This window comes from Leptinotarsa decemlineata, unplaced genomic scaffold, assembly GCF_025532065.1.
Source record: "Leptinotarsa decemlineata unplaced genomic scaffold, Ldec_3_MD MMD2_tig00000010_RagTag_RagTag, whole genome shotgun sequence".
Classification (NCBI taxonomy): Eukaryota; Metazoa; Arthropoda; class Insecta; order Coleoptera; family Chrysomelidae; genus Leptinotarsa; species Leptinotarsa decemlineata.
The window spans coordinates 13,624,668-13,913,025 of record NW_027412538.1 but is presented as its reverse complement, the minus strand read 5'-3'; the positions used below and the strand labels follow the sequence as shown (position 1 = coordinate 13,913,025).

The 288,358-nt window shown below is 34.4% G+C and overlaps 24 protein-coding genes and 3 long non-coding RNA genes across 48 annotated transcripts in view; 15 read left to right on the top strand and 12 right to left on the bottom strand.

Annotated features, from left to right (window-relative positions):
• The window catches only part of LOC111511362 (uncharacterized), an 8,920-nt gene extending 7,379 nt beyond the window's left edge, over positions 1-1,541 (bottom strand). Inside the window, exon 1 of the mRNA XM_023167372.2 lies at positions 1,019-1,541. Coding sequence (XP_023023140.2) covers positions 1,019-1,535 — 517 coding nt within the window. The 5' untranslated portion in view covers positions 1,536-1,541. The remainder of the gene's footprint in view (positions 1-1,018) is intronic.
• Positions 1,542-7,290: 5,749 nt separating this feature from the next.
• On the top strand, positions 7,291-11,485 carry LOC111511363 (26S proteasome regulatory subunit Rpt1). The gene is made up of 6 exons (XM_023167373.2): positions 7,291-7,487; positions 7,542-7,579; positions 7,639-7,952; positions 8,249-8,417; positions 9,719-10,009; positions 11,005-11,485. The coding sequence occupies exons 1-6, from the start codon at positions 7,415-7,417 to the stop codon at positions 11,422-11,424; spliced, it is 1,305 nt and encodes a 434-aa protein (XP_023023141.1). The 5' UTR covers positions 7,291-7,414; the 3' UTR covers positions 11,425-11,485.
• A 4,019-nt stretch (positions 11,486-15,504) lies between these two features.
• Positions 15,505-30,843, bottom strand: net (atonal bHLH transcription factor 8-like protein net). 4 transcript variants are annotated; one of them, XM_023167376.2, is made up of 3 exons: positions 30,527-30,843; positions 26,840-27,053; positions 15,505-16,620 (listed from the first exon to the last, which is right to left on the bottom strand). In XM_023167376.2, the coding sequence occupies exon 3, from the start codon at positions 16,610-16,612 to the stop codon at positions 15,662-15,664; it is 951 nt and encodes a 316-aa protein (XP_023023144.2). In that variant the 5' UTR covers positions 16,613-16,620; positions 26,840-27,053; positions 30,527-30,843; the 3' UTR covers positions 15,505-15,661. The 4 variants fall into 4 exon arrangements, with proteins under 4 accessions (XP_023023144.2, XP_023023142.2, XP_023023145.2 ...); XM_023167374.2 differs by lacking the exons at positions 26,840-27,053; positions 30,527-30,843 and adding an exon at positions 19,458-19,754; XM_023167377.2 differs by lacking the exons at positions 26,840-27,053; positions 30,527-30,843 and adding an exon at positions 18,979-19,235.
• On the top strand, positions 28,692-50,167 carry LOC111511366 (uncharacterized). Of its 2 annotated transcripts, none has more exons than XR_012464594.1 (3): positions 28,692-29,169; positions 43,694-44,629; positions 44,689-50,167. It is a non-coding gene; the product is annotated as an uncharacterized lncRNA (long non-coding RNA). The 2 variants fall into 2 exon arrangements; XR_012464593.1 differs by lacking the exon at positions 28,692-29,169 and adding an exon at positions 41,174-42,717.
• Positions 50,168-61,844: 11,677 nt separating this feature from the next.
• Positions 61,845-72,425, top strand: LOC111515759 (lymphocyte-specific helicase). 3 transcript variants are annotated; one of them, XM_074171539.1, is made up of 11 exons: positions 61,845-62,002; positions 63,035-63,613; positions 63,810-63,925; positions 63,981-64,066; positions 64,598-65,001; positions 65,890-66,049; positions 66,143-66,385; positions 66,522-66,878; positions 67,779-68,015; positions 68,157-68,316; positions 69,362-72,425. In XM_074171539.1, the coding sequence occupies exons 1-11, from the start codon at positions 61,998-62,000 to the stop codon at positions 69,544-69,546; spliced, it is 2,532 nt and encodes an 843-aa protein (XP_074027640.1). In that variant the 5' UTR covers positions 61,845-61,997; the 3' UTR covers positions 69,547-72,425. The 3 variants fall into 3 exon arrangements, with proteins under 3 accessions (XP_074027640.1, XP_074027641.1, XP_074027642.1); XM_074171540.1 differs by lacking the exon at positions 61,845-62,002 and adding an exon at positions 62,335-62,493; XM_074171541.1 differs by lacking the exon at positions 61,845-62,002 and adding an exon at positions 62,487-62,628.
• On the bottom strand, positions 68,151-74,340 carry LOC141480841 (uncharacterized). The gene is made up of 2 exons (XR_012464592.1): positions 74,120-74,340; positions 68,151-69,146 (listed from the first exon to the last, which is right to left on the bottom strand). It is a non-coding gene; the product is annotated as an uncharacterized lncRNA (long non-coding RNA).
• On the top strand, positions 73,943-83,581 carry LOC111515758 (glyoxylate reductase/hydroxypyruvate reductase). Of its 8 annotated transcripts, none has more exons than XM_023171956.2 (7): positions 73,943-74,098; positions 77,770-77,883; positions 78,237-78,358; positions 79,531-79,720; positions 80,189-80,352; positions 81,493-81,783; positions 83,339-83,581. In XM_023171956.2, exons 2-7 carry the CDS (start codon positions 77,810-77,812, stop codon positions 83,455-83,457), a joined length of 960 nt encoding a protein of 319 aa, XP_023027724.2. In that variant the 5' UTR covers positions 73,943-74,098; positions 77,770-77,809; the 3' UTR covers positions 83,458-83,581. The 8 variants fall into 8 exon arrangements, with proteins under 8 accessions (XP_023027724.2, XP_023027725.2, XP_023027727.2 ...); XM_023171957.2 differs by having other exon boundaries at positions 73,956-74,098; positions 77,745-77,883; XM_023171959.2 differs by lacking the exon at positions 73,943-74,098 and adding an exon at positions 74,533-74,718.
• Positions 83,582-83,584: 3 nt separating this feature from the next.
• On the bottom strand, positions 83,585-134,853 carry LOC111510050 (uncharacterized). 2 transcript variants are annotated; one of them, XM_074171537.1, is made up of 9 exons: positions 134,631-134,853; positions 130,001-130,173; positions 115,710-115,846; positions 100,365-100,565; positions 94,426-94,526; positions 91,765-92,001; positions 88,945-89,164; positions 86,219-87,693; positions 83,585-85,532 (listed from the first exon to the last, which is right to left on the bottom strand). In XM_074171537.1, coding segments are annotated over exons 1-9 (2,829 nt in total). In that variant the 5' UTR covers positions 134,633-134,853; the 3' UTR covers positions 83,585-85,249. The 2 variants fall into 2 exon arrangements, with proteins under 2 accessions (XP_074027638.1, XP_074027639.1); XM_074171538.1 differs by having other exon boundaries at positions 94,426-94,523.
• A 3,092-nt stretch (positions 134,854-137,945) lies between these two features.
• On the bottom strand, positions 137,946-172,087 carry LOC111510056 (uncharacterized). Its single transcript, XM_023165912.2, has 19 exons — positions 171,877-172,087; positions 169,952-170,172; positions 168,986-169,228; positions 168,803-168,905; positions 168,609-168,754; positions 165,304-165,499; positions 163,073-163,343; positions 161,487-161,546; positions 161,256-161,430; positions 159,831-160,056; positions 147,215-147,435; positions 146,467-146,712; positions 146,286-146,397; positions 145,589-145,731; positions 145,180-145,378; positions 144,064-144,334; positions 140,003-140,062; positions 139,102-139,291; positions 137,946-138,276 (listed from the first exon to the last, which is right to left on the bottom strand). The coding sequence occupies exons 2-19, from the start codon at positions 170,098-170,100 to the stop codon at positions 138,039-138,041; spliced, it is 3,249 nt and encodes a 1,082-aa protein (XP_023021680.2). The 5' UTR covers positions 170,101-170,172; positions 171,877-172,087; the 3' UTR covers positions 137,946-138,038.
• Positions 148,388-159,704, top strand: LOC141480840 (pickpocket protein 28-like). Its single transcript, XM_074171534.1, has 10 exons — positions 148,388-148,837; positions 150,628-150,981; positions 153,278-153,520; positions 154,752-154,857; positions 154,922-155,064; positions 155,311-155,515; positions 155,574-155,627; positions 156,157-156,373; positions 156,490-156,781; positions 159,282-159,704. Exons 2-10 carry the CDS (start codon positions 150,848-150,850, stop codon positions 159,508-159,510), a joined length of 1,623 nt encoding a protein of 540 aa, XP_074027635.1. The 5' UTR covers positions 148,388-148,837; positions 150,628-150,847; the 3' UTR covers positions 159,511-159,704.
• Positions 172,088-172,811: 724 nt separating the features above from the next.
• On the top strand, positions 172,812-173,704 carry LOC111510054 (cecropin-C-like). The gene is made up of 2 exons (XM_074171536.1): positions 172,812-172,971; positions 173,437-173,704. The coding sequence occupies exons 1-2, from the start codon at positions 172,879-172,881 to the stop codon at positions 173,530-173,532; spliced, it is 189 nt and encodes a 62-aa protein (XP_074027637.1). The 5' UTR covers positions 172,812-172,878; the 3' UTR covers positions 173,533-173,704.
• A 2,919-nt stretch (positions 173,705-176,623) lies between these two features.
• On the top strand, positions 176,624-180,846 carry LOC141480839 (uncharacterized). The gene is made up of 2 exons (XM_074171533.1): positions 176,624-176,766; positions 179,152-180,846. The coding sequence occupies exons 1-2, from the start codon at positions 176,758-176,760 to the stop codon at positions 179,365-179,367; spliced, it is 225 nt and encodes a 74-aa protein (XP_074027634.1). The 5' UTR covers positions 176,624-176,757; the 3' UTR covers positions 179,368-180,846.
• Positions 180,847-183,590: 2,744 nt separating this feature from the next.
• On the bottom strand, positions 183,591-185,486 carry RpS26 (Ribosomal protein S26). Its single transcript, XM_023165913.2, has 3 exons — positions 185,328-185,486; positions 184,963-185,140; positions 183,591-183,803 (listed from the first exon to the last, which is right to left on the bottom strand). Exons 1-3 carry the CDS (start codon positions 185,328-185,330, stop codon positions 183,634-183,636), a joined length of 351 nt encoding a protein of 116 aa, XP_023021681.1. The 5' UTR covers positions 185,331-185,486; the 3' UTR covers positions 183,591-183,633.
• Positions 185,487-186,513: 1,027 nt separating this feature from the next.
• On the top strand, positions 186,514-188,315 carry l(2)10685 (5-methylcytosine rRNA methyltransferase l(2)10685). The gene is made up of 4 exons (XM_023165910.2): positions 186,514-186,704; positions 186,760-187,728; positions 187,842-188,098; positions 188,151-188,315. Exons 1-4 carry the CDS (start codon positions 186,624-186,626, stop codon positions 188,293-188,295), a joined length of 1,452 nt encoding a protein of 483 aa, XP_023021678.2. The 5' UTR covers positions 186,514-186,623; the 3' UTR covers positions 188,296-188,315.
• A 2,009-nt stretch (positions 188,316-190,324) lies between these two features.
• LOC111510051 (uncharacterized) lies at positions 190,325-191,884 on the top strand. Its single transcript, XM_023165907.2, has 3 exons — positions 190,325-190,570; positions 190,627-190,815; positions 190,873-191,884. Exons 1-3 carry the CDS (start codon positions 190,455-190,457, stop codon positions 191,534-191,536), a joined length of 969 nt encoding a protein of 322 aa, XP_023021675.2. The 5' UTR covers positions 190,325-190,454; the 3' UTR covers positions 191,537-191,884.
• Positions 191,885-192,353: 469 nt separating this feature from the next.
• MFS3 (Major Facilitator Superfamily Transporter 3) lies at positions 192,354-225,193 on the bottom strand. Of its 2 annotated transcripts, none has more exons than XM_074171528.1 (7): positions 225,032-225,193; positions 221,843-221,890; positions 220,206-220,417; positions 198,695-199,036; positions 196,781-196,987; positions 193,286-193,813; positions 192,354-192,857 (listed from the first exon to the last, which is right to left on the bottom strand). In XM_074171528.1, the coding sequence occupies exons 2-7, from the start codon at positions 221,880-221,882 to the stop codon at positions 192,651-192,653; spliced, it is 1,536 nt and encodes a 511-aa protein (XP_074027629.1). In that variant the 5' UTR covers positions 221,883-221,890; positions 225,032-225,193; the 3' UTR covers positions 192,354-192,650. The 2 variants fall into 2 exon arrangements, with proteins under 2 accessions (XP_074027629.1, XP_074027630.1); XM_074171529.1 differs by lacking the exon at positions 225,032-225,193 and adding an exon at positions 223,436-223,502.
• Positions 209,136-212,037, bottom strand: LOC141480837 (uncharacterized). Its single transcript, XM_074171530.1, has 2 exons — positions 210,941-212,037; positions 209,136-210,877 (listed from the first exon to the last, which is right to left on the bottom strand). The coding sequence occupies exon 2, from the start codon at positions 210,871-210,873 to the stop codon at positions 209,752-209,754; it is 1,122 nt and encodes a 373-aa protein (XP_074027631.1). The 5' UTR covers positions 210,874-210,877; positions 210,941-212,037; the 3' UTR covers positions 209,136-209,751.
• LOC141480838 (uncharacterized) lies at positions 223,273-227,494 on the top strand. Of its 2 annotated transcripts, none has more exons than XR_012464591.1 (2): positions 223,273-223,619; positions 225,718-227,494. It is a non-coding gene; the product is annotated as an uncharacterized lncRNA (long non-coding RNA). The 2 variants fall into 2 exon arrangements; XR_012464590.1 differs by lacking the exon at positions 223,273-223,619 and adding an exon at positions 225,244-225,377.
• Positions 227,495-227,580: 86 nt separating this feature from the next.
• On the bottom strand, positions 227,581-232,654 carry LOC111504150 (solute carrier family 25 member 16). Of its 2 annotated transcripts, none has more exons than XM_074171531.1 (6): positions 232,522-232,654; positions 232,087-232,188; positions 230,883-231,035; positions 229,963-230,162; positions 229,291-229,604; positions 227,581-228,113 (listed from the first exon to the last, which is right to left on the bottom strand). In XM_074171531.1, exons 2-6 carry the CDS (start codon positions 232,154-232,156, stop codon positions 227,888-227,890), a joined length of 963 nt encoding a protein of 320 aa, XP_074027632.1. In that variant the 5' UTR covers positions 232,157-232,188; positions 232,522-232,654; the 3' UTR covers positions 227,581-227,887. The 2 variants fall into 2 exon arrangements, with proteins under 2 accessions (XP_074027632.1, XP_074027633.1); XM_074171532.1 differs by having other exon boundaries at positions 232,527-232,654.
• A 507-nt stretch (positions 232,655-233,161) lies between these two features.
• On the top strand, positions 233,162-236,165 carry TFAM (mitochondrial transcription factor A). Its single transcript, XM_023158652.2, has 4 exons — positions 233,162-233,322; positions 233,380-233,770; positions 235,044-235,310; positions 235,453-236,165. Exons 1-4 carry the CDS (start codon positions 233,267-233,269, stop codon positions 235,525-235,527), a joined length of 789 nt encoding a protein of 262 aa, XP_023014420.2. The 5' UTR covers positions 233,162-233,266; the 3' UTR covers positions 235,528-236,165.
• Positions 236,166-236,844: 679 nt separating this feature from the next.
• Positions 236,845-246,849, bottom strand: LOC111504149 (uncharacterized). 4 transcript variants are annotated; one of them, XM_023158649.2, is made up of 8 exons: positions 246,624-246,849; positions 246,157-246,563; positions 243,361-244,310; positions 240,135-240,285; positions 239,533-239,781; positions 237,959-238,284; positions 237,539-237,820; positions 236,845-237,477 (listed from the first exon to the last, which is right to left on the bottom strand). In XM_023158649.2, the coding sequence occupies exons 2-8, from the start codon at positions 246,448-246,450 to the stop codon at positions 237,417-237,419; spliced, it is 2,313 nt and encodes a 770-aa protein (XP_023014417.2). In that variant the 5' UTR covers positions 246,451-246,563; positions 246,624-246,849; the 3' UTR covers positions 236,845-237,416. The 4 variants fall into 4 exon arrangements, with proteins under 4 accessions (XP_023014417.2, XP_023014416.2, XP_023014415.2 ...); XM_023158648.2 differs by having other exon boundaries at positions 243,361-244,312; positions 246,150-246,563; positions 246,620-246,848; XM_023158647.2 differs by having other exon boundaries at positions 243,361-244,312; positions 246,150-246,563; positions 246,624-246,848.
• Positions 246,850-247,882: 1,033 nt separating this feature from the next.
• Positions 247,883-249,509, top strand: LOC111504148 (PEST proteolytic signal-containing nuclear protein). The gene is made up of 3 exons (XM_023158645.2): positions 247,883-248,042; positions 248,152-248,455; positions 249,112-249,509. Exons 1-3 carry the CDS (start codon positions 248,006-248,008, stop codon positions 249,233-249,235), a joined length of 465 nt encoding a protein of 154 aa, XP_023014413.1. The 5' UTR covers positions 247,883-248,005; the 3' UTR covers positions 249,236-249,509.
• Positions 249,510-251,456: 1,947 nt separating this feature from the next.
• On the bottom strand, positions 251,457-266,070 carry LOC111504147 (nuclear cap-binding protein subunit 1-like). The gene is given in 5 exon segments (XM_074171527.1): positions 251,457-252,046; positions 252,100-252,753; positions 261,084-261,234; positions 261,467-264,859; positions 264,861-266,070. Coding segments are annotated over 2 exon segments (2,124 nt in total). The 5' UTR covers positions 265,263-266,070; the 3' UTR covers positions 251,457-252,046; positions 252,100-252,753; positions 261,084-261,234; positions 261,467-263,137.
• Positions 253,855-273,950, top strand: Sting (transmembrane protein sting). The gene is made up of 8 exons (XM_023158644.2): positions 253,855-254,502; positions 254,563-254,674; positions 255,993-256,034; positions 256,087-256,379; positions 269,641-269,919; positions 270,717-270,885; positions 271,399-271,509; positions 271,831-273,950. The coding sequence occupies exons 1-8, from the start codon at positions 254,485-254,487 to the stop codon at positions 271,920-271,922; spliced, it is 1,116 nt and encodes a 371-aa protein (XP_023014412.2). The 5' UTR covers positions 253,855-254,484; the 3' UTR covers positions 271,923-273,950.
• LOC111504145 (nuclear cap-binding protein subunit 1-like) lies at positions 257,443-261,072 on the bottom strand. The gene has a single exon (XM_023158643.2). It carries the CDS (start codon positions 260,227-260,229, stop codon positions 257,857-257,859), a length of 2,373 nt encoding a protein of 790 aa, XP_023014411.2. The 5' UTR covers positions 260,230-261,072; the 3' UTR covers positions 257,443-257,856.
• A 2,324-nt stretch (positions 273,951-276,274) lies between the features above and the next one.
• On the top strand, positions 276,275-283,940 carry LOC111504144 (glyceraldehyde-3-phosphate dehydrogenase). Of its 2 annotated transcripts, none has more exons than XM_023158642.2 (5): positions 276,275-276,410; positions 279,389-279,641; positions 279,890-280,075; positions 280,136-280,376; positions 283,505-283,940. In XM_023158642.2, exons 2-5 carry the CDS (start codon positions 279,402-279,404, stop codon positions 283,837-283,839), a joined length of 1,002 nt encoding a protein of 333 aa, XP_023014410.1. In that variant the 5' UTR covers positions 276,275-276,410; positions 279,389-279,401; the 3' UTR covers positions 283,840-283,940. The 2 variants fall into 2 exon arrangements, with proteins under 2 accessions (XP_023014410.1, XP_023014409.1); XM_023158641.2 differs by lacking the exon at positions 283,505-283,940 and adding an exon at positions 280,571-281,047.
• A 1,144-nt stretch (positions 283,941-285,084) lies between these two features.
• Positions 285,085-285,802, top strand: LSm3 (U6 snRNA-associated Sm-like protein LSm3). Its single transcript, XM_074171525.1, has 3 exons — positions 285,085-285,245; positions 285,295-285,402; positions 285,455-285,802. Exons 1-3 carry the CDS (start codon positions 285,225-285,227, stop codon positions 285,629-285,631), a joined length of 306 nt encoding a protein of 101 aa, XP_074027626.1. The 5' UTR covers positions 285,085-285,224; the 3' UTR covers positions 285,632-285,802.
• Positions 285,803-288,358: the final 2,556 nt, after the last annotated feature.

Sequence of the window (288,358 nt, the reverse complement as noted above, 5' to 3'; positions counted from 1 at the left end):
CACATTTTCTTTGTCGTCTTTATTTTCGAGATTTCTTATGTCGTGCACTTCAGCAAAAAAGGAAATCGGGAGGAAAAGATGAAAATTAAGAAAAAAACGATACTTCGAAAAAAAAGTCAATATTGAAATATCGCATGTTTAAAAGTCTATTTTCTCATCATTTCCGGTTTACAATTACAAATGTCTAATTTAAAATAATCTCCCAAATGGATATATAAGATATAAGTATATGGGTAAAAACATATTGGAAAACAAAACATTTTTTTCATCTTCAATTTCCAAATTGTTCATTATGGCGTTTACATATTTCCAATCTGACGTTTCATTTCAAAAGACAATCATTAATTTCAACGTGATCGTTGTCAATCGTTGTCAACGTGATCGTTGTCAATAAAACTAAAGTAGGATTGATTTTTTTTTGAAACACAGCTAATGATATTCTTGAAGGTAAATATTATATTATTCGGATTTTCACAGTATTAGGGTTTTTCAGAAAACCATTTTGGACTATTTCCTTTCTTACTGTAGAAAGTTTGCTCTATCAAATTTAATTTTGCGTTTTGTTTCGAAATGATGTGTCTTTGCAAAGTAATTTTTATTTAATCGAATATAAGTTTTGTGTGGAGTTTTTCTAATCGATAGTACTCTGGAAATTGTTCAAACACAAATAGTGTGTGAATATTGATTTATTGTGTCCTTTGTTCTTTTTTTTATTATTTTATCCTCTAAATAATTTTTTTGTATACACCGATTGTCAAGAAATTTATATTGGTCCTATAAACAAAAAGCTATACTTTTTTATATAAATAGAATTAAAATGATTTGAATAGAATGAAAAAAATAATAAAGTTGGCACCATTGCATAATGAGTTTCATGACGACTTACGCAGTTTACCCGATCTGTTGCAGTATGAAGAATATTATCTACGTCAGAGTATTTTGAATAAAAACCTGAGTTATTTCAGTTTTTTAATGGGAGTAAAAATTTACAAAGCCTAAACATGTCAATCCTCTCTTCACCAAGCGTGAACAGCTGGAACGTGAGCAGCGTATGCCAGATGGCTAGAAACCACAGCTGGAGCTGAGTAGGCAGCTACCAAAGGTTTGCTGATAACATCACTTCTGAAGCTGTGACTCACTGCAGCCGGTACTGCTACTGGAGCAACGATTTTTTCAACAATGGGGGCAGCGTATGCAGCAACCACTGGTTTGCTGATGACGTCACTTCTGTAGCTGTGGCTAACTGCGGCTGGAACGGCTAATACTTTTTGTACAACAGGAGCAGCAACGACTGCTGGGGCAGCGTAGGCGGCAACAACTGGTTTGCTGATCACATCACTTCTGTAGCTGTGGCTCACGGCACCAGGTACTACTTCCACTAATGGAGAGGAGTAAGCCAAGGCGGAGTGTGCCAAGCCACTGGGTTTAGCTACGGCTACGGCTACGAGAGCAGACAACACCACCAATTTGAACATTTTTGCAAAAAAGGTCTGTGTTGCGAGTCTAGGGACTGACTGACAGAAACTGATACTCATTCAAATTTCATGTACGCTTTTATATATTTAAAATTGGGCCGGAACTGGTTGTGAAAAACTTAACCATGACGTTTACAAGGAAAAAATCTAATTTCGACAGTACTTTCATTCTCGTTTCGATTCGGGAATCAGACCTTGAGGAAAGCCAATTAATCTCGCACATGTGAACGCCTTCAAGAAGGTCCGCCGATCGAAACAATGTTCATAATGGTGACTGGTTTACATTTCTTATTCATTCATTTCATTTAGTCAACCGCTATTTACATTCTTCAAACGTATCACCTGAGATACACGCAACTGTTGTGAACCAAGAATTGTTGTGGAGTAATATTGATAAAAAAACGTTGATAAACCATTTTTGTCGAATTTCAATCATTTCACAAGGTTTTTGTAGACAACGCATAATTTTATAAGTATATCTCTTAAATGAAACAAAAATGGTGTAATATGATGTCCTTATAAATTGTTATTAAGTATATCAAAACTTGATGGTTCAATTATTAAATGTTTGTAAAAAAGATAAAAGGTAAAGTCAAAATTTCATTCTTTTTTCTGGATTTGTTTTAATGATTTTTTAGAAAATTTAATAAAAGCGTTTAATCGAACTGAAAATGTGTATCAGGATTTTTTTACTAAATATTTGAATGTTTTTTTTCATATCATTACTATCTGTAAAAAATATTTCACAAACGTTTGAATCAAAATATAGGTATTACTGGAGTTTTAATCCCAATCTCGATAAGTGTTTCAATCCCCAAGTGATCATCTTCAAGAGGAAGATGAAACTAGTTTAATCTTCCTGAATAGTTAATTTTCCTCTTGAAGATGATTATAGAAATTATTTGGTAAAAGTGGTGGGCAAATATATCTTGAAGGTATTTTATATCTCCAAAGACGGTTTGATTCGTAATTCATTCCCAAATTATTCAAAAATCATTCAAAACTCAAGTTGTATAATATAAAGATGATTCAATTTGAATATTTAAAATGTATTATTTGAATATTCAAGAAATATTGTTTTGAATGTTCGGTTGCTACTTGCAACAAATTCAAAAAACCACAAATCATCTAATTCGGAAAATGATAAGCTACAAAATGAAATTCTGTTCCACCCCTAATCTCTATTTCTCACCAACTGAAGTATGGACAGGGCAGGACAAATTTTGATAATATCCTTCGTTCCAAACTGAAAATAAGTTAAATTTCTTCACAAAAAAAGAGTTCAGCAAATGTACCTGTATTTTTGTGAGTACACAAAATTTGGAGAAGAGACTGTAGGAGAGTTTCCAGTTCTTAGTTCTACAGTGCGAAAAAAATTCAAAACTGTAGGACCCTTGAAGGGCATCCAAGGGGGCTTGGAGGCAGAGAACGTCGTGAATTTGGGGAAGATGAAGTAGGCCGAAAAACTCATTTCAACTATATATGCATATCGATGAGATTGAACAGATTTCGGCTGCCCCATGTCAAAATACAATAACTGACATTCACTGATTCCGGAAATATATCGTAGCACAGATTCCGGAGGTGTACCGTAATAGAAAAATAGTATATACTCCTTTTTTGCACGTTCTACAAATTGTCTATTTTTATATTTTGTTTTGACATAGAGCAGCCGATTTGTCCAATTATGTAAAGAAGATCTGAAATTCTACTTCAAAAACTGTATGCAACCCTCAAAGCAAGTTATTTTCTTTTTGTTTCTAATCGAAATATAGAGACTGATTAAATTTCCAAGTATCATAAAAAAACCTAAATAGATCTGCAGATATTGAATGATTTTCGTCTTTACTGAAACAAATGAATTCGCAAACATATCGACGCCCAATTTTTCACACCTATTGGAATGTGTTCTGTTCTTGTTATTTCCATACTTGCTTTTATAACCGATTAGTCATTTTGAAGAACCTGATATTATTTAGGTCACCTTGAAAAAAATATGGTACTTTAAAGAAATCTTAATTTATATTCATTCTTGGTTCAGTAGATAGTTTGATCGAAATTTGGAAACACATTGGCGTAAATATAATTGGATTTAAGGAGGTCCATTGCTTCAACTTTTTGAAGGGTTCGCCTTGATTGTATATGCAAACACATCTTGTTAATATATATAAGGAAATATTTTGATCAATTCATTCCATACAGTCACCTATACGCCAAACCACAAAAATATTCAATAAAAAAATGTTTATCTTGCTCAAAAAATTATTTTTATTATTCTTATTTTTATTATCAGGATTGTATATATAAAAAAGTGCTGCTTTTACAATAATATAAATACTGAAATATATTTTTCATCAAAAGATTTCTTTGGAGGCGATTTGTATTTCAATAATTGCACACAATGCATTCACACAATGAATGTTGTGAACTGTCATGCATACAAAATCTCGATGTAGCACGAAGTATTGGGAAATGACTCCAACCAATAATGCAATTACGAAAGGTGGCGATACCAATCAAAATGCAGTTCAAAATTGAACAATCATGAGGTATCTTTCACACACTTGTCGATATAAAAATGAATTGCTGTTCGTGGGTCTCGCTAAAACTCGAGAACGGCTGAACCGATTTGGTTAATTTTGGTTTTGAACTACTTGTGGAATTCCAGAGAAGGTTTAAAAGGCGACCAAATGTGAAAAAAAAAGAAAATAATAATAAAAGAGCTCAAGAACGGTTGGACTAATTTTCATGATTTTTGTGTTTTGGATTTGTATTCGACGGGAATAGGATAATAAGTATTGAATGATGACATTGTATCAATAATAATAATAATAGTAATAATAATAACTCAACAACGGCTGGACCAATTTTTATGATATTTGGGTTTTTGGATTTGTCTTTGTCTGGAATAGGATAATAAGTATCGGTATATGGTATTTCATCAATGAAAATAATAATAATAAAAGCACTCAGGAACGGCTAGACCAATTTTTATGATTTTTGTGTTTTGGATGGGATGTATCTTAATCGAGAATAGGATAATAAGCATTGAAATATGTTAATTGATCAATAATAATAATGATAAAATAACTCAAGAACGGCGGAACCAATTTTTATGATTTTGGATTTGTCTTCGTCGGGAATAGAATAATAAATCCGGAATTATATTATTGTGTCGTGGTGTGTCGTGACGCGCCACAAGTATATCATATCCATACATTCAATATGTTTAGAATTATATTACTAAAGTGCAGTGTGTCGGGACGCGATCAGTCGTGACGGCGCGGCGATCGATCGATTCCCGATCGACGTCAGAACGATGGTGGGGTCGATGTCGCGTCAGAACACTCCACACTAGTATGTTCCTAATCTGACGCGTTAACTACCTACAAATAGTCTTTTGCATTCATTTGTGCACAAGATGTCGGACAAACTTATTGAACTTGTTAAAAAATTCGGGTTTGCATTTTTTTAATACCATTTTCTACCATAGAATGTAATATCTCAAATTGATTTTTTGATATCCTGAAATATTGATGATTTTTTTTTCATCACTAGTAAATGATATTCTCTTCGACTACCTCTCAGATTATTTCAGGATGAACTCAATATTTTCTCTTTTTTATTTTCTTTTTAAGTTAACTTTACATTAGCAGACAAGCAAGGTTTTTTTCGATATCACTATCCGAATCGAAGGAAAACATACTGTAGATGCTCGCATGCGTTTACTCCAAAGGCCACCACTGTATTGACTCGAAATAACGTCAGAGCAAGCCCCGACACGACAGAATAGTCTGCACACTTCGCCGTCACGTCAGACACACCACAACATAATAATGTAATTCCGGCTTAAGTATTGAAAAATTATATTTCATCAATAAAAATAATAATGATAAAAGAACTCAACAACGGCTAGACTAATTTTTATGATTCTTGTGCTTTTGGATTTGTCTTCGTCGGGAATATGATAATAACTATCGAGTATTAGTATATACTCGTGCTGTAGCTACGTTTTGTTCAAGTGCAATAGCACAATACGCAACAGCACACACAGTCCAATATTCCGTGGCGATTTTCTGTCGTAGTTCGTCACGCTGTTCTCGTTTGTACTTTTGACATAGCGCCATCTATTGGATATTTCTTAATACAGTTAACATACCATTGTCTAATCCTTAGACAATGCTCAAGTCGCCTTATACCGCTATCTGTTAGACTTTCATCGAACTAACAGATGATTTTAATTCTTTGCAAAGAATTACAAAGCCCATATAAGCTCAGAAGTGGTATTTTCGTGCCACCTAAAATTTTTAGTACCTACCCTGACCACCAGACAGCGATGGCAGTACGATGTCAGTATTTAATTTAAGTATTTAGCTATTAACAGTATTGGGTAGCTAGCAGTCAAGCAGTCGCTGAAAACCAGTCGGCCGGATCATATCGAAGTTGGGATGTACGCCAAAATTAAATTAAATTGAAAAGACGACTGGTGTCAGTGACTGCTGACATCGTACTGCCATCGTCCTCTGGTGGTCAGGGTAAGTACTGAAAATTTTAGGTGACACGAAAATGCCACTTCTGAGCTTCGAGTTTCTATGGGCTTTGTATTCTTCGTCAGATAATGAACAAATAACTCGCTATAAAATAATACTGCGATTATGATTATAAATTGAGATAAGAACTAGCCTATCTTTCAAATTGCATAAAACTGCACACAGAGTGGTGCAGTTTTATCCAATCGGTTTAGTAGTTTAGGAGGCCATAGCAGACAAACAACTTGTCATATAATTTATATATTTTGAAGGCAATCAATGAAATCGTAGCAAATAGTTGTCGTCATTTTGACGAATCATCAAATGATATGCGTGATAATTCATCGAGCTAACATTTTTGGTAGTTTTCTCATCTGAAATCAAAACAGTTGAATTAATATTTTGTAGGTAAAACTCCCATGCGTTTTTTTGAAGTTATACTTCTTTTAGTGCGTTAGGGAAAAATTATTTTTTTATTATTATTATTTCTTCGATGCGCGCGCACACTATTACGAAAAACGGACACCCTGAAGTTAGGTTCTTCTTCTTCTTATTTATATGGTCATTGCTTGTCCTCCTCCTATCCATAGTGAACAACAAAAGCTTAGTCCAGGGGCGTTTTAGAACGATCATTATATACAATAAATTAATGAATTAATTATTTTTATCGTCGTTTTAACACATTGTAATGAATAAAATAAAGTACTTTTGCAAACTTGTAGCACAAAAGTCCCAATAATTCGTAAAAGACAACTGAAAGGACATTGTTATCACCCGAAGATGATTGTGGATATTAACAATCGAAACGTCGTGACGTAACTTGGTTTGGAATCTTTCAATTTTTATTTTTCATTTTTGTTAATAATATTTTTTAATTTTCAGCTTTTATTATTATTATTTCAATTTTTTATTCTCTGGTTGTAGCTTGTAAGTCATTTCCTTGTAATTTCAGTTTTTGTTTTAATAAAATTGTTATTTTCGGTTAATCTTTTAGTTTTTTCAGGTATTTCAAATCAATTTATATTATATTAGACAATGGAAGTCCGAACTGATGAAATACACCACGAAACATTGTCAACCACCTTCAAACAAGGGACATTGTTTCTGTTTTACCGTTTGATTTAGTTCTACTATCTTCGACAGAAATCCTATCTAAAGATGAACTTTCCTGTTGGGAACACGAACATCAGAGTAGTATTACTCTGAGACACGAACACGCGAAAACTATTCGATTACTCGTGTTATAGGTTATGTCGGTGTTACTCGCCATGAACATGGAAAATAAAATGTCATCTGTCTAGTACCACTACCACTTCACTTTCGCCATTGACGTTTTTAAAAAAACTTGCTTGTAATTGTTATTCCTGAAAATACTTTTTCAGATAATTTCAATACAATAACAATTTCAAAATGCCAGATCACTTAGGAGAAGATATGCGAAAGACAAAAGACACAAAGGATGAACCTGAGAAAGAAATAAAATGTAAGTGTTTGGTTAATATTTTCTTTCTTTTGTTAATATACTTTTTTTCTTCAGCTTTGGATGAGGGAGATATAGCGCTTTTGAAAACATATGTAAGTTCAACATTTTATTCACAAGAATTCCTAAACTTATTTGCTTCTCCATTATTTAGGGACAAGGACAATACACAAAAACGATTAAAACATGTGAAGATGACATTCAAACCATAATCAAACGAGTAAATGAATTGACTGGTATCAAAGAGTCAGATACTGGATTAGCCCCTCCTGCTTTGTGGGACTTGGCAGCAGATAAACAGATTTTGCAAAATGAGCAACCACTGCAAGTGGCACGCTGTACGAAGATCATTAATGCGGACACTGACGATCCCAAATATATCATCAATGTTAAACAATTCGCGAAATTTGTCGTCGATTTGGCAGATTCTGTGGCTCCTACAGATATTGAGGAGGGTATGAGAGTTGGGTAGGTAAAATGCCTATGATCAGGTGTAGTTATAAAATCATTATAGGAGGGTCAAGTAAATGTGCATTGATAATAATTATAGTAGTTGAGTGTTTAAACTAGATCGGTAGGTGAATTCACTGCTGAATGCATTGGACATTGCGCTAAAAAAACTTATTCAACTGAGACAGAATTGTGTTTTTCCATGAAGCTCCTTGAAAATATTTGTTTATTCAGTTCACAATAGCTTTGAAACTTTTTATTAGACGTATATATCACTTAAGCTGTTGACATGAATGATTAACTTCCTTTTTTAGTGTTGACCGCAATAAGTATCAAATTCATATTCCACTTCCTCCCAAAATCGACCCTACTGTAACCATGATGCAAGTTGAAGAAAAACCTGATGTAACCTATAGTGATGTCGGAGGTTGCAAAGAACAAATTGAGAAGTTAAGAGAAGTTGTAGAGACACCTTTACTACATGTAAGTATTCTCTGAAAAAAATATACACTATCGTCAAAGTAAATTACAATCAGTTACAGTAATTCACAATCACCTTCAAACAAACATAAGACACCAGAGATATTAACAATTCATATTTATTTTTCACAAGCTTTATCCACAAGATTCTTTCTTAATGACAATAAGGTACATTGTTATTTTTATTATGTTAAAGGAAGAACATTTTATGTTTTCCATAAATAGGGCCGCCTATTCTTTGCAACAGAAAATATTAATTTGATGTCTAGTGAATAACAACTTCATCCACCGATGAAAATATATCGTTACAGTTACTTTACGAAAAATCAAACTTTCATTTCATTAGTCACATAGTTCTTTGCAATTTTAAATACTGTAATAATATTGATTCTACTTTCGTCAAACAAGGTCCCCGTCACTATTATCTCTTATAATCGGTCAGTAGCCAAGCGGTTCGGCGTGGGTGCTTTGTTCACTCACTCGAATTGACTGTCGTGTTGGTCGGTGGTTCAAGCCCTAGTCTCAACGATCGATCTTCACTTGCTATCGTCCAACCCGTGTTAGGAATCACACGTTAAAAGGTAAGACCTCGTTAATCCTTAGCTCGCACAAATTTCGACTTCTGAGGGTTGTAATTCGTAGAGGTGCGACAGCTGGTTAACGGGAAAACAGATTTTAAACAGATTTTTTTAATCAACAATTTCATGCAGTGATGGAAAGGTGACGACCCAAATCCAGTTATTCTATATTAACAATTGTTACTTAAAAAAAAAAAAAGTGATTTTTGTGTAATTTTTCCTTCCAATATTTTTTTATTGTCCTAACGAATTTTCTTTCTCTTCTTTTTAATTGTTAAAATAGTTGAATTTTACTTACCCAAGGCACAATCTTGTGTAGCATAAACGTAGGAATATGCATTTGAAATTCTCTTTATTTCTTGATATCTTTAGTGAATTACCACAAAATAAATAAGTCATCAATCATACATATTTCGAGTAGATGAAGTTATACACAAAAAGATAAATTGCAATTAAGGTTTTAAATCTGATTTTTGTGGCATGGTCATTTTCGTTTCTAATTTTTTTGATGAAAATTCATTCATATTTTGTCCTTTTGTATCATCGACCGAGGCTTATCAAAATATAATTTGGTTTTCCAAACTTTTTCTATTGACCAAAGTCCTAGTGAAATAGAAATAAATTCCACGATATCTTGAAACAATAGAAATTTGTTATTGTTTTTATTCTATTTTTTTGGAAAATGTCATTTACAGCATTTAATATTCATAACCTCACAATTTCTAGCCTGAAAAGTTCGTCAAGCTTGGTATTGAGCCACCAAAAGGTGTGCTTCTATTTGGCCCTCCTGGTACTGGTAAAACTCTATGCGCTAGGGCCGTAGCAAACCGCACAGATGCGTGTTTCATTAGAGTCATCGGATCGGAATTAGTGCAGAAATATGTTGGAGAAGGAGCCAGAATGGTTAGAGAACTTTTTGAAATGGCCAGATCTAAGAAGGCTTGCCTCATTTTCTTTGATGAAATAGATGCTATTGGAGGAGCAAGGTTCGATGATGGAGCTGGAGGTGATAATGAGGTTAGTGAAATTCTCTTGAATTTTTCGAAAAAATAACAGCAAAATGAGTGTGGATAATTTTGAACTTGAATTTTTTATGAAGTGAATACTTCTTTGAGATTTATCTTTCCCAGTCTTTACAATGTAGGTTTTCACGGATGGTAGAATAATATATATATATATATATATATATATATATATATATATATTTCATTCTCAGTCTCATATGTTTTTATGAAGTCATTTATAGTTTTCAAAACCGTGGCTCAGCCTTTGAACTGGTTTGAGGGCGCAGGTTAGGTTAATTGATAAATTAATGGTTGAATTAATTTTTCATGAATGAAACGAGACTATTGACAGAAAGTTAATTTACTTTAAACCGTTTTCCTGAAGAGAATATAGTATTTCTTCTGGTTGATAGAAACTATGTTGTAGTATTTTTTTTAAAAACAATGGAAAAATTCATGAAATGACTTTTTTTGTGGAAGACACAATATTTTATACTGTTTTTTTTTGTGTTAATAACCTTCTACAGTCTGAAAAAATGAAAGCTAGATCAATAGAGAATCTGCTGAAGTGTAGTAAAGAGCAAACTGAAAAGTTCATTTGAAAAGTTACTACATAATATAAATTACTAAATAAATATTGATACTTAGCTATCTTAAGTGGTTAACTTTTTGAGAAACAATCCTTTTCCGTTTTTGAAACCTGTATTCACTTTAAAAATCTCGCCTCAAACTGTGATGGTTCTATTTTCTTTCGACTTGTGTCAATGTAATAACCATTCAACCAATACATGTTTTACTTGTCTTACATTAATGTTGGTGAATATCATAGTTGCTCCCAATAGGTTATTCATTAATTGAAATGAAAGAAGTTTGTCAATAATTTGCTTTTAGTACTATTCAATTATCAATAACTGAAATTCATGTCAATTATATCTTTCACTTCAATCAAAAATGGTAGCCTATTATCATTGATAACTGTTGTAAAATGAACTCCATTTTTGTTTTCAGGTTCAGCGAACTATGTTGGAACTGATCAATCAACTGGACGGTTTTGATCCTCGTGGAAACATCAAAGTTCTAATGGCTACCAACCGTCCAGATACTCTCGACCCAGCCCTAATGAGACCCGGTCGTCTAGACCGTAAAGTTGAGTTTGGTCTGCCGGATCTCGAAGGTCGCACACACATTTTCAAAATTCACGCCCGTTCTATGTCCGTCGAAAGAGACATTCGTTTTGAACTGTTGGCCAGGTTATGTCCAAATTCAACTGGTGCTGAAATAAGGAGTGTCTGTACTGAAGCTGGAATGTTTGCAATCAGAGCAAGAAGGAAGGTCGCAACTGAAAAAGATTTCTTGGAGGCTGTCAATAAGGTTATCAAGTCATATGCCAAGTTCTCCGCTACACCCAGATATATGACTTATAATTAGATATTGTGTGAATTTTTACTCTCATGTTGGAGTGAGAGAAAGTAAATCAAGTTTTTGATAATTTGTTTATTTTTTTGTTTTAAACATAGACACTGTTGAAAATCTGATCCTGTTGACATAATATCAGCACTACCTTCCTATTTATTCATTGATATGACAATTTTGTACAAAACAGTTTCATCTAGAAACATGAAAAAACGGGCTGTTTCTATGGTTTAATCAATGAGTTTTTGTGCGTCCTCAATCAAGGCCTTTGATTGCCTGGATCATAATTTGTTTTAAAATTCCATCAATATTTGGATGCAGAGATGTGAATTGGTTTGAATTATATTTTTCAGGACGAAATCAAATGACGCGGATAAAAGAGCTCTCAGAGAGTAAGGAAAATGAATCTTGTGTGCCAAAGGGTTCTGCGTTTGGTCCTATTCCGTGTCTGTTATATAAATAAAATATGTTATTGACATCACAATGATTGACATATTTGGTCATTTCCACTCCTTCGATACAAAAATATTGTGCAAGGGAAAAAGCTCAACAAATATATGTAAAATGATGTAGGATTTGAAAATGGTAAAAAGTTGGTGTAATCCTAATATACTGATATATGTATATAGTATACTAATCATTGATATAATCTATCGAATAGGAAAGTTTTTTATGAGGACTTTTTTCAGCAAGGTGGAAAATTATCTCGAGGTTTTGTTTTTCAGGAGGTCTAGGATCTTCTTATATAATTTTGCTCCCCATAATCGCATCCTTACTGTGTTTCATTCAGTCAGTGATGTAGAATTCAGCGGCTTCACTTCAACAAAATTTTCAGTGCTAACTGTCGTTCTAGCTTGGTTACGATTTTTTATTACAAAGCTTGAATTTTTCGTTCAGATTGAAGGGTTATGCGTCAAAATAAATTTTTTTTTTTTAAAGGTGCAAGTCCGTCAGCCGCAACATGTCGCTCTATTGCCGTACCGTTTTTTTATCGCACAAAGCTCAATATTTTATTGAAGTTGCTCGTAATTTCCTATAAATGATAGACTTCTACTTGCTCAACAAATTTCCAGTTGGTGATTTTTCAGTCCGATAACCTGAATTGGTATGTGGACACCCGGCGATTTTGAAAAAATGTAAAAATGTTTGACTGTACTTACGTATTTTGATGCGTAGATTACGAATCCGAAAGAAAAAAGCGGCGCTCTCCCTTATTTAAAAAGTTACGGCCCTTCAAAGTTCAGAAAAGGGCAACTTTTCAGCCTTCTTTTTCACTAAATAAACTATTTAAAAACACAAGCATTTATTCACTAGGTCACCTTTACACCTTATTCCTCCGTCTTTAACACTTTTCACTACAATAATCAACATTTTTCTTATAAAAAACTTAATTTAAAAACAAATGCTTCTCCTTCTATTTTTAGGTTACTTACTAGTGGCATTTCAGAAAAAAGCGGTTGATATTTGCCGTCGCCTACTATTTCAAATTCGTAATACACCACCAAAAACCAATTTACGATCTAAAGAATGAAGGTAAAAAACATTTGAATTACTTCAGGAATATGGACTGCATCAGTCGTACCAACCATATCATTAACCTTAAAAACGTAAAATACAGTGATATGTAACCAAAAAGCAGCTCCGTACATTTTTTAACATTTTTATAAGAAAAATGTTGATTATTGAAATGAAAAGTGTTAAAGAAGGAGAAATAAGGTGTAAAGGTGACCTAGTGAATAAATGTTTGTGTTTTTTTATTTAGTGAAAAAGAAGGCTGAAAAGTTGCCCTTTTCTGAACTTTGAAGGGCCGTAACTTTTTAAATAAGGGAGAGCGCCGCTTTTTTCTTTCGGATTCGTAATCTACGCATCAAAATACGTAAGTACAGTCAAAAATTTTTTCAAAATCGCCGGGTGTCCACATAACGAAAATTTACCCTAATAAATAAGTAAAACGATTGTAAGGTGTTCGAGTAAATAATGAAGTTGTTGAATTTCATTAAATCTAGAACTCACTTGTAAACTACTTGTATCTTATTTGTGGGGTAAATATTCGTTTTGAAAGCACCCGACGATTTTGAAAAAAATTTTGAGTGTACTTACGTATTTTCATGCGTAGATCAGGAATCCCAAAGAAAAAAGCGGCGCTCTCCCTTATTTACAAAGTTTTCAGCCTTCTTTTTCACAAGATAAAATATTTGAAAACACAAGCATTTATTCACTAGGTCACCTTTACACCTTATTCCTCCTTCCTTGACACTTTTCAATTCAACAATAAACATTTTTCTTACAAAAAACCTAATTCAAAAAGGAATGCTTGCATCAGTCGTACCAACTATACCATTAACCTTAAAAAAGTAAAATACAGAGATATATAACCAAAAAGCAGCTCCGTACATTTTCTTAACATTTTTATTGGAAAAATGTTGATTGTTGAAGTGAAAAGTGTCAAGAAAGGAGGATTAAGGTGTAAAGGTGACCTAGTGAATAAATGCCTGTGTTTTTAAATAGTTTATTTTGTAAAAAAGAAGGCTGAAAAGTTGCCCTTTTCTGAACTTTGAAGGGCCGTAACTTTGTAAATAAGGGAGAGCGCCGCTTTTTTCTTTCGGATTCGTAATCTATGCATCAAAATATGTAAGTGTACTCAAATTTTTTTTCAAAATCGCCGGGTTCCTTCAAAACGAATATTTACCCATAGTTCTCTGCAATTTGAAATACTGAAATAATATTTACGTTTACTTTACTTTCATCAAACAAGGTCCTCGTCGCTATGATCTCTTATAATCAACAACTTCATCCACTGATAAGAAGATGGCGACCCAAACCCAGTTATTATATATCAGGTAATTAGGTTATTAATATTAGTACAATGTCAGTAACATTGATATATTAACTTAAATAAAAAAAAATCATTGACCGTCAACCATATTTTCCAAATGGCTCTAAAACCGCAGTCATTTACATTTGAGCTCTGTGGAAAATTTTAATCTTGCTGCCGTTTCTGTAAAATATTGATTTATCAATGTTTGCCAATAGACCAATAGATGGTGAAGCTTGGTCAAAATTGAATTTGATAATTTTTTTGTTGTCTGTTTTCCGTGGAACATAATATTCCTTCACTTGAATATAATCGTCATTAACTAAATATAATTTTATGTCATTACCGGTAAAATTCAATTACAGTTGTTCAAGTGATTTCTGTAAATAACAATCAGGTTCGTTCAAAACCATGTGAACATTCAAAAGTTTTTGCATCAAAGGATTCAATGTAGCTTTCCAGTAAGGATATTGAATAATTGTTTTCAGTGTTCACGGAATTTGAAAGATTATATAATATATAATTGCAAGTAATTTAAGGGAATCCTCAAGGGGTAGTGTTGATGAGAAAATTTGTTTTGTGGCTCCTGGTCGACCTTGGAAAAAAAAATTACATTTGCTATTTTTGCTGAGGTCGAAACAGGAAAATGTTATTCAACTAGTATTGTCCCAAAAATCCTTTTTCGTGTACTCTAGGAAGCCCAAGTTCAAAGGAATTGGTTTTGTAACCAGGTAGCCAAGAAGAAAAAACAATTAGAAATTTTCGGAACATGAATCTCTCCAACAAATATAAAAACTGGCAATGTATTGTTAAATATCGCCAACAACTATAAAAATGTACTTGAAATCTCATAAGTTCCACATAAATTTAACGAGATAATCTCAATTTTTAAAATCAAAACTGACTGATTATTTTGCAGAAACATTATTTTACTTCGATTCCCTTTAATTCCTTGGAAGTTGAATCTTCAGGTTCCTGTTTTGGGTTGAATACCCAAAATTATTTTTTTGAAAGTAGTAGTAGGTACCACAATATGTTCCAAACAAGTTAACCTCATGATTCGGAACTTTGTTCTGAATTTTTAACTGAAGTTACCTACATTCTAGCTAAGGACCAGTATGATGGAAGCTGAATTTATTTATCTGAATAGATAGACAGGCATACCTAGTCTTCTGGCTGACTACATTTCTAAATTCAACATCTTTAAACATTTTTGTGAAATGCACTTCCTTCCACTCCATTACAGAATTTACCACTGAGCTGAGGTATATGAAAAACTCTTTAGAAATAAAAGACATTCTTTATTAAATAATCAAATAAATATTCTTTGTCAAAATCTTTATACACATAAGTACAAACAGGATTTGGCAGCTTAAAAAAACTGGAATAGATTCAAAACCTAGGAACTCGATAGGTAATAAAAAAAATTTGGCACATTCAGTCATTATCATCTTTCTTTTTCCTCAATTTCCCCTCTCGCTGAATGGTCTTCGAGACCATATCTACACACTCCGAAGTAGAAGGCTCATTCCCGCTTGGTTCATCAACAATGGAAGACAACGTCATTATGTAAGAACAAGCTATCCTCAAAACGGACAACTTGGACAGTTTCTGATTGTGGGAATACGAGGGAATAGACCTTCTGAGAGTGTCAAAAGCCGCACTTATTGTATGCACCCTCGTCCTCTCTCTCGCATTGGCCTCTATCCTCCTCTCCCTAGTCATGTTCTTGTAATTCCTCTGCTCTCTCCTTTGGCTCTCGAGGGACTGCTTACTGCTGCCGCTTGTAGATGGAGCTTGCAACGAAGGAAACACCTCGTTGGATTCCAGAATCATTCTTTCAGTTTCCACTGTGGAAAGGCTTTGGATCTGGGGGTGGATAGGTACACGCAAGTCTTGAGAACTAGTATCACTTTCTTCTGCTTTGATGGTATCGACATTTTCACGTTTTTTCACTAGAGAAACCGGCTCGGTCTGTTGATAAAACGGGATAGGAGAAGGGGGTCGGAAATAGGGGGCAAACTGAGGTTCCAGTTTGGGCTGTGTTCTGGATTGGTAAACACTGTTTGGTGATGGCACTGAGAAGGAAGCTTCGTTCTTTATTCTAATCTTTTCTCCACCTTCGTTGGGAGAGGGACTCCAAGGTCTGAAGGGATGATTATCGCTAATTTCGGCTTTGACTTTCAGGCACATTCTCTTCTTCAAGGGTCCCGCGAAAGTTCCGGATGATTTTCTGAACTCTGGCAATTTTCTCTTATTGTTCAAGGAGATGGCGGAAACTTTGACTTCCACGCTATCATCGGAGCTATCAGTTGGCGAGTGGATGTCGTTTTCCAAATACTCTTCGCTCGAACAGAATCCCATGTCCTCTGCAGTTGGAAGAGCCATTTCAATATCTGAAACAATTAAAAAGAAATGAATATACGTTTTCAGAATTTGGAAAAATGGATGATATTAAGAAATGGATATTTTCAGTGAGATTTTCCTACGTTGTAATCTCCAGAAGATTAAGAAAAACTTGAACTTGTCCCTTCACCAAATTTTGGCTCAATAAACACTATCAGTCCAAGCAACATGTTTTTTTTTTAACAATTTTGCATCAACTTTGACCGAAAATTTATGATTGAGGTGTCATTCGATTCAAAATAGCATCTAGAAACTCGGAAATATTTGAAGTTCAGCGTAAAAATATTGCAGATGTTATAAAAAGATAAGTAAAAAATGAAAAATGGGTTTCGTTCTTTGTAAATATTTCGAAAACTATAAAAGTTTTCCGAAACATGAAAAAAGACCCTTGAAGACGAAGAAATGTCTCACAAAAAAGTCACATATCAGAACCCTACCACCAATAATTATTAATTTAATTTATCGGTTAAAATAGTACTAAATTTGGGTAGTAAGCGCGCTGATGCAAAGTATGTAGTCATCGTAATTCAAGGAAATTGAGAAGTATGCGAATCTTGGACTATGATCTTATATGTAAATATTAGAATATAATTTGCTCATTCTATATTTTAATAGTGAGGTCATTAGCGTTTATTTTGCATTAAGGTTATCACTTCTAAAATTTCCATTCATTTGTAAAGCAGAATTATTGTTAACAATTTATTCATTCAAAAGTGTGATAGATACATGTTCAAGTGAATAATTTTACCGGCCTTACCTCGCGTTTGAAATATATTTAATGCAATGACTTTATCGACAGACCGATTCTATTAATCAGAGTTAGAGTTAGAAATTATTTTTGTGTAGAAACAGTATACAGTTTTATTTGGTATTATTTTAATTTATTTTCTACTCACGTTCCTCTTTATAAATAAGAATCAGCAGGAAATGATATGGATTTCTAGAAATAAAATCAATTTGAATAGTTGAGTAGTTGGCGCAAAACAAATTCAATATAATGAATCTTGGTAATACACACTCCTCTATCTGTTAGTTAATCATAATTTTAGTGTGATTTCATTATTTATTTTATTACTTTATCCGTCATCAAAGCGAATCGTGATGTTACTTAGAAGTATTTGAATTATCAAGTAGCGCCATTTGTCTGTCAAATAATAATACAAAAATCGATGGAAAAAACATTTTAATTTGTCATCGAGTAATATTTTTTTAATACTTCATCTCTACTTTAAGTAGGAGTTTGGTCTCGAGTGTAATTGTAGAATGAGTTTGTATGGTATTAACGAGGGTATTATTGTACAATAGTGATTGTAAACTTGTTTGTAGTTTTGGTGAAAAACAGCTAAATCCTTTGATTTTTGTATTTAATTGGTGCTATGTATTTCAGTTTTACCGTATTTACTGTTTTTTATTGAGCGATCATTTTCATCTACGAACGATGCCTATTTTGTTATTACTTCGAGATTTCATTTTTTGTTGCTTGGAAACAGTCTTTTATAGTTTTGTGACTTCAAATTATCTCATTTGAAAATTGGAGTTATTCATATACTGCAGATTGAAATTAACAATTGTCCACCATGACAGAATAAAGTGGTTAGTAGCAGTAGCCACATGGTGTCGTTATTATTACTTTGTGCCAGTTTGTGGATTTATACCGGGTTCTTTCGTCAATCCTAGTGTAGTCCACCAATACCAACAAATTTAGTTGTTCTTTCTTTCTTTGGAACTTAAAAACATCAACTTCTTCTGTTATACATTTTCAGGTTTTCTTATGTATTTTATTACATATTTTTGTTTTCTCTTATTATATTCCGTTATATACCTTCGTCAGATATAAAATATGTAGGTATGTATATTTTCTTTTTTTTTTCAACCCTTTATTATGAAATAACTGGCCACTTTCCTACAGCACACGCCAAATAATTGAAATTTATAAACACATTTTTTAATGTCTTGGTGTTTACATTATAGCAATTTACGTAGGGATACCTAAATTTTTTCAAATAAAATATGGTACAATTTTTATGCTCACTTTTAAAATTTCTAATTCGTCTGTCTCTTCCATCATTTGCAGAAAAATTTAATTTTTGTTCAGCTTCCACAGCTGTCACTGGCAAACAAATTGAACCTTTGATACTGATTCAATACGTTCACTGTTTACTTAAAGAACTTAATATAACATACGTGAATGCGTTATCTTATAAAGAGTCTGATAAAAAGACAATTTAAATTTTGATTTTATCTGAATCCACTGAAATTCTGTATATAATTGCAACGTCAAAATTTAGAATATCGATTAGCGACATTTCATAAAAACTGATTATATATTTTAGTACATGTGTACTTACTTTGTATACGCCAACTTGGAAAAGACCGAAAAAAAGTGTTTATTCACTAGAAAAAATGTGGGATGATGATAAATACATAGATTATACACACTTTTCTTTCGGTAAACTTACTGCCAAACTGTTGTTGGTTAACAATTCAATGTGGTTCAATTTCGTTTTTGAATGAACGTTTGTAGTAATGAATGTATCGAGGGGAATTTTCGTGAGAACTGTTTAATGCGTGTTAGCAAATTTTGAATCAATAAATACTCCCACACCACAAAATCCAAACTATTTTCTATTAATAGTCGCACTTGTGTAAAAATGTGTTATAATCTCAACATCCCGAAATTTTTCATTGAGGATTTCTAATAATAGTGCCCATTACGAAAATAAAACTATTTTCGAGAAAAAATAATAAACAATTATCTGAAATAACGTTCAGTGGAGGTACGTTGGCGAAATTTAATTCCGTAAAAATTGTTTCTTGAGAAACTCACCTTTCACGTGCAATTTTCGAAAATCTCCATTCGTCATAATCCCATAAAAACAAAAAAGGCTAATATCACAGCACTAGAAGTTTTTCGACAAACTATTATGGCACATCAATTTACTAAGTGCGAAACAAAAACAAAAATTCACTCGTACTGGAGGGTAAATTGGACAGTCGAGTGTATGCGACCGACTGACTTATGTAAGGGGACGTGCTGCACTGAAGTTGTCATGAATGTTTTCAGTTGTATGGCCCCTACCAGGGGGGAGTGTGGGCGCAGCTTGGCGCCAGTTGTCTGGCCAGGCTGACTTGTTAAGTGTGAGAAGTAACAGGGCAGAGGGCCGCTGCTTTGGAATGTGCAGAGACGGATTCGGAAATTCGAAAGCGATCGTAATTGGGGAGCGCTCACAGTGTTTGGTTTTCTGGACGTTGCGTTGGTTGAAGTGAAATGAAATGAGTGTTGAAGAACGGCCAGAAACACGAAAAGTTTCGCATTAAAGATATGCTAAATGAGAATATGTGAAAAACTAGTTGCGGGTAATTATTATTTATAAAAACACTAGTTGTTACCGGCGGCTTCGCCCGCGTAGAATTTGGTTTGTCACATTAGGTTCCGTGACAGTCATAAAATGATGATGCTATTCTATTCGCGGGAAATGGCACTATCTCGAATGATTTATAAATTTCATTCTCACGAATAATGATCACATTTACTGCTCATTGAATAATATACTATAAATGAAGAAATTCCACCAAAAATGTTGTGGATTATCTAAGGGTTATACGCAGGAATTCAGCGAACTGAAAAAAAGCAGTTAGGAACAATATTAAAATATCAGGAAAGAAATGATATACCTACATATGGACAAAGGTAACCTCTGAATCGACTTTCAGTAAGAGGTATAATTCAAGAGAAACCGAAAAGGTGTACGTGGTATAAATACGTAATAAACAAAAACTTTATCTATCTGTGTGATGCAATTGGCCAATATTGATGAACGTATTCGAGTAATACTTTATTGTGACATCAGAATTTGGCTATCTCAAAATTATTTTCAATTTAATAAAAAGTTATATTGATGCAGCGAAGGGCTACTGATGAAAAACCCATTGAGTCCTTCGCTACCTGAATTTTTTATGGTTAACCTTGAAAATGAAATTCAGAATCATCAGTTTACTAACAGTTTCTTTAGTACAGTTTACTAACATTTGATTTAAGAATGTGCTGAACATTTGAACAACCTGTACAAAGAATTGAAAAGTAGAAATATAATATATCCAATAAGATTGGAAGAACTACTGGTCAATAGATACAATTCAAAGATTTTCTAGATTATTTTTGAATTCACCAAAAAAATAAATATTAAAATATTAGAATTATATTTTTCCCTGTCTATTTCAGCATTTTTGTTGAAAGAACAATGTTTTGGGATATATTGTATTTCCATTTACTACCATCTCATTGTATGTCTACATTCCGCACCTTATGTGCATCATGTTCGTCAGTATCACACACTCCGTTAGTCCTCCCCAAGTGTACTTTCACTTTCGAGTGATTGCCACGTTTGTGAGATGACTGGCATACTTCCTTGTACAACAAATTATCTTATGACGTAAATCCCATTATTCTAGAAAAATAATAATCAGAACTGGAGTACCTCCTTTAATTTTTGCCACTTCAGAATTTTTAATAAACAGGTGCACAGGTACACACCATACAAGTTCAAGTGAACTTGATTTTGGATTATCTTATAAATAAGTGCATTTGAAGGAATGAGAAAAAAGATATTAATATTGATATTAATATTAATAGAGACAATACAATACAGTATTGTAACGCCTGAAGATGCTATTGTATAGCGAAAAACGTGTCGCAATTTTGTGAACAGTCAAGTGGAAATCTCACATTGAAATGTTTTTTGATTGAATTCAACGCAACCATTGATTATGAAAGGGCAGAAATGAAACTCAGTAATCATGTGGAAAGATTGTGTCTTTTCTTGGATGAAAACTTATATTTGAGAAGCATATTTTGGGCAAGTTGAAACTTTGCTATCACAAAAATAAATCGCTATGAATATATAAAAAATACTCTCTCCTCAAGGTACATCATGGAATCTCGACAATGGTGTCATCCTGACGCACATTCGTTATGTCTCAATCGTATATTACCAGTTTTGAACTGAATACAACAAAAATAATTTGCAAGTTCTTCAGAGGTTTAGTAATACCAACATAAGAAGAAACCATACAACAACATTTTATAATAGATTGGGGATCCTGAAAATTGGCAATAGATTTGTCCTACTATTAAGAACCACTTTGTACAGAACTGTCATCATAGGAATACCGAGTTACTTGTTTGAACTGCTGAAGAAAAGATCTACGCCCACCCCGTTAACTTACGTAATCTTAACTCAGTTCATAATTTACCTAGTCTTTCTAAACCCATATATAAAAAAGTTTTGAATACTGGGCACCATTTATACCCAATAAATACTCATTCAGATAACTCTAAAGCAAATATAAGAATATATAAGAAACATTTACCAGCCTCACAATCTGGCTAATATAATTCAATATATAAGGTATACTTCAACTTACATGTTATATTAATGTTTGTTCCATGTTTTATTTGCACATATCCATATGTGTTCATTACTAATATGTTACTATATTTAATAACACTATATCTACTATTTTTGTACATACCAAGTGTTCATTCCGAATATTTTAATCTGTTAAATCGTCTTTCCATTCATTGGCAGTTGTGAAAAATAGCTATGCCGTTGAACCTCTAGAAATATTATTGTTTTCAGCACATTTCATTAAGATCATTGTAAAAATTATTATTGATCGAATTATTATTTATTATACACCGACATCAAAAGGGCTCCTCAAACTGAGCTTTGGGGTACACATAAACTTATGGAACCCAAATAAATCTTAGGACTCGGCGAAAGACTCCAACCTGAATCCTGCACTGTACAAAATTCATACGAGGACGATCGTCGGTGATGCAGGTGGACCGCTTTTTCATCAAAATTTCGGTGGAAGGCTACAGGTACCTGGTAGGGGGTATTTGGCTTTTTAACGCCACTTGTAATATCACGCTTCGACAGGTACCCATTGGCAGGCCGACTAATTGTTGTTATCAACATGGGGAAGCAGCAATAAAACCTAAAAGGCGTGTTATTATTTTAAACTGTAATAATGGAACAGTGGCGGCACCGCTAATCACAGTAGTGCGACTAGAAAAATTGAGTGGGAGGACAACCTGTCCTAGTTGCCTGGATGAGGTTTTGTCTATTCCGATATCACTGCCAATTTAAATGTCTCAATTTGTTGTTTTTGAATAATTTCGATTCTAAGAGATTCCAAACTATGAGAAAAAATAATTTTCGAGGGGAAAAATGGACTGGCGCTGAATAAATATCAAAAATGGAAATGAAAAACTCAAAAAACGCAAGGAAATAATTTCGGCTTCATATTATTACGATGAAGAGATATTGAAACGGTGATTACAATAAATCACCATGATGATATTTGAAATTGCAGGTAACTAAAAAAGACAATCGTTGAAAAATTCTCAATTTATCAATAGTAATACCACAAGAATTTTATTAATGAATTTCCACTTTTAACGAAAACTTTGTTATTTACTGATATTTACCATGAGAATGAACATGTCAAAGAAATCAATAAAAGCATAAACAGTATCATGAGATATGTCAATATTTGCAATAAATTCAAATAATAATGAACTGACTTATAGTTTTTGGATGACTTACAATTTTCTCTGTCCATTAATTTTTGCTAATGATGTTAATTTGAATACGTAGAATAAATTAGAAGAAAATTTTCATGTGTTCCTTTTTTTTTTTGTCCAGAAGATTCAGTTCATGTTATATCACTTACTTTTTGTGATTTTACTTTTGTGATTTCATTTATATGTTATTTATTTTTTGGGAAAGAAAGTTTTTGGCTTTCTACTATTCCATCTTGATACAAGGAGTAGTAGAAAGCCAAAAACTGTATTTCCCAAAAATTAATCACTCCTAATTCATCCCTTCAATTCAAATGTTATTTATATTTTTCAATAAGAACTTATTTTTTGGACAATAAAGTATATTTTGAATTGAATTGAATTAGTTTTTTATGCAGAGCTTAGGGACTTCCTGTTCTGTAATAATACACACATTTTTTAAGAAAATGAGAATGTCATTCAAATTGATGGATAATGCCAAACGTAACTGAAACAAATTTCAGAAAATTCGATTTAGTTATTTCGAAATTTCGAATATTATTTTCAGCTTCATTAGTTCATATCCATTTAATACTAAGTAATTTTTTTTGCATAGATTTGCCAATACTGTATTTTTTATTGTATGTTTCTTCAATGTTATTTAATATTTCTTTCTCCTTCTTTAGTTTTCAATTTGTTGATAATTATGGATAAGTAACGTCTCAATCTCCAACATACATCAAGAAATATCTTCCACCAGACGCGATGACATCATCTATGAGATCGACAAAAGACTCAATAACCGTTTATCCATTGAGATATATGCCTGAGGCAGCTGAAAATTGTACCTGTTAACTTGAGTAATTGATAACAATTGAAATATATTAACAAAATCAATTAAAGAAAACAGATATACCAAAATTTCGATTTGTATTTTTTCCAAAGGTGAGGGGATACTGAATAAAGAAAATAACTTTTGTCTCATTTCTAATATTTTTATTATGTGTTACGACCAGTTTCGTTTTATTAGGCCAGTTTCAATTTATTCAATTTGAATTTCTACCAAACAAATAGGTCATCAATCGAACAAGTTAGATACTGAAAAACACAAAGACGTTTCATTTGCCACTGTTCTGTCAAGACTGAGATTTTGGCCCGACGTTTCGTCTCCGATAATGCATTACCAATTTTACTCTTTCATACGGATTGAAAAAAAGAATCTCACCTTCATAAGTTAGCCTAGTTGGCAACAACTTCACTAATGTATCACACATAATCGAAATTTCCTAACAACTAATCTAGATTAGTCACTGATTGATTTTTAATACCTATTGAATGATTAATTCTGGCATCATCAAATTGCAAAGGACCAATAATTGCAATTGCATTCAAAGTCGAAATTTCAGAAGATTCAAGAAAAGCCCTCCTCGTTAGATTTGTTTTGGGTATTTTACGAAATTCTAGATAGATTCCTCAAATAAGGGTTTCAAACTCAGTTTATATATGCACGGAAAGTATACTTATTTCCTAAATGTTTGTAATATAAAAGTCAATTATTAACACCAGTAGAAATAAGCAAACAGATTTATGGTAATGACCACTTTTATTAATGATGGTAGATAGCCAGCAAGAATTTGCAAATCAATAGCGAATATTAATAATATCAAGATTCTATTCTCGACGTGTTTAAATTTGCGTTCATTCACAAATTAACAAATGTTTTTTTGGGGAATTCCATTTTATATCCGCATTTTTTAATAAATGGGTACAATATATCTATTCACTATTTTTTATTGCTCCTCAGCATATTAATTATATCCAAGCAATACTAGTTATAAAGTTTATTTCTTTTTGAAAATCAACAATAAATGACAATTTAATTTGTAGCTGCCAATTAATAATTTTAATGAGTTATCCAATTTCTTCGATTGTGCCTTCTATTGCATGGGATTACAATTTCCCAGGTAAGTAATATATATATTTCGATTTCACTTACAGCCGATTCGAAGCTCAAGTTGTCTATTATTAGCTAGAATCCCATTATAATAGATTCAAATTTAGAATACGATTCATGGACGAGACAGATTCTTAGCCAGTGAATTAAAAATGTCAGATGCATCTGGCATTAATTCCCGTACACATGAACGTCACATGGCTCCTTACAGAATTAAAAATTTCCCCCGCTGATTCTTGTCATCAGCAGGCAGCAGAATCAACGGGATAATGTGTGCGGAGATGTTGCGAATGAAATTGGGGAAACACATGTGTTTGAATGATCCAGCACCCTAAAATCAATTACGGTTTTGATAGGGGGATTATTATTGTTTTAATTGAGTTAACGGCTGCAATAGTAGTTTATTGGTTTACATTTCTAATACTAATGTTTCCGTAATTTCAATTTCGACTATAAACTTAGCTAAATATAATTATTATCTGTGAAATTGGCCGCGGTGGTAGTGCGCCCGACTCACGATCGGAAGACCGTGGGTTCGATTCCTGCTTCGACCAGATATTGTTCTCAAGATAATTTATCTGGTTGAAGCGGGGATGATTCTGCAACCGTGTTAGGAATCACACGTTAAAAGGTAAGACCTCGTTAGTCCTTAGCTCGCACAAGTTTCACAACTTCTGAGTATGGGAGCGACAGCTTATTAACGGAAAAACAGTTTTTAAACAGATCTAATATAACTACAGTATTTGAATTTCTGGCGTAAATTGAATTCCCTATTAGAAAAATGAGTTTTTTCGTTAATCAGCTGTCGCCCCCTTACGTTCGACAACCCTCAGAAGTCGAAACTAGTGCGAGTTGAAAATTAACGAGGTCTTGCATTTAAACTAGCACGGATCGGATGGTGCACAGAGAAAATAAAAAATCAACAATTGGAATCGAATCATTAATAAATACACTTTTTCCAAACACCAGAACCAAAGAACTGTCTCTCGATGCACGTTTCGCTAACCGAGTTAGCATCGTCAAGATATGATTGAAACTGGTTAGCGAAATTCGCGCCAAAAGACAATTGTCTAGTTCAGGTGTGGGGGAGGAAAATGTTTTCTTTTTATTAGATCTAATGATTTGAAGCCTTATAAGATGCTTGAAATTATTTTTATTATTCCGTGTTAGAATCTGAAGGCAATTGTAACTTGTCAGAGCTCTCTCGATAATATTAAGAAAAACTTGTTCATATAGGTGACAATGAAGCTAAACAAAACCTAGAAGTCTCAACTCGATATTTAGTGATTATGTAATTGCATTCAAGTATGTGCAGTTCCTGAGGAACGGTTGCTGAGTATATATTATGTGAATGTAGAGGAAAAGCTCATATAGATGCAGAGGTCTGTAATATTTTTGGACGCTTTGAAAATATATAATAGGTAGCCAAAACTTGTGATTACGTTGAGTAACTCACTATTTGGATTCTTCGATGGTTTATATTAGTCACTAACTTTTATAGTTGAACTTTTCAGTTTGTTCTTTAAATATTATCTACACTTTAACAGATTCTCTGTTGACTAATCTTTGTTCATTGTTCGGGATGTGAAACCTTAAAACCTCAGGAATATCTGGAAATATAATGTAGAATGAGCGTATTCACGTTTATCGCTATTTCCAAATAACTGACTAATGAGCAAAGAGTACATACCTGAATATTTTAATAAATGATGAAAATTGGTCGCTTGAAATCCATTCTATCCTCAAACATAGGTCTCTATCTAATGTAAATGACAATCCCTTCGAAAAATGAGTGCCAACGGCTATGGCAGGGATCTAGTTGGCGCATTGTTTTATTTTCCACCTCAAGCGAGTCGATGTCTTGGCACTGATCGAGGCAGACGGGTCCAAATGAGCAACTAAATCTGAAACAAATATATACCTAATGGAAAAATTAGAGGTGTGAAAAGTTGGCGCCTTCTCAGACGGCAAACAAAAGCTGGTCTTCATTGAAGCTGCATCACGCCGCTTTCATTGCCTAGTTCTTTACATAACACATCATTGGGTGGGAATAAAATAGCCAAGAGAAATAGGTGTACCCATGCGGCTTTAATTTATCGGATATCTAGTTTGTTAAAACGGCATTTTGTTTCTTTAGTTTAAGTTTCACATTTATGTTTACGTTGGACTCATGTTTGAATAGATGGAGGAATAACTTTTTTTGTGAAAGTATATAAAAAATGAATCAACTACATTTCGAATAGTAGGTCATAATACGAGTTGCCATTTATTATTGAGGGTTTATGAATGATTTAAATCTCTGTATGTGGTAACAATTTTAAATCTTACGGATCCAAATTATTATAGTAAAGTTAATTAAGTATATGAAGAGTGAACTGAGTTTAATGTAATAACTGCGTTATAAAAACTCCTGGAGAAAAAATGTTCAACTAGACAGAAACTTGTAGGAATAAATTTTTGCCTATCAAATTAATTGATTATGTTCAAAAACTTGTTTTTACGTAAAGCCACGCCTGAAGAAGCCATTGTATGACAAAACACGTGTTGCATTTTTGTAAAACTGTTAAGTGAATCAGGAGTACATCAGCTGATTTGTGGCTCTTGTCCATAACTGTATATTGGCCAAACAGGGAGAGCATTTTCCCAAAGAATTAAAGCGCATAGAAGTAGTTTTGTAAATAGAAAGACCAATTCCACATTTGCGAACCACCTTTTAGCAGAAGGACGTGAGTTGAATCATTAATACGACGTGTTACATTTAGAAGAGAAAAATATTTGAAACTCAATCTTCTAGAATGTTTAGAAATCAATAGATTCAAGGATTCAGGTAATTTACTGAATGATCAATTAGAATTGAATGACTCACCAGTACTAAATACTTTTTCAATGTATTAAACAAATTCCTTACAACGAGCTAATATACTACGCTTGCTGTATCTTTGTGTCAGTCGATTAGGTTTTATTATGTTTCAAGTACAAATGATATATACTGATAGGTTTCAAAGCCTTTGCCTAATTCTGTTCAATATTCCCAGGTTTCGGTATGAAGGTGGGCCTAATCAGTCTCCGTGTTTTGGGTATGTATACCTATCCCAGAGACAGGATTACAGACAGTTTTTAAAGTAGAAGTTCTAATCAAAGAACAGTATTCTAGTGGAAGAAATCTCCCGAAAAGATTTGTTTCAATGAATATAGTATCTGCAGCGATTCAAAGGAATTTATTGCACGAAAATATAGGCAGTGTCTTCGGAGTCACAAAATCGGAACTCGAACAAAAAATGAAACAACTCTAAAGGTTTACTATCAATGAATGTTTTTCTCGAAACTTTGTCTGGAACGTATATCTCACAAAACAAACTTGTTCCCATGACTAGACGATCCGAATCCACCCCTAGTCCAGCATCCAGCCGTGGACCATCGACAACGCCGTAACGTGAGAGACCATGGCGGCAGAGATCTCGGCGCTGAGAGAACGAGATGCGGCGATAGAGAGAGCGCTGCGTGCCGAGCTGCCAGGCTGGATCAGTGACCGTGGCCAGCTGGCGCCATAGACTCGCCATAAATAATACCGCACAAGTAGTGCTACGCCAGAAGAATGCCACCGGCCAGATGGTCGCCTCTCGATACGCGGAGACCGTCGTTTGCACCGGAACAGTTTGTTGTTGTCCAAGGAGGTGATTGATGATTTTTCGAAAATAAAATAACCATCAGAACTCTAAATTTTACCGGTTCCTTCCTTTAAACAGAGTAGAACAGAGTTTTACAGTGCGTCTTCCAAACAGCGATGAGACTAACAGCAATGAATCATACGTGACAGGGCCTAGTTATTCACCATTCTTCACAATCTCTATCACTGTCATTGACTAATCAAATTTAACCAATGAAATCGAATATTCAAATGTGATTGTGACTAAATATTGAAACTTTGCAGAATGACTTCTACAGAAATTCACATCCAAGAATTATTAGTCCTAGAACCATTCCTTGTAGAACATTGTGTTTGTAGCTTTCGAGAAAGAGGTAAGCTTTCCCGAGTATTCCACAGTTCTCTAATTTTTCCAGGATATTCCTGTGGCAAATGATATAAGAAACTGTGGAGAGTTTCATATACTGGTAAAACTCAATAATTTCATTTTGGAAATCTCTATTATTTTTCTATATTTGAGGTAAGTGGTAAAGACCTACAATTACGTATTATTTTTCATCTCCAGCATTGAAAAGTGATTTTATTTTTCCAATTTTGAATATTTCGGTGAAGTAGCCTCAATCTGGACTTTTATTGATAATTTGAGTTATAGAAACCGCCAAACGTGACGTCGAACGAACGCGCAGGTATAGACTCTCCCAACTAAATTACTATTGGATTACGATCAGCCCCTTGCCGACCAGTGTCGTACCTATAATTAGTTTCAATTAGGGTAGCAATTGAAACATGACTTTTTTGTCATTTATTTTCAAATTTTATTTAGTATTAGAGGTAGTAGTACAGTTCATTAAATTGTTATATAATGGTATACTCTTGAGTATTGATTTTTTTGTTAGGCGATGACATTTTTTAGAAACAACACAAATTATTCAGACAATGCTAAACGCCAACAGCTTTGGAGGACAAGTAATGATACGCCTCTGTACAGTACATGTTTTGCAAGAGCTGTAGTAGGGGTTACATTGAAAATGAGTTTGTGCGCATGGGGGCGAGCTCGCCATCACGTTTGGCGCTTGCTGTACCTATTTTTGAATTGATATTTTTCAACATATTTACTTCTGAGTTAATGTCATCAAAGGTAATTATTATTAGGTAGTTACAAACTGGTGTAACACTATAACAAAAAAGGCATATATGCCAACCGTACGAAGCAGTCGCTAGTTTGAAATAAATGGCAAATGAGAATATTTTGTTCTGGTGCAAACAGCGCGCACCCCAAAAACACTTCTCACTGTTGTCCCCTCTCTCCGCCGAAGGTCCGGGTATAATGCTGATTTACAACATCGCATCTGTGTTTTCCCTTCTACATCAGCATACCATCATATCTACATATTACAGATTTGTTTTTAATTTGTTATTGTATGCGCCGACCACCATATGGACGCAGTTAGTCATAGTCTACCATTTAAAAACTCCTCATTTTCAATGCTAATTTATCAATATCCTATCGTGCATTCGTGAACGGTTATTAATTAACGAGGTCTTTGCTGGTCGAAGTCGACGTTAATCACTTGTTTTGTTCGTCTTTAGGTGGAATTCAACATTCAGATATTTGCATGTTTCGGGGAATAAAAAATCTGCCAAACTTTCAAATCCCCTTGACATACTTTATAAACTTGCCGGACCATGGTCATTTATTCATCTAACGTTTATGTCTAAGAAAACTACTACCTATTTTGCTTTGAGGAATATATTTGTCCCTTCAACAACTGCGTCTGAATGGCAGCTCACAACACAAAATGAGTTGAAAGTATCCTCTGTCTGGCACATGTAATATCTTGGCATTATAATAGATAGGCATTGAAGATGGTATAAGAATATAGACTTCGTGTTGAAATAGTTACGTTTTGTCCTATATGAATTCCTAACCCTGAAACAGAAAAAAATTGTATACTTGTCTCCTGCTGAAATCCATATAACATACGGTATTGTAGGATGGGGGAGTAGTATCAAATACTCACCTTCGACCCCTTGAAGTGGTACAGAAAGGTTCCTTAAGATAATATCAAAGAAGGAATCAAGAATCAATATTTTCTGACATTCGGCATATGAATTACAAAAATTTTCCATATCAAACAATTAGTTTGACAAAAACGCATTGAAATGTTCAGCTACATAAGTTTACAAATCCAAAAATGAACCGGAAAAAAACTATAAATATTTAGAACCCAAATTATTCAATTCATTCTCAGATGATAGGTATATGGGAGACGAAAATAACATAATATAATTAGAGAAAAAAATAATCTTACATACGACATATACGACATAATAATCATCACGACAAAAAATACAGACAACCTTGAGTACTTCATATTTCCTTTTTCTCGTTTGTTCATTCACTTATCCAAATCTGTCCGTCATCTGGTCCGAATTCCTGAACATACTTATCTATAAAACTGTAATGGCTTCTGCGAAAAGAGGAAGTGACCAGCTACTTAGCCTTAAAAATATGACAATGCTCACTAAAATTATCGCCAGCCATATTATTATGGTAAACTGGTCGGTCGCCTGAAATTCCATCTGTATCTGCCTTGTCTACGAAAACAATGTTCGAAAATTCGGAAGCACAATGTCGTTTATGTGTTATCGTCTGTATTCTTATCTCACATCAGTTCTGTAACGTTTTTGTAATTTGTTGAAGAACTTTTGTCCTGTTCGGATTCTATAAATTATTGTTAACAATTGGAAATATTCGTAAATATGTATGAACTTCCTATAGTGGAAGAGAGAAATCCTTACTCAATTAGTGGGGATTGCAGAGTTGGGAATTGTAAAATCCATTCTAGTTGAAAAAACACGCTATTACATAATATTTGACCAATACAAATCAATGTTCGTTTTGTAAGTAGTTTTATCTTGAATCTGATATTGCACTTTAAATTACTGTGGATTTTTCAGGTTCATCACTATTCTTTTGTCTTCCATTTGCTGGTATAGTACCTACACAGGAAAAAAGAATTGTCTATACTTGGTATTTTGCTTCATTTTAAATGTATTTTCTTGATTTGAGTAATATTCATTTCATCATAAGATACACGAATTGATTCATTTCAATTATTAATGTATTGATTTGAATTTGAATTTCAGTAATTATTCATAATAGGCGTTTATTTATTTTAGTCAAAACTTCCAAATACTATGAATATTGATCTGTTATCTCTCAATATATGCATTAAATATAATAAACGTCAAATTACAATATTTTCAAAAATATTTTGGTTGCTTCTAATAATATATAAGATTATTTAAATTGTAAATTTTTAAGAGAGAATAATTTTTGGGCATCTGATGTTTCGGAATAAGCTACTCGTCTCGAAACATCTACTTTCATATAAACTTTGAATTAAACGAAAGAAAAATTATTTTATATGAACAACGAATTATACAAAAACACTTTTCTTTATTCAGTTTGTATTCCAAACTAGATTTGGTTCTGAGGAGGCGATAGGACAAGTGTCTTAAGCCGAAACATCGGATGTCCAGTAAGTCCAGTGTTCCATGTCCATGTCCAGTGTTCCGTGTAAGTAACATTATTATTATTGAATATAAATAAAATATTTTCTTATTTCTGTTCCAAACTGGAAACTGATACCTTATACTGAAGTTAATTATACTCCAAAAATATATTTATTTGGTCCTTACTAATAGGTTTGAAAATATGCGTACTTGTCTCAAATATTTAATTTTTCCTCAGAGTTTTTCAAAAATCATATTGATGATAATCGTAAAACCGCATGTTTTATTTATTATATGGGAAAAATATTGATGTTATGAATATATTAAGGGAACCAGAGAAAAATTACTTGTCAATCCTGAATTTTTGATGAGCCTCAGACGAATAAGCGAAAAAATAAATAAAACCCACTGAAAATGACCCTTTACATTTTGGTAATTTTGGTTGTTTAAAAATACATAAAAGAATTATAATCAAAACAATTGCGTTGAAGTAATCAGTCCTGATTAGTTGTATTATACAAATTTCCCCATTACGTTTTCTTTTTAGTTTGTGAAAGGCGAAAATAAAACAAAAAGAAAGAAAGAGAATATTTAAGAACATATTCAAGCTTTGTGCTTCATCTAGGACTATTTGTTCAAAATACAAAAGAGAATGTAAGGACTGTCATTACTCCATTGTTCAATATCGACTACAATAACGACACAGTAAGAAGCACTTGAGTTCCCAGCGGGAAGAAAGGCCGTTAATTTCAAGTATTTCACACCTGTCGACCTCTTCAAGTCACGATTTATGCCAACTTTCCCGAATTCAGCACAAAACACATTAGCATCAGAATAGAGCAACGAAAAGCCGTCCTATCAAAACAAAACTAATGAAAATCCCGAAAGAATGCTGCCAGACAGTCATAAATAACGAAATATAATAACAAGTGAAATATTGAGTGTCCCATAAGGCACCTTACAAAACGTCAAGTGGTAGAGGGCCAGATTCGAAAAAGTGACAAGAAGAGAGATGGAAAGATGCGGAATATGAATGTCGGTGAGAAAAACCCATTATTTTCGAATGAGGATGCAGGTCTAGTACCTGTGTGGTACCACGCTGTGTTCACAAATTCTAGAATAGATTGGTTGTCTCGTTGGCGCCAGTCTAATAGTTGCCGAGGACTATAGTACAGCGGTGAACTCCTATAAAAGTTTAAAAATACGATCAAGGAGGGGTGCAAGTATGAAATATATTCTAATCAATGCATCGAAGAATGGCGAACAAAAAAACTTAATGACGTTTTTTACGGATGGTCGAACAAAAACCTTGCTAAATTACCATAAAAATATTTACGAAAACTCATTTTTTTATGTTTCTTGTCAAAGGCAAAAATTGCGCTTTATTTTAGAGGGATTTCGATTTTTTTTAGTCAACGCACATTTTTTCCTCTGAAGTGAAATTTGCGATGAAAAACTTGAAAAATTCAACACATCTCTTGGAGTAATAGAAGGGTCCTCTTTGACGGTTACAAATAAGGTTACTTGACAAAGTTTTTTTTCCTGTATTTTGGACCTCTAATTAAGAATAGCGTGGTGTATTTTCTGGAAAATGGGTGATTTTTTGGATGATCTTTCACCTTTGCACTAGAACAAATGTTTATTTCAATCACTTGTACAAATTGAGAATAAAGTGTTCTATTGAAACATTTTCACAGAAAATGACTGACCATTAGTACAGAAAAATGTCAATAGGGTTTTTTATTATCAATTAGAATAGATATCCTGATAGCCTCCGTGGTCAGTTAGCTCGTTATTTTATACATTTTTAGGAATGCTCCGCTGTACTATTAACTTCGTTTTTCTTGGGCAGCGGCATTCGTCCTTTCCAATTGTCTGTCTTTATTGGCCTATGTAAATGACAGAATGTTAACTTTGTCCTTAAGGAACAGTTTATCAATGAACGGTCTCGTATCAGTTTTAAAGATTACATAAAATCTTGAGTTTAGCTTATCAGGTGGTAGCTTTCACTCGGTTGTTTTATAGCGTCTTGAATGGGTTCCGGTTATATAATTGAAATGTACGAAGGATACGAAAGATAAAATTTAAAATGATACCGTTTCAGGTGAGCTTTTTCTGACTTTGCTATCTTGTTCCCTTCAAATGCTACGAGGGAGGAGTGGAGTATTTATGCCTGCACTGTATAACTTATTGCAATCGAAAAATTATCTAGTTGTTATGACAGCCTTTTAACCAAACTAACTTTCTTTTACCATGTTCCTCTTCTCTAGCAACTCGAAAACATCTTTAGGATGACAATAATTACCTCAAATTCATCAAAAATTCATGGTTCCTGTTCGTGTAGAGTTTTGTGTTATGATCTTTAATTTCACCATTAATTTTGATTTTCGGTGTCGTATTATTATTATTAATGGAGTATTACATAAAAACGGCCTTAGTGTTGTTCACTATCAATCTGTTAGCAAGACACCAATCATTGAATCTTTCATAGAGCTTAATTATTTCATCATTTAATACTATTTCTTGCTACTATGAATAGCCACTGACACAGCATCATATCAATCTGTTATACATGGCTCTTTCCACTATTTTACTCATTACGCTTGGTACCGTGATCTGCCTATAATTTTCCATATCAAGAGGATCGCTCTTTTCGAAAAAGGACGTTATCTTCCCGAGTTTGAATTCGTCTGGAAATTCGCCTGTTTGGACAGATGTGCGTTTATAATATTGGACAGTGATTCCGCAATCTAAAGAGCAATACTATGAGTTTTGTGAGAATGCAGTGGAGCACAACATAATTTGAGTTTTTGAGATTTGTTACGATCTGAATAACTTTGTGATGAGTAACTGGTTCAAAGGAAAACGAGTTACCTACTATTGTTCCATATGCATGTTGTGTTTGAATCTGATTCCCCTGGCACCAACTATGAACACGTAGAAGTTCCAGGATATACTAAAACGTCCATTTCACTATGCCGTTAATTGTAATACCCGGTAGTACACCAAAGAATCGAAAAATGAAATACTTATAGGGAACTGTTTTTTCTGTTTAATATTATCGTTGACCACCACTCGAATTCTGGAGTAAAAGCCCCAGGAATTCGAAACTTGCTGAGCTCTCATTCTGACTTCAACAAAAATAGAACAACCGCGTTCCATATCAATTTTCATTCCTTTATTTATGATATTCTCTCGGGGGAACGGTTAAGCTGCTATTGGCGATCGGATCGAGCGCTACAATAATTCAATGTTGGATTATCGGAAGGCGTGGGCGTTTATTAGAGTGTGACTATGGCTAGTCTGAGATTGTAGGTTGGACGTGGTGCCAGGTGTGCTTCGGAGAAGTTGGCGCTCTCAGAGTAGCGTCGGTGGCGACATAACACCGGCGCCACTCGGGAACTTTGCCTTGGATCGGCTTGGCACCGCGCACACATGTGATTGTTCGTTCCGTGACCCCACGACATACGAGTAAGGTGCTGAACGGACTGCTCCCACGGTAGACTTTGAAATCTTATTTAATGTATAACCCACCGAAGTGAGCATGAAAAGGCACCATACCCCTATGGAAAGATTCTCTTGTACTAGCGCTTCTTCCAATGAGGATTGGAGAGTAACACTTCGCAAACTCAATCTTTGGCATAACCGTTAGCTTTTTCAGCGATACGCTACCGACCCGTTTTCCTATTATCCAACATTTCTAAAATCTTGTTACTCTATAACGAGGATGTCATGTAGGTACCATTTGGCATTTATGAGGCTTTAGACATAATGAATATCAATGATTGCTGTTTCTGTGGGCTTATCGTACAGTTTGTCATGAAAAACCATTGAATAAATTGAAAAATCATGGAATTCGAGGAAATGCGTTCGATCTTATCAAAAGTTATTTGTCCGATCGAGAGCCACAAGTTGACATACATGGGATTTTGAGCACTCCTTGAACAGTTACATTTGGTATGTCCCAGAGTACTATACTAGGCCCCAGTCTATTCAATATCGAATAAGTATTTGCATGATCTACACATCCATGTACAGAGTTACTTATTTTCAAATTGATTACTTCCTTCCTTTCTTTGGAAGATTCTCTCATCCCCCTTTTTTTTTGTATCAGATGGAGTAGTAGAAAGCCAAATACGTTCTTTCCCAAAAATTAATCACTCCTAAAAATATAACCCTTTCAATTCAAGTATTGGCATGTTAGGAATCAAAGATAGGAAAGATTCTAAGCTATACTGATACAAATTAAAAATTGATGATTTTTCAAAAATAATTGAATAGTTCCAATTCAATAAATTGTCGATATTGGACTGATTAGATTCCACAGATATTTCATGAGATAGATCGCAGCATCCTCCCAATAAAAGTATGGGTTGGTATTTTTGGTGATCGTGTCGTTGGCCTTCATTCTCAGAATTGAACAATTGAACCTTTATTGACAAATCATCTGCAGGCTCATTCGATACTTCAACAAGATTGCGCTCTTCTTCAATATACTCTGCCTGTTCGGCAATAATCAGATCAATATGTCCTTGGTCGTTATACTGATAGGCAAAGTTCTATCTAATAGTCCTCATGTTCACCAGACCTGTCTTCCCTAGACTTCTTCCTGTGGGGGTATTTGAAAATTAGAATTTATGCAATTTAACCTGTTTCATTAGAGGATTTAACACAACGAATAATAAATAAACATCGCCTAATTACACCAGAAATGCTCCAGAATGTACGAAACCGTTTTTAGTAGAGTCTGTAGCATATTTATGCTATTCGAATGGCTCTATTTCGGAGTGGTTCACCTCACTTCTTGAGGGTTGAAGTAACGATGCTTGAGGTCGGAAAACAAGGTGTCCCATTCCGATCTGAAATCATTTTAAATGAAAGGTAGAACTGAAATATCTGGCGTATAATAATTCCGAAACAAACATTACTCCCAAACACCAGAACTGCAACACTCTTCTTGATTTTGTTAACTCTAAACCTGACCTCTCTATAGAGGCCGTTTTTTTAGCTGATTTGGACCGGTTTTCTGCACCTGATGAATAAATACATTTACTCCGGTGCCAGATTATTGAAACATAGGTACTTGATACATATTCAGTGCAGTTGGTACACGCAGTCGTCAAGCACTCCCACACATTCACAGACTCTTGTTTATTCTCACGCAAGGAATGCAACGTTCGTTATTATTAATAATAAAACACCTTGTTGTACAAAATGGAAACCAAAAAAGTTATGAGATAGCTATTAAGCATGTCCACTTGCGCCGCCATTCATTTTCTAGAGCATAAAACTAATGACTGTCGCAAACAAATTTGACAAATATTTATTTTACGTCGTGTTCATCTTACGAAATGCAGCAGGTGAGGGGTTACGTGAAAAATCCGTGAATCAGCCTGGCTATTCATTTGTCAACGTGACAATTGTTTTTTTTCCTGCTGTTGAGTTTTCATGAAATTTATACCTACGACTATTCTATGAATATCGACCAGTGGACGGCTAGGTTTATCGCAGGTAATACATTTTTCAAACCAAAAGAAAATTTAAATAAACTATGATATGCGGTATTAAAAATTATTGATTTTTCTTGCAAACACTTTTTTGGGAAAAATTAGATTTTTGGCTTTCTACTTCTCAATAATCAAACAAGAAACGTAGAGGAAACCAGAGTTTTTCATCGAGCTTTTTTTTGGGATATTTACCACATAATATGAAAAAAAATGCATTTTCAAAACAATTTGTGGCCCTTCTAAGCCTTCAAAAATAACCCCCCGGACTCAAATATATAATGTTTTACAAGTAACAGTCACATCCTGATTGTTACTGCTGAGGATATTTCCGATCTGCACCGTACATATCCTGTTATGATAAGACTCATAAATCTTCAGCTTAAAAAACAGACAACGCAGCAAATACACTTGTCGCCTAATCTCATTTTACCCTTCCGGACCATGTGGTAAAACTGTAAAATTATCCCAAACTGGATTACAGTTGGCCGAGAACGCTATGCGGGGGAGGTCGCAGAGCCGTAGGCACTGTTGCCAACTCAAATTTAAAAAAATACTTAGACCATAATAGTAAAACGGTCAAAATCTGTTGTCATGTTATTGAGAAAATAAATAACATGAAAACATCTAATGAAACTTGAAAATTAACATTCGCTATATATGACAACTGACACTAATGATTAATTCAAGAAACAGCCAACTCAATAAAATCGTGTACTCCATAAAAAATGCAAACAGATAAAATTCAGAAATAGACGATACTAATCATCAACTACAGAGCGTAGCCAACCAGAAAAAATACATGTACTCATGACCTATTTATTTTATAGAAATTCATATTGAAAATAGAATAAAGAAAATCACTTTTGTGATGCACTGTTTGGAACCTTTGGTGTAATAATGATCATCTTCCTCTTGAAGATGATCACTTGGTGATCGAGGTGTTAAAATAACGGTTTGGTGTTGGGAAAAACCCCAGTAATATTCAAAATAACTTTTGTCTAATTTCTACTAAGTTAATTATTTGTTCCGGTTTCGGTTCTTTAGACTATTTTCAATTAGACTTGAAAACACTCTCCATAACTGATATGATGAAAAGACAGGTTAGACGGAGACAAGTGACTGATGTAATGTTGAATTTTTCAAATGGCTGTAAGTCACATACAACAAGGACAGTTAGGTTGAGTTACTATTTTGTTTATGAATCTACTTTTTGTAATTGCTATCGACATGGAGTCGCTGAATGAATTGAACTCAGAACTATGACGTAGGACGAGGCACAGACCGCTAGTTGAATAATTCATTGTGTTCTGTGTTTTTAAAATGAAAGACTTATGTAGCGGGCATTAGCGGAAGTAATATGAAAGAACTTTTGGGAAAGAAAGTTTTTGACTCTCTATTACTACATCCTGATACAAAAATTAATCATACCTAAAAATACAACCCGTTCAATTTAATGAAAGAACTGCCCCTAAACTTTGTTTAGATCAAAATAGAATGACTCTATTCAACCCCATCAGTTTTATGGTGTTTTGATGACTTGTGTATTCGAAAGAAAATACTTTCTCTGATTGAAAGTGGTAGGTTATCGAGAAAGATTTGAAGTACTTAGATCTACGTAAAAATACCTAGATCTACGAAAACATACGTAGAGTTGGCATCACTGGCCGCTGGAGCTGTCTAACAGTGCGGTACGGATATCACTCCGTCTCCAGATGTTATGCTGTAATCTAATAGTTAACCTAAACAGAAGAGTCAAGTGCACATCTGGAATTCTTCGGAATAGTAGTAGGCGTAACAGTCACATCTGGACGAATCTACCAATTGTTTTCTCGACGTTTCCGTTTTCCACGACTTTACAAATAAATACTATTCTTGTTTTGTTCCGCCACTTTGCCGCATATGGTAGCAAGGGTCTCGTTGCAGACTGTACAGGGTTGCATATGAAAACAGATATTTAAAAAAAAGAGGTTTCAAAGATGTAAATCAATGTTCACTACTGAAAGTACTGTTGAAAAATCGGTTGAAATTGTAATAACTAGAATTAGGAAGCTATATGTAATAAACGGGAGTCAATTCTGTCCCTACTCTTAGTAAGTTGCGCCAATAATAGTTGTACACTTTTTGAGTTATAAGGCGTTTGAATTTGACAAATCGGCATGTTGACTACTTGTGTTTTGTTTTTGAGTTGTAATTTTTTAAAGAATATTACTGGAGTTTTATCCCAACACAAAACAAGTGATTATCTTCCTCTTGAAGATGATCACTTGGTGATCGAAACACGTGTCGAGGTGTTAAAAATAACGGTTTGGTGTTGGGATACAGCTACACTAGTATTCATTACTACACCGAAGGTTCCAAACAGTGCATTACAAGTTGTATTTTTTTATTGCTGAATCGATTTTTATAGATTTTTAGAGCGTAGTTATTTGGAATTAGTGAAAAAAAGTGGAATTTACAAGAGTTGCAGATAATACTCACATACACAACTGAAGCGAGAAATATGTTTTTTCTACAAGAAGGCAAATGAATAATCAAATGCTTTATCTGTGAAATTTTATCGTCGTTTTGTGAAAAATGCATTTTTCAATTAGTCACTTTTGAAGATGGTGTAGGTATATTTATATTTATAAGAAAGTAACCATGACCTTAAATAAGAATTGTCTTATTTGGTAGGATCAACATAAAACATATTCTATTTGCATAAGTCACAGTTGAATTTTTCAGTTAACATATAGATACAACTTAGACAGGTCGAGCATTTAAGAGTGGTGTAGGAAAAGGTTAAAAAATTATGTAGATCTTTATAAATTTAAACCATTTCAACCCATTGTCTTAGTAAAAATGTACTATGGTACTAGGATATTCTTGATTTCATAAATGTCATCATAAAAGTAGATGGTTATTAGTATTAACTCGAAGTATGATACAAATAAATACGAAAGAGAAGTAGTTACACAGATTGTGCGACTGCAAGACTCCAAGAGCCGGATTCTCGGAAACCATCAGTGGCCAGTTCACGGATCTGTTCCATCTGTGATGTCGGCATCGAATGCGCCAGCCTGACGCCAGCTTCACATCGTGTTTGTGTATGCCAGGCCGACTTGGGAGTATTGTTATAGCTGCTGGCATACTCCAGCAGAATTAGTCACAAGTCGGGAAACGCGAGGAACAAATTTCACATAAACACAATTATTCTTCTTTTCGCATAGTTGGAATTGACAATTTTCTGCCGGAAACAACTTATTTGCCTCCTAATACCACGACGGATAATACTAATAATAGTAATGCGTCTTTTATTTTCAGAGCAGCTTTTACACTTACAGTTATACTCAGCATTTAAATTGCTGCTCAGCATTTAAATTGCTGCTCTTCCATGCAACCACCTAAATTACTGATAAATCAAGAGACATACGTGAAAATATCGAAAATTGAACAAAAACACATACATTGGAAGTTATTCCAGATAATGCAAATTACTGAAATAATATAAAATAAAACAGAATTTCAATTATTAAACTATTGGAAGAGCACAGTTTTATGCGAGGGAATACAATATTTAGCAGAGAACATTATGGATAGACGATGTACATCAAATCTTTATAGCAATTCAGATGTCAGATAAACTGGATCATTATATAGTTCAGGTTTGACCATAAAGAACTTCGGAATGCACTTCTAATATGGTCTTTTTGCGTAAACCATAACTTTATCATACAAGTAATATGTATTTTCTGAAGGCTATTCGTGTCCCTGGATTTTAGTTCAGGCCAAATAGTACCAAATCTTCAGGAATTGGTTCTAACCTTTTTGATGCAAAATATGTGTTTATTTCAAATTCTCTGAAATATCACAATCACAGGTAATGATTCACCTGACAAACCATAAATAATCTATGAAGACCATCAAGGTTGCATTTGGGCCTCTAGAAATATTTAACAGAATATTGCGAATCAATCCACTGCAAATGAGGAGGAAATCCCATGAAAGGAGTGCCGTATTCAGTGTTATCGGGGGTCTACTACTGTTGATCACCTCTTTTGGATCTCGAGATACTCGATATTGTTCGAGAATTAAATTATACGGATGACCTAATGATAAAGCCCTTGCAAATGTGCTTTTTCCGTTAACGAAAAGATTATTATTCTTGATGTATATAACACTCTCATGCATACATCAAAATATTTCATATACCTACCATTGAAAAGGAAGGAAAAATGTTTGAAAATGACGGGAATTTTAAATTCATCGATATATAAATTCAAGATTGAGAGAAGAAATGAAGCTATGAAATCACCAGAACCATCTTCAGTGTACCTAAAAGTGTACCTGTTGAGGAACACGATAAACTTGAAATCAAAAAACAGTAACTACATGTGGAAATTAGATAATTTAGTTGGAGAAATTGTAGAACTTTTTTTTTATAAAATTCGACGAAAATTCATCAGATTTATACTTAATATCTTAAATAAGCATACCTATTTATTATTATGAAAATATTTTAAATTGATAGAAAAATATGGTTATTAGTTTTAACAAGTATTTTCAGTGCCCTAAGGGTTTATTTTAGTGATTGTGCATCACCATAAAAAATTACAGGTTTAAATATGAAAGTTTCGAAATCTCTTCCCATATTCAAGTAACAATTCATTGTGAGATTCTCACTGAACATTCTCATTTTCGCCGATCAACAAGAATTTCCGGATCCGGACAGGATACATTCCGTTTATTACAACCTGTGTGAACGTGACTATCGCGTATAATTTCACTGTAACACAATATTGTCTGTTAAGTCGTTCCAGTTAACATGGAATTACGCCTTCACATTTCTGCATTCGGAAACATTATCCTTACACATTCTTCGTCGTCACAAGTAGTTGCAGCATTGTTCCTTTGAAGGTAGGTGTAATATTTCATGAGTCATGTTCTAGGCTGTGTCGGCACGTCAACATGCATTTTAAGTAATCAAGGACCCGTTTGCCAAACTATAATTAGCAAAGTTGAGATCCCATTGATATGTGATATACGTAATTTCCATGTTTCATTCAATCCAACTTCAGAAATAGCTGGAGAATCAACTCAGTTTGTTTTGTTTGATAAAAGTCTGTTCCTGAAATATCCCAGTCGTGGGATTTCGAGCGAATTGAGCTGTATCCCAGCACGTAACATTCAAAATAATAGTAAAAAATCAGACACAATGCCAAATTTTTCATTTTCGTACACTAAACAATTTGTTTTAGCTATATTCTAGCCCATATCGTGTTACTTGTAGGTAAAATCGGAACCTCTGGCGTTAAATGAATCTACAGAATGAATCATTAATTATTTTGTGTTATTTTGTTATTGTACGGTAATGATAACCACTCATGATACTTAATATTACCCTCTTTTCTACCTGTAATTATTAGGTAAGATAGTAAACGAGCACAATCCAAACAACCCATTTATAAACTCTCAAAAACCTCTAGAAACCTGTTGTCATGTGCCGCTCCCAATAATTTCAAGCATTTCTCACTTTTTCTGTAGCCGTTCTCTCTAGTAACACTAGACTGTATAAAACCGAAAATGTGAAACATATCTCTTTTAACGAATTATAATGGTCCGCTGAGTTCGATATCATACTTTTTGTCGCAATTTTCACAGCTTATTTCGTAATTTTTTTTCTGTTTTCCGGATTTTCCATAAATCATTCAAGAGAACGAGCAGTTTTTCATGTTCAATTTTTGGAAAATTCTGATCAATCTATCAGTGCATTTTGAATCATATGGAAAAACTTTAAATTTTGTGTCTTCATATTTTTGAATATTCGAGTATTTACGAAGAACCTCTCTAAATTTCCCTGATAACTTTCTTCTCATATTTTTCTTTGTTTTAGGGAAACGCCACCAGTCTACGGACAAAAAATGTAGCATCGTCATTGTTTTGTTTTAGAGCTTTCAGGAAAATATACGAGAATTTTACTATTCGTTCTAAATACATTAAATTATAAACCATTATCGGCGTTTTATGTACCTATTCCTGAATGCATATTACTGGAATTTTTCCCAACACCAAAACGTTATTTTAACACTTCGACACGTGTCCTCTTGAAGATCAAACTCAGTTTCAATGTTCTAGTTATGAAGAACGCCGATAAGGGTTCAGAATTAGATGTGTACAGGGCGCTCCAACGAAAACTACGACTCGATTAATTTAAACTCGGCCCAACTGCATGTATGAAATCTTCGTCTAAGAGAAAGATTGTTAACTAGTACAAGGTCCATCCCGTGAACTAAGCCCCAAACGCGCAAGAAACATCCCATGTACCAATAATACTCTAACAGAGATCAAGACATGTCTGAAAATTGTATCGAGGAGAAATACTTACTCATAAGAAAATAAACATTCCGAAATGAATCAAGAATACATTTAACGAACCTCAACTTGTTTTCTTTCATCCAACAACAGTTTCCATTTTTATATGAATATAAATAATAATTAAATCTACAAATTTTCTGAATTGAATGGCGCCGTCACCTCGCAATTAAATATGTTTACATGCACAAACAAATACATGTTTTCATTCAACACTGAGCGCAGGCAATATCTTTTGAATAATGAACAACAAATATAGAATGCGATAAAATTTATAGAAAAATATTTCGTAGACTGGTCCAGGACTGGCGCTATTTGAATATTATTCAGTAGAATTGCAGTCTACTTTCTAATTCATATAAACATAGTAACTAATTTTGCAACTTAACGTTTGTTCAGTTGACTGCATAAGAATAACCTTAATGTTTGTTGCTCTAGATATATTTCAAAAACCCGGGTATATGTTTGTTATAAACACGAAGGTATGTAGGAACTCTGTTTTTATTTAATTTTCAGGGCACGACTGCTAATGAAGAAACTTCCGGCAGTTCCGGGTTTGGTATATACCACGTGGTGATTGTTGTCAGTTCTCCTTAGAGGATAGTGAGAGGTAAGCTTCCTATTCTTCGACAGTAAATTGCAGAAGTGAATTGTAGCTATTGAATTGAAGCATTATTATTACATCGAATCAAATCATGACGTCATCCTTCTTTTCCAGGTATGTCTGATTTAATCAGGTCAGCTGTGCTTTTTATTTAAATTATTTGAAATTTAAATCGAAATTCAAACGTAAAACAATTTTGCGTATTCAATTAAAAAATATTTCCTCATTGAAAATCTTTTGAGATTTTTTACATCAAATCAAACACCAACATTGAATGCTCAAAATAAATACTACATGTTTCTCCTTTCAACCGACTCAACTATGTACGCCTATTGAACAGCTACATGAAAAATAGTCATTGCTCCGCTGCTCAAGGAAATATACATAATTCATAACTTCGTTAACAAAACTGAATTCTCGAATATCGAGAGAGGATGAAAATCCTAATGCAGTAAAGACTTGAACAGTGAAAATCATTTTGAACGTTTTGAAAAACATAAATTGCAATGCTTTTGTGAATGAAAGTCTTCAACTTTGTTTTGAGCGTTCAGTTTAGCTTGGGCATGCTGTCTAATTAAAATTAAAAAAACGAATACAAAACAATGCCAAACAAGCGTTCATAATAGGCTTAATTTTATCGCGCACTTCCAGAAAGAATTACGTAATCCCCAATATCATTATATAAACCGGCATGAATATTCAACAAATCCGCCCTTGGCATCGATGTCCCAGAAATGTCAGTGACAACTCCTCTCGTTAATTAAAATTCCCCGGTCCCAGTCGGCCATAAGGACCTGAAACGAAAGGCAAACACATGCTTCAGTCCTAGCAAAAACCTGCTAAAGCGTTTTATCCGAAAATTATGGCTAATCTAATTTTATAACGCAGATAAGTCATGAGCGGGTGTCGAACGCACAAGGTGCTGTGTAGATGTAGACCACACCAATTAACGAACAGGTGTGTAAACCTTTTCAGCTTTCAGTGTAAACACGCCGCATTCGTAGTGGGCTGGTGTCAACTGCACTGCGAGGATTTTAACAGCAGCTTTACGCGTCACAACTTTCATTGCCTGTAATTAGATGCGACAATTTTTATTGTCGCAATTATAATTACAGTTTTGTTTTATACATGGCAACTGAATGATTCGATGTCAAAAACGTTCTGGCATTAATCAGACTTGCCAAAATACATTGTTAAAGAATGAAAATGTATAAAATCATTGGCATTTGAAATTGAATTTCTAAAAATATATTCAAATTACCCTTCATTGTAAGATTTTCACTGAATAGTTCACAAAACCATAAACCAAATGATAGTTTGCAAATGTGAATTTGGTTTTCACATTCAAGAAACTATTCCTATGTTCTTTTCTTCTTTGAGAAAAGGTTCTCTATGTTTGGCCGAATAAAAATCTTGGATAAGAACAACAAATTAACTTTTATACTCCTTCTTTAATAGACAGTTAAGTTTTTCTGATATGGAAATTGATAATCGGTTTATTACATGTCCATTCAATGAGTTGCTAAAATTTCTTTATGATGTTTGAATTTTTAATTAGTAGTACTGAGAAAATGAAAATAACACATCTAGGTGTTATTAACACTAAACATAAATATTCGGAGTTTTTGTTATCTCAAATTTCCGGTTATACAATTAATCAGTAAGATTCATCGTTGCAATTCCTTCAAAAATTGTGAACAGTGAAAAGCAAGCCTGAAGCCCCAATCTATCTTTTATCTATACTTAAAAATGCGAAAGTCATCCACTTAACACTCACTCATTCATCTCTGTTTCTCCGTTCTGGTAAGTCCTAGGAAGCTTAAATTTGATAAATAGGTGCTTCATGAATCTTACATGTGTACTAAGAAAGCATTTTCAAATATTCTAACTGGGGCGTCCTGGGGGTGAAAGGTGCGCGTTTACATAGCAAAATTACCTCTTCATCACTGCTTCTCCATGCCCTTAAATTTCCGGTGTGTGAATTGATATTTAGGTATACGGCTACATCCTACATCCATCAATTGATTGATATTTAGTATCAGCATTGTACCCCTGCGGAGCCGGGGCGGCAATCTAGTCTATTATAATAGTTTGACAATCTTTAAAACCTAGTAGTGTGTACTATTATTATTATTATTATATAAGTGTAATCGGCCCCTTTTTCTACATGAGGATATTTGAGAAAAGCTTTATTTATGTAACAGAATCCAAAACAATCATTTTCAAAATATCTGTCTGTTTATCTGTGCGCGCTAATCTCAAAAACGGCTCATCGATTTGAGATCAATTTATTTGAATCAGTTCATAAATGAAAAATTTATCATTTTGAAGAACCACATACAATATTCTATAAAATTTTCTTATTTGGCGGAAACAATCATAAACTAATATTGATGAGAGCTTGATGGAAATCCGTATTAATACTAACTGATACAATTTACTATAAAATGTTCACTAGAAGAGTTTTATAAAAACCGCGACACGTGGTCTCTCAAGCGAGAATGAAAATCTTTGTTGCTTGAGAAATTGTATCATTAGTGTTGAAAAACTTACTAATGAAATAGTGAAAAACATTCAGAACAAATGAATAAAGAAAATCATTTGATCGTGCAGTTCGTATACACCCAGCCTAATTTTAGCCTTCGTCTTTGTTATTTTCTTTCTGCTCAGAGGATTTCATATTAGTTTCCAAATCACACAATGAGGTGTTTATTTATTTTCTGCCTAATATTTTAGTTGGTTTGAATTTTCGGTTGATAGAAAGAATTCAACCAGAACCTTCAGAAATCAGATAATTTTTAAAAGATGTTTATTTTGTATGTCTCGTTGACAATGGATGCTTATATTTTGTTTTTCAAAAATGACACTTTGAGTTTGCTTGCGTCATGATTCTCGTGATGGACTGATAGACAGTTCTAAAATATAAGATTTTTTTATGGAAATGTATTATTACACAACGCATATGGAAATGAATTAGATAACGAAGTATCTGCAGTTGAAAAATATATTAATAAAAAAGATTTATTTTTTCTATAACTTCCTAGAGTGTTCAAACAGAGATGAAACTATCTCAGAATGAATATATCTTCTAAGTTGGCCCTCAAGACTCAGTATTCATCCATTTTTGATATATCTGAACGATCTGGCGATTCAGGGAAGTTCATTACGTTTGCGGACGATACCATCTTTTTCTGGTGTAGCAAAAATACTTATGTCTCCAAGGTTTTGGATAGACTTCAACAATCAACGATCAACTGTGTGAAAAAAAGAGAATATATAAAAATTTCAATTTTATTCATAAATAACAGTTACCAGAGTGACTGTTACTTATTAGGTACTATCGAAACTCACTTGAGATACTGCAGCCAATAGTCTTTTCAGTCAATGTTTTGCAAAAACGATCTTTTACGATCATTTACGCAAAGTTGAATCATTAGATTCATTTTGATTATGAATCGATTGATATTCTTGTATTGTGAAAAAGTTGATAATAGATAACGATATGGAATATGATTCTAAGACTTTTCTTTTTTGTTTTGCTATGTTTCAACTATTCAGTGCTTGGTATAAATTAACAATTTGAATTATATGACTTTTTTCCATTTAAATGGACATAAACTGAAATTAGCTGAGTTTACATAACAGCTAATTACCAATTTAAATATTGGAAAATTGCTTTTATAAAAAGAAATTATTCAATATCATTTGGTTATTCAGTAATAATTCCTAATTTTCAAGTCTATTGATTTCTAAGCATTTCAAAAGATGCCGCGAAAGAATGGTTTGCAAATGTGGAATTATTTTTTCACAAAAAACTACTCTGCTATTCAATTCCTCACGAACAGATTTTTTATTTTCGGTCCATATAAAGTTAGGGCAAGAACCACGAATCAACAAACTCGTATACTCCTGATCTATTTGATACTATCCGAGCGAAAAATTGATGGTTCACCAAAGTATATCAATGTTCTATGACGCTTGTTATCGTTTTTTGAAGTTGGTTATAAATGGTTTATGGCATGTTTTCGTAGTTTTTTATCGTTGTTTATAGCATTTTCTTTGATGAAACTAAGTTCACTGTAAAAATAATTTTGCTACAGTTGAATATTTAATAGTCTGTGAAGAATCCTATCGAATGCTGATACTTTTGCTAATAAGGAATTATGTATGATTGTCTGTACAAGATCATTTGAGAAAAATTGTGAAATCATGTGTATTATTAATTTTGATAGTGATCTAAGAAATGTATTGGATTATTTTCCTCCATTTCAGCGGTTTTGTATCTCTCAACTTTGATTTGGCTAGAAGGAATCTCAAAATATTTTTAATCGATTCATATTTTTGTGCTGATGAAAAAATTGAACAACCACCTGAAGCCTTCTTGACTCAAAACTGTATTGATATTATACCACCTTTCTATTCTTTTTCTATAAAGCAATTCTCAAAATTTTTCAATATAATGAATGTTATCTCCTAATAAAAACATATCTACCTATCTACCATTTTTCAATGTTTCTTTAAGATCATACTTATAAAAAACATTCTACGCTGAAAATGTATGCTTGAAAATGGATATAATATAAGAATGCATATTGAAAAAGTTTTCATTTCTTGGGAATGAAAACATCTTCCTCCAGTTCAAATATATAGTTCCCTTATTCATTTCCAAACGCCCTTTTTGAGTCGTCAAAATAAACAACACTGTTGACAAAAAAAAGTAAAATTTGTTGGCCATAAGCGGCAAGAGTATAGCTTACTCACATCGAACCGTGGGAGCCAAGTGGATTACAGCGGTTATCTTAGAAATGCCGAACTGGCGTGTTCAAGTGTTGTCGATATAGCCCGGTTAGAATTCAATATAGATCGGTAAAGAGTAGTTCATCTCGATAGGAATCCACCAGTATTTCAGTCAGTATTTAACAGTAAAAAAACATTTATCATTCAAAATATCTTCTTGTGGAAATAATTACTCTGTTAATGAAATCTATTTTGTCCGTTGTTATAGTATAATACACTTGAACAGCTAGAATTATCCTTATGAAACTTCTTATTTTCAGGTAGCACTTTACCAGGGGAAATCAAAGAAAATTAAATATGTGTTGTTCTATATAGGGTATTGTTTTCAAGGCATTAGAAGATGAACTGTAGTGGTACAATAACGCCTTATAGGCTCTTAATTTGTTTTCCGACGTTTTGTTAAGATATGATCATAGTATAAAAAACTTCTATTTTTAAGTTTATATGGTAATGAATAGGCACAGACAAATCCTCATCAGACACATTCCAATAAAGTGTATATTTATTTGAAAAATAGATGAATCTCAGGGGATTAGACAATGTAAACTCCCGCTCCCTATCTTTAAATTTAAATAAAACAAATTGTTTAAGATATCGAAATTTTTTATTCGCCTCGGCTTCTCTGGGTGGGGAGCATCCGAAACGTCCAATTTTCCATGACTCTAGCGCATCAATCAGGCTGAATCTTACCAATGTCATGGGTTATGTTGACTTTGAGGACGGTTGTAGTTGTGGCTTATTCGCATACACCTTCGACTTAAGAAAACCCCACACGAAAAAGTATAACTGGGTCCAAATCACACGATCTCGGAGGCCAGTCGTTGATGTCCAGGTCATCCAATTCAGACCAAAAGAAATTGGAATTTAGTGTTCGCCGTTGACAATGATGGCCTGGCCAACGTCGTTCTCCAAGAAATATGGGCCAATGACGCCGTCAGCCCAAAATCCACACCAAACGGTGACTTTTTCGAAATGCATTGGCCGCTCTTGAATCTCATGTAGATTGGTATCGACCCGAATTCGACAATTTCGCTTGTTCACGTTCCCATTCATCGCTGAAAATGATTTTTTGAGTAAAATTAGAGTCAGTTGCTAACTGCTCAGTGAACACACGTCGTCTATGGTTTGCCTTCAGTTCCTGGGTCACTTGAATTTTGTACAGGTGCAGTCCAAGTCACGATGTGAAACCCCATGTTGGAAGACCATATCATGATGATATTAAAAACTAATGAGTTATATTTCATTGTAGTTTTGAAATTTCCGAACCTACTGAACCGTGCTAGACAATCTTTGTGTTCGTTGAAGGCAACCGGTAGGCTGGAAGTTGGCCGCCTGACCATAATAAGCGATGGAACGGCTTGATGGCGCCAGATGTTGTTTTGTGCCGGCGGCCACAGCCAGTGCACTCTTCGCTGTGGAAAGACGGCGGGGCATTTTAACACTTGCCGAATTCACGGGAAATTCCCTTGGAAGCGGAGGTCGTTTATTAAATGGAAAATTTTATGAACTTTCGTTGCGGCGATTTAGTCCAACTGGTGGAAGAGGTTATTTCTGTTCTAACAGATGTCAAATCGCATTTCGCAAGTTTACTGAATTTCATTAGAGATAGTTGTCAAATAGTGAAATTGCTGGTTTTCAATAAAACACTCCTGAAAACAATTAAAAGATCACTACTTTGTAATAATCGTGTACAAGAATAAGTTTTACGATAAGTATAATAATGTGACCTTTTTAATTTACTCTTTTTGACAATGATGGTCGAGCCAGAGTATACAGAAGAAGGAATTAACGTTTTATTTCCTGCCGCTTATCTTCAAGGGTCCTATTTGGAGGTGGATCAATAATGGTATGGGGTGGAATAGCACTTAATGATCGTACAGATCTTGAAGTCTTTTCAGTGTCACTGATCTTGGTGATCTTAGAATCACCCGCAACGGATCCCTGACCGCCAAAAATTACGTTAATGAGGCGTTGGATGTCCAGATACCTCACAAAGCATAAGCAGAAGGGCAAACTTTCATTTTTATGCATCTCCACGCTGCATGGATCATACGTCAGTACCTACAAGCCCACAATATCACCGCTTGCAGCCTGGACCTGAACCCCATCAAATATGTCTGGGATCAACTGGGAAGAGGCATCAGAAGCCGTCACAACCAACCCACCACTTTGGATGAGATGGAAATCGCTCTTCGGGAAGAGTGGGAGCGTTTGCCTCAAGAAAACCTCAGGAGGCTCATGAGAACCATGCCCCGGTGAATCCGAGCTGTGATTTATGTCCTAGGAGGAAACACAAGGTACTGAGGCACACAAAAACAAGTCTGTTCACTTTTAGTTTCAATAATTAAAGGGTTTTCATTATGATTTTGGTAGTTCTTTGCTTTTCTCACGTATACCCAATACACGACAAAAATTATTAAAAAAATTTGCATGGATTTAGTAGCCATTTGCATTGCCTTTTAAAATATCAAAATATATAATAAGTTTTTTCACTGTTGAAACGATTACAAGTTCATAAAAAGTGATCCTTTTATTGTTTTGAAGAGTTTATATAATATCTAAGCATTTGAATAAATTGGTTCTTCCGTCTTAAATCTTGAAAAACAATTAAATGAAAAATAAAGAAATATTGGAAAGTATCAAAAACTGATGAAGGGAATATATCACAAAATAAAAACATATTAAAACCTTTCAACTCACAAAAATATTAATTTTTTATAAAAGCGCCAATGAGACAATTTGTGATTAAATGAATATCTTGAAGTCATAAAATTTATTTTCTGTTCATTTATAAAAAACCCTGTGACCTTTTTGGGGTTCATCAACACTCTTGCAACACTTAACTTGAGCACAGATGTTGGACCGAAACTTTTCCGTATCTTATAAGGAATAGTATGCGAGGAATTTGGTTGTTTCCTTAAATGGAGTCGGTGTAATCTGAACGAGTTGTCTTGACCATTTGCTACCAGTACTCTGAAACAAAATGTTGCCAAGTTTGAAAAGCAAAGAGTTTTTGCAAATTCCCATCGTTAATGCGGAGCTGATTGAAAAAGTTGTTGCTATAGATTTGAATATTCATGAAAATCATTTGGTAAATGTGGAAAAACCCGTGAGTGAAAAAAAAAAGATAAATCAATTAACTTTTGCCTTGATCATCAAAGGTCCTTATTTGAATGGTATTTCGACTCACTACACCGACGCGACGAGAGATATATAATAAAGGTGAGTCATCGGCAGTTTCTTGGAGTTTGAGATCAATTGATGATCGTTTACATTGCTCATATTTATTGAAAAGTTTCCACGGTTCCAATTCCTTTATACCACACAAATAGTAATTTTCCCAACTAGTAAAATTGTGAGCATTTTATATTCCACAGTAATATTAAATTACTAAATATCGTAGTTGAAAAATGGAATATAAATTATTATTGAATAATAAAGTACTGTCATTCATTATCATTATTATGTCGGCTAAAAGGTGATTCTTGATAAATAGATAAGTTGTCTCAGTGAATTTATATGGAAGCATTTAATACTTAGTCACAATCATATTTGAATATTTGATTCCACTGGTTCGATTTGATTAGGAATGTGATAGTGATTGCAATTATGAAAATGATGTTTAAATTGAAAGGGTGTATTTTCATTTAAAAAATCTACTCTATATAAAGATGTGTCGATCATGCAAAGAAGTAACTTTCATACACAAACTGTAAGAAAAAGTCCTCGCGAAACAGCTTTTTTCATATAAACATTGAATTACACGAAAGAAAAATACTTTCGAAACAAATACTTTTATATGAACGCTGAATTATACGAAAAATACTTTTTTTATTCCGTTTGTATCCCAAACATTCGTAATGGAATGGAATCAGATATCATTCATAGGATTCCTACTCCTAAAAGAAGTAAAATTTCACTTACATGGAACACTGTCATCCTCACTGCTAGATATCCAATGTTTCGCCGTAAGACACTTGCCTTATCCGCTCTTCAGTAGCAAATACGGATAACATCATAAGAAAAAACACTCAATTCGTTCATAATTATGAATTTTTATCACGGAATGGGTCATCGATGACATTACGTAAATAACATTTACTCGCTTATCAAATTCCATCATTTTCTCGAAAAGGCACACAATAGATACGTTTTTGGGGCTATCGGCCCATCATCAGTATGGTGCAGCCAAGTGCACGGATGGGCAACACGGATGGGTTGCTAAAAGAAGTACAAATGCACGAAGCCATCAGCAGCAGTGTTATAGGTTAAAACATCTTTTGAAATGTAATTGTAGTTCATAAGCTATTAGATTTCCTCTTTTGGGTTTTCTCTTCTTTTATCTATGATCTTTTTATTACCTGATTGGGTATTGTATTTCAGTTGAACGAATAAAGAATATACAATATCCCTCATCAATAAAACTATTGACTTGAAACGGATTATAAGAACAACGGCGCCACTGAACCCACGTATCTAAACTTTAATGAGCGATAAAATCACCTGTATCCTAAGCCATTCGGGTCTTCTTTGTTCATTGCTTCGTTTTCTGTGACCGGAATCATTAGTTCAAAAAAGCCACCTGTCTGAAGCCTGGCGAACTCCTTTCTTTGCCAGTAGTATTTCTTTCTGTTCAGAGGATTTGGTCAATTTCTGGGGTGTGAATTTTAAGTGCCGCCTGTGCCGCGTCTCTGGGCCGAAATTTATATGGAGACACCTGTTGTTTCTACCTGGACGAAAGATGTAAATAAAATCCTATCTAGTTGAAGAACCAGTGGCGCAGTCAAGGATGTTCCGAAAGGAATCTATCCATCTCATACATTAAGTGAAGATTTCAAGGGTCTACATAAGAAAATCAATTGATACCAGACAAACTTCACAACTTCATTTTGTTCATATAAAAGAAATGAGCAAAAGTATAGCAAGCGCCAAACGTGATGGCGAGCGATCGCGCAGGTATAGAGTTTGCCAACTAAATTCCTATTCTTATTGGATTACGATAAGCTCTTTGCCGGCCAGTGTCGTACCTATAATAAGTTTCAATTAGGGTAGCGAATGGAACATGATTTCTTTGTAATTTATTTTCATATTTTATTTAGTATTTAGTTTAAAAAACTAAACATACACGCTTCAATAGCAACACAATCTAAAAAATAAAAAGTTATTCGAAACTAATTCAAGATTGCGTTCAAAATCGATAATAAGTGTCATGGCTTGATGTAACTAAAGACGTTCAATAAGTCTGAAATCAGAATAAATATATTCACAAAATACTTATTTTGCTTTAAAAAACCGTGGGGTGCTAAATATTCATTGTTATAAATAATTGGTTAGGAGCTATTTGCCAGATTGGAACCATAACAAAAATATAATTTAAAGCATCCCACGCTTTTTCACAACAAAATATTTTTTTTTGTAAATAGATTCATTCCGATTTTATACTTATCAAAAGTCTTAAGTTACATCTAGTTGCAGCAGAAAATGTGTTACTTCCCTGTCTAGTGAAACACTACTTTTCAACATAATTACTTCACATTTTACAGTGACACCATTACGCTGTCGTAATAGTTCAGTATTAGGACCCTTTTCATAAATACGAGGATATTTGTGAATGGAACAGCTGAAATTTTAGCTTCTTCCCTAATATGTAAAAAACATCAAAAAATAATTAAACTGTTTATTTCACTTCTTCCAGTTGAACGGAAGACGGTAATAAAAAGGCCTCCTGCAGGCAATTTTCGTTGGCCATTTGTTCCCCAAGAACGGGTGTTTCTTTCGAGTAGCTGCAGAACAAAGTACACCTGTGAAGGAACACATGTCACTTATATATTTAGATAGTAACGATGTTATTTGACTGTGGCGTTGACTTTGATGTATACAATTAGGCGTATCTTTTCATTAAAAATGACACCTAATGAAAAGCAGCAGTAACGATAACATTCACTGATAATTACTGAATTGAGAATAGTTCTCTTTTTTCGTGATATAACCGGAAATTATGTTTCAAGTTCTATTATGGATTCGTGGAAGTATTTGAAACCCATTAATTTAGGAAGTTGAAAAATATCTTTTATTTCATTCTGTCCAATGAATCAACTTACTCTTAACTCATCTGCGGCCAGCAAATCGTACATTACGGTACCCGATACCGTAATGTGTTGCTAGCAACAAATTTTGTTTTCGAAACCAATGATAATTGACCATAATGATGATTAGTAATTTCATTATAATCTGAACAAAATGTACAAGCTATGCACACTAAGCTGTGTCATATTTTTCTTTTCTAATAGTCCAAAGAAATGAATGGTCATTATAAATGTAAAACAAAATTTTGTGGTTTCGTCACATATCACGAAAAATGAAATGAGAACTGGTTATTGTTTATGCACTTCAATGATTTGGGTATCAAATGAAAGGGTTTATTGAAAAGAATACGGAAAATTAAATTATTTCAATGCTAATTCAATGTGGTGAATTCTTAAAGATGATGGATTATAGTTTGAAAAAGGAATATTTTCAGGAGAGATCAGTGTTTTGAATATGTGTTAAAGACAAGCGTTTTATACATTAAACTTCGAGAAATACATCATTAGGTAAGGATAATAATGTTCCATGTGAGTAAAATTTTGTATCAATGCTCTTTCATATATTACGTTGTGTGGCGTTCCTATAGATCAAATGTGTTTCAATTTCTCAACGATGTTTGTTGTACAAACTAAATGGGAAAAAGTGAGTTTCTTGTAAATTAGTGATTACATGAAATTAGTCTTTTCAAAATGACTTTTTTCTCTCGTGTAATTCAATGTTCAAATCTATGCAGTTGTTTCGAAAAAGTTTTACACATCAATTTATATAGGTATCACACAATTTATGTGATATGAAATCTTGTCGCGAAATTAACCTGTTTAGATGAATAATAATATAATATGATTTGATCTCGACATGAGTAATTCCAAAAATGAAATTTAATGTTTTTTCTTATAAAATAGGTTGATCTCGTGATGAGCTTTGGTATCATATAAATTATGTAATGTAATGAATTGATGAGTTCGATTAAATTTAATGTTTTTTACAGCATGTTGAAAAAAGCTTGAAGGTCAAAACTTTGGACTTTTATTGTATAAAAAAGAGGTTAACAGATTTAAATCCTATGGAAGAACAATTGAAATGAAAATAAATTTGTAACATTTACCAAGAAACATTATCAATCACTTTCAAAAAAACTATGGAAAAAGCTAATTTTTGAAAAATGTTTTTTTACTATTAATTTTCATAAATTCAGTTCATTGAGAGAGAGGACACTTTCATATTCCAACACTGGTTTCCATCCGATTAATAATTACATTCCCGAAACGTAAATACATAGCATTAATCATTCATAACCCGCTGAATAATTTATCTGACCGACATTTTATACACGTTTTCAACGAATCCAAATTGATTAAAACATTCAGCAGGAGCGACAGTCCCATCTGCCATAAATTGCGCCATTCGTACATTTGGGTCGGGTGTCTGATGGCACAGAAGGCACCACCGGGTAGTTCTAAAATAGATCTGGGCACCTGTGCCCGATATACGGGGATATCGACGTACGTGAAATATATAAAGAATATGGGAAAGTGTTCACGATAATATAATCTAGACTATTTGAAGGTAATGAGACATGAAAGCCAAAAGGGTTGCCTTCTACAACGGTATGACAGCAATATATTACAACCTCCTCGAAAATGAGGTCAGCATACTAGCATACTAGCAAGAATCGTATTCAGAGAGGTAAAAGAAACTCAACCAGAATCCGACCGCTGCTACAAAAATTTTCAGAGATAATGTGCCATCACTTATAGTAAATGTGAATAATTTTCACATTCACTATAGTTTAAAATCCGGGATAGTAAGCCGTCGTAAAATGCCTTCTGCAGTTATACGTATTCGGAAAAGGAGAATCTCACAAGGACTCATCTCATTTCATCGAGAAAATAAGTATCTACCAGTCAATAAAAAGTTGGAGCAGACCAAACACGCCTTCTAAGGGGACGTCACAGATCTATTCGACAACGTTTTCACCACTACATACTTCCAATAGAATAACTTTCTGTGAAAAAATAGATGAAGTCTTCTTGGCTTTGTGGTTGCAACTTTCTACATGCAAGTTTTCGTAAAAAAATCGCTCAGTACCGCTCAATTGAAGTCTACCTGTTGGTTTCGCTACATTGATGATACTTTTGTTATTTGGAGCCACGGAAACAAGCATTATAGAACAGTTTCCACGTCACATCAACTCCATTCATCATCGCATACCGTTTACCAAGGAAAAGGAAAGCTTAGGAAAGAAGTGTTGGTCAACAAAAAAATGACGGAAAACTAGGTCACACAGTTAATCGTAAACCTACTAATAGTGATTGATATCTCAACAAAGATTCCAATCATCATCCAGGGCAAAAACGTGCTCTGATGATAACCCTTGTTAATCGAACCATCAGGATTTGTGAGCCACATCTTCTTGGAGAAGAACTTTGTCTAGACCAAGCTCTACAGAGCAAGAAATCAAACGTACTCTAATCTTTTTTTCAGATTGGTTCGGCCGTTACTTGATGAAAATCCAGTAATTAGATAATTATGATCGAGTAAGTACCTGATTAGGTAGTATCAATTGTGATTACGTGGGGTATAAAAATATTAGAGTACGTAGTGGAATACCACTGAATAGCTTTCGGCTTATGAGCCAACTATATGTAGTTGAAGCTTTTTGTCCAATAGTTTTATTCATTAGAGGTACTTTGTAACTAATTTCTTTATCATAAATGTGGAAATTCTTTCAATTTTTTTTTTCATTTTTTGCATTTTTATACTACTGTTGATGAAATAAAGCTGAAGGTTAAGGTTACCTTTTTCCTTGTAGCAACTAAGAAGTTTTAATAATTTTATGTGGATAATCAATTTTGGGGTCGTCATATTTTATTCTATCTAAGCGGTTCTATTTTCGGAATGAAAGTATGACAGATTCTTGTATGACAGATTCTTGTATACCATGCAGCTTTGATTTTGATCTCAATCTCTTGAATCCATCATTGTAATGCCTATTACTAGTTTTCTTGTACATCTCACGTAGTTGAGCTCATTTTTTGATATTGCAAATAATTTCAAATTTAAACCATTTGCAACGATTGACTCGATAGAACTCAGAGCTACTATCTGAGACAATATAAGGAGGCGATGAAAAATCAGAAACACAAAGACATTTTCACAAAAAAAAGAACATAAATAAAGTTTGGTTACCTGCACTGAATTGTATACGTATCAGGCAACCAGTAGAAACGAAGCCACGCCTATAACTGATGGAAGACAACTACGTATAAAAAATGTTCGGTATAAAAACCCGCAGACCATAGTGAACAAACCAAAAAAAAAAGCTTAGACACAAACTAGTGTTATTTAACTACCATAAAGTACCTGCACCTAGTAGTTGAGGGAGATAAATTATGGGTATCAGGAGAAGTTGCCGGAAAATCGAAATAAGCCGAGTAGCAGTAGTAGCAGCATATTGTTGCATTCTATCGTATTTAACCCCGTTATCCGTGAAATATCTCAGTCAGAACGCATCCACATCTCACCCTGTAACGCTTCACACATGGCCAACTCTAATATCAAGTGATTCTCCGAGCAGATAATAACATAATAATGATAGCGATGGGTAAGTTGAAGCAGGTTGTGTTTGCATGGTCTTTGCGATAATGGTCCCCTCGCACAGGTGGACTTCTGACACAAGCAGGTGCTGTGCATCTGCCTAACCTGTCGGCCCATCTGCTTTATTTGTGCCATTGTGAATCCATTCGTTTTGTTTAAAGATTATTCGAAAACAAAGGAGGAGGGTATACCGGGCTACCTCAAGGAAGGGCTTCGCACTATCAAATTCTATTCAAGATCGTGAACGGTGGTCGTAGGTATACTATTTAGGTACAGTGTGTGTCCTTGAAAGCGGAAAGTGGATATTAATAAATTGATTTGAAAGATTCAGTGGAGCGCATTTTCAGAATCGACAGTTCTTATAGTTGCAAAACTCTTCTCGACGCACTAGGCAACAACCAAGTTTCGTCTTCAGTATTCCAAAACATGTCATTTATGTCTAACTGGGTACACTTTTACTTTCATACACACATCAGTGATTTCGGGTAGAAATTCACAAGAAATGTTTTCAATAAAATTCCCGATCAAACCTTTCTCACTTATGAGAATAACAGGGTTTTATTACTGAAGGTAGGTAAGGCTGGTTAAGGAAATGAGAAACACTGTGTCCTTTTATTATCTAGAACAGTTGTCGAAACTCATAAATATTCAAAGGTATAATGTGTTTTTCTCACCTAAAAAAAGACCAGGAAATGGAAAAATACTAAGTGACAAATTTGCACAAATACCCACAGGAATAGAGTCAAATTATTTGTTTTCTCATCGATAGAATTGTTATAAAAAATTTATACGAAAATAGTTTTCTAAATTTATGTGGAAATGACCTAGTGGCGTCATCTTCCACAGAATAGAACAACTTATTATTAAACATTTGAAACAACATAAAGAAAACTGTCAATGTATAATGAGGTTGTAAGCTTCGTCTACCGATTAAGAGGTAGAGGGAGGAGAAGGTATAATGTGATTTTTTACTTAAAAGAAGACCAGCAAATGAAAAATATACTAAGAGACGAATTTTCACATGAAAAAAAGCTGGAATAGAGTAGAAGTATTTGTTTTTCTACCTATGAAATTGTTATAAAAAAATCTATACGAAAACAGTTTTCTAAATTTATGTGGAAAAGACCTAGTGGCGCCATCTTTCACAGAATAGATTAACTTATTAGTACTCATTTAAATTAGCATAAAGGAAACTGTCAACGTAAAATGAGGTTGTGAGCTTCGTCTACAGGTTAAGAGGTGAAGGGGGAAGAAGGTATAATGTATGTTTTTACTTAAAAAAAAAACAGTGAATGGAAAAAATACTAGAAGACAAATTCTCACAGAGAGCCACTGGAATAGAGTCAAATTATTCGTTTTCCCATCGATAAAATTGTTATAAAAAATCTATACAATAATTTTCTGAATTTGTGTGGAAATGACCTAGTGGCGCCATCTTTCACATAATAGATTAACTTATTATACTCATTCAAATTAACATAAAGAAAACTGTCAGTGTATGATGAGGTTGTAAGCTTCGTCTACCGGTTAAGAGGTGAAGGGAGAAGTAGGTATATGTTTTTCTCTCCTAAAAGAAGACCAGCAAATGGAAACACGTAGATACGTTTCAATTCTTTCGAAGCAAAATATTTTTTCTTTCGTGTAATTCAATGTTTACATGAAAGTAGCTGTTTCAGGAGGACTTTCTTTCAGTTTGTGTCTGAAAGTTACTTCTTTGCATGAAACATTCATGTATAGAGTTACTTATTTTCAAATTGATTACTTCCTTTCTTTGGAAGATTCCCTTATCCTTTTTTTGAATCAAGATGGAGTAGTAGAAAGCCAAAAACTCTCGTTCCCAAAAATTAATCACTCCTAAAAATATATCCCCTTCAATTCAAACTCTGATCATATTTCGCCATCTAGGGTTGCAAAACTCATGTGAACATAAAGCAGTTTATTTCCTGACTATGGCTGAGTTACCAGTTCAAGATGATTCAATCATTGTCTAACAGAGGATTATGACGACATCTAGGTCATTGTCTATAGATCTAGGTTTTGAAATTCAAATACCAAACTGAGGGGAAACATTAATTTCTTATAAAAAAAACCTGTAAATATTGTATTTTTTAATACATAATAGAATTTTCTTTGTTATCCCTGAATTTTGCAGCGTAATTTTGCGGCAATAATGTACTCGATATTGCTTGGATGTATACTGTAATATTATGTTTTGTGACCAAAGTCAGTCAACAATGTGGTAAAAATCATTTAAATTCTGAACAAATTTATGAAAAAAATTTAATACAAATATAAAAAGGGAAAGGGGCATACCTCCGTTTCTCATTATCGATATGTCCTAATATATTTTTATACCTATGTTTTGTGCTATTTGTCATGAACCCCTCAGTACACAGAAGAATAAAGGTGATACACAGCATTAGAATACCAAAAAAACATACGCAGGGTTAGATAACACAAGAAGACTTGCGTCTCCGGCCGAAGCTTCTGCCCAATGACAATGAAGCAGGAGGATTGGTGGTGGTACGCCTGAGAAGGAAGCAAGGGGCCATACAAGAATAGAGAAAGAGAGAGAGAGAGAAAACTATAGACAACCGTTTCTACATTCTATAATCTTTTTTAACCTCACTTTAAATATTAGGCGGCAAACGTGAATGTGAGAGTAGTGCCGAATTTATTTTAATTATCTGTTATATTTAATTCTTTATTGTTATTTCCTATTGAATTTATCCTATCAGCAATGAGGTAACTATACGTGTAATTGAACTTAGTTGTCACTAAAGATATTTTTCAATAGAATTATTTTTGTATTGATGTTGTTTCTTTATGAGTTGGGTCTGCAGACCTTGACTGGGAAGAATTGGTGGTGATCTTACTACATTTATCTAGCTAACAAAGAGTTACGAAAGTTACAATTCGGTTTATTTGTATTTTAAATTAATAGACTAATTACTTAATTTTTTTAAACAAAAAGTTTTGCCCTTCCTACAACTTCATGAAGTTCTCAATTACAATTTTTAATCAGATTGTGGAAGGTGGAATTCTCTATTGTTTTTATCTGCATTCTTTCACTAAAGTTTTTTTAACAATATTTTATCTCTGTATTGAGTATAAGTAGTTGAGTATAGTGTAGTGTTTCACTTTGAATGATTATACGTTTCAGTTTCTTTTATTAATGTGTAATGCAGAATTCCATGGGGACATAGTTGTTTCCGATACTAATTCTTTTTGTTTCTGTATGTAAAAAAAGTTTGTGATGCATTTATACTAGAATAAAGTAACTGAACAGCACAAACTCTGAAAATTTTGTACTGTTCCTGATGAGATAAATTCTACGATTATGCCTTAGTTGAAAAAATTAAAAGAACAAGGTTGGGATGGTTAAAGTAAACGTTGAAACAGATAATTGAAAAGATCCTTGGACCTCTCACTTTTTTCACGAAAAATTATAAAATCATTAAATTTAATTTCAAGGATATATTCGTAATTTCATTTGAATGACTTCAGTTCATGTTAGCCTTTCAGTTCAGGGCCAAATATTTATTTATTCCTGAATCGTACATTTGTATATTCTACTTTTTTGATTGATGTGATTGTATTTTACTTATACTTATATTAAAAAATATTAGATGCTCAACTTGTTATTTGATATTTTAAAACATTTCATTTATTTGGGCCAAGTATAATTAATAATGATATAGGAAATACTGGGTGGCGAAAATTTAATTGCACACTATTGCACTATTGCCTCTATTAACTTGATTTTTTACATTTCAGTGACATGGCAGGATCTGACGAAAGTAATGATATGATCATGAATCATCCAGATATAGAGACACTTGAAATAAAGAGGGAAGTAAAGAAACTCTCACAAGTGAAATCCAAAAAAAAAGCTGAAGACGGTATGACGAAAGAAGAAAAACTCCGTGAGAAAGAATTTCATCGTCTGCTCAAACTGGAAGAAAAAAGAATAGCTGATGAAAACCGAAAAAGAAAAGCCGAAGAAAAAAGATTAGCTGAAGAAGAACGAAAAAGAATAAAGGAGGAGAAACAAAAAGCCAAACAAGAACTTCTGGAGAAGATGGAAATGTTGAAACAGAAAAGAATGGAAGAAAAAGCCATTGCCGAAGAAGAACGATTGAAATTAATAGAAGAGAAAAGAATTGCTAGAGAAGAATATCAAGCCAAAGCCAATGAAAGGCTTCAAATGAAATTGGAAGCTAAGAAAATTGCTGAGGAAAAAGCACTAGAGAAAAGGAAAAAGAAGGCTTTGAAGGGTATGACTTACCTGCTGAGCATCAGTGAGAAATACTCGGATTTCTTCAAAGAAAAGATCGTTGTTGATCCTAAAAAAACGTGAGTTTTTTTTTTCAGAAATCTACTTTCTTTCGAAAACTATCATTCTAGATTCAAAATAATAGCAAGATCTTTTTGGAAACCCTCTTTGATGGGACAAAAATATGGCGTTGTTCGAAAAGCATCTTTGGAATAAATGAATATGTAAAAGCAGATATTAGGAGTTTTTCAATAACAAACCGTTGTTACTTTTCAGTACCATAAAACCTCTACAAGAGAGAAACAAACTTCAGCCTACTGTCAATGATATGATGGAAGCTGTTGATATTGACAACCAAAAAGATAGTGACAAACAAAAAGATAGTAGGGATGGTAATTATAAAAGTATTCGATCGAACACCAACAATAGAAACTTTCTTTTTTATAGGTTTGGCAGATGTAATAAAAAAGCCAAGATTTTTCGAGGGAGGTACTTTGCGTCAGTATCAAATAGATGGAGTACAGTGGATGAAAGTAAGTGTGAAATATCGGTATTTTTCCATCTTTCCCTTTTGTTGTTGGGTATTAATTTTTGTTGATATGGTGAAAAACTATTAAAACATATTTTATAAGTGCACAAAGTTTAATCATTTGAAATGTGTGCCAATATATGAAGGTTATTGAGTGTAGCACTCAAGAAAGGGGTAAACAATATACGTGTTTTGGACTCTTGGCCCATCATCAGTATGGTGCAGCAAAGTACAAGGACAGGCAACACTTGGTTACCAAAAGAAATACAAATGCACGGAGCTGCCAGCCGCACATTTGTGGTTTCAGTTGATAGATTATGTGTTAACAAGAAAAATTACAACTGAGGCAACTACAGCTACTTGCCACATGGGGGTAGTAAAGTCCAAGTTTTTCTATTGGACTACTTTACAATCTTACACTTGTAGTATTTTATTTCTTAAAAAATGCTTATATATCTGGATAGAAGGACTTTGGTCGATAGCCAAATTGTATATTGAGTTTGCCCAGTGACATTGAATAAAAACATATTTTCAGGTTCTGTTCGATAACGGTGTCAATGGAATACTCGCCGATGAAATGGGTTTAGGGAAAACCATACAAGTAATAGCATTAATCTGCCATTTATTAGAGAGAAACATCAAAGGACCGTTTCTCATTGTGGTTCCGCTTTCTACACTTCCAAATTGGGAAGCCGAGTTTGCAAAGTTCGCACCGAAAGTTCCCGTTGTCGTGTTTCATGGATCAAAAACTGAACGTTTTTCAACCTATAATAAGTTGAAGAAGGAGTACTATATTGATAATTTCAGAACTCAACCTGTGGTGCTGACATCCTATCAAGTACCGCTCATGGAATCAAAATTCATGAGTTATTTTGAATGGCAGTATATTATCATAGACGAAGGGCATAGGGTGAAAAATCATGAGTCTAAACTTTCAAGGTAAGTGCTCTTGGATCTTGTTGATAACCTTTTCTCGATCATTATTTATTATACAAAATTGAGTTCACTGATATAAATGTATAAATATTTATCTTGATGAGTAAAATTAGAACCTCCGGCGAAAAAATAATCTGAAAAAGTCACTTTTTATACACTAGAACAAAAAATGTTCAGTCTACATCCGTTTTACTAACCAAGGATTGAATTTTACAACGGCGGTCCAATAAGTACTTAGCCCTACCGCCAGATGGCGCCACTATCGTAGGCGGCTACAGTCAAAATTTCAGCCGAATTGAACTCGTTTTGACCGCCTCTGGAAGCAAACTTGTCTATGGATTTTATAAAGATGGAAAAAGAGCAATATCGGTTGGTGATTCCATTCTTGTTTTTGAAAGGGAAATCCCGCAGCTAAATCAAAGAGCGTTGACAGTAGGTATTTCAACAGACCGTGTGAGTCATATCCTGCATGCAATGGTGGGCATGGGAAAGCTGTTGGCCTGATGGGTGCCGTGTTTGCTCACTTCGGACAACAAGTGCAACCCTGAGACCACTTCAGAGAAGTGTTTGTCGTTGTTTAAGCTAAATCTGAAGGTGTTTCTGCGTTGTTTCTTGACCGTCGACGCACAGTAGTACTACCGAATTATGGCTAAAAATTATCTACATATATCTTACCTACTTCATATATCCTCTTCTATCCTGTCTACTATCAATCCTGGTATTCATATAATTGATGAGAGTTTTAAATATATAAAATTGCATTCAATTCTGCTCGATTCAAGTTTTGCTACAGTTTTGTCCCACCCTTTGATTTATTTATATGGTATTTTTGCAATCATATATAGTTATCTGTTGTTGTTTTTTCTGACTTTGCGTTTGTGTCATTTGTAGAATTCTGAGATCTTTCACATCTGGGAATAGACTTCTACTAACTGGTACTCCTCTGCAGAATAATATCTCCGAGCTCTGGGCTTTGTTAAATTTTCTGATGCCTCATATATTTAAAGACATGGACACATTTGCTTCATTAATAATGTTGGAAGATGTTCAGGTAGGTTATTATTGAAAATTCCCCCGTTATGTAGAAATCATATTACTTACAAGAATAAAAACGCTGTCAGTTTTAATTTTTGTTGTATTTCAGGATGAGAATAAACTTTTAGAACAAGAAGAGAAAAACAATATCATTTCAACGTTACACAGAGTACTCAAACCATTTATGCTGAGACGGTTGAAAAAAGACGTTTTGCCAGATATGGTGCCTAAGAAAGAATTGAATGTTTTCTGTCCTATGTCAAAACTGCAGAAAGATATGTATTCTTTCGTGATTGAGCGTAATATAGCTAAATTGCAAGGTAAAGATGATGAAGAAGAACAAGTGGACAATGTAAGTTGTCTTTTATTTAACACTCGATAATAGAAAATATACTTGATAGTCTGAAGATTCAATTTTGTTGACAAAGCTAAGAAAAATGATTGTGTTTTGAACATGAACGTGTCTGATATATTGAATAACATTCCAGATACTGGACCAACCAAGGAAGAAACGGAAGTGTTCTCAAAAGGTTAATTTCACGTATGAAGTGCCTACTGAAAACGATGACATTTTAGATTATGACGAGGAATTGATTCAGAAGGAAGAGAAACTGATTGGCTCAACAATTGACAGAAGTCGTGCCCCTTTCATTAGCAGGCTGACGATGCAAAATACCATGATGATGTTCAGGAAGATAGTTGATCATCCTTACTTGGTACATTTTCCGCTAGATCCAAAATCCAAGAAGAAAGAACTGCTGGTTGATGAAGATTTGGTATTACAAAGTGGTAAGATGATAGTATTGGATGAAATGCTGGCTAAGTTGAAGAAGAAAGGACACAAGGTAATTGATTTTCATAGTTATTTCATTAGTTCTAGAAATAATTGTAACACCATAAACTATTTTTGGAGTTATTTCAATTTGGAGTTAATTTGGAGTCAATTTGGAGTTAATTTGGAGTCAATTTGGAGTCAATTTGGAGTTATTTCACTAGCTCTAGAAATAATTGTAAAAGCATAAACTATTTTTGGAGAGTAATTAACATAAGCGATATTTACGAAAAAAGGTTTAATTTAGAATGTGATAAATCTGTTGAAGAGTTATGCACTGAGGGTATGTCTTTACTGAGTAAAAACACGCAACATTTGGCAACATTTGAACTGTTTGCCTTCAAGTTATCTTCCCGAATATCAGAGATCACATTCATATGCTGTGGTTTATTCTTTATTATCATGAATGATAAAAATATATCAAATTGTGCCTGTCAAAGTTTGATTTGAGAGTAATGAATGCAAAGTATAACTTGTTGAGTTTTTAACAAGCATCAACTTGTATGTTAAAAGAGAGTTTGTAATCCAGCTCAAGGAAAATATCTCATTAATTCCAAGTCGTGTCACTGACATTTTTTGACAATTTATGATTAGAAAACTTTTTTCTTTGCAATATTGATAAGGTGATCTATTGAAAACTAGAGGTGGACAAGCCTGAGTAAGTTGGGTTGACGATATCACCCCTTACGAAGACGCCATCTATGAGCTTAACAAGGAACTTAATCCAGGGATATCAAAGGAGTTTGATTGATTTATTGAGGTAGTCCCCACTTTTTTACTTAAATTTTAAATAGGAATCTTCACCTGCAATAGAGCAAATTATAAGCTGAAATAGCAATTTTGATTTTGTTGGATTTCTCCCATTCTTCAAATATTGCAAGTAGTTCCTTCTGCACACTACATTGTGTTTCAGGTACTAATTTTCAGCACATTGGTAATGACCTTGGATCTGATAGAAGACTATATGTTGATGCGTGGTCACACTTACTGCAGGCTGGACGGTGGTCACTCGTTGGAAAAACGAAGTGAGTGCATATCTGAATTCAATGATGACCCGAAAGTGTTTGCTTTTCTTATATCTACAAGAGCAGGAGGTCTCGGTTTGAATTTAGTTGGTGCAGATACCGTTATATTTTTCGACAGAGACTGGGTGAGTTTGATAGTTATATAATGAACGTCCAGAGAGCTACTGTAAAATACATGTTGTGATTCTTTCAACTGTTTTTTGTGTGAGAACCTATGACTTGAAAATTTTGAGGGTGTTTTTATCTAAGTCATGTTTACATTTCAGAATCCACAAGTGGATATTCAAGCTCAAGACCGTTGTCACCGAATAGGACAAACAAAACCTGTTATGGTTTATACTCTCATAACTAGAAATACTGTCGATGAACAAGTTATAACGTTGGGGTATCAGAAAAGACTTCTGGAAAAACTGGTGATCAAAGACGGTAATACAAACAAAATTTCTATTTCATAAATTAGTAGAATTGGACATTTTTGTTCTGTGCTTTGCAATATACAAGGTCTCTTGGAAAATTCACTAATGTTAATTCCATCAGAATCCTTTATTATTCTTTGGTTAGATCAATATTGGAGTATTGCTCGTGTGTGTGGTCCCCAATATATGAACCAAGCCAACTTAGAATAAGTTTCTAAGATATCTTGCTTGTAAATTGAATATACCTTCAACCGAAAAGCAATGACAGAAGTTCGCACTGTAACAGAAATAGTGAAACTGAGTACTCATGGAGTTTATGCAGACATCATATTTCTACATAAGATTTTGAAGTATCACGTTGATTATCCATATCTCTTGTCAATAATTGGTCTACATGTTCCGGCCAGAGTAACTCGAAATACTCAGACGTTTGCAATTGATTTCCATAGATGAAATTATGGGAAATACTCACCATTATCCAGAATTGTATCTAATTCTAATGAAATTCAAGCAATCTGTTCAATATCTCTGAAAGTATCTTGAAACGAAGTTTGTGAATTAAATTCACCCTATTTTTTGAGCAGACCTTGTATATGAAAGAGGTAAAATTTCACTTACATAAAACACTGTCACCTTCAATGGCGGACATCCGATGTTTTGGAGTAACACACCTATTCTGTTTTTCAATTTTACAGCCAGTTGCTCCAAAGTAATGCTAAGTATTTACTAATCTATTGCTAGCCTTCTCAACTACATCTACATCTCCCGCAGTTGCTTTATCTTCTGTTGTACTGGACAGTTTATTAAACAGATGAGTGAATTATCAGTATCCAACAGGCACTCCAGGAAAAAAAAGAAGTCAATTCGACGTCTGTATATTCTAGAGGCTTCATACTGTCAATTGATCTTATTTCATTAAACAAACGGTTATAATGTTTGAGAAAAAGTAACTTGTGAATTTTTTCAGTCAACCTGCTCGCGATTTATGTTTCAGTGTATTAAATTCCATATACACTACTTTTCATTATTGAAAACAATTGTTTACCTTTTTTTAGGAAAATTCAGGAAGTTGAAAGCAGACGACAAGAACAAAGCTGAGAGCGAACTTAAAGAACTTCAGCAGCTCTTGAAAAACGAAAGTGATACATTTGAGGGATTGGGTTACTCAAACGTAGAACTAGATAAGCTACTCGACAGATCTGAGCTGTACGAGATGATGAAGTCGAAAAAATCTAGCTAGATAGGATCAGGCTTTTGTCCTTTTGAATCTCAGGAACTTATTCAGTGTTACCATTTTTATAAGTATACTTTAAGATTTTATTTTTGATCAATGTATGTGAATGTGACCTGTTGCAGTATTGTGAAAATTACTTTTTTTTGAAGTTTTAGAAACTGTATTGTGAAAAATTGACATTCCGAAAGTTTTAGAGAAAGTTGGTCTATGCTATGAAAACAGTCTTGGTTATTTGAGAATGGCTTTCGTGAACATGGGTATGAAGAAATGAGTGGATAAATTCGTAGGTTTTGGTAAATTTTTTTACAAATCTAATTATTTACAAACTCAATTACTTTTACATTTATAAGTTACACAGTGAAATAATCATAATTTCATCAAAGCTATTCGCAGTCCGTCAGCCATGTAACGTTGCAGTATCATCCAAACTTCAACTAGATAAATTGCCTTGATCTTTCGATTGTGAGGGGCTCATTACCACTGTGCCGATTCACCGCTATACCTATGTATGAGACATAAACGATCTTAGTGCCACGTTCTAATAACAGTGTCATTCATGTATAGCAGTGATTTGAATTTGGAATTTTAAGCACATATTCTCAATGCCAAGAGTCAAGAATTGACATCCTGATATCTGTAATAGTGTTGAGCTTTCAACCATTCTTAGCTAAACATTACTCTGCTCAGGATTTTCTTCACGAAAACTTTTGTTGAGAGTACAGTAGGCGAGAATTCATATTTTCGCCCGCCGTGGGCCACATTTGCATGTGGCTTTTCCACAGCACCTGCATGCCCGTTCGATGTATTCGTGGGTTGATGCGGCATTGACGACCAATGGAGTCTTGCCAGTACTCCCTGTGGGTTATTCCTGACATTTCATACACCGTAGGATTCTCCCTATGCTGGCTTACATCGCAAGGGCCTTAATAAGGCTTATCAACGAGGGATTATCCTCGCCTCAGTGGTGCCAACATAGCATTGAACATAGCCTCAGGAATCATGGACTTGAATTTTATTTGTCATTGGTTTTGTGACTCATTTCAGATATATTAATTTTCAACACTTCAATGAGAGATTTCCACTTGAATGTTTACAAAACCGCGACACGTGTTTCGCTATACGATAGCATCTTCAGTATTGTGACTCCTGAAGATGCTGTTGTGTAGCGAAACCCATGTCGCGGTTTTATAAACTTTCAAGTGGAAACTTCACATTGAAGTATTTCAATAATATTTAATAATGGATTTTCATCAAGTATCAATCAGTTCTATTATATTTTCAAATTTTGCTTCAACCAGCATTTTATATTCTCCTAATTTATTATTGGACGTTATTTCAACTTTCTTATAATTTTTTAATCAATAAATCATTTCTTCATTCCCAGTAATGAAACAGCCAAGAGTTTTGAAGAAAAAATTGTTGTTATTAACTTATAAATTGTTGTTCACTATGTGCTCACGTGCACGTGGTCACCATGTCAATTTTTTACCTTTGATTAGTTTGAACAGTGCATACAAATGTCTGCTGTAACAATTTGAGCTGAAATGAAGAAGAAAAAAAATGTACCTGCCATTTGAAGTGTCATAATATAACTATTTTTTACAGTAGTTTTATATACTTTTGAAGTTATCGCTAGTTGGCTGTTACACAATTGTTTTCATTAATTAGTATCTCCAGCAAAGCTTTTGGGTATGGTGTGATTCAAAAGAATTATTTCTAAAAGTTTAATAGTTACAAAAACTATGCTACATTCATGGTTCAAACTGAAAGTTAACATGAATATTACTGGAGTCTTATCTCAACACCAAACCGTTATTTCAATACCTCAACACGTGTTTCGATCACCAAGTGATCATCTTCAAGAGGAAGATTAAAGTGATCACCAAGTGATAATCTTCCTCAGTTTGATCTTCCTCTTGAAGATGATCACTTGGTGATCCAAACACGTGTCGAGGTGTTGAAATAACGGTTTGGTGCTGGGATAAGACTCCACTAATATTCATTACTACACCAGAGGTTCCAAACAGTGCGTTAGAAGTGAAAGTTAACATATCAAATAACCCAGGATATTTCAACTTATTTGTTGTCCAAAAATGTGAACTTTCACGCCCATAGATAACTGTTTGAAGGAGCCGTTTTTCGAGTTTTTTGGCCGTAATCTGCAGGTGTTTATGCCTGACGTTTCGTCTACGACTGCGTCATTATCAAATGATAGGTTAGCATTTGACTCCGTAATTTCTTGGGAAGAACAACTCAAGCACTTCGACATCATCGCCTTTGATAATATATACCGCAGTAGTAGACGAAACGTTAGTCATGAAAACCTGCAGACTACGGCCGAAAATTCCGGAAAATATCTTTCACACAGTAATTTGTTATTATATTGACATCTATGTAGTCGATCGACAATTAAAAATCAGTAGGATGGTTAACTGTCAAGACACAGTGAGAACATATTTGACAAATAACCGGATTCATACGAATTTTAGATTTTACGAGTGGAAAGATATCAGATTTTTCTCTGTTGGATAACTTTTTTGATAGACAGCGAAGAAATTTGAAATATTATGAAAGTTTTTACCATTGGAGAAATTTATTCTCTGTTCTATGATTACATGCTGGTTTTTAGTAGACATCTGGTATTTAAGAACATCTTGATTGTAAATTTAATCTTGGTTCAGTTGGATTTTTAAATTCGGATTTGATGTTTCAAATATTCAATATTGTTAAAAAAAAAAAATCTCGAATGTGATACAAGTGTGATGCTGAGTGAATCACAACATACTTAGATTAGGAGCTTGTTTTAGGTTGTAGTCATATTACCCGTTTTTTACACTGTTGAATAAATTTAAGATGAAATTTAATAAATTATTTTTTTACTTTTTTATGTGACTTTATTTTTGCAAGTTATCCTTATGAATGCCAATGATAAGACTTCACTGTTGATCTATTGAAAAGTGTTTTCAATGATGGTCACTATAGGCGGGGCCGTTAGAGGGTGTTGGAGAGCGAGAGGTCAATACGACAGTTTAACATTTAAACAACTTTCTAACAACGTGTGATTTTGGATAATAACAACCTCGTTTTTAACTTTTATTGGACCTAAAAAAACATTCGACATTGTTTCTATCCATTTTTCTTAAAAAACTTACTAGTAATGGACATTCCCAATAATGTGTTGTGTTGAATGGAATCATACATGGAAAACCATAGTTTGGTGGTTAGATCTAGTAGAATTACATCAATTCCTAATGATGGTAAACTAGGTGTTCCACAAGGATCTGTTTTGAGTCCATTGTCATTCTTGATTCTTATCAATGACTTGCCTGAATTAATATCAGATTGTCACATGATACTACAATCAATGTTTCTGGGAGAATCAAGAATGAGTTATCGGTGGAAGTAAATTTAATTATTGACGACTTTAGTGATTGGTGAAATCATCTGTTGTAATATAATTCACTTTGAATGACATCAAAATATCCAAAGAAGTAAATTTTCTAGGAACTATTTCAGATGAAAATCTCACCTGAATTAATCTAACACAAAAAGTGTGCAGTAAACTTAAATTGGCTTATTATTCAATCAAATAGTAAAAACATTGGATAGGTTTGGTTTACTAAACGTTTATTTTGCAAATGCATACTCCAACATCAGTTTGAACATAATGGCTTGGAGATGTGCGAAGGAAGGTTCCAGAGATTTCATCTCTCAGAAATGACTGTTCAATGGGTTCCTAATAACTCCTGAATGGGCCTTCAGGATGAAAAAGGAATTTAACACTTAACAAAGTTCAAGGTTAATCTTTAGAACTAAAGGAAAATCATCAGAATTATCCAATGTTTCATTTTGTACATTTTTATCAAAAAATTGTTTTATTAAACATTATCACTAGATTCAGTAATGTCTCCAATGTCAGCAATTGAGAGGACAAAGTGTACAGAAAACTGAGAATAAAATCATGTGTTTAGGTCATAAATTACTGTTTGAAGGTCGCAATGAGCTAACGATGCTTCATTCTGCATTTATACTGCTGTTATTTTTGTAGATTTACGGAAACCAGTATCATATTGAAGTTAAAAAAATCGGTATTTTATCTGCTCCACTCATCAATTACTTATTAATTTTAAACAAATAACTTAATTAACCTTTCAATTTGTTAGGATTGTCGAATGTTCTTGTCCTCCTATCTGCTTGTGACATAAGGCACCAGTGGTCTAGTACCCTTAATGATTTTATTGAACATGAATTGATATTGACTTTAAGAATCGTGGAGAGATTGGCAGTACTTTCGATTTATCACAATGGTAGATAGATTTCTCAAGTATATACCAAAAAATACTCTTTACTATTTGGAATTCAAGTTGAGGGTCCGCAGCCTGAGTACGCCTCTGCATTATGCAACATGAAATGAAGTTGATAAAAGAACCATTTTGTTCCTTCCTTATAATTGTGTTTGTAAATATATCAATCACGTGAATTTTTTAGTTCTAATGTAGGTCACTGATCGTGCAACATATATAAATGGAGGTTGCCTCTATTTAGGAAAAATTTAAAGGTGAGAGTATTCCAAATTTACCTTATAGATAAGCTGATATTTAGTTATTATCATTAAAGCCATATTGATCTAATAAATATGAAATATTCAAACTCTGATACATTCAATTTCACTTGAAAACCATATCTTCACATCCCTTGGTAGTTCATGCTTTTAGGCTTTTTTTAATTTATTTAAACAAAAAATAAAGAAATGACAAAAAATTAAAACATTTTCGTACTGTGAACAGGTACGCACCAAGAGTAGAGATTTGTTCGTTTGTGAAAGCAGATCACATAGATCGTATTCTAAGGCTCGTGACAGCTTAGACGGTGACAGTATCTCTTAACTATTCACGGCAACGTTGTTTCTGTCAAACAATATACATGCAACAATGCATGTTTAATTGTTTCACATAAGCAGAGAGGGCACTGCATGTATCTAAATTGATGTTTTTGATGATTTCGTGAATTATCCAATTCTGAATAAAATTATATTTGCGACATTTGAGGCAACTATTTTTATTGAGAAAATTTGCGAAATTTGGACAAGCATGGCTTCTCTGGGCAGTATTTTCATACCAATAAACTCGTGGCGACATAAAAAACAAATTGCATAATTTTTAGAGCGGATAAACGTAGGTAAGTAATGATATTTCCAACGAAATATATTACAAAACAACACAAATGCTGTAAAGTAGGACGAAAATATTCAGGATATTCATTTTAAGTTCTCTCAATGATATCTTATTGACATTTACTTTATATTTAAAGATATCCCAAAATGAATCGGATAAGCACAGAGAAAAGAGATCTGAAAACGGATGAGATTTACTCTCCTATGCAATCATACACTCTGCTGAAATGTTATTTTGATTATATGATTTCTACACTCTAACCTCAATCACACTGCCTTAAAACGACAGAAATCTTGACTGTACACAAATACAGGAGGTTGTTTTGAGATTTAAATTTTCTCATGTATTAATACTATGTACGAATATACCTACACAATATTAACGTTTGTTTGAAATTGGTTGACAATGTTTCAAGGTGAATTTCATTAGTTCGGACTTTCAATATCTGACATGATTCTACTATGATTCTATATTTATGAAAAAACGAATAAAATCTGAATGTTTTTCCAATCATTACAGAATAGTCGTATAGAATTCGAATAGAAAAAAAAATAAAATCCCGTAACATAAATGTGAGTTAATCTAAATGGGAATTTTGTGAATATTATTTAATTACAAATTATAAAACCTGCCTGGACAAACATAATTTTAACAAACTTATAACAATTTTTCATGGGTTGCATTTTCATTATTTCTATTCCACGCGGAATGCAACTACCATTGACTCACAAAAATTATTATTATCAGCCAGAATAGATATAAATACACTAATTGCAGGTTTTGTTGTTGGCTTATAGGGTATACCTACACCAGTAATTTCCAGTGTATTCATTTGTTCCAATATTGGAAATCAATAAATTTTCAGAAAAATAGGTGTTGATGAATTGTTCACGAAATGGATTTCAAACCATTTAACAAGATTGCCTCAGTGTGAGTAATATGTAACAATATAAGCATTCCAAAACTTCTAACTGTTTCAATCACAGTCATAGAGATGTATTATAATCACATTTTCTCAGCTTTCCTTTTACTCTTTATAACTTTCAATTGGTTCCCTGATTTTTGTCCTCAGATATATATCGAAAAGTGATTATATTCACAGGGCCGGATTAGCTTTTCTGATTACCGTTTTGCCGTCTCCGTTGATTCACCAACTTTTAAAATCTACTAAGGTTATTTGAAGCTACTCATTATAGTCAATTATAGTTTGAGCAAGTGGTTCACTAAGAATATATTTCGTTGCTATTGGGTAACAAAAAAATTCACATTAGACTTGTAATTTCGCAACATACACACTCAACGTTTGTTTGAAGGTGATTGACAATGTTTCGTGATGATAGACAATGGAAGTCCGAACTAGTGAAATTCATACACACCCAAATTAAGTGTGTATGCAATATTCGGACTTCTGTGTTATTTTTCTGTCTATATTCTGTGAGTCGTATTTGTGATAAGGTTGGTTTTTTGTTATTAGATTGTGATTTATTGCTATTTCCTGATATACATGATGCGATGCTGTCTTTCTGTGTAGTCTGTTTCAGCTAAAAGTTTACTTCCGTTTGTTATATGCTCTATTGTTTCTGTGTGTTTATGACATTTTGTACAGTTGTCCGATTGGTTTCAGCTGCCCTAAAAAGAAAAGCTCCATTTTCTGCTCTCTCATGGTCGCGGACCATATAGGTAATGGAATCCGAACTGATGACTCCACAGGCTCCATACAGTACCATTCTGTCATGTAGACATTCCAAACCCAAAAGTCTGCGGTCTCCTTGTTGTCGGGGGAAGTATAACCGCGGAACGGACGATTTGGGATGCACATTTTTAAGGAAATGCATCATTTTTCGGGTCTTCACGTCGAGTTGAGTCTACCAAACGAGTAGATTAAGATTGAAATGGCAAGCATTTCATTAGTTCGGACTTCCATTGTCTAATATGATGAGGCTGTTTGAAGAAGCGAGAAAGTTTCTCCCGGAACTTATTACTATTATTATTATTATTATTATTATCATTATGGAACAGTAGCTGATATCAAATTTGTAACTTCCAATACGAATGTCCAAAACAATAAATGGTATTCTAAAATTTTCACTTTCGCTAAGAAATATTTACACATAATGCTTATATGACCTCGCCTCACATTTCCTTACGCATGTTTACGCAATACTTTCCATATATTCAAATGAAGGTGAACCGCTTCTTTGTCTCTGAATGAAAAATGTACATTTTTTTTCTTTTCTCTCATTGCGAGTAGTGTTTCAAGCCTACGATAATAATTTTCACGACTCCAACCGAGAAAATAATACAAACATGGTTCTCAAATCTCAACAAACAGATAAAGATATTAAATTAAGATGTGAGTACCTTCTTTTATGAATTTATTGCATCTGTTCTGTTCAATTACGATTTCTTATATTTATTCGTAATGAATATTTGACCTTGCGAGTATTGTTGAAGTGATTTGAAGTCGTGATATCGTTCTTATAATAATAATGTGTCTTAGGTTTTTCTCTCACACACAGGGGGTGTTTTTTAATTATTTCTTGAGATTCTATCGTTAAGTGCAGTTCGTAAAAGAAACCAAGCTTAATGAAGCTTTTCATGGTATACCGAGAATACGGTCATTAGTCGCCAAAGTGGGGGGGCTTCTAGGCCAAGCATCATGTCAAATTACATGCTAAACGGAGATACTGCACCACAGATGCCAAATACATTCATCATTATAGAAGTATGTGCTTCTGTCATTGACATTGGTGATAGATTAACACAATCACAACCACATTCCGTTTCCGCTGTTAAAACCAATCAGTCTTCATAATTGTGGAAAAGTAATGCTTTTATAATAACACCTCGAAGTGAGTGTGAGCTACATAAGTGAATAGCAACATAAGAAAGAACACAGTTGATCAGCTTAACCATAAACGTATAGTCACCAAACCGCATGGTATACGTGATAACCCATTGAATTGTATAATACTTGACTTTAATTGAAGATAAGATAAAGATTCCGCACAATGTATCGTATAATTCTAGGTTTACATCTATTTTTCGTTATTAGTTTTGCGAGCGCAGTTGCAAAAGCACGTCAGACTAACGTCATGAATTCCCCGAAAGTTTTTGTTGCTGGTCCTTCGGTCCCACGAGCGGGTTTGGATCTCTTAGTCGAAAAAGGGTGAGTACGAATATTGCATATTGCAGGATTAGTTGAGAGTGCCTTTTTATCGTTGCTGGAGTTCAAGATACTACCTCCTCAAAGTCCATGGAAAGTAATGAGAATCCTCATTACTCAATGAGTGCGTTGAGTGCATATGTCATTACTGACATATGCATTAAATCAATCTTCATTCTCAAACATATTCACTCAATTTGGAAGCAACATTTTGAACTATCAATCTAGAAATCTGAAGCAAAAAATAAAAAATTATCGTCCGTTGACTGACAATGAAAAACAAATTGATTGGCTCCTCTGTAAATATTTAAAGAATTCCCAGAAGATATATTTACTGGAAATAACATTTTTTGTAGGGTGCAACTTACGAAAGTCGAAAATGAGTCCAAAGAAGATATCTTAAAGAAAGTGAAGGGAGTAGATGCATTATTCTGGGCATCACATTTGAAGTTGGACAAAGACGTTCTGGATTCTGCTGGTAAGATTTGGTTTCACTTTAAGTAGCTATTGGTTTGAAAAAAATATCATGTACATTGATGGAGGTGTAGATTGAACCAATTTGGTGCCTCGGTAGCTCATCGGTGTCCAACCAATGTCCTGAACGTCTCGTGTTGTCGTATAGGATCCACTTCTCAACACACGTGATGATCCGATCCAAAAAAGGGTCGCAAAGAAGAACAGAACTCGAAACGTGACAATTTCTTCCGATCGTTCGAATCGTGGGGCACCACTTTTCGAGTTTTTTTACCTTTCCAATACGTTTCAAACCACCAAAAACCGCATGAGAGCTGATGCTGAGTTCATATGCCTTCCTACGCACCGTTTGTGATGGGGCAGTCTCCATCTGGATTCTCAAATCCTAGCCCAGGATTTCTGTAGGTCGACCACTTCGGTTGAAAGAGTTTTTAGGGTTCACATCTACTCTGAAAAATATCCTATGTTTCTGTAGCTCAATTTGTCCTTCGCCTTGTCACCTTTGTTGATGACTACCACAGTCGCAGACGAAACGTCAGACAAAAAACCTCCAAAACACGACCAACAAAACCGGTAAAGAGTTTCTACAGAGTTACATCTTTGATCATACTTGACTCTATTCAAAATTCAGTTTAACCAAAGTAGGTTTCGAATTTGTTTTTCACTAGAAATATTAGCCCCAGAAAACTATATGTTTGTTCTTAACTACTAATTCCTTGCCACAGAAACAACTGAATGGCTCTGATTTTGTTTCTTACAAGTACGCGGCAAAACACAGCTGCCCATCGCTTCGAGGTTCAACTGAATACACCCCGAACAACACAAATACAAATATTACTACTGATTGGTTTCGATATATACCTACGAATAAGAAATCGTATTCTGCCTTCCTGCAGCTTTCGGTAATTGATATTGAAACTTGGCATGATCATGTGGTCAGAGCTTTCTTGTTTTATCCAATTTTTTACGCATTTACGTGGTACATGGTTTTCTGATAGAGTAGATTTCTCAAAATTATAGAGGAATATTCTTACCTTTTATGAAGTGTGTTTTAAAATTATCCACTCACGAATGTCTTGTATTTTTTCTGATTTGATTGAAGGGATGAAGGGATGAAATTAAAAATGGAATATAGAGAAAATACCTTCAACATTTCGTTGATTATCTATTTTACAGGGAGCCAAATGAAAGTTATCGGCACAATGTCTGCTGGTTACAATCACATAGATTTAGAGGAACTGAGAAAACGTGGTATTAAACTGGGAAATACCCCGAACGTGTTGAACGATGCCGTGGCTGATGTGGCAGTTCTTCTCTCTCTAGCAGCTTCTAGAAGGCTTCACGAAGGAAGATTGAAAATTGAAAAGTGAGTGTTTCTGATAACCATTATTTTTTTCAATTCCGCATGTTGAAAGGTGAGACATTCACATTTTAAAAAACTTTGCTAAGTCCGAATGTTGAAGACGCTTGCAAGTTAGATGTTTAGAGAGGCACAAAGAGATCAGATCGCTTATAAAATAACATAGTGTTTTGTGGAAGATTATGGTGAGAAATGCCAAACTTATGTGTTATGTGGCACCTGACCATACTTTGTGGGCATCTGACAACACTAAGTGACGGTGAGGCTTTGAATACAAATAGTTTTCAGTCCAAAAATTGATCTATAAATAAGTTCTGTTCAAAGTTCACTTTATTCGAATTTATTTTGTCAATATAATTTTTCACAATTTTTAAGGGATCTCTTTTTTCATAAATTTTCATAGAATACCAGAATATCTTTTCCACTACCGTTGTTCTTGAATTAATTACATTTGATACATATTTCGAATTACAGTGACCAATGGAAATCTCATTCAGAATGGATGCTGGGAAAAGATATAGTTAATTCTACAGTTGGAATCGTAGGATTAGGAGGTATAGGACAAACAATTGTGAGGAGATTGAAAGGATTCGATGTGAAAGAGTTTCTTTATACTGGCCACCGGGAAAAACCAGAAGGTAAGGAAACTCACTCTTTCAGAAATTCAGAAACAGTATTGAAACATTAATTTATTCAGAGGCACTTGCAAACCCCCACTTACAATTTTTCACAATTCAAGTTGAATGCAGGTGTTTACAATGTAGAAACTACCAATTATTACCGTTTTTTCTTGATGAGGAGCCAGTTCTCTACCCCCATGAGGAAATTCCTCCCAATGAAACGCATTCTTAACTTTTTGCTCAGAGCGAGTTCAGGATGGAAGATAACTGCTATATTCAGGCTACTAGCTCTCACTCAGTGTACAGATCACTTTGTTCTTGTCATTCTTATTTTTTCTGTGGATGGATACTTGTCTCTCTCTCTCTCTCTCTGAGTTTCTTTTTTGCATCTTCTACAGATACGCCTCTTGACGAATTTTTTTTCCTGCGGTACTTCTTGTTAATTTTATTGTTTATCTGGTTTATTCAATGTCTACCAGTAGAAGGCAGAAGAGGTTTTTTTATCTATGGTATCCCTTATGGATGGCATATACTGTGGAAGTTTGCCTGCCATTTCAGGGGCTTCATTAGCGATAACTTATAAGGTCCAGGTACACCAGATCAATCCATAACACAATGAATATCACAGACCTTGGATTTTCTAATTTGGACTGTCTACATGACAGAATGGTAATGGATGAAGCCTGTAAACTCATGGCCCGCGACCATGAGAGAGCAGGAATTGAAGCATTTCTGTTCAGGGCAGCTGGTCGAGCGGCTAACGAACTTGAATTATTGATCGAGGTGATCGACAAGGATAAGCCAATGTATGGGGTCTTCTTCAAAAACATTGAAGACCTTGGCATATCAAAGCACCTGATCTTCGCTTTTCTAAAGCCGAGTGGGCTGAAGTTGCGAGCACTTGAAACATTAAATATGGTCTGAAGATGTATGTTTGTTTTCTTCAGCAGTTGCAATGTCACTGAAACTGAGAGACAGGTATAACTGTATCGTCAGCCTAATGATATATAGGTACTAATAGCTCTGACAAACCCATGAAAATCGTTTATATATAGAACGAAGGGTAGTAATAATACAGAAGTGCCGAAGTTCCAATTCAAAAAGATAACTAATATCAAGTATTAATTCATTTCGTAATAATCTATTTTGTTTGTCCAGGGAAAGAATTAGGAGCAAAGTTTGTATCCTTGGATACACTAACGAGAGAAAGTGATTTCGTGATAATGGCAGTCCCCTTAACAAATGAAACGGAAGGCATGTGTAACGAGGACTTCTTTTCGAAAATGAAGAAAACTGCAGTATTCGTCAACATCAGCAGAGGACAAGTAGTGGACCAACCGGCTTTGATCCAAGCTTTAAGAAACGAAACCATTTTTGCTGCTGGTTTGGATGTAATGACACCTGAACCATTACCTTCCAATCACGAATTACTCACGTTGCCTAATCTCGGTGAGTACTCTTTGATATCTTTCTAAGATTATTTATTCAGTGAGATAAATACTTCAATTTAGGCGAGTTGCTCGTCTATAATTTGTTGAGACAACAGAATTTAATTTTATTGGTACTGATTATATAAACTCGAATATTTATAATGAATTGTTTGAGATGAGATATGCCTGATATAGGTCCCATATACATAAATTTTAACAAGTTCCTATCCTCATTTCAATTTTATCTCTATTTTTAACACGCTTTTTTATATTATTATTTTATTAGCTTCACCTCTGTGCATGTTTGTTTGTTTGTTTCTCGGGATCTGTATTTGACAGAATTATCGACATTATTGGTTGATCTATTCGCGGGCAGATGGCGCTTTACGTAACCTACTTGATATTTCTTGATCTATTCGCGGGCAGATGGCGCTGTACGTAACTATGGACATTATTGCTTGATTTATTCGCGGGCAGATGGCGCTTTACGTAACCTACTTGATATTTCTTGATCTATTCGCGGGCAGATGGCACTGTATGTAACTATGGACATTATTGCTTGATCTATTCGCGGGCAGATGGCGCTTTACGTAACCTAATTGATATTTCTTGATCTATTCGCGGGCAGATGGCGCTGTACGTAACTATGGACATTATTGCTTGATCTATTCGCGGGCAGATGGCGCTTTACGTAACCTAATTGATATTTCTTGATCTATTCGCGGGCAGATGGCGCTGTACGTAACTATGGACATTATTGCTTGGTCTATTCGCGGGCAGATGGCGCTGTACGTAACTTCCTTAATTTAATTCGAACTCACTTTACATGTATTTCTTCATTTGAAAAATTATTATTTTTTCATTAACACGTGCGCCTGCTGCCTTGGGCTTGGTAGCTGACTTTCAGGCTCCCTCTCCGGAATCGGAAAATATCAATGGTCATTTTTCTAAACAATATACGGCTGATTGATCCCAAAGTTTGGATAAAAACATATTCTATGTATGTTTTAAGTTATTGACATGCCATATGTGCCACAGTGGCAATTAAAAAGACTAAAAAACACGCTTTCGTTGCATACGAAATTGAAAAATGAAAAATAAATATAGTTTGAAAAACTAAAAAACACGATTTTAAAGATCTAAACTTTTAAAAAAATATTTCTAACTTTTTAGTTCGATGTTCATTAAAAGCGTGTTTTTGAGTTTTTTAAACTATATTTATATTAGCTTCACTTGTATGTTTGTTTGTTTGTAACCGACTCCTTTGGACTAACTTTAAACGCATAGGTTCATTTTAAATTTTGTGCACTCATCAAGAATCGTGTCTCAAATCGTATTTCAAAAATTCTCTGCGGCTGACATATTTTTACTAATTTATTTTTGTTGTTATTTCATTCATATTCCTCCCATTCATTTTGTTTTCTAAGAATCCGGAAAGGCAAAATTTTCGTAATATATCAGTTGCAAAATGATTTTCCTCTTCAATTCAAACAAATAAGCTTTTTGAAATAGGGCTTGAGAACATCGAATTATCTTGAGTAACTACATATCGAAACATTTAAATTTTTTTCTAGTATTGCTCCCACATTTGGGAAGTGCAACCAGACAAACCAGGGATGCCATGTCACTTTTGACGGCCCAAAATATTTTGAGGGGTCTTGGCGGCGAAGAAATGTTTACACCAGTTGTTTAAACATGTATTACAGTGATAACTATATTCTACTTCAATGAATCAACTTGTTTACAGATATGAAACCCTTAACTATTTTGTCAAGAGTATTTGGTAAGATAATCCAAATAAAAATGTCTGTTAATGATTTCATGTGTTTATTTATCAGTTCCCATAAAAACTTTTTATAATACATTGCAACAGATATTGTCAGTCATTGAAGTAATACTTTTCTCCCCTTGTACTAAACATCACATATGATTGAGTATACTTTGAAGAATAATCAACCTCAACCTAACCTAACTTGAAACTTCACAGATTTTTATTATTGCGCTCAATTGCTGAGTTCGTAATGTGTGGAATTCACAAAAATATACATTTCTTTCAATTCAATTCTCGATTAAGAAAGTACCACATTCTGGTTGATAAATTATTAATTGTTTCTCAAGAAAATTTCGACGTTGTAATGTTTATTTTTGGAAAATTCAGATGGATTACCCGTGTTCTTTGCGGACTTTCATTTTGAAATTAGGAAGCTTTGATGATGTTTGTCCGGAACCATGAGAGTTCATTTAAAGAAAAGTTCAAAAACTTCAGTCGGTACTTAGCATCACCTGCCTTTTTTGAAAATATTGAGTGGCATCTAAATCTTCAGAAACATCATTTATTAGAAATTAAATAATTTTTCAAAACAGCTTTGTAGAACGTTATTGAAGTAGGTTAAACCTACTTCTTCGTTTTTTACTCTAAATGAAAAATTATATTTCATCCAGCTTGAATAACATTTTAAAAATTTGTTTCATATTGTTTGATACAAAAAAAATTTGCATGGAACAGAATTGTTTCCAGTTCAACAACTTTTTCTTCAAACAGCATGAAGGCAAGCAATGGAAAACCCACTCTCTTCCTTCGTAGCTCATCGGTTCATGAGCAGTTTTGAATAGGTAGCAAAAGAAGTCTTCAAAATGTCAGGTAACTCATGCAATTCCACTTTTTGATCATTCAAAACGATTTTGTGGATTTTTTTATGTTTTCTGGAGTTACTGCCTCTTTGGACGTCCATCAGTGTCTATACGATCACGTTTGATGTCAGTAAACCAACGTTTAATTGTTGTTCCTGATGTTGCGCTTGAACGGTTTTTTTATTAAGTAGCAGTGTAAAATTAAAACACGGAATTGTTTTTGATCCATTGTTTCGGAAATAACAAAAGTAGTGTCACAATAACTCACAAACTTTTGAGTGAAATATCATGAAATTTCAACAGCTTCCTTTTAAAGGTTAGTACTGACTGCAAAAGCGGTGAATGCAATAAGACTAGCGCCATCTATGTGTTAGGCCCGACACTTCTAGTTCTTTAAGTAATATAAATTATTATTTTCCTTCTTTAAAAGAAATATTAAAAATGAGGTCGTTCTTGGGGACTTTTGAAGATTGCCAGCTTTTCGAAAGAATGCGTCAGCTTTGCATTGTTTATTATGTACTACCTGGCGAAATATTTCTTATCTAAAAGGCACTTTTATGTCTGGATGATATTAGAAATGTTTCAAGTACTTTTGATTCAGATTCTATTCCAAGATGAAGTATGGTTTGTTTAGAAAGCCATTCAATATATTCAGGAAGTGATTATGGTTTTCGAACTTTTCCGCCAACACAAAAGTTGTTTGGTTTCCATAACTTTATACAAAAACAAAAGATATTTCAGGTATTGTTCGCTCAAACTCACTACATACATACCAGTTCAATGATAACCATAACAAATCAACAGCACTTTTCTCAATGTCCTGTACAAATCCCGCGAATCCTCACATAACAACGTCAACACAATCCACTTTTGAAATCCAGAAAAGTGTGTTCTGTCACAGACACCATGACGTTCTCTCTTTTGTGTCTGCAGTGCTTGAATATGTAAACGGATACAACAACTACCGAAATCAGGATTACCACAGCGACCGCACTTAGGGCGACCGAATTCAAGTAGGCCGTGGGAAATCCTCTGTGGGCCGAACAGTTGGATTCCTGCTCATCGTTTCCCGAGGGACAGTGTCTCAGGCCGTCGCACCAAAGTTCCGAACTTATACAGGCCCCCAGCTCCGGACAGCTGCAAGAGTTGAAAGATATCAGGAAGTTTGGTGATTGGAGTATGTTTTTTTTGTTGGAGTTGGAAACTGTATCAGAACTGAAACCACTGCAGGGGTTTGACAGAACCTCCCTCAGCTTTTAATAACTCTTGAGGAACTTTTTGAAATCAGTTTTATTGCTCAATCTTTTACGATTCCCATTCTCCAGAAATGAAATATTTGCTGATTAAAAATTAACATTTTTTTCTCATTCTTGAATTATAAAAACCAACAGAGAGAAAAGGATATGGCATAATATTCAATACTTTCTTCGTGTTTTTCAATTTTTCATATACTTACATTTCAAAATACAAATTGACACATAGATTTTTTCTGGTATCCAGAATTTTTCTCCAACACAATATTGTCACAATTGAAGATAAATAAAACAGGTTTTTGTGAACTAAACTAACAAAAATGGTGCAAATGAATTCAAAAAATGATTTTTGAAAAGGATTTTCAGGCTATGTTCTAATTCCATTATATAATTATTTATTTTGATATATCTTCAGTAAACAATCATTGATGAAATACATTTTTTCCACTTCTTTATGTATTCCATATTGATATGAGCCGAAAATCACTGATGCAATATTAGAAACAGTAGATTAGTACTATGTTTTAATGAATATCTAATAATCAAATAAAACATATAGCTTGAACTCACCTATGTTGACATTCTGGAGGTGCAATCACTGAAAAAGAATTAGGCAAAATCAACGCTGGATTTTTCGATACCTCCATCCACGTGACAGCAAAGTTACCAGTCTCTTTTCTCGAAAATTCAATTATGAAACTTCTGGAATTTTTATCCCGCATCTTTTTACGATTATACAGATTCCATCCCTCAGAAAACATCTCCACAACATCATCCACACTCTCGTGATGAGGGCAGATTACGTGAACCACCTTCGTTTCACCTGCAGGATACACGAGAATCCGATTTTTGCTAGGACAAAGCCTTTGGTCCCTCTTCTGTGTACCTTTGATCTTGAGGTAGATGAAGTTGTTCTCTTCCTCTGGCTCGATCAACCAAGGCTGCTGCAGGCAAAATGTAACACTGTGGTTCTGATAAAACGTGTCGTCTGTTTCTCTCTGTTCTTGATTCCGTATAGTTACTTCACCACTGGAACCCCGAAGTCTTCTATTGCTCCAGGGGTTCAAGCAATTGTTTTCGCTAGGAACTAGCTCGTAGTTTGCGTCGAAAAAGTAACTATTATGATCCTCCGTTAGATTCATTTTTTTAACGACGAATCTAACTACCACTTTACTGGAGGTTTTGGTGGTGATACTGAACGGTTCCGCGATATTATGACAAATGCAATCCCGGACAAACTCCACGTCGTTCCACGGATATTCCAGAATCTGGATGAAAGCTACTCCTTCATCCACCCTATGAGGTCTACACTCCCACCTGTTTGCATCTGGATCGTGTACCGAATGGCACTCTTTCGATCCGAATTGAGCCTTGTTGAACGTAACTTTCAACCTTTGATGATCATTCGATTCGAACTGATATGTGCAGGTCAAGTCTTGTTTTCCACCTCGCCCGAAAAGGAAGACGATTTTCGGCGAGAAAAATCTTCCTTTCGAGCCTCGGAAGAGTCTATCACAGGGGTTTCTGGAGAACTGTGTTCCCTCTTGGAACAAGTCTACGAATTCATATCTGAGTATGAATTTCACTGGATACATGATGCTGCCGTACCTGATGGAATGGGATATGGTGAGGTCAGTGTTTGTACTGACGTAGCTTTCACTCAAACCGCACGGTCGGGTGAGTCTGGTAAGGTTGTTCAACAAATGGTGATCGCACAACTTGGGCTTGTCGTCCTTGCAGAATTGGCCGATTAGTGGAATAGTGTTTTTGGTTTTTATATCTCCGTCCCAAATTTGTAGCTGGACGTCGCAATCTCCCGCATTGAAATCCGTCTGCCTTTCGTTGGTGACTTGATATTTGATGAAAGATATCCAAACTATCTCTGTAGCGTGTCCCCGGAAGTGGTAATGACAGGTTGTATTGGGGGGGAGTGAGTGAAGAGGACTTTTCAGGTATCCTGAAGTATTTTCAAAGGTTGTTACCAGGAATTCGCACTTCTTTCCGTGTTCGATGTATGTTGGAGATTCTTTATTCACATAAAATACCTAGAAGGAAAAATGAGTCAGTATATTCTACCATAAGCATTAGGGTCTAGGAAAATAACTCTGCGGAAGCGTTAACAACAAATATCAACTAGATCAAGGTGAATGGTACAGAAAAATATTGTCAATTTTCATGTGATGAAGAACATGAAGTCATATGAGTTTGATGAACTGTCCGTAATTGCATTGAAAAATATATTAGGTATAATCTGTTCAGAAATGAGAGAGACTACAGCAGTATATATATATATATATATATATATATATATATATATATATATATATATATATATATATATATATATATATATATATTCCAATATTAAATTCTACAAAAAGGATTTGAAGCTTTATATCTTCTATTAATTATCTGTGACCGCTTTCGACAGTTGGTAGTACTGTCATCTTCTGGCACTCCTCAAACTGTCAGTTTGAGGAGATAATTTATTCATTTACTATTATTTACTACGCAAGATTTTGTATCTTAAGAAAAGTGCTGAAATGAAGCATCCACAATATTTCTACATAAGCTTTCGAATGGTGAAGTTGACTCTCCTCTACTATTATCACAAATAGATTTCATGTGCCGAGTCCGGATCAAATATCACTTTGTACAAAAGAGCTCAAACAAATAATATGTCCAATTGATGTGACATGTTCAAATGCTTAAATTTTTTTAAATATGTGTGATATTTTTAACTGCAGTTAGAGTGAATTAAAACATGAATCTTGTTTTATTACTTCTAATTATATTATATTTGCTATTCTTTGAAAATTGCCTTGTCAGTGGTTTCTGTTGGGCAATAAATGCTATATTATTATTATTATTATCATTGCCAAATGGCTGGTTGATTTTTCGGGCTGTTTCGGCAGAGCTGTGGTTCAATTTGAATTCGTTAAGAAAAATTGGCCGACAGCATATAGCAATGAGCCTAGGCAAAAAATTAAAATGTGGAAAAAAATGAACAGCATTAATCTATTGAGTACACAATTCTCTATCAATCAATATATACCACGACTCAATTGAATAAATATGCATCGAGATATGTGGCTACAAAAACACATAACATTAAAACGGTCGAAACACTTGAAATAACCTAATAAACCATCTCAGACTTCACCCTATCTTTCAACAAGTTATTATTAAGCACTTCCTCTGGACTCTCCTTTTAATGTTTCAACGAATCCATCCTGGGGCATTAAGATTGGGTGGATTATTTTAGCGCTCAAGGCTGTTAAGAAACATCTCCATACCTCAATCTCTAATTCAAATCCGGGTAAGTAGGATATAGGCAGCGGGTGGAACGGATTTCCATATGGAGAAGTGTGGAATTTCACTACGAGTTCTGGTCCACTGCTGATGATTTCAGGAATAGTTTCTCCGCTGCATAAGTGAGCTAAAGTTATGGCCGTAGATCCCCAGCCGTCGAGAATTTCAATGAAATCCTGCATCATATTACAGTGGTCCCATATTCTGAAACATTACTATAAGCGTGATATACAGAAAATAAACATTTAAATATAAAACATGGAGTTTTGTTATGAACTGTGTTTGGGAATATAGTATGCGTTACTCTTCATTAGAAAATTGGGAAGACCCTGAATTGGAAGTTTCAGTAGATCGTCATTTTTATCAGATATGCTCAAACACGGTTGGATTATCTTTGAGGTGTTTTGAAAGTTGAATGGGAATTGCTTGAGACTACATTCTCAACAAGAAGGTACGTGATTTTTGATTCAGGAATATGTTTTCGAAATGTGTTGTCCAAGAATCGCTACTCAGTGGCAAGCTAAAAGACATCTTGAAATTGTATTCTAAATGTGACTATCATTTCTGTTGTTTCAAATTCAAAATGTATTAATTTCTTCAGATTTCTGAAAATATTTATGAAAACGATTAGGTATAACAAATATAATGTATTAGTATCACTGAAGAGCTAATTTAAAGTAGAATTCGAGGGTGTCGACCAATAAACAAGGTGTTTCATTCGAAAACTCTCATAAATGTTGAACTTTGAATTGTTAACAATCAGAGTAAGATATGAAACACTCTGAAAAAATACAAATATTCCTCAGAATATAACATGCTATTTTTGTATCCTCTGAGTCACCTATTCATGATGATAATTACACTCTCCACAAACATTTTAATTTCTAGACGTGTCTGTGTGTACATATTCAATGTAATTTTGTTATTTAAAGTAACTTCCAATGCAAAGTATTTTTTACGTAAGACCCGTACAAGAATCAATTATTCTCCTGGATATTTTTGATTATTGTTTCTTTGACTAGTGTCATTATTATTCTATGTACAAATGTATACTTTTATATTCTTGGGATAAGACAGTTTAATCTTCCTCTTGTAATATTCGATATTGTACTTTTCAATAATTCATTCAAGAATATAATTATGAGAATCCATAAAATGAAAGAAAATGACAGATTTCCAAATGAATGAAAAGTGTACATAATAGTTGTTCTACTTTTTTCAATAGGATATATTGCCTTTCCTAGCCCTTGTAACTCGAAACATAATTTATCGGATTCACGTCTGATGAGTTCGGTGGCTAATCTATCCCTGCAATTCCTTTTTCCTCCACGTTTTGCACAGCCAGTGTTCGATGTGGTGGGGCATTATCATCCTTAAATACAAAATCATCACCTATGGCGCCACGGAACAGTCGAACCACATCCAAAATGACATTTTGAAAGTTAAATTACCCCGTCATTGTCCTAGGTACAATCATTAATGGTGTTCTTGTTGAATAGATGATACCACCCACAACTTAATGCCTCCACGTTGATTTATAAGCCCAAAACGGCTTTCATTGGAAAACATGGTATTTCGCCACTGACATTGGTTCCATTATGAATGGATTCTTGCCCAGTTCAAACGTCTTCGTCTGTATGCGGCTTTGTACGGCTTGACAAATTGATGAAAATGTCTTCCTTAGCCTTGTGCTGTTTCAAAGGAGTTCCTGTGTGGATACTGCAACAGGTATCGATCCTGACGTTGTGTTGTCCATTTTTTCTGACCGTGGCGGTGCATTTCGTGAACATGACCACGTTCTGTGAACCTCGAGATCACCATTAGAAACCGTCCTCTAGATGAAACCTAGTTCGTTATATGCCATTGGATCTACCCTTGCTCAAGCAAAGTTACAATTCTCATATGATCTTCAGATAAACGTGCACCAGGCATTACATATGAATAACTGCCGCTATATTATCAGACACGTATTGAAAATTCACTGATTTTAAGTTCTTAATTTGAAAATTTTAATATAACCATGGACTTAGTTTTTTGTGCTGATTTTTTGTGGTAACCGATCCTATGACAGATTAAGATATACCTACTTCATTCTTTGAAATCTGGTTCTTCATAAAATTTGGGTCTAATGCAATACTTATGCCAGTAAGTGTATATTGAATGTTGATGCTTTTGAATAAATATCGGATGGTGATTTATCCAATTTTTTAGTTACATTTCTTATTATAGATTTCATCTATAGACTTTTTAACCTCACTTTTTTCTTTCAACCTGTTTCGGAAACATCTCTTCCCTTTCTTGATTTATTGAAGAAAACTCATAATGAATAAATGTTAGCGTGTATTTTATATTAGTCGAAGTGATCGAGTTGTTCTTAACGTAGAAACCGCAATGTTGGAATTTGTTTCTGGGTTTATATCATCATATAGTTGAAAGTGTAAGTGTAAGTGTAAGTGTAAGTCGAATGAATTTCACTCAAAAGCAGCAACATTTCTGGACAAATTTGGTCATTTTCCCTTCAAAATTCATTCATTTTATAAAGTTTATTGATGAAAGGGAAGTGAAAACCCAAAACATCCAGAAGTAATTGCATTACAGTGTATAGAAATTGTGACAATACATTATAGAATCAGTGGTTACATCACAGTTTCATCAATCTCGAGTTCAAGTTCATTTGAACTCACCCTATTTGAAAACTAAGTTTCTGAACTCCGCGTAGTCAGCGAATGTTGCATCTTCTTGATTATCAACTCCATACAATAGCTTCCCGTAACAATGCAACAACTACCAGTTGAGTAACTCACCTCAAAAGTCGATCGCTATTATCAAACTTGCTGACGTGTTCCTTGTAGTGGAAATTTGCCTGTCTGATGGCAATTAGGGCGTGTTTTCCTTGGGGAACGTTCCTTTCTCGAACTCTGTAGTGGCAGCTCACATTCCTCGGATAGATCCCTGGATAATTGGGAGACTGAATGCGACACAGCCTCCTGGAGCAACCTTCTAATAAGCGGTCGCAGTAAGAACCGCTGCTAAGTTTGCCTCTGGAGAAGATACGTCATATTAAGCCAATCAACTGGCTCGGGGAGTTTATGTCAAAATGTCTGAGGTATCAAAACTAATTAGAGTTGGCGTAAGTTTTGATAATTTCGTGTGTTCTTGGGAGACAACTCAATTTACAAAATTTCTACCCGAGGTATTTTGGCAAAAGATCTCAGCGCGATGTTTACTGCGGCTTTATGTCAACAACTACGATCTCTTTGAGAAGTGGATTGGAAAGATTTCTGTCATCATTCAATCATAAGTAGGAAGAAAGATGTACTTTGGATAACCAGTCTGATTATTTATAGGGTTTAAACAATATTTACGATATTTATTACAAGAGTCTGACTTTTTTGTATTTTTTTTGATTAATTGTATGAAATAATGGATATAACAACAATCAAATCTAATCAAATCAAATCACTTTATTAATCCTGTAGAACTTACAAAGTTATAACATAGGTCAAATAGCATTTTGTGCATACATAAAATAATACTTAAAGTTAAATTAAACCAAACATACATCAAGAGTGGTTTTGAAAACCTGAATTCTATCAGTAGTTTTCAATGATTCGGGCAGTTTGTTATAAAGTTTTAGCCCCAAGTAAGAAAGTAAGTTAGCGATTATATTTTATTTGACGGGATTTATGTGAAAATCATTGCACTTGTGTTTACATTATGGTGCGATGAAATGCGATCATATTTCGACCTATTGGTATTAATGAATATACACATTTCAAAAATGAAAATAAACAGAAAAATTAGAATTTTCAAATGTTTATACAAATCTCTGCAGGAGGTTCTATGATTAACGCCTGCTAAAATTCGTATAATCTTTTTTTGGACAATAAATACATTTGGAGCCAATGAAGAGCTTCCCCAAAGACAAATGCCATATCTGATTCTAGATTCTACATGTGCATAATAATAATTTACTAACTGTTCAGTGGTTAATATCAGCTTAAGATTTCGTATCAGATACGAAACAGAACTTAGTTTCAATGTTAGTTTATTACAATGACTCTTCCAGTTCAAAATTTACATTCATCGGATAAAGAAAGTGTGTTTTCATTCTCATTGGTTTTAATTTTTAGATTTGAACAGGTTTTTTGCCTGTGATGAAACCGTTCTAGTATAAATTTTCGAGAGTTAAATGAAGTGAATTAGTGGCACACCATGAAACCAAATAATTTGACACCGTGTTAGACTTTTCTTTCAAAATTTTGTGGTCTTTGTCCGAAATTAGAAGTGATGTGTCATCTGCATTCTTAACAATCACGGCCCCAACATCATTACAGTATAATATAAATACTAGCGGTCCCAACACGGATCCCTGAGGTACTCCAATGGTCAAAACTTGAGTATTTGAAATACATTTATAATGACTATTTTCAGATCTTTGATTCACCGAAACATATTGACTTTTCTTTCTGGTGAAAGACTATCCACTCAAGGTCATTTCCTTTTATTCCATATTAATATAATTTATTTAATAATATCGTCGCCCTGCTGAGATCACAAAATATTCTAGCAGGGCATTCACCAGCCTCGATGTACTCCAAGATTTTTGAGTAAAAAGATGTCACAGCAGTAAAAGTGGGCGTATTGGATTGAAACCATGTTGAATCGGGGAGATAATCAATACATCAACTATTCCTGTGATGCCTTTGAAAGTTGCGTCCTTTCCACCGGTTTTGAGCAATTTTTTGCCACCTTAAATCTTCAGGAATTGACTGTATTAATTTTTATAATAATAATCGACTTTATTTATCACAATAGATAAAAGATATTATAGGTATTTGTATTTACATTAATTGAAGAAGACCTTTGACGAGTTTTTCAACTCAAACCTGTACCATCTTGTACGAATTTATCAGGTTCTCTAGAAAATCTAGTAAATGGTATACTTTTTCTCTTGCAAGTTTGGAATGAAAACAAAAATGCGGCCTCATAAATATTTGCCATGAATAATACCCAAACTATGTTCAGGGCAAGTTGAAAGTTCTCTATTCATTCAGTTTCTACGAAAAAGAGAAAATATTTTTAGCATCTAGACACAAAGGGGGTATTGAGGGGCATCTTTGATTTTTTATTTCTAGGTCAATATGAATTTCTCGAAATTCCCTAAAAATAACCGTTTTTGTAGAATTCTTGATACAATTAATAAAATATTTGAACAATTTGTAGTTTTCATCTATCTTCTCATCTTCCTTGAATTCCAACTTGTTACATTATAATTATCGTCGGTAATATTTGAAACATTGATTTCCAAAAAAAATTGAGTGATGAACTCTCGGTCACTAATAAACAAGCTCGTGACTTACGCCTATGACGTCACACAGAAACAGATCAATGTGGTTTGAAAATTTCTGTGAAATTTCCTCCAGTGTATTCGACGAAAAAGTATATTAATCAAATTTATTTACCTGTAAGACCGCTGAGTGGCGTTTCCGTATCGAATTCGTGCGTCGCTTACTTTCAAGAATTTGTAGGAGAGCTTGAACTCGAAGTTGCTGCCTGAATTCTGCTGAAATTAAAGCGAATGTAAAAGTTCATTGATCCATGGCGAAAGTTGGTAATTTACTTGTTCAAGTTCGTATAGTTTTCATCAAAAATATATTGATTCCACATGAATAAGAGGGGACACTTTTGTCATGAAATTGTTCGGTTCATTACTCAAACTTTGACAGGGATAAATTGCTGTTATTTCCAAAACAAAGAAACGGAATATTATATTGTGGGAGTTGTTTGTTAGAATTCAGGTCAGGAAAGAAAAGTTCAAGTTAATATATCGGGTGGAAACACTATTGGCTTCTCATGGACGGTTGTGTTTCGGAAGATTAGTAGGAACTGCTTTTAGAAATTCGACATGGATCTAAGTTGAAATAGAAATTTGAAGAGGCCTACGTTATTTCAGAGGAGAAAAAATGAATTTTGATAATGTGTATTACAGATTTTCTCATAAAAATTCCATATACTTTGTGTGAAACCTTATTGTAGGGCATCCTACTCTATCGAAAGACGAATAAAAGTTTGAATAAGGCTAACACGAGGCTACATGTCTACAGGCAGTCGCATTCAATTCAGTTGAAATAATCAAACCGCAAAGCAGCCCAATGCCAGCTTTCCGCATGAATTCGATATATGAATATGAAATGAGAGATTTTCATTTAATTGTAATCCTGAAAATTAATTGCCGACTTGACGCACTTCTTGAATTTTCCTGAGAAATTCACTTGAGTGCACATTTGAAGATACTGCAGATTATTTTCAAAGTATGGAGAGAAATCTGTTATCAACAAGAAGAAAAGTAGGAGACCAAGCACTGAACCTTGAAGAATACCACAGGTAACTGCAAGAGACATGAAAGTCTCATTATTGAATGAAAGCATGAGCATGAGGGCATCGTCTTTCTTTTGAAGGTTAGTACTAACTGAAAAAGCGGTGAATGCAATAAGACTATCGCCATCTATGTGTTAGAGTCGACACTTTTCAGTCAATGTAGTATACAACACACTTTGATCTTAGTCATGGCCGCAATGTAGTCTAGACGGAAATCAAGATAGACTCTAATACTATTGAATGAGCCATTTCAGTTATCAAACTCTGTTGGATAATTGTAGTGAGAATCTGAGAGCTCGAGAGTTATATTAGGATTTTTAATATCATGCCGTTTACATATTTCTCTTTATTGTTACTGTTAGATACTATACATAGTTCTGCAATTGCCGATGGATCCGTTTGGCCATAGCGGCCACTTTTCTCAAGCTCATTTTCGCGGTTCCGATGTAGAACGAACCACAACTACACGGTATTTGGTATACTCGTGGGGTTCTTAGTGGATATTTGGGATAATAAACCCGGAAAAATTGGACAATTTGTTAATACACCGGCAGATAAAGCCTACACATCAGGAGTAAAAAAACTCTTTGATTTGAATTGGGAACAAGAAGCATCTTCAAGTGTATCTTTGAGAAAATTTACATTAAATGTCTGTTCATATGATATTCATCGTGGTATTTTATCTAAAATATTTATGTTCATACTTTTTCTTCTCCAGTCTCTAGTCTGAATTTGATTTCATTAAATGAGTTATGGACACATGCAATTTTGAGTAGGAGAACATATGTCTTTGCCTTTTATTTTCAGTTTTTTGTTTGCACATCATCTCAGGAAGTTTCTAATATTGATCACCCTGCACAAAACTGTCATCACTCGCAAGTAAACACAGTTGACACAAAAACTTTTTCACGTCTTCAAGAAACCCATTATTTCGGCGGAACACAACATCGGCTAGGATACTCGCACGAACCTAATATCCACTCCATTTTCCGAGAAAATGAACCTATTATGTTTTTATCAGATTGGTGAATCACGATCATATTTTTCATGACAGCAATTTAGTGGGGCTGTGAGAATACCTCATTTTCCTACACAAAGAATCCGAATAAACGGATTGTATCACAAAAGACAAACGTTCAATGAAGTGGATGATGAGCAAACGAAAAAAAAAAGATTATTTGTTTTGGGTAGTGTTGAAATTTTTGGAAAAGAAAAGTTTTGGCTTCCTACTTCCCCATCAATTTAATAAATTAACTTATACAAAGATGTGTAGACCATGCAAAAAAGTAACTTTCAGACACAAACTGTAGATCACCGAACATATAAGAATTTTTGAACAAGTTCCACCTATGCTTGCCACTTTTTACAGAAACACCACGATGTCAACATGGATTACGACACATTCCATAGAGAAAATAAAGGACAAAAATTAAACCTGCTAGAATAGCTGTGAATTATTGAACGCAAATATTCAAATTGTCATTCAAATGACCAGCAGAAAGTTATTCGTTCACCATTATTGAACCTGTTCTCATCAAATGTCATTAATTAACATATTCACATATTAAACATTTTCCCAAAAGTATTATTGTATTGTACCTAATTTGTGCTTTCTAAATTTACCTGTTTTGGCAGAATTAATAATTTATCTAATAACGTTTGTTATAACCCACTGTTATAGAAATAATTGATGTATCAGTAACTGATGAAGCCACCGTGTAGAGAAACGCGTTTTAAATAAAATTTATTGTGAGTATTTTGTGGTTATTATCATAGAGAGTATTATTAATTTCATTAATGGAAAGGAGAACAATTGAATACAACTTATTTCAAAACTTACCTCAAACCTTCAATCAGCTATGAACTTCTCGAAACGACTAATAAGAATTATCCTCCCGAAATAAGAAGAATGTTTATGATGTTTTCAAATATAATTTGCTGAAACTTAGTAGGAATGATCAAATATCCAGGAGTCCTCAAGAAAGTCATTATCCGAGCCTGTCACAAAGGTTTTGAACTTTTCTCTTTGTCTTTCCATCGAACAAACATTTCGAACCCTACGGCTGTACTTAACATAAAAATAAGAACCTCCGTCAAGTCTGCTTTTTGTCAAAACTTGAAATTCGGCGTGAAACAAAAGTTGCGGCAACATGAAATATTCATGAATTTCCATAACACTTTTTCTGGCGCAAATTTAAAAACAGAACCGGAACACTTGAACTTTTCGAGTACAGTTCAGAGTGATTTGTTGATATTCGAGAATATCATTAGAACATGCTTATTCAGCAGTAACTATGGCGATAATTGTGGTAAACTGATGTGATAATGAAAATATACCAAAAGAGAAAATTAGTGTCTCCTCTGATAGGTTCAGTTTGCAAATTTATTTTTTCATTAACTTTAGAAACCAGACCTGAAAATGTGTTGTTGCAACAATTGTCAGAATAAATTTGTTAGTGAAAACTGTCGTGTGAATATATTATCATTTTATTTTATCTTATTTTGTAGATTTTCGATTTGATATTATTCGATTGATAGTATTTTTCAACATGTTCGATATTTCAATCGAATACCAACAAATATTGATTCCAGCAACAATCTCTGCTACACAACAATTAGCTACACTAATAATCCGAGATATGAAATCGATAAATAATACCTACCAAAGTTAATGAAGGCAAAGACAGCCTCAATTCAGGTGTCGATATCAATGACAGATAGTGAAAATGATGGCTCGTAATAATTTATTCACAAACAAATGTTTTCTGACATTGATTTTTTTCGGCTACATGTTTGAAACACCCTCAAATGAAATTAATCGATTTGAAAGTTTCACAATATACAATCCACTTTCCGAAGTGATTTCAGTCACTCAACTAAAGGATCAGAACATGCAAACACTCTACTAACTCAATAACTCCCTGAACATGCATATTCGAGCAATAGATTCATAATTTGATAAGATCGAAGAATTTGAATATTTACTACACTTAATAATTCGTATTCCTTGTCGTTATTTATCAAAGCATCAATTACGTTAACGGAGTTATGGAATAATGACCACTTTATCCCCCAAGAAAATAAAGCCATTAAAGCTTTATCAGAATTGATCACATTTTTCACGACGGCAATTTAAGACGACATAAAAAATAACCCTCTTCCCATTCCAGACAACAGATTTGAGAAGGGCCGTTATATTCAAGGAGAATGAGACTGATATTTCACGTTATATTTTGGAATTAATGTTTCTGAAAAGTCAAATGCCACGATGGGGTAATGGAGGAATAAAAGTATTGCTCGGATGATAAATTAACCTTTGAGTTACTCTGGTAAACATGAGAATTGCCTTGTGGCATGATTTCATGAATTATAAAGTCAGTTGGGCTCCACAAGAGTTTTTATTCTCATAAATATTTCGTGGTTCATTTCTTTACACGAAAAAACACAATCAAGTTAGTCCTGACCCAAAGAAGGTAAATCGCTCGATTGGAAATTAGATCGTCACGGTTTGAAATGACCAGAAATATATTTTTACTGCATGAATATTCGTCTCAGAAACTTTTCAAAAACAGGTATATTCATCTTTCTCCTCATAACCGTTCCTAAACTCAAACTTTATCTTTTCATGCATATTATACGTAACTTCCACACATCTTTCTGAAGAGTTTATTGTGAAATTAATGTTTTCTCCCTTCCTTTGGGAGTTTTCTACATTTTTTGATGAAGATGGAGAAGTAGATAGCCAAAATCTTCCGTCCCCAAAAATTAATATTTCCTAAAAAAATACCCCTTCGAATCACATTTTCAAACTGCAGTGTTAATGAAATAGATAAGAAATATTTTCGAAAATGAATATTGATTTATTATAAAAAAAAATACAAATAAATATATTTTTAGAAATAGCGGCTATCAATAAAGTATAGTAGAATTGTTTTTATTTTTCGTATGAACTGTGCTTCCTGCTGAAGCATCATCAGCGATTTTTCTATAAATATACCCCGTAGAGGTGTATATGATGTGCCGAAATTCTGGTAAAAATACCAAACCCCTGCCTTCCATGTGAGATCTACGATTTTATAGGTATGTGTGGTAAGTACTCAACGATGAAAAAAACAATAGCCAACCAACCCAGCTAATTCCGTACAGAAATCTGAGGTTAAACCATCAGAAACCGCAAGTAACTGCCTGTATATGGAAAGCTGAAACTAATTTCATTTCCTCGTGAGTTACGTCTCACGAACGAGTATGTTATATAAACAAATTCTCCTAATACGACAAGGTTTATATTTGAAGGAACTTCTTGACTACAGAGTGTCCAGCGTGTGCAATTTCCTTTTAACTGAGTAATTTTAGAGTTATTTTGATGTGCCAGGTGTAGAACATATTTAGAGGAGAGACAATAGCGAGTTTATGCAACACACTTTCCAAGAATAAGACTAAGACTGAGACTAAGATTAAGACTGAGACTGAGACTGAGACTGAGACTAAGAGTAAGACTAAGAACCAAGAACTGAGTGTACGATCATAACAAATCAACGATAGATTTAATGAAAACTCAACAATGATCAAGAACTGAGAATTATGACTAGAAACTTGGCCAACATTCAACTAAAAACTAAGAGCTTTAGCATGCGCCAAATTGAAATAATTAGAACGGTCATTGATCGGGACATTTCATAAAGATTGTTTCATATTTGTTTGTATTGTAGTATTGGAACAAATGAATGGAAGAGTGAATATTTTTTGTTTATATGAAATTATTTTCTGAAGCATCAAATGAAGAATAATTGTGGTTATATTGACATGTGTATGAACAGGACACTTTTCTAAGGTATAGTCTTAGTTTCTAGTTATTAGGTTCAGTTCCTAGGTATTGCTGCATGAACCCGCTATACATGAAAAACCGTGTAGTGACAACGTTCTTCTAAACATCTAGTGAGACGAGATTCGCTCGCTCAATAATTGCTTTAGCTCTCTGGCGGAAATAAGTCGTGTTCTTTTAATCACACAACAAATCACCTACCTGTTGATGGGGCCTGTCCAAAGTTAGCGTGAGATTAATGCTGGGAGTCTCGCTGTAATAGACCGTATAACCCCAGGCGCTTCCACACCATTTGCCGCCAGAAGTTGGACGATTCGATTCCCTTATCGACATGAATCCATCGGGACACCCTTCTGATGTGAAGGATTCGAACGTGCCCACCGAGAAGGACTCGAAGCTCAACTGCAAGACAAATACGTGATTTTGATATGCCAGCGAAACGTTTCGAAATATGTAAGCGATTTTTTTGAAGTAGTTTTTTTGTCGAATGTTGAGTTTTTAGTAGTTCATACTGCAAGAAACAAAGTATCTCTGGAATGAAAGGCCGGTATACAATGTGTCCGAAATAAGAGAGACCAGTAGCTGCAAAAGGTTGCCCATTTCAGAGCTTATTTAGTTAACGTTAAAAAATTTGTGAAATTTCGATTATACCGGGTAGCGGAAATTTAATTCTACCCTATTGCTTACTCAGTCACGGCAGAAGTTACGATGTTGGTTGAATTGGACAAAAAATGTACTTTTTAGAACGCAATGTTGAGAAATCTAGACTACCTTAAACCATTCTAGAAATACTCGAACAAAAGTGAAATCGTCGACTAGGATTTTTCTGTTCTGATATCTTCACTGCATAAAATATGAAGAAAATATATGAAAGTTTTCTACTGAACTTCATGAAGTTTACAATATGCATTCATTTTATTTTTTATTCGGCGTTTCGTTTACGTAGGTTCATTTCTTGAACCAATTATCATGCCTCTTTCAATCTTGCATTTACCTATCTACGTTTGCCAATTTCTAGTAAAACTGAAGTGACTTTCACGTTTACTAAGCAGATACACAGGCCAACGATGAAAAACACTGTTTTACTTAAAACACCTTATTATTCTGCTTTTTAGGGTGGTAAATCCAAATATGACACTCATCAGGCCGTATCACCTACCATTTTTTCACATTTGCACATCAATATATCAACTTTTTTGATTTATTACAGAATTAAACAGCTTTTATATAGGTACTACAAATAAAATTGTAAAATAATTTGTGCTGGATGAAGAAGAGTTGGCAGCTCTGCTGAAACACATTTGCTGTCCAGAAAAAAGGGAATTATAATGTTCTCTTCACAGCTGATGTTTTGTTCACTGTCAACCTAACCTTACTTTCTGGTTTCCAGTACATATGCTCATTAAAATGTCTAATCGCGGTTGTAAGAATTCTGCTGACAGTTTTTGTTATATTTGTACTACAGTTTTGTACAGTTTTCTGGTTCGGAACAGTGTTCCAAGCTTTTGAAATAGAATATTATCCATTATTCGAAACCAACCGACGAAAACAAAATTATATTTGGACATGGAAAAGTCTTGAAGGATCTCTTTTCTCTATAACCTGTTTCAAGCAGAAACATTTCTCCCGAAAACAACGTAAAACCGACTTGAAACTCGTCTACTTCACATTATCGAACGTTAAAGTTGCTGCCTCAAGTGTCTTGTGATATTATTAAGAAAATACAAAAAATGAATTCTGAAAGTTCACTTCTATACCGAAACGATATCATATTCAGGCCGTTTATAGCAAGACATTTCTTTCTGGTATCAACTCCATTGTGGAAACAGTCATAAACAACAGTGAAACAGATATTACTCTTATCAGGTCAATTATTCGACCAGAATGCCCGTAAAAATCATGGAATGAACGTTTGTGAACGGAATATGAGTCCAAATATGCACATTTCCTCCATAATCTGCTGTAGCGGGAAATAATCGCCACCAGGAATAAAACATAGTCGCATGGAATTGAATATTATGTCTCTGTTGTTTCGTGAGCTTTTTGGTTTTGTATAAAATTGTGAATAAAATTCAATTTCACTGTATCAACATATTTTTGACGTAAAAATCTTAAGCTATAAACGAAATAAGTGAATAGATAATTGAATGAATGAATGTACATTTTTGTAGATAGATATATAGATAAATAAGTTTTTCACCTTTATGTCACTTGTCAACAAACTATTAAAAAAGTATGAAATGTCCAAGAAAATATAGAAATTCAAACATTCCAAGCATTTAATATACAATAATTAGTAGGTGAAGTTATCAGAAATATCTCGTTTTATGTTGACTATTTTCGTTTTTCCCAATTCAGTTTGTATTCCAAACATTCGTTATAGACACCCTTTCTTAGAAACACTATACAATATAATACGAGTGTACGGAAAAGTTACAACCTAAAATTTATGTATTCATTAGAAATTCGTTGTTTCTGGGGGATTTTTCTGCCAGTTTGTATTTTTAGTAACTTTTATGAATGTTCTGAACATTTTATTTTGAAATTGATTGCTGTCCCCATTCCTTTGTGAGTCCTCCACAATTTTAGAATGAAGATGGAGAAGTAGAAAGTCAAGAAAGTTTCTTCCAAAAAATAGTTACAAGAGAATGATTACCCCACTAGTAGAGATACATGAAACTACCTGATGACGCCAGGCTCTTATGTAACTCTTAAAATTATTCTTCATATGCACTTTTATTTGATTACAATCTCATTTTGTTAAACTTGACCGAGAAGTCATAATTGCAGATGAATAGAGGTTAACTGAAGCTGATTTCTTACGATTATCCAGAGAAGCAAACATTGTACACAGAAAAAGTATATCGTATTGACGAACATTTTCCAGAATCATAAAATATTTTAACTCATGGAATTCAGCTGGTATTTTTTTCATTCGGTTGGACAAGAAAAGAGATTCAAAATAATGCAACAAGAACTGTCTCTTGCAATTTTCAGAAGTACTCATTCAGATGTGCCCTGAATAATTCCTAGAGGACACTCTGCAAAATAAACAGCAAAACATTTCGGATAGTATCCTCCAGAGAAAACTAATGTTCATGAATATTCAGTATATTCTCTCTAAGAATGCACCTCGTTTCAGCAGAATGTTGCAGACAAGGATAATCACCACGTTGGAGGAATTTAATAAAACACTTTTCATGGAGGTGATTCGATGTCAGAACTGGGTATCGTTAATTAAAATTCAGTTTGATAGTTCTTTCACTCCAGTCAATCATTCTCGATGTTGAAATTATATATCGATGGATATGAATAGACGTGGCAGAACATGCTGGAAATATCAAGTTAGCATTGTGTGTTTCACTGGAAAATGTTTGGGAACTGAAACATATGTTTCACATTGAATAGTTGACTCGCATATTCAATTTCTATTTTAAATTTGTTGAGTTGGCTAATTATTAATGAAGGGAAGTAGTGCAATCGGCTTAATAATATGAAATGGTTTTATCGTTCAAAGAAATTAATAATTCAGTTGAATTGTTTTCAGTGTCACTATTTTCCGGGTTTGAATTGTTTTGGTAACAAGAAAGATGGGGGTGGGTTGGTTGACAAGAATATATCTGTTTTTGTCGCCCTTCTTTGGGTATTTTCATCTTTTACAATCTGAAAAATATGAAAATTATTATGGAGAACATTATACACGTGTAAAAAGAACAAACTTTTTCCTCGAAGAGTTACTGCGTAAATTCGAAGTATTTTTCACAAAAAAAAATATTCTTGTCATTGGTATTTGATAATTTTGTCTGTCAAAAAATAGCTAATAAATTATTCAGTTACTCATCTGAACGTTTCGGAGGTCAAAATCTGCCACCGTCTTCAGAAATGGACAAAATTCAAGTTCATGCTGAGTTTTTCATTTGCTGATTCTTTTCGTTTCTCAACTTGTAAGACAGATGTCAGAAGAGTTCTGAAACGTGGAATTGTGTCAATATTTGTTGCTATTTGCCCACTATCCATATTTTTCTTCAAGATGGGTAGCCAAATACGATTCATATCTGATATATTTTGTCTTTATTATTTTTGATAAACTTTCTCATCGAATTATCTTTTCTATATGCAATTTTAATAGTAGTAGTAGTAAGATTTATTTTCTTTTTGACAAATTCACAATTTGTATTAGAATAGTCATGCTTATCCTATATCAATAAAAAAAATGAAAAAAAAATAAAAAAAATACAGAAAATACAAAATTACAAATAAAAGTATGTACAAGTAACAATTCCACATACACAACGTTCATACATTAATTACACAGCTTATGAAAAAAAGCAATAACTATTAGAGTATTCGTCGTGAAACTTAGCTAGTGAGTAAGAGCACTTTTCTAATAAAATTTTCTCCAGATTTTTTTTGAATTCAACTGTGTTGACTGATTTGTGTTTTATATCACAGGGAAGTATATTGAATAGTTTCAGGCCTAGATGTGAAGGAGCATTGGTGGTAACTTTGTATTTACAAATAGGCTCATAGTAATCATTTGTTTACCTAGTTTTTTTGAGTGTATACCTCTGATTTTGATGAAAGTATTCTTGTTATTGAATGTATACAAACGTGATTACAATATGAGTAGACATGGCAGAGTGAGAACACCTAATTCTTTGAAAATTGGTCTGTATGATACATTTCTTTTCTTTCCAGCAATTATTTTAAACAGCATCTTCTGTGCCAAGAATACGTCATTGAACATTTTTGTAGTTGTCCCACCAACATATACCATATCTCATAGTAGAAGCTGCTAAGCTGTGATACAACATTAATATCTGAGGACTTTTCAGAACTGGTCTTAAAGTTCTCAACTAATATCTTGTTTATTCAAAAGTAAAGCCACTTTTTCTGTTGTTTGTCCAAAATATGTTGAAGCGCAACACGAGTGTAAAGTTCTCTATTTAAACTTTCATATTTTTCATATTGGAGAAGGTGAAAGTACCCAAAGAAGGTCGATAGAAAACCGAATTTCCCCCATAAAAATGATTTTTGTTCAATGTCAATATATAATTCCTAATAAATCACTTCGTTTATTGTTTATGTATTCATCTAAGCTCATTATTTTGGAACCAGTCCTGCAATAGCATATAATACTAAAGAATTACAAATGTAATTAATTGTCAGTTAGTCCTTTTTTGCCCATAATGAACGATATGTAGGCTCTTCGCCACTAATGAGTAGTATTTAGAGACTCCAAAGAAACACGTGAGTCGTTACATTCGACTCATTTACCTACCCTAATAGATATACCTTCAGTATGCTGTGTGCGGTGCCTGGAATATCATTAGGTTGTGATTCGCAATTAATGCTGTACGGGCAACATTGTTCTCCGAATAATGAGGGAACCCTTTTAATGGAAAATCTGCTTTCGACCGTATTTCATTTTGATTAGGGAGAAGCGTACCAGGTGTTGTCTCGAGATTTTATGACATTTTAATGGGAAAGTTGATTTTTCCTTGAAATACTGTCAGTTTTATAATTATGAATAATAATTACGGAGAGATTTTTGTGGTGATGCGGTGAATTGAATAAGCTATGAGATGGATAACTTTCAGAAATATGAAAAAGCTATTGTATAGCAAAACACGATAACCAGTTGCGGTTATCGTGTTGCGATTTTGTTAAAAGATATGAGAGTGTCAAAAATGTATTTTCTGTCACAAAAGATATCTTTTTTTTTGCTCGAATTTTCAATCAACAATGTTTGTAGCCCAGGGCCATTTTTCGAGCGAACTCATTCCGAAATGCTTTGTATAATTCATTCAAGAGCCTCTGCGTTGATCACTGTTTGACTTTCCAATATGCAACTAATTGAACCCGCTTGGTTTTCAAAAAAAGTCACGGGTATACGAGACTCATCAGGATAGCGGCATTGGAATGAAAAAAGGGTATGTTTTATGATACCGACGCTAGGGTTGATGGAATTCAATTATTGTTCCAGCGGCCGAACCATTTCACGGAAGAGTAGGATCATTGTGATGAGCAATCCAATATAATTGTTCTGTGTAATTTTTGTCATTGTTCCTGGCTGATTTTTCTATGTCGTTATAGTTTCGATTGCCATCAGAAACAATTTGAAGTATACCAAGACCTGATGATTGGAATTATTCTATCTGACACCATGAACTGGCTTTTTATTCTCCGTTCCAACTGGCTGACTCGTCGGTGGTGCTTTTGAATATTCATGGACGGAGAGTTAACATTGGCCAGTTGAATAAACGACGTGACTGCACATAGTCTTCAATAATATAATAGCAACGATGAAAATAATAATACAAGCTCGTTTGGGGTGATGTTCTCAAACTTCTTATTTCATTTTGTTATGGAAATGGAAAGCCGAAACATACATGAAATTGTCAAAAATAGTTATTATGAACGTTTCTAGAGTAGCACTATATCTTACTATGAAAATCGTACTATGAAAATGGCATCGGAAAATTGTACGACCGCTATTATCGTTGTGTCGCTTTAGATTGCAACTATATTGGATAATAAAATTACATTTTACCAAACATTCTTTTAGATGTTAACCTACAAACTTTTCAACTCAACGTTATTTCACCCCGATAAGTTACTGCATACTCCATATGCAGTAACTCCATATATGCGGATATATTATAGCTCTGTTGCGTAGTCGCATTAAAGCGTTGCTGAACCGCTATAATTGAATTTTCCATATATTTACTGAGTTATGTTTTGCTGTTTGATAAATTGCTTGTATTGTTTAATATGTAAAATAGTCTGGTGTATATACTGAAAACATGTAGTCATTGAAATGATTAGTTTCCCACATTTATTTGTATTAAAAATATTGCAAATGCACAGCAGTAGATAACAACTTTTTGTAAATTGGGTGGTATGGTATTCCGTAAAATGGCGAACGGCAGGTTTCTCCAAAATGGCGAATGTTCCGGGTCAATATAAATAAAATACCCAAAGTTCTATAAAACGGCGAAGGACCCGAAGTGGTATGAAACGAAAAATAATCTGAAACGCTACAAAATGGCGAAGGATACGAAGTTCTACGAATTGGCGAAGGGACACAGGGACAAACGAATAGTGAAGGTGGTCGAATTATGCCGAATGGCGTAACAGCAGGACGGGTTTTAATTTCTATAAAATGGCGAATGCACCGGAGTTATACCAAAATGGCGGATACTCCGAAGTTCTATTAAATGGCGAACGCGCCAAATTTGTGAGTACCGGAGAACGCTCTGATCGCCATTAAATGGCGAATGCGTTGAGAATCTAATAAATGGCGAACACATGGGTATTCGATTAAATGGCGATAAAATAGCGAATGATTTGGGTTTCTGTAAAATGGCGGATGTTCACAAAAACAGCGAAGGATATGAAGTTCTATAAATTGGCGAAGGGACACGGGCAACACATAGTGAAGGCGGAGAAAATATGTCGAATGGCATAGTAATAAGACGATTTTAATTTCTATAAAATGGCGAATGTACCGAAATTATATTATATGGCGAATGCGCCGAAGTTCTATTAAATGGCGAACGCGCCAAATTTTTGTGTTCCGGTGAATGCTATGATCGCTATTAAATGGTGGATACGTTGAGAACCTAATAAATGGCGAATACTTGGGTATTCGATTGAATGGCGATAAAATAGCGAATGATTTGGGTTTCTGTATAATGGTGGATGTTTACAGAAACTGTGAAGGTTCAAGATTTCTCAAATCAACTGTTGTGTAGTATCATTAAAGCGTTGCTGAACTTTTATAATTGAATTTTCGATATATTTACCGAGCTATGTTTTGCTGTTCAATATGTGAAATAGTCTGGTGTATATAGTGAAAACCTAGTCATTGAAACGATTAGTTTCCCTCATTTTTGTGCAGTTGAACTTCAAGATTCGACCTGCTTAAATTCGATTCGATACGACTAGACTCAAGTTGACTAGACTCGACTATATTCAATTCAATACTTTTCTTCAACTATACCTACAGTGTATGCAGATAACAAAAATTAGTTCCGGTAAAAAAAATAAAAGCAAATGCAAATGCTGTGCAAATGCACTGCAGTAGAAATTGACAAAAATAACAATTTTTTGTAAATTGGGTGGTACCGTATTTTGTCAAATGGCGAACGTTGGGTTTTTTTCAAAACGGCGCACTGCCGGGCAGATGAAATGGCGAACATGCCGGATTTCTATAAAATGACGAACGCACAAAATTTCTATAAAACGGCGAATGCGCCGGATTTCTATAAAATGGCGAAGGCTCCGAAATTCTATAAAATGACGAAGGCTCCGAAATTATATTGAATGGCGAAGACTCCGAATTTCTATAAGCTGGCGAAGGCTCCGAAATTATATTAAATTGCGAACGCGCCAGCTTTCTGTAAAACGGTGGGTGCTCTGATCGCTATTAAATGGTGAATGCGTAGAGAATCTAATAAATGACGAATACTTGGATATTCGATTAAATTGCGATAAAATAGCGAATGATTTGGGTTTCTATAATATGGTGAATGTTTACGAAAACGGTGAAGGTTCAAGATTTCTCAAATCAACTGAAACTAGGATTCCAAAAACTCCAATGGATCTAAATTTTTAGATTATTTCATGATGGTTTATGACTCGTTTTTCTGAGATCTAATATGAGAAGAGTAATTTCGCCAAAAGCACCAAAAATGAAATTCCACTTGTAGCTACCCTCAATTTTGATATTTTTCAATTGTGTATCTATGGAAGCTAATGCAAAAAGTTAGGTAACTCTTTCGAATTCAAATTCTTTTTGATGCAAAAGAATGTCATTGATGAATTTATTCATGCCCTGAATACAACGTGCTAGGCTGCACCCTGCTAGGCGCAGACATCGCTGTATTATTCTCGGGTGTATTATATATAGCTTTGTTGTGTAGTATCATTAAAGCGTTTCTGAACTGTTATAATTGAATTTTCGATATATTTACCGAGTTATATTTTGCTGTTCAATATGTGAATTAGTCTGGTGTATATAGTGAAAACATGTAGTCATTGAAACAATTAGTTTTCCTTATTTTTTGTATAAAAATGGATACGGAGATGAATTGGTATCCTGTGCAGTCGAACCAAGATTCGACTTGCCTAAATTCGATTCGATACTAGACTCAAGTTGACTCGACTCGACTATATTCAATTCAATACTTCTCTTCGAATATACCTACAGTGTATGTTTATGATAAAAATTAGTTATGGAACAAAAAATAATTTAAAGTATTGCGAATGCACAGCAGTAGAAATTGAATTACAACTTTTTGTAAATTGGGTTACCGTATTCTGTAAAATGGCGAATGACCAGGACAATACGAAATGGCGAAGGAGCAAAACTTCTATAGAATGGCGAAGGATCTAAAGCACTATGAAATGGCGAAGGAGTCAAATGTATGTGAAATGGCGAGTGCCATGAATTGTTATCAAATGGCGAACGACCAAATAGTCCGATAAATGGTGAATGCTTTGGAATTCTATCAAATGGCGAACGTTTTGCGATATAAATGGCGGGTGCTGTGGGTAAAACTACCATTCCAAATACTCGAATGGATCTAAATTTTCGATGATTTCATGATGGGTTTATGAATCGTTTTTCTGAGATCTGGTATCAGAAGAGTAATTTCATCAAAACACCAAAAATGATATTCCACATATAGCTCAGCTCAATATTGATTTTAATATTTTTCAATTATGTATTTATGGAATCTAATGCAAACGTTAGGTAACTCTCTCAAATTTGAATTATTTTTGATAGAAAGGAATATCAATGATGAATTTCATCATACCCTGAATACAACGTGATAAAACAAGTTTGTTCCTATAATGGAGAGCATGTTCATCTAACAATAATTATAATTCTGAAAGTTGTTAGCTCATTTGTGCTAGGCGCAGACATCGCTGTATTATTCTCGGGTATATTATATATAGCTTTGTTGTGTAGTATCATTAAAGCGTTGCTGAACTGTTATGATTGAATTTTCGATATATTTACCGAGCTATGTTTTGCTGTTCAATATGTGAAATAGTCTGGTGTATATAGTGAAAACGTAGTCATTGAAACGATTAGTTTCCCTTATTTTTGTGTATAAAAATGGATATGGAAATGAATTGGTATCCTGTGCAGTTGAACTTCAAGATTCGACCTGCCTAAATTTGATTCGATACGACTAGACTCAAGTTGACTAGATTCGAATATATTCAATTCAATACTTTTCTTCAACTATACCTACAGTGTATGCATATAACAAAAATTAGTTCCGGTAAAAAAAATAAAAGCAAATGCAAATGTTGTGCAAATGCACTGCAATAGAAATAGACAAATATAACAATTTTCTGTAAATTGGGTAATACCGTAGTTTGTCAAATGACGAACGTTGGGTTTTTTCAAAACGGCGCACTGCCGGGCAGATGAAATGGCGAACACGCCTGATTTCTCTAAAATGGCGAATGTACCAGAATCCTATAAAATGGCGAACGCACCACGATTCTATAAAATGGCGAACGCACCACGATTCTATAAAATGGCGAGCGCACCGGATTTCTATTAAATGGCGAATGCACCGGATTTCTATTAAATGGCGAATGCACCGGATTTCTGTAAACTGCTCGCTATTAAATGGTGAATGCGTAGATAATCTAATAAATGGCGAACACTTGAATATTCGATTGAATGACGATAAAATAGCGAATTATTTGGGTTTCTGTAAATGGTGGATGCTTACAAAAACAGTGAAGGTTCAAGATTTCTCAAATCAACTGAAACTAGGATTCCAAAAACTCGAATGGATCTAAATTTTTAGATGATTTCATGATGGTTTATGAATCGTTTTTCTGAGATCTGATATGAGAAGAGTAATTACGCCAAAAGCACCAAAAATGATATTCCACTTATAGCTACCCTCAATATTGATTTTATTACTTTTCAATTGTGTATCTATGGAAGCTAATGCATACAAGTTAGGTAACTCTTTCGAATTCAAATTCTTTTTGATGCAAAAGAATGTCAATGATGAATTTCATCATGCCCTGAATACAACGTGATAAAACAAGTTTGTTCCTATAATGGGGAGCATGTTCATCTAACAATAATTATAATTCTGAAAGTTGTTAGCCCATTTGTGCTAGGCGCAGACATCTCTGTATTATTCTCGGGTATATTCTAGCTTTGTTGTGAAGTATCATTAAAGCGTTTCTGAACTGTTATAATTGAATTTTCGATATATTTATCAAGCTATGTTTTGCTGTTCAATATGTGAAATGGTCTAGTGTATATAGTGAAAACATGTAGTCATTGGAACGATTAGTTTCTCTTATTTTTTGTATAAAAATGGATACGGAGATGAATTGGTATCCTGTGCAGTCGAACCAAGATTCGACTTGCCTAAATTCGATTCGACACGACTAGACTCAAGTTGACTCGACTCGACTATATACAATTCAATACTTTTCTTCGAATATACCTACAGTGTATGTTTATGATAAAAATTAGTTATGGAACAAAAAATAATTTGAAGTATTGCGAATGCACAGCAGTAGAAATTGAATTACAACTTTTTGTAAATTGGGTTACCGTATTCTGTAAAATGGCGAATGCCCACGACAGTACGAAATGGTGAAGGAGCAAAACCTCTATAGAATGGCGAAGGAGTCAAATGTATGTGAAATGGCGAATGCCATGAAATGTTATCAAATGGCGAACGACCAAATAGTACGATAAATGGTGAATGCTTTGGAATTCTATCAAATGGCGAACGCTTTGCGATATAAATGGCGGGTGCTGTGGGTAAAACTACCATTCCAAATACTCGAATGGATCTAAATTTTCGATGATTTCATGATGGTTTATGAATCGTTTTTCTGAGATCTGGTATCAGAAGAGTAATTTCTTCAAAACACCAAAAATGATATTCCACATATAGCTCAGCTCAATATTGATTTTAATATTTTTCAATTATGTATTTATGGAATCTAATGCAAACGTTAGGTAACTCTCTCAAATTTGAATTATTTTTGATAGAAAGGAATATCAATGATGAATTTCATCATACCCTGAATACAACGTGATAAAACAAGTTTGTTCCTATAATGGAGAGCATGTTCATCTAACAATAATTATAATTCTGAAAGTTGTTAGCTCATTTGTGCTAGGCGCAGACATCGCTGTATTATTCTCGGGTATATTATATATAGCTTTGTTGTGTAGTATCATTGAAGCGTTGCTGAACTGTTATAATTGAATTTTCGATATATTTACCGAGCTATGTTTTGCTGTTCAATATGTGAAATAGTCTGGTGTATATAGTGAAAACGTAGTCATTGAAACGATTAGTTTCCCTCATTTTTGTGTATAAAAATGTGCAGTTGAACTTCAAGATTCGACCTGCCTAAATTCGATTCGATACGACTAGACTCAAGTTGACTAGATTCGAATATATTCAATTCAATACTTTTCTTCAACTATACCTACAGTGTATGCATATAACAAAAATTAGTTCCGGTAAAAAAAATAAAAGCAAATGCAAATGCTGTGCAAATGCACTGCAATAGAAATTGACAAAGATAACAATTTTCTGTAAATTGGGTGGTACCGTAGTTTGTCAAATGGCGAACGTTGGGTTTTTTCAAAATAGCGCACTGCCGGGCAGATGAAATGACGAACACGCCTGATTTCTATAATATGGCGAATGCACCGAACTTCTATAAAATGGCGAATGCACCAAAAAAAGCCTATTAAATGGCGAATGTACCGGGATTCTATTAAATGGCGAATGCGCCAGAATCCTATTAAATGGCGAATGCACCGAATTTCTATTAAGTGACGGGTGTTCTGCTCGCTATTAAATGGTGAATGCCTAGATAATCTAATAAATGGCGAACACTTGGATATTCGATTAAATGTCGAAAAAATAGCGAATGATTTGGGTTTCTGTAAAATGGTGAATGTTTACGAAAACGGTGAAGGTTTCAAGATTTCTCAAATCAACTGAAACTAGGATTCACAAAAACTCGAATGGATCTAAATTTTCGATGATTTCATGAAGGTTTATGAATCGTTTTTCTGAGATGCCCTGAATACAACGTGATAAAACAAGTTATTGTGCTTGATTATAAACAGTGCTTTCAAGCATGTTTCGAAACAGAAATCTAAGTTTTCGGGTGAAATGACAGGTTCTGGGGATTAATTTTGTACAATTTCTAGAATGATAAATCAAAAATTAATCACAATACATAAAACATTTTACTCAAAACTCTATTCAATATTATATAAGAGAATATGCAAAAAATTCCAGGATATGTATCCAACTAATCATTGTGTAGTAAAAACTATGCACAGTGACAAACCGACTCAATTGTCTATTATTTGCTTTTCTAGAAAGTATTAATTTGAAATTAGTGAAAATTTTGCAAGGGGCACTTTAACCTTTTAATTCATCAACAACTCCAATTATGTTTAGGAGAATAAGACAAACATCCAACGAAATACTATACGAACCAGTAAACATAACAAGTTCATTGGAATCTGTTTTTTCGTTAACCAGCTGTCGCACCCCTACGAACGACAACCCTCAGAAGTCGAAACTTGTGCGAGCTAAGGATTAACGAGGTCTTACCTTTCAACGTGTGATTCCTAACACGGGAATGGATGTCATAAATAGATGGGAGAACATCTCGAGAGGCCAAAGAGGCTAAATTGTTTTCCTGAGAATAGAGAGTCTTTCAGTCAAAACTGATTTTGTGTTTTTTTTTTCTGTAGTTTGATAGTGTTCATTTTAAGACATCCACTGTATTTAAGAAACGTAATTTGAGTGATATATGATCATTTTGCAATCTGTCATATTTCTGGATGCCTTTGCTTTGATGCTCGTTGAACTGAAGCCGTTTGAATACAATGAAAAGTTCAAATAATGAAAAATAATGGTCTCTTAAGACTCTACTTTTATACAACTGATGTTAACCACGGAAGAATCAGACTGATAATCATGCCAGATTGAAAGGTCTTTCTCGAAAAACTTTAATCAAAATGTATTGTTTTCTAGGAAATTGCATACTGCCTGGCCTGGGCATACCGCGCTATACTCGTATCTGGAATCAATAAACATACATTACAGTGTTGCTGTTCAATGTGTGGCGATCAGCAAAGTGAAGAATTTATTTCGTTCGTCGGAAGAAGTTTCTATTTGTTCTCCGAGAATTCGATGAATATGAATGGAAAACCGCGTGCTATTGGTACAACAGTTTTCATCTGAGTTTCCACTGTATTCGGATCGAAACTATTTCATTTTCATTCGACACATCCATTCGATGTAACTACCGCTTTCATGAATAAAACCGTATTCGGGTATATGTGTGGAAGAATTTTCAATGGAAAAACACACCATTCACGTCTCGTGTAATGTTTTATCATCGTTGGCATGGAAATGATAACGTTGACAGAACATATAACAGCTTTTCATGTGGATATAAATTGCTTTTATGACATATAAAAGCCAATAAATAGAGAAAGGTATATAATGCTGGTGAAATGGCTTTCATCGAATAATTATTGGATAATAATAATGAAAATAACTTTATTCATTCATTTAAAAGGTTTCACACAACATAATAATGATAGGTGAATGAAGAAAAATGACGATGAGTGCAAGAGCACTTGCTTCGCATAACATCAACAATACAATTTCATAAATTTGGTAAAACACAGATGAAATATACAGATATAAAGTCAAACCTATAAAATTATCGATTGTAAGAAGGATATAAATTACTTTTATTTTGTATATTATTCGATTTTCGAATTGATCAACTATGATCAACTATGCCCTTTGTTTAACAGAGTGTTAGTTGAATAATAAGGCGGTTTGGATAGTATTAATTTCAGAAACCTGTTTTGGAGCACCTCAAGAGGGCGAAGAAGCGTATGTTAGGTTCTTCCATAACATATGAATCTATTATTACTCCTAACTATTGCACTTTAGATTCGGGAAGTATTACATGTTGATCAATTTTCAGTTGTGAAAAACAAAGTTTGCTGGAATTATTGCAACTGAAAGGTATTTAGATTCCGATTCAACTACATGTTCCAGTTGCTCCCAGCTATTTGCCTCGTAAAAAATGGCTGTATCATCTGCGAAGCCCGAAATTTTACTTCTGCTCCTGATGGAATTAACATATATCTTGAAAAATTGGCCCCAGAACTATGCTCTGGGGGACTTTTATAACAGTTTCTTGTGTATCACTCAAAATGTCATCGATTTTCACACACCGAAGTCCATTGGGGAGATAGCTCTTGAACAATTTCAGAGAGGAAATAAAATACAAACTCTCTATCAAACAACTATATACAATGAAATGACGAACAAATTGTGGAAGACGCCTACTTTCCGAAAAAAATAAGGAGTATGTTTATTTTAAGTTGAACGTATGTCGCAACAAAAGTCAGCATTAAGATTTCTTAACAAAGAACTAGAGATCCCAGATATGATTGAATTCATCTGCAGATCTGTAACTCACCTGTACAATTTCTCCAAGAACGCCTCCTTTTGCTGTAAAGTTGAGAAAACACAGGAATGGACTCGTACTTTGTTGGGGTTGTTTTACCTCCAACTCATAAGTGATCCCAACGCTTCCATAGTAAGTCCTGTTACAAGCTGAAATCGAAATAAAAGTTTCAGAAACAGAATTCATTTTTATCATTATAAATATTGATGGAAACGGAATTTAATTATACAGCAGTGCTTTGGATTTGTATTACTATAGGAAAATCTTTAATGCGGTTTAAGAGCGGTGCTTTTGCGAAAGTAGCGATTCACATTGGATCAAATTCATTTAGAAAAACGTTCTCAGCAAGTTTTTTCCACATAAACATAGTTCTACAAATGAAACAGTTTTGAGAACAATATTCCAAAGAAGGTCTGGTCTGAGCTTTATAAATCATCCAAAGTGGCTGAGGTGTGTATAGTTTTCCAGTTCGGACCAGTATTCCAAGCTTTTGAGAAGCAGCCTTTGCAATTCCAGCGACATGATTGTGCCAAGACATTGAATTGAACCTGGCTTCTTTTCCCCAATTCGAAATCTTCATTCAATGATAAAGATACGGTCGTAGTAAATACATATTTCTTTCGTGTGTGTTGATGTCCATGACTATACCTACTGGAATAGATCTGAAGAAAACAAATAATAATTGAGGCATATTCATCAAAAACAATAGAAACGAACGTGTCGGATAGATCAAGAATGTATAAGGTTACTTGTGATTCTTGCCTGAAAATTCATATTGGCCAAACGGAAAGAACCTCTTCCCAAAGAATGAAAACGCATTGAAGTAATTTCTTGAATGTGAAGACCAATTCAATATTCAATGACATTAGTATGACGTGCCAGTGAAAGAAAAGGGCTTGGAACTCACATTTTTAGAATGCATAGGAATTAATAGATTTAGGAATTCTGAAAAATCCGATGAGAATTGAATAGTTCCTCTCTATTGAATCCTTTTTCCAAGATGTAAATTGGTAATTAGTTTATATGACATGCCCATTTAATTAGTTTGCAAAATTTCTTTATACCCGAACTTGGTTAAAATGAAATTATTGGTTATTGAGTAGGGAGGAGGCCATATGCGAAAAGCTACAGCAAACAAACGTCTCTGAAAAGCAATTTTCTTCCATTGAAACTAACTTGTACTTCGTTCCGAATTGCCTTTGCCGTGTTGAATGAAATATCTAGATTACAGCATAGTCTTTTATACAACTATGTGCACCAATATAAAATGAACAGTTATAAAACTGACTGTTTCAATAAAAATGATTCTTCAATAGTCCATCATGCTATTTGAACGTGAAGTTTCGTAAATAACTCAATATTACTGAAAGAGATGTATTTTTTCGCCTGTCGGCGAAATATTAAATTCTTCCCATGAATCGAGCTCCAGACGTATATATTTCCTTTCAACTGAAAAAGTTTTCGTACCAAAATTATCGAGATGAGCGTGACACTCAGTTATGAATAATTCACGAATATTTTCACTTCTCTCTTCAAGTAAACATCTTTATGACAATACTCCTTGGCAATATTTAAAAATATGCATTCTTAGCAAAGTATTCAGTTTTTCTGGAGCTATAGGCATCAGCTCAATCAACAGGTTTGGATAATTTTTGAATAGAATCAGAAATATATGTCCATTCACTGGAAATGTGTATGTTATTGCGGAAAAATATCCAAATTGTTTCATGACTGATACGTTATTGCTGTTTATTTTCAGAAACCATAGTTTTGAAATCTTCCCCATAACATAGTATCCTATAATACCATAAAATATTTACTCTTGATCGTTGATTTCGTGAATGTATAATTCGTAACGATTGGACGAACATCATTGTTTCTAAAATATATATCAACAGAAGAGGCTGCAAAACATATGGACAACAGTTCCTCTATTCCTGTTGATTATATGTATTCCAGTCACATCGCATCCATAAATTGGAATGGAACGAATCCATTATTCTCATTCCTGCTGAAAATCGTTATTGTGGAATGGTCAATAACGAATATCCATCGTCTGTTTGAATTGTAATGCAACAAAACCAGAAACCGTATTCGTTTGTGTTCCGTCATATTCCCGCTTTAATGATGCGAAATACTAGATATACAATTATATCCACGCCATTTCTATGAATAGTTAGGAAATACGGGGACAATGAAACTTGAATACTCCGACCTAAAGCCATCTGGAATTTTTTTTGTGCAAAATTTGTCTTGCGCTAACAATACCTAATACAAAAGACGACGAGACAAACTTAATGACGTATGATATATTCTGGAATGGTATAATGAAAGATACCTTTTTTTAAAAACATGAAAGAGTTCTCAAACAAGTCTGCGAACACCCAGTTGTCGCAGGGAGCCAAATCTGGCGAATACGGTGAACATGCCCAAAATACCTTTCCAGCCGATTATTGTTATTTCCGGCGCTCTGGACGAGGTTCATTAGTTTCTCACCACTGAGATGATGAGTGAAGATAGATCCATTTTCATCCATTGTCACATATCGTCCTAAAAATTCCGGTTTGTTATGTTCAAACATGGCCAAACACTGCTCAGAATCATCAGGACGTTCTTGTTTATGGTCAACAGTGAGCTCGCGCGGCACCCACTTTGAACAGAGCTTTCTCATAGTCAAATGCTCATGCAATATAAAGCCAACACATTCTTTTGATATCTTGAAAATGTCAGATAACTAAAGCAATTTCATGAAAATTCAACAGCTTTCTTTTGAAGGTTGGTTCTAATTGATAAAGTGCTGAATGAAATAAGATTAGCGCTATCTATGTGTTAGTCCCGAGATTTTCCAGCTCATTTAGTGTTTCAAGAAGTGGAAGTCCATATGTGATTACCAAAGTTTCATTCACGTCATACTAACTTTGGAAATGTTAGCCCGTAATAGGACTTTTCGGACACCCGGTACAATGTAGCACCGAGCATCTGATAAAATAGAAATTTTCCGTTGAATCTGCTACACACCGAAGATAATAAATCTCGTGAGTTCCCGCTTTTCTGTACAGCTTCAACAAATTGAAATAATTTTTTCACATGGCTTGCGGCCGATAATTACAGCAGCCAAACCTAAATAAATCTGAGTTACCGAGCCCAAACGTCATGTATCTTTCTCTGGAATATTAACGACGTGGGGACGGCCACGCCAACAGGCCGCTCTAATCCAGTTTTTATTCCAGTATCAGTTGCAGTGAATTGCAGGGTGTAGAATCCTGCCGTATTTTCCGAAACTAATTGGTGCTGTGTAGTTGACGAGACCCCAATTCGAGTTGAACTCACAGAGACCCCATTCAAACCATAAAAAACACCTCGATACCACATAAACTTCCAGCGTGAAATTGAACGTTCGCTCTAATTCACCGCAAAGTCTAGTTGGCGAGTTTTCGACTAATTTTTCATTACGTAAAACAGACGAGGGTGTAATTATTAGATTGGGGGTATCAATTAAAATGAATGAGAATGAATGGAACGGAGCACTGCCTTCGGCAATTTCAATAAAAAGGATTTAATTGAATGACTACGTGTTTAAACAAAGTGTTCTTTAATTGGCGTTTGAAAACCGCTCGTCGCTCAGTTAGATGGATTTTTCGCTTGTAGAGCTCCTGGCTGGAACCCATTAATTTTATAGTTACGAAAAAGATCAACACTTTCTAGAATTGTTTCACGAAACTTCTCCGCTTGAGTCAATGTTTGTTGGTGGTAGTTAATTTCATTTCAATTCTAAATTCAGATGACTTTGATATCTAAAGTCTATCCAAATCCAAGATAGAGTAGAACAAAACAAAACCGGAGCGTGATTTTCACGTGATCTCCCAGTGTCAGATGGAAAGGGCAGCGTTCATTGGTGAATTCGCCTTCTTGGTACGAGTTCGGTACCAGCACAGGGTTGTAATCAGTCGTTTGCGTGTTTGTGTGGCGTGCGTTAGAGTATATTGTTTAAAATTGTTTTCCAGGATGTCCAGTACAGACACTGCTGATGACACTGTGAGCTATCCTCTGGTTCCAGCCAGGAAACGATCCAAAAAAAGACATTTGAGTGTTGAGATGAAAGAAGTGATTTTAAATGTGTTCAAGAAAGAGATAGAAGAAATTGAGACATCGACTGTCGACGAAGTCGTATCGAAACTTTTCGATAAAATTGGAGTGTGTTGCGCTTCGATTTACAATGTTTTACGGGAATATAAACAAACTCATACATTTTCCAAACCAAATACAAATCAGAATCGTCAAACCATTATAAAATCAATAGATGATGCTGATAAATATGCAATCAGGAGGAAAGTGCATGAGTACTTTTTTAGAAATGAAATACCCACGATAGACAAAGTACTCACAGAAATAAATGAAGATGTTTTATTGGCAAGTTTCAAGCGGTCAACATTCCATAAAGTATTGAAACATTTGAATTTTTATAAGGAAAAAACGAGGGCGCAATAGTTTATTATTGGATAGAGAGGAAATTGTGTTATGGAGGAGAGAGTATTTGACCAAAATTAAATATTATAGGGAACAACAGAGAACCATTTATTATATGGATGAAACCTGGGTTAATGCTGGTCATACTACCCCTAAAGTATGGGTCGATGAAACTGTGACCTCATCAGGAGGGCCTTTCTAGATGGACTATCCACCGGATTAACAAATCCATCAGGTAAACTTATATTTATATTAAGACCTGCCTCAATCTCAATATAAAAAAAGTAACCCTCATATTTGCTTTATTTACTTACATACCTCTTCATAATTTCAGGTAAAAGAAAACGGCTTATTATTTATCACATCGGCAATGAGAATGGGTTTGTTGCTGAAGGGCTGTGGTGTTTCGAGTCGAAGAAAACTGGAGATTATCACGAAGAAATGAACGGTGAATCTTTCGAACAGTGGTTTTCCAAAGTTCTACCCCATCTGGAGGATAATACTGTGATTGTAATGGACAATGCACATTATCATTCGCGACGGTTAGAGAAGATTCCGACAACGTCTTCAAAGAAGGTTGAAATCCAAAATTGGCAGCATTCAAAGAATATTAGCTTTGAAGACTCAATGCTAAGAGTATAGCTACTAAAAATCGTCAAGGAGCGCAAGCTTGAATACCAAAAATATATGGTAGATGATATGGCAGCAGGCCAAAACAAAATTGTCCTTCGCCTGCCTCCATACCACTGCGAGCTCAATCCTATCGAGTTAATATGGGCGGATGTGAAGAATTTTGTAGCTCAGCATAACACCACGTTCAAATTTGCAGATCTCAAAGTACTTTTTGATGAGGCTTTGAAAGAGTCACAGCGGAGAAACGGGAGAAGTGTGTCCGGCATTTGATATCGGAAGTCGAGACAAAGATGTGGAAGCATGATAACATAATAGAGGCACAAATCGAGCCACTGATAATTCAGATTGGTGAGGATGACACTACTGATGAAGAGACAAATTCATTCAGTTGAATAATTTTGATTTTAAATTTGATTTTTTGATTTTACATAAAATAAAAATTATCAATAAAGAAATAATTACGTCTCTTTTCATATAATGCTTGAGTGCCCTGTGAAAAATCCAATGAAAATCTTTTTATATTACACATATTATCTGCATTTTTCCCGTTAAACTGCAAAACTTGTGCATTTCACTCGTTATTATAAAAAAGTTTTCCTAAGTATGATATAGCATTTGCGATCAACAAGATGTTGGTTCTGAATATGGCCCTGGCCAATTCTTGGGATTTTCAATATCACGTGCGTAGGGCATGTCAATGTTTACATCCACTCTATCTTGGATTTGAATTTGCTTTAGTAATAAAAATGTATTTAAGAAACTGAGAAATGCTTTTTCTTGTTTGAAATCAATCTACTCCCAATCGCAATATTAAAAAATGCTGTATGATTCTCTAGTACTATCACATTTCAATCACTGCTCAAATTGCCCTTTCTTGCCCTTCTTCAATGCATCGCCAGAACACTTCGTGACACGACTATCGTCAAAGTTAAACCAGTCAGTTTCGTCTTTGACCAATGCGTAATAATGACCAAATTCAACGCCAGAACCACTTTATACATTTTATGTTTTGAATTTTGAATATGTTCATACATTAATGATTTTTTATCCGAAATGGCATGTTCATGGTATCTAGTCGATATATACCAGATCTCTTCCGTTTGTCTAATTTAGGTTTGGCATTAAATAATCTGTTTCCTAAAATTCCGTTGGATGTGTAGGATGTTTGTAGATTGAATTTTTAGAGATAATTTTTAATATTCTCGGAGATTCTACCTGCATAATTGATACTAACATATTTGTATTCTGGACTTGTGGAAATTGAATAAAGTTCTTTCATTACTTTCATTACAATACCTATTACTCTAGTTAACATTATAATGAAATATCAACAAAAATCAGTAATTTACCTAGAAAACCATTCAGCCATGAATTCAAAGAGTATTTGGTGAGAATTTTTTTTTTGTTCAGCATAACGAATTGATTATATTTAGTGACTTAATTTCATTGAGTCATATTTGTAATATGCATAAAATTGAACTTGACACTGCCTCAATGTCTGCGTTTATGAAATATATTGTCTTGAGATTCGATAACATTGGTCACTTCATCATGTTTCATTTCCCCAGATGAATGGAAATGTTTTACAACCAAGAAGAGTTGAACTCAATAGATATAAACCCGATAGTTGTGGATGTGGAAAAGTATTTGAATGATAAACTGGGTAAAAGAATCGAATTATAAGGGAACACTGTGAACACAATAAGATCATTTTATAAAAAAAAACAGCACAAACGAATCAAAAGTGATTGGGAGCGATTAAAAAAAATAATATGGTGTGATAAGTATGTAAGGCCGACCACACACGTACAGTTTCTATTATCTATCCGTGATCGTAACCGTCTCAGTTAACATATTCGGAGAAAACACTTCAATGTGAGATTTCCACTTGAAAGTTTACGCAAATGAATTCTCTGTTTGTATGCATTTTAGTTTACAGTTTGAACTAACAGTTGTAGCTGTTCAGTCAAAACCGTGCGTGCCTGTCCGGCCTTAACAACTAATATTGCCAAAGCATATGGTCGCATTCATTGTTTGATTTTAACAAAAGGATTCCTCAATAATAATGATTTCTTTATTATGTTTTCCATTATATATTATTTCAACTTATGTTCAATCCCAATTCTCATCAAAGATGAAGCACAGCGCCTTTACATTATCTTTATATTATATGTCAACTAGTTTTCCTTCTGTGAAATGTAACACGTTCAAATATTAACGAAATGATTAAACCTAATTCAATTTGGAAGGTGGTTCTCTCGAGAATTAACACCTTCGGCGGTAAAATATATCCTCTAGAGTCTAGCATATTTATTATTTAATGAAAGCAGCAATTATAGACGACGTTATGAAAATAGGCCGGTTTTCGTCAAGTAAAATTTTCATTTATATGCTCTTCGCGTACCTGATATGGAAATTTTTCCTCTAATGAAACTTTAATGAAATCCTATGAAAACTATTCGAGTAGGCAATTTGGTACGATCTGGGACTAATCTAACAAATTAGGGATGTAATGAATTTTAATGAGAAATGAAAGTAAAAAGATCATGAAAAATCAGGTGAAATTACTGATTACTTCTTGAATTGAAAGAGGTGCATTTTTCAGGAGAGATTAGTCTTTGGTTTTGTACCTCTCCATCCTCATGCAAATAATGTGGGAGGAATTTCTAATTTATTCCATTTTATTTCTGATCATTCCTATAAATGTTATAGATGCCTACTTATCTAACAAGAAACGACACTTTTTCTAACAGCCATAGAAAAGTACTTCAACATGGTGTCTTTTTTCTTTACACAAAATCAAAATTGATTATGAGTTTCAAGGAAACATTTCGTGAATGAAGATGTCACTGCAGTCCCATTAGAAATTGATCACCTTGTAGAGGGAGTGTCTCATATTCACGAATCCGCGTATAATTCACCGTCCGAAGCTAAATTGAAAAAAGGACTTGAGAGCTTCAATTCTCCCCGGGCCGTACGTTTCGAACACAGATATGATTCGTGTATTTTATATTGACTTCCCCGATTTTCATAATCTGGTATTCTGAACCAGCGTGAAGAGTCTCACGTACGAATTTATAGCCTCAAAAAGGACATTCAGTTTCCAGGCACGCTCCAGTCAAAAATATACCACTCCTTATCCGGATATTTCCCTGATAACGTTTAATTGATGTCAGACAACCACCAAGTGCGTATTCTGTTAATTGATGGGTCTGGATTTCCACCCCGTCCGTTAAAACTTTGTTCCCAACCGGAAATGTACGTACTGGAAATGTAATAAAAAGTAAAGTGGTCCGGAAGTTGGGAAACACATAACACGTAAAGACAAACGACCACATTTTTTTAAATTAGTAAGAAGTCGCATCCAGGCGACATCAACTTTTAATGTTCATCCTGCACTTTGGAGGATGTCACGGCTCTTAGGTTTTTGTTCAACTTTTTCTTTTGAAGTTAACGTTGAAGAGAACTCGGGGCCTATTTTGTATTCCAGAACAAAAACTCCACATTCAAGAAGTTCTTGAAATGATGGAACTGCGGAAGTGATAAGTTCTCAACGATAAAGGGTCAAATTATGAATACTGTCCATGATAATAAGTATAGAATTTTCAGTTTCCAGGTACGTTCCAGACAAAAATATAATAAAAATTATAATAATGTTTATTCCGAATGAAAAATACATTTATACATGAAAGGAAAAGGGTTAGACAAAGGCTACCTTCCACTCCTCCCAAAAATTATACAGTGAATGTAAGAAAATAATTATAAAAATAGTTATTTAATATCATAACTATGATAGAGAAGAAAAAAAGATAATAGATCATATAGTTGCTAATAACTCTTAATATTCTTAACATTATTTTGGTCAATTTAACAATTTCATTGCACTTCATACGTTGAATTTTAAATTTTTTAAATTAGCACTGATCAGTAAGCATCTGTGATTTTATTTCTTTCTTGAATTAATGAATATTATGATTTAAAAGGGGTACAATTTCATTCAGATAAGAAGGGGCTATATAAGAAAAACATCTTTGAAATGTGGAAGTACGGTGCCTAAGTATGTTGAATGAGTTAATTCTCAAATTGACCATATGTAAGTCAGAATGCCTGCTTGATAAACTATATAAATAACTAGGTGTTTTAGTTTGAAGCAACTAAAACAAAAATAATTTGTATCAAATATTGGACTCTGAACCTCACATTCAGCTTTTTCATTTTTAACAAAAATGATGTGGCATGTTCACCATATAGTATACAGCATAAGAATCGCATGTTAGCATTTTGTATACGTTGTAACTTCTGCTTGTTATATTGCGGCAAAAAATTGTAATACACCGAACAACAATACTCGATATGGGGGTAAATAAGAGTTTTACCTAACATGAGTTTCATTTCTTCTGATAACTGATACTTGAATTTATATAGCGATTTGAGTTTGAAGAATGATACTTCTACCCAGTCAATGTCTGCGATATCGAGAGTGAGCCCAAAGTTACACTGAGTTTCTACTATTTTTCTTCGAGACCCTATGACAGTGGTCGCCAACCTCTTCAATGTGTTGAGCTACTTTGTTAATTTTGGAATAAACAGCGAGCTACCCACACGGAAGCCACGTAACGCAACGTAAATGAAATAATCCACAGTTAATTAATCATTATATGTATTTATTTTACTATTTAACTGGTAATACATAATACATAAGTACTAATAATAAACTAATAACAAAATAACTAATATTACTAGTACGTACTTGTTCATAGCTACATTCCTACCTATCAAACGAAGGTGTTTGAAAAATAAACACAAACTTTTATCCAGCCACAACGGCATGTCACGTATGATTTAAAAATAGTTAATAATAACAACAAAAAAGTAACGCAATATCATGAACATAAACATTGAAAAATAAAAAAGCACGTTCAATGAGAAGACTGACATTCAGACTCATCGATAATTTTTTTAATGTTTGCAGTATAATTTGATGCAGCCATTCAAATACAATTATCCAAATGTCCATCTGTAAGTCGATTGCGATATTTATTCTTAATAAACTTCATATTGGAAAAAGAAGATTCACACAAATGGGTTGAACCGAATAATGCTTTTACTTTCAAGGCAATACGGCATAGAACTGAATATTTGTCTTTATTTACAATAGGCCAGATACATTCAGTACTTGAGACTAACGATTTCAAGGCTAAATCATTTTGAAACTCAATGACTTCCATTTCTGTTGCAGCGATGTCTTCGCCAAAGTTCTGCATAACACAAGTTGCAAACTGTTGGATATCAATTTCCATTAAGGGTGAAACAACAAACTGCGCTACTAGAGCCATTTCATTGAAATCCTTAAAACGATTTTTGAAGTTATTCTTCAGGGTAGAAATTATTTCTACATGATATTTGTTGTCATAGGGTTCTAATGGATTTTGAGATATTTTTTCTGAAAGAATAGGAAAATGCTTGGCATCGCTGTTAATTAGGTTTTGTTCCCAAAACTCCAGCTTTTTGATAAATGCTTTTATATCAGAAATCATTTCCGCTAGTTCTTTGCCTCTCCCCTGAAACTGTAAATTAAGTTCGTTTAATTTCTCTGTAATGTCCACGAAAAAACCAAAATCTCTAAGCCAGATTGAATTTTCTAGTTCCGGAGTCGGTTCATCGCGTTGTTTGAAAAATTGAACTATGCCAGATAGGACATCATTAAAACGTTTCAGCACCCGTCCTCTACTTAACCATCGGACTTCAGAGTGAAGGAGTAGGTCCCCGTATTGACAGTCAACTTCATCGGCCAAGGTTCTGAATAATCTTCTTTGTAACGCTTGAGCTCTAATCTTGTTCACAATTTTTACCACCAGTTTCATAACGTTGTTTAGTTTCAGAAAATTTCCACATAATGCTTGCTGATGGATAATGCAGTGGTAACAGAGAAATTGCGGAAAAGTTTCATCTTTACGACATAACGCCACCAGACCCTTATCACAACCCACCATAGCTGGAGCGCCATCGGTTGTCAAGCCTACCATTTTCGATATTGGAATTTTCTCGGAAGAAATAATATTTTTTTAATGAGAAAACAACTCATGTCCAGTAGTGTGTCCTTTCAGTGGAATGAACTTCAAAATATCTTCTTTGATCGTAAAATCACTAAAAACCATCCTGACGAACACGGCTATCTGGGCAGTGTCAACGACATCTGTTGATTCATCCAGTTGAAGTGAAAAATAAACACAGTTATCTAAGTCAGTTCTTAACTGTAAAAAATATCATTGCTCTCATTACTTCTACACGTCTCATCACTGTATTAGTATAAAGTTGCATAGATTTTATAGCTGAAACTATCTCGTCTTTATTTCTAAAGTTGGCAAATAACGAATCAGAAGCTTCTAAAAACGCCTGTTTTATCATTTCCCCGTCTTCATAAGGTTTCTTTTTTTGTGCAATTATCTGTATCGGTGTTATTAGAAGACAAATATAACTGTATATCATCTGCGTATAGATGTACTTGACAATGTGATAAGAAAGTGGGGTAATCAAAAATAAACACTGAAAACATCAAGGGTCCTGAAATACTTCCCTGCGGTACACCTGAGATTGTTTCTTTTAGGGATGATCATGAGTGATCATCCAGTTTGGCCCTCTGCTATCGGCCCGTGAGATAGCTGGTCATCCATTTAAGAGAAACATCAAGGAATCCTATGAACTTGAGCTCGCTGATGAGTAAATCGAAATTAACTAAATCGAAAGCTTTACTTTGATCAAGTAGAACTAAAATGGTGACTTTTGATTGATCTCAGAATCTCGCAATATACCATTGCTTATCCGATATATCCCGATTTTTGAAAAGATATTGTAAGTAGTTTGATATACCAGTGACTGATAAAATAGTGATAAAGGATCTGATTGGTCTTCATCGAGGCCTAATTAATGAATTCCTGAACATTGAATTCAGAACATCTGCCTGTTTTATTCCACCCAAAGGACAATGAAGACTTGCAATTGATATCATTGGATTATGTAGCGTAACACACATAATATCTATGTTATATTGAATTTGTTTGCAGAATTATTTAGCAAAAAAATAAAAAAAAATCACCACTAGTTTCTCATAATCAAATCTGAATAAAATAGTTGCCTGCAATACTTCTTCAACTACTTGAACTCGTTCGGTCTGATTACCAGTATCAAAAAAGGTTGAGTTTATCTTAACAGATCTGAATAATTCATTTCAGCCGTGCATAAATGCAGATGGTTTCTCGAAGCGTTAATATTTTTTGTCCATAATCTCATATTCTTGGAATTATTATGGTAATCCTGAAAAAAACTGGGAAAATAATCTTTCGCCTTGAAGCTGAATATTAAAAATGATTCCTGAAATGAGCCAGATTTGATGAAAAAACAGATGAATGGAATTTAAACAAATCAAAACTGTATGAAAGGTAATGAATAAACATCACAAAACTCATTACGCAGCTCTCAAAACGATTTATCCCAAAGAATCAGTTAATCACTAAACTGGTACATTTTGTGAGATGAAAAGCGGGGAACCTTGGATATAATCCAACGCCCTTCGTGGTATTAACCAGGGAAATAGTTGTTTTCTGATAAGTATCAGTTTATTAACCTAAAGTATAGGTGAATCAAGACTGGCCTGAACAAATTGTTCATTTAGTTAGTTCGGTTTGAGAAGGTAATCAATCTTTTACCACTCTCAAATTTATTTTCATGTAAAATTTCCTAGAACTGGTCGAGTCTCAGTTTTATGACTGTTCAGCGACCTGTTCAAGATAAACTTAGAACTCTTGATGTGGAATATAGTAATTTCTCTTCTGTTGGCGACCTGGACAATTGTAGAGACGTTCGAGTGGAAGGGAGATATTACAAAATTCACAAATGGAACTTCTCTATTCAAAATTGTTGGGGGTGTTAACCTGATATGTACAATTCAGGGACGACTAATGATTGTGTGTTGCATAGAAGTGAGCTCTGTATATTTTTGCTTTTTAATACTGGGAATGATCTTTGGAAGTTCATATTGACTTAACTCTCCATGCAATTAGGAAAAATGTATTTAATCGACTAAATTAGTCTCTATGTTCAACGTTTTGTATCATTTTTACACCATGATTTGAATGGGAGTTTTTGTGCCATTATATCAACTTGCTCATTTCTGGTTATCATGATGTAGGATAGATTCCAAACAAGTTGAATGTTCAGGATTGCCCTTAACAATAACTGAATAACCAGCATTTCACCTTGAATCACTATAAATGTGATTGAAGCTCTTGGTTGCAGAGGGGAATAACAAATTTTCACGATATAGGGGTGGAAAAGTATATCTGAATTGACTGAGTTCAATATTCTGCAAATATGGGTGTGGAAAGGAGGAGGATTGTGTGGATCATGATCAAGTGATTAGGAAATAGACTACCGTGAATGGTACCTCAAAAATCTTCCGGACAACAAGCAACCAAATCATAGAAATATATGTCTATCAGATATTCTTTTGCTGAAATTGCTGAAATTACAGTTGGGATCAAAGACAGACCGTCATCAGGAAAGAACAGAATAAAGTTGGCGTCCCGACTTCGAATAATATGCAGTAAAACTTTTACGATTTCCTAGCATGTCGTCGTATCACGAATGTTATGATATAATACGTGCACAGTAACTATCTGCAAGTCTCTGTCCGTACTGCGGAGGGATAGAATTCTCTAGAGGCCCTTACGACGTTATCGATATAAGCTACGGTGATGTTTTATTATTTACGAACAAAATGCCCAAACTCATTGCAGTGTATGTGCCATGAGTCTATATTCATAAAAATCAGTTCAGGAGCAAGTTGAGAGGTGTTTTATAATGAACATTGTTTGAGAACACATTCGAAAATGATTTAAAAAGTGTTTTTGTACAGGGTGGTTCGTCAAAAATGAACCACAAGGCATAACTGCCAAAGAAAGACCTTCCCAAAGTAATTCAAATACATTCCAGGTTTTTTCGTGGAGAGAACGCGTTTTGACTTAAAAACCATTGCAAAACCATTCTTGTTCTCCTTCTGGAAATTGGTTTATTCGTTCAGAAGATACAGACCTATGAAATACCAACGATATTTTTCTTAGCAATGCTGCTCTAAGTACATCCTTAGTTTTCTTGGTGGAAAGATCATTAACGTAGCTCAGATATTTTTTCCAAAATTTACTCACTTGAACAGTTTGGAGTTTCATCGCTTCCATCGGTGCAATCTTTTACGCCATTGCAGTAATTTTTTTCTGATATGCATTCACCATTTGCACATTGGAGCTGGGCTCTTTTGCAAGACGGAAAAATGCTCCAAGAAGTTGTTACCAGTATCATTATGGTGGACAATTCCCAGAACCTGCAAAAGAAAATAACTGTCTATTTTTCAACAATTTCGAGATATTGCCTCTGTGAAAGAATCTAAAAAATATAGAAAAATATTGAATATTTGATATTGTTGTCGAATTAGGCCAGAATTAGAGAAGTTTGTGAATATAAAACCATAGTTATCAACTCTTTCTATGGAATCGCTACCAGAAAACAATAATCGGTAGAAATGGACAATTTTGTCGGTTCCCAAATAACAAAACATATCTTCATTCATTTTATTTTGCTCATTTGCTTCAAGAAACCGAAAGCTTCTCTAAGCGAATTTGAAAATCATTTTTCGTTTGAAATTTCGACACAAAAACAATGGTTCATCGCCAACAAATGCCACAACTGCTTGAAACGCTGAAAGCATATGCCTGTTCAACTACAGATATTTCCGAAATTGATTTGTTCTAATTGTATTCCGATCAACTGCCATAAATTACCAAAAAAGTTATTAGGTCACCCCGAAAATCTATCGGCATAAACAGCAATTTGAATAAATCGATTCTTCGCATTCAATTCATCATAAACTCAATTTCCACACCTGAATAAAATCCATTAAATTTGTTCCAATCCCTTTTCGAATAGGAATTCACAATGGAAATCATTCGCGTAATGTCAAGGGAACTATGCCAAAATCGAACTCATTTAAATTTAATATAAACAAAACGGAAACCTATAATACCGCCGGAGGCGGTCTGTTCGAAATTCGGGCCGATATGAATCCAATTTCGAGGAAATACCAAACCTTGTCACCCCCAATATTTGATGATTAATTGCAATACACAAATATCTACGCTTTTTGTATGCTACAACTTTGAGGAGCGATGTTTATAGTTTATATAAAATTGATCCTTTGACCTATAGCCAACTCAGAATTTCCAAATTATATTTTTATATTATATATCTGACAGAAATCAAAAACTAATGAGAAAATCATCATGAATTCATATCAAGTATCAGTCATTTCACCCCTAAAGAATTCTTTGGTCTAAGCTTTTTGAATCGTTTCGTGTTGGTACAAAAATTCCAAAAGTAGAACACTAATTCATTGATTGAACGATTCAGAAAGGAGCACATTAAGAACTGAATATATATTCAGCTCCCATTAAACTTCTCCGAAAACTCTCGCCGTTTGAAAGTTTTACTTCCTCATAAATTCTCATTATCATAATTATTCCAGTTCCGACGGCAAACAGTTTAGAGCAATCTTGAGAAGGCATTTGTAATTAATTCATATTGCAGAAAATTAGGATATTTCACAATAATTCAATTTTGTAAACTACTATATCAGAGAATTATGGTCCGACTTCGTAAGTTTTGTTTAATTAGTTTGAACTCTGTGCAGAGGAACGATAAAACAAAACTGAACTTTTCGTTATTAGAATATAAAATGAAAGTCCACAGAAAACTTAATATATTTTTTTAAGGAATTCCCCATAAATGAATCATTTATATTCGACTTAGTTTGTTGCATGTTGTACTTATGACAGTTTTTGTATAGTGACGACAAAATATTAGTTATATTAAGTAAAAAAATCGTGAAATGAAAATACAATAAAACGAATAAAACAATCAAGACACTAAATGAAAAATATGCAATAAAAATTAGCAAAAATTTAAAAGAAATTAAAAAAAAATGATAAAAAAGATTCCAAACCAAGTTACTTCACGAGGTTTCGATTGCTAGCATCCACAATCATCTTCAGGTGATGACTGGACTAATTCCTCCGAGAGATGACTATACGCTTTCACCTTTTCCCTCTTTCCTCAATCCGCTTCACCAGTTTAGCGGAAGCTGGCCGTTTTTCCGCTTGATTACAGGTTTCCATATGTTATGTATCTCTACGCTAACTTGGCTTAATGCGTCGTTGGACAACATATGTACAGCTTCTAGGAACTTCCTCTTACATCTCCTTAACCAGTGCAATGCAGACTTCCAATTGCCTCTTAGCTTAACCGATATAGGATTTGCCGCATTGACAGGATATCCGGTAAATACAATTCTTGGACTTGCAGGTTGCTACGGATAGTGTTTCCGGATCTGAAGTAGGTTCTAATGTTACTTGGACCCAATTCCTCTGTCTTCTAGCCAAAATCTGTTCTACCACCACTTTGGAGTAACCATTCCATTCAAGATATTTTCTGATGATGCCTAGTTCCTTCAAAAAACCTTTCCTCGTATAACAGAGCCGGAAAGCACCATTCACTAGAGTCTTGATGATTATTTTTTTGGTAGATTGGATGGTTGGATCCATGTTTCAGATACTGTCCCGTGTGAGTTGGTTTTCAGTACACAGATGTTTCCCATCCAGTGTTCCTCTGGACCGATATGTCTAAAAATGGTTCGTTGTGGACTTCCTTCTTGTAGCTTCCTCTTGTGGACTTCTTCGTTGTGTACTTCCATGGTAAAGGTGATGAAAGGTCTTAAGCTGTTGATGTGATTCAGAAAGCTATCTAGTTCTGTGTTTCCATGGTTCCATACTATGAAGGTGTCGTCAATGTATTTCAGCCAGACTCGGGGCTTCTTCAATGATCAGATTTTCAAACCACTCCATATATATGTTGGCTATTACTGGTGAAAGTGGGGATTCCATTGGCAGTCCTTTATCTTGCGTAAAGAATTTGTCCTTCAGTTGGAAATAGCAGCATCCTAGTAATTCCATGATCACTTCTATAGGTGAGTTCGTTCTGCTTTCCAGGTCCTCGTATGATTTGATGTTCTTCTTCGACAGGAACCATGGTGTAAAGGCTTTCCAAAACTCCAGATATAAGCAAATAAACATTACAAATTTCAAGTATTTATCATTTAGCCAAATTCACACCTGAAGGATTCAAATTTAGCATAAATATGTCTTTCAGGAGAACTATTGAAATCTTTTTTTGGAAAAGAAAGTTTTTGGCTTTCTACTACTCCATCTGATACAAAAAAAAGGATGAGAGAATCTTCCTTTCTTTGGAAGATTATCTCATCTCATCCCAAAGAAAGGAAGATTCTCTCATCCCTTTTTTTGAATCAGATGGAGTAGTAGAAAGCCAAAAACTTTCTTTCTCAAAAAAAAATTAATCACTTCTAAAAATATAACCCCTTCAATTCAAATATTGAAATCTGTTTCGTCATCAAGCAATGCTTCCGAATTTTTGAATCTATTGATTTCCAAGCAAAGTTTATATTGGTCAAACTGAAAAAACTTTCTTTAAACGAACTAAAGAACAATTCAACATTGCAAACCATCTTTCAACAGAGCGATACGAGTTCAATCATGATTACAACGTATCTATAGCAAAAAGAAAGTTTTGAAACCCAATTTCCTAGAATGCTTATCTGTTTTTAAAAAATCTGTTTAAAATCTGTTTTTCCGTTAATCAGCTGTCGTCCCCATACGAACGACAACTCTCAGAAGTTGAGAAACATGTGCGAGTTAAGGACTAACGAGGTCTTACCTTTCAACGTGTAATTCCTAACACGGTTGCAGAATCAATAGATATGAGAATTCGGAACTATTACTCAATGACCACATAGTAAACATTAGGTAGAAATTTCCCAGGTAGTAATAGCTATTAATATTCAAATGATGTTATTGGAGAAACACCTGAAGAAACTATTGTATAGTAAAACACGTGTCGCGGTTTTGTGAACTGTCGAATGTCAATTCATTTGAATAAGTTATCATTTGAATAACTTACTTGTAGCATTCGTTGATGCACGTTTTGTCGATATAAATTTGTTTGATTGAAGGAAAAAAATACGCGAGATAAAATCTCAACGACTGAAAGCACATGTGTTTGTGATTCATACTTTGGTAATTCCGTCAGATACAGTTTGCTGAAAAAATTAGTTCAGCAGTTCCCAGTATACTTAGTTGGCTATTTATTTCATTGTGTTTGTAAATATTTTGCTCAAATCTTGGGGGTTTTTCTGCAAAGAAGCTGAAATATTACCTTACTAATTCATCTCAGTGATTTGGATTACAATGAAAGCTTGTTTTTAGTGATATCTATATATCATAGTTCATATATGAATAATAACCAAAGCATTTAGTTGTACTATTTAAGACTATTTAATTGAATGAAATGAAAATACTTTTCTATATGTGAAGTCAGACAACTTGATTGTAAAATTATTACCTGAAGATTTACAAAACTAATATTGGTTAGTTATTGTAAGAAGTTCTGAAAAAAATCAATTTGAAGTTAGGTTTCCTTTGTCCAAACAATTAACCTTCCACATGTTATGTCTTCATTTTGGCTAATTTACAGTTTCCCAAAACTTTGCTTTCTTTATAATCATACCAATTTACATGATTATACAAATCTATTCAGTAAAGCCGACAGAACAACATTGATTGTTTTCGTTTATCGGCATCAAAAGGTAATTCCGAAATTGTCAAAAATTTGTCCAACATATTCTGAGACGAAATCACAACATGACATTTGACTCACATTTTTTCCGGTGCTCTTCAACTTCAAAAGCACGATGCACTTTCGATGTTTACTTCTGATTTTCAATAGAATGCACGAGAAACTACTGAGCTCCAGGCCTTCATCGACCCTGAATTCTCAAACACTTTACATTGTTTGGAATAAATGTTTTATGGGGTGCTCAGATGGAGCAAATAACCCTCTCGACTCTGTAAACATAGCGTGGCACTTCGTCCGAGCAGTGAAAGCTTTCGGAGTCAAAGCTTATTGTGAGCTTTCGGCTTTGATTTCACTCGCGCAGGAGTTTCGCGCAAACCGAAAGCTCTCCGATCGAAATATACACAGTGACGGAGAGACGGTTGGGAAAAACGGGGTAACAAAATCTCTGTTAACTTTTCAACCTTCCAGTTCCAAATTTATTCGCCTTTTCCAAATAAAGGGAAGTCAGCGGAGATGTATTTATTGAAACGTATGAATAACGATACACTGCACAAAAGCTTGATCACCCTTCCAAATTTCGATGAAAAATGTGTTTTTCCACCATGAAACCTCAAAGATATGAATGATATTTTAAGAATATTTCCGTCATTAAGGCTTAATCCCACCCCATTTGTATTACATTTCCACCTCTGGAACCACAAAAGGGACACCTCAGATGAGTTTTATGTATGTCTATGTTTGAATGGAACATTTATCTTGCATTTTTTGTTTGTTACTTGATTTTTTGTACTTGTTCGACCACAAAATACATCTACTATATTATTATGAAATCGAAATACCTGCTATAACTACATAGAATTTCAGAAAAAATTGCACATTTTTTAAAAAAATCGCGACATCTGTTGACAAAATTCTTTGAAAGCAAATTCTTTTGGCTGCTATATAATAGTATAACTACTGGTCATTAGATGGCACGATTAGTGAAAATCAAAAAACTGACTGGAGAGTTTCGTGTTCACGTATCTATATAATAGAGAGATGTGGGGATAATGGTGGGGGATGGAGGTAAAGGTAGGATGCGAATGCCCACTCCTGATTAGTTGGCACTTCTGTTGGCTTGTTCTGATTGGTCCACGTGATCTACCCAAGCTATATACTATTAGGTATTGGTCCACCATCATGATTCATAATATTGTTACGTTTTTTTTTATTTCTACACTCTCATAGGCATCTAGATGCCTGTTGTTGTTAACTTGCCTAACTAATATCAATGAACTAAAGCCTGTGGAATGGTTTTGTTGCAAAATATGATGGGCGACTGCTGATTTTTCAGGTTTTCCATATTTTAAGTGTGCTATGTGTTCCTTATATCTTATTTTAATAGATCTTTTTGTTTGTCCATAATATTTTAAATCGCCGTCCTTATATTTAATTTCGTAAATTCGAAATTATCGAAATTTTTTATTCTTTTGAAAGATCTGAAAAAAATGTGGGAATTTTCCGATGAATTTCAACTAATTAACTCTATAAGAAGATGTGCCTAAAAGTTATTCCTTTGGATGGTATACACATTTGTTTGTATACCTAACCTAACCTAACCTAACCTAACCTGAACTTTAAACAAATGTATAGAGTTGATTCATTTAAATTGATTGCCACTTTTTTTCTTTGGAAGACGGAGACGTAGAAAGTTAAAATCCTTCTTTCCCAAAAATTATTCTCTTGTAAAAACATACCCCTTTCAATTTATGCAGTGTCGTATAATTAATTGTGACGTCAAGGTAATTCTTTCAGGCATTTCAAAATTTATGCAGTTTACTTTATTGCGGGAAAATTATGAATATTTATTTCAATATATTGTTATACAATTTTACATTGACTTTTGTTTGAAGGTGATTGACAATTTTTTATGATGAATTTCATTAGTTCGGACTTCCAGTTGTTTCAGGGATTTCAAATCATTTTATATATTAGACAATGGAAGTCCGAACTAGTGAAATTCACATTGACTGTTTATTTTTTTGTGCAAATGAAATGTTTTCTGAACCCTGTTTCTCTGCGCCTCTGTTTCTAATTCCACAACGGATTAGTTTCAACAAAACAAACAGCTATGTATCTCACATATGTAAACTTGATTAGCTGCAATATCAATTGCCGAATGCATCCCAATCCGCACCGTAGCTTTCAAAATCCACTCGTTGCGGGTTCACGTTTCTGTTATTACTTTTTAATCAAATAATGACGCCGCACGGAGTACCAAACTTTCTTCCAACCAGAAAGTTTTAGTTAGCTACCAACTTAGGTGATTTATAAAGGAAGTTGACCTCTCACATGAAATATCAAGAACAGCGGAACCGTCAAAAAGTTTCACTCCGTCGAAGTTTAAACCGAAAGAAATGAACTAAGTATCAAGTCTTTCGAGAAAATATGACGAATGTGAGGGATGGTTTTCAGTTTTCTTTCAATTACTGGTTTCATATATATTTCAATGAAGCGAAGCCAGTGACAGTTTTTCAATTTATTTCAGAGTTTGAAGATCATATGTGGAAGTTCAGAGTTTGTTTTTCCAATGATGCGACGACAGTAAAACGTTGGTTGTTTAATGTGATTTATTTCCTTATTTTCCAGAAATCTGGTTTCTGCTCTTCCACAATTTTGTGGATATTCTGAAAGCAGGAAAGTTCTGACTGATTTCTGTCTCACTTGAGGGAGAGATGTTTTCACTAAGACATTTTTGCTGTAAAGGCTCTAGTAAACCAATGAAAAATGTTTGAACAGCTACGAGCATAATTGAGTGCTATGGTTTTAATGGTTTTGGATCGTGTTGCTACCTGTGGATCATAATACAAACTCCTTAGAAGTGTGCCATATCCCAAATCCATTTTGAAAATGAGTAATAGTTCATTTCAGCGTATGTTTCTATTGAAACGTTCATTTTCTAAAGAAGTAGTGGTATTCCCTTCTACTACTGAGGAATTCAATTATTAACTTAAGAATAAAATTGGTACAAAAAAGGCGAATCCATGCCTAACTTCAGAAATAACCTTACCTAACCTAACCTAACTTCAGAAATAACCTAACCTAACCTAACCTAACCTAACTTCAGAAATATGATGGAAAAGGATTTGCTGAAATGAAAAAATGACCATATATATACAAAATAAGGAGAAATGCATGGGAAATTTGAAAAAAGTGAGAGACAAAAAGTTGATTAAATTGGGAAAAATTGAAACATTTTAGAGCTCATTTTGAAAACGTATAAAAATTTACTAAATGAACGTCGTAGACATCGTAGACGATGAAGTTGACATATTCATCCGTCTAAGTTTTTGGGGCTCATTGCCAGAATTTTCAATACTGAGAATAAAATATCGAAGAAACAAATAAAACACCTAATGAATACTTTATTATTTATTTCTATAACTACTATCTCTACTATTACAAGCCTGAGTTTTCTACTAGTTTTCAGATATTCATCGATGTGATGCTCTATTTTGTATCTTCCAAATCTTCGCCATACCAGTGCTTATAAAGTTTTATGTTACAGATGATTCTTACTGACAAAAAGTAAATAATTTCTATGAGCGAAACTATGGAGAAACCTACGAATAATCCCAGCAAACCACCAATATTTGCTAGAAAGTCCAGATGACCATATAGTTCGTTTCTCATGTAAGGAATAAAACGGTTCGATTTGAAGTAAATCACCAACTGAGAGCTGGCCAACCTGCAAAAAAAAATAGTATTAATTTCAGTTACCCTGTATAATTTCTGAGCTATAAGAGCCTTACTACTAGCCAAGTAGAAGCAGCTGATATTATATCAGAGAAAAATTGAAAATATAATGTATTTTTCGTTAAGTAACAAGAATAAAAATAAAATGTCTATTGACAAGCTGAATATGCAAAAAAGTGAATTTGTATGATGTCTCTCGATGTATGACTTCTCTTGTAATTTCTTATCTTGTCTTTACCAAAATTTCTTGTCTTATCAAGAGAAAGTTTTCAAGAGAAAATTTCCTCTTGTCTCGTTTAAGACAAGAACAGAATTTCTTGTCTTGGTGGCAAAACTAGCCGGACCTACGATGGCGAAATGAACTGGGCTTGGAGTTGCTTCCGCATCCACCGTATTCACCAGACCTGGCACCCAACGACTTATTCCTGTTCTCAGACCTCAAGAGAATGCTCACTGGAAAGAAATTCACACCGAGGCATAACCTCCAAAATGCCAGTTTGTTATGTTTAAACATTTCCAAATACTGCTCAGAATCTTCCTCAACGGCAACTATATTGAATGATGAAATCAAATTTCATTAATTTTTCTATGTAAGCCTACGAACTTTTCAGACCAACTGCTATATTCACTGCTTTTGATTGGTGATTAAGGATTTTTCTGTAATTTTTCCGTTTTCATTTCAAAACTGATGAGATACAAGCAGAAACGGTGTATCTTTAAACCACTTTGGAACTACTAGAAATATTATAACTCATTCAATATGAGTTGCCCAAGAAATAATGTTTCAAATCATTTCTAGGACATCCCTCTATCTCACCTTTCATCTTTATCCGTATTTATTCCTATTGATTCGATTTCCTTATAGAGATCGAAATCAATTTCGGTTATTTCTGTGTTGTATTCTACCAGAGTACACATGGGCAGACAATCGCAATGGAGTACACCGAAATTCCGTATAGTGCTCTCTCCGTCGATTGAATGTCGTAGACCAGACATATCCAAGTAATCTGTGAAAAAATTGCAGGTGTTTAGGCAGGTCAACAATATGGAAGTTGGTTGAATTCACACTGTGTCCAATATGCAAAAAAATAACCACTTGAAACCATTCAAACCAAAGCAACTCGCAGCTGTTTTCTAAACCGTTTTTGAGGCGCGTCTTCTTAAATTGGTGCCATGATGAATATGTAAATACTCGTATTTATTGTACTGTGTGTTAAATGAAGGAAGAGTTTTTCAAAATAACACAAAAAACTGAATTTTTCGAATGAATATCAAGCAATATATATAAATTCTTTCCGCTTCAGAAGGTCTGATTTCAATTGAATAGAAAAAACAAAAAATTGAAAAAACCATCTTGAGCAAGATCTTACAAAACACGTATCGCGGTTTTGTGAACCTTTTATAGTGAAAATTAAAATAAATATTATTAGGCAGTTTAATCTACCATTTTGTTAATAAATAATTTGCCGATGTATAATATTTCTGCTTATTCAAGCTCAAAGGTGAATAATGGTGAATATTTTAACACTGTTGTTGTTGAAAAATCCGGAAAAAAAGAAACACGATAAACCTATGCGATTGCAGGTTTGCAGAAAGTTCTAGTGAATTACAGTAACCGCTGACTATCATATAATGACCATGGTCTTTTTTGGTAGCTACCTGCAGCTTCTGCTGCAGGTAGCAGATGGTTCTGTTGAACCATCGACACAAATACTTACTTTTGACATCCTTCATGCATTGTTTGTTTCCATTTCCACAGATCGGTATACCCCTTTCTCCTAAAAATAGTTTTCTTTGCTGATTATAATGATAATAATGATTACTTTCATTTTTCAGTTAACAAATTATCTGTATAGGAACCGTCATAAAATTAGCGTCCAATCAATTAAACTCAAAACAATCACACAATCAGTCTTTGAGCAATCAATAAACTCTTGGTTAGTGTGTAGCAACCCCAAAGGCATATAACATACTTTATTCTAGATTCTATATGTGCCTGGTGATATTAAATCAATTGGTCGATACGTGAAAGAATTTAGTCTAGATATCAGAACGCCACAATGAAATTTGCACACCTCTACCTGGGAGAGTGTGTTATCATTCACAGAGATTTCTATATTAGAGCAGTGTTTTTGTCTGTAGCGAAATCGTAGAGTGAGAGTTTGAAATAAAGAAAGTTTGACAACACCAGGAAAGTAAACCATTAATAACTGTATCACATTTTACTTTTGAAAGATTGCCACCTTCATTTGAATTCAAGAGAGATAAGTCGTCTGCATACACGACGTAATTGTACTTTATGTCATTGCAATATAGTATAAACAGTATGGGCCCCAATATCGACCCGTCGGGTACACCAACATGTCAAAATTTTCGCATCGGAAATAAATTTTGAGTAACTTTCATTAGGTATGTGTACCAAAGATACAATTTGGCGTCTATTTCTGATAAAAAATTCGATCCAATCAATGTACTACCCCTTATTGCAGTGCTAAGGTCTCCGTTATACAGCCCTATTTTGTTCAGCTGATCTCTCGAAGGGCAGATATTGATGCAGCTTTTCTGTGTGTGTTCCGGTGTATATTTTTACAGTCCCTTCAGGTTTCACGTGGACCTGTTTTCTGATCCTGTCCCATAGTTGAGATTTTGTAACCCCACGAGTGGTTAAGAGTGTACCTATATGTGGAGTTGATGATCCGTGTCCAGCATTCTCATCAGATTTTTCATTGTTTGCAGTTTCTGAGTGTCCTGGCACCCAGTATAGAGTCAATCTACTGCTAACCATCAATTCCTTCAGTTCTTCGCGACACTTACAGACCATTCTCGATGCCACTTTTGGGTTCATTGGTGTCTCAAGTACAGACTGGTGTGTAAAAATTCTGATCCGTTTATTGAAGGCTTCAATTTGATATTACTTACTCATTATATGATTGTAAGACCAGGAACACTGATCTAGCAATGTCAATTGCTCCCTCTTCAGTAAATTTCATCAGTTTTTGACACACTTTTTGACAATCTTTCCGACAACTCTTCGCGGTTTGATGTTTTTATGGCTTTAACTCCAATTTTTTGGTTGTCGTTCAGTCATCTTTGGTGACATCTTGTCTTTAGGATATCCACTTTTCCAAATTCCACTTGTTGAGTCAAATAAAATCAAGTGTGGTTAGCAGTTTCCAAAATCGATAGATACCGTCCAAAGCATAAGAGGTTCATCCAGAAGTTGTGAATTTTTAATTTACTATTCCTTGCAATGAAATAAGGTTCTTTTGTTTAGTATAGTTGATAAAATTTAAAAAACTTATTCTTTCTTCTTGAATGTATATCCCACTGGCTACGATTTCTGTAGACGTTCATCCAGCATGTGACATTAGGATAACCGATAACATGTGATGTTAGTACATGGATATGATGAACACTAGGTGGATGTGAAATGAATGGAGCGTAACACAAATCGATCCTGACAGGGACATCCTGGTCTTTGATGATGTCAGCACGGGGGTCGTTTAATTTGTTGCATAATCAACTGACAGCTCAGCTCATTACATTGCACAGAGATAAATGGATATTGCAGATTCTGCCGGTATTCAAGCCAAATTTCGTGATTGCTAGAATCCAATGGCTGATAGTTGTTAGTACTTGAAACCATTGAAGTGGGCCGTCTGTTGAATTGAATGAATGGATGAAAATTGATTTGTAACCACATAGTGACTTAAGAGCTCGCTACAAAACTGCTACTGATGTACTGTGTTGAACTGTAAAGGATAAATTGTTTGAAATGAGTCACGTAGAGTCGCCTTAGGCTATACTCAAAATGTTTATCAAATTCTTACTTTTGCCCTTTAACTGAAGGCTATTGCTTTTCTCCAACTGTATTTTGCGTCGCAAAGCTTGTCAAATCTAGTAAGCGACTTCAAAGTCTCGGCTTAGGACCTCCTTTAAGATGCGTGTTCGTTAGGAGAGTGTGTGTGTATGAGAGAGAGAGAGAGATAGATAGAATTCTCAAATCTCTTTTTAGTTCTAACAAGCTGTACCAGCACCGCTCTTGGTGAAATTCCCCCAACTTTTCTTCGACTTTTCAGACTATCAATATTGCAAGTGATGTTCGCGTCTCCAATCAGGCGGATAGCTTTTTTCTGGATAGAATCCAGCAGCTTCAGGGTATGTTAGGGGCGGAGCTCCATAATATGAGAACAATATTCCAAAAAAGGTCTGATCCGAGTTTCATGTCACTTTCAGCGACATGATTGTTTTCAAGCCTTTTCTGTAATTAAGTTCTGTATCTGTTGATAATGAAGTCATTATTATTATCACCGGAAATCTCTTGAAAAATCTAAGTTTGGATGAATGAAAAATCCATACTAAGTTGATCAGAAGTTTGGAAAAAAAAATCTCGCACTTACAAAATTGGGATGGAAGTGAGCTATTAGCAAGGCTAAAGTGGAAATTCGTAAAAATGCGAAAATGGATAGACGTAGATGTTTGAATATCATTTTATTTTTGAAAAAAATAGACGTAAATTACGCCGCAAATTTTATTTCTGTTATATTTAAAATTGAAAATGGAACATATTTGAGAGAGGAAGTGAAAAATGCCTGTAACTTAAGGCAGGAAGTTTGACAATCCTGATAGTGAATTGATGTGATTCAATGTTAGGAAAAGAATATTCCCACTTTTACAATAGCTGAACATTTGACACACAATTTTTTTGCACAATCGTTCGACAAAAAATCTTGATAGCGCACCGGCTGAAGTCAATTAGCAAATTAAGTATTATTTCAACTCTATCTCCTTTAAAATTTATAAATATGCAAAAAAATTGAAAAACTTTCGATAGAAGAAAAAAAGCAATCAAATTCAAAATTATTTCTCAACAAAGATGTATAGATCATACACAGAACATTTTTTTAATACACACAATAAGAAAAAAATTGTGTGCCCGACAGAAGTGATAACTTGAACTAATCTAAGTTGAACTATTCAATGTTAAAATTGTTTGACTTGAGAAAAGCTAAGGTTATCAGGAAGATTTAATCTTCCTCTTGAAGATGATCACCTGTGTCGAGGTGTAAAATAACGGTTTGGTGTTGGGAAAAACTCCAATAATATTGGAGAAAAGAGAACTGAAACTTTCTATTTTTTTTACCACTTTTATTTGTAATTAACGTTACTGCATTTTCTTTCTATAAGGACATTTTCAAACTTATACATCATATAAGTTGTATGTATAAATTTGAAAATGTCCTTATAGGACGAAACTGCAGTGTTAGTTACAAATAAAAGTGGTCAAAAACATAAAAAGTTTCAACTCTCTTTTGTTCATTATGATTTCCTACCACGTAGTAACGGCTACATCCATCAATTTATCCAATAATATTCATACCTACACCAAAGGTTCCTAACAGTACACCAGAAATAAAATATTTTATTGATTATTTTGTATTTGTACATAAATTATAGCTACCATAAGCCAATTTTTACTTTTGTAGGATTAAATAATGATACTAATAGTGTACATACACAAAATTAGTATAATTATTTGTAAGACACGTTTCATACAATAAAAAATTATTACGTGCTTGCTGGTTAGATTTATATAATGCTGTCAACAGTGTATGTCTAACGCACACTAAACACTGAGCTTTTGTACGACGAGAGAGGAGGAGTCTGCCTTTCGCTGAATTATGCGTGAGAGACAGACAAACTGGCGCACAGAAAAAATGGCTTTTACAAACAACTACTTTCCTTTTAAAACCTGTGTGTTTTGGAAGTTTCAACTTACTTGGCATGTAGAAGGCAACGCAACCACACAGGTGCAGTGTGTGATTAGCGAGACACTCTAGTTTACAATTGAACTGAGTGTAATTCTGGAAAAATTTCAAGTCTTTTTCGCCTTGGAGGTAGCATTCCCGTTTCGTAGAGCTGTAATATTTGACATCTTCCGACGTTAGCAGTTGTGAGGCCGAAATAGCTACTATCACCGATTTTCCCAAAGGCACCCGGAAATAATGTTGCTGGACAGTTGGAAAACGTATAGCTTTGTGCAGAACTACCTGCAACGAACAATAATTAACATTTTCTGGACGTGAACAGTTTTTGGTAACTATTATTTTAACGGCTCACTTTAGTTTTTTCAAAAAATTATTAGACTTGCGTATTTTTGTCTGCTGATAACGAATCTGAAGAAACTCTACAACGTTTCAGAACAATACAGAGTATTCTAAAGTATTTCAGAACATTTCAGAATATTCTTTTAGGTTGTGAATGTTCGATAACATCCCAGATTATTGAAAAAGTATTAAGAAAGTTATGAGATAGCTCTTCATCCATCATTGCCCTCTAGAAGGTTGCCAAACAGTCCACATACACACCACACCACATTGGAGGTTGCTCACAGGGTACCACAAGGATCTGTGATAGGACCCATTGTATTTATTATTTTCATCAATGACACCACTGTACTTCAATTTTATAAAAACTTGAAGACATTTTGCATTTTCACAAAGGATCAATATCAATTGGTAACGATGGTTTCTAGTTGACAAATTCAAATTTGCTCTGAATGTGAAAATATGATGATGCGCTTGACATTTCTTAAAAGTTTCTCGACCAATATGTGACTTTAAATATATATTTGAATGTAAATATGACTTTCGACCTGTGTAAACACCAATCTTCTCCAGATATTCAAATGCTCGCCAGGTAACTACTACTTTACTTGCTGATATCATGACAAACATTTCATTAAATCACTGTGTTCCTCAAAAAAACCTACACAAGGTCATTTTTGGGTAGATCTCTATTCTTCTGCTTTTTATTTCCCTGCAGAAACCTGAGGTAGAGAGTCTCATATGTTTCATGGAGAACCTTGAAATAACATGAAAAATATCCCATTCACCTGATATCCCTGGAAGCTGGTACATGCATAATCGAGGTCAGCTTTTTCGACTTCCATATTCACGATAAGGGCATTGGAGGAACCAGCAAGAAGAGCTCTTCTTGGATAGGTGTTGATTCCTGCATTTTCACTGTACCCATAATCGACTGTCCAATGTGGAAATGCATGATTGAGATTTTTGTTGACAGCTGGTAAATGTCTGAAAATCAAAAACAGATTGATATAAAAAAATGTAGTGAAGGGCGCAATAAAAAAACTTTCCCAAAAATTAAAAATCAACCCGTCCTGAAAAATTTACACAAAAAAACAGAAGTTTAGATATTTTGAATTTGGAACTGTATATCATTCGTCATCTGATTTATACACTAAATGAACAAGTTCTTCAAAATGTAGTGAATGAAATACTTACACCACATTTCGATAAACAAGTCGGTCATCTAGCATATTGAAGGTCATGCAAAGACCTTCATCTGTGACAATTGGTCTGAAAATCTTGAGGCAGTCATGGTTTTCACTCATCCATGAACAATTTTTAAGGAATCCAACACTTGCCTGAAATATTAACATATCTAGAATAAACTGTAACAAACGAGTTCAAGACGGGCGATGACATCTCCTCCTACAGAGACGCCATCTATGGGATCGACGGGGAACTGAATCTCCATCTTGTTTATGCAATGATTCATTCACTTGAATTTGAGCCTACAGCTAGCAATTTCATTTTACCGTTTGTTAGTTATGAGAGATTATTAATAAAAAGAATTAGTCAACATCAAAAATCAAGCTAGTAGTGACCACTTCTCTAGAATATCAAACTTTTTCTATGACTTATATCAAGAATATTTTGAAATGTTTAAAATATTTTTTCAGTTTCGAATAGTTTGAAAATCAGGTGGTTAAAAATATAAAAAACTTCTGTCGATGTCCCGAATTCAACCAAAATCAAAATGCTTCGCTCAAAAATTTTGTACATCTCATTCAGATTTTCATTGTATTTCATTTCTTCTTGCAAAGAGGAAGAAAGAGGAAAGGGAACCCAATAAATAGAAACTATTACTCATTTCAATAAAAAGTTACTCCTTTGAATGGTTCAACGATAAACTCACATTTCCCAAAAATCTGTAAAAATCCTCGTCGATAGTACTTATATTCGGTATGTATTTGGAGAAACGTTTTCCTTCTCCACATAACATGGACATGTACTGCAAGTTCTTCAGTCTGAAATTCAAATAATATCAATTTTCCTCATGTTATCGGAAATTACCTTTCTTGAATCGAATGACTTACTCCAAAGAATCAAGTTTTTTTTCATCCACAATATGCTTCTTCATGACATCAGAAAAGTTGAAATATCTCCTCGTGCTTTTCACTTCGTTACAAATAGTGACTGCGGGAAAGGGAATTTCATAAATATTGGTTTCTCCGGAGTCGAAATTTACTATGACCGGACTAGTCTGCCACTTCCTATATGTTTGGTAAATAACAGCAATACACAAGATCATACTTGTAATGAATATTATAATCCAGAGTATCCTGCAACGAAAATGCGCCAAATTAATCACCATCATTGATATATCACCACTTATATCGAGTTTCTATTGGACATGGAGTTTTATCCCTACACCAAACCGTTATTTTTAACAGTTCGACACGTGTTTTGATCACTAAGTGATCATCTTCAAGAGGAAGATAAAACGAAACAGTTTGGTTCAATCTTCCTCTTGAAGATGACCACTTGGTGATCGAAACACGTGTCGAGGTGTTAAAATAATGGTTTGGTGTTGGGTCCTGCAATATTCAGTACTACACCAAATGTTCCAAACAGAGCATCACAAGTACATAATGAAGTGATTATTACATTCAATTGATAAAATATTAGTAAAAATGAAGGAAATGGAAAGAGGGGATGGGGAGCTTGAACCACTAGCTCACATTGTTGAGAATAAGCAATTAAAGACTTCTGTCAAAGCTACTTTCCAGGTTTCCTGGCCATGGTCTGGCAATGGCAATTAAGGGATGAACCATAAAAACTTACTTCTCGAACAAGCTCCGTCTCTCACCGAAATATTTGAATCCGTGTATTCCCGTATTGTCGTAGTATTCCCAACAGTAAGAGTTCAGATTGGTTGAAAATTTTTCGAAATCAGCACGTCTGTTTCTTTTATCAACAACAGAATCATCACCTGTGGAGATGAATGCATTATCCAGAGACCCCATCACAAACACGATTGCGACTTGTGTTAACACGTGCCCATCCTTTTATTCTACTAGCTGCTGGAATTCAGTTTGCTGAATGTAAACAGATCGATATATCCATTCAATTTTACACTGGTCTAATCTGAAAATGTTAGGTGAATGTTTTGATATCATTACCGTATTACATCACTACATGACAGCACGAGATTCGGTAGTGAAATATGGCGATGTTTATTCCAAAAAATATCCTGTGAAACTGGGAGTCCCCTAGGGATCAGTACTGGGACCACTTCTTTTCACGATTTCCATTAACGACCTCCTATACATATAAAGGCTCACATAAATATGTATGCTCCCCTACAGTTACAATATATAATAATGATATTGCCGAATTGGGGACTGAAGTAATTGGGGTTGTTGAGGAATTTGGATCGTAGTGTCAACGTAATTCATTGATACTTAATGTAGATAAGACAATGGTAGTGAATTTCTATCTCCGACGCCTAATTATAAGATTGATTTTCAAATTAGGATATTTCGATAGTTGTAAACCAAAAACTCAAACAAAATATTATACTTGAATACCGGAATGATCCAGTGTAATATGTTTACAAGGTTTTTACAAGGAGTTCCTGTAAATGATTTATTCATATCTGTTGCTATGACTGTGTATTTTTGAAAATTCCATATGTGACTTGTATAGTATTTATTTTATCATATTTACAACTATAGTATGACATGCCATATGTACTATCTGTACCTGCGCTTTGCAGCGAGGTAGCAGCGTCTGCTACTGCCGCAGTCTGCCGCAGTAGCAGACGAAACGTTAGGTATAAAAACCTGCAAACCACGGCTAATAAAGCCAAATTTCTGTGAATGGCGGCGATCCCCGTAAAATGAATGAAAAAAAAAAAATAAAACAGTTGTAAAAAAACACTTATGACTGTTCTCCATAGTTAAGAGCATGTTTCATTTATGAGCAGTGTATAACTAGATGTCGTTTACAAGTGCTGCTAATTCATATAAAAACTTATTACCTCATCAATCTAACTCCACGTCTTGAAGACTGATTCCAATGTCAAGCAGTCAATTATCTACTTTCCAAACAAACATTTGACGTCTACCTCCATACTTGTGTGGCAGCTCAGGATATGATCCATCATCTGAATTACTGAACATTATGTACCTAGTATATATGTTGTTTATCGGAAAACTGCATTTTCAACATCGAGACAAATCGTATTAATGGATTATACTTCATCTATAGATATATTTAACCGCTTCCTAAAGATAAGATATTGGGCAACACAATCTAAAGCTTGATTACAAACATGGATTGAGTGGTATCTTAGCAAAATAGTGTTTGTTATATTCAGCAAGAGAATAAAATACGAACTGAAAACCCGAACTACAAATGAGATCAATTAAAAAATCATATTGTTGAAGTTTCTCACATTTTCAGGTAGACTATTGAATATTTTTCGTCCTAAGTATTCGTAGCTTGTTTGATTTTTTTCCTTCATGAACGGAAGAATAAAATTATTTATCTTTCTTGTTTCGAAAGTATCGACTTTCTTTGGAAAGCTTTTTTTGATCGATGCAAAATCGTTTTTTATTATATTTTTCAAATTATCCAGTCTATTCTTTCTTCAGTTTATTCTCAGGAAACAATTTCCTAGCCTAGCACAGTTCTTTGAGGTACACCAGATAATATTCTTTTTTCTTTGCTAGTTATGTTTTGTATTTTTATTTTCTGTTGTCAGTCAATCGAATGTCAAAGGCCTCTGCTAGGTCTGAGAAAAGGGAAAATAAACCAACAATAAATATTGAAACTACTTTTCTCAAACCAAAACGAAAATACTGAGCAAAAGTATTTTCTATGGATTCATTTTATGCCAGAGATTCCAAATTCTGCTTATCAAAAACAAATCTGCTTTAACATCTTAGGCTCAATCATAATACTATCAATATGTTTTTTTTTTCATAGATGTTGCCAGTAAAGTAACCTAACTTTGTCTTATGAGTCCAGTTTTGAAGAAGTTTTTCATATCAAAATTCTGTTATGTTTTATTACATCCACCAATTAAATAATTCGAAGAACTGTTTCATCAGTAATTCTGAATAACAGTAGAAACGGTTGAAACATTTTCATTCTCATATTCTTGATATAAAAACAGTATTTTATGAAGATCGATTCCATTGTCTATACATCTGAAGAACTTCTGAAATGTTGATAAACTTTGAAGAGAAAATAAATACCCAGTTTGAGACATTATTAATATTCTGAAACCTGTCAAGTGGAAAAATAATGAATAGGTGAAAGAGTGTTTCTTCACTTCACAGGCCGTGAGTTAACTTCCTACGAAATTTAGAAACAATTTTAAAGTTCCATCCTATGAAAAATTCATCTGTATTATTAACGAAGTAGTCTAAAACTTCCAGAAAACATAATTAAAAGCTGTTTTCAAGCATAGTAAATTGGATTCAGTACAGTAATTTGAAAATCCTAAAGAAGGGATAAGTTTTTCATGAAAAATGCCTTTGGATTCTCCCTATCAGGAATTCTTTTTGTCTTGAATTAGTATGTACTTTTTATTTTAGGTTACTGTTCGTGACAAACCCAATGCGCCAATAAATACGTTTAGAATTTCAACCTAAATACATATACAGAAAACTGCAATATGATAGAAAACCTTTCAATTGATATAAATCGATGTCTTCCTCGTTTTTCACAAAAAGTAGATTTATCGGCTTTTGTGCGGTTGCTCCTCCGTTGATGTAATATTTTAGGTAATGAAAAAGTTCATATGAAAATGTAAGTCAAATAGTCAAAGTTGGAAAAAGTGTAAGTACTGGAAGAAATATTGAGGATGGGGTACCACAGGGATCCATTCTAGGACCCTTCTTGTATTTAGCTTTTGCCAATGACTTGTCAGTGTACCTAAATAAGAACTCGGCTATTCACTGTACGTGTTATGCTGATGATACTAATATATTAATTATTGAAAACGATATGGACTCCGCGAAAAACACAGCTCTAGAGACCTACAAAAAAGTTATTATGTGGTCAAAGAAAAACAATTTAATGTTGAATGAAGCCATCAAAATCATATGGATTTATTGCTAGTAGCGCCGTCTGTGTGTTAGCCTTCGAACTTCTCAGCCCATCTAGTAAATGTCATGCGTATTCTGTAGGATAATTCTTACATATTATATTTTAGACATTTACATTTTCAAAAATTCTATTTCTAGCGACACATTCATAAGTTTTTGTGGTGACTGTTAAGAACCAATCCCCTTTGTGTGATCAATTCCCAGTTCTCTCTATATAATGATAGTTCGTGACCTAATTATTGGAATGATGAATGAGATCGGAAGATAACAGCCATTAACATAGACACCACCCGGAAGAAAAACCGTCGTGAAATTTGTAGCGTAACTAGACCAGTAACAAAAAAGATCACCAGCACGTATGATGGATGAAGAGAAGGAACCCGAACGTCGACCATTTTGGAAAAGTGTCAGAAATTACTTTAGAGAGTATTGCAACTGTACAAGTATTCATGGATTCAGATATTTTGGTGAGAAAAGGACATATTTTGAACGGTAAGCTGTGTCTTAATTTTTGAACGGGGAAAGATATCAAAGTCGGACACAATTTGTAAATGAAAAGGAAAATATTCAGCACTTTTTTTATATAAAACACGGTGTGATCCGCAGCATGAAAGGGCGCTATTAAATTTTTTGTTCAAATAAAATGGAATATCTTGAGACCCTTGGCTCAAAAGGTATTTCAATTTTTGTACAATGACTTTTACGGCTTTGAATTTGAGTAACAGGTTGCACAGTTATTGGTGTATAATAATAATAATTATAATAATAATTTTTATTATCCTGTAAGAGAATCAAAAAGGTGCATTGTGTAGGATTACTCAGAAAAGGGCTTCAAAGTAAAACTAAGAATATAAAGAAAATTCACTAAGAGTAACACATTCATTGAAATTTTTATTTTATTTTTCAATCATTTCCTGAAAGGAGTAAAAGTTTTTCTGTAGTAGGAAAGACTTACTGTAATTTTGAAGCTGTGGAGGTTTTCTGGAGGTTTTCAGTTCAAGGCGTAGGACATCAAATAATCTGAGCCCTATTACATTGGGGAAATTGTAAGTCAGTGAGTTTTTATCATATGGCACATGAAAGTCTGTCTTACAGCTGATATTAATAGAATGGGCATTTTCATTTCTTATGAAACAGTTACGTATATACTATATATATCAAAGCCAATAATTCTAATATATACAGGCATGGTATTGTTAGTATTTCAAAATTTTGAAAAATGCTTTTAGAGCTTGTATTTCTTGAGACTCCTGCTATACATCTTATAATCTTTTTCTGGACGTCAAAAACATCTTTGCATAAGAATGAAGCTCCCCAGAAAGAGATACCATATCAAAGACGGGGTTCCACTTGAGCACGATACAGCATAATCAGCTGTTTCTGGTCTAAAATATTATGATGGTTTCTCAGATGATAATTCACGGAGTTTAATTTTGATATAACTCTTCCACAATTAATTTTCCAACTGAGATATTCATCCAAGTGTACACCTAAAAACTTCACCACGGAGCACGGAGAAATTTCATCATCTTCAACTCTCAAGTTGGACATTGAGAAAAATAATAATAAAGATTGAAACAACTATAAAGTTAGTTCTTACAGGTTACACAGAGTTTATAATGAGTAAGAGAATGAAATTTTTCACAGAAACTGAAAGTATCACAAATAAAATTCAACTAAAGAATTTGGCAAAAAAGCGCTTTCAATTGAACAGGAAAATAGAAGTTACATTCCACCGTGCAACGGTTTTTCTGGGCAAAATTCAGCTGTTTTGTAACGAACTTTGCTGCCCCATTCTTGTAACAGCTGGCCATGAAACCGTATACAAGGGATTTATAAAGTACCCTTATTAATTTAGTGCTCATTTAATATCTCGCCGCCTAGCCAGTGTAACAATAGATCATTTCGTTGACGGGAACTCTATTACTGTGCCAAAAAATATATTTATTTTTTTCTGACATCCCACCGTCTAGTCATCTGTGTCAGAAGAAACCCAATGAAGGTTCTGTCAAGAAGAGTAAGAAACCGCACTGTAAGTGCTTTGTGAATGCGAAGCGATAGTAAGACTGAAGATGCGAGGAAGAGACACTAGAGGCTGTCAGCTATATGAAGGGGTCAGTGTCAAGGCTATGGAGTCCATCAAAGAGATCAAGCTAGACAATGAGCTCTAAAAACTGAGAAGCAACACAATAGATCTGAGAAGGTCGCAGTGAATTAGGCCATTGGCTAGCTCCCTGACAATCTAATCTAATCTAGTGATCTGTGTAGCACGTCCCCATTTTGTATGTTGGCCGCACTAAATTATCTATTAATTTTGACCATCTTTCGTTTTCACCGTTGTCACCAAGTGTAATACCTAGCGGGTCTTTATGCAGAACAATATATTTTATTTTTGTGCCATTCCACACCCCTCGTCACCAATACGTTGCATCACTTGTCCTTAAAGGATCTAGGGTTCGCGACAAACGCACGAAAGCCGGTGTTTTAGAAGACTAACTACACCGTGTACCTTTTTGAGGTTACTTCCCTAATAAGGTCTACTCCCCAATGAGGCTGGAAGTTGATACTCTTGGCTAAAGACCTTTCAACTATTCTGCAATGAAGCGAGACTTAATAAATAAGCTAGATTATGTTTTAAACACTTGTAAACACTTTTCAGACTCAGATTACAATTAATGTATGACACATTCAACATTCCCAGTATTTTTCAACAGTCAATTTCATTTTTAAACACAATTTTTTCGATAGCACGTTGTTTTTGAAACACCGATTCCATGTTTCTTTTCAGCTTCTGGTGGTTGATAGTATTCAGCATAACTTTGGCGGCGTGTGTGTATGCCATACATGAAGTTTACCAGAAATGGGTGAAAAGTCCAGTTATAGTGAGTTTTGCAACCAAGGAAACCCCTATATATTCGATTCCGTTTCCAGCTGTTACCATTTGCTCGGAAACAAAATCAATTTTGGAACATTACAATCACACCAAAATGATAGGAAAATCTGTTAGAGGGGAAAACCTGACAGATAATGAGTGAGTACTGTTTTTTAAATAATTCATCTGCTAAATATTGAAGATTTTCCCAGTTTCCTGAAAAGTACCTCCCGGTTCTTATTGCATTCCACTTCCTTCACTTAAATAGTTACAGAAATCATAGGTAACGCACCAATATTCACACGCCAGCTCAATCACCTGGCAAGACATGAGAACGTACATCATCAAAGTAATTGTTGTGCAAAATATGCCCTATAGAATGAGGAACAATATGAATTCTCCACCTTTGAATGAGAAAGACCAATTGGAGCAATGTCAGAATGATGCAGAAAATGCAGCTCTTGCTGCCAATGAATTGAATTATCTCGCTATAACCCTAGTTGCAAAGCAATCAGAAGCTAATTGCTTGCAAAAGGATATATTATAAGTAGTTAATGAAAGATCCTTATTCACATATACTTCACTATTGGTGAAGTGTTTACAAAAACTCCACTAAGCATGAATTCGAACTTTAAGATGCATGTCCTAAAGAAATTCAGAGATAATTCCTTCGCATCACAGCATTTCCTAACTTCTTCCATATCTGCTATAAGTCATTCAGTTCAGTAATGACTTCAGCAAATAGTAGCAATATCAGCAAATAGAAAAAACTTTTCTCAGATTTTCATTGAGGCAAGGTCATTTATATACAAGAGAAATAACAGTGGTCCCAGTACCAAACCCTGGGGTACTCCGCATGACATGACTCGAGACTATATATCTTATCCTGTAGAAATACTCGTTGGGTACGCTGTGATGGATAAGAATGTAACCATCTCAATGAGACATCTCTGAAGCCATACATTTCCAATGTTTCATGAGCACACTATGATCTACGCAGTCAGAGGCTTTGGTGGGATCATAAAACACAGCTACGATTGACTCGCTTTCTGATAGACACAGATTTCTCAGAATATCGAAGATATTCACCAGACGGACCGATTCATGAGGAGCATCAACTCTGGTATTCACAGTAAAAGATCATTGTTGATACTATACTATACTACATCAGTTTTAGGGAATCTGTCACTCATAAATGGGTCAGATGTTTACTTTCAGTCTATCTATCGTGAGACCATCAAAGAGTATCTTTTCAGAAAAAAACCTACTTTTGAAAAATATTCAGATGTAACTTCTCTACAGATACATTCTGCCACATCAGTTTTTTGAGTAGCAACTAATCATATTTAGATCAGCCTGTATATCAGGGAGCAATTTCAATTGTTTGCAGGCAAAATATTGTTGATTACATGGCCATGGTGTGTGACCAAAATCCTGACATTCATTATTCAAACAAAAACGTTTTCAGTGATGACTTCTATGATTACTTGGAAAAGGTAATGTATAAAAAACAACACGTTTCTAAATTTTTTAATTCGAACATTATAAAACTCGTTGTAGGTTACTCCAATCAATCCACTTGCTGAAATAAGATTCATGGGAAAATTAACCCATCTCAACCGATTCAAACCCATTATCACAGATGAAGGAATTTGCTACTCTTTCAACATACTGGATAGATCTCAAATTTTCCGCAGTAATGTGTAAGTATCTCAAATGAGTCTCTCTAATATATATAATGGGCTTTGAGTTTCGAGTTTTTTCCATCAGTTGTAACTAGATGACTTTTTTGAAACATTTTATCTAAAATATGTTACTCAAAGTAGAATTACTATAATTTTAACACTTCAATACATGTTTCGATCACCAAGCGATCATCTTCAACCGATAGATTAAGTTTAATCTGCCTGTGAGCTGTACCAGGACAACAAAATACTTTAAATTTTTAGGAAACACTATAAGGAGTATCATACGCAAAAGGAAGTTGTAAAAAACAGCTGGTCGATGGAAAACGGATACACTGAAAATGCTAGCCTATATCCTCATCCTCTCAGGGCGTTGCTTGCTGGTGCCAAGAATTCTTTGGAGATCATTTTAGTGTCACCCAAATCAGAAATTGACCACACCTGTAAAAGTTCTCTTCAAGGATTCAGGGTATTCATAAGAGAATTATTTTCAATGTTGAGATTGATAGTACTCTTCAACTTTCCAGGTTTCACTGCACATACCCTCAAGAATACCACGACCAAGTCAAGAGTATTTCCAGGTAACTACTACAATAATAATTCTTCTCATTTATGGGTTATAGACGTGGAAAAAATTGAAAACTCAGGTTCTTGTTGATTTGTTCATGTTGAAACGTTGATTATTTTCAGAAATGAATGGAAAACTTCAGATTCAAACTCATCTTCCCAAAAACCGTCTCCCCAAAACCCATAAATCTGAGTTTCCAAGTATTTTTCATCTCAGGTCAGTTATAGATACCCTATTATTATGTCGGTACTATAAATCAAATGAAAATGAAAGTTGTATCGAGGAGAGATACATACGTATAAGAGAATGAATATTTTGAAATGGAATTTTGGAACACTCATCTTTCTCAATACTGTCTTGCAGCTGGATGAACGAAACACATCTGCATAAATGCCTTTCGAGTATAATTCAATGCCCAGCGTGATATTACCCGGAAAAATAGTTGTTTTCCTTCCTACCTACTGTGTAGGTACGTTGGGAGAGATGATGTTTCGAAATTCCATTTCCAAATATTTGTTCTCTACGTCAGTAATATGTTTCAGGTTCCTGTGAATGAAGTTGTTCTTGCAGCTGTTTATCCAGATATGATGACGACATCTGACTCAGTGAAAACATATAATCCAAAGAGGAGAGAATGTTATTTCCCATCAGAAAGGCATCTGAAGTATTTCAGAGTTTACACGTCGAACAATTGCAAGCTGGAATGTCTAACCAATTATACTTTGAACTATTGTGGATGTGTCAACTTCTACATGCCAAGTAAGAGATTTTGAACTTTGCACCATATCCTGAAAATGTGTTACCTGTCTTACCTTTCAACTTTTCAATTTCATGCGGTTCAACACTTAGACAGATAGATTTTTATTAAATTTTAGGAGACAACACAACACAAATATGTGGAACAGGAAAATTGGAATGTATGGCTTTTGCGGAAGAAAACTACGAATTGGGTGACTTACAGAAAAAGATAATGACACCTAAAAAACGGAGGTTTTTCGAAAGAATTTTCGGACGATCTTTCCAAGACAGATCCCTTTCAGACTGCGACTGTATGCCGTTGTGTTCGGATTTGTCGTACAACGTACATATTTCCCAGAATCCATATGATAGGATGCAACTCCTCAGAGCACTAGCTTCGAACGCATCTGTGGAATACCCAGAAGACAAGTAAGTCATTAATTATAAACTATTTTTAATTATTTTTTTTGTAAAACCGATACTTCATCTTCTTATATTTTCAATGAAAGCGTTCGTAGTTATCAAGGAATTGTGGCAAGAAAATTCATCTAATAGAGTAGTAAACACAATATAGAAATATATGTTTTTACGGCTGGCGTCAATGTTTTTGGTTGGCAAAACCTGGAAACCAACCAAAACAGTAAACACAGTCTACTTGCAAAGTCAGATTCAAAGATTTGGTTTGCATTAGGAGTTTCAGAAGGTTCAGAAGAGGATGCTGATAGAGTTAATGAAAATTCCAAACCGATCTTTACGCAGATTGAGCCTCAGCGGAAAAGCACAAGAGTCATGGCTGAGATATTTGAGGTCAGTCGGTAGCCAGGCGGTTTGACGTGGTTGCTTTGTTCACTCACTCGAATTGACAGCCGTATTAGTCGGTGGTTCAAGCCCTAGTCTGAACTATCGATTTTCACTTGCTATCGTCCAACTCGTGCTAGGAATCACACGTTAAAAGGTGAGATCTCGTTAATCCTTAGCCCGTACAAGTTTCTACTTCTGAGGGTTGTCGTTCGTAGGGGTGCGACAGCTGGTTAACGGAAAAACAGATTTTTTTTAACACACAATCAGTAACCTTCGATCTTTTCTGGGATTTGTCTCTCCTCATACCACAGAGAACTGGCTAATTGAGTTTGTCGCAATGCTTGGATTCCTCCACAAGAGAGGAAACTAAGGATGGACATGGAAAATCGACGTATTCGAAGTGTAAGGAAAGGAGAAAATACACAAAGTGCCTATCTATCTATAGTTTCTCCCATATTTCTGTTTAATTCTGTTTAAAATATGTTTTTCCGTTAACCAGCTGTCGCACCCCTACGAACAACAACCCTCAAAAGTCGTAACTTGTGCGAGCTAAGGATTAACGAGGTCTTGCCTTTTAACGTGTGATATTTCAGTAATTCATTCAATAATAGAGTGTATGTTGCCATCAACTTTTCTTTAGAAGAATTAGACATGAGCAATTATGCAGCAGACAAGGTGGCTCCTTGTTGCTATGATCTATATGCACTTTCGAACCACAGTGGGACAATTTACAGCGGGTATATTGCAGACACCCATAAACTGACACGTGACACAAATACAACGATTCACATGTGTCATCAATTTAAGCTGTGAGTCCTTTTTTATGAACAGGAGAACAGGAGAAAATGTATTTATAAAAAGAAACTTTTATATAATCGCTAGCAGAGGAATATTAAGAGAAATATGAACAGGTACAACTATTTCCAGCACTAACGAAACAAAATAGTACTTGTACCGCAACTGAATATTTAGCTCAAAGTATTGTGTATCAACTCCTGCAATCATAAGACTCAAGTTCTTTTGAGAATTTCATTTCAGGGACTTTTTTAGTTTTATAAAAATTTCAACTGCATCAGTCTCAAATAAACCAAAATATATACCTAGATGAACACAAAATGAATGAAAACACCATTTATTTCCAAAATTTTCGCCAATAAACCATTCTACAGGTCTTTTCAATAAGTTTGTCTACCTAGTTTTCAATAACAAAATTTTAATGAGTTGAATTGAAGAGGTTATATTTTTAGGAGTGATTATTTTTGGGAAAGAAAGTTTTTGGCTTTCTACTACTGTATCTTGATACAAAAAAAGATGAGGGAATCTTCCAAAGGAAGGAGGGAAGTAATCAATTTGAAAATAAGTAACTCTGAACATGGATGTTACTTCTTTGCATGATCCACATATCCATGTTTAGAGTTACTTATTTTCAAATTGATTACTTCCTTCCTTTCTTTAGAAGATTCCCAAATCTTTTTTTGTGACAAGATGGAGTAGTGGAAAGCCAAAAACTTTCTTTTCCAAAAATTTAATGAGTTATTTCTATAAATCCTAACGCCAACTTTAAACTTACAAAGTATCATTACAATTATGATACTCTTACTTTCATTGCCTTCTCTTCAATTATTTTACTAAAAAGTGATCTCGGAGAATCACAAATGGATTTTTCTCGAACTTGTGTTATTCCTCCAGGTGAGCTATTGTGAGCTAACTGTTCGAGTTAGAAAATTATGAGGTAGGAGACGGGCCAAGTGGCATATAAAATGAAATTTGGAGTTGATATTTAGGTAATATACATAGTTGCTTCATATCCAAGTTTTCACTATTTAAATAAAGTTCGTCCAATGTATATTCTCAGGTTTTGTCAAGGATCAGTTTCAGAACACTTCAAGGAATTGAATGTTCACATTTAACTCCTCATTGGAACAAACTAGGGTTAGGGCATCACAAAACAGAAGTGAAAATGTACAACGATATATGGTTTTTCAAAAAATATGTTTATGTCAAATCCAGTTCTCCTGAAAGAAACATGAAGATGATCTAAACATTATCAAAAAGCCTTATGACACTAGGTTATGATTCATGAAATGAATAATCTTGTATTTAATCTATTAGTGATTGTTTGTTGCAGGTATTATTTCTCTAAACTGATAGTCTTCTTCAAGTCAGCCCAATTTATAACTTCACAGAGACACGAGCTTTACGGGCCGACTGACTTCCTGGCAAATTTCGGAGGATTACTGGGTCTCTTTACTGGATTTTCGATCCTTTCGCTAATGGAGGCAATTTATTTCCTGACCGTCAGACTGTTTTGCAATTCTCGACTCTACGGCTTTTGGGCTGGACCGGATACTTCATAACTGTCCATATTTTTGTTGAAACTCGCCTCAGATTTCAATATAATGAAACAGGATCAGTGAATTTAATGAAAGAAAAATAATATACAATAAATATTCAATGTGTTTACAGAGGTCGAGCCTGTTTAGGATAATTCAATTCCATATTGTCGCTGATACGTTATATTTAAACCTAAAATTCTTCAATAAATGAATAAAACTCAAATCAATCAAATGTGTTTCCACTCACTAGCAATGAAGGCATCTCATTTTGTCTATTCGTCAGAAAACGGCTAAATGTTTCTCATCTGCGGTTTCAACCCATTATATAAATAAATAACTCAGTAATTCCTTTGCCCACTCCAATTTCCATACAACTGGAAATTACCCCATAACCTTAATGAGAGAAAGTAAATTATTTCAATGAATGATAGAATGGAGAATCCTGTGAACAATCCTAGGAGACCACCAAAGTTGGATATAACATCAGAAAATCCATAAAGCTCACTCCTTTCTTTGGTTTCGATGTGGTTGCTCGTGAAGTATAAGCTCAGAGAAGAGTATTGATAGCTAAAAAAACAAATTCTGGCGATAATTCATAATGAATGAATATTAATTATACCGCATTATATCAGATTAAATTCAATGAATGCATTATAAGTGATAGATAGAACTAAAACCTCTCGCAGAGCAAGCACTTCTACAATATACCAAAAATGCAACAATCCTCTTCACTAACCATGTCGATGAATTAAACATCGTCTCCAGAAGATCTCAATCGCGTTAATGAAAATAGTGTTGCAGTGTTTGTGAGCAGCACATTACAAATATTTAAAAACACTCGGAAAAGAAACACTGGTTGAGATATGTAAATGACACGTTCCTTGTTTGGAGCCATGCGAAAGAATAACTTCAGAACTTCCTCAAACATCTGAATAGCTTGCATCTGAAAATCCAGTTCCCCATGGAATTAGAAGAAAACCTCCAAAATCTCATTCCTTGATGTTTTTGTCATCAAGGAAGATGATGAACTAGGCCATAAGGGCCATAACTGTGGTTAAGTCTATATCGGTCAGACGGAAAGAAGCATTGGCACACGCCTAGCCGAACACAAGCGAGCTGGAGGCGACAGCTTGCTCGCAATTTTTTTTAACCAAAGGTTGCCATTGAAATTTCGTTTCTTTGAAAAGGAATATCTGCATCCATGGATGATAGAATAACTTCCGTGACTTCAGAAGCACAAGTTGATAGATCATTAGAGCTAGTACAAACATCTAGCCAGCGGTAATTTCGGAAATGATCTTGAAGATCCTCCCACCCAGCACTCATCTACATTGTGGGAAATTTGAAACCCAAAAAACATCATTAAACATAATTTGCCTCTTATGAATTTAGCTTATATGTTTACTTAATGAATGATCAATGATACATCATTTTTCTCTATGTATCTACCTCCACCTCCGTTATCCTCCGCTTCTCCAGTGACCAAACTTCGAACTTCCACCTCCGCAATCACAGATTCAACGTTTGTGAGACTTTCAATCCATGCATTTTGAGTTTTTGTGGTACCAAGTTCATATGACTCAGTTTTTGAAGACATTTCTTTCAGATAAACCAATTTTCAATATTTTATAATCGATAGTCACGAAAAATATGATACCTTTATGTGACGATAGTTTTGATTGTGTAAGTGAAATGGAAGTGAAAATTGAGTTAAGGAGCCTTCTGAAGCAATATGCAAACCGTTCAAAATCATTGGTTCAACTTACTGTTCTTCATCAAGATATTCTCTCAGAGTTCTGTTCACTGGTACCAATTTCAATGTGTTGTATGATAACGACATACCGTATGTTATTTCTGTACAGGTAGGGCGGCACACACAATTCATATTATTATCTAAGCTTTCGGTTACCTCTGAGTATGCACTACTCATTGTAAACATCCCTGAAAATGATTCATTAAGTAGGGTATTTGTTGTAGAATTTCAAAATTCTTCTTACAATCAACTTTCTCTAAACACTCTATTTTCTGTAGCAGGCAAACAGGAACTCCGTGGATCTCTGGAATAAAAGATTTTCTTGAACCAGGTTTGGAACTATCAGCAGTGACAATTTGATGAAATGTTATTTTTTGAACGGCGTGTTATCCCAAAAACGAATATAGATATATTGTTTTGGAATGTTCACAATATTTCATCTTAATGGAGGATATGATTAATTGAATTCTGATTTCATGACCATTGTTTTACAACTCTTTTAGTATCTCGGAAATTTTCGAAATGGAATTGAATGTTTCAGAATCTGTGCAAGAGTCCTGAAAAACATTTATTAATTTTTTCATGTATAGAAAAGAGGAAAATCTATTTTTATATCCGACGAAGCTACCATTATTATATGAACCATTTCATTCTCTTTCAAAAATTCCACAAAAAAATTACAGTCGGTATTTTATTCAAGAATAGAATAGAATAGACATATACTTTATTGACAAAGCTTGTTAAAAAATCTGGTATATATAGCACTTCAAAGAATAAGAGAAAAGAAACAATTCAAAAACACAAATACACAGAAACACAATTTGAGCAAAACTAAAATCCCCATTTCTAATAGATAAAATATAACAATAGAAAATAAAATTTAACAAATTGTGGACCAAATAGTTTGTATAGTCCCTTTCAAAAGATGTAAATAACAAATATATACAATTTGAACATAAGTTCACGTGCCATGGCAATGAAATAATATATATCCCAGCATAAAATATAATTCAAAGTACAGAAATTTTATTAATCTCAACATTCAATCTTCAAGATGTTGTCAAATTGTAGGTTAATTACAAAAGTTCATCAGGTTTTCCTTTAGGTTGTTTCAAAAGTTGTTTTATTTTCATATATTTTTGTAGCTCCATATCTCTTTCCAGCTCATTATATGATATCGTTGAGCTGCCAATTTTTATTTACGAATTCAAATTAAAACAAAGCGCTGCTGAAACAGCCTGAAAAATTAATCAAATAGTAACGATAGTGTTAATGAAAGCACTGTTCCACGTTATTTTGCAACATTTTAGCCTCGAAGCTGAGCCTGGAAGTGGTCACAGTTATCCAGGACGATGATTTGATGACCCTGGTGGAGACTTATCTATCAAAAATGATGGGTCAGATGGCGGAAGAACTGGTACATAAATTGTCACGTTTCGATTTCTGACCTTTTTTGTTTTTGGGCAACCAGAACGATCCTTTTTTTGAACCAGATCGTCACGTGTGAATTAAAATGGATCCACTTATGGCCTGCTCGAGCACCAAACTTAAACCCCTTGTATTATTTCCTATAGGGCCACCTAAAGTCATTAGTTTATACTACTCCAATGAAAGATGTGGAAGATTCGAGAAATCGGATAATTGCTGGGTGTAACGCAAACAGAAACGATCCGGTGCTTTTGAAAGCACTATTCTTAGAATAGTCCTTTGAATTTTTGCCGCATGTTCAATAAACACCCTGCATATATCCATATTTACAAAATCAGTAAGAAAAGTACATATACATCATTTATACATTTCTTCTTCAAAGTAATGTAAAGTAATACTTACGTGGCATGTAAAATTCCACACATCCGCAAAACTGTAAAGTATAATTCATTTTACACTCTAACATACAGTTTTCTTGGGAGTATATTTTGAAATATTTCAGTGTTTTATCTGACTGAAAGTAACAGTCTCTTTTGGAAGCATCAAACATTTTGACGCCATCCGACGTTTTTATCATATGAGGAATTATGTTTCCGATCACTCTTCCATTTAGTGGGAGGTTGAAAAAATTCTCTGGGACGTTTGGAATAGTGAAAGGCGAATGTAGAGTAACCTATAAAAGAAGAAAGAGGAAAAATAAATGAATAATGTACTACAGAATGAATATTTTGAAATAAAACTTCGAAATAATCTTCTCTCTCAACTACATATGGTAAATGCGTGGCGGAAAGCAACTACTTCCCCGGCTGGTACCAGGCTGGATATTGAATTATATCCGACAGACATTTATGCAAGATACATCACAGGCGTTAGTCTGGCGGATGAATAATAGAAGAAACAAGTTAGATACTGATTGGTATCAACGTTTCATCGAGTGAGACAACATTTTTCAGGCTATATACTCGTGCTTAAGATACTGTTGCAACTGCGGCGATTTCGCCAGTATCCACAATATAGGAGGATATAATTAATTGTTTAATGTCTAACCAGGAATAAATCCCGATAACATATTAATATTATTAACAAACATGTTACAGTTTATATCTGCCTATATACACACAATACACATACATACATACACATATACATGAATACAATACTAATTTATCAACTAGAAACGCCTGAAGCGAGTAAACAAAAAATAAAATAAAGTAAACATTCAGGAGAGTTAAGCAAAAAATTAGGTGGAACACTTGTGTGAAGCAAGTTAGGAGAGTAATTGAAAACAAAACATAAGTTAGATATAGAGCTAACAAGTAAAAACATAGTTCAGGTGTATTACAAAAAAAAAGATAATTCAGCAGTAATACAGTAGTAGTAATAAGCTAACATGGTAGAGTAACTTTCAATTTGCGCTCATGTATTTTGACTAGAGTGTGAAAGTGTCTCAACGTGGTTCTCAACTTGACCAATAGGTTCATAATAAATGTCGAGATTTTCACAGAGTTGATTTTAAAGTTTACTCATTGCAACAACTGGTGACTTGAGTAATATGTTTGTTCTAGAATTTGGTAGATAAAAAGTCAGTTCATTTCTAGAATTGATTCGTGAAACATGAAAGTTGAAGTGGGACAGTCAATCAGATTATTCACTAGTTTATAAATGAAGATTATAGAGTAGTAGGTTCTTCGGTTTTGAAGGGATAATAGATTGAATTTATTCAGTAGTATTCTGTTGTCGATGCCTTGTTCAGGGTAAACTCCTTCTAGCTTGTAAGTAATATATTTCATGAAGCTTCTTTGTATAGACTCAATTTTGTTTATATGGACGTTGTATATGGGTGACCATATAAGGGAGGCATATTCCAGCCGAGATTTGACGTATGCATTGAAAAGAGTTGAAAAACTGTATCTGCTACCAAAGTTCTTATAGTTACGATAAATGAGCCCTAGCATCCGTTTGACTGAGCATGTTACTGTGTCATAGTGGATGGAGAAACTGATTTTAGGGTCAAATATGACACCAAGATCCCTTTGATGAGTGTTTATTTGAAGAGGTGTGTTATTTATGCAGTATATTTATGTATATATTTGTATTGTTCATATTTTATCAGCTTCTATTAACGTTTCATTGATTGAAAAGATGAAATAATGATACCAATCAGCTCCTAACTAGTTCCTCACTTTTCAGTTTATTTCGTTTAAGCCTAGTTTAACTAGGCTACTATCCGTTTAACCCGTATTTTAACCGCTCAATTGAAACTATAAATATTGGTTTTCCGATCTCAGAAAAAAAAATTCGCTCTGTTATTATTTTTCTTCAAATCTTGAATATCTGCAACAGTTTGCAAAATATTCGAAAAAACGAATTCCTCTCTTTTTTTGTTCAGCTAAATTGCTTATAACTTTTGAACAATTTGTTTGTACAACTTTGCTTGAAGTATCCATGAATTTTCACAAAATGAACAAGTCATCAATTACACAAATTAACACATTATAATTATTGGAAACACTTCTACTCATGGATTATCTAAATGTAAGTCTGTCAAGACTTTTCTTTCGATTACTGGAAACAAAAACACTTCAGTTATGGCTTCTAAACGTATCTGAAAAGATTTCCAATAAAATAATTACCCGAAATCCTGATTCGTCATATGCACATTCATATTCAATATCAGTTACTTCCGTTTTGAGAACAACCATAAGTGAATTTTTCACTCCAATTCGAAGCGCTCGTTTAGGATACGTTTCGAAATCTTTGCCAAAATATCCCCCTTCAACGTTCCAATTCTTAATCGGTTGGGTTTTGTGGAAATCAGGAAATTTGGATCTGGAAATGAACACAAAATTCGAAGTTCAAAAAACTTTCATGGAATAATAAATAAATTTGAAAGGGTGATAATAATAACATAACGACACATACAGTGTGACCCATTTTTAATGGAAACACCCTCCTGAAATTAGAAGTTGTAAATCGATTTTAAAATTTTTTTTTGAAATGTCAAGTACTGAAAGGTCTACCTTGGGACAAAATTTGAAATGTTCATTTAAGTTTCAGGGCATAATACGATATTTTCTTTTTAGTCGAAAATCGGGATTTTTTATTAGCGATTTTTTTATTGAAAAAATCACTACGCCACTGGATTCAGAGTGCCTCTAAACATCCAGATCGTCCTCGTATTAGCTGCGGTATGGTAAATAAAATAAATAAAATATTCAATGAAACTGGTGCAGTATCCAAAATGATGTTGAAAAGTAATCCTGTACAAAGACGAAACAGGAATGATCAAATCATTTTAAATTATTTCGGAAATAATCCTAATGCCAGTATAAGGAATGCCACTTTAGATTTGAATATTCCACGAGAAACTATTCGGAGATGTCTCAAGGCGAAGAATATTAAACCTTTCAAGCCAAAATTTTCACACACACTTCAAGAAGGCGACGAAGCAAGACGACTGGAATATTGTTTATGGGCCCAAGGGGAATATTTAAACAATAGAAATTTCCTAAAAAATATTTTATATACCGACGAAGCCACTTTCACTACAAATAGAGTAGTGTCATCACAGAATTGTCGCTATTGGGCAGCGGATAATCCTAACTGGGTAATAAACTGTAAAGGCCAGTATTCCCAAAAAATCAACGTCTGGTGTGGGATATTGAACGAACGAATTATTGATCCTTTCTTTTTTGAGGAACACATTAATGCGCAGAGGTTTCTAGAATTTTTAAAACACAGAGTTTTGGGATGCTATTCACGAGCCGCCAATCAATGAACGATCAAATTTAATTGTCCAGTTAGATGGGTGTTCAGTTCATTATGCCAGAGCTGTGAGGCAATGGCTTAACGAACATTTTCCAAACCGATGGATAGGCCGTGGTAGTCCGTTAATAGAGTGGCCACCCAGATCTCCAGACCTCACAGTTTTGGACTTTTTTCTCTGGGGACTTTTCACACAAAAGGTTTACAAAAACCGCTCGAAAGATAGAAATGAACTTTGCGCAAGAATTCGACAGGTATGTGCAGATATTAGCCCTCAAGAACTAAGGAACGTAATCAGAAACATTCGTAAGCGCTGCGACACATGTATCGAAATACGTGGTGGATTAGTAGAGGCTACTAGAATATGAGTTAGAATTAATTGTTGCACTGAATCGAAACATTTCAATAACTAGTTATTAGTTACGTTTATTAAATTTTTTTGCTTCATTGTTAGTTGAATTGTGTGAATGTAATTCCGTTATTTTCATTAAAAATATTTACGCTATTTGCTTTTTTTTCATCTAGCGGCACAGATTTTTTTTTAAACAGATTTATTGTTGAAATCACAAAAAAAATTATATATTGTGACTGTTAGCTGTGTGAGTTTTCGAATTTTTGAGTTGTCATAACTTTGTTAATAATGAATATTTTTTCATGAAATTTTGGTCACACCTATTTAGAGGCACTCTGAATACAGTGGCGTAGTGATTTTTTCAATAAAAATAATTTAACTATAGTACAATTCCTTAATGGTAGGCACTGAACTGTCAGAAATATGTTTCTATATATTTCATCGTCATTTTTCCTCATCTCTGTAGTATAATTTCCGTACGCCCCTGCAAAAGACCGAATAAGTCAAAAACTTCAGTTATTTCTAAGAATTTAGTGCCTACTATTTTGAAATCATTGATTATTCCTCAGAAAATGATAAAACGAAAGATATGAATTACTTAAATTAGTGATGTGATGTGGCCATGTCAATGTCAATTTTTAAGTTATATTTGTCGTTCTTCCAAAAATAAATAACTACACATTTCTCAGGTAAAATGCATTTCTGCTTCAACGTCATTAGTCGTTTTCCTAGTGTTCTGTGAAGGTTATGTTAATAGGTTTTAGAGCCACCTAGGGAGCATAATAACTATTCGCTGTTTCGTCAGAGTATGCAATGTAGAATCAATCCACAGTCAACTATATAAATTCTCACGAGAAAAATATCTTGTCGAAAAAGTATTCGAATTCACGATCTTTGGATCGTAACTCGGGCAGACTACCACTTCGCAAGTTCACCGGCCACGGGTTTTTTTTAGTTCTGCAAAATTATAATTAGAAGTGGTGTACACACAATTCATTGATCAGACACAAGTTTTTATTTATATTTCGTCGTAGGAAGTGAATAAGACAAAACTTTGAATCTTTTTTTGGATTGGAAATTTGCCAGATCAAAACCAAGTTAACGATTCTGTAAATCTATACTAATATTATACCTATACCCTTGGAGTTACAGGCAGATAGTGTACCGTAAAATTGTTTATCTTGAATATGCGTTTTTTCGATTACTGAAAATCCGAATCAGTTTAACAATGAAATGAAAAAACCATTTGAACTTGGCAACAACGAAGGCGAATTTAGGGAGGTGTATTTATTTATTTTTTTGGTAAAAGGCCAATGCGGGTATTTTCTAGGCAAGATATGACATCGAAGTCTCGTATTCATCAAAATTATGAAATTTGAATCGTGTTTCGTTCGAATCGATAGAGCAAAAGATTCGAAAAATTTAAAAAAATTGGAAAAACTCGAAGTGACAGACTCCAAGTTTAGCGCAAGGGTATAAAATTGGAAACTGAGCAAATTTTTACCCGAGCATTTTTAGAAATTTCCAAAAAACTGATTTTTTGGGTATTTTCGAAAGAAATGTCAAATTTGATAGGTTTAGTAGCACATGACAAAAGGAAAGACTCTGTTTTCTACTTATTTTTCACGCACAAACCAACTGCGAAGTCATGGTTTTATTATATCCATTAATAAAAAAAAATACTTCCATAGGTCGCGAACTTTATGTGTTACACTGTATATGTCCCTTCGTTATCGTTGATAAAATTTCTGAATTAGTATCCACGAAATTCGCTAAGTAATCCATAAAACTCAAATCAAAAATAAATGTACTTTCTCTTACTTGAAACTCTCACGAAATATGTCATCTCGATCTAGAATATTATATGAATAACATATCCCCTCTTCCGTTAAGATCGGAGTAAATATATTCTCGCAGTCTACTTCTTTTCCTAAATATTGGCAGTACTGAAAGAAGTTGGTCCTGCTCTGAAATATTTCTTTCAGAAACTACAATTTCTCCTGCAAATCTTTTACCTTCTCTAAGAAATCGTAGAAATCTTCATTCTTGGTTGTATTATCTGTCTCTGGAGTGGCATAAAATTCGCAAATTGTAGAGGCGAGATTCAGTTGTTTCTCTCTGAAAAATTAATTACTTTCAACACTGTCGAATTTTAACTAGCTATCCGTTGCCATTTGAAAAAAAAAGTTTATACTTACTCTTCTATAGTTATCGGCAGATTCTCAAATTGTCTTCCGCGTAATTCCGTTAAATTCAGATAACTTTGTGAAATTTTTGCCCTGGGACATATTGTAACCGCGGGAAATGGTATTTTCTGTAAACGGGTTTCTTGCATAGAAAAGGTGACCAGAACCGGATAGTGTATGTATTTCTGAAAAATTTCGTGTATCATCAAACTACAGAAGATAATCGATACAACTAGTGAAGTTATCCACCATATTCTGGAAATAAAATGATAATGGATTATTGAATTAGATCAATTATGAAAATCGTACTGTATTTCATCATAGAATAACTGACATATTAATCTATTCGCGTGTCAGTATAACGAGTATATGTGGACGGTTCCAAAAATAAGGTGAATTTTCAGCATGTTCAGTTTGTTGGTGAGAGGCATAAAAGTTAGAAGAGTTTTGCGTGTTTGACGATTTTCTGCTATTGAAAAACGGATCAAAGAATCCGCATTTTGGCCAAAAACAACACCATAATCATACCTCAGCCATCGTATTTCCCAGATTCGCCCCCCTGCGACGTTTTCTTGTACTCAAGATTGAGGAAACCCATGAAAGGACGGTGTTTTACGACGATTGGGGAATTAAAAACCGAATCGCTGTGTTCGAGGACACCAAAAATTGTATGTCAGAACTGCTTAAAAGATTGAAGGGGGCTACTTTGGAAGAAAACAAAATAGAAATTGATGAAAAAATACATATATTTTGAGAAAAATGAAAATTCGCCTCATTTCTTTGAACAACTACAAACAATTCACAAGCAACAAAAAAATCATTGAATTGCAAGATATTCATTACATTCGTTTATATTATTGACAATTCTATATGTGGAATGAATCAGTTTCAACAAAACAAAAAGTTGTATAGAATAAAAGGATTGTTGAGTTGTTGAAAAATGTGTACCCTGTTCTATTCCATTATCTAGAAACTTACTTTTCATATATTGTTCGATCTTCCCCTATATACCTGAATCCATGTATGCCAGTATAATCACAGTACTCTCTGAAATAAGACATCAGTTTTTTCCTCTTCGATACTGTGCGTGGTTTCCGTTTTTTTGGAATATTCGTTTTACTTTCCATATCTCACGATTTCCTGCAACGAACATTCTCTCACTGCCGTAATCCTACTGTTTTCCGTCAGTTTTGTGAAAACTAAAATGAAACAGCTGAACTGCACTTTGATATATCATTATAAATATAGATTTTCGAGTGTTTCTTCTTATGTTCCGTTACCAAAATATATTTGTCTTGAAACCAATTTGCATGCATAAACTACTGATTTATATTTTGCGTAATTTCTATCAGAAATTTCAGTCGCAAGTGTCATGTCTGGTGCCACAATGAATTATTAAAGTTCTAATGAAGTACTGAATGAAAATATATTCAGTGATAGCAAAAACTCGAGAGCATTTAATGAAATTGTGGTGAACAAGTTATTACATATTCTGAACCATGATGTATATAAACTACCCAGCTATGCAAACAACTCTATCATCCTGGTGCAAAGTGAATAATAATAATAATAAAGAACATTCATTGAGCCACTATGCTACAATGTACATAAGTGAAACATGAGAATGAGCTATAGCATGAAAGATTGCCAATACCTTCTTCAATACAGATATTCACTTGCTCCATTGCAAAAAAATGCTTCGTTCAGTCGATTGCAGAGGTATTCAGAATCAAACGCATACTTTCACAACTTGTGAACTGATCGACAATTAGTCTAAGCCTCGTTATTAAACCATAAATCGTAGGTCTGTGAATGTGATGGTGGCGTCATCAGAGCGCATAGTTGAATGTAAATCGCTCACAAACAATAGAGGACCAAGAACAGAGCCTTGAGGAACACCCAACCTAACCTCACGTTCATTAGAACCTGAATTCCCCTGATTCATAATCAAGCTATGACTATTTCAGTACATGATTGAAATCAAAGTAGCTTGTTGTTTGGAAAACTCTCTACATTTGATTTGCTCAAAAAATAATCAGAAGATACGATGTGAAATGCTTTTGACAGTCCTGAAACACATTGATTATAAAATTATTCTTATCATATCCTATTACATCAAGGAAATATAATAGTGAAACGAGTGAAAATATTAGAGAAAAGTAAGGAAAGGAAAAACTTTTTTTCATTTGGCGGATACATATGTCTATGTATATCTACTTAAATCTTCCTACCTGAAGAAGCTAGCAACTCGCGCGAAACGTCGGTGACACTGAAAACCTCAGCTTCGAAAGCCTTAACCATGTTTTTCCTACAAATTCGAAATTAACCAAAGCACTGTCGAAACAGCCTGAAAAATTAACTAGAAGTTTGGCAATGATACTCTTGATGAACGCACATAGAAACCAGTTTCTATGCTGCCTTGATGGTTCCAAATGTATTGATCGATCGACAGAAATTGTCACTTTTCGAGGTATGTCCTTCTTTGCTTTTGCGCAACCAAAACTATCCTTTTTTGGATCGGTTCGTCACATGTAAGATACCCAGGCCCTTCCCAAAGGCGAAAACCCACCAAAAAAAAGACCATGGTTACTCTAAGGTTGTCAGGGCCTGATGTGATTCACTATAACTTTCTGCAACCGGGTCAAACCAACACAGCAGACTCTTTTTGAGAGGAAATCTATGAAAGATGTTCAATCCTGCTCCACAACAACGCCCGTCTGCATATTTCACAAATCACTGTCCGAAAATTAAACGAATTGAGCGTGGAAGTTCTACCTCACCCACCACACTCCCCAGACCTTCTGCCAATCGACTACTATCTTTTCAAGCACCAATAGCACGTTGGAACTTTGATTATCCTGCATTAGTCGTAATAAAAATTATCATCAGTACTGAAACCTTACCTTTTATAATATCTCTTCCACCTCTACCATTCATGTAGACTGAAAGGATTCGTATATACCCACAAACAATTCAGAACATTTTCACGATTGTTTCCATACTACATTGTATGTCTGTTTTGTTTCCATACATTCGTTTATCACTTGTCACAACCGAACAAAAAAAATAAATAAATTCAACGCTGTATATTTCAGCGATGTTCCAGACTCACTCGCATTTGTTCCGTGTTATTCGGCGTGATAATCTTTCTATTAATATATCGTCCACATTTCATTTCTAGCAGGAATAATTAATTAGAGCAGTTGGTTAGAAAAAATACTTCCATTAGTTATCTAGTTTGCATGCCTTGGGAGTAATTACAGATATGGAAGCTGCAAAAAATGCGTTTGAAATGTATTTATTCTCTTGTCACAGTTTTTCATATTAATCTAAACAACCTTCAAAAACGTTTCAAAAAATGGAGAGAGAATGAGTTTTTCGTTACGCGGCTGTCTTTCCCATACGACTGATAACGCTCAAAAGTCGAAATTTGCTGTGGAGTAACGAGGTTTTATCTTTCAACGTGTGATCCAACGTGGAACCCGATTGATGTTATATTGCATTCGTTTCCTAGCTTTTTGATTGACCAACTAATTATTTCACGACTTCACTTATGAATATAAAACTTGGGATAAAAATTTTCCATTTCTTTATGTACTTTCATATCTGCAGTTTTATTGTATTTTTTATCTAGGATAATCCTTTGAAATTCTTTTTTCATTGAGAATTGAAATCCCAGATAGTTTACCGTATGAATAGGATGGATGTGACTGATTAGATTGACATCATTTAAGGGGAGTTGCCATATGAAATAAAAGTATACACAATACAGTGATATCGAACGTAAATAAAAGTTGGGAAACTACATCTAGTTTAAATATCGCATTTTATTATAAAAGAAACAATAGGTTACTATCTACTCGTCAGTCTTTTATTGAATCACATCAAACAAAAGTGGAAGAAAAATGAAGTTGTCATTTTTACTTATCTTCATTGCCTTCGTTTTTATACTAGCAGGTAGTGGTCAAGTGGAAGGAAAGAAGTTTTGGAAACGAGTTGTAAGTATAAATATAATACTATTTTCAAAAAATTCTCTTTCGAGAAATAAATAAGAGGAGATAACACTTTAGCTGAAAAGTATCGGACCTAAAAAAAAACGTTTTTTTTGTTAAAAATTGGCTTTATTCATCAACTAAATCTCCATCAAGATAAAAATATTGAATATTTTAATAGAATTCATTCGTAACTTTTCTAATCTATGAACACTACTATACAATTTTATCAAACACGATCCATCTTTTCATTACACTCAAAACAAGATACATGATCAAATTTTGAACTTGTTGTCGTCATCAGGCATCTAGTTCATCTCGTGATAATTTCTGTCTTCCATTTCCATTCGAATTTGACTAAAAATCAATCTCATTTGTGAGTTTTTGACTTGAAATAATTGAGTCTTCTTTGGAACCCTATATCATCCTGTATGATTTTTGTATGAAGTAATCTTTCACGACACTTTTCAGGAGAAAGTTGGTAAGAATATTCGAAAAGCTGCCGAAAAAACACTTCCTACAGTTATTGGATATGCAGGAGTCGTAAAACAAGTTGGTGCCAAATAAGTTTCATTGCACGACATGGGTTTGTTGAAATCAAACATCAACAGCCAGTTTTGAACGTTTTTCACGCTGATCCGCCACAAAAACCTATTTTTGTTTGACTATGTATAAGTACTAAAATTCATTTTTACTATGATAACATTCATGTATTTATAAATAAAAGAGTTACAGTATACATCAAGAATTTCTATAAATCACATGGAATTCCCTTTATAATTTTTTTTTGTGGAAAAGCAATTGCTTTTCGAGAATGTAGGTATTCTATTTTTTTGTGCAGGAAACCGATAGTTCAAGATAGTGTGTATTTCATTATTAATTGGTGCATTTGGTAGACATTAAATTTTTAATGTATAAGTTTGAAAATGTCCTTTATAGGACGAAACTGCAGTAACGTTAGTTGCAAAAAAAGTGGTGAAAAAATAGAAAGTTTCATTACTTATTTTTCATGATGATTTCGTACCACATAATAACGGCTATATCATTCAATTGCTTGTGTTTTGTCCTTGAAAAAATATTTCATTATGAAGTACATTATGATACAAAAAAAGTTTGTGGCAACGTTTTATACAGTGTGGCCCATTTTTAATGGAAACACCTCCCTAAAATTTGAAGTTGTAATTTTAATAATTTTTTTTTGAAATGTCAAGAACTAAAAGGTCTACCTTGGGACAAAATTTGAAATGTTTATTAAAGTTTCAGGGCATACTACGATATTTTTTCTTAGTCGAAAATCGGGATTTTTTATTAGCGATTATTTTATTGAAAAAATCACTACGTCACTGGATTCAGAGTGCCCCTAAACAGTGTGACCAAAATTTCATGAAAAAATATTCATTATTAACAAAGTTATGACAACTCAAAAATTCCAAAACTCACACAGCTAACAGTCCCAAAAAACACCTACATCAACAGATATAGCCATGAGAATATTTTTTTTATGATTTCAACAATAAAGTGCCACCAGATGAAAAAAAAAGCGTTAATATTTTTAATGAAAATAACGGAATTACACTCAAGTTTTCACGCAAATTAACTAAAACTAAGAGCTAATATTTCAATTTGAATCTTACTTGCCATGGAAATGATATTACAGTTTGACACTTGTGAGAGATTCAAGTGTACTATTGTCAACAATATTCACCTTACAGTTCTTCAAATTATTTTGTGTCATGGCTGCAAGATTGAGAGTAAGAGAGAAAATTGAAATTGTACACCTTTCGGGAGTTGACGTTATAAGTGCTAGAGAGGTTTGTAGAGTATTTAATGAGAGACTTCCAGATCGTCCTCTTATTAGCTGCGGTGTGGTAAATAAAATAAATAAAATATTCAATGAAACTGATGCAGTATTAAAAATGATGCTAAAAAGTAATCCTGTACAAAGACGAAACAGGAATGACAGGATTGATCAAATCATTTTAGATTTTTTCAGAAATAATCCTAATGCTAGTATAAGGAATGCCACTTTAGATTTGAATATTCCACGAGAAACTATTCGGAGATGTCTCAAGGCGAAGAATATTAAATCTTTCAAGCCAAAATTTTCACACACACTTCAAGAAGGGACGAAGCAAGACGCCTGGAATATTGTTTATGGGCCCAAGGGGAATATTTAAACAATAGAAATTTCCTAAAAAATATTTTATATACCGACGAAGCCACTTTCACTACAAATGGAGTAGTGTCATCACAGAATTGTCGCTATTGGGCAGCGGATAATCCTAACTGGGTAATAAACTGTAAAAGCCAGTATTCCCAAAAAATCAACGTCTGGTGTGGGATATTGAACGAACGAATTATTGGTCCTTTCTTTTTTGAGGAACACATTAATGCGCAGAGATTTCTAGAATTTTTAAACACAGAGTTTTGGGATACTATTCACGAGCTGCCAATCAATGAACGATCAAATTTAATTGTCCAGTTAGATGGGTGTTCAGTTCATTATGCCAGAGCTGTGAGGCAATGGCTTAACAAACATTTTCCAAACCGATGGATAGGCCGTGGTAGTCCGTTTATAGAGTGGCCACCCAGATCTCCAGACCTCACAGTTTTGGACTTTTTTCTCTGGGGACTTCTCACACAAAAGGTTTACAAAAACCGCTCAAGAGATAGAAATTAACATTGTGCAAGAATTCGACAGGTATGTGCAGATATTAGCCCTCAAGAACTAAAGAACGTAATCAGAAACATTCGTAAGCGCTACGACACATGTATCGAAATACGTGGTGGATTAGTAGAGGCTACTAGAATATGAGTTGGAATTAATTGTTGCACTGAATCGAAACATTTCAATAATTAGTTATTAGTTACGTTTATTAAAATTTTTTGCTTCATTGTTAGTTGAATTGTGTGAATGTAATTCCGTTATTTTCCTTAAAAATATTTACGCTATTTGTTTTTTTTTTTTTCATCTGGCGGCACTTTATTGTTGAAACCACATAAAAAAATGATATATTGTGACTGTTAGCTGTGTGAGTTTTCGAGTTTTTGAGTTGTCATAACTTTGTCAATAATGAATATTTGTTCATGAAATTTTGGTCACACCTATTTAGAGGCACTCTGAATCCAATGGCGTAGTGATTTTTTTCAATAAAAAAATTGCTAATAAAAAATCCCGATTTTCGACTAAGAAAAAATATCGTAGTATGCCCTGAAACTTTAATAAACATTTCTACATTTCAAATGTAGACCTTTTAGTACTTGACATTTAAAAAAAATATCAAAATCAACTTTCAACTTCAAATTTTAGGGGGGTGTTTCCATTAAAAATGGGTCACACTGTATATCAATTCATCTTGATTTATTGAAATATAAAAGAGACATGTGGATCGATTCATATATAGCAAAATATCTTGTGTATTGATCGGTAAATGTATCACAATGACAAATTAAAAAACTACATTTGTCTTAGTCTTGAACAAATTGTGTTGGCCGCATCGAAACCGTCTTTCGAGAAAGGCCTGCAGTATCAGAAACTGAAGAGACTTTCACTTGAATATACTGTAATTAACCGGCAAAAAGTATCTACGAACTTTTATATGAAACGACATCAACAGAGCGAATAGTTCATTACGAACAACAAAAAATTTATTGTTTTGTGGTTAACTTGGGAAAGCGAGCAGACAGAACAATATAATGTCCTTTTTATACTCTGGGATATAAATACTCAACTTTTGTTGATACTGCATTCACGATTCTTTTATTGTCGAGTGAACATTGTCCGTGAAAACCATGAAAGCTGTAAGTAGTAATTTTTGTTTATATTTTCAATACTTAGACGAGTAATTGAATAATACTCTGAAAACTTTGTGTAATTGATTTGAACTCATCTTCATTAAAGATCTTTGTATGGAAAGCTTTCAATGGAATATTCCAGATGGCTGGAATTTGTAATTTCTTCCACTCTGGTCGAGAACCAGTCTCAATTATTCAGACAACCCTCAAAAGTCAAAACTTGTGCGAGTTGAGGATTAACGAGATCTTACATTGCAACGTGTGATTCCTAGCACGGGTTGGACAATAGGCAGTGAAAATTGATCGTCCTGTCTTTCGGCTTGAACCAACGTTTCACCTGACAGTCTATCGGTTGAGGGGAACAAAGATTTGCTGAAATAAAATAAAATAATGTTTCTATTGTTGGGCATATTTTAATACTGAACTATCTGTATATGTATGCTTTTATCAAATCTCTTAATTTATTATTTCATTCCTACTCAGTTGGTCAGCCATTGCATTTTCTTAGATACTCGTTTGTGATGAAATCCAGGAAAAGTTAATAATCTTCTGTTGTTAGAAGTGGTAAATTTCGTTATTAATGTAGTAGGGTATAAGGAGAGATAATTGAAGTTACAACAATTGATAATGCTTTTATAGAAAGGAGGAAGTTAACAATGATAAGTGCTTTTTCGTTATTTTGAGTTCCTGTAAATTCTGAGGCTTTAAATTTGACGAACAATTTTCCTGGGACTACAAATTAGATTTTCGATTACCTAAAACTTTGACACATTTGTGTACATATAATAATAATGATAATAATATATATCCATAAACATGATTGTGTAATACAATAAATGTATAAATAAATTAATGAAGGATTATATGGTAAATATAACAGTTAACCCACAAAAGGATATAACCTTGTGCGTGGGGTTATAAGGGAAACAATAACCTTTTTATATAGATATCATAGAGTATATATACATATACACAGACATACATACAGACAAATACACATATGCACACATATATACATACATATACAGGCACAAAAATACACCTGTGTACATATATACTTATATATGCACGTATATATATACACATATATAATATACAATAATAGTTTGCAGGTATACAGCAAAACAATACTACATTAACAATTTGAAATTGAAAAAATATGGAACTAGATATAGTAATTATTTTTCCTATCTATCCATTTGTGTATTTCCATTCTTGGCGTAGAATGAAGCCATTTTTTGAGAATTTTCTTGAATAAACCGAGCGATTGGATTTGAGTAAGATTTGTTGGTATTTTTAGGTATATGATGGGTCCTAGGTACGTGAAGTGTATGAAAGAAAGAACTAGATCCTCTGACGTAGAATAATTCCAAAACAGTGTTTGTTTACAGATTGTTTACAGATTGTTTACAGAATTTCACCAACAACCAATATCTCCTCTATTTGTGAAGACAGAAAATTAAAACGACCTTCTGCGATCATCTTTGGCATAGTTGTAACTATTGTAGTTTCTATAAAACTATCATTAACACCCAATCAATTTCATTCTCTACTTGAATGTCACTGTTATTGTAGATATATAGAGAAGCAATATTTTCTCTTAATTAGAATGGTCCGAATAGTTAGTCTTAACCAAAAATTTTACTGGCCTACATGAAACACATAAAATTTCGGAAAATTCTCCAAGATACGTTCAAAATTTACTTCGCCTGTTCCCAAACAAGTTTATAGCGTCGTGATGACCTGATAATATTTCATGCACTAAAGGCACTTGGTATTTTCTTTTAGATAACCCCTTTAAAAAAACAGTGGAATAATATCAAGGGAACGAGATGGCCATCACATTGCACCCCTGTTTTCTATACACCTCAGCATTTTAATCAGTTATATGTTGCGTAATAATATGCGAATTATAGATAGGAGTATAATCTTGTTGCCATATCATTATTGTCGTTCTGTCAGAGGGTTATGCTCTGATTGTTCGGGCACGGTGTTCAGCAGGAAATCTAAATATCGTGGTCCTGTTAAAGTGTCAGTGTAAAAATATGGCACAATGAAGTATCCACCATGAAGTTCTCACTATACATTCCCCCTCCATATTGTTTGGAAACAAGTTTCTGGGAGTTGGGAATATCTTCAACATCATTATTATGAAACCTGATTTCAGCAGATTCGATTTAGGATACTTGGAAATCGTGAACCATGACTTCGTGGCAGAAGATTAACTCTAGTTTTCGTTTGAAATATGTGAGTCGGAAACGTGCACCAAATGAACTTGTTTGGTACCTCGTACCTTCAGCATATGCTGAAGGTTTCTCAGAGAGAACATTCTGTCCATATATTTTTCTGTCCATTAGTATGAGTTTTTTTTCAATGTGATTTACTTTACAGGCTCTACTTTTGATTTGCATAACTTCATTACTCTCGATGATATTTTCACATCCCGTTGGCGTGGAGGACCAAGTGCAAAATCCTGGATTTGTCCGGGCGCAGAGACAAGCTGGAGGAGGGGGCCATCATCACGATGTAGTGGACTTCGGAGCACACACAGGTGATCATGGAGCTTTCGGATGGTATGCCGATTTTCCTGTGCATGGAGGATATTGAGACGAATACTGATGAACCAAAAACTGTAGACAGCTGTTGTGATTAAATTGACTTTCATTGTTAGTGAGATTAGTTGTTTATGTTGAATGTTGTAGCTGCCAAAGATTTATAAGATAGTGTATACAAATGTCTGAATGTTGAGGTAAATTAGGTATAGAGAGCTGTGGTCCTACTGAAATGAGGGCAACGATGAAGAAGTTATTGAAATAATAGAGAGTTAAGTTGTACGAATCATGGGATGGTTATTTATCACTTTGGAATTGTCTTCACACTGTTTTTTACAAAGAATTCCATTTCAAAATCTACGAATGGAAAACGGGAATACTGTATTATTTCAGTGTGTTTGACGTTCAAAAGTATGATTGAATGAGATATGCCGGTGTTTACTTAAAGCATGTTTGCTCCTTTTCTTTTCTCTCTACTTTTTCTGCTCTTTCCCCTCTTTCACTTTCTTTCGCTTATTTGTTCTCAATCCTGCAGTTCTGCGGTCTTTTTCTCCAGCTTTCCTTCTTTGTGGTATGTTTTAATTCTTGCCTATTCTTCAAGTTTTTATTTTAATATGTTTCTCTTTCCTCATCTTCAATCCAGCTATTAACTGATCAATTTTTATTCCTCTATTCTTGTTCGGGCTGTGTTGAAAAAATCTTTATATTGGCTGATTCTTTCCTGCAACTCTAAATTAGTTCAATACCTACTTATATTTCCAACTATTTACATTCTTCTAATTTTTTTACAACATTTATGATTGATTTTCTTGCTACTTTATCTTTTCAATTTGTTGATTTATATTTTTTGAAACCTATACCAAACATTCATTTATCTTTAAACACAGTGCACAAATGCATGCCGCTTCTCTTATCATTTTTTTTCATTTTGTATATTTATTTGCTTTAAATTGGTTTTCATTTTCTCTGCAATTTTGTCTATACAGCTTTTCCTATCAATTCCATTCTTATTTTCAAATTCTATGTAATTTTTCCTTCACTTGCATGTTTTCTGTAACAATAATATATTCTACCTGTAATTCTTTTCCTCTTTCTTTTCTCTTTTACTCTTCTTCCTTCTCTCACTGTCTTTTTGAAGTTATTAAATTCTACTTCTCTTCTCTTTTCTTCTTTGCTTTACAATAACTCTTCTTCATTGTCTTGAATCGAAATCCCTCTGAAAGCTAAACCATAATTTCCTTAATATAACCCTAAATACAACTTCTGTTGTAGAAGTAAATGTTTTGCAACATTGATCAGAAGGTATTTGTTGTCAAATTTCAAATTGGCTCGTCTTGTTATAATAATTTTATGAAATGTATGAAATTTTTGTACTCGTTGTTCCCATTTGTACAGTTTTGTAGCATTTATAAAAATGTTTTATGTGTTTTCTCGATTGTAACGCTAATGCTGGGATATCATGCAAATTGAAATACTAGTAAACTTTAATTTCATTGCTTGAAGAGAATAAAACGTGAATACCTGAACAATCCAACATATCTGTCTTATTTTGTTCTTTTCAAAACATGCAGACTGCAGAAATATACAGCGGAATGAATCATAGACTATCTCACATGTACGATTCCAAGAGCAGTGTCTCTATGAATGCTTGTTTCAGTTGGATTTCAATTGCAGTATACTTAAATTTGAATAGTCTTGAAAAATGTTTCATCACACAGATCCTGTTCTCCAAAAGTAATGTTTCTTAAAAAGTACGTTGAACTGAGAAGAGATGAGCAATTGAAGTTGGCCACGTACTTCTGACATACATTGATTGATTGAATGCTGAATCCTTCAGGTTGGGAGCCTTTTTTATTATTTCAAAGACCTCCTCACTGTTATTGAGGGTAACTTTGATTGGGCGTGGCGTCTTTCTATCTCTGTCAAACTTACCTAGCCTATATATATTTGTGGTTCGTGAGACAGTATTAGGAGAGAGGTGAGACAAAAGTTTGTTTACTTCAATTTTCTCGGCGGAGATTCTATCATCCTTAGGGATAGACGACGACTGTTCCTCCATTACAAAAATCACCAGATTGCATTGCCTATTCTGCCTTTCAAAGACTTCCTGGACGACCTCTTCAAATTGGACGTTACTGAGTGTTACATTCTCAATGGGATTAACACTTCTTGTTTCATCTTGAAGAGCTACAATTGCTGCTTTCAAAAAATGTATGTCGTTTGATTTGATCACTTCGGGCGCATGTCCATTTTACTGACTTCTTCGAGTTGATGAGTCTCGTTTCCGATGCATTAATATTTACACATGGCTTGCGAACAAATTATCCGGGCTTTCCAATTAAAACATCTGTATCTATCTTCCCACCTTAAACTTTTTAACATTTCGTTGCAACCGATTTCGTTTTTTACAGAATACATAGTAAGTAAGTGAGTAAGTACTTTATTTAACCACTTTATATACAGTTGCATATTTGTAGCAAGTCACGAAAGTTTGTTCATTGGATAAAAACATCAAGTAGGTATAAAACTAGACATATACCACAATAGAATATAAACAGAATATACATATAAGAGTAAATAATTTAAAGATGATGTCTCAGTGAGCATAAATCAATTTATTCCACCTTGTATCACCTTTTCTTCATATTCATCTAGTGTATAAAAGGAATTTTCAATTAAAAAAAGTTTGATAATTTTTTTGAAACAGAACCTGTTGGCCTTTTTTAGATCATCTGTATTATCTAGTATTATGTTGATGGATATCAGACTGTGTAACTATGTTTGGTAGATTCTTATTGATCTCCACAAGAGTACTTAAAATGAATAAGCAAGGAAGAGTCATGATCTTCAACTTTTTGAACAGTGGTCGGGCAGTCTCTCTATACTTGGCATTAGCCAAGATCCTTATAGCTTTTTTTTGGTGTCGAAATACACTACATGCAGCAGATGAGCTACCCCAAAGCAATATTCCATAATTAACATGGGTTTCAAAAAAAGATAAGTAAGCAATTCTAAGAGTATTAGTGTTGGTAAAAAGGCGAAGTTGTCGTAAGTTGAAAAGTGAGCTGGACTGTTTCAAGTTCAGGGAGCTGTAATCTTTATGAGAATATATCAGTGTTGTATTATCAGCAAATAGAACACTTGCATATGGAGATCAGAATGGACTCAGGTCATTTATATATATGATGAACAACAGTGGGCCCAATACGGAACCCTGTGGAACACCAAATTTCACATCCTAAAACTGGACAAACTGTTGTTATAAAATACTGCTTGAGATCGATTAGATAAATATGACTCAAGAAGAGAGAGAGCTACTCCTCTAATTTCATAATAATTCAGTTTCTCTACAAGTATATCATGGGAAACACAATCAAAGGCCCTAGACAAGTCACAGAGAGTAATACCCATATGGTAACCTTGTTCAAGACCCTCAATTAGCCTCTCCACAACACTTGTAGCTGCACTAATAGTTGAGTGATTTAAGAGAAAGCAAAATTGTGATTCATTAATGAACTTCTGTCCTTATAGTACTTGGTCAATCTTTTTTTCATTATCATTTCAAAGATTTTTGAAAAAATGCAAACAATTGAGATGGGTCGATAATTGCCAGTTTGCGTTCTATCACCCTTTTTGAATACAGGGATTGTTTTAGAGAATTTGAAAATATCAGGGAATTTTCCTGTTACAAACATCAAATTGATTAGATCAGTCAAAGGCTCAACAATTATGTCACTCACTGCTCTAATAATTCGGCTATTTAAATCATGAACATCAGAACAGGTGGTTTTTTAATAAAGTGATGGCCTCTTTAACATCAGGTGGTTTAACAAGTTTCATGAAAAATGAGGAAGGTGCTGGAAAATTTTTGAAGTTTAATAACTCTAAATCTGGCGCAGAAGGTAGGGACTTGATAATATTTTCCGCCACATTACTGAAGGAATCGATGAAATCCTCCGAACACAAGTCATTTGTTAAATTATAATTTTTTATTTTTACCGAATTTCTTTTGTGATTGATTAAACACCAACTTGCTATTGTTTTATTTCCAGTTTCTAAAAGTATATAAAATATAATCCATATAGTAGAAAAAGCTGCAAAATGTCAACAAAGTTAACCATAGATATGTTCAGTAGAATATTCGTTTGTAATTCTTATGACTGTAGTAGTCAACTTGGAAAAATAAATTGGAAGGTTATCAACGAATTCAACACTTCTCCAGATTATTCAAGACATTGTCATAACTATTGGAAATATTTATAATAAATGATCAAGTCATACTCTACATTAGGTCTTTATTGTAAAAACGAATGGAAACATTTCATTTTCTCTGTTGTTGCTGAGCGCGATTGTTGTCTCGTCCAGGGAAATTTCTCTGAGGTGGAGTTCTGATCCTCCTGTCCTTCTTGCTTCTATTACGTACTACTTTACTGTGGATCGCACACGAAACACAGTAGTGTAGCTTGGCGTAAAGTTTTGGAAGAACGTATTCTAAAAAAAAAAACAAGAATTTATAGTAATGTAAATTTATTTATTTCAAAATCAAAATTCTTCGTGGTTCTTATAGGATATAAAAATGATATTAAAGAAGATCAAATTTGAATATATTAGGTTGTTTCAAACGTTTTGTCAGTTTCAATGTCATGTGTTTTTGAAGCTTTATATCTCAATAAATATCTATTCTACTGTGTCATGGTATATACTGATTGACAGAGAATTTTCTACTCTATGCATTGTTGATACGGTCATCGGGAATAACATACCTCAGGTTGATAGACGTGCAAAGTCGATTTTTCATGTTACATTTTTTAATATTTCCACCCTTTCAGACGGCTTGAAAGATAGGAAGTTTTTTCCTCACTAAAGCAGTCAATAATAGTATCATATTGAAAAATGAGTTGTACAAAGTCGTTAAATAAAAAAATAATAACTGCAGTATATTTTTCTCGGTGCATTCAGAGTAGTTCTCAAGCAGACACATAAAAGTCCTTTTCCCGAGCTGCACAAGTTAGCTGTCTGATAGTATTTATCTACACCTGCCACATCGGTTCCATCAGAACGGGTATTTATTTCTATATATTGAGAATTTATTTCGAGTTAGGTAATTCATCGATCATTTTAGTCATGTTTGAATTTTGGAATGAAGGTTTATTCATTAATTTTCCAGATAATTCAGTTCCAGAATTCTTATTATTTCATATATCTTTATATCGGTTGGCTCAGGTCTAGGTGTATTTTGTTGACATTAATCTTATTCCAGATGAGGTCATTCCTGCCAAAAGCTGTCTCTTCTCGATCAAATAATACGAAACAGAGAATAACTTTCGGAGAGAAAACCCCATCTGAAATATGATTAGTGCCAACAAAAACATCTACTATCAGCGGTTAACATAAAAATTACAATACATAAAACATTTGTGAATCTAATACATGCAAGAACAGCTACATGTTTACGTTCAAGTTCTGTGATGCAGTGACAATATAGTTGGAAGAATGAATCAGTCAGAATTAATTTGAATGAGCCAATCAGTTTTAGAGTTTTGAAGCCAAAACTTCAAAACTTAGAGCAAACTAAAAACTACGAAAGGTGAAAGACTGTTGGGCTTTAGGCAAAGAAACTTGCTTGGAGTTATATTTGAATAATACTTACGAGTATAGACTGAAGCTTCGGTGATATCCCTTACAGCTGCAGCTTCAACAATGTTACGAATAACAAATTTCTTGATGGCCTTATCCTTAGGAACACATCTTGCACAATTGGTGCAACGAACTGGCTTTACATGACCTCGGCCGTGTTTTGAACGTCCTCCATTGCGCCTTTTGCAAGTCTTCAAACAAAGAAATTAAATGAAAATTTATCACCTCACATGTGTTCAGAAATTAAAGGTTATGTACCAAACAAAATATTCGAAAGTTCAAGTGTATCACTTGCAATGAAATACCTATCCAGGTAGTCGAAAAATCTAAGTTTTTGGTATAAAAATAATGAAGTTTTATAGAAAATGAGTAAATTACCATTTTTACAGCTTTCCAACTCTGTTGCACGGATGTAAAAGAGCTGTCAAAATTGTGATATGGTTGGCGTTGTTTTCAGTTGCAGGCCCTGGCGGAAGTCCAATCGATTCTCTTTCAATGTCACCAACGTAAATAATCAAATGCTAGAAATTGAGGTAAACAAGTAAAAATCAGCTTGCGATCCTGACGGTTATACATGTTTTCTATTGAACTCATTTACGGTGAAAAAGACCTTCAAACATCTAGAAATTCGACAAAATTCACGAAATGAACATTTCGTGAATTTTGGGCTTTGGGGTATATTAGGGCTTTCAAATTATCGGAACACATTGAAATGTATTTATCTCATCTAGCACAATCTGAAATGAACGTGATAATTGTAATAGAAAAATTTAATCACGTGTAGAAAGTACGAACTCAATTATTTTTACAGAAGAAATATGGTACTGAATTTGAAATGATCGATAAACTATAGATGAAGGAAGATGAGGAAGTTGAAACCATAACAACCAAAATATTTTGTGAAGTGGGTCACTATATATTCCAAGAATTTCGTTTTATACAAAAAATTAGGAAACACGTGTTAATCTCAATCATAAGGCAGAAGCAGGTTATTGTTGGATACAGAGCGTTCTTCAGGTGGCATTAGTAGATGTGACTTACACCAGCTTGATTTTTTTGCTATGTTTCCTATACTGGAGTGACTATTCCTGTAATTTTCATGCTCTTTACAAGTGCACTTTCACTTTCAGTCTCCGATACAAATTCTCTTGTGAAAGATCACGCAAATTTTAATAGAGTGCGATGAACATCAATTATTTCCGGAAAAACCAGTAGATATTTCTCTGCTAAACCTCCATTACCATTTTTGAACGATATATTTTTTGTCGCCGTTGTTTTGTTCATGAACATATTTTCATTTTTTTAGTGGATAAAAGCTGTTGAGATAAATGTAGCCTATGGACCTCATTCCCTATTACATTTATTTGATGTTCTCTATTATTGTATGGTCATTGCTTCTTTCTCAGGCGCATTCAACCAATTTATTTGATTTTCATGTTACGTTCCATGTTACTTTGTTGGTTCCATGTCGAAAAAAGCATAACCATAAGCATAAAACACTAATACTATTCTGTGGCACAGTTACACAGAATAGTAAATGACTATTCTGTGACAGTTATAACCTCATAAAATAGACATAACATAACCAAAGAGTTGACAAAAAGTAAAGTTTAAAACAAATTTGGACAAACTCTTTTAGATAGCTTCATGAAATAGTTAATGAACTGAGAAAATATGTTGTCATACAGCATTCTCAAACATGTTACTAAAGAAACGAAAATATTCGTCAGATATAAGCATCCTTCTCACCATTGGGTAAATGAGTCTTTTGAATTAGGGTTTAATTCTTATCCCATTGTTTCCATTTCAGTCTGTACTGCGGAAAAAGGATCATCCTATCGACAAAGCTCTAAATCATTTCGACGACTTTTACAAACAGGTTTTTGATAAAAAGTGGCCTTCAATTCGAAAAGCTTTATTTGCCAAGAAGAAATACATTGCTGTGGTTAATCGTTTTGGTGATAATATAGAAACAATTTCAAAATTAGAATCTGAAGGAGCTTTGAATATGCGTAGATTGTTCACCTTAGAAAAACAATATATTCAAGAAGAGATAAGTGAAAAAAAGCGCAACACAGCACTAGAAAATATATTCAAATTGGATGAAATGACGGAAAAAGCAACCGAAAATGTAGATCCAAAGGTGACGTCAGATAATAATCTTTCAAAAAGTAGCCAGTTCTCACTGGCTTCTAGTTTGAGCAATGCCCAGTACGATACGGAAAGGTTAGTAGACGGAAAAAGTTTTTTGTCTCCAGAAATTCTGCACCACTTCATCCCAGCAACGAAAATCAAAGGAAACGAAGACTTTTTACCAGAATCTTCCCATTACAAGTTTTATGATCAAAATATTCAATTTGCTGTAAAATCCGATAATGAATTTGACATCCACTTTCCAGAACATTTAGACATTTACTGTTACGAAAAATATAATAAAAGCGACTTTGGGAACCCTTCGAAAGGTTCAACTGGTGTGTATAACTATTATCTGATGGATGGAGGATCAGTGCTCCCCATTCTAGCTTTAGATATCAAACCAGGACACAGGGTTTTAGATATGTGTTCCTCTCCTGGAGGTAAAAGCTTACTGGCCATACAAACATTGTATCCTGAATGTGTCGTGTCAAATGATATTTCTGGTTCTAGGCTGGATAGAGTTGAGAGTGTTTATGAACAATTTTTGTACGATTTCAATGAGAAATGGTTGGGTCCAGGAAAAATCAAGTTGACACTTGGGGATGCACGAAATATTGTCGATGATAACTTCGATAGAATTCTGGTAAGACCTTGTTTCATACATATGAAAGTCTTCATTTCAAAATTGAACTTTCTCTTCTCTGTTTGGGTTTGAAAATGAGCTGTTCAAGGTACTTTCATATAGAATTCTTTTAGGTTGATGTGCCTTGCACTACAGACAGGCAGTCTTTACATGAAAACGACAATAACATTTTTAAGCCATCTAGAATAAAAGAAAGATTGCAGCTGCCTGAGCTGCAGAAAGAATTATTATTCCATGCTCTGAAATTGGTACAAAAGGGGGGTATTGTTGTGTACTCAACTTGTTCCTTGAGCCCCATTCAGAATGATGGAGTCGTTCATATGGCGCTGAAACAAATTTGGGAAGAAACAAATATGGAAATAGTGGTCAAGTGAGTCTAGTTATGATTAGAATGAAATATATTTTATACGTTTGCTTTCCAGGGACCTTTCTCCTGCGCTACTACAGGCTAGGAGTGTTTATGAATTTGCGGATAGGAATTTATTAAAATATGGACATTTAGTTTTACCAAGTATGTCGCATAACTATGGCCCAACCTATTTTTGTAAATTAAAAAAACTAAAATAAATTAGTCATGTAACAGCTGATTAATATTTTCTGTCTGCCTTGAAGCCTAGCAGAGAAAATCAATTGATATCAATTGACAAATGGGAAATCGCTTTCTGTCTCTCTACAGTTTTCGCCGACTGTACATAGGACTAAACAAGTAACAAAACAGAACTCAAGATAAAACAGATAACGATAAGAGAATCTGGATTCTAGAACTTGCTTTCCTGCAACACCTACAAAGATTGAAGTAGAGTTCAGATTTATTTCGTTAATGATGTAAAGGTGTATAGAAGCAAGGGAAAATCCAGATTTACTTCCTGTGTGGGAGATATAGAGGATCCTCCATAGTTTCAGAAAGAGAAAGATAGGCTTCCTAAAACTTTGGAAGAACCCCTAAACGTGCTCTCGTATTCTGACAATCCAACAGATCATGCCATTGGATAATAGATATGCTCGTTTGAAATGTGAAACTAAGTGCTAGTAGAACAAGTAGAGGTAATGATTATTTGATTTGTCGAGAACCATTTAAAGAAAGTTAATTAACATCTCCAGTAGAGAAGATGCGTATATTTTTTCCAATTCTCCCAAATACATGATATGGTATTATCAACATTACGGCAAAACATCTTTCTACCGCCACCTCGTAACTCGTAGACAAAGCTTACAGCGTCACTACACATTTACAGTTTCATTTATGTTCATTCGAATGAGTAATAATGAGTTGAGCTTTTCTGTGGAAGATGGCGCCACTATGTCCTTTCCAGATTAAATTTGAAACTATTTTACATAGGTTTTTTTATATTAATCTCATCTGTAGAAAAATGATCCCTCTTCAGTGAATAAACTTCTTGTGAAGAGCATCATTTCTTTACAGTTTCATGCAAAAGTCGAGCCTTTATGGCTATTGTATGATTTACCGAGAAACATTTAAAGAAAGTTAATCAACATCTCCTGTAGAGAAGATGCATATATTTTTTTCCAATTCTCTCAAATAATTGATATTGTATTATCAGCATTATGACAAAAACATCTTTCTACCGTCACCTCGTAACTCGTAGACAAAGCTTACAATGTCACTACACATTTACAGTTTTATTTTGTGTATATTCAAATGAGTAATAATGAGTTGAGCGTTTCTGTGGAAGATGGCGCCACAATATCCTTTCCAGATTAAATTTGAAATTACTTTACATAGGTTTTTTATACTTATATCCGTAGAAAAAAATTTGGCCCCTCTTCAGTGAATAAACTACTTGTGAAGAGCATCATTTCTTTACAGTTTCATGCAAAAGTCGAGCCTTCATGGCTATTTGCTTTTTAATATTTTTCCATTGCTTGTCTTCTTTGAGGTAAAAAACACGTTATAAGTACCTTCAAATCTTTGTTTAATTGCCTGAAACTTCCATTGTTCAATTATGTAAGACGAATATCTTCTTTCAGTGCATAGCTAAGGCTGCGAGTTTCCACAAGTGTTATGAATAATAAAAAGACAACACAGTGTTTCTTATTCTCTTTGCCAGCCTCACTCACCTTCAATAATAAAACCCTGAGATTCTCCGTTTTGGCTCACTCCAATAGTGGAAAAAATGTCTGAACTCAACTTTTTTCAAAATATTAGAGTAGGTATACCAAGTTTGTGTTACTATTAGATTTGAATTTGATTTTCGCCAAAGGTAGGGTCACTCGTCGTTACCTTATGAATATTCCAAGAAATCCACTGCAACCATAAATAATTTATTACTATCAATAATTACACAATTGACTGCACTCATGATGAAATTATTATTAACAATATAAAGATTACTTTAAGTTAAGTAACCAGATCCCGCAAGAGATCCGTTTTTCGGTAGGTGGAAAAATTCGGCATTTTCAGTTTTTTTCGGGATTCCAAGCAGTTTGTATGTCTTTTTTGGGGGTAACGTACTTGTTAAATCGAATTATTGTAAAAAGGAGACAGTGGGCGACATCTAGAAATTGTAATTTGAAAGTTCTGTTTAAAAACATTGGTTATTTCCATAACAGATAAGGTCCGAACTAGTCCGAAGTAGAAGAAGAAGAGAGTCTTAACCTAACAATATACCTAGGTTAGAATAGGTGTTTAAGTTAACAAATTGTGAATTATTTCACTATTTTTATATTATGAGAGTACTGAAAGAATATATAAATCAAATAATACTATGGAAACTCCGATATTGACCAAAAAACAACAAAAATTGAGTCTTTCGGCAAAGAAACGTAAACCAAAAGAAACAATAAAAAATGTATTGGCTTCATCATTCAACAACTTTTTCTGGTAAAACTGTATTATCTTTATTAATTTTCTTTACAATAATAATAATTCTCTGACAGGCCAAAAGTACCATCAGAACATCATGGAACACTTGTAGAAATCTTGAAGAACAATCTTCCTAGGATGAAAGAGAATCGAATTAACACACCTTGGCGAGAATTAAAGAAAATTCCCAAAGCTGACCGAAAAAAATTCAGGGAAGATTACATCAAGAATGTAACTGGACAAGTAGTAACCAAAATAGAGAGGTAGGTGAGCTATTTCCTGAAAATGAAACATTCATTTTGTTTTTTTTTTTTTTTTAGTGGAGGTATGTGTTTGGGAGTCAACAATGTTACAAAACTCTTGGAAACGAATAATGCCGACACTGTCTTAATAGCAGGTGATGTCCACCCCATATTAATGGTGCAACATTTGATTGACTTGGCAATTTTATACAGGGTTCCTGTACTTATCCTTGACGACTTGAGAGACTTATTGAAAACTCATACAGGTATCAGTAGTCTTGCCTTAGGAGTTCGCAAAGATATTCGTTCGGAACCAGGATTGAATTTGATAAAGAAAACTGTCAATGAAATTTTTGCCAACTTCCCTCTTCCAAAAAACCACATCAATTTTAATAGATCCTTGAAAAATGAATCGAATGATGATGCTGATGTTGGCAGTGAAAATCAAGTTTTTGAATCTTGTGTCAAAGTAGATGAAAATCAAATAAAACAAACCATCTACTTGAAGCGTGTGAGTAAACAAAAAAGGGCATTCATTCCACAACTAACTGATGAGAAGAAAACAGCCAAAATGGAAGTGGATGAAACAGGTTTTCTTGCATTTTCTGACGAACCTGTCAAACCCAAAGTTGTCGAACCTAAATATAAATCACTGGTTATCAAGAGGCTGAAAGGTGATCCCAATCGAAATAAACGGAAAATTGAAAATCTGAAAAGGAAACGTGGTATGGAAAGTAAATGAATTAGTTATTGAATAATCTATGTGTTGCCCCCAAATGTACGAACATATAAAATAATACTGTGCGATTTAGGCACGAATTCTGATGCTGACTCATGACGTTAGCAATTAGAAATGGTATTTCCCCTGAAAATAATCTGCATAGTTTTCCAGCTTAGAACAGTGTTTTGGATCCGCTTCTGATCTCATTTCACCAGCTGAATGTTCATAATAATTATTTCTTTTAGAGATCAACTCAAAGTTACAATTGATTTTATATTAGATGTTGAGTATAAGGAAGTTATGATAAACTGCAAAATGTTGAAAAATGTTTTTTAGTTTATCACTGTTGAATTATAAGTTGAAAAATAACTTAAATTTATTTTACACTCCCGTCAATTTGAAAAACTATTCAGAATTTAAAAGGTAAACAAATAGATGATATTTTGGTAACAATTTTTTTCGGCTTGCCAATCTTTCATCAACATATAAAGTATGGGAAACTTCTATTCAAGAAAAAAATCAATATATCGTTGTTTTGAAATTTGTTAATACATCGCTATTAACAGGTACATTTTCTAGACAGCAAGAAGTCAGCACTGTTGTTCTGGTACTTGAAATAAATAGTACTACTGAAATTATCAGAATGTCAACAAGGGTTCTGATATAATGACTCATTTGAGGCAGTACTTCAGTCAACTTTATTGGTTTACTTAATTATTTTATTTATACAGGATAAACTCCATTACAATGTAAAAATTTCACAGAAAATAAGTAACAATCTAAAAATGTAAAATATAAAATAGGGTGCTACGGTTTTAGATTAAATGATAAAGCAATATTATACATTTCTTTTATTGAAAACATATATAATTTAATAAAATGAATACTTTAATAATAATTCAATAAAATAATTTAAATAAAATCTTCAAAATCATTCTGCATACAGTTTGAGTATCACTGTGTGTTTTCTATCGAAAGAGTCTTTCAATAGACACAAATTTCAAAGGAAATATTATGAAAATGTGGCAGCCAAGCTCCTACTCAAATTCTCAAGAATTAGTTGGTTGAATCAGATCCTTGAATCAGACTTTGTGAAGCTACAATAAATATCAGTTCCCAAATTGTTTAGATGTATTCAGATAGCTTTCACTTCTGGTTTTTCAACGTTGATTTCTTCCTTTTTCTGTTTCGTGGAGGTAAGTGGTTGTGATTCTCCTGCAGATTCTTCAACTTTGTTCCAAGGTTGCTCTTCACCAGATGCAAATACCATGTAAACTAATATCTCCACTATGTAGAAACCGACCGTGGTCCAGAATATAATCCTCCACGACCTAATTGAGCTCTGGAAGCCAAAACATTAGTTTGTAATTGTACGAACATGAAATTAATATAATTTACATTATTGAAACCATATTTTTTTGAGCATAAAGAAAGAACAGGTATGTAATATGCATATCACTGAAGTTCTAAGGTCAGTGGGTGTGTTCGACCCTCCACTGCAACCCGCGAGAGTTTATTGTGGCGCACACACACTATTTAAGATCGGCCAAATGATTTTGTCTTCTTGACGAAGCCGATTACTTCATTAGGTGGAAATTCATGATAAAATCCACAAAAACCTCAAGAAGGACCAAAGTAATGGTGCAAATGTAATTTGTTATGAAAAAATATAAACTGAAATTGATATTTGTTTAAAAAAAAATGAAAGACTATGTACTCAGTCTCGAAAAAATGGTCACAGTATAACACAGTAATACTAAACATACTCACATCAGCTGTTGTCAGCTTTCCCACAAAAACGGGCACAATGATACCTGGGATCGTCGCCACTGTGTTCGTTAAGGCCATAAGTGTCCCGGCAAAATTAGGAGCAATGTCGATGTGGTTAGATAAAAATCCGCAGAACATCCCTCCGATTGACATGACGGCCAAAGTCATCAAAAAAACCGCCAACGCCCTCTGGCACCCGACGTAGCAAAGAGCAATGAAGCAAATCATCGGGATCACACTGGCACACCCGGTCGCGGTTTTTCTAGCTGTCGTTGTAGATATAAACTTCCTTTCACGCAGAGTATCCAAGGTCTTGCTCAGAATCAGACTGAAGAGCCACATACACAGGAACGGGACAGCGGTGAGAACAGCGTTTTCAGAAATTTTGAAGTTGAGAGCGGTCTTCATGTACAACGGCAGCTCTATTAGAACCATGTACCAGCCCCAGTTCGAACAGGTATGTGCAACTAGTATGGCTAAGAAAGCTGGAGACGTCAGCACTGATTTCCAAGGCATTTTGTGCTTTTCCTAGAAAATAATAATGAAATTTGAGCACTGTACATTTTTTTAAGGGTTTTTGATAGCAATATAGAATGGACCCAGTAAATAGTGAACCAGTAAATACTGGGTCGATGGTATTGCCACATATTTCATACTACACACATCGGAAAAGTCTAGGTATATTTTATAACATACTAAATATCATAAAAATGAATGCATGAGGTCGTTTAATTTCGATTAAATTGGTACACTCGACCATCCTGTAGATTTCTATGGGTTGAACAAAGCCTGCAAAAACGGTAACTAATCTTTTATCAAGTTTTTTACAAACTGTAGGTTTTCGGCTAAAATGAATAATCTGAAAGTGTCGAGTTTGTACATTCTATGCAGTTCTTGCTCAGCAATTAAACTGGAAATATTGTGCTTTAACATGGAACGCCATCACTTACCATTGGCTGAGATGAATAGAGCTGTAGGGCTTCTTCAAGGTGGCATGCGACAAAATGATGTAGCTCTTCGTTTGGGGGTCTTCCAAAATGTTATCAGTCGATTGTGGCGGCGTTTCCGTGAAACTGGCAGTCCAACTGAACAACATCCAGGGCGAGGACGCGCTACAACTGCAGTTCAAGACCGATTTTTGGTCTTAACCGCAAGAAGACAACTGACAATCACAGCACCTGAGTTGGTTAACGTGTTGCAGCAGACGCACCAGGTAACCATTGGTCGTGATACTGTCAGAAATCGACTGCATGAAGCAGATCTCCACAACAGAAGGCCACTTAGATGTCCACCTTTGTCTAGAGGCAATCGCGGTAGAAGATTAGAGTGTTGTCAAGAACATCAAAACTGGGATGCAAATGATTGGGCCACAGTTTTGTTTACAGACGAATCCAGATTTGGATTTCATCCAGATTCTCGTCGAGTAAGACTGTGAAGACGACCTGGAAATAATGAACGTTTGAGACACGTCCAGGAAGTCCACACATACAGAGGTGGTACAGTAATGCTATGGGGCGGAATTATGATCGGCGGAGAACCGATCTCGTTTTTCAAAATCGCTCCCTCACAGCTCGACAGTACCTCGACACCATTCTTCTACCTATCGTCCGTCCGTTTGCTGGTGCTGTTGGTGAAAACTTCCACCTAATGCACGATAATGCTCGTCCACATGTCGCGCGTCTAGTGACTGACTGGCTCACCAACGAAGGAGTTGATGTATTGCCATGACCAGCACAATCACCGGACCTGAATCCCATCGAGCATGTGCACATGTGCACACAACGTTTCAATTGAGAGAGCTTTTAATCGCTGAATGGGCAAATGTACCTCAACAAGACATTGACAATCTCATTTTGTCGATGCACTATAGATGTAGGGCCGTAATAAACCAGCGTGGAGGCCATACTTTGTACTGATTCCAATTTTTTTTGTATTATGATTTTTTTTCGGGGTGCCAAAGAAGAGCCATATTTTTTTTTTAGTTTTGCTTATATGCGTACTCAGTATTTTTGACCATTTAATAAATTTTGTTGTAAGTTACATTCGTTTAATAATCACCCGTCAACTTTTTTTTCCCTGAAGCGATCTAAAAAAAAATGATTGCCATTTTTAAAAATATCCCTAGACTTTTCCGATGTGTGTATTTGAGAGTTCAAGTTCACAAGAACAATGGTCAGCTAAAGACCTCAGGCATCCAATATGTACACATGCAAGTTCTTGGATAAAACAAGATGTTATTCAGACAGGCCATAGAAATACATGTATGTAAGAATAATTTTAACCGCATGGAAGAGAACTTGAACATCAACAAGAGTCGGATCAGTCAGGTACAGGAACAGTCGGTCGTCCGACATCTAGGTTGAGCAATTCCATCGTTGCTGATTGCCTTTGATAATCAATGCCGCAGTAGCAGACGAAACGTTAGGTATAAAAAAATCTGCAGACCACGGATAATAAAGCCTTACACTTTGTTAGATACAGGCTGTGAGGGTCTACATATCATATTTCAGAATTTTTAAAGAGGACTTTCCCAGGTCCAGATTATTATATAGGGTAATTAGGCTGTAGCCTAGTGGTGCCCCGTTTTTCAGCTTTTCAGTTTGATATATAAGTTTATTGATTTATTATTTCATCGTTTCTACTCCTTTTTTTTTTTTCGTTTATTTATTTTAAGTATGTAGGTATCATTTTTTGTGAAGAAACTGGCAACTATAGCAAAGTTTTGGAAAATTAATTCAAAGTAGCCCATTCATTGAAATGATTCCAATAAACAGATTCTTCGACAATCGAAAAATATGTTGTTTAATGATGATAATGATTGTTTAATGACTCTTTACAAATTAGAACATTTTGAGCTGCCGACATATATTCTCATGGCACCGAAAATTACAAAGTTTTGTTAAAAACTGACTGTAATAAGGTGTAGTAATCCAAAACTCTTTGAGGTATCGGAATATATAGTCCCTAAACTGGGTGAAGCATGTATATATAATGCAATAACATACTAGATGGCCTGAAAAATTCGTAGGCTAACACACAGATGGCGCTACTGGTAAGAAATCCATACGATTTTTAGTAAACCCTAACCTTCAAAAGACGCACACGTACAAATTTTATAGCTGTCGGATTATTAGTTTGTAGGATAGGACATTTTGAGTGAAGCATTTTTGTTAGTTTGAAGAAAATGCATACAAAGGAGTTTGGTGTGTGAATAAAGCATTGCTTTTTGGGAACAGAACAACTATAGAAGGCAAGGCTTGGCTATAAACATTGTTCGGTCTTAGCACCAGGAAAATCAATCGTTGAAAAGTGGTTTGCTAAGTTTAAAGCTCTATAATTTTCTTGATGATCATATAAAATCATCCTCCAATGTTCATATTTTTAAATCAAGGCTGAAAAAGAGATGCCAAGAGATATACACCCTGTATATTGTAGATCTTTAAAACAATATGATAACTCACATGTGCAAACTATTAAACAGGTTTATTGACTTACCTCATGTTTTACACCTTCTTGGCCTTGATTCAAAGATGAAACAATAAAATCTCTCTCTTCCTTGCTGATGAAACGTTGAGATGTTGGAGAATCAGCTACCAGAACCGTCCAAAGTATCAACCAGATCAGGCTAACTCCACCTTCGATGTAGAACACTTCAGCCCATCCTACGGCACCAGCTATTATACCAGATACCAGCATGAATACCTGAAATTAAATATTTTCACGAACTTCACCTCTCAGTTTTCTCACAGTGACTTGTTGATATCTATTTCTATACTTTCTAATTTTCTATACTTTTCTATGCGATTCATCGGTACAGAAACAATTTAAAACGATAATTATTAAAACAGAAAACCTACAACCACATCAAAATGTTGAAGAACTAAACAGTAAATATTATTAAAAAACGTCTTTACGCATATTTTGTAAAATTTAAATCATGGTATTCCCCAAGGATCAGTATTGGGACCACTTCTATTCATGATTTACGTGAATGACATTAGTAACTTCATGCATCCATATAAATCTGTTTTGTTTGCCGATGACACTACATTTATTTACTCTGACTAAAATTCTATTGAATATCTATAGAATATCAAAGGAAGTCGATGAGAAGATAGAAAGTTGGTTCGTGTAAAATCGACTCAAACTGAATACAGATAAAACGCAACAGTTACAGTTTTCAGCAAGCTCTGCCGCTACATCAAGTGTACGTGAATCATTTTAAATGTTTAATATGTCAAAATACATAGTAAATATTTTTTTTTTATATTTTTGTATTTGTGTCTCGTTTGTTTTTATAAGATTTTGATTGTTTAACAAATTACTTTCATGCTATTTTTTGACTTGCTACAAACATTTTATTATGTAACGTGTTGAAATAAATTATCTATGTGTCTATCTATCCATCTAACAAATTTTAGATCTTATTGACACTCATAATATACTTTTCTTATATACTTGTTCGCGATAAACTTCCGTCGTTTTTACTACCTCAAGAAAATATTTTTTTCATTATTATTAACATATCATTGTAACCATTTGTTCATTGGTAAGAATGTGACAATTTTCTCCATTATACAGTGAAATATTTTCTTCTCCATAGCTTCAAATAATTATAGCTGATGATCAACCTACAGTGTGACCCATTTTTAATGGAAACACCCCCTAAAATTTGAAGTTGTAAATCGATTTTAATAATTTTTTTAAAGTACTGAAAGATCTAGCTTGGAACAAAATTTGAAATGTTTATTAAAGTTTCAGGGCATACTATGATATTTTTTCTTAGTCGAAAATTGGGATTTTTTTATTAGCGATTTTTTTTATTGAAAAAATCACGACGCCACTGGATTCAGAGTGCCTCTAAATAGGTGTGACCAAAATTTCATGAAAAAATATTCATTATTAACAAAGTTATGACAATTCAAAAATTCGAAAACTCACACAGCTAACAGTCACAATATATCATTTTTTTAATGATTTCAACAATAAAGTGCCGCCAGATGAAAAAAAAAACAAATTCACATGGCTATATCTGTCGATATAGGGTGTTTTTTGTGACTGTTAGCTGTGCGAGTTTTCGAATTTTTGAGTTGTCATAACTTTGTTAATAATGAATATTTTTTCATGAAATTTTGGTCACACCTGTTTAGAGACACTCTGAATCCAATGGCGTAGTGATTTTTTTCAATAAAAAATCGCTAATAAAAAATCCCGATTTTCGACTAAGAGAAAATATCGTAGTATGCCCTGAAACTTTAATAAACATATCAAATTTTGTCCCAAGGTAGACCTTTTAGTACTTGACATTTCATATACTATACTGTATATAGGTTCGAAACATGTACTACAGTTTAAATTTTTTTCGACACTTGGAGTTGAATATTCCCGGAAATCAATCATATGACTTACCACAGTCCCTAAGGCTGTCCCCGCATACACAATACTGCTCATGACACTCCTCTCGCTGGGGGGAGCCCAGTGAGCCAGCATCACGTGCATGGCGGGAAAACTAACGCCACCCCCAATTCCTTCTCCTATTCTCATCGCGATCAGAGCTCCAAAATGCAGCTGAGCCATCAGGGGAGTCAAAAGGGTGCAAACAATGTTGATAGCGACCGAGAAAAACATGACCCACTTTGCGCTGAACAGCTCCGCTACTCTGCCTCCAGGAATTTGGGCCACGAGGTATCCCCAGAAGTAGGCGCTCAGGAGGATACCTTGGACGGTACCCGGCCAGGCGAATGGTCCATCCTGCAAAAACAGTAAATGATACAAAGAATAAATTGATGGATGTAGTAAAAATGAGAAATAAAAGTAGGGTGCTAATGCCGACTGAACGCCTCCCCCCACCCCTTTTAACCTTGAGACGTCACACGACCTTGAATGACGTCACCTAACCTTGAACGTCGTACACGTAGTATGAGCCTGAATGCGGTGTTTGACCTTGAGTGTGGGGTTTGACCTTGACGTTCGACACTTCGACTACCTCGAGCTTGCTCCATGGCATTGAATGTTGACCTTGAATGAAATCGTGACGTGTACAGAATATAACCTTGAACAGTGGGCGTTCGGCGTTGTCCCCTCCCTTGTTGGTAATTCCTATATAAGTTCAGAATATCGTATGACGTCACCTAACCTTGAACGTCGTACACATAGTATGAGATTGAATGCGGTGTTTTACCTTGAGTGTGGGGTTTGACCTTGACGTTCGACACTTCGACTACCTTGAGCTTGCTCTGTGGCATTGCATGTTGACCTTGAATGAAATCGTGACGTGCACAGAATATAACCTTGAACAGTGGGGTTCGGCGTTGCCCCCTCCCTTGTTGGTAATTCCTATATAAGTTCAGAATATCATGCTTCCACATTCAGTTTAGACACTCTAAAATACCCAAATAGGTAAACAGAAGTACTTGTCGAATTCCAAAGTGAAGACAACGAGTATCAACCCATCCGAGAGGGCGTTTTCGTCAGTGAGGTGAATATATATTTTATTTTAATTAACCGTAATTTCACTATATTTATGAATATGGATAATTTGAAATTTGACATTGAAAAAATTAATTTTTCTATAATTCAACAAAGTGAAGCTTTAGAGCAGAAACCTATAAACGCTCTGGTTATTGATAAAGAATATAAAATTGAAAAAATGTCAATGTATTCCGACCACCAGGTCGGATTGGCATATAAATAATATTTTGTGGCTCCTTGGTGAGTTTGTAACCGGGCTCTACATCAATATCAAATTCAAAGATGCTATGGATTTCATCGCCATTCGAATATGCTCCAGCTGTGACATTACAATCCACACGAATAATCCTCACCTTATTGATATTCACGGGCAATGTTGATTCATGTATTTCACCACAATTGAAAACATTGTCATCGAACCCTAGAAGTTCAGCAATGCTGTTTTCATGTTTGAGATGAATGTAATATTTCGATCGCATTTCACATTTCAGAGTGTTGTTGTTTGCACGTAGGAGAAATACTTCGTCGATATTTTCTTCAATTCCATTTTCTAGTTGCACTTCTTTGGATTTCATGAATCTTTGAATCACCTTATTAATTTCATCAATTTCATATGCCCCAGGTGGAATTTTTATAATAGTAGGGGGTGAGATAATTGTCTTCGAATAGCCGATAACATTATTCTTAGCATCTACATTGAATATGGAATTGTAGGAGTAGAAACCATGTAATCCCAGACCATAATTACTATTGGTATCCAATTCGATGGGTGGGTAGAAGTTGGCACTCAACTCGCTAGAGAATCCCGACAATGAAAACGTGCGTGACATGACTGACGAATTTTCGATGATTCATGTCTTTTTATTGCTGACAGCAGAAATTGTGGACCAATCGTCGCTTTTTCGGTGGTCTATCCATATCATTATGTGTGACTACATTCACATCATTCACTTTACAATAACAACAAAAAATTTTTCTTGTAGGTGGACCATCATTCATATCGGAATTACTACTGCTACCGCTGGAATCATTGTAATGCTCTTGACAGTACTGATACTTCAAGACATCAATATCATTTTGTAGGTTTTGTGGTAACTTATCCCATACAGATGCAATTTCATGTGATGCACACCCAATCAACACCTCTTTCGGCATATCAGCGAGTTGTTCTTTACTCATTTTTTGTAAAGTGCGTACTCTGGAATATGCGATCAATGAATGACTCATCCTCTTGATACTCTCCCTATCCTGTACTGGTGTTAACTCCATGTCTTGTTCTGAAGAAACTTCAAACACAAATGGCCACACCATACTGTGTTGAATCGTTGTTCACGCTTATAGTTATATGTGATAGTATTGATAGGATTCGAACCCATATAAAAATAGTGAATCAGTTCTTTGGGAGGGGGTAAATCGCCAAAACTATCAAAATATTTTATCGAAGTTCCCCTTTTTCTATATGCTACCCAATGTGTCCCTTGACCATGTCGACTATCCAAATTTACTATGGCAGATTCATATCGGAGTGGTCCTGATTTTGGTAAATCGTCACGCATATATACCCCCCGAAAATATGGAATCGTCATTTTCTTAGCGTAATAGTTGAGGTCGATATTGGAGAGAGCTCTTTTAGGTAGCAAATTTATGAGTTTTTTGAATTTTGAGGTTTCAAATAGACTCCTAATCCTTTGCGGTAAGGCTTCAAGTAGATACCACTTCCTTGTTTACCTATAGCAATTGCCTCCATGTGTTCATTATGGCGATTTGTCTCACTCAACTGCTCCCTACTCGCTTTTGCTGCTTGAACTGCTTTCGTTATACCAGCAGTAGCACCGGCTAAACTACCTAGTGCTGATAAACCAGCAAAAATTGGAATGAGTGGTAGTATTCCACCAATTTTAGGAATCGGTATGATTCGCGGTGTGCGAATTTTCTTTTTCCCACCTGCAGCCCTCATATATTTGCGTGCTGCTTTGAGTGCAATTTCAGCTGCTCTTTTAGAATTTTTGACAACAAATTCACTTCCACCCGCTTTGTGTAGAACATCACGCACTTTCTGAACGATCCCAGAACCAAAAGCTATCACCTTAGAAGCTTTCAATATTTTTTTAACTTTTTTTTTCTTAATAGAACGCTTTTTCTTCGGAATGTGTGACTGCTTGGGAGATGAGTCACAACCCATACCAAATCGGCGTTTCCCTTTCATTATATTCGTAACTAGCCAAGCAGCTCCTTTTTCTCCAATAGTAGCGTCTTTTGCTTTGACACGATTCCAAGCACTTTCTGCAAGCTCCTTATCCGCTATGTGTCTAGCTACAAGATTATCAGGGTTCTGTGAATATGCAATATCGTGTTTTTTGCATGCAAAATCCAGCTGATTGACACCCGAATCACCTCTCAACAATCTTTTCTGCAATTTGGTGCCCGGACCGCAATACTGATAGCCAGGTAAGTGTAATTCAAATGGTAGATTATTGATGAGGGAATTGATCAATCCTCTACCAGTTTTATTTGAATGCAATTCAGTAGATCTGCATCGACTCATAACCCCTATTTAAATAAAGGAATCGATGTGGAACCCTGCTTATATAGTCTCCAACTGTCATACAATGCGCATATTGAAGCAGAAGCAGCAATTTTCCATCGATAATTTCGATGAAAAAGTGGGTGGTGGATCGGGAAGCGGTGTCAAACAACGTCACGGATCTTTACTTCCACTTTCTATTCGCGGCCTGATTATTGGACCTTCTAACTGTGGCAAGACAAATGTTATGATTTCTTTGCTAACGCATCCTCTAGGATTACGATTCGCAAATGTTTATCTTTATTCGAAGTCTCTTTATCAACCTAAATACGAGTATTTACGTGAAGTATTATCTCCAATCGAAGGGTTGGGTTTTTACACTTTTGCCAATAATGCAGGTGAAATAGTAGAGCCTTCAGACGCCAAACCTGATTCGATATTCATTTTTGATGATGTTATGTGCGAGAAACAGGATGTTATACGATCATATTTCAGTATGGGTCGTCATAAAAATGTGGATTGTTTCTATTTAGCCCAAACATATTCACGAGTTCCGAAACAATTGATACGAGATAATGCAAATTTTATCGTAATGTTCAAACAAGATGATATGAATCTCAATCATATTTTTTCCGACCATGTATCACCAGATGTAACATATAAGCAATTTCAAGATATGTGTGCGAGATGTTGGGAAGATAAATATGGATTTTTAGTAATTGATAAGGATCGAGAAGTGGTAAATGGACGTTATCGAAAAGGATTCGACGCTTTCATATATCCTTGACGTTCTTGAAGAATTGAATCACTTGAGTGCTAGATAGTGGAGATAACACTTCATTATACAAATTCTTGGAGTGAATTATGGAGGGAAAAAATGATGATGAAATATGTTTAAAAAGAAAGTTAATTGAAGCAACGGATGCCGTTCGGAAGAAATTCAATTATATCAAAAGTAGTCGTCTAGGTGATCAATCAGCACTCGAGAGGATCTATGAGCCAATAATAACACCTTTGAAAGTAATATCTGCCAATACTGAAGGAGCATCTCAAATGAATCAAGTGATGCAGAAAACAAAGCCTGCTACACCATTAACAGCCAAAACTATAATTGAAAGTGAGTGGAAACCGAAATTTGAAGGGGCTTCCTCGAAGGATCTTCAAACCTCTCAATTGGCAACTTTAGATTCACAATCACCTAATGTATTCGATGATGGTGATGAAGTACAAAAGCATATAAAAAAGTTACTATCAGGAAATCCCTCTTACGATACAGTCTTTGGAGTACACATAAACACTGAAACGGGAAATTTACAAATGGGAGTAGCTGATGTGGAATTTATCGATGAGAAAATTGTGTTTATGAAAAATGGTAAAACTATTGGCTCTTATCAGGGCACTCCAAAACTATATAACTTGATATTCATGAAAGTACCATCGAGAAATATCCCCTCTTCCGATATGACCACATATGGTGATATACTCAAATTAACAAAGGCTGCATATAAATACAATGAGAGAAAACAAGGTCTTCTATCGAATAATTGGAAGAAATATAGAGAAATAATCCTACCATTATTATCCAATGGAAACCCTAGTAGAGAAGGTGCTGGCATGATCAAAATACCCACCCAGAAAAAATATATCAGAAATAAGCATACAGATTATGTTTATTGGAATGAACTCGAAGAATTGATTGATCGCCTTCGACTACTTTGGAGTTCACGACTGGCTGGACATACCGGACATGATAATGAAATATTAGCCATAATTGAGGAATTACGTGAAGAAGGATTAGTCTATTGATCGCAATATCATGAATATGATGTGTGAAACTGGCTCAGTCGATCACAAACGATCTAACTATGCATACCACAATTGATAAATTTGGTCGTAGAAGAGGTGGTGTTAGTAAACCAATAGTTGGAAGATCTGGTGTTGGATTCATTCTCACACCAAATGGTGATTATGATATTCAGAATAAGCGGTTTCAAAATGTTGGTGAACCTGTAGACAGTAAAGATTCTGTTACTAAAGGATATGTTGACGATCACATTAGAAAAGTCAATGAGACAACTCTGAAGTATTTCCAAGAATTCATTGCATCAACGCTACGTAACATCGGAAAACATATTGATTCAAAACATAATGAGGTGCAAATAATCATTGACAAAAATGCACTCATCACTTCTGCATTAGCTGATCAATTGAGTAATGTGGAAAAGCGAACTGACGTAATAGCTAAGTTGGTTGATACTTTTACTGAGCGAGTCATTGAAGTTTAATAGTCAATCGTTACACTTGCACCTGAACAGTAGAAAAGTGATTCCTCAATTTTATCATCTTGAAGAAGTCTTAGAGCAGTAATATGAGTAATGCAAAATGGCAGGTTGTGAAAGAAATACACAAGCCGGCGCGTCGAAATTTCCCCCGTCGGAAGACAATAATAAAGGGTTTTTCTGACTTGTGGCAGATGGATTTGATGGAAATGCAACCATATTCTAAAGAAAATGAGGGATGTAGGTACATCCTTATAGTTATCAACTGTTATTCAAAGTTTGTATGGTCAAGGCCGTTGAAGAATAAAACTGGTGATTCAGTTACTGCAGCTATGGCAAGCGTGTTGAAAGATGCTAAATATACTCCAAAAAATTTACAATCTGATCATGGTACTGAGTTCTATAATTCGAAATTCTCATCGTTAATGAAGAAACACAGCATCAATCATTACTCAACATTCAGCACAAAAAAAGCTGCAATTGCAGAACGAGTAATCAGAACATTGAAGAGTTGGCTTTATAAGGAGTTTTCACTTCAAGGTCATTACAAGTGGTTGAACATTCTTCCTAGAATTACTCGTCAGTATAACAACAAAGTTCATCGTACGATTGGTATGAAACCTGCAGATGTGAAACAGTCTACTAAATTGTCAATGTATGCCGAATCTAAGAGTCCACATGTGAAACGTAAAAAAAATACGTTTAAAATTGGGGATAGTGTTCGAATCAGCAAATATAAAAATGCATTCGATAAAGGTTATACAGCAAATTTTACAGCTGAAATATTCAAAGTTGTGAAAGTTAATAATACAGAACCTATAACTTATGCATTAGAAGATGTGAATGGGCAACCAATCAAAGGCTGTTTTTATGGGCTGGAGTTGAATAAAACGAAAGATCCCAATACGTATTTGGTGGAGCGAGTTTTAAAAAGAAAAGGACATCGCCTCTATGTAAAGTGGCTGGGGTTCTCTGAAGATCACAACTCATGGATCGATGAAAATTCTTTAGTGTAATGACATTATCATGATTGTACTCAATATTAGATAAAAAATAAAAAAATAGTGTATTAAAATTGTTTTATTTATTAAAAACTAAATAGAATAATAACCTTAGAAATGATGCAAGTAATATGTAAACTATTGGTTTTATTTTTCATAAATTCAACATATTGAAATCACTTCAAGATGTGTATGTTAGCATAAGATTTCCATGAATCCTCCGTCTCTCTATCCGCTCTTCATGGGTTAGACACCAGCACTCTCGAAAGTGGACATCTCTGTTGGGGTGAAATTGGCCGACATTCTCACACAATTGCCAATCATTTCTACAAGCACTGCATAAATTGTTCCAACAATCCACACTATATTCACCACATTGTAGACATCGCTGGACTAATGTATCGCAAGTCGCTACACAATTTATGCATATATTCCTTGAAATGCCCATATTATTACACATAATCTCTTTCGAACATTCTCTGCACTGCTGGCGGTAGTCACTTACTTCTAGAGTTGAACCATTTATCCTCTTCCGAAGTGGGTCTGGATTCCTTGCCACAACACATCTACGACACAGGCCGGTACATGGGTTGATATATGTTTCAGGCCAATACCCATGGCAGTTGTAACACACTATATGTTTGCCAATTTTGATTGGAAAGCCGCGTATTGTCGGTTTTGTATCCCACTCTTTAGGGAAATACATATTCACTGATAGATGTACAAATATTCAATCGATGAATTTAACTACACTCTCACGCTCCCATGTTTCCCTCTTATAAACAGGTACCGTGAAGAGTGGGGTAGAGTGGAGGGAGCTACCACCACCACTGTCAAAAATCATATAAAAATCGGTGAGTGATTGTAAACTTCAGTCAGTATTCAAGTATCACCACAAGAATACATTAATATGTCTGCCCAGAGAGCTGCTGTGTTAGCATTATTATCTCAGAGAGATATTAATAACCATGAGCTGGTGGAAGAGTTTGAAGACGTTGGACAGATAGTGGGTGTTGACGAAGAAAATGATGGTGGAGATATGCAGTATGAGGTGAATGAGCAAGGTGCAGAAGGTGGCTTAAATATCGAAGACGATGAGGCAATTGAGCAAGGTGTTGGGGATTTAGACATTGATGATGATGAAGAAGATCTTGTTGAAGAAGAAGATGAAGGTATCGCAACAGATTCGACTCACGAGACTGACGACAGCGGAGTAGTTATTGGCAATGTTGAGTGGTTGAATATCACTGAGACATTGGATGATCCGTTAGATTTGTATTGTGTAACGGATAGCCATGTCAGGATCAAAACGATTGACGGTGAAATAGAGAGGTTGTGTTGGTGTTGCTTCCGCTTTTATTCTGTGCGGAATAACAATGGAGGGTATTATGAGCACGTCGACATTCATTACACCGCCCGCTTCATGGAGATGGGGCAAACATGGTGTAAAGCATGTGATAGGCCTTTGACCAACTTTAGGAGAATAGCCGTCTGTATCATATGTAACAACACCCCACCTCTGGAGATGTAACCGTGGACCTTCGGGTCAACAAAAAAAAACAGCCCTTTTCAGGGCTACATTATTTAAACAAAGAGTAGATATCTCATAATGAGATTGCAACAACACCCCATCTGCGGAGCAGTTACCGTGGACTTTCGGGTCAACAAAAATACAGCTCTTTTCAGAGCTACAAACAAAGTGTAGATATCTAATAATAAGATTGATCACTCAGTCAAAGAAATAGAATATTTTGAGTGTCACATAATCATACGAAGAGTAGTTTGTAATATATGGATATACCTCTAAAATGTACATCCATATACATATGAGGTATGCACAAATGTGTTATAGAATATGTAAGTTCTCTGAATATCTTATCTTTGTAAAATAAATCACATTGAAAAATGATTGTTTAAGCGTCCGAGTGGATTTGAATCTGTTTTGATAACATACTAGCTCTCTCTTATCTGAACAATTGCAGAATTCATGTCAAGATTTGGAAATATAATTTTCATAAGACAATATTTCAAATTCGAGGGGTGTTTATTCAGAGTAGTCAATAAGAGTAATTGGTATTGTAATTCAGAATATTTATTTCAAAGGTGGAAAGGAGAGAGGGAGGTAGACACTGCCCCAACCACGCAGTGTCTCGTGTACACCAACCAAACAAAATGTGTACTCCGAGGAAGGATAAAGGATGGGTGAAATAGGGAAAAAAATAGGGAAAAAAAAGGAAAGGATTACAAGTCGTCGTCGTCGTCGCTGTCATCGGGTCGGGGGAAGTACTGCCACATCACCGAACCCTCAGAAAACGCCATTTCCTCCGCAAATGCGTCGTCGTCCCAGAGATCGTCATCATCATCATCCGAGCTGCAAGAGTCTTCGGAGTGGTCTTCGGTACTGGTCACATGCAGTACCTGGACCGAAGATGTGGAAGGGTGATGAGGCGTGGTGGTTGAATCGGCCTCCATATCTGGATTCTCCATATCGGAATCCTCCAACTGAAGATCCGGGAGTGGCGCTGTAGGTTCTTCCGCCTGGGGTCCGGTCGTGGAATCGGCTTCCTGGTATGTTGACATGCTGACGATAGCTACTCAACTGAAGATTACATTGAGGAACTCCTACATTTATACTCTTGCACAGGAGGGGGTATAGTGGGAGGCGGAGTGGGGGGGGAGGTGGGGGTCGCAAAAAACGTGCCCCGGATGCAAGTGGTGGATGTTGAGCGCTAAAATTCGGCCGCTCCGCGGCCGAGCGACCTGCGTCCGCTCGACCGCGGAGCGGCCGAATTTCAGCGCTCAACATCCACCACTTGCATCCGGGCCGGATGCAAGTGGCGGATGTTGAGCGCCCCAGGCCGCGAAGCGGCCTGCTGAGCGATCGCTTCGCGATCGCCTATACAACCTTTCCCTTCGTTACTTATCCGAATATACATTGCTTGAAATTTCTTTATGATACGAATTTTTATCAACATTATTGAAATAATGTTCCAAAGATATTCAAAGATAATGATTAACTGTTTCCATTTTCTAATTAGTTCATTTTATAGCGAAACAACTAACGTTTCACCGCAAGGGTGTACCGATATAGCCCTATTTTTTCACTACTACCAAATAGAGTGGTTAGGTTGAATGCTGCCCCACCCACGCAGCATTCCGTGTGCACCAACCAGGTACTATGTGCACTCCGAGGAAAACCTAACCTAACCTACCTGATCATCATCATCATCATCTATAATGATGATGTCAGGTTCGGGAGAATCAACCACCACGATGATATTTGGTGGAGCGATTTGATGATCTTCAAGCCACAGTTGATCCACAAGTTCTGGGCTGGCAAATTCATCATGTTCAAACTCATCTTCGTCTGAGGTTACATCTTGTTCTTCATTCAGCTCTATTGTTGTATCTGAATACCCATCGAATTCATCATCGGGAGATGTTGAATCAACTACAGCAACTTGAATGTCACCATAGGACCAATTCTCTGGTGGGGCAAAATGAGGTTCACTGGTGGAATCAGCTTCCCGAATAATTGGTGTTGCTTGATTCATGATGAACGAACAAGCTGAAGAATATTGAGAATACAATCTTATTTATATGATTTGAAGAAAGTGGGGTAGAGTAAGGGAAGGGGAATATGTGAAAAATAAAGACCCACTAGGTTATTTATTCAAGTATTGATGTGAGAATTGGGGAATAAATCCAATATAATATTCATTAGATTCATGATTTCATTTTTACACATTCACATAAATGAAATTTGTTTGAATAATGTTGAGAGAAGTAATGATGAGAGAAGTGTCAAAAGGTTTTGGAATTATACTCAGAGCATTACTAGAATCACCTTTATTTATTCTCTAGAAAAAATAACTATTTTACAATTCACACACTTTCAAATGATGGAAATTCTATACAATTATTCTATTTAACTAATTTTATTCTATATACTACATGTGACTAGAAAATGACTAGAATGAAGGAATAAATACTGCCCCAACCACGCAGTATTTTGTGTGCAACAACCAAAATAGATATGCACTCCAATATTCCTTATTTTATTTTTTCATTCATAACATTCATAACCTTAAAATTAACATGCAAGTTTTTATTATATTCCTAAAATTACAATTTTTTTATTCTAAACATACATCTAACTTAAACTAAACAAAAATATATTTACAAAAGGGGTTAGGTATTAAGGAACCCCTGGCACATGGCATCCCATTCCTGAACAAGAGGTCCATATTTTTGGATGTAAGCCAAACTCTTTCCTTGTTGCGAATCTTCTTCTTGAAGTTTCGCCCTAAGCAAAGAGAGTCGCTTCTCTAATTCCAGTTTCTGGGCCTCGATGGTGGAAATATCCGCCATCAAGGCCCTTTTTCTGGAATCAGAACCATCCACAACCTTCTTTTCCCTCAAATATCTCTTTTTCACAGACTGTGCATAGGTAATAGACTCTTTGAGTTTATTACCCTCTACCACAGTCTGTGAAAGGACATTTTCCGGGCCAACCTCTTGTTCGGAATGCTCAACACGTACCTGGGGGGTGACTGGAGGGGGTGACGCATTCCGATGGACCTGGGGGGTGGCTGGAGGGGGTGACGCATCCCGATGGACCTGGGCGACGACTTCCACCAAGTTCTGCACCTCCATCACTGGAAGGGGTGCTGTAGGCCAACCACCGTAAGGTGAGTTCTTTTCACACTTTTTGCGAAAAGCACTCAACTTACCACCCCTCCCACCTTTGGCTTTGGATGCCTTCACAGGTGCGGACTTCTTCACAGGTGCGGACTTCTTCACAGGTGCGGACTTCTTCATCTTCTTGGCCCTCTTCACCGGTTTCTCGAACTCATCCCCTGAATCGATGGGGGATAATGGTTCGATGGGCGATAAGAAGCTTTGAAGATGCGATAAATCCGCCAGAGACTCGTCCAGGTCCGGGTTGTAGACATTCAGTAAATCTTCAATTTGGGGTGCTGACGAAGAAGTTGGTCCACTGAATGTCGACAAAGTTGGTGGGGGGTCAATCTCCTCCTCCTCGGGGGTTGGTTTGAAGTCCTCGAAAAAGAACTTCAAGTCAGGAGCCGCCACTTCCTGGGTGGAAGTCATCCCCGGTGGTGGAATGGGAGCCGCCACTTCCTGGGTGGAAGTCATCCCCGGTGGTGGAATGGGAGCTGCAGCTGGTGTTGCAGCTGGTGGTTGTACCATGATGTCCTGTAGGACAACCACCCTCCTCCGCTCTACATCCTCCAACTGTCTCTCACTGAGAGTGGTAATCGGGGTCATCAGAGCATTCCTCAGAAAAGACATGATTCTAGAAAGAGAAAATGAAAATATTAGACAATATAATATAAATAGTATGGAAGTGTGTACTTACATCAAGCTGCTTGGAATTTTCAACTAAGTTGGCTGGCAGGTATCTCAGGTTGGCTGCTTCTTTCGAAGGAAGACTGCAATCGAATGATGAACTGTGGCCTCCTCCTCATGTTTTATAGCCGTATGCTCCCTACCACTTCGGGTGGGAATGGGAGTGGGGGTGGAAGTGGGGTAGGATAATTCGTTTGAAATATTCGACAAGTATGAATTTTACAATTTGTTGAACAAACCAGGTAATGAGTGAAAAAATTCAATTACTCGATTGCTCTTCCAATAAGGCAATGAGTAAATTTAATTTCTTGTCACTTAAACTGTTTTCATCTTTCAGTACATTCAAAAGAATTCTTAAATTTTGTTCGGAACTTGTCTGATAGAATTCAATATCGTTGTGGCCCCAAGGTAATGTCTTGGTGGTATTAGGAATGATGAATCGCTTATCATCATTATGTGATAGCGCGACTTTATTGCACATCAACGTGTAAATATCATGTAAATCACTCCTGAATACATTCATCTTTCTAAATATTATACCGCCTGTTTCAACAATCCTAATGTAATCTTCAATTGAAATTTGATTTTTTATAACGGATTTTTTAATACCTTTTGCTTTCTTTATTTCATCAGACACACTTTGTACATGATATGCTTTCGCACCGGTGCCATGGAAACTGATGATGGGATCACTCGGAAGTTCATCCTTCATATTTCCAATCACCGATTTGCTAACTGGCACATTGAATTTATTACCCAACCTATAGTTAGAAGTGTCAAATTTGTCAACATTTGCAATCATAAAATTATAAAAATTATCCGTCATTATTTTCAGTATCAAAGAATCCGTATCGGTATAGAGAAGAGAAGCTTGTGGTCCGTAATGTTTTTTGATGACATCATAGAAAAAATCATAAATGACTGTTTTCGACATATCCAATATACTGAACCCCAAATACAATGGTTTATTATAACAAACCTTAACTTTATCCATATGTATGACGACAAAGTCTTCCGAAAATATGGATAATGTTTTGAAATTGGGACGAGCTATCAAAGCATTGGCACCCATACCTCTTCTTATGGATTCCCAATGTGTGACAATTCGAATGTCTCTTCTATTGTTTACATTTTCCATCGTTTTGCCAAATATGGAATTTATATTCAATTTGAAGTAACCCTTCTCAAACTTATTGGTAGCCTTATTTCTCAAATTTGTATTTAAATCGATATATTTTTTCAGCCACGGTGACTGATTGAATCTGAGAATTCTATGAGTTTTCATCACCATCAAACCATTACGGACCGCTTGTTTCAAATTCCTATAATGAACGATATATTTCTTTTTATCATTCAAATTAGGAATAAGTTTGGGTATTTTGGACTTTGAACCAGGTGGTATAATACTTTCAACCAAAAATGGTAAATCGGAATGTAGATCGTGTAACTCGACAGGGTAATGCACATCTACTTCAAGTATGTATCCTTGGGGGCTATCATCTGGAATACTATTGATATCCAACTGACATATTTCACTGGCGGTCAACCAAGTGAACCCACCAAAAGGTAATGATTGAGACATGCTATGACCATACAGATTTGTTGCATCCAAATACATTATGAAAGATGAAGGTTCTTCGGGATTATAATTTGGAAGAAACTGATTGTTTGCAATATGCTTTCTCTCCGAACACTGGCTTACACCACCACGTATACCGTTTTGGAGAAAATGCACCATATCGATATCAGTTAATAATTCCAAGTTGACACCCGTATACTTCAACATAGCATCCCAAGAAAGACCTGGAGAAGTGAAATAGTGAGCAGGATCCAATTTATATGTATCTAAACTCATATTTCTAAAATTTTCAAAAATATCGCACAACAGTAGAACATCAGATTTTAGGTATATGTCAGAATATTCACCCAAATCTTGACAATTGAATGTGTTCCATACCTGCTTTACTCTATCATAATCCTCATCAGAAACATGTTTTTCATTTAATTTATCATAAAAGTCCACCTTTGATGGTATACTAGAATAATTTAATTTATCTAAAGAATCGATAAAACTGTACGGAAAAACACCTTTCTGCCTCATAAGTTTGAATTTATCCTGTTCCGGAAAATATTTTCTTGTTTCCACAAAATGTTTTTCATCTAAATTGTCACCTAACTCTTGAAGGGAAGCAGCCATAAATTTAAAACTATCGATGAACCTTAATTTCAAAAACTTATTTTTCATCACTCCATTGTGATCTACTATTCTCTCCATAATTATATGTTTCGTGAAGGAAACATACTTTTCTTTAGTTTGAGCAATGACATCAACTTTTGTTTTGTTTGTGCATAACTCTTTTATGAACAAATGACAGTCATACCCACTGAGATTATGGAAAATTATGGGTATAAAGTTGGGCAATTTGAAATTGAGGTTACAAATACTATGTGCAGCTCCATTTCTTTTTTTCCCCGTTAGATGGCAGTGATCACGCACCTTAATATCACCATCACCAAATGGTTCTCCACATATACCACATGTGGCGGCAATATTGAAATCATGCTCTTCCTCATCAGTCAATTGACTCATTGGAATGACTTTCTTCAAATATTTGTGATAAATATTGGTGACATCAGCCTCCAAGTTTGACACAAACACTTTAGCTGCATCAGCACCTCTATATAGTACAAATTTAGATATAGAATCATCAAAAGAGCACTTTATGAGGTAAGAAAAAGCATATGGTTCATGAAGATATGTTCGATTTGTATAAGAGTTAGCAGGATTTGGCTCATTAGTATGCACTGGTTTCAGAATAGATTCGAAATCAGCATATACAACGAATGGAACCCTCAACTGTTTCTCGATATTTTCAAATTTCAAAATATTCTCAGGTACCCTTTTACCAAATTTATCAACCCTGAAATTTGTGGATGGTGTCGTTGTCGATATGTGATTACAATCATTCAACTGATGTCGCAATAAAGTTCGTTCATTATCAAAGTACAATAAACAACCATCACAAAAATACTTTTTATGACCACGGGCAGATATTTGTGATGATACTAGTCTCGATAAATCCTTAATCCAACAATAATGACTATTACCAGAATCATCTGTAATAATCAACAGATTAACATGACTATTTAATCTACGTTTAGAATAGTGTAACGGACCCACAACTTCATATTCAATTCTACCATTTTTAAAAACATTTTCCAACCCATAAACATTGATAGAGCAATCGTTCATAACCTCAAACTTAGGAATATCTTTCAACTTAACTGGAAATTCCATACCTGCTACATTCAAGACGGTTGAGAAGTGGGGATATGATGAAATTTCATTAAGTTTCTGACTGGCAGGGTATAAAGCTGAAGTCACAGCCCACGCAAAGCAGCACTGATCTTGATTAAGAACATTCACCACACTTTTCTTCAATTCGATGAACCTTGGCAATTTGATGTATGAAGACCCTCCGAAGGGGCTATACTTGTTGATATTCACCTCCAAGTACAAAATTTTCTCAATGGTCCAACCTGAAAATATGGGTTTACTCTATAAGTCCATCATCATCAACATTTTGACTAGATCACATACCTGAATCCCGATCTTGAAATTCCGCTGCTTTAACAGTTAAACTATCTGCAAAACTGCTATAAACCACATCCAAATCATTCGATTGATCAATTACTTCATTGGGACTATTAAATGATTTGATGTCTGAAAGATCCTTAGTTTGCAGACTGTACCGCCCAAACACTTCCATGTTCACTTTCATGCATTTATGGATATCCAACACTTCTTCGAGTAGTTTCACTACTTTCTGCTTAATTTCATTGAAGAATGTTGGGTAATCCATGTGGTGGTTTTCACTGTCCACTCGGTAGCTCACAATTCGACACTTGAAAGCTGTATTGACAATTTTCACACCTTCCCCATATTGAACACATGCATTTGTTCTGTGCTGCAACGTCCTCCGATGTACATTCATCTGATCGCTTGCAATAGTCAAATTGCAGCAAACGCATGTTTGCAGTGTTGGAAGTGCTGGGGGTGTCAACCGTTGCCTCTTCGATGTTGGAGGTCCATCACCATTTGCGGGTGTGCAGGAATCCCGCTGATGACGACGTAGGTTGTCACTACGAGTGAAACTTTTTTTACAATCAACGCACGAATACATCTTGTATATAGAAATATATACCGTACGATAAGGAGAATTTGAAATGAGTGAAACGTTCACACCACACTCCTTATAAAAGCCCAACTCCTCCCCCCCACCATAACCCAAATGAGAGCTACAAGGTCAACATTCAATGCCACAGAGCAAGCTCAAGGTAGTCGAAGTGACGAACGTCAATGTCAAACCCCACACTCAAGGTCAAACACCGCAACGCCTAATCCCACTGTATATTCTGTACACGTCACGATTTCATTCAAGGTCAACATTCAATGCCATGGAGCAAGCTCAAGGTAGTCGAAGTGTCGAACGTCAAGGTCAAACCCCACACTCAAGGTCAAACACCGCATTCAATCTCATACTATGTGTACGACGTTCAAGGTTAGGTGACGTCATACGATATTCTGAACTTATATAGGAATTACCAACAAGGGAGTGGACAACGCCGAACGCCCACTGTTCAAGGTTATATTCTGTACACGTCACGATTTCATTCAAGGTCAACATTCAATGCCATGGAGCAAGCTCAAGGTAGTCGAAGTGTCGAACGTCAAGGTCAAACCCCACACTCAAGGTCAAACACCGCATTCAAGCTCATACTACGTGTACGACGTTCAAGGTTAGGTGACGTCATTCAAGGTCGTGTGACGTCTCAAGGTCAAAAGGGGTGGGGGGAGGCGTTCAGTCGGCATTAGCACCCTACTAATAAAACTTTTTTTACCACTTGTATTTGTAACTACCTAGAGAACCGAAAACAGTACATAGAACTTGATGCAGAAAATGTGTCCAATCTCTAAATTGTCTAATATGGAGTTCCCCATGGTTCAGTTCTGGGGCCCCTCCTATTCATAATATATATCAATGACCTCTTTTCCTATATGTTACCAAATGTATGCATAGCTTTTGCTGACGACACAACTTTCTTCAGCACTAGCAAGAATGAGAGTGGGCTACGCAATCAAACTATCTTGGCCCAGGACAGAGCTTCATCCTGGTTCAGGTGTAACAATCTCATGCTGAATGAAATTAAAACCCAAAAACTATACTTTTCAACTAATGCCTCTGTTGTAAACGGACATCATGTTAAACTGCGGGGTATCACCCCTGATGACTGACTCCCTGAACTGGTCAGATCACGTAGAGCAGCTATGTTTGAAAATATCAAAATATATATTCCTTCTTCGAAAGCTGAGGACTATGATTAGTGATCATGCATTATTATCTGCCTATCATGCGTTCTTTCACTCTCACATATCATATTGAACAATTCAATGGGGTAATAGTACTAAAGCAATTAAAGTTTTTGTTCTTCAGAAAAAGGTGGTAAGAATAATCTCACAGGCCAAGCAAAGTGATTCCTGCAGACCCCTTTTCGCGAATTATGACTTTGCCATCTATATTTATATATCATACACCTAAAGAATCATCTTATCCCAAACACATTCTATTCTATGGATGAATATATGGCTGCCCAACTCTAGATATAATGCCAATGATCTAGTGCTTGTATTAGCTTTTCTAATGATATTAACTTGGATGTATGTCTATAGACATTTTATGATGTATTTTAAACTGTTCGCTCTGCATAGCCGTGACTTGTCTTATTTATATAATGTATGTATGAGTTAATTGTACACGTAAAATATAAATAAATTAATATATAATATATATAGAAAGTTTTGTTTCTCATTTTTAATGATGATAATACAAACAGCTGAAAGTTCTAGGTGGAGAGCGATTCTTCAGAAAATTCGTCGACCTGAACATACCAAAAGAACGTAATATGACACACGCAAAAAATAATTTAGTATGATACCGTTAAAGTTTTCATTTTCCTGAAATAGTTGCATCTTAATATTCAGTATGCAAGTCAAATTACTAATGTATTAATTATCCAATGTAATAGAAACATTCCACACATTCAATGCAACGAATAGACTCTGAATGATCTCATTAAAGAACCTAACCACTTGAAATATATTGTACTGGACGTTTCTCAAGTGCAATTTTAGAGGACGATACTTTATATATGATATTTTATGAAAAAAACTATCCCACAAACATATGTTCAAAATTCCTTCGTTTCGGAATGACGTGCTGTCATCAGCAAAGCAATATATTGGATTCTTGGTGTTCATGACAACACCCAAAATCAAATGACCGAATCGAACCAAACTGAAAGAAATAGAGCCCCATATTTCTATATAAGCAAGTCACCTGACAGCTCTTCGAAACATGATCATTTCAAGGATTTGAGAAAAAAACAGAGATGATAACTATGTAAATATAGTTTTCCAGTGAAACGATTTGAGTAACAAGTTAGACAGTCTTAATTGTATTTAAAGTCAACGGTCTGGGAAAAATTAATCTGCTTTTTTTAATGATTCAATAGTAAGCATTTTTTTCAAATGCAGGGGAGTCAAAATCCATGAATGTCCACAATGGGGAATGTTCCTCAATTCGGGTTATTACAGCAAATGCAAGTTTGAACAAAATAAAGTTGAGTTTAATTCATGAGTTTTTCAAATTCACTTCGAAAAGTTTTCAAATTGATGTTTCAAATGTGGGGTTTTAATTTTTAAAGGGATCTGTTTCTAATTCACATATTGGCAACAGCACCTATATCAAGTGGAAATAATTTATACGCACCTAGATATTCTACTTTAAAAAAGGAGAATTATCTTTATAAATCAACAATTAAGGCAAAATATAAATTATAGTTTAATACCACCTCCAAAAACCACATAAACAACAGTTGTTTTGTTATTTATTTATATCAAGGAAGATAGGTTAGGTCATATGTCACAGAATGTCTCGGAACTCGGAACATAAGTAAACAGAACAGCACGCCTTTGAAATATGTCATCTTTGTTTGTCTCATACAGGTAACAGATTCATTGTCCTTTATTAGCTATAACCGATATTGCCAAATGGTGAAATAGAAACGAATTCCTTTAAAATGCGTTGTTTTAGAGCTCTTTTATGAAAACTACTTGATTTTCGTCAGGAGGAACATTCCCAATTCAAACGATATACCTGTATGTGTTGTTATAATCGATTAATGATATCGTATAGTAATATGCTGAAAAGAGGCAAAAAAATTAGGATTTTGAAAAATATAAACAGCATCAATGTATATATAAATCTTTATTCACATATGTAGCATTAAAACTATCAAAACTTTTGAAACAACTTTATACGTTGATTTCTCTGAAGAGTTCATTCAACTACGTTATTTCGAGTGAATCGCAAAATGACGGGGTACTACTCTAGTTAAAAATAGCAAGTAGCTAAATTGATCATAAACCCGTATTGAAATTTGACCTTTGTTCGAATTTATTGAGGCAAAATAAAAAACAGCTACTTAATAAGGTAATTTTGCATTGAAACCAATTTTGATGTCGACCACCACGCAAAATTAATTTATTGCAGACGAATTCCAAGGTGCTGATTTGGCTCAGTGGATGTATTTCTATAGAGATGAGTTTTATTTGAATATCTGCCAGCATTAGAACTAGCATTGAAATTAATACAAAATTGAATTATAGGTTCTTGACTATGATTATGCATTTTTTGAGTTGATGAAAATTTTACAATGTTTAAACGTTGAAAGCTGTTGAGAGAGGTTAGAAAAACCGTTTACGCACAAAACAATAGTTTGGAACGAAATTCGGCAAAAAGAAATACACAGTTTACTATTGATTAACGATACTGTACTTGGACTCCAGTTCCTGGTTTCTAAGAAATGATGTATTAATGTGAAGAAGCCTGCTTTACTGTCGTATAAAAATCGATGTCAGGAATGAAAAAAAAAAACATGAACGGTAATAAAATGAGACTGGCACTTGGCCTGGAGGTGTTCTTTGGTTTATATTCAGAAAAAAAAACAGTAAACATGGCATTTATTACAAAAAATCAATCGAATAGCACTTTATTATGATATTTTCCCTGGGCAAATTATAATTTATTGAAACTCCAACTTCAAACTCGAACTTAGATGATTTTTTAAAAAAAATATATATATGACTTTCCTACGCCTTTGCATGAACCATTGGTTTTCCCATTATTATTAGATTCCAATTTTAATCTTGGAATACTGTTGAATGTCGCCTTTGAACTAGGAATTTTGTTAAAATTCTGACAATAAATTCGGAATTTTATTCAATTCTGACTCTAAACTCGGAGTTTAGTTAATGTTATTTTTAAATTTCAACTTTGAACTCGAAACTTTGTTAAATTCTAACTTCAAATTTGGAATTTTAGTTAATTCTGACTTCAAAATCGTGATTTAGTGAATTTTAATTTTGAATTTCGACTTTCAACTAGGAATTTTAATAAATTCTGACTTTGAATTCGGAATTTTATTCAATTCTGATTTTAAACTCATGATTTAGTAATTTTTTTAAATTTTTGCTAAAAATTCGGAATTTTGGTCAATTCTGACTCTGAACTGGCAATTTAGTGAATTTTATTTCTGAATTTCGACTTTGAAATCGAAACTTTGATAAATTCTGATTTAATATCCGCTACTTTATTCAATTCTGACTTTAAACCCATGATTTAGTAAATTTTATTTTTGACTTTGAATAGAGAATTTTCTTAAATTCTGACTTTAAATTCGTAATTTTCTTTGATTCTGACTGTGAACTCGGTATTCAGTGAATTTTATTTTTGAGTTTCGACTTTGAACTAAAAATTTTGATAAATTATGACTTTAAATTCGGAATTTTATTCAATTCTGACTATGAACAATGACTATTCAATTAATTATATTTTTGAATTTCGTCTTTGAACCAAGAATTTTGATGAATTATGACTTTAAATTCGAAATTGTATTTATTCTGACTTTAAACTTATAATTCAGTGAATTTTATTTTCGAATTTTGTTGATATATTACTTTTACTATTATAGAATTTTGATTTTAAATTCGGAATTCGACTGAATTCTGACTTTAAACTCAAAATAGAATGAGTTTCATTCTTTAAGAATATATACTTTCAAAAACAATTGATGTTGGATTTTTTCATTCTATAAACGTCAGTTTAAAAACAATAGTCAAATAATATTCAGTATCAGTATATTCGGAACGTTACCTCTGCTGGAACTGCTGTTGAATTCGACAGGACTTCAGAAGCGCAATTAGATTCGCCCACAGATGATTCGTGATCACTTCCTTCCGTAGCTGCCACAGCAGTGTGGTTCACCATACTCACTATGGCTACGTGGAGGTTAACTTTGAGTCCATAGACTATACCAAGACCCACGGAACCCAGAACTGCTAGTATGTACCTGCTGGATATCTTCCCTGGAAAATAATAAAGATATTTTTCTAAAAAGTATTTCCGAGTTTGTTGGACGTGGTCTACAGGTTTCTACTTGAGACGTTTCGAATATATTTGCGGTAAAAATTGTCAAAGGCCCTGAGTCAACCTTGAAGAATGAAGTTTGAACTGTGAGAACAAATTCCCTCTCCGCATTTGATTATGTCTACCGCGGTTGTAGAGATGGCATGCAATTTTTTCATGCCTCAGCCACCGTATTCTCCAGATTTGCCTCCATGCGACTTTTTTCCGTTCCCAAGATTGAAGGGACCCATGAAAGGACGGCGTTTTGCGACGATTGAGGAGATAAAAACTGAATTTCTAAGAGAGCTCAAGGACATTCCATATCAGCATATCAGAACTACTTCGAGGGTTGGGAAAAAAACTGGCACAAGTGTATTATATTTGAGGGGGACTACTTTGAAGGAGACAATAGAAATTAATTAATTAATAAATACTTTTTCAAGATAAATGGAAATTCACCTTAGTTTTTGAAGAGACCTCGTATAAATATAGTCAAATGCCTAACCAAAATAGAATGTAGTGGTGCATTTGAATTTTATTTAGCTAACATTCAATACATTTTGTCTGAGCAAACACTAATTTTTTTTCCCGAATTCATAATTTGTTCATAGTTAATATTCTTAATATACCTAATTTGAACAAAAATATATGCGTCCGCATATATCTCGAATCATCCGAATATTTTCTGTTTATTTTGAATCTTTAAGGTTTTAATGTGAACGAGATATACATATCAATGATAATTTGGGATTTTCAAAAGAGAAAATTCCCGGTTCGTTCATTCTATTTTTGTATTTCCATAAAAATTAAATGAAATTTTCGGTATCGTTCTAATTATACCCATTTTACTGCGACACAAAATCGCGTCAAGCAAATGAAAACAATAAAAAATCTAAAACTGTGTTCTGTTTTTAATTCTGTCAAATTTTCGAATTTTTATAGCTGATAGACCACTTTTCAAGCATTCCTTATTTTTCTTAGAGGACATTCTATATTCACCAATTCATACTTATAAACTAAGTTGATCATGATAAATACACTAACCCCTACTTGATGCAAATTAATAACATTATTCAAGATAATAATTGAGCAAATTTCAAAAATAATTTGTTTATTCTAGATGCGTTTCGCTAACACCCTAGCTTCATCATAGCTAACGATTTTAAGCTCCGGTGTTAACGAAATACGCCTAGAATAAAAATGTTATTAGTGAAAATTGATTCTTATCATGGATAATTTAATGAATTGACTGCCATTTCTCTCAGTACTTGACAATCACTATACATTTTTAGCGCTCGATTCCACTGTCCTCTTCCGTCGTTATCTCAACTCTTATGACCTAACCTAGTAGGTATATCATTTGAAAAAATTAAACATCAACTCACCTTCACAGGGGTTTCCTCTTGTTTTAACTTCTTCCACCATATCTCGATCTGAAAAATAGTTCTTTGTAGTTCAAGAATATTTACAGATATTTAATTGTAAGAATAGCCCAGAACTATTATACTTTAGGTGCACATATGTCTGTCGGAAATAATTCAATGTCCACCGTGGTATTAGCCGAGAAAGTGGTTGTTTTACAGCATGCATTTGCCAGAACCTATTGTGTAGGTAGTTGGGATAGATGGATAGTTCAATATTTAATTTAGAAATATTTATTTTCTTGTTCACAAACTATTTCAATCGTTATGGTCAGCTTTATTGCATATTTTTCGGGAATATTAGTAAAACTATTAGGTATCAACGTAAGACCAAAATGAATGTTGGACATTTTTAGAAATGTGCTCTTAATATTGTGACAAATTAAAGAACTAACTGTTTTAAACAAATTCATTTCCAACAATACTTTACTAATCACAAACTAATTTATTCATTACATTAGTTAGCAACTGACGCTTAGTTTATTTCCACTACTTGAATTTTTTGTTTAGCCGCTCGATTCACTTTCTGAACTGCCCTCTTGGGTCGGGAAGACGGGCTTATATCGGTAACGGTCCTTTCTAGAATTCTGTAGTCGGTTCGGTACTAGAATTTCACCGGCGATTCCCGATTGCATTCTTTCGCGGTGATGTCATGTGTTTGTTCCATGAGTCGGCCGGCGTACTAATCACGAGCGGCTTCAGAATCGTTACAGTATCAAACCGTAGACTCGTTTTTCTTTTCCTAAGTCTATATCGTTGGGAAAAGATCTAGTGCGGAAAATATTGAAAGTCGTCATATTATTCCAGAGGAAATACTAAATGCATATCAAGAAAGCTCTCTCTTCTTCCATCAAGTTACAAATCATTTTGAAATAGAAGACTAATTTATTTGTTGGCACCGTAGCGATAAGAGAAACTACAAAAAGCGAAATTGACCTAAAGTTATTGCATTAGTTGAGTATATGTTAATGAAGTAGACCGGCTATTGGCATCATTGATGATTACAAGCTAATTATCGGGCAGGACACCTTAATTTTTAATGGTCAAGTTAAGCTCAATTCAATAGAGGTTCTCTTAAACTAATTTAAACATTCTTACACCACAGTCCAGAATTTACAGTAATAATTTGTACAATATTGAATGATGACTTGTCATCGTGCAAATTGAACTTCGCCTTTTATCTTGATATAACAATTAAATTGTATCTGATTACTTTGCTTTAAAAGTATTTAAAGATAATGAAGGCGATATTATTATTATTATTATTATTATTATTATTATATAGTTACACTTTTACTTGACTGTATTAACTGAATCATTAGAATCATAATATATTTTCATCTGCATGTATGAAAGTTTCATATGTATGAATTAATTCCATAAAGAATGTTCGTAGTAAAAACTGAACGAGAAAAAATAATTTCCTGTTTGTCATGGAGACGTAGAAAGCCAAGATCTGTCTTTCCCAAAAATTAATATCCTCTAAAAATATTCCCATCTCAATTTAATTCATGCTTTCTTCCGCACCTACATATTTTCACATATCAATGAACTCACAGGTGTTGCACAACCTTACGCTTCGCCTCACATGTAGTAAATTCTTGGATTCGTTCGAACGTACAAAACAGCACGTACTCTCTTCCGAATCGTAATCGTCTGGCCTATGTTGACTTAAGACCGACAGACACGTGTGATTCTCACCTTTCCTGTAATAAAATACTTCAGGATACCTAAAGTTCAGGTGATTTATCAACTTTTTAAAACATTCAGAAAGTGAATCTTGTGCTCACAAGTTGATTCAATTTATATAACTTCGATCAGGACCGGATTTAGGGAAGGGCAGGTGGGGTTACCACCCCGGGGTCCCCACAACAAAGATAAAGAAAATATCGAAATTTTGACGGGTCAGCAATTTTTACGGTTTTCCTCCCAAACTTTTTTTGGCATTTTTACTAAGAACACTTACATCGATAAATCATGAAACCTTAATAATAATAATATGCTTTACTATCATAAGACATAATCTTGTAGACAAAGCTTGTGTACATACTTAAAAAATGCAATTCATACTAACTGAAATTAAAATGAAAATATAAATAGTGCATGGGTACCAAACTATGTTAAAATGGAGGATATAAAAGATATGTATATATGAAAGAGTAAAAGTCAAGTGTATAAAACAATAGTCATAAAAAGTAACAACTTCTCCTCCTTAGTAAGTAAGGATAAAAAATATGCATAAGTCAGTTAAAAGCTATCGTAGCTTGCAGTATTTTTGTTTTTAATATCCATCATGATTTCAATTAATTCATTAGTGTTGGTGTTATACAGTGATAGGTTTTCATCCACGCCCAAATTTTCTAGATGTACTAATGGATCATATAAGGGCTAGAAATATTTTTACTCATATTATCTGCAATAGAGCAGTAAAAGTCAGTATCAGGACTTAGAGTAATGTTACATTTGGTTGGGAGTTTCCAATCGAAATATTTTCGAAAAACAGTCCAACAAATTCACTGCTATATTGTGCTAGCTATACAGCACTTTATTGTTGAGATTTTCACTCAACAGTTTAAAAAACCGCGTTACGTGAAACATTTGTTATGATTTTGTAAACTATTGTGTGAAAATTTCACACAGTTTTATTTGAAGACGTTAAAAATGAAATTAAAAAAAACACTTTTTGTTGTTATGGAAAAATACTACTTCCTGTCCAACTTTAACTATTTTCAAAACGCGGCCTACCTGGTGGAATATCTTTTGTATAAAACGGTTTTCATACATATCAACATCATCGATATACAAAGCAAATATTACTGTTGGGACACCTGGTATATTATTTTATTGCATATCAAAATTTGCATATGTGCCAATGTTTTCAGCAAAAATAACGGGGAAATGAAAATATTGGTCATGATTCTTTAATAATTCTCATAAGTTTGTTCAAATAACTATTTTTCACCTATGAGAATTATTATCATAAGATCGACTTAGGGAATGATAATAAAAGAATATCAATAATAATATAACCAATTTGATACGTAAAATATTTGCTACACCTCTCAATATCGTCAAATAAAACCCCAATACAACAAAACAGAATTTGAACAAAACATATGCCCCAAAAATTCAGAGTCATAAAAAAACACTCACCTAAATAGACAACCAGCCAATTCTCTAACACAAGCCGCAAGTCACGTACAGTTTATGTCACGTCGAGCTACAAAATCAAAAACTTTATAGTCAAACTGAAATTTGAGAAAAGTTCGCGCCGCGACTGTTCACTGTACGGAGCTTTGGGATGTTGTGACCGCTGAAGGTGACCTCGTCAACGTAGCTTCTCACTAAGCATGGCATCGACCCATCCCCTTCTAAAGCATTCAATAATGCGCCCTAGAGTCTGGAGAAATATGAACAAATTTTGTGCAATAGTTGATTCAGCGGTCGGCGCGTGGGTACCAATCAGAAGCTGATTGATAGTAAACAATGGCCCATTAGTGTGAGTGGTTCTTCGTTGATAATTTTGAGAAAAGTTTGTACCGCTCACATTCTAAGACTTGTAACTGTGGAATATGCATGAATGTTTTGATAACAGATATTTCTAGTTAATTTCAGTATCTTACACTTAATAATGAACTCGAATGTCATCCCCGAAAAGCTAGTATGATTGTGTCAACAATGTTACGCTTTGAGTTCTTCAAACAACTCGAACATATATTAAATGACGACTTCATTCAATGTCGCAGAGTTCGTAATTCATCGATTCTTCTGACGAGTAAAACAGTTCATCATCAGGAACACACTTGCCCATTTGCTACATTTGATTATTGCTTTTTCAGCGGCAGGAAAACCCGGAAAAGCCTGCAGCACTACATCATGTGAAGATCTTGATCTGCTAATGTCCCCTCTTTCATAAAACAAAACGTAGGGTGTCTCTAACAATTTCCAAAAATCTCCTGAAAAAACACTTACTCCGCAAAAACTGCTACACCACAGAAGAATTTTTTAATTAGGAAACTTGAATTTTAAATGAAATATGCAGGCAATATGCTTTTCGTGTATATGCGAATTAATAATTAATGTGTATTTATGTATGTAAACATGTATGTGTATTTATGAGAATATCTATAACAATTTTTTCAATCTGTATTGAATTGTGTTGTTATATTACCTTTTGACATCTTTCACAGTTTTCTTGTATTTTTTCACAAGTTAATTGCCGAAAAAAAAACCCTTCCTGGTTAATGATGTTCAAATTTCTCCCTACTCTGTTGAGGAGCTTTTAGCATATTCTATACGAGTGATAGATACTCTTATTATGTAATGTACATACATCATTTTCAACTTTCAAATTTTTATTACTGTGTAATTAACTTTTTATTGTATTGTATATTGCATTTCACATTTTATATGACTTGTTGTCTACGTAATCATCATATGAAAATAAATTGATATTATTATTATTAGTCTTATGTATATTAATATGATAATGTATATTATAGCTACCATAAGCCAATTGTTATTTTTGTAGGATTAAATAATGATACTAATAATGTACATACACAAAATTAGTATCATTATTTTTGAGCCACATTTCACATAATAAAATAATATCACGAGCTTGCTGGTTAGATTTTTATAATTCTGTCAACAGTATACGTCTAACGCACACTAAACACTAAGCGCCTGTCCGACGAGAGAGGAGGAGTCCGCCTTCCGTTGACGTATGCGTGAGAGAGACAAACTGGAGACGTTACGCGTTAGGTAACGAAGCGGTTCACCCCTCCCCCATAAGAAGTTATCACTTCAATAGTTCGAAATGAAATCTAGAAATATTTATCTCACCCAACTCACCTACAAAGAAAGTTAGATAGTCACCAGACATGTTTTGATCTCTGTCAGAGAACTGATACATGGGATCTTTTAAATATACAAAGATGGGATGTTTGTTGCACTGACGAGAAGTTATAATTTGAAACCGATCTGTAGGTGATCTACTCAATCGACTTCAGCATGATCCTGCTGGTAGTTGAACGAGCTACATCAGCGGAACTAACCTCTGTGAGGTATGGCGCATGAATGTTTGTGGAATATAGTTCAATGTCCAGCGGGGCATTAGCCAGGGAACCTGATATGAAGGTGAGTTGGGAGAGATGAATATTTTGAAATATTCATTTTCGTATAAAAAATATGTGAACAATAGTTTTGTGGATTAATGAAAAACCATTTTTGTAGAAAGTTTCTATATTTTCATTGCAAAATAAAAAAAATGGAATCATACAAAAACGTATTTCATAATATCATCACCTTTATATACCACAATCTAGTTTGGCCTATATTTAATGATAATTTCACTGGAGGACGAATCATATTCGAAAAATAAGCGCTTGAAATTGAGGACTAAAATAACAAGGACGTAAGAGTTATGTGCAGACAGTAGATAAAAGGGTTAGTTTCTAGTAATAAAGTTCTGGTATTGAATTATAAAAACAAAGCGGGAAAAATGCATAGTTACTCTAGAAAACTGTTCTAGAGATTCAAAACTTCCAAACTACTGAAGATGTACAAGTTAAATCTGAAACTTGGCTATAGTAGTGTTAAGGAAACTCTCAATCATCAAAAGAAAAACGCAATTAAGTACTAAATAATAATAAATAAATAATTTTATTCAAGAAATCAACAATTTGTGGAAAATTTCACACTTCCAAACAGTATGTAAGATGCATTTATTAAAAACTAATCAACTCTGCTAATCATAAGTAGTTCTTTGGTTGGTACACTCCTAACAAAAATAAATACCTATTCAAAACAGCATTAAAACAAATTTAAAACATTCAACAATTTTGATTTGCTTACAAAATCTTATTTAAAATTATTCTCAACAGCTGAGAAATAAAATGTTCATCTTGGAAATTGTCATGAAAATAAAGTATTGCGAGTCTTTTCTGGTGCTTCTTTTTAAGGAAAACAGTTGCTTGCAAATCAACCGATCAGCTTCACTTCCCACTTTTAAACCTTGACTTTGATTCCGGTATCTAAATCTAACAATTGTTTACACAATTCGTAAGTAGAAAATGAGACTGCTACCATAGGAATCGCCCTCATATAGTTTATCGACATTCCTCTATATAAACCCTTCACAATTCCATGGTCAGTGTAAATTCGGGCCAATGTTGAAAACATTCCTCTAGCGAAATGGTGAGTTTCGGGATTCATCATAGCTAGCTGCATGCGCCTGTTGAGTAATGAGTAATTTTAAATCAACTTGTGCCCGTATCATGAGACTTTTTTATATATTTGTATTATCAACAATCAACCATATCACAGAAAAAAACTAGTATTTCCTCTCCATGTTTCGCAATTTAATAATTCCATCCGAAATGTAACACAATGAATCTTATTATAAATACTATGCACAAAAATTTGAACTACTAAACTAACCAAGAAGAAAGTTTTTCAATGTGATATTCATATTTTCTATTAAATAAAAAACGAAATAGATATACAAGCATCTTTGTTATTATAAAGCCTCATCATCAATGTCAATGAGAAAATTCATTGTTTCGGAGCCCTAATTATGATATCCGAGCTTCAAAAAGTTGTAAAAAAGTAACCCAACCAATTTTTCCTTACAAGGTATCTGATATGTCAGAGTCTAAACTGAAGGAGGCGATGGAGGAGGTCAAAACTTCATACAACATGAAACAAAGCCAAGCCCACCAACAAAGGAATGGATTTGCAAATCCAAACTAATTCCTTAGTATCAACTTCGTCCACTGCTTTGCTGCAGACCACGGTCAAGATACGACACAGTTATCTTTGGCTGTGAAATCAACATGGCGTTCTTTTCCTCAAAGTGGTTCAGATCTGAAGACCGAAGTGGCCAAAAGCTTTAAATGGTAACTGTTGTAATTCAATATCGAACAAAATAAGACATGTAGCTACATCTATTGTCGCCACAGTGCAAACTATGTAGTAGTTTTATTGAAGGTTATGGACCCAGCACACTTCCACTGCACAATTACTTGGTGGGAAAGAATGTGGTGTGGCGCCATCTGACTGAAACCACACCAAGTTAATAGGTACTTCTTCTAGCAAGGCTGTCTGGGGCTATAAAGTGGGCCGTCTAATCTTCCAGGTAGCCCAATACATGTTCCATTTATTATACCAGCCCATAAATCAATACCAATACTAATAACGGGCTTTATACTGCCCAATAGTGTAAATTTTGTATGTTGAATATCCCTGTGAACCTCAAGTTTAATTAATCCGCCTATTTCAATCAGCTCCAATACTTCTGAGCATTTCTCTTCAAAATATTACTCTTTGTTGACCTCTCACTTTCAATCAATGTAATATGATCAAAATTGCAGGGTAGCCATTACGCTACCCTAAAAAAAATTGAGATTTACCTTCTCGTCACGTCTAGTGGATAACTGACGCTCTGCGCTACTGCCCCCGACAGTCCCCCGCAAATGAGTTTAGCAGGTATTGCGAGTACTAAACCGCCGGTATTTTTTTCACACGGCTTACAGGTGAACTGTGGTAGATACTTCATGCATCCGTACTTGAGGTACTCGAAACAAAAGAAGGACAATCCCGCATAAGGAACCATTCCCATAAGGGTGGGAATGAAGCCTCGGTATAGTGCAAGAATGCCTCCCTCTTCCTTGAATATGCTTGTAGCGGCGTGGGCTATACCTGTGTATATATGCTCACCGCTCACCTGAAATTTACAGAATTTACTCGTCAGTAGGTGGAAAATTTATATTCAGGATAGTAATAAAAGTAGAGAAATAGAAGGGCACCCCAAATAGAATCTACGTGATGGAAAAGGCTGATGCTACAAGAAAATCCATAATGAAATCTAAAGCAAATGGAACTTAATATATGTTAAGGTGGTATTAAATTGATTTTTATATTTTTTGTGGGTAAGACACAGTGTTTCCAAAATAAAAAAACATACTAAGGTCAGAATTGTTTGTTTCGCAATAAAAGGAAGGCATGCATAAATATCTGATGAACCTGAATCCATTTGTTAAAATAATTTGCATCATTTATATTTATATGAAAGTATATCTAACCTGGAAAGCCAGCCTGGCTCTTATTGTATCCAACGGATACGTTAATGCCACAGAAGTCAAACCAGCTCCTGCTCCTGCTAAAAATTTGTCGATGTGTGACGTTTCTCCAAAAACTCCATCCAAATATTTCTTATAGATTTCGAAAGAAGTGAATTGAGTAGCTGCATATGGAAAAATACGAACCATTTGTGCACCATTACCTGAAATAATTTGTAGCCAATTATACTCTAAAATTTACAGAATTTAAATGACTTTGTTATAATTTTTTTTCTTCTATAAATGATTTTCACTGTACCAATTGGTAGTTAAAAATCAAAAATAAACTTTTACAATGAACATGTTGATACATTTTGCAAGAATTTGGCAAAAATCTTTGGTGGTACTGGAAAAATTAGGATAATTGAATATAACTGATGATTTCAAAAATTTTCGAAAAATTCAGCAGAAATCTATAGTAGTAAGATAAAAGTGGAATTCAAGTTTTGAAAAAGCATCTTCAAAATGATAAATAAATTAGGAGCAACACATTTTGAGGCAATCCTTATCAAATGAAAAATAGAAAGTATTTATGTAACAGTTGCTCAAAAATGATCTATGAAGAAAGTCATTATGTAGATTTTCTTTTGCTCTCATTTAACAGCTTCATGAATGAAAATATACGGATATTCCAGAAATAGATCAGATACAATAAAACAACCACTCTCTCAATTAGTATTGATCTGAATAAAACTAACAAATAATGATTCAATAAGATTGAATTTTTTTGCTCCCTACAAAATTTGCATGTTTTTGTTACGCTCAGTTGTAATTTCCAAAGTAACAAATCAATCAAAATAGTTTGATTCAAGCATAACTAGAAAAAACCATTTTTTAAATCATGAAATATCAGTATAAAGTTAAATCACACAAATATTATATACCTTTGTAAAGGGCTAATGGCCCTTCGCTCTTCATAATGTGACGTATTCCTGAAATCACCCCGTGCGTTTCATGATGTCGATTGTGAGCCTGCAGAAGAATTTTCACCCTGTCCAGAGGAGCCACTGTGGTCTTTGACACCATACCTGCTATTCCTGAAAGTAAAACATATAAACCATTGATACAACTGTTTTTTTCTGAGAACTGATGAAGAATCATGGGTATATGGTTATATCGAAACCAAAGTCCAATAGTCCCAATGGAAGCGCCCAGAAAAGTCGAGACCAAAAAAAGAACGACAAATTCGATCAAATGTCAAGGTTTTGCTCACTGTTTTTTTTTCAATTACCGTGGCGTAGGGTATCAGGAGTTCTTGCCACACAGTCGTACAGTCAATAAGGAGTATCATCTTGAATAATCCACCTGCTCATTCGTCATTACTTGTTCGTAATTTTTGGCCAAAAACACAACTGTAGTCATACCTCAGCCACCGTATTCACCAGGTTTGGCTCCCTGCGATTTTTTTGCTGTTCCCAAGATTGAAGGGTAGAGTTTTGCATTAAAAACCGAACCCCTGAGAGAGCTCAAAGACATACTAAAAAGGTGCATATCAGAACTGCTTATTTTTGGAACAGACCCCATATACAATTCCATCACAAGTAACTTTTGTATGAAGTAATGTCACTGTTAAGAGGTGTGGAAGGTTGTCCTGGGAATAATCCATACAAGAAATTTTGTTTTCTGCATTATATTTGCTTTTTTTCAAATATGAAGAATGAATAAAAGAAATGGGGGTGTATTAGAAGAAGTAACTGGGCAGTAAATAGTGCATATTATGGTCTGAGAGGTTTCAAACTGTATTTTCAAATACCTTTTGAATTCTCCATTCAACAACGATGTCTATTTTTTTGTAGCTACTTGGATCTAATGGGACGAACTTTCACTTGATTAGTATACTTATTATATTAATAATTGATCACTAGACTAGTGTTGTCAATTAGTTAATAAATCTTATAAAATATCTAGCTATTAAGTGTCCTAGATTCAAATAGTGAAGATTTTTTTAATTAGAATCATCTAATCATGCCAACTCAGTCGTGGTCTTTGAGAATATTGTTTTTACAGTTCTGATATTTGGAAAATAAACTTCATTGTAATTATCAATTCATACATTGATTAAACTTAATACTAAAATCTCAAACTTACCACCACATAATAAATTCTTGCAGACCAATTCAAATTTTCTTTCAGTTTCACTTGTTAAGCTCATTTTCATCAGGTTTATTCGACTTCAAAGTTATTCCATACCTGTTGGAATTCAATGACATGAAAACTTTCTCCAGTAACATACCCAAGTGTTGAAAGTTTGTCAAATTATAATAATTAAATATAAAAATATCTAAACTTGGAGATAATAACTGCTATTATCTTTTAATTGGTTATGCCAAAATGCAGTTGAAAAAATGTGCAATTATTGCATTCTACTAGACATAGACCTGCTGCAATTTGGTGTTAACAGAATAAGTTTCATTGAGATATTGAGGAATTTAATTGCGTTAAACGACCCTGTGACCCTGACATTGGATGTTATCCTAGTAACCCAGTTTTGAATGTTTGATGTGAAAATATTCAACTACATACTCAACTATGAGTCCATTTATAGACAAATTCTCAATGAAACGTTGTACAATCACATTATAGTTGATTAACATCTGGAAATATTGAAAATCTATAAAATAATTCAAATAAAATTTAGAGGTTAGGCCGAGAATACCTCGGACGTCATGATGTTTTACGTGTTGCATATTTTCATTGTGAAAGTTTTTGTTAGTCTTCGGCGATCTCATCACCAAAAAGAAAATGCATAAGCGTTCTTGCGGCGTTTCGGACTACTTTTATAGGTTCAGTTTGAAGTAGGGCTCAAACTCTTGTTTGAACAATGAATATTTTCTCTAAATTGGATAAACAATACTTCGCTAGGAGTCCTGCTTGGAAAAAGACGTATTGATAACTATATTGCCCTTGTTTATCTAGTACCATTGTGGATTGCCACTCGATTCTGCTTCACTTCTTTTTCCACTTGGTTTGTTGTCTGATTAGAATAATCGAGTATTTAGTGACTAGTGTCTTGTTTCCTAAATCAAATTTCATGTCTCAAACTGGATTTCTCAATTTTTCTCCAAGTGCGAATGGAATATTGTCCAAATTCACTTTATTGTGACCTTATTTTACTCCCGAACAATCAGTGAACCTTTTGGCTGGATAGCCCCAGCAGCTCAGACCACTAGATGAAAAAGAAGAAGAAAAACACTCCGCTATTTTTAATGAGGTTTTGATAAAAAGGCATCTACAAATTTTAGAGATTTTTTTAATTTTAAATTTGGAGATGGCTGGAATACTGAAAACTCTCAGTTCATTTCATAATAGATTTTTGAATAAATGGTTCGTATATCAAGCGTTATTAGATAACCTAGGTAGAAGTTAACATAATTTTTGTAGCAATTCAAAAATGACATTTTTGAATATCCAAAACCCTACAAGGACACTAACTTCGGAAACACAGAATAAGCTGACTGAATTGAATATACCTGAGAAACCAAAAAAACCCTTAAGCCCTTATTTACAATTTATCCGAGAAATTCGAGCCAGTGTAGTCAAAGAAAATCCAGATTCTAGCCCAAATGACATTATCAAAAAATGTGCAGAAAAATGGAAAGCTTCTTCAGAGTTGGAAAAAGAGAAATATATCTACAAGTTCAAATCTGATTCGGAGGCGTATAATGATGATATTTTAAGATACAATGCAAGCCTCACCCAGGAACAGTTATTAGCACTTCAAGTAATGGATCGAGAAAATATGATGGAAAAACAATCTAAAAGAGTGAGAAAGGTAAAATGGTCTTACATGAGATCAAAACAACGTGCGTCTGAATTGAAAGCGGAGATATTTTTTAGGAAATATTGAAAAATTGTTTTTGGGCCTTCTACTTCTCCGTTTTACAAAAAAATGTTATTTGTATGTTTCAATTCGAAACTTCGAGATGTTAGATTTTCATGTAAGTGATATTTCGTTTCAGTGCACTTCCAGATATCACATATAGTATTCCTGTGGATCTATTTCAATTTCCTAAGGAATGTTTGGAGAACAGACTAAATGAAAAAGGTTTTCTCTTGTAATTCAATGCTCATGTAAAAGTAGTTGTTTCAAGAGCGATGTTTCTTTCAATTTGTATCTGAACAGATATGCATGATCTACATGTCTTTGTGGAGAATTTATTTTGAAGTTGATTGTTTTACTTACTTCAAAAGTTCACCAAATTTTTTGTATGAAGATGGAGAAGTAGAAAGTCAAAAAGGAAGAGGCAGTGAACATTAATAACCTCTGGATACCTGTCCTTAATTCTACAGAATCAAGGTCAGGTAATCCTATTAGGAGAAACGAAACAACGCCAACCTATGGTAATATAAAACCGGAGACAACTTCCAGCATGATAGGCTCTGCATTTGGAAAGACTAGAGCACTTCGACCATTATTTCTTTGCTTTTGATAATGTCTACCACGGTACTAGACGAAAAGTCAAGCATAAAAATCTGCAGATTACTGCCAAAATACTTGGAAAATAGCTTTAACAGCCGTAAAAGTTTGCATTCTTTGAAATAGATTATTGATACAAATTAAACCATAATAAATTCTAATGACACATACCTATCAGTGAACATTTACATTTACAGAAAAAAATTGCAGAGGGCCAAATTCTGGTGAATACGGTGGTTGAGGCATGATCACAGTGTTGTTTTTTTGGAAAAAAACTTCGTTGCCACACGTTGCTATTGGTAGATTACTAAAATGTTGTTGAATATTTTCGTTTTTCTATGTAAAAGCTAGCTAGTATAGAATTTTCAATATTATTTTTGTCTGTGAGTTTTATAAGAGGAAATTGAAATCCTAAGAGCAGAAAGATATTGTTATTCTCTATGAGGACAAGAACAAACCAGGCTATGGAAATAATCTATTTCATACCTATAGATACTCAGATTGGTGAACTTCACACTCGTTTATTGAAAAATATGTTTGAAGCATGAAGAAACTGTGTTCTTATGATTTTATAAGTAATAATAATTACTTCATAATTCTCTCATATAAATATCTATTTTTCATGTAGCTGAATAAGCAGTTCAACAAACCGAGAAAACCGATGAATGCGTACTTACTATTTTTGAAAGATAGAGGCCAAATACAGAACTTGACGGGAAAAACATTGATAGCGAATTTGTCGGGAGAATGGCACAAACTACCAAACTCTGAGAAACAGAAATACGAAGAAAAGTACTCCAAAGAACAGGAAAACTATGAAAAGGAGTTATTGGAATGGGAGAAAAAAATGTTTGCAGAAGGACATGAAGAGCTGATAAGGCCAAAATATTTAAAGGTGAGATTGTCTTAACTTGTTTCACGACCTTTGTTTTTCTGGATGTCGATAATAAATAAGTTCAGTATGTTTTTTTCTAATTCAAGTGTCTTGGTATGATTATAAGTATATAATTTATTGAACTATATCATTTCAATTTTAGATTTGGCAAAAGGAGCAACTGAAACAAATCGAACATTCCAGCAAGATCAGCAAGGCTAAGAAGGGTTCAGAATAGGGGTACGAGTGTCTTCACTTGAATTCATCCGCCAATGCGGGTGAAGACACTTCAATTAATATTGAATCTGGACAAAATACCAAAGCAAAGAACGAAAACAATCCGAAGTCTCAAAACGAAATCCGTTCAACTATCAATAGCTCTTCGAAAACTGGCCCTGGCCCAAAAAAGACTTCTAGGACTTTTCTTTATGAAAATGAGGAATGTAAAAAGGCGGAAAGGCGAGAAGATGACCAGAAGGAAATTTTTAAAGGCAAAGCAGTCGGGCAAGATCCTAACGATGACGGAGTTGGATTCTACAAGAATAAGACAAAATGTGCCAGTGAAAGATTAGAAAATGTTTCGTCAGAGAAACAAACTAGTTTGATGAATTTATTTCGGAAGTTATTCAAGTTTTAAATTCAATTTTGATTGTTTTGAATACATTAGTTGTCTTTTATTAACGGTATTGCTTTGTGATTTCAGAATTCAATTCTTATTACATTGAATATTACAGCAAAAATAAATATATACCCAACGAAACTATCCGTCAGGTCATATTGAAACTGAAGGGATTTAGGCTTGCATTGTATATATTTTTGTTGTAAATTGGCGTGATTTTGACTTTCTAATTCATGAATATAAATGATTTTCTATGATTCTGTTTGATTGATAAAATTTCAAGCGGAAGTTATTTTCTAGAAAATCTCGAAATATTTATCACTCCCAACTTACCTACACCATAGGTTCTGGTAAATTCCTGTTAAAAATAATTTTTCACGGCTAATACCACGCTGAACATTGAATTATATCTGCCAGACTGACCCCTCACAGGAGTCAGCTGAAATCAATCGATTAGATGACTTCTGAGTGTCTTGGCTACTAGATCATGCATTGAACTAAACATTTGCAAAATTTAGCTCAATTATCATGTCAGAAATATGCTGCATAGTGAATAACATGATTATACTTGTATTTACAAATACTTTGTTACTGGCCGATCGCCCTGGTTGCCGAGGCCAGCAAATGAAAAAAAAAGAAGAAGATTTATTCTTATTTTTTTTCAAATCAAAATCTAACCATACTTCAATATGAAATTTACCGCGAAGAATAAGTATTGGGCTGTTTGAAAAGTGTTGACAGTTTTTATGAGTCTACTGTAATATCAGAGAATACTTATTCAATTCGATCAAAATAAGTGCCATTTCCAGTGCAGTTTCGCCAACACCAATTGATTAATTGAGAGCTCGTGATTTGATGAAATCGACGAACGCAATTTTTGCTGGGTCCTGATTGGCGAAGGTTCTCTAGGAAGAAAAATAAAACAAAATCGAACAATTTTCATTCAGATTATATATTTTTTTGTTCATTTTCGAAATTCAACATCCTCAAGAAATAGTTTTCAGGTTGATCATTTATTCTCTAAAGTACATCATGCAAGCATTTACATCATGCAGGCAGCTGATATAACCTTGTCCCTTACAGGATTTGCGAGAGGACAACAACAAATATTTGTGTAACATCTACTTCATTACTCAACGTTTTTGGAATAAAAATGATTTTTTACAATCGTAAATAGTAAAGAGAAAGAGTTTGGTTGGTACAAAACACACAATTTTAGGCCTTCCTACCCTGTCACGGGGCTAAGATAACGATAGTTTCTGAAAGAATAATATCTGTATCTACCAGAGCATAGTAATCAATGCGTATTCAGTGCAATAATATAAATAAAATCATAAAGAGTAAGTAATATTGACTAGAATATTTCTATCACCATTCCATTAATCAATTTTCGACATTTTCAACTTTTTTTTTGCATGTTTTGTAACTTTTTATGGCACATATAACAATATAACATTCAGCAAAAGTCGCACAGACTGTGAAGGTAGAGAGTAAATAATTTTCGTTCACTACGGCCTCCACCCCATAATCACCTTTTTGAAAGGTACGAATATACCATGATATGGTTCACTACAAAAGAAAACAAGTATAAAATAATCGATTCTAAAATTCAACTTGTGATACAACTCACCACTGAAAATACCTTCTGTTGTTGTAAGATCCGTCGCAATATCCGTCCGGATTGCTCAACTGAACCCCAACAAACTGCTCGTCCTGAGAAATCATCGCTCCGATATACCTGACCCGGCCGCCTCTGACCCTGCCTTCCGGTGTAATGACTTTGACCCAATGATCCAACTTCAAATCGCGTGAGACGCGAGGCAGAAACGGTTGCCAGCCTGATGGAGGAACGTTGTCACGAGCAGGCTCCGGTGCTGAAGCCCTCCTTGATCCTGATTTGGTTTTCACGCCACTGTCGAGGCAAACGATTCTATCATATATTTCAACTAGTAGTTTTTCAAAAACTAATTGGAAAATTTTTAAGAATGTCATGCTGTTTCAGTTACATTAACAAATTTATAAAGTTTGGCTGACACTGTCTTAAACAAACCTGTAATTCGACGCGACTATATCCCTTCCCGTCATGATGCAGTCGATCGATCTTCTCAGGTAGTTCTCCGCTTCTTCGACCAGACTGTCTGTTGAGTCTCCACTGTCGACAGTTGCCCAGTCCCCCCTCAATTCTGGCAGGGAGCCGTTGGCGAATCTCACCCTGGATGGCGGCTGTTTCACAAAAACTTTCTTCGACGGAGACACTGGAGCAGAGCAACGTCTAGGGGGTGCTGGAGGCGACAACGGATACATACTACTGTATCGAGAGTGTGGTTGACTGCATTCGCTAGTAGACGCTGTATTTGCCCAAGTGAATTTTTGTGACTGAATTCAAATATTTTTCAATTAATTTAATACTGCCAAATGGTTGGAAAAATTAGAAGTATGAAAAATCTCTCAAAATAGTCCCAGCGGTACCTGTCCTGGACTAGGGCAACAACGAATTCTGTGTTGAAACCGCTGTGGTGATAGCAATACTCGAAAGATATGATACAAGAGATCCGTCTATCTACATTAGTCTTTCTCAAAGTGGGCGCCTATATGGCCTATATGGGGGCAATAAATGGCACAGAGAAGATTGGGGGGCGTTGAAGCGGTTTAGGGGGCGATGGCTAATTTTAAAATGTTTTTTGCTTTTAATACAAACTTTACCGCTCCTTTACGCTTAACGCGCGTTTCCTCGTGTTACGCCATCTAGGGGACTAGAAAATAACTATTTCCGATAGTTGTCAAACTGTACAATAGATGGCGGTAAGCTACAATGCGAAGCGAAAAGTTTCTAGTCTCCATTCTCGAAAGTAAAAGGCCCGCCCGATGCCTTATATAAAAGCGCGCGCGCCAAAATTATCTCGGCAGCAAAAAAAAGAAGAAACGGCAGTATAGCACAAATCCACATTCGCCTATGTGCCTTCTTTGAATAAAATGCATTCAGATAAAAAAGACAAAAGTGGGACTTATTTTCAAGAACTGGAAAAGAAACACTCAGGTCAGCCAACTGTGTCATAACTTTTTTCAGCAGCTTCTAAACAAGACGACAACAGACTCCCAGCTTCCTACAATATCTCTTTGCTAATTACTCAAACAGGTAAACCTCACACTATTGGAGCGGATTCAATTTTACCGGCAATAAAAGAAGTGATAACTACTGTGCTCCATAAACCAGCGGCAGATATACGAAAAATTCCTTTGAGCAATAGTTCCGTGCAAAGACGAATTGATGAGATGGCTGAAAACATTGAGGAGTCATTGTGCAATCATCTGAATACTTCTAAATTCTCAATTCGATTAGAAAAAACAACAAAACTGTCTGAAAAAGCGTACAAGAAGACTGGCCTACCTCAAGGCTCAATACTGGGTCCGCTCTTCTTTTTGGTGTATATCAATGATTTGGCAAATAAAAGCCCAACAATCTTTTGGATTCAATTCCAATACTGAAGCCATCTTGTGTTAGTGTAATCAACCTGTTTCTTGTTCTTCAGAAACAAAGAATATTCTCTCTCTACTTCAGGTTAGGTACATCTGGGAATACTTCTGTAGATTTATTATTAAAAACGAATATATTCAACAACTTACCGCATATCCCGGCGAATAGAGGTCTGTAGTTTTGAGAAACTGTCCGTAAGCGGGTGTTGTGCCGGCTGGTTTCACATTAGGGGGGAACAAATGATCGGCAGACCTTGACAGTTCAGGAACCATGCTGGTGAAACCGATGTCGGATAATAAAACGCGTCTCGCTTCAACAGTTTTATCCGACAGCCGGAGACGGGATCCCGGAAGAGGATACTTTGAAGGGAGGGTGGTGAAATGATCCCCCAATCTTGCCTTAAAAAATTGAAAAATTGAAAAACGATTGTGAATCCTACACTGCCATAGGATGACAAGGAAATATATTGCAATCAACAAGTACCATGTATTTTAGAACTTGGGTTCTAAATCATCTTAATGTATGACCATCAGTTCCCTCACACCCCCATATGACTGAGAGGAATGATATTTGAACTAGCTAACCCAAAAACCATTGAAGGTTATCCGGATATACATCCAGTGGGGACCAATGACTAATGGACCATTAGTCATTGGTCCCCACTAATGGAAATACAGGTGCAACTATACCCACAGCTTTGGTACTTGCCAATTTTCAAACTAGCAGTCAAAATTTTGTGCCGACAACTCACTTTATTAGCTAAACTACTCTCAGATCTCCAAGATGAGTTTGGAAGAGCAGATATATCGGTTTGGGCTCCGGATTCTTTCCTCACTGCATTGGAATGTGTTAAAATTGGTCTAGTTTTTCTGCCTACTGTGAGTCCTTTCGAGAGAGCTTCCCTAAAAAAATTGAAGTGTAACATTATGAGTTAGCTCATGTACTAACTGTTGAAACTATCACCGACAATGTACTAGTACTATTAGGTTGTTTCAAAGGTTTTCTTTACTTTGAAATGTAATATCTCAGAGGGCTGCCACTCGTACTAATAACGTCCTATTTGAAAAATAGACAGCAATGTGTCACTGAAAGGGATACTGATGGAAATATAATGAAATCAGAAATGCTATTTATCGTAAGAGGTGTACCCCGGGGGTCAGTGTTGGGCCCACTACTGTACTCTCTTTACATCAACAATATGCCTGAAGCTGTTGATGAATATACGGTTCAGTATGCCGATGACTGTTCTGTGGTTTTCAGTTCAACCGATCACAACCATCTACAGGCGAATATCTTTTAAAAGCTGAAGATTCTGAAGGAGTACTTTACATCACACATTCTCAAACTGAACAAAAACAAGGCACAAATCATATCTTTTACCCAAAACGGCACAAATAATACTTTTAATGATGGTGTTACTACTTTAGAACCAGCTACCCACACACAAAAAATATTCATATTGCAAAAACGGTGTCTCAGAAAAATATTTAACCTTTCTCAGAGAGACAGCTGTAAAAAAAATATTCGTAGAGTAACAGGTCAAAGAAAATATATCTCTTTTTGCGACTCATGATTGGAACCATACCCACAACACACGAATATAAAGACACATTTGACCTATCTTCAAAAAAATACCCTTTTTCAATCATTAATATTTATAACAAGATACCTGAATGTCTCAGAACTTTGTCTTCTATGATCATGAGGAATAAATTGAAAACTTTGCTTTTCTCCAAAGCTTATTATTCACTGGAAGAATTCTTCAATGATAATTTGAACTGATGTTGTTCGCGTTGAATATTTCATGTCGAATCATTCTGCATTGTGATGTAGTTTAGTCTCTTTTGAACCCTACATACAGATGTTTATGTTCGTGTTCTGTATCTAATATAATAATATTACTTTAAGTAAATTGACTGTGATAACCTTGTTATTCATACATCTGTGGCCAATTATGTTCTTAACCAATATTATATTGATTGAATAATCTCCAAACAGCTGAAACATCTACACTAACTAACATAATGCGTCACCGATCAATCAACCAAACATTTATTGAATCAGTTTTCCTTCACAATCACATTAGACAAAAAAAACATCATTATAAAATACTGGCTGATTCAACAGGTCAAACAAACAAAAAAAAGTCAATATAAAACATAAAACATACATAAAAAAAGTAATAAGCCACATTTATGATGCACTGTTTGGAACCTTTGTTGTAGTAATGAATAATACTGGAGTTTTTTCCCAACACCAAATCGTTATTTTCCAACACTTCGACACGTGTTTTGATCACCAAGTGATCATCTTCAAAGAGGAAGATTAAACTGTTTAAACGGATTAAACTGTTTAAACTGAGGAAGATTAAACTGTTTAAACAGAGGAAGATTAAACTGTTTAAACTGAGGAAGATAAAACTGTTTAATCAGTTTAAACAGTTTAATCTTCCTCTTTGAAGATGATCACTTGGTGATCGAAACACGTGTCGAAGTGTTGAAAAATAACGATTTGGTGTTGGGAAAAAACTCCAGTAATATTAATAAGCTACAGTCAAATTAGGATTCAAGGAGAAACTCATCCACAGAGTAGTATGCTTTTTGCAATAGAAAAATCTTGAGTCGCCTTTTAAAGACATTGATATTTGAGTATTCAATGTCATCACTAAGCTTTTTATATAGCTTAACCACACAGCACATGGGGTGATTTCTTTGATACTGTCAATCTACTATAGGGTTGATGTAGTTGGGTTATTTCTGGTGAAATGATCATGGATTTGCTCATTTCCAGGAATAATTGAAATATTGTTTTTTATATATATCAGAGCTTGGTAGATATATAAACTAGGCATTGTTAATAAACTATAACGAATGAATAATGGCCTGCAGTGTTCACTTAGAGATGCACCGGCCAGAATTCTGATTACCTTTTTCTGAATAACAAAAACTTCATCCGCTTTAGCTGATAAGTCCCACTGTTCAAGACCATAGGAAATTACTGACTGAATTAAACTGTGGTATAAAAGCTTGAGAACATCAAAAGAGACTGTTTGTTTTAACCGACGAAGTAAATATATGTTTACTGAGCTTCACTTTGACACTATCAACATGGAACTTCCAGGTACGTTTATCAACACCTAAGAATTTAGTACAATTAACTTGATGTAAAGTTTCATTATTCAATCTAACCAAATAGCTTTCAACAATTGTTGTATTTTTAGTAACAAAGTTGAGAATTTGAGGTTTAGCAGAATTTAGCCTCAGAACATACCACACAATCCCTCAAACGAACTGCTGTATGAAACTACAAAAGTGAAACCTATAAAGGAAAGACTATCAGACATAGGAAACCGTTTCACAAAAAAAGAAACTAACTGGGAGACCCTGTATGCATTACGTAGGGAAAAAGCTGAAGGACAACCAATCAAATTCAAATACCCAGGAAAAACTATTTGTGAAAACGTCAAATCACTTCCATAATTTATGGAAGTGATCTAATGTATCTGTCTATTATGTGAGCATATGTAAAAATCACTGTAAATATTTAAAAATCGTTGAAGACTTTGGTCAAAGGCCCTTTGGTATTCGCCAATAAATGAAATTCAGTGTTATTATTATTAATATTATTCATTGAGAGGAGCTACAACAATACAAGGCATTGAAATGGACAAAACTTTTGAAACAATCTATTAGTAGGGGGTTGCAAAGGTGTGACTGTTTAAATTTTGCGAAGTGACACCTCAAGACCCCTTTTAATTTAAATAATTTGTATATCTTGCAATAGTTTTTTATCCAAATTCACCGAAACATACCTGTTTTACCGAGAAAACGTTTTTTTAGAAAGAACCATAAGGAATCAAAAAAAGATGTTGTCTATCCTAGGAAAATAGAGATCCAGGAAAAAAAAACAAATTTTTTCAACAGTCAAACTCTCCTATGTAGTCAGTAATATTTAATGAATTTACTTAGTCATATTACCTGTGCAGAAGTGGTCTGTATTGGATAGGATTAGGACACGTATTTCTTCTTCCTGCTGCATATTCAACGTCATGAATACCACACTTAGAAATATCAGTTTCTTCTATCCTTATTCTTTCCTCAAATCTATCGAAACTCTCATCTTTCTCCAGCGACCTGTTTTCAAAACTCGAATCTTGAAAGGAATAGTAACTTTTCAAACTCTTTTCCTGATTTATAGAAGTGTCAGATTTCGAATCACAGATTTGTGAATTCTCTCTTTTGTAATCGAGAGACTGAAAATTGCTGTTCTCTTGATTCTCACTGTCGAAATTATCATTGAATACGTCGTCATCTAGTTCTCTGTCAGAAACATCAAGATTTTGATCAATTTCGCTGGCATGTAATTGTAGTAAATTAGAAGTTTGCTGTGCCAAGTCCCCGTTGTCGATAGACACAAGCTGCCCTTTGAAATCTGAATCCTTAGTATCATCAGTCGTGAATATCAACTCGATATCGTCCACCTCTTCAGTCTGATCCAAATCGTTATGGGGACTGTTTGGTTCCTCCTCAACTATGTTATTTTCTGTTGGCGGTTTTGTGTTTTGATCTCTTTTACTCATGTTGGCTTCTTCGCACACTCCTAAACTGATTTCTCGACTGATGTGGCTGGACAAATCAGAAAAGCTGAATGTCTTGGAGAACTGAAATCTCTCCGATGCTTCTTTCAGAGACTTTATCACAGTCAAACTTTCTAATGATCTAGAATTCCTTCTAGGCCCAGTCACTTCAGTTTTGACTGAAATTCTAGCTTCTAAGTTGTGACGGCATCTCTTAGGACTTTGCTTTGGAGATAGTATAGTTACCTTTTTTGTTTTTAGCCTTGGACTATCAGTGTTCGAAATATTTGGTTTATCGACATTGCAAATTCCATCCCTGGGGGTTCTTTCTTCACATACTACCACGGGGGCCTCTTAAACGAAATTAATATTCAGTTATTCTTTGAAATACATTTTTTTGTGGAGGACAGAATACTTCTTACTATTTTTTTCCATAATGTATGATGCCGTCATGTATATTTGTGTTGTATCATACATTCAGAGGAAAATAAAATCAATTATTCTATAAAGGTTTGCAAAATTATAACAAGTTGCCAATAAAAATTAAAAATTGTGAAAATTTTGTATAATTAAGAAAAACTTGTTAAATTTTTGTACAAAATAACATTTACTTCTGAGTAATAATTTGATAACTGTATTAAAATATTCATTCTAGTTTTTTCTTTCATCATATCAACTTGTCACATCAACACCTTATGATTTTGTTTTGAAGTTTTTCTATTGGTTTCAATACTAATACTGAATATTGAATTTTGGAATATGCTGACGAAAAATAAATCAATTTAAAGTATTTTTATGGTACATTTCTTATTTAAAAAAAAAACAAGCCATTTTTCTTCTTATTGTTTCAATATGTCGTCTCCTTGATACATTTTCATCTAGAATAAGATCACAAGAAATATAGAACTGAGAGTGTACTTAATATTTTCATTATGGGATTCAATTGGATATTTTAAATCAATTGATATAGACCTCTTTGATATGAACATATATGAAGGTTTCTGAAAATTCGGTGACATTTTATGACATTGAAGCCGTAAAAATATTTGATAAAGGTCTTTTGAAATATCAATTTTGATTTCTTGTACACTATTTCCATTTTGAATTGTAGTGGTGTCATCAGCAAACATTTGTAATTTATCAAACCGATTTCTGTAGCCAAAGAATTGAAATATATAAGTAACAAAACAGGTCCAAGTATTGATCCATGTAGTACCCCATATATTATATTTTTTGGAATTAAATATGTCGCCCATATATTCATATTGCTACCTATTCAATAAATAATTTTAAAACAATTATAAACTAAACCTCGGATACTTATGCATCATTTTCAGAAGAATTTCATGACCCACATTATCAAATGCTTTGTTTAAGTGTAATGAAAGAACTTCACATTATTTGTTTGGATCTAAATCTAGTTGAAATTGGGTGGCATCTAATACTGTGGACTCTGTGTCACTATTTTTTAAAAAATCTGTATTGCCCATCATAAAATAATTTTGTCGTTTCGATATTCAAAAAATCTCAACAATTTCAGATAAACTGGTGAAACTGAAATTGGTCTATAATTAATTTGATCTTTTCTACCTGCTTTAAATAATGGTTTTACTTTGGCAAGTTACTTTGGATTAGTAAAAAACTTTTATGCGATACTTTAATTTTATCAATATTCAACTACTGCGATATCTTCTATGGCCCTTAAAATGTTCAACAGAAGATAATTGCATCTGCCTATCATCGTGAATAACCTCAGAATAAATCAAAAACCTTAATATCTACTGAAGTTAACATACCCACAGAGGCAATGCACATGATACAGGTATCAGAATTTGGAATGAAAAACTATCCCACAGCATAAAACCAAACAGTTTGAGCGATCCTTCTTTTATCAGGCTGCCAACCTTAATAATATTGAAAAAAAATAAGACACCTTTCTTTATTATATTTCAGACACAGGTTTGAAAAATGTGCCTGAATAAACAGAGATCTTGAACTCGAGAAGTAAAAAAAACAGTGTATTGAAATTTTCCCTATTTATTTTTCAACAGACACCTGAATTAATTTTTCTCGTATGTATCAAATTATGGCATACCTTCCAAACTTATTTTAAATGGTTCGTTGAAGAATAAATGAAACTTTGAAAGAGTTCTTTCAGATTCCTGCAAGCTATTAGTACAAATACCCTACCCTTTACCGGCTCAGTATCACTGCAGTTGATTGCTTTATATCCAGTACAGTCAGTTTTGCTACAATTCTCAGTCTTTTCCAAATCACCGTGAAGTAACAATTTTCGCCTCAAAATATGATTCTCTAAAGACAAGGCCTGTATAGCCTCCTGTACCGACTCGATAGGCCACGCTTTGCTTTTCAAATCTGAAATGACGCTCCTACTTTCTTCCAGAGCTGCCCTTAGGGCAACTACCGTTTGATGAAGAGCTCTTACAGTCTCCAGTCCTGGCCCCCTTTCATTCTGCTCTCCATCGTCCATTTTAGTAGTTGGAGTTTGAGCTCATCCATGCTGCAATAACTTGGGTACCAAAACTATATCACCATTATTATTTCACTGTCATGCTTGATTCTCTCTCCAAAGTTTATTAATTTCTGAAGGAAAAAAAAATATTAGGGTTGATATAAAGGAATAATTTCATTACTCTTACTAACAGTAAAGTCATGTTTAATGAAATGCTTGGCAACCTAGTAAACAACTTAATTCCTTGGTATTATCCCAAGTGTTATTATGTGAACAGACATCCATAGAGACATCATTGAAATATCAAAACATTAGGAATCAATATCAAGATTCAAGTCAACCCCGGGATTTTATCTATTACATGATCATAGATATACGACCTATCGTACTTGTCACTGTTTCACCGTTCTTTTGACAGAATCTGGAACGTATGTTTTGAATTACGTTACGTTGTTGTGATCTATGTTTTGAATAGAATGACAAATACAAAGTGTGGTTGAGTATCAAAGAACACAGAACCACTAATTCGTTTTTAAAAATCTGGAGTCGTGCAACCAAATGCAGTTTTGATACCCGTTATCACAGTCAATGTAGCGAAATACATTAACGAACGCTCTATTCTATCTGGAATGACAACTTTAGTTTTTATAAATGATCGGTGGAGCAACAGAACTGCGTTTTACTGCAGGAGTAGTAAGAATTGCACTGCTCATGAAAAGACACCGTGTAACATTATGCTTCTTTTAATAATTACTAGGGATTTATTGACAGAAAAATGAAGTCTAGCATTAAAAAGTGTCAGAATTATTTTGTCAACTGCTGTTGTGTATTTGTGGGTTAAGGTATCACAGATTACATGAACGTTTGTAATCTGTGACAATGTTTACATTATTAACTTCGGTGTCAAATTTGATCACTACAGAATATTAATTTCATTTGTATTGATGTTATTATACAGCATCTGGTTTTCAACAAACATTTTTTTCATAGTGATATCTTGCAGTGACCGAATTGAGGTTATTTGTTACATTTGGGTGTCAACAACATCGACTGCTTTGGTCTTTAGCCTTGTGTTCTGACTACTCTATGTCAATAACTTCTCAAGCCACCTAGGAAGAATAATGGTTATTCGCACTCCGTTAGCCATGTAATGAAACATCCCTAACATGCGCCACTCATCGCTATTACATTGTTAATCTATGTTCCCAATTATTTAATTGATGAAATGAGACAAAAAAATAGAAAAAGAAAAGTCTAGAATAAACTATTTCTGTTGAACAAAATTCTGAACAACGCCAAACGCCAATAGAGACTGCTTCATGATAACATGACCTTGATAGGGTATGGTGTCATTTCTGTGTTCTGTGATAGCAAAGGGTACACCATCGACATAATATCGGTGGGGTACACTAACTAACCAGTTGGTGTACTCTATGACATGTGACACTATCACTATGACATTTGACATGCTAATCTCAATGTCACTATTCTCAATTCTCACACATTTTTACCTAAATTAAAGGTTCATAAATATATGGATATCCTTTGATTTCGAAAAAAATTTCATGAAAATATGAGTGCTAGGTATACCGACAACAATATGGCTAATGGTAATATATCTATAGGATTAAAGTTTTGGACATGATTTACTACCCCAACATTATTTTATATCTAATAGCACTTCTATTAAAATACTTTAAATATGTCAGTGTTTGGTAGGTCCACACAAAACAAAGAAAGAAAGATCAAGGTCGCGATCCCCACGAAGAAGAGAAGAAAAATTTGAAATAAAAAGGGAAAATTTGGGTGAAGATGGAGAAAAGGAAAAAAAAGTTGAAAACATTGGTCTTGGGGCCAAGAATAGGCTGAAAAGTATGAGCATCCAAATGAAACTTGGCTCAGTAAAGAAAGAAGTAACATCAAAACCAAAACTCAGCGTTGCGGCAGCATTTAATCAAGATAGTGATAGTGAGCCGGAAGAGATGCCTCCTCAAGCTAGAATGAGAATGAGGAATATCGGAAGGTGATATTTTTTATCTGGCTAGTTTTGAAGTTGTTCTTCATTTTGTAGTTATCTTTAAATGTTGGAATCTGGTAATTCAGAAGTTTAATTTTAAATTATGAACTTCTTTATTTGTCATAGTCATATAAATTCTCAGATATATTGACCTTTCAATACCTAATTCTTTCAGTAGTTTCTAGCATGTTCAAATCAGTTTAACCAATGATCAGCCGTCACACCCTCACAAAAGACAACCCTCGAAAGTTAAAACTTGTGATAGCTAAGAATTAACAAGGTCTTACGTTTCAATTGTACAATTCCTATGTTTATAAAGAACCCTTTTTCAGCTCTCTATTTCTCCAGTAATATAGAGACAATAGGAAACTTCCCAACAAGGATATTGAAATTAACAAATATTAATAGAAGTTTCGAGAAAATATGCTGATCATCCACAGATTTTTTGTCCCATTCAAATTAAAAGAAAATAGTCTCTTATTATTTGAAGAGGTAGTCAAAAAAAAACGATATTTTTTTAATAATTCTATAGTTGACTTTTCACATGATACATACAGTATTTAATTTTTTTGTTCTCTTCACCAATCTTGAGCATAATATGAAAATATATCAGGTAATTCCTTTTTCGTTGTATACAACCACTAATATAAAAACATTTTCAGAGATACGCCGACATCTTCAGGGCCCAATTCTTTTGGAAAGACTAAACAAGGATTTTCAGATGCACAAAAGTTGTTTGAGAAATCTTTAAAAGATGCAATGAATAGTGCTTTAGCTGACGATTAGTGTTATAGAAAATACCTAGGATTCTTTTATTACCCCCTCTAGTCTGAAGGGTATTTTATCTGTCGGTACAATCTGATTGTGTAATTTCTTGAAGCTGATTTTTCTCTCTTGACTTTGTATCATTTTAAATATTTTTTTAATCAAATTGAATAGTTACTGTTGTAAATTTCAAATATCTACGAGCAACTTACTCAATTCACAAAATTATAGGTTTTATTTGTCTGATTGAACTAATTGAACTAAGAACATTTTTTGAAATATATGTTAAGGTATGTTTGTAGTTGTCATTCGTTGAATAAAAAGTTTAAGAAATAAATATTTAGAAATTGTTTCTCAAAACAATGTGGGGTTTCTGATGTTCAGTTTCTTAAGAGTCTCATGTGTTCTGAAACTCGTGTACTAAGATATCGTCCTGTTTGACCAACATGGCATTTAGGTCTTGCAGTGTTTTAGTTCAGAAAAAAAAAACTTTTCAACTTTATTCTCATTTGAAGAGATCACTTTAATATGTTCGTTGCCAAGTGAAATTCCAAACTACATAATATAGTATTTGGTGTTCACTCTTGTATTTTGGATTAAGGAAGTTCTTAAAAAATTTGTATCACAAAACCAGTTAACTGATTACAATTCTTTTTTATTAAGTTCAAATTTGCAAAAAATTAACATGCTGATTTCTATGTCCAACTAAACTTGGAAATATATTGAGCGGGGTAAGTGGTATTAGGTATTAAAAACTGGGATGTAAGAGTGAACCGTGCGCTGTAGAAAAAACAACTATTTTTTTATTCATCATACTAAAAATCAGTGGAACCTAGTAAAGTGAAACGTGTATATGGGACAATTAACAGATATAAACTATAAAATAATCCTCAGAGACAAGAGCAGAGTATATGGACAGAACAATATTAAGCCCAGCTGAACAGATACAAATATAAGTACATGAATATTGAGTAAATGTAAATATATAATGCTACGTAATGAACATTGATAGCCATTTCGTGTTGATTTCAATAACTCGTTTACCCAAAGCTGCATGCCAATTACTCAATAGAGCCTTGGTAGAATTCGTACACACTATAATAGGGCCTCCCAACAAGGAATTCTTTTCTAGGTGATTAAAAAACTTCTTGCTATTGAAAATAATAGAATTTTGTGAGGGCTAGAGTAAGGTGTTGGAAGGGAAATGCAGTAAGACTGACGTGTACTATAAGTTGAGGTGGTATTAAATTTATTTTTATATTTTTTGTGGATGACACTTGTTTCCAAAATAAAAAGACATACCAAGGTCAGAATTTTTTGCTTCACAAATAATGGGCGGCATGAATCCCTGTAGTTAGCCTTGCATAAATATCTGATGGATCTTTTTTGTAGAGAGAATACCATATTGAAACGAAATTGTGCGCAATTTCCGCAGAAACAAATTCCATAACGTAAATAGGACTCAATTTGTGCAAAATAAACTGATCTTGTGATAGTAGTGTCTAACTCTCTTGCAACAACTCTCACTGCATGACATCCTGCTGCGTCTTTTACATAAGTAGTCGACATGGAAATCAAATTTTAGATTTTCATCAATGAAGACCCCTTAAAATTTGTTTTTCTCCAAATTTTCAATTTTTACATTATTCAAGTGTACTTCCCCTATGTTACATCTTGTTTTGTTGATGTTGAATGATGAAAGATTGGAATCACACCACTCTCACCCTTCATATGTTGACGATGATTTGATCAAGTAAATTTGAGACGGTATTGCTATGCCAGAAGATAATGGTGTCGTCAGTGAAACATGTGAATTTACCACTTATGTAAACATGGACCAAGTCATTGATATAAATGAGAAACAACACCGGTCCCAAAACGGAACCTTGTGGGACGCCACTGCCAATGAAACGTTCTCCTGATGAAATTCCATCTAATAGAACATTCTGCCGCCGATGAGAAAGGTACGTCTCAAACCAAAGTAATGCAGATCCTCTAAATTCATAAACTTCTAGAAGTAGCATTTGGTTATTCACTATTAACTTTCCACCATTCATAATTGTTACTTGGTCTTAATTTTTATCTGAAAACTATGATCATGATTTATGTTAACTGTCAAGTGGGAATATCACATTGAAGTGTGTTTTTTTAAATATGTTATAATGGATTTCCATAAAGTAACGGTCAGTTCCATCATATTTTTGACAAAAATTAAATGTCTGTTAAATCGATGAGGCAAACACACTGATCATATTTCATTTATTTTTCCAACAAATAATTCCTTTCGTATATAAATCTATGTCCTCAATAAACAAATTTTCATCAAAGTATAGCACACAATAAATACAAAAAAATACACCATAACATCTTGCACAATTTTCAAAACATTCTGTATGAATACTTGTATATGAACTGAATAAGTCGTACGCCTAAGTCCTATTAACAAAGCAACTGAGGAAAGAAAACTAGGCGCACTATCAACTGAAGCATAAAAATAAAAATCTACTATTTCAAATACTATAAGAGGTACAAAAATTTTATTGATGTGCCAGGCCTCTATATCTATTCCAATATTTTCACAAAAGACCAACAGAAAGCTCCACAAAACAGACAAGAACAATAAATTAATATGACGGTTCATGTTTAGATGAAGATTTTCTGGACTTGAAACATTTTGACTCTTTGTTGTATTTGTGAAAGCTGTTACAAAATTCTCATTGTTGGCTGCATCACTAAAATTTCCATCGCTGGAATGTAGAGATGATTTACTGAAATTATCATTTCTGGAATGATTTGGCTCATTTTGGTCTGCCAAAGAGGTAGTAATGATACCTGAAACAAACATGTTTTTAAATATTTTTACATATAAACAGGGGAACATTCACCATCCACTTCCGCTACTGTTCTCTTTTTCTCAACTCCAGTTATTTTCATTAAACGTTTTTCGGCATTTTCAAGAATTTTTCTTCTTCGGGCCTCCCTCCTTGCTTCAACATCGTTCATATTATCAAACACTTTTCTAATATTGACTTTAAATTTCAGGTTCAGTAAATCACGTCTGTATTTGTTTACTTTGAACAAGTTTCTCTCTTTTTGTATTTCCGTTGCTTCCCTCTCGGGCACATTTGGTCAAGTTCATCCTGTCAACACTGTCACCAGTTGACAGGAGCTTTCGTGGAGGAGCGCAGCAGCAGCACAGAATAGTAATAGTGTGACGCAGTTTTACTCGAAGCAGTGCTGCCACCCTTTTTTTCTCACATTTTTTGTACATAAAAAACTTCATTATTTTAAAGTTCGCCACCTCTCCAGGAGACTTTTCGGTTTTTTCACATATATGGCCTCCTTCACGTAGCTATCCGAACTACCCCGGCCTGGATACCAACGTAAATGAAGAGCCCTCACTTCACATTTGTTAAAACGTTTTGCTTATTGGTTTCTTTCCTCGATGGACGATCACAACACGAAAAAAAGCTCCGCGATAGCACATGGCATCCACGTGCCTTCTTGGTGGGTGAACTGGAAGACTTGAACTTCGACAACTGAAAAAAAAAAAAGACGGAGTCAATAGATATTGGTATCTACGTTCATTCACTTTCACACCTTTATCACTGTTGTAAATCTTTCTGTGCATTACGTATCGGACCCTATCGTATTGTTTGCAACATCTGATTAGTTCAATTGACCTTATTAAGTGATGCGACCCTATGGTTGCCAACTGCGGTAAAATAATGACATTTGACAATTTGACATTTGCTAATAAATAAATAACCTATCTTTCTGAGTTCCTTCTCCATTTTCCTTCACAGAAAGATGCAGGAAATTATTTAATAATAAACAAACACATTCGATTTCATTTTTTTGCATTTTGAAGAATAATTGATTTGGAGAAACAAACGAGTAAATATACGAAAACAGGAAAACAGCAGAAATAAGCACATCTAAACGCTACAAAGACAAAATACAAGAACAAAATTGCAGAAGGAAGTCAGAAAGATAGGTTATTTAATTTTTAGCAAATGTCAGTTGGCAACCATGGGGTCACATCACTCAATAAGGTCATTTCTCATTTTGTTCTTATTTGTGTACAGAAAAGTTTATATCATCGTTTTATTCGTTTTTTCGTGACTTCGGGAATAACTTTTTTTCAATCTGTGGGGATACCTATTTTTTTTGCTTTGTGTTATGGTAAAAACTTGTATGTTAGAATAATCCCAATTTTTTGCGTTAACCACCCTCTCATTTCATCCTATGACACTGTGTACACAGCAAGTTTTCTATTATATGTTATATATTACTATTCATATGTTAAAACATGATGTATAAAAAGGATTTCTAATGTAATATCAGATCAATGTCATTCTTACTCAATACAATTTCCGAAAGAAGTGAGGACTATAGAGTGTTCCAAAGAAAGTGATCCAAGTACATCATACCTGTGATGTAGTTGCCAATAGTTTCAGTGATCTAGGATCTAGATCTAGGGTGATGAAGTTATAAACATTTGACAATGAAAGTTAGGTAACAGTCCATGTACTGATGAACACAGAACATTTTGAACTGTGTTCTGTGTTCATGAAAAAGATACTCATAACCCAGAATTTTTTATGTATTATTCATACCTCCGAATAATGTAGTTTTAAAAATACATATTGGCCTAATGCGTCACGTCCATACAAAATAAAGAGAGATAAAATCACATATCCACCATTCCACCAGCAAAATTCCTAAAATTGTCAAAACTGACGTCTAATTTAGTGAAACTCTCATCTTTCGTAATTCTTGATTCTGTAAGGACTATTATCCTAAACTGTTTTATCCTTGTTATAAAAAGTTAAACCCTCGTAAATGGAGCTAAACTATTTCTTTTCCGAAAAGGGTTCTGCCCTGTGCATTTCGTGGTGGGTACAAACTGGTGAGAGCCGAGAAAAGAGATAGGAAGTACTTACCGGCTTATCGCTTTGTTTTGTTCTTCATTCATCCACTCTAGCTTATGTTTTGGTTATCAGTTTTCTATGTCAAGGTCAAGTTGAGGAAGTTTTGCTGAGTGTTGAGCGTTTTCATCTTTCTGATTTATAAAAATCAATCAGCCTTCCTTATCATTTCAGTTCATTATTAGTAAGGCATATCACTAATCGATATTGCATTTCGGATAAACGAACTTTAGATAACTGAGTTATTGTTTATCAAGAAAATTCTCGTTTTCTCTGTTGAAATATTTGAGTTGAAATTATCTTGGTACACATTAATCAATTTCAAATAATTCGCAGAAAATGGTTCACTTTAAGTCGGTGAGTACTCATTTATAAAGGCGAGAGACACATTATACAAAGCTTTATATTTCCTTTCAGTTATGTGTGACTCAGCGAGATAACAAATATTATTTTCCAAAAACGATTCCACAAAAAAGGGGTCCGTTGGCCACGGAACTAATTATTTTTCTTATTATTTTACTTTTAATTCGTAAGTATTGTATATGAATTAGACCATTTATTTGAAATTTGTTTTTTATGCTGACGATGCAAGTTTGGTCTGCAAATTGTGAATTTAAAAGAATTTACAATCTTGCAGAGAATAATTTTTTCTATGAACTATTTAATGAATTGTAAAAAGTTTTCGTATCGAAAGAAGTAAGGATGGATTAATGTACCAATCTTGAGTTGCAACAAGTTGCAGTTAGCATTTCCATAATTCATTTTTCAGTTGCAACATTCATGTAGGAGCTAGATATTACTCATAATGTCTGTGTTTACGAGTTGTAAGTTTTTAGTGGTTCTCAGTCAGTCGAAAATGAGATATACACACAAAGAATAATTTTATTCTGCTCTATAGAGTATTACAGAATAAAAAAGTGAATTTGATTCTTCAGAAAACAACATTTTAGGCGTATTATTTTCAGTTAGTCACCTTCAAGGGATTTTTATTTTTCAGCTAATTTTTCATATCTCATTATGAATGGATTTATTTTTTTTGAAAAACAGTATCAGTTGCTTTTCTTGTATTATTACACACATTTTCTTCCTGGTGGTGGTGACACCTGATTCAAGTCATACAGGGATAAATATTCTTGAAGAGAGATTATTTTGTAATTGATAAAAATGTGTTGTTTCTTTATCTTATGATTTACAGTTCAATTTTGTTGTAAACATAACTAATTGAACTTTGCTTTATTTAGTGTGTTTCAATTTACATTTAGAGTAATTAATAGAAGCGTAATACAATAAACTTTTACATTGAAGGCACCCATTTATGGGTGGAACACCACCACAAAGATGTGTAGATCACGCAAATAAACAACTTTCAGACACAAACTGGAAGAAAGAGTCTTCTTTAAACAACTACTTCGATATAAACATTGAATTTCACAAAAAAACACTTTCCTATTCAGTTTGTATACCAAACATTCGTTATGGAATTGAATCAGATATCATTCACAGGATTGCTACACAATTTAGTCATGAAAGAGGTAAAATATCACTTCCTTCGAACACTGTCATCCTCAATGGTGGACATCGATGTTTCGGATTAATTAACACGTGTCTTATTACCTCTTCAGCACCAATTTGGATAACAATACAAGATGAAGCACTCAATTCAGTAAAAAAATTACGACCTTGTGTCATGAATGTGTTGAATCTACTCATGACATCAACGACACTACGTAATGACATGTTATTTGTACAACTTAAAGTAAAAGTTTGGTGCAAGAACCATCCATTACATTGAACTGATCTATTATATATTTATACTCATTGAACATATATTCATTATTATTTTACAGTTGATTTCTTCATAAATGGAGGAGGGTTAGCAGAAGTTTTATGTAAGTTTGAAAATAAAAATAATTTCTGTCTTGGAAAGCACATTATTTTCAGGTCTATATGCATCGGGTCTCCTGTTCCGAATGTTCCTTGAACTAACTCATAGAATCATACTGATGAGTGAAGAGTGCTACCATTTGACATCTCGTTACGAAGGACGGCTATTCGGCATGGTCATAGATGCATTGCATTTTAATGTAAAAGCAGCCGTTGCTTTTGTGACTTCTATGGTTTACTGTGTGTGGTATCTTAACACACATGATTGGTCAGTTTATAACAGTGGATTGTTGAGAGTTATCCCATTTTTGGTACCAAATATTTATTTTATGGGAATAATTCTGCAATTGGTAAGAGGACAAGGTTTATATTCTAAAATTTTTTATTTGTGGTTTGTCAATTTTATGAATTTCAAATTCATAACCACTTTGTGAAATGAAGCAATCAGTACCACATTTTGAAAGGATTTGTGAATTTACTGCCTCATATATTCAGTGCATTAAATAATATAAATGTGCAAGTGTTAGAGCCGGTACTTTATGGTCTGTTTGAAAAAAATTCACCAGCAATCATCTTTCAATGGAGAATTTGGGGATTTTATATCTTGATCAAAAATGAATCGTGATATTCAAAAGTGAGAGTCAATGTATTTTTGTAAAATCTATTATTTTGTGGTCGTTTTCAAGAAAGTTCTCAATATTATCTCGTAGAGCAGAGTAGAGTACTTTATATGACCATTGTACATGTTATAGTATATTTATGACAAGTCACCAATAAAATCAATAAAAAAAGGATTTAATAAGCCTTGGTACAAGTTGAAGACCCTACCATGTCAATATATTCCTCAATAGTAACAAAACAGTGTTTAAGAAGTAACTTTTCAACAGTAGTTTTAAATTTTGCAAGTCTTGGTGCTTTCAGAGACCAGTGAAGATTATACAAATGTAAGTTTAGTGAATTTATCTTCTAATTGTTAATTTATGTCTGGGTAGGTTCAATAAACCTGCAAATCTGTGAAACTCATCATCGTTATCATGAATCTCTATTAAAACTTTATAGATATACAGGGCTGTTCAAATTCGTTTCTGTACATGGGGATCTCGTAAACGATAAGAGATAGAGTGTCGGTTAAATTGTGGCAAAGTTCTGTATTTTAGAGACCTATTCAATGATGTAAAACAATCGAATATATCTCTTTTGGTTCTGGAGATATACAGGAAAAATAAAAAAAATCCCAAATAATTCTTTTGCCTATATCTTCTTTATTCACAGACATATTGAAAATCTGTCCACATTTTGCTATTGACACTTGATGTGGGCTATCAGAATATGTCCATGAATTTTTCATACAGGGCGTCATCTGACTTGGGCCACCCTCATCTTTGAATTTTCAAATACGGACCTGTACTGAGAAATTAAATTAAATTTTATATTTCGGGACATTCGAGACAAATACTGGGTCAATATAATGGGTTGCAAGATCATCAGATCTTACTATTTTGGACTATTTTCTATGGGGACATTGAAAAATAGGATTTACGCTGGCAGAGAGATAGAAAATGTGCAAGACTCAAGATTGAGGCCTTTGAATGGTACCTATTTGTCAGATAGGTACCATTCTACTACACCGCTCTTTGTAGCCTGCTTTGGCTATTATCCTCAAGGCCTTTTTCTGGCACCTACAACCACTGATGGAGTTACCTGAATGACCCCAAATCAGAATACCAAAATAACAACATTCAAACTTTCATATAGACGTCTATTAAATAAAAACATTTTCATACAAAACACTGCTACACTATTTACCTAGCGTAAGAAAATAAATAATTAGGCTCTCAAAGATACAAATTGTTGGAATACTTCGAAAATACGGTGATCCTGTGTGAACAGCAATGCCTCCAGCGTTGAACTGTATTTTTGAACTTGCTCATGGTGTGCTAAAAACATTTGTTGCAGTCTACCAATTGTCCAGGTGTACCAGTGTGTGCTGTAATCTTTCCCGTCAGTGTCACAACGGACCAAATGTTCAGATAAAATCATAATAAATCTCTGAAATATTATGAGAAATAATTTTTTCTGATCAGCCTGAGCCGCTTCTAACTTTTCTTCCATCCTCTCTACCATTTCCTCGGTAGGTTTCCCTGTATCGCCGCGTTTCTTTTTTGATTCATCAGAATCGCTATATCTAGATTCCGCTCTAGCTAATTTTTCCCTAGATTCAGCCAACTCATCGCCTAATTTAATAACATGTGTGTTCATTTTCTTTATCGTCAAATGTAGAATTTCCCACACATACATTTTGGCGAACTCAACACTCATCTCTTTGGAGAAGATCCAATTCGCCACCGCTGAACACCCCACTATTTGCGTCTTCAACATCTTATCAATTAAGACGGTCATCATCTGCTGGTGGTTGTGCCACAATTCGAAAACATTCCTCAAAATACAAATCTGAGCCTCCTCCGATTCTGCTAATATTCTAAACACGTAGTGAAACTTTGACATTGCCGCGAAACTATGTGAAAAACTCTTTGATCCTAGGTTCAGTAGAGTTTGAACGAAGACGTCGATTTTCAGCGGATTAAAACGACCGCCGCCCTCTTCCTCAGATCGTGGGTTGGGAAGGTCTTCGAGAACCGCGAGTACTTCTTCGGGAGTACACTTCTGTCGAATGGAGACGACCAATTGAAGGGCGGCTGAAGTACCAGGTAAACTTGCAGCTCCTTCGTGAGCGTACTTGTAGTCTGGCTCGGCTCTTTCAGGTATGAACTTTGAGAATCCTTCTGGTAAAATTTCTCTTACTCGCTGGTAATATGACAATCTCATACATTTGAGCATTGCTTCTCTGATGAATTTTGGTTGTGGATGATCCTCATCCAGATGCAAACACGAATCCCAATCCTCCCATGACCATCTGAACTGGAAATTACTTAAATGATAGGAAAACCAATTGACGAGTCTATCAAAGCAAGACACGTTCATTGTATCGATTCTCATAAACAGCATTTCAGTCGCTTGTGCTAAGACCTGAGGCATTGTCGAAGGCTGTAGTTTACATAACTCGATGAAAATTGCTCCATACGAAATTTCAATGTATCTCGGTGTTGGCATGTGTAAGAGTTCTGCAAAAATCACTTCCACAATACAGTATTCCAAAGGTATTTTCAACTTGTAAGGAAAATTCAGAAGACGAGCTGCACAGTGCTTCCTCTCTAGATGATGATTATCTATAATAGAATGTAAGTGTTCTTCGATGAGAAATCTTTCAATTGAATGGGCTCCTGGCAGTGTGGGACCCTCTGGACAATCTGTGTAGTCGAAAAGTCTGAACACTACCCATGGCATCGGATATTGGTAGCTATCACGGTGAGGTGGAGGTAAAATGGAAGGCAAAGTATGCTGTAGAGCTTCACACAAAATAGAATCGAAAGCTAAGTAGGGCCGGGATATATGCTTTTCAGCCCAGTTGTCCTGTCGCAACTTTCGTACCTGAGCCCAAAGGGAATCAAGATACTCTTCCTGTGGATGAGGAGTGTCAACTGCCCAAACCCTCAAGGCATCGTGATGTTTTTTCGTTCGCTTATTGAGGAATACTTCAATTCGTACCATAAGGTGTTCCAGGGATTTTTTTTTCTTCTCATATAATTCTCTTCCTACCCACGGCAAGGTGCTCAGAATCGCAAAGACATACCAATCTCTTCTTACTTGAGGAACGTTGTCTTCGTTTGCTGCATCTATCATATTATCCAGAAGCTGCAGTAAAGACATCGCCGATATAACATGACAGTTCACTAAATCTGCCAAAAACCTTAGGGCATATCTAGCTGGATCCCACTTACAATTTTTTAGAGCTTCTTTGAAAGTCTTGGCCATGTATCCTACAAATTCACCTCCGAAGTTGAAATTCTTTGCATTCAACAAACCAACAAGTGTAGTATAAATTGTACATTTTTCTGGCATTTTGATAGCACAATCGGTGATGATCCTTAAAATTTTTGCACGGAATGTGGAAAGGTCAGCCTCAAGAACACTAGCTAGCCGTTCCAAGTTACTTTCTATGGAAGACGTACTTTTTTCTCCAACTCTTAGTATAAGAAATTCCAGACTATCTTCAATTTCTTGATTCTCTGATACCCTTCGCCTTTTTCTATATGCTCGATCATATCCATCATCATCATCATGGGCCCTTCGACGACTCATTTCTACTTTCAGTCGATTATTTTTGAAATATGAAAACTTAATTGAAGTTTTAATATAGCTGCAACCACTATTCACTTGCCAGTAACAATAACTCCTCTCTCACAAATACGATGTGAAATAATTAAGGACCATGTAGGATTTATATATACATACCAGAGTACCTAAGTACCTGTATACCTGAATACCTGTATTTACTTATATACCTGAATACGTATATGACATACCTGAGTATAATAATCAACAGTAGGTACTTTTGAGTGCCATCAAGTTGACCACTCAGAACAAATAAAACAGTAGAAAGTTTGCTAGTCATAGCTTTAATATGATCAGACCAACTCAATCTATTATCAATAACGTATTCTAAAAAAATTCATATTTCTCTACTTCTGTGTATTGGGATTAGAAGATACAGTTATATTTTGAGTTTTATTTTCAGTCAGAGTCAGATTATCGGCAGCAAACCAATTATATGTTTATGTATCATTAGTTGTAAGCTGGTTAGGTCTTTGCTAGAACGTAATGAAGCCGTACAATATGAAAACAAAGTACATCTTACTGGTTTTATAAAACTGCATAGGTAAAGAACAATAGTGGGCCTAAAACGGACCCCCGAGGAACGACATGCTTCATTTCTTCGAGATCTGAGTTTATGTTGTTCACTTCAACATATTGGTACCTATTTGTCAAGATGAGAGCTTGAGAGCTGTGTCCCAGATACCATAGTAACTAATTTTTTCAATGAAAATAGCTTGTGGTACATTATTATTGTCACACTTATTATTATTGTTTGAACACTTTGAATGTAGGACTCTGATTTACTAATTACGATTTCAACAGAGACACAAAATACTGACCTCCAAACAACACTGATTCAAGTCTTGTACAAGTATTCAAACAATATTGTGTCTTTGTGGGATTCTATGTGCCAGATGATAAAAGAGTCGTCCACGTAATTTATTGTAACTCATTCAATTCCTGGAAGGGTGGTCAGATTTTGAGAACTGCCTGAAATAACCAAAATGGATAATGATCAATGTTTTCAAATGATGCATCACAACACTTCTAGAACAGTTCTATTCATTATTAAAAATGGACTGCTGTTGCACAAACAAAAGTACATTAATAAGTAGCATATGAATGTTGGAGGCTTTGTTAAAATCACAATAGAATCAAAAGATAAAATCTCTAATCAAATAATCAAGTTTTATGCTAAATCCATTATTCAACATTGACCCACCCTCGTTTTTGTTTAAGTTCACCTCTATTTATAGTTTCACTCTCTTCAACAACTCTCACATCTGTAATGAATGAAATGAAAGTAGTACGTCTGTTTTTCTCACATCACCAATTTGTCTTTATCCCCGGGGATAATTGAAAAACACTCTAGATAATTTTGGATTGATGAATGTCTATTTTTCTATGGCTTATTCTCACATCAGCTTTAATATCATTTCTTGGGGATGTGCAAGGGAATTTCCACGAGTTTTTGTTGCTCAGAAAAGATTGCTGAGACCAATTTTTAATATAGATTTTCAAGATAGTTGTAGACCAATTGTCTTAAGAGAGGGCCTATTGACGGCACCTTCTTTATTTATCTTGAAGTGTGTCACTTTTGCCCGTAACAATATAACTGAATTTGTCACAAATGCGGATATACATGGTAGAGACACCCGTCATGGGAAACTGTTAAGAACCCCCTCACACAAAACGGCTCACTTTAGATGCTCCCCACTATTTAATACAACAAACTGTTATAATAACTTGCCGGCATCTATTAGGAAAATTTAGTCAGAAAAACTTTTTAAAATTGAGGTGAAGAAACTTCTCTTACAGAAGTGTTACTACAGTCTTGAGGAATTCTTGCACGACACTTTTTCATGACATTTTGAGAGTATTTGCTAGAGCTTCTCCGATTTTTTATATAATACCTCTATGTTGTGAAAGTTTGTGGACGTGAACCATTTTTATTGTTTTTGTATTGTTCAACTTCTGTAGTTTTATTTTTGTGACTTAGCACATACTCAATGTACCAAAGTGTCAAATAAATTCCCGTGGTTGCAGATAAGGGGAACATTGTCCTGTGAACACGTTCCAGAGAGATAGAAAATGTGCAAGACTCAAGATTGAGGATTTTGAATGATTTCGCAACAATACAGCAAATAAGTGTGTTGAGGGCAATAAATAATTTGAAAAACCGAGTTCGAAAATGTCTCGAAATGGAAGGACTCCAATTTCAACATGTATTGCGCCATTAATTACAAAAAATACAGGTCCGTATTTAAAAATTCAAAGATAGGGCCCAAGTCAGATGACACCCTGTATAAAAAATTCATGGACATATTCTGATAGCTTACATCAAGTGTCACTAGCAAAATCACTCCCTGTATAAAAAATTCATGGACACATTCTGATAGCGTACATCAAGTGTCACTAGCAAAATGTGGACAGATTTTCAATATGTCTGTGAATAAAGAAGATATAGGCAAAAAAATAATTTGGAATTTTTTGTTTTTCCTGTATATCTCCAGAACCAAAAGAAACATATTCGAGTCTTCTACATCATTGAATAGGTTTCTAAAATACGCAACTTTGCCACAATTTAACCGACACGAATTGTTAACGAGATCCCATGTACAGAAACGAATTTGAATAGCCCTGTATAATGTAGGAAGTGGCATAATGCCAAGTTAAATGAAGAAAGGACTATAGTGCTCTTTGTAGCCTGCTTTGGCTATTATACTCATGGCCTTTTTCTGGCACCTACAACCACTGATGGAGTTACCTGAATGACCCCAAATCAGAATACCAAAATAACAACATTCAAACTTTCATATAGACGTCTATTAAATAAAAACATTTTCATACAAAACACTGCTACACTATTTACCTAGCGTAAGAAAATAAATAATTAGGCTCTCAAAGATACAAATTGTTGGAATACTTCGAAAATACGGTGATCCTGTGTGAACAGCAATGCCTCCAGCGTTGAACTGTATTTTTGAACTTGCTCATGGTGTGCTAAAAACATTTGTTGCAGTCTACCAATTGTCCAGGTGTACCAGTGTGTGCTGTAATCTTTCCCGTCAGTGTCACAACGGACCAAATGTTCAGATAAAATCATAATAAATCTCTGAAATATTATGAGAAATAATTTTTTCTGATCAGCCTGAGCCGCTTCTAACTTTTCTTCCATCCTCTCTACCATTTCCTCGGTAGGTTTCCCTGTATCGCCTCGTTTCTTTTTTGATTCATCAGAATCGCTATATCTAGATTCCGCTCTAGCTAATTTTTCCCTAGATTCAGCCAACTCATCGCCTAATTTAATAACATGTGTGTTCATTTTCTTTATCGTCAAATGTAGAATTTCCCACACATACATTTTGGCGAATTCAACACTCATCTCTTTGGAGAAGATCCAATTTGCCACCGCTGAACACCCCACTATTTGCGTCTTCAACATCTTATCAATTAAGACGGTCATCATCTGCTGGTGGTTGTGCCACAATTCGAAAACATTCCTCAAAATACAAATTTGGGCCTCCTCCGATTCTGCTAATATTCTAAACACGTAGTGAAACTTTGACATTGCCGCGAAACTATGTGAAAAACTCTTTGAACCTAGGTTCAGTAGAGTTTGAACGAAGACGTCGATTTTCAGCGGATTAAAACGACCGCCGCCCTCTTCCTCAGATCGTGGGTTGGGAAGGTCTTCGAGAACGGCGAGCACTTCTTCGGGAGTACACTTCTGTCGAATGGAGACGACCAATTGAAGGGCGGCTGAAGTACCAGGTAAACTTGCAGCTCCTTCGTGAGCGTACTTGTAGTCTGGCTCGGCTCTTTCAGGTATGAACTTTGAGAATCCTTTTGGTAAAATTTCTCTTACTCGCTGGTAATATGACAATCTCATACATTTGAGCATTGCTTCTCTGATGAATTTTGGTTGTGGATGATCCTCATCCAGATGCAAACACGAATCCCAATCCTCCCATGACCATCTGAACTGGAAATTACTTAAATGATAGGAAAACCAATTGACGAGTCTATCAAAGCAAGACACGTTCATTGTATCGATTCTCATAAACAGCATTTCAGTCGCTTGTGCTAAGACTTGAGGCATTGTCGAAGGCTGTAGTTTACATAACTCGATGAAAATTGCTCCATACGAAATTTCAATGTATCTCGGTGTTGGCATGTGTAAGAGTTCTGCAAAAATCACTTCCACAATACAGTATTCCAAAGGTATTTTCAACTTGTAAGGAAAATTCAGAAGACGAGCTGCACAGTGCTTCCTCTCTAGATGATGATTATCTATAATAGAATGTAAGTGTTCTTCGATGAGAAATCTTTCAATTGAATGGGCTCCTGGCAGTGTGGGACCCTCTGGACAATCTGTGTAGTCGAAAAGTCTGAACACTACCCATGGCATCGGATATTGGTAGCTATCACGGTGAGGTGGAGGTAAAATGGAAGGCAAAGTATGCTGTAGAGCTTCACACAAAATAGAATCGAAAGCTAAGTAGGGCCGGGATATATGCTTTTCAGCCCAGTTGTCCTGTCGCAACTTTCGTACCTGAGCCCAAAGGGAATCAAGATACTCTTCCTGTGGATGAGGAGTGTCAACTGCCCAAATCTGCCAAAAACCTTAGGGCATATCTAGCTGGATCCCACTTACAATTTTTCAGAGCTTCTTTGAAAGTCTTGGCCATGTATCCTACAAATTCACCTCCGAAATTGAAATTCTTTGCATTCAACAAACCAACAAGTGTAGTATAAATTGTACATTTTTCTGGCATTTTGATAGCACAATCGGTGATGATCCTTAAAATTTTTGCACGGAATGTGGAAAGGTCAGCCTCAAGAACACTAGCTAGCCGTTCCAAGTTACTTTCTATGGAAGACGTACTTTTTTCTCCAACTCTTAGTATAAGAAATTCCAGACTATCTTCAATTTCTTGATTCTCTGATACCCTTCGCCTTTTTCTATATGCTCGATCATATCCATCATCATCATCATGGGCCCTTCGACGACTCATTTCTACTTTCAGTCAATTATTTTTGAAATATGAAAACTTAATTGAAGTTTTAATATAGCTGCAACCACTATTCACTTGCCAGTAACAATAACTCCTCTCTCACAAATACGATGTGAAATAATTAAGGACCATATAGGATTTATATATACATACCAGTGTACCTAAGTATCTGTATACCTGAATACCTGTATTTACTTATATACCTGAACACGTATATGACATACCTGAGTATAATAATCAACAGTAGGTACTTTTGAGTGCCATCAAGTTGACCACTCAAAACAAACAAAACAGTGGAAAGTTTGCTAGTCATAGCTTTGATATGATCAGACCAACTCAATCTATTATCAATAACGAATTCTAAAATTCGATATTCGGATTAGAAGATAGTTATATTTTGAGTTTTATTTTCATTCAGAGTCAGCTTATCAGCAGCAAACCAATTATATGTTTATGTATCATTAGTTGTGAGCTGGTTAGGTCTTCGCTAGAACGTAATGAAGCCGTACAGTATGAAAACAAAGTACATCTTACTGATTTTATAAAACTACATAGGTAAAGAACAATAGTAGGCCTAAAACGGACCCCCCGAGGAACGACATGCTTCATTTCTTCGAGATCTGAGTTAATGTTGTTCACTTCAACATATTGGTACCTATTTGTCAAGATGAGAGCTTGAGAGCTGAAAATAGCTTATGGTACATTATTATTGTCACAACGTACATATTTTAACTAGTCATGGTTAGTTTGAACACTTTGAATGTAGGACTCTGATTTACTAATCACGATTTCAACAGAGACACAAAATACTGACCTCCAAACAACACTGATTCAAGTCTTGTATAAGTATTCAAACAATATTGTGTCTTTGTGGGATTCTATGTACCAGATGGTAAAAGAATCGCCCACGTAATTCATTGTAACTCATTCAATTCCTGGAAGGGTCAGATTTTGAGAACTGCCTGAAATAACCAAAATGAATAATGATCAATGTTTTCAAATGATGCATCACAACACTTCTAGAACAGTTCTATTCATTATTAAAAATGGACCGCTGTTGCACAAACAAAAGTACATTAATAAGTAGCATATGAATGTTGGAGGCTTTGTTAAAATCCCAATAGAATCAAATGATAAAATCTCTAATCAAATAATCAAGTTTTATGCTAAATTCATTATTCAACATTGACTCACCCTCGTGTTTGTTTAAGTTCACCTCTATTTATAGTTTCACTCTCTTCAACAACTCTCACATCTGTAATGAATGAAATGAAAGTACCTAGTACATCTGTTTTTCTCAAATCACCAATTTGTTTTTATCCCCGGGGATTCCCCTGTGGTTGCAGATAAGGGGAACATTGACCTGTGAACACATTCCAAAATCGATATTGTGACTGTCCTGTCTGTAGTGCCACTGAGAATTTCATTACTTGGTTGAACATGGGTGACGTTATTTCGGAGAACTGTCCAAGATTTTTGTTGGTGTTAGTTTATTCATGGTACTTGATAACCTAAAGTGAATCTTAGTAAACCTGTGAGAGTAGAGAGAAAACCGGCTTTCAAAAGTGTTCTTCTCAATTGTCAGTGGAGTATTTTTGAAGGGGATGTTCAGAGCTTTGAAAAAACCAAATTTTGTGATTCTTTTTTTGTAACAATTGATATAAATAAAATATCGGGTGTTGTAATTATGGTGCTCAGAGTTGAAAATAATTTTTTCTTGTAAATGGTAAATAGTCAGTCAGAAACGCTTTATTGTCATAAAAGTTTAGGTTTTGTTGACAAAGCAGGCTTAAGAACTAAAACAATCTGAAATATTCAACATAAAGGTCAAGAATTAAAACAAGATATTAATATGGCTCAAGCACACTTCAAAAAATCTATAGTAAAAGTCTGTGATAACAAATTTTATAAGTTGCAAACTCATCTGAAAGAAATTCCTCAATACTATAATAAGCTTTATCTAGCAGAAGTTTTTTTACTCTTTTTCGAAACTGTTTGTAGCATGTTAACTTTCTGATTGAAAGGGGGATATGACTAAAATATTCTTTGCTATTATAAAGAATCGAATTTTAAAAAAATTCAATTTAAGAGGAATATTGAATGTTAGACGAGTGGCATAACTTTGAGTTGAGTTCGAGATGTTATCTTTGTGATTTTTGTTCATTAGGCAGACTGTTTCCAAAATAAAGAGGCAGTAGACTGTTAAGATGTGATGAATTGAAAAAAGGGGCTTACAGGAATCTTGGACTCTAGCTCTGGTAATGAATCTCACTGCTCTTTTTTGAATTGTGAAAACTTGACTCATCACTTATAAAAACACAATAGTGACTGCAATTGAACTGCTCTTTCTTGGAACCAAATATAAATCGTGTGAAAAAATGAATCATGCTATATTTGTAGTGCTTTAGAACAAAGCAATGCTTATTTGGATGGTGTCAAGACTGTGTATTTTTATTAGGCTGCTCACAAATGTCTCAAAATATATTAATCTTTTGTCAAAACACAAGCAATTGAAGTTCAACGCAAAGTTCATATCGATAATTACCTTCACATCGTCCATAACATAAGGGATCGTGGTATGTGTACACTGTTGTTATTCTTGGACTTCAGTCGTGCATTTGACACTATCAAAAATCAACTGATTTTTGCTATTCTGCACTATTTAGGCTTATCAGTAGCAGCAATTAAATTAATTGAGGCATATTCACTTAGACGGCAACAAAAGGTGTGTCAGTTCAACAAATCTAAACCTTAGATCCGATGTCCCACAAGGCTCCATATTAGGACCACTCCTGTTTCCTTTACGTACCTCAACAATTCTGAAATCTCTTGAACATTGAACTACTTACTGCTATCTCGACGATACACAGATTTATTTACAGGTAACGACCTGGAATTTCATCGATGAAGATCTTCACAACTTCATACAACATATTTGGTCCAAAAATTACTATTGATAGTGACGAATTAGTTCTTATAGAAACACAAAAAACCTCGGTGTGGTGAAAGACTGTAATTTAAGATTCGAAAGACATTGATAAACTTGTTCAGAATTCTTATCTATCCCTGAAAACAATATATACGGAGCCTGCCATATTTTAACGACGTTAGTATTGCCTATTTTTAATTTTGTCGACTGCTTTTACGGCTATACTATGTATTAAAAGTACAAAAAGTTCAAAATTCTTGCCTGAGACTCGTCTATGGTGTTCGTAGACACGAAAGAATTTCAAATTAACTACTGCTGGGCGGTTGAATATGGGGAAAAGAAGACTTTTTCACGCTGCTTGTTTGTTTCACAAAATTATAACTACAAAGAAACCCTCCTATTTGCATCATAAAATCGAATTTCGAATTTTTCGAACGTTGTCGATTCAAATATGCACCATCTAAAAGTCTTTACCTCTGGAACTTGAATCTTTCGTTAAAAAAATTCAAATTAGAATACAAGAAATACGATTATATTCTTGGTCAGTCTTAATTTCTTTAAAGAAAGATTGGTTGGGTACAGGATCAGTTTTGTCTTTAAAAAACAATTGTTTTCTTGCAGACGTTTCGAATCGAATTGAATTCTTCAGGGCTCTGTAATAATGAACTTCCACAAAACTTATACGATTATTATCGTTTCAATTTCACAAGAAATAATGAGTTCTTAATTAAACTACTCACCAAAAAGCAGTTTCTTCGTGTTGATAATATTACTGTTTTAAAAACCATCAGACAAATTAGATTCGTATTCAAAAAAACAACCAAATTTCCCTAACACAAAACGACGTGAAACAAACGAATGGCTTTATCTCTGATTCTGATGAGGTCGTGTCTGGTTTTTTAATCAATGACAGAAAGAAAAAGAATGAAAAAAAGGGTAAATCATTCAGTACTTATCAAATTGAAATAAACAGTATTTAATATTAAGCCTTATTTCTTTATAAACTTGAAACATTCATTAATGGAAGAATAAGGTTAATAAAGTTAGGGCAGCAGTTTTGGGGTTGAGTGGAAGTACATTTCAGTTGAGGTCTTATCTCAAAAAAAAAAATTAGGTCTGCACTATTCTCCTGTTTATTAGCTTATGGTCACAGATATGAAGTGTACAATTTATGGGAGAAATGAAGGCGATTATTGTTTTTATTATTATAAATCCGTGAAGCAACTTGAATCTGAGATTTTCTATAGAGTTTGACCTCAATACTGTTTCAATTGATAAGTTCTCACTTACGACAATGAGAATAGTTTCGTATTTCAGCTTATACTTGATTTTTCCTCATGTCCACAACAGAATATTGTCTAACAAAATATATGGCCCAGCTCTCGAGTAGAGTTGACACTGATAATTTCAAAATATTGCTGTTATGAACTCGAATATTCTATTTTGTAGAATAGTTGCCCTCTAAATGATTCTTTATGGTTGGCTGAGGATAATGGCCTGGATTATGGATCTGGAATGGCTTATTCGTTCTTTTACGGATACTTGAAGCTGATCTTGCCAAAGACGGGTACTGAAGAAAAGAATTTGAAAGAACTCATGCAGGATTATGAAGATACAAATGGCATTAAATTCGACAACGTATACAAACTATTCATTTTGATTCCGAAATCGTTAACCTGCTTCGTCAGCTTGAAAAACCAATATTCACCTTCGATAGATGAAAGCAGTGTAAGTAATAATAATGATTTTAATTTCTTCTTTCAGGAATGCCAGTAGAATAAGATATAACAACATTTCTAAACTCCAGAATATGAACATATACAGTACACTTATGTACGTGGCTGTTCAAGAAATAAATTCGAAGAATAAGAATATTACTTTCATCAAATATGTTTATTCATATGAATTCTCGGTTTACTGATTAGCCAACACCACGTACAAATATTGTGAAACGTTCACCTCTGCATAACATGTGTGTCAAATACAATTCTGCAAGTTGTCAGCTCGACATTTTTTCAATACGCTTTTAATAACTTCACCTGTATGTATGTTTGTTTGCTGTAACTCTCCTTGCTTGATCTATACGCGGGCAGATGGCATTCTACGTAACCTTGATATATTGACATTATTGCTTGATCTATTCGCGGGCAGATGGCGCTATACATAATCTCCTTGATATAATTGGAACTCACTTTACATGTATTTCTTCATTTGATGGTGGCCATCTCGGTCACCAGACCTAAGTAGTTTAGATTTATTTTTATGGAGACATCTCAAATTACTGGTGTATACAACACAGCTGTATGAACAAAATAATTGATGGATGTTGAATTATAGGAAATACACTCTTCCGGGATATTTGAAACATATGCGGTTCGATAACTGGCAGTGGCGTGTATTGATAATAGTTTCAGCACCACACTATTTCATAGGGAAATACAATTCATTTACAAGAGATGACATGGAAATTTCACTCAATTATTCCCCACAGGTATGTTGGAAATAACTTTCATTTTAAATTTCAGTCACTTCGTGAAAAGGTGATTACGGTTGCTGGTGTGCAAAACAGAGTATACAAAAATGCAGTCTACAAAATCATAACTGACTATAAAAGAAAGAAATATGTGGCTGCAGAATATGCAACACCGCTCAAAACTTTCAAGGACGTTTTTTATGCATCCGGACAGCATTCAGGTAAGGAAACTGTTTCTTTCTGTACTACAGGGAGAGAGAGAGAGATAATACGTTTATTATCCCAAGAAAAAGTTCTTGTCAACAAACGTTTTTGAACTATGTTAAAGTAGTATAAAATAGAATGTCAAATACATTTTTACAGAGCACGCAAATGCTCACTTTCAATACAAAGCGATTCTTTTCTTCTTCTTCTTATTTTTTTCCAGTAATGGCTTCAGCTGCGTGTGATTCTTTTGCCAGCTGCGTGTGATTCTTTTGAATTGACATCGTGACATTTTTCAAATCTTTAAATTTTTCTTCTTCCACATTAATCACAATTGTAATGTCAGACAGTTACTTTCATTAGCGAAATGAAAAATAGTACTGAATAAAACAAATTTATGGTCCAGAACAAGTGGATTGTGTTGTATATCAAATACATTGTGTATATAATCAAATACATGTGTTTTATACTTGAATTGAGAAACTATTGAAAATATAATTTCAATACTTCAGTCTATGTTTTTGTTTTAGCTTATTACGAGAAACATAAAAATGATATCATTCTGCAGTTTTATCTAACTTTGAAAAAAGTGCTTGAAAGAACTGGGTTGAACGAATTTTGCGAGTTGATTTATTATGAAGGTAAGATTTTTTGTTCATCTAAGAGATATTCAAAAATTTGATGAGTGTTTTGAAATTAATGTTATATATGTGGACTGTTCGGAAAAAAAAGCACGGCAAATTTAATCAAAAATCAAGGTTTTGCTCACTATTTTCTTCAATTGAGAAAGATGAAAATTCACCTTATTTTTTGAACAGACAGCATATACTTTTTTTTTTCATCAATCGATGCATAAAGAAAGGACCCAAAAAATGTAGGAACTGCTTATTAAATATCGTGACTACCTTCCACAAAGTGCAAGACTGGTATAATATGGAAGTACAATGTTTTTTATATTTTAGATTCATACCAAGAAGATGGAAAAACGTGTTACTATGATGTTGGGAAAATTATCCTTACCAGGTTGAAGAAAATTAAAGACAAAACTGAGTGATTCACTCATATACATTCATATTCGTTTTTATTAATAATCAGCCTTTTTTTACATGTGAAGACGAAACTGTTTATTTTATTTCATTTTATTTAAGGGAAATGTTACTTTTATTGAAGGAAATATATTTTATTTTTCAATGTGAGAGTATTCAGAAAAACTTTATTGTTAAATTAAAATGAGTTCTGTGCCATAACTATTATAGAGTTTTTCAGTGTACTGAGTGACCATCAATTGGAGACCAAAATGTTATTCGACATTTAGGGCTCACAAAATGGTTAAGAAAAATAGAGATCTTTAGGAGATTCAGAGATTTTGAGAGACTTTGATTACATTCAGAACAGCAAATATTTTTTGTCAATTGCGTGTTAATATCTAAGTATCAATTCGAGTTTTTTTGTTGTTCTCCTAAAAAAAAAAAAAAAAAAAGTATTTTTAGAAGAATATATACTTGTTTTTTAAATTTTATTTGTTTTATATTATTAATTAGATTTTTGTGACAGTGAGATTTTTTTATATACATGATATAAATTTATAAGAAAAAGCATATATATATATATATATATATATATATATATATATATATATATATATATACGCACAATTACAAGTCATGCATAAAACATTGCTTTTGACTGGAAATTTTTTTGTAAAAGGACGAATGCCTTCTTTTACGATCTATATGGTTCTTTTTTGTGATACCAAATCATACAGACCAAATATTAGTTAGAATTAGTTAGAAATGTGTTCGAGGAGCTCTTGAATACATTTGTAAGACTTTCATATTCAAGCATAGTAACGAAACAATACTATATATTTAAAAAAAACACACTTTAATGTTAGATTTCCACTTGCAAATTTACAAAATCGGACATTATTTTAAACAGAAAATGTAAAATAGATCTAATGCTGAAAACAGTATCATATTATTTTTCAGTGATATACGTTATAAGGGAGTGAACATTTTTTTTTATAGTTATACACTTATATGAAAGATATCCAGAATTATTGTGCATTTTATTTTCAAAAGTTTAGTTAATTTTAAGTTTATATTTTGTGTTATTGAGTTTTGTTGAGTCCTTGTGGAATTGTTCAGTTTGACAACTTTTTTATGTATGGTTAACAAAATAACATCTCCAATGAAAGCAGGTTTTCTGTAAACTGTTATAAACCCAAAGCAAAGCCACATAGGTAGTAATACAGTTAACCGTTTCAAAAATAAAAATTATAGTATATGCTGCGGTTTATTTTGTATGGCAACAAGTAGGATTTCCAAATAGGCAAGTTTTTCAGAGGAAGACCTAATACTTATCGAAATTCCAGTTGAATCGCCCAATAATGACCTAATGGTATTCTCTGATATACAGAAAGTATTATAACTCAGTTTTTTTATGAGCCTAACTGTGAGAAACTGTTTTTTTTAAGTAGTTATTGTCAAGATGTCTGTAATGAACGTTGTGGTTGACTGTATTATTTGTTCTTCAACGCACTAACGTTTTTTACGTACTTGTTTGTATTTTTAGAGACAGAATTTTTTTTTGTAAACATATTTATTCGGCTTGACCAAAGAAAAATAAAATTCTTCATCACATATATTTCATAATATTCTTTTGTAACAAAATAAGATCAATAATTACTCTTCTTTCAATTCGTCGGAGGAGTAAAATGTAAAAGCCCAATAAAAATGTTCGCACTGAAGAACTATACGCTTACTGATGATAACTGCTTCCAGTGAACTTTTGTTTTCGTTTGAGATGAGGATAGCAACCATGACGTAATTTTCTTATTCGAGATATATTTGTAAGTGTTGATTATAACCGTCCTTATCTCGTGAGATATCAAATTGGTTTTACTTATATATTTTTTTTAGAAAGCTATTGAAGAATGTATATTGAAGAAAAAGTATTTCATTGTTCTGATGTATTTGTGCTTTAACGATTCACCGAGACATATTTTGATAATAAATACAATTGTATTTTTATAACAAAAAATATGTATTTGAAACAAAATAAAGTATGAAATAAATGTCAATGTATTTTTTTTCACTTTTATCATAACTCCAAAATATATTGGTACATAGATCTAGTTCCAGCAAGAAGTCGCATAGACATCTTCATCAAGTTGGAGTATTCATTTTGAAACGTGACAAAGGTAGAAAACAATGTTGACGAAAGATTAAAATTTCTTGTTCTGAATGCCCCATTAAATTTTAATAACCAGACAACCTAATCCATTTGATTGACCTAGATACAGATACAATGTATCTAGGCCATTTATTTTAACTGTATAACTATCAAAACTACTTGCTGCCATGAAATTTTATTTTTTCTATGTATCTTTAAAAAACATTAATTATGTGTAATGTAATTGCTTCATAATACAAAATTGAAAATGCCGAGTTTTTACCTCCAGTGGACAAATCGATCGTTACTCCCCTCCAATTTTTCAAGGAAAGGGGTTTCTGTCTTCAAAATTGTAATTCCACTGTATTCTAGGACTTTATATTATTATTATTGTTGATCATAAGGTTGAAATTTGTGAATAATATGACTGAAGTTGATTTTTATTTCGAACTAGTACTATGTCGCTTTATCGCTGTTATCAGAATCAACGAACTTAGGTTAGGCCTGCACGGCGTTATAGAACAGTGCAAGTATTCTCGGACAGTGCTTTCAAAAAAGTCTTCTACAGTGCCATCTAGTGGCGAGTCACAGAAAAATTTATAGCCTAAAAATCTTCTCTATGAAAAATTACTTATGCATGTCAAGTTTCATCACGATCGGTTGAGCGATGTAAAAGTTTATCTCTTACCAATCAACCAACAAACATCAATTTTTATATAGTAGATGAACGTTTCTAATTGTTTGTCTGAATGTTCGAAAGACCACCACGTGTGGCGCTAGCGTTTGAGGAAAATTATTTAAACTCAAGGTCAAGTAGAGTTCAAATTGTCTTTCTACCTGTCTCAGATTTCTGAGGATTATTCCACTTAAACTCTTTCATCCACATCAAGAAATGCATAAAAACATGTAGTCTTTAGCAGTTAACGGTAAGAGATTAGAGTGCCATCATTATATTTTTGGTATGATTTTTCAGCAAACCCTTTCATCATTGGAGCGCATAAAAAATAACAACAGGCATCTTGGATTTATGGTGACGTCATTATTTTTGCTATACTTTTCAGCAGACCCTTTTAATTTGATAAGCCATATAACCGATCCACCATCTTGGGCGGTCTATCAAATTAGATTAACGTTATGTTAATTTTTCATTCCTTTCAGCACACCCATATCATTTTTACTCATAAAACTACTAATCCACCATTTTGGGCTCTCCGATATATTGAATATAAAATAACGCCACACGCAGCTAATCATGCATTTTGTCATCCAAACTTGATGTATATACAAAATTTCAGGTCAATCGGCTAAGAATAACTGCTTTATCAAAATTGAATTGCAATATTTGACTCGAATTAACATACACACAAACAAATATTGCAAGTTAAAAAAAATGAGCTTGTAATAAAAAATGGAACTATTTCTGAATAATGCTCCTTTAGGTTGCTTTTTATTATGAAATTTGTTGATATTACTCTCATTCGGGATATTCTTCACAAATATATTCCAAATATGAGCCATATAAAAAGTATAGTATTTCATTCGCGACAAATATTCTTTGAGAAATCGCTAGCTATATAGATCGATTTATAGAATTTTCAATTCAACTGAAAGTTGGGTATTTGATGATATTTTTCAAATCCTCAAATACATTTTCAATTTGGATCGAGATATGCACCATTCTCAACATTAATCAAATGTATTCAGTAGCAGATTCGGTCCTAATCGAGATTTTTTTATGCAGATGTGAGGTACCTCAATGAATGAAATCATATATGTGATGTCAACGAGATCTCTATCACGTAATACGAAGAAACTGGCATTGAAAATGAATCAGTGGCACATATTACAATAACAGGTTACAACATATATCTTTTGTAGTAAAGTATTGAGAGAAATCGTGCGACACCTCACGTCACATGTGTTTGATAGTGAGCAGTGTTGCCAAAGTGGAAGCAATAAGACTACCTAAACAAGTTGATTAGTGAATTAAAACCGTCAATGGCATTCAAAAATTTGGTAAATTGGTTTCCAAGTCCATTGTGCTTGAAAAATATTTGAAATAAATGAATAATCAATACCGAGAGAAAATTGGTTGAAAATGCATCCCACCTATCAATCAATGTATGTAAACTAGTAATTTCGTTACAGTGACAAACTTTCGACAAAATGAATAAAATCAATGCTTACACCAGATTTTCATCTTTCTTGGGAAAAATCATTGACAGACAATAATTCGATGATGGTCACACTGACGATAATTTTCAATCACGTGACCCTCCAGTTTTCTTTTTATGTCAAGCATTTGCCCTTCAAACGACATTAGTTGAATCGTCCTTTGAGAGAAAGATCTCTTGACATTTTGTTAACTGTAAGTATTCCATTCAATACAGAATTATATTACTTTTCTGTTCAAATAGTAAATAATTAACGTAGGATTACTAATTGTATCATCATAATTATAAGTTTTAATGAGATATTAAATCTGCCGGTAAGGAAATTTTAAAAAGGGCGAACACGTCACTTGATTCATTAGCTAATTTTACAAACTTGGCAAGCATCAGTGAAATGTTACATTTCCAGTGCTTGAAAAAATGCCCGAGTTTGGAAATTAAAATAATGTTCCAGTGCCGGTATTGACCTTTCCTGACCTTCAGCTGCTGGGGGTTGATGAAACTTTATTTTTGTGCCTGGCATCTGGTATCTCATTGAGGTGAAGTTTCATTCACACTTTTTATATTTTGAAATTATTTTTGAATGATATTTCTATATTATTGATATTTGGGGGTCAGACTGCTTATTTAAATTACTTGTTCAAAATTAAGAGTAGGTATTGCCCAACCCTCAAAAAATATACTAATCAATTAAATCCTGGAAAATGTAAAGTTTCAGATTTAGAACAGAATTTGAATGACTTTGATTTAAAAAAATGGATTTTGTTCTTTGTTATACCTAAAAATTTGATTCGGAAATTAGTTTCACATGATTGGTAGGTAGATTTAATTTTTTTTTCAGTCAATTAAAATGGCTTCAGCTGTATTTGCAAGATCCAGTTTTCTGAATAAAGACAAACATTGTGTTACCTAAACCACATCCAAGATTTTTGAAATAAGTATCTACATGGTATTTTACAACTTGCATATGTACATTGTGTTGCCCAAAACTTACTTATGATCAAAAAGCATTAGCCAGAGAAATATCCAATCATTTTTTGTGAGAAAATCAACTCCTTTTTCGACTCTTTTTCAGTACTTAGTAAATACCGATTTTGACACTCAATACTGTGAATTTTATGAAGTGTTTTTATTCGGAGATAATGATATCTATTTATTAATTCCACTGTGACAATCACAACAAATTGCTGGAATTATTTACACAAATAGTAATCTGATAACACTATCATAGTTCTCTCAAGCATCATGTTCATTTTTTGAAATAAAAAAATCTTAATAAATCTTGCTTCTTGAACACAGTAACAATTCATTACTAATATGATTTTTTTCTGGTCAAACCGGAATTGAACAAGAAAGTTAATCAATAAATACAGGAACATGCCCAAAATCAGTGTGAAAGTTATGCATAACTTTGGATAGGAAATGCAATACCTGCATCTTGAAAATACGTATTTGTTCTAATTAACGAAATTTTAATTGGTGTATGTTGTCTGTTATTTCAGATAACATTTAATTATCAATAAATTGAGATGGTCAAGATAGAAATACTCGATTATTGGATACGAAATGAAATTGATTTTTTTCAAATATATACAGGCCGTTTTTTTTGATCCCATTAATATCTCGGAAACGGTAAGACCTTGTAGGTCTTATTGTTTAGAAAAAGTAAATTCGACAATCCTAGTTTTTGTCGAATATTTCAAAAACAACCACTGATATTCTCAATCTGAAAAGATACTATTCCCTCTTCCCTCTCTCCGCTTCATCGGTTTTAGCGGGAGCTGGTCGTGTTCCGCTTGATTATAGATTTCCATATGTTGCGTATCTCTACGCTAGCTTGGCTACATGCGTTGTTGGACAACATATACGCGGCTTCCTTGAATTTTCTCCTAAACCACTGTTCCTCCTTGTGGATGATTTCAGCTTGAGACCACTCGATGTTATGTTGATGAGTCCAAACATGGTCTGCTATTCCTGATTTGCTGGTTTCCCCTCGCTGTTTGTATTTCTTGTGCTCAGCAATGCGAACTTTCAATAGCCTCTTAGTTTCACCGATGTATGATTCTCCGCACTCGCAGGGTATCCGGTAAAGTGCGGAGAATCATACATCCGTTTTTTCCAATATTCGAAGCAGTCCTTTAATGGGTGTCTTCAATTTTGGGAACTGGAGAAAGTCGCATGGGGCCAAATCTGGTGAATAAGGTGGCTGGATCGCCGTTGACGTCATTCAACAATTCCTAAGCTATGCGACGATTTTTTTTGGGTCAAAATTCAGCAATTTTGCCAACCTAAAAGAATAAAAAATCGCAAATCGCGAAATATGACACTTCACCCTTTTTTGAACAGACTAAGTACTTGAAAACTGGTTCCGGCAAGAAAAACCTTGAATTAGAAAACATTAGTAAACTGAAATTGCTAATTAAATGTTCATTGTAGGCAGCAGTTTTTATGTGTTCTTAAGATAAATACACTGCTTTTAACAATTTCGTGTTGGGTTTATATTATTTATTCACTACCAGTTTAGAATAGTATTAACTTCTGTTCATACCTGTATTTTTATTTTGCTTTTTGTATTTCTATTTGGTTTGCTGATGACACCAATATATTATATAAACATGTTGATAAATCCACGCCTTCAAGATAACTGTTTATGAATAGTGATAAAAATAATGCAATTCAGTTTATTAAATGAATCATCCATTAGACATTTATATCCTGCTATTAAGTGTGTATATATTTGGTTTATAGAGCTGCGTGCAGAGAAGTTTTTGTAAAACTCATTATGTTAGCACTGCCTTTAGAATATACCAGTGCTTGATTGAATATAGAGATTGTAGCTCATATTATATTCTTGGATGCGATTCCTAAATGTTCTGCCAGTTTGACCAATATATACCTTTCAGAACAAGTTTCACAATTTAATTTATATTCTCCTGATTTCTCGATCTTGGATGTTTTGTCTTTATTATTTTTAACTAATTTTCCCAACGTATTACCTGTTCTATATGCAATTTTAATCTTGTTTCTTTCTCCAAAATATGTTGAAAGTTTTATAATTTTGATTATCTGACTTATCAGTGAGAAAAACTCAAAACCCGCCTTGAAAAAAGTTAAAATTATAATGACAGGGTTATTAACGAATCAGTTTTTCTGATTTGACTTGCTTGTTTCACAGTTCAAAATTTGCAATGGCTAAAGTTGGTATCAACGGATTTGGACGTATTGGACGTTTAGTCCTCCGAGCTTCCATCGAACGGGGAGCTGATGTCGTTCTTATCAATGATCCCTTCCTCAATGTCGACTACATGGTGTACCTCTTCAAATTTGATTCCACTCACGGACGATTCAAGGGTTGCGTATATTCGGATGGTACCAATCTTGTTGTCAATGGAAAGAAAATCGCAGTATCTCAAGAGAAGGATCCTAAGGTGAGTATTTGAAATATATTTGTGTAGGTCTAAAACTATGGGTCAAATTTTAAAATGACGCCCTACATTTTGTTATACGAAAGAGAGGATATTGTGATGCAGGTTTTTCCGGGTTTTCCTGCAGCTGAAAAAGCAAATGCGCCACTGGAGTCAACGAAGTCGCCCTGGAGCGCCAATAATTACTTTTTACATATGAACTATCTTGAAAGGTTTTAACAAAAAAGGTAATGTGTATTGAATATTTTCAGAGCATTCCTTGGGGCAAATATGGGGCTGATTATGTTGTGGAATCTACCGGTGTATTCACCACCATCGAAAAAGCCAGTGCTCATTTGGAAGGAGGTGCCAAAAGAGTGATAATAACTGCTCCTTCAGCTGATGCCCCAATGTACGTCTGTGGCGTTAACCTTGATGCTTACGATCCAAAGGATAAGGTAAGTTACTGATTTTACTGTATTAATAAAAGATTAGCATTCCATGTATTTGTTTTACAGATCATCTCGAACGCTTCCTGCACCACCAACTGTTTGGCTCCTCTTGCTAAAGTTATCCACGACAACTTTGAAATTGTTGAGGGTCTCATGACCACCGTGCACGCAACCACAGCAACCCAGAAGACTGTCGACGGTCCTTCTGGTAAACTGTGGCGTGACGGTCGTGGTGCTGGACAAAACATCATTCCAGCTTCAACTGGCGCTGCTAAAGCAGTTACGAAAGTCATTCCTTCACTCGTTGGTAAGTTCCTTTGTTATAAATCACTAGTTTTTTTGGGATTTGAGAAAATGAACAGTAAATGACAGTAAAGTTGGATCAATATTTACTTTCAGGGTGTAGTTTGCACGAAACTAGTTCTTAATTTGAAAATATCTTGTTCACATATATTTGTCTCGCTCAAGCCTGTGATTTCATGTAATTCTCAACTCTTGCAGGCAAACTCACTGGAATGGCCTTCCGTGTGCCAGTGGCCAATGTTTCGGTCGTCGACTTGACTTGCCGTCTCGGCAAGCCAGCTACCTATGACGAAATCAAAGCTAAAGTCAAGGAGGCCGCCGAAGGACCATTGAAGGGCATTCTGGATTACACAGAGGAGGCTGTCGTATCCTCTGACTTCATCGGGGATACTCATTCGTCCATCTTTGACGCTACGTCTGGCATCCAACTCAACCCACAGTTTGTCAAATTGGTTTCTTGGTACGATAACGAGTTTGGTTATTCCAACAGGGTTGTCGATTTGATCAAGTTCGTTGCTAGCAAAGATGCATAAGGAGATTTTTGTGCTCGTTGAGAATGAAATTTTCTTTTTAAGCCACAGCTAGGCTGTGGTGGAAACATTCTGATCGAAATTGAAATGAACTAGATAGTAGTTCTTTCACAAATTAATTCAACTGAACGTACTTTTTCGCGAATTTTTATTTATATATACCCAATTTCAGAATACATGTCGAATAAAAAAAAAAATTTTTGTTGCTCCACCTCCAATGTCCTATCCAAAATTCCTTTTTCATATTTGTTTCATACACTGAAATGAAGTTATAACTAGATACTTCGGAATGAAATACCTAATCACAATAAATATTTGTGTGGAAAATCAAAGAAAGTAAACTTTCGCTGTGTCAAAGCTATTCTCTGGGTTTTTTGGCCGTGATCTGCAGGTTTTTGTGCCTGAAGTTTCGTCTAATACTGTGGCAGACATCAAAGGCAACTGTTAAGTGGTCAATAACAGCAATAATTATGTGCTTGTTAAAATAACTTTCATGTTTGGGTTACATGCTCCTAATAACAAAGCAATGAACTATTTGAAAAAATTAGGTCGAAATTCAATAATGAGAGCAGCAAGCATATATAAATAATAGTGTTGCTATAAACAATTTATGTTAACCTTATTAAGTGACGCGAACCCATGGTTGCCAACTGCGGTAAAATAATGACATTTGACAATTTGCTAATGAATAAATAACCTATCTTTCTGAGTTCCTTCCGCATTTTCATTTTTGGGACGTAATGGGAAATGTTCCTTCTGACGAAAATCAAGTAATTTTCATAAAAGAGATCTAAAACAACGCATTTTAAACTTATCATTTCAACCTTGTTTCTTTAAAAAATTATTTAAATACTTAAAAAAGAGGAATGAAATGGATTCAACATTTAAAGGGATTCGTTTCTATTTCACCATTTGGTAACATCGGTTATAGCTAATAAAGGACAATGAATATGTTACCTGTATGAGACAAACAAAGATGACATATTTCAGAGGCGTGCTGTTCTCTTTAATGTTCCGAGACATTCTGTGACATGACATTTTGTGCACCTAACCTATCTTTATCTATATAAATAAATAACAAAACAACTGTTGTTTATGTGGCATGTGGAGGTGGCATTGAACTATAATTCATATTTTGCCTTAATTGTTGATTTATGAAGATAATTTTCCATTTTTTGAGTAGAATATCTAGGTAACCTGAACTCCGATCAAACATTCTAGGCGCTATTACCAATATGTGAATTAGAAACAAATCCCTTTAAAAATTGAAACCCAACATTTGTAACATCAATTTGAATACTTTTCGAAGAGAATTTGAGAAACTCATTAATTAAACTCAACTTTATTTTGTTGAAACTTGCATTTGCTGTAATAACCCAAATTGAGGAACATTCCCCATTGGGAATGTTCATAGCTGATTCTTCATTCTGGAGCTCCAACTTCATACAGGACGACTGGAAATCTCTTTTCGGCCGAATTCTGGAAATCAGTTTCTCATTCATCAAACATGAAAATGCAGAAGAAAATCAGAAAGATAGGTTATTTATTTATTGTCAAATATCATTATTTTACCGCATTTGGCAACCATGGGGTCGCATCACTTAATAAGGTCAATTAATATCATGACTTGACTAGTGTATTTAAGAGCGAGGAAATTTTTTTGACCACTCCTGAAGCGCCCCCTAGGACTTGGCGCCTGAAATGGCCGCAACTCTAAATACATTTTACGCATACTATTTTCTACTTCAACTTTTTCAATAAACATTTAGATTGGTTTTCTTGATAACAAGAATGGAACTGAGAACTTTAATTCAAAGGTCACGTGATTCGAATATCTCCATCGCTGCAAAATTTGGAGCACCTCCCGAGAAATTCGGCAGCTGTGTTGTTCAGTGTTGCCAACTAAGCGCAAAATCAATTTACTTTCAGTATTTTCGGGCATTTGTTACGCTTTTTGGTTTAAGTGGATTTTAACACCCTTTATACCCTACCACTTTGTCTAAGCAGGTTAGTTTTACCTCAGAGGGCTTCAGGCCTATTACTATTCACGTTTTGAATTTTGAGTGAAACGAACCGTCCAATCAAAATGAACAAGCCACATATTCTGCTTCTTTATGTTTTGTGTACTCATTACCGATCAATATTTACTATATGCTAGGTGGCGTTGTCTTTGATTATGTCTGTCGCAGTTGTAAACGAAACTTCCGGACTAAAAACCTATAGACTCCGGCTAATGAACCAGAAAACAACAATTTCCGGTCAGGCACAGGCTGTTAAAACCAAACACCATGATCATTTATTGTATTTGTAATTTTTTTTTTCATTAAACTGCAATTCTTCAATTTCAGGTACACATTATCCCAAATAATGATTTAGTATGCGTACATTTCTCTATAATTTTTCGTTTTGCACTTATCTATCGGATTTTGTAGATTTTTACATCAACCTCACACCTTTATTGTGTTGGCAGTACTGGTTGGGAGTCAGGTTTCATCTGTCGTGGAATGTTGGTGTGAGAGATTAGGAAAGCTGCAATATTTTGTGTTGCCAATCTTTTTGTAGAATGTCTGGCTCATCCATTGAATCAATAAATTATTTTCAGGCAAATTAACCGGAATGGCATTTCGTGTTCCTGTGCCTGACGTATCTGTAGTAGATCTAACTGTTCGTCTTGGCAAAGCAACTACTTATGAGCAAATCAAAGCAAAAATAAAAGAATGTTCTGAAGGGCCGATGAAAGGTATCATCGGTTACACCGACGAACAAGTTGTTTCCTCAGACTTTATAGGCAACCCCAACTCTTCCATTTTCGACGCCTTGGCTGGGATTGCTCTCAACGATAATTTTGTGAAATTGATATCGTGGTATGACAATGAGTACGGATATTCCTGCAGAGTCATTGACTTGATCAAACACATCAGCACCAAAGAAGAATAAGACAAGCACTGTCAAGATTGCCAAGATTATGATTTCAGATATTTAGGAGGGAACATTAAATTTTTGTATATTTTTCAATAAAGTTCATTCGGAATCGATCATTTCAAATGAATTTATTTTGTTTTGAGGAGCATATGGGTTTTACCGTCAATTTTTTTCGTAGACAAGCTGTTATCTCAAAAGACGAAACTTATGCGAGTCAAGGATTCGCGAGATTTTACTTTTTATCGTAACATACCCAGCACAATTCCTATACTGCTATTTTTGTAAAAAAAAAGGTAGTAGGTCTAATGTCTAATGTGGATCTATTCGACCTTCCACTGCAATGCGCGAAGTTTTGTTTCAAAGTGATTGACAATGTTTCATGGTGAATTGTACTAGTTCGGACTTCTATTGTCTTAAATGATCCCAACAAGAATAATTTTGATTTTATTTGTTCTATCATAGATTTCGAATCATATTAGAGTCATATATCAGACAATGGACGTCCGAACTAATAAAATTTAACGCGAAGCCCAAATGTACCCTCGCTCACATATATGAAAAACGGACATTTGTTTGAAAAGAGAAATGAAAATTTCTATGTTCTTTACCACTTTTATTTGTAACTAACGTTACTGCAGTTTCGTCCTATATTGACATTCTCAAACTTATACAATAAACGAGAGTTCACAAATAAAAGTGGTAAAAACATAGAAATTTTCATTTCTCTTTTCATTATGATCTCCTACCACGTAGTAACGGCTACATCCATCAATTTATTGGAAGGCCATCTGTTTGATTGGAGACCCAAAGTACACAAGCAACATTTTTATTGTTCAATATCAAAGGTGATTGAGGACTTGTCTCTTTTCTATAGACACTTTCACAGAAAATCTCCCAGTATTTCTTTCTCCAATGTAGCTCGCAAGGTATCAAGTAGTGAAGTGGCGGGTCGACTAGTCCAATAATTATAATATTTATTACAATTTGATAATTTTGAGTTTACTGTTTGGTTTTGTGTTCTCAACCAATTCCCAATATTCATTGACATGATAATATGGACTCGCCGTGATGTCCCCTACACACATATTCCATAATAATATGTGTATCGGACAACATTTGTGGATCACACAAATGTATTCTCATAATTTTGACAATGGAAATTTGCAAAACGTATCTGTCGTTATAAGTGACGTAAATGCCATACATTGATCTATTTATCTTTTTTTAGTTGTTGGAGTCAATATTCTCTCTTCAATGGCTAGTCCATATTATGACGTCACTGGCAATAACCTAAAATTTGTTTATCGAATATTTGGCATTTCAATATATTTCGAATTTGAATTGTAAAGTTATTTTTTTCCGCCGATTGTGTTGATAGGTAGTTAATACAAGAATTGAAAATGGCAGATGATCTAGAAAACGTAAGTAATATTTTACCACATATATTAAATATTAATAATGGTTTTGTAGATCCCCTCAATTACAGTAAAAGAGCCGCTTGATCTGGTCAGATTAAGTTTAGATGAAAGGATTTATGTGAAAATGAGAAATGACAGAGAAATTCGCGGTAGACTACATGTATGTATAATTGATTTTGTGTTTAAATATACAACAGAATTTTCAATTCAAGGCTTATGATCAACATATGAACATGATACTTAGTGATGCCGAAGAAACCGTCACTACTGTTGAAATAGACGAGGAGACTTATGAAGAAATGTATAGAACTACGAAAAGAAACATCCCTATGTTGTTTGTGAGAGGCGATGGGGTAATTTTGGTTTCACCACCAATGCGAACTTCGTAATATAATTTCTTTTTCCACTATCATTAGTATCAACTATTTTCAACAGCTTTAGGTATGTCTATGAGTCGGGTGAATATTGTTTTCATATACTCAATTATTACAACAGCCATTATCAAATGTTCATTCTAAGGAAGCGAATATATAATTTTGCATATGTACCATTTATCATAACCTCAAATTTTTTTATACCTATCTTACTGAGAGAAACTATTTCAAAAAAAAAAGTACAAAGTAATTATTGTAGTGTTATCAAATCTTTAAAAAAAATATGGGTGTATTTTTAGATGATGAGCTAAAGTTTGAAGAACACATAAAGAAACATGAATAAAAAACTAGCCTCAGGCTGTTATGCAGTTAAAATAATGACTAGGAATATGGGCTTTAATTCATGCAGATGAAAATCATATTTTCAATTAGTTTATAGATATAAATATTTAATTTGTTTTCTAAACAGCAATAGGCTAGATTATTAACAACCTCTTGTTGAAGAAGTATTCGATCATTCTTTGATTTCATGCGCATCAATAATTTCTAATACCTTTAATTAATAAATTGAAAAGTAATGGGGCACAGGACGAGCCTTCGGGGTCCCTGAGTTCACGTCTGTCATTACCTACTTTAAGTACCTACATACAACCAATTAAATAATTTGAAAACCATTTTATGGGATGTTGATTAAATTCTATATCCCTCAGTTTTTGCGATAAACCAAAACCTTTCATTTTCAAAAATTAATCTCCCATAAAAATGTACCCCTTTCAATCTTCGCAAGATTCCTATGGCTGGGATTAAACAAGATAGATAGATAGATATCCTTTATTAGTTCTTTGTAATAAAAAACCTTTTCAGGTATAGAACAATAATAATAATAATAATAATATTTTATTCACCATTCACGATACATAGTGTATATATGGTAAGTCAATCAATAATCAGAATTAATACTAGGTATAAATTTAAAAATGTTAATATTCATACAAGACGTCACTAAGAAGAAAAAAAAGAAATAAATTTATACATACATATAAACACATACACAATTAAAATATATAAAAACGTATACAGATCTAGTTCATATTTTATTTTTCAGAAATTATCGTCTAAAAATTCTTGGAAACTATAGTAGCATCGAAAAATGTACACAGCAGGCACTGTAAGAATTTTATTTTCTATAAAGATAGATCGACAACTGTCTTGATAATTCAAGTTAAAAATCAGTCTTACTAAACGCTTTAGGGAAACAAACATTCTCAAGAATTCTCTTGCTCGACCCCATGCCAATATATTCAGATTAATATGTGCATATGCCATAGCATAGTAAATGCTTAACAAGCCTGCTGTATTCAAGGTTGATTTAATTTGTTTAATAGCGAAATAGGCTTTATTTAGTTTTGAACATACACTTTCAATGTGTCTACCCCAATTTATACTCTCATCTAAACGAGTGCCTAAAAATTTAGTTTCCATAGAGGGTTGGATGTCGTCAATTACAAAAAGTTCGTTGGGTAACAATTTTCGGTGAAAAAATTTGACTATTACCGATTTGGACGTGTTTAGAATTAACTTATTTCTCTGACACCAGGATGAAATTGATTTACAACCATTTCCAGTTTAACTGCAAGCTGTTCTGCATCCTGATCGGATATTGTTATCATTGTGTCGTCGGCAAACATGGTAACATGAACGTTTTCTGAATATTGTGGAAGATCATTTACATAAAGAAGAAACAGCAGTGGCCCAAGAACTGAACCCTGTGGTACCCCAAGTTTCACAGCCTGACTGTGTGAAATTGAATTATTGCATCTCACTATTATGGTTCTATCTGTCATATATGATTGTATCCACTTTATTATACTGGCTGGAAGTCCTAGAGGCACCAAAACATGTCAATTACAGTAAACATTACAGAAGTAGTAGAAAATCATGAGGCAATATTATTGGTTAAGAATATAAATGGCCACAGCTGTATGAATAACAAGGTTATCACAGTCAATATACTTGATGTAATATTATTATATTATATGTACGGTTCAAAAGAGACTATACTACATCACAATGAAGAAGTTCTGAGACATTCAGGTATCTTGTTATAAATATACACCTAGATAGTGAACCGTGTATTCATCAACAGCTTCAGGCATATTGTTAATGTAAAGAAAGCATAGTAGGGGGCCCAACACTGACCCCTGGGGTACACCTCTTACAATATATAGCACTTCTGATTTCAATAGATTTTCATCAGTATCCCTTTCAGTAATACATTGCTGTCTATTTTTCAAATAGGGCGTAATTAGTTCGAGTGGCAGCCCTCTGATACTGTAGAACGACAGTTTTGGTATCAGTAGTGTATGGTCAACACTGTCAAAAGCCTTGGACAAGTCCAGATTGTTAACTGTTGTAGCATTTTTACTATTGATCGATTCATTTACCTTACATAGAGCTTGATAGTTAGCTCGAGTAGTAGATTTCTTTCTTCTAAATCCATTCTGCATATCACTAGAAGATTATTATTCTCTAGATAAGTGATCAGTCTATTGTATATTATTTTTTCAAAGATTTTACTAACATTTGACAATATTGCAATGGGCCTATAGTTGATTATTTCATGTTTATTTCTCTTTTTGAACATAGTTTTGACATGCGCAATTTTAAGATTATCAGGAAAATGCGGGAATCTTCCAAAGAAAGGAAGGAATCAATCAATGTTAGAAGTTAATGCAAAGAAGT

Coding starts and splice junctions, on each gene's coding strand:
- MFS3 (XM_074171528.1), bottom strand. CDS start 221,882: ATGGTGGAAGAAGTTAAAACAAGAGGAAACCCCTGTGAAG. Junction 199,037..220,205: donor CAACAGCAGTTCCAGCAGAG/GTAACGTTCCGA, acceptor CTGTTTTTGCAG/GATGGACCATTCGCCTGGCC. Junction 193,814..196,780: donor AAGAAGGTGTAAAACATGAG/GTAAGTCAATAA, acceptor ATTATTTTCTAG/GAAAAGCACAAAATGCCTTG.
- LSm3 (XM_074171525.1), top strand. CDS start 285,225: ATGGCAGATGATCTAGAAAAC. Junction 285,246..285,294: donor TGGCAGATGATCTAGAAAAC/GTAAGTAATATT, acceptor ATGGTTTTGTAG/ATCCCCTCAATTACAGTAAA. Junction 285,403..285,454: donor AAATTCGCGGTAGACTACAT/GTATGTATAATT, acceptor TTTCAATTCAAG/GCTTATGATCAACATATGAA.
- LOC111504145 (XM_023158643.2), bottom strand. CDS start 260,229: ATGAGTCGTCGAAGGGCCCATGATGATGATGATGGATATGATCGAGCA.
- LOC111510051 (XM_023165907.2), top strand. CDS start 190,455: ATGGAAACTCCGATATTGACCAAAAAACAACAAAAATTGAGTCTTTCG. Junction 190,571..190,626: donor TCATTCAACAACTTTTTCTG/GTAAAACTGTAT, acceptor ATTCTCTGACAG/GCCAAAAGTACCATCAGAAC. Junction 190,816..190,872: donor GTAGTAACCAAAATAGAGAG/GTAGGTGAGCTA, acceptor TTTTTTTTTTAG/TGGAGGTATGTGTTTGGGAG.
- LOC111504148 (XM_023158645.2), top strand. CDS start 248,006: ATGAGTGCTAGGTATACCGACAACAATATGGCTAATG. Junction 248,043..248,151: donor CGACAACAATATGGCTAATG/GTAATATATCTA, acceptor AGTGTTTGGTAG/GTCCACACAAAACAAAGAAA. Junction 248,456..249,111: donor AGAATGAGGAATATCGGAAG/GTGATATTTTTT, acceptor AAACATTTTCAG/AGATACGCCGACATCTTCAG.
- TFAM (XM_023158652.2), top strand. CDS start 233,267: ATGGCTGGAATACTGAAAACTCTCAGTTCATTTCATAATAGATTTTTG. Junction 233,323..233,379: donor AATAGATTTTTGAATAAATG/GTTCGTATATCA, acceptor TAATTTTTGTAG/CAATTCAAAAATGACATTTT. Junction 235,311..235,452: donor TAAGGCCAAAATATTTAAAG/GTGAGATTGTCT, acceptor TTTCAATTTTAG/ATTTGGCAAAAGGAGCAACT.
- LOC141480837 (XM_074171530.1), bottom strand. CDS start 210,873: ATGTCTTTTCTGAGGAATGCTCTGATGACCCCGATTACCACTCTCAGT.
- LOC111515758 (XM_074171542.1), top strand. CDS start 76,923: ATGAAAAATGTACATTTTTTTTCTTTTCTCTCATTGCGAGTAGTGTTT. Junction 77,068..77,744: donor TAAAGATATTAAATTAAGAT/GTGAGTACCTTC, acceptor GTATAATTCTAG/GTTTACATCTATTTTTCGTT. Junction 79,721..80,188: donor GGAAGATTGAAAATTGAAAA/GTGAGTGTTTCT, acceptor TTCGAATTACAG/TGACCAATGGAAATCTCATT.
- LOC111510050 (XM_074171537.1), bottom strand. Junction 100,566..115,709: donor TTCTTGGAGAAATTGTACAG/GTGAGTTACAGA, acceptor TTTGTCTTGCAG/TTGAGCTTCGAGTCCTTCTC. Junction 94,527..100,364: donor TGGACAGGCCCCATCAACAG/GTAGGTGATTTG, acceptor CTTTAATTTCAG/CAGAATTCAGGCAGCAACTT.
- LOC141480840 (XM_074171534.1), top strand. CDS start 150,848: ATGATGGATGAAGAGAAGGAACCCGAACGTCGACCATTTTGGAAAAGT. Junction 153,521..154,751: donor GAAAACCTGACAGATAATGA/GTGAGTACTGTT, acceptor AATTGTTTGCAG/GCAAAATATTGTTGATTACA. Junction 156,374..156,489: donor TGTCAACTTCTACATGCCAA/GTAAGAGATTTT, acceptor ATTAAATTTTAG/GAGACAACACAACACAAATA.
- LOC111510054 (XM_074171536.1), top strand. CDS start 172,879: ATGAAGTTGTCATTTTTACTTATCTTCATTGCCTTCGTTTTTATACTA. Junction 172,972..173,436: donor AGAAGTTTTGGAAACGAGTT/GTAAGTATAAAT, acceptor GACACTTTTCAG/GAGAAAGTTGGTAAGAATAT.
- LOC111504144 (XM_023158642.2), top strand. CDS start 279,402: ATGGCTAAAGTTGGTATCAACGGATTTGGACGTATTGGACGTTTAGTC. Junction 279,642..279,889: donor CTCAAGAGAAGGATCCTAAG/GTGAGTATTTGA, acceptor GAATATTTTCAG/AGCATTCCTTGGGGCAAATA. Junction 280,377..283,504: donor AGTCATTCCTTCACTCGTTG/GTAAGTTCCTTT, acceptor AATTATTTTCAG/GCAAATTAACCGGAATGGCA.
- LOC111515759 (XM_074171539.1), top strand. Junction 66,879..67,778: donor TGAAGAAGAAAGGACACAAG/GTAATTGATTTT, acceptor ATTGTGTTTCAG/GTACTAATTTTCAGCACATT. Junction 68,317..69,361: donor AAAACTGGTGATCAAAGACG/GTAATACAAACA, acceptor ACCTTTTTTTAG/GAAAATTCAGGAAGTTGAAA.
- LOC111511363 (XM_023167373.2), top strand. CDS start 7,415: ATGCCAGATCACTTAGGAGAAGATATGCGAAAGACAAAAGACACAAAG. Junction 7,488..7,541: donor ACCTGAGAAAGAAATAAAAT/GTAAGTGTTTGG, acceptor TTTTTTCTTCAG/CTTTGGATGAGGGAGATATA. Junction 10,010..11,004: donor GAGCTGGAGGTGATAATGAG/GTTAGTGAAATT, acceptor TTTTGTTTTCAG/GTTCAGCGAACTATGTTGGA.
- LOC111504150 (XM_074171531.1), bottom strand. CDS start 232,156: ATGAAAATGAGCTTAACAAGTGAAACTGAAAGAAAATTTGAATTGGTC. Junction 230,163..230,882: donor GCCATTAGCCCTTTACAAAG/GTATATAATATT, acceptor AAATTATTTCAG/GTAATGGTGCACAAATGGTT. Junction 228,114..229,290: donor CCACTAGACGTGACGAGAAG/GTAAATCTCAAT, acceptor ATTACTCAACAG/GCGCATGCAGCTAGCTATGA.
- net (XM_023167374.2), bottom strand. CDS start 19,494: ATGACGAATGGAGATTTTCGAAAATTGCACGTGAAAG. Junction 16,621..19,457: donor TCGAAAATTGCACGTGAAAG/GTGAGTTTCTCA, acceptor TAATTGTTTCAG/ATATTGAAATGGCTCTTCCA.
- RpS26 (XM_023165913.2), bottom strand. Junction 183,804..184,962: donor CGAAGCTTCAGTCTATACTC/GTAAGTATTATT, acceptor TTTTTTTTTTAG/AATACGTTCTTCCAAAACTT.
- LOC111510056 (XM_023165912.2), bottom strand. CDS start 170,100: ATGGAAAGTAAAACGAATATTCCAAAAAAACGGAAACCACGCACAGTA. Junction 169,229..169,951: donor GATCGAACAATATATGAAAA/GTAAGTTTCTAG, acceptor TTTTATTTCCAG/AATATGGTGGATAACTTCAC. Junction 140,063..144,063: donor CGTTGCCTTCTACATGCCAA/GTAAGTTGAAAC, acceptor AACTATTTTTAG/GAGAAAGGGGTATACCGATC.
- LOC111504149 (XM_023158648.2), bottom strand. CDS start 246,450: ATGGACGATGGAGAGCAGAATGAAAGGGGGCCAGGACTGGAGACTGTA. Junction 244,313..246,149: donor TGATACTGAGCCGGTAAAGG/GTAGGGTATTTG, acceptor ATTTCGTTTAAG/AGGCCCCCGTGGTAGTATGT. Junction 240,286..243,360: donor TACAGACCACTTCTGCACAG/GTAATATGACTA, acceptor CAATTTTTTTAG/GGAAGCTCTCTCGAAAGGAC.
- Sting (XM_023158644.2), top strand. Junction 269,920..270,716: donor CTTCGATAGATGAAAGCAGT/GTAAGTAATAAT, acceptor TTTAAATTTCAG/TCACTTCGTGAAAAGGTGAT. Junction 270,886..271,398: donor TGCATCCGGACAGCATTCAG/GTAAGGAAACTG, acceptor TTTTTGTTTTAG/CTTATTACGAGAAACATAAA.